The 288358-nt window shown below is 46.5% G+C and overlaps 4 protein-coding genes across 4 annotated transcripts; all 4 read left to right on the top strand.

Moving 5' to 3' along the window:
• Positions 1 to 46996: 46996 nt before the first annotated feature.
• Positions 46997 to 79440, top strand: CATSPER4 (cation channel sperm associated 4). The gene is made up of 13 exons (XM_056846451.1): positions 46997 to 47062; positions 47848 to 47925; positions 50158 to 50301; positions 53461 to 53562; positions 54859 to 54956; positions 57127 to 57247; positions 58959 to 59092; positions 60628 to 60802; positions 63747 to 63985; positions 66203 to 66365; positions 66531 to 66611; positions 68230 to 68274; positions 79252 to 79440. Exons 1-13 carry the CDS (start codon positions 46997 to 46999, stop codon positions 79438 to 79440), a joined length of 1635 nt encoding a protein of 544 aa, XP_056702429.1.
• A 1263-nt stretch (positions 79441 to 80703) lies between these two features.
• On the top strand, positions 80704 to 116026 carry E2F2 (E2F transcription factor 2). Its single transcript, XM_056847074.1, has 7 exons — positions 80704 to 80988; positions 103653 to 103758; positions 106864 to 107083; positions 108313 to 108471; positions 112501 to 112615; positions 113095 to 113251; positions 115718 to 116026. The coding sequence occupies exons 1-7, from the start codon at positions 80704 to 80706 to the stop codon at positions 115963 to 115965; spliced, it is 1290 nt and encodes a 429-aa protein (XP_056703052.1). The 3' UTR covers positions 115966 to 116026.
• A 21146-nt stretch (positions 116027 to 137172) lies between these two features.
• ASAP3 (ArfGAP with SH3 domain, ankyrin repeat and PH domain 3) lies at positions 137173 to 205119 on the top strand. The gene is made up of 26 exons (XM_056846818.1): positions 137173 to 137298; positions 156673 to 156745; positions 159460 to 159605; positions 161853 to 161927; positions 167921 to 167970; positions 171481 to 171607; positions 176397 to 176482; positions 179636 to 179711; positions 180571 to 180657; positions 181167 to 181276; positions 182361 to 182430; positions 184451 to 184538; positions 186575 to 186623; positions 187363 to 187550; positions 188833 to 188966; positions 192490 to 192584; positions 194110 to 194290; positions 195181 to 195266; positions 196066 to 196181; positions 198157 to 198224; positions 198974 to 199081; positions 200817 to 201056; positions 202496 to 202752; positions 203611 to 203782; positions 204010 to 204132; positions 204971 to 205119. The coding sequence occupies exons 1-26, from the start codon at positions 137173 to 137175 to the stop codon at positions 205043 to 205045; spliced, it is 3006 nt and encodes a 1001-aa protein (XP_056702796.1). The 3' UTR covers positions 205046 to 205119.
• A 10588-nt stretch (positions 205120 to 215707) lies between these two features.
• On the top strand, positions 215708 to 242091 carry TCEA3 (transcription elongation factor A3). The gene is made up of 13 exons (XM_056846819.1): positions 215708 to 215790; positions 219040 to 219102; positions 221428 to 221533; positions 223396 to 223525; positions 225172 to 225240; positions 227731 to 227814; positions 229122 to 229199; positions 230649 to 230809; positions 233233 to 233289; positions 235718 to 235872; positions 236379 to 236525; positions 239482 to 239553; positions 241984 to 242091. Exons 1-13 carry the CDS (start codon positions 215722 to 215724, stop codon positions 241990 to 241992), a joined length of 1200 nt encoding a protein of 399 aa, XP_056702797.1. The 5' UTR covers positions 215708 to 215721; the 3' UTR covers positions 241993 to 242091.
• The last annotated feature ends 46267 nt before the right edge of the window (positions 242092 to 288358 follow it).

The following is a 288358-nucleotide window of genomic DNA, read 5'->3' on the forward strand; positions in this document are numbered from 1 at the left end:
CTCCAAGTCCAAACAGTCTATTTATTTCTATTCATTGCAATGGGCTGATCATGGGGGGTACCACTTCCGGGCCCCATATCTCGGGACCCCCTGACCCAATCTTCACAAAACTTGGGGGTTCTTGCAAGAATGGTCCTCTGAAGCTACACTGAAATTATGGGACCTCTACCTCCAAAAATGCCCCCCCCGGAGCCACGGAAAGGCGCAAATGTGTTTTTAATGGCTTTATTCAGCCCAATTTTTCCCCGAACTCCAAACTTAGTGCCGAATTGCACGGATCCGAATCGGGGGAGTTTGGACTTTGGCATTTCCCGAATCAAAACGGGCCGAATGTTGCCGAATCCGAATTTTACTGATTTTTTTTTAACAGCCCTACGCCCCACGGCAGTGGTTGCCATGAGTTGGTTGCTCAGTGAAAAAACAACACATTTAGCCACTGGAATTTAGCCAGGTCCCTCTTCGCAACCGGTGGGAGGTTTTTGGGGCAGAGCCTGAGGCAGGTGGGGTTTGGGGAGGGGAGAGACTTCAATGCCATAGAGTCCAATTGCCAAAGCGGCCATTTTCTCCAGGTGAACTGGTCACTATTGGCTGGAGATCAGTTGTAATAGCAGGAGATCTCCAGCTAGTACCTGGAGGTTGGCAACCCTACATTGGAAAGAGCTGCTGAACCTTTGCAGCCTCGGTGCTAAACTGAGCAGGATCCTGTGGACATTGCCAACCCCAAGCTCATTTCTGCTTAATGGAGACGCACAGTCTGGGGGCAGCTCTGAGCAGCAAGCAGGGGCCAGCCTGTCACAGTTCTCCAGCCTTGCCTTTGCCAGTCCAAGCTTGATTGGCTTGCGGGCACAAGCCAGTTGCAAAGGAGGTGCCACTCGGCACATTTGCACAGCTGGGAATCATGGGAATGCCTCCGTGAAGCAATCTCAATCATTGAACGACCAACCCGTTTGATTTTTTCCCCTCCCCTGTGCTGTCATCTTGGGCATGATTTAGGAAGTTGGTGTTTCACTTGTCAAGCCTGGGAACTGGATCTATGTTGGCTTCCCTAAGAACAGAGGCCTGCGTTAGAAAGGCAGGCTGTGCTCAGAGTAAGGTTGCCAGGTCCCTCTTGGTCACCGGTGGGAGGTTTTTGGGGCAGAGCCTGAGGAGGGCGGGGTTTGGGGAGGGACTTCAATGCCATAGAGTCTAATTGCCAAAGTGGCCATTTTCTCCAGGTGAACTGATCCAAAAAAAATCCAAAAAACCCAAACAAACCAAAACCCCAATGACCGTGAAACTGGGTCAAACTGTAGCAACTTTAAATCACCTACAAGGAGACTGTTCCACCCACACATCCCCCAAACCATAGGCATGAAAACTGCTTGTCACTTGCTTCCCAGGTGCAGATGTTTCCATCTATGAACTCTGCCATCCTGCCATCAGTTGGATGCCTGCCAGGGGGTGAACAGGGAACTCCAACCTTAAATCTCTCCTCAAATAAATCAACAGGGTAAACCCCTATCTTTGTTAGGGTCGCCATCATCCTGGAGGAAAAAAAATGTTCTGTCCCTTTCATAGAGGCTTAAATGGGGTATTATTGACTAGGTGAAGTTATTGACCTCCATGCCATGAAAAGCTTTTCCTGGCAGTTTCCACACATTAAGCCTCTATTAAAGGAGCAGGACTTTTTTTTTCCTCCAGGCTGTTGGAGACCCTAATCTTCACATACCTGTCTGTGATGGAGGGTTCTTCCGAAAAGATGAAGCGCTAATCATATAGTCGGACCCTGGCTATCCCCCCAATCCTAGGGTTGCCAGCTCCAGGTTGGGAAACACCTGGAGATTTTGGGGGTGGAGCCTGAGCAGGGCAGGGTTTGGGGAACAGAGAAGCTTCAATGGGGTATAATGCCATAGAAACCACCTTCCAAAGCTGCCATTTCCTTCAGGTGAACTGATCTCTGTTGCCTGGAGATCAGTCATAATAGCAGGAGATCTCCTGCCACCACCTGGAGGTTGGCAACCCTACCCACTACATCAGGGAGATACCATGCCTATAAATGTCTATGGTTTACTGTTCCCCCTTCCAAAAAAGGTAGAGGGTGGTAATCATGCTGCAGATTCACCATGATTTAAGAGGTATTTCATGCTGCCTTCATCTCAGAGCTGGTTCATGTGATGCAGAGAACATGGCAAAATGCCAAGGCGTCGAATGCCAGCTTCTACTGCTTTGTGCAATATGGGAATTTGTACATCTTCTCTGTGGTAAGAAGTGTGAGCTCCAGTTGACCAAAGTGGGTGGGAGTCCCAGGTCAAACTTTGCACTTTGTAACAGAACCGGGTGCTTCTCCTTGGTCAAACCCAGCTCTTAATAAAATGGAATAGATCATAATTCCAGATGGGAAGCTGTGTTAGTCTGTAGCAGCAAAATAAAACAGGAGTCTACCTTCAAGACAAACATAAGAGCATCATCTTGCTTTGTAATCCACTTTCTGCATTGATTGTGGTATATCATGCCTTAGACAGTTTTCTGTTTGCATTGTTTTCTAATTTTGTAATCCTAATCCAATTGTGTTATTTATTGGATCTCTCATACTGTCAGAGTTTTTTAAAAAATATTTTGTAATCTGCCTTCCCCTTCTGGGTGCACACCTTAACGTGGTGAGGGGGTTTGTGAGTGTCAGGGAAGCTGAGAGCAATACCGTAAGGGGTCTAGACTCTATCAAGAGACTAAACTCCTAGCAGAGTCACTCAAGACGGAATGGTCACAGCTGAGACACCAGACGAAGATGCATCCACCCCCTTAAGGGATCAATGGCCACATCCGCAGAAGAGAACAGGCAGTTCCAATGGGGATGGGGGTAGAGGAATCCCTGAAGGTTAGCTACTGGGCAGCAGCAGTAGTGGAAGGTGACACTGGCGGAAGATCTTTCGTAGACAACGGCAGTGCCACTACGGCTAACTCTGGTTAGTACTGCGCAGAAGAAGGCACTGGTAAACCACTTCTGACCAACCTTTACCTTGAAAACCCTATGATGAGACAAACCAAAATGAATAAAGATATAGTGCTGGAAGATGGGACCCCCAGGTCGGATGGCACTCAATCTGCTACTGGGGTAGAGCAGAGGACAAGTACGAGTAGCGCTGTTCTTAATTATGCGATTGGACTAAAGCCGAAAGGACGTTCAGTGGTTGACATGAATAGATGCAAAAGGAAAGTCCGAAGCTGTTCGACGCATAAAATAGGAACATGGAATGTGAGAAGCATGAATCAGGGTAAGCTTGAAATTGTTAAACAAAAAATGGAACGTATGGACATTTCAGTCCTGGGAATAAGTGAATTAAATTGGACTGGATTAGGACATTTTCAATCAGAAAATTACAAAGTGTTTTATTCAGGGAATGACAAAAAGAGAAGAAACGGAGTTGCTTTAATAGTGAGGCAAGATGTAGCAAAGGCAGTCAGGAGCTATAATGCAAAGTCTGACCGAATAATATCAATCAGACTTCAGGGAAAGCCTATCAACATAAGCATCCTTCAAATTTATGCCCCAACTACAGATGCTGATGAGGAAGAAATTGAAAGTTTTTATGCCAGTGTTCAGGAAGAAATTGATCACACACCTAAACAAGATATGCTGATAATCATAGGTGATTGGAACGCAAAAGTAGCAAACAAAGCAGAATCAAATGTTGTTGGCAGATTTGGGCTAGGAGCACGGAATGAAGCAGGAGAACGCCTCGTAGAATTCTGTGAAGACAACTATCTGTTCATTGCAAACACATGTTTCAGGCAACCAAATAGACGATTGTATACATGGACATCACCAGACGGCCAGTATAGAAATCAAATAGATTATATAATTGGAAGCAGAAGATGGAGAAGCTCTATTCTCTCGGCCAAAACAAGACCAGGAGCCGACTGCGGTACAGATCATGAATTGCTAATATCGAAAATAAAGATAAAGCTTAAGAAAAACTCCAAAACATTCATAGCACCAAAATACAATCTAAGCAATATTCTGGAAGAGTTTAAAGACCATGTAAGGAACAGATTTGCATTACTAAGTTCAAGTGAATGTAAACCTGAAGAACTATGGGTGGAAACTAGAGATATTATCAAGGAAGAATGTGCAAAGACTATTCCTGTAGCCAAAAGAAAAGAAAAACCTTGATGGATGTCTGAGGAAACTCTTAAAATTGCCAGAGATAGACGAGAAGCAAAAGTAGAAGGTGACAGAAATAGAATCAAAAGTCTAAGTGCAACGTTCCAGCGACTAGCACGTAGAGACAAAGAGACCTATTATAATAACCAGTGTAAAGAAATAGAAGAGAACAACAAAAAAGGAAGAACAAGAGATCTGTTCCACAAGATCCAAGAAATCAAAGGGAAATTTAAAGCACGGTTAGGCATGCTGAAAGATCAGCATGGAAATACATTAACTGAACAGGACAAAATAAAGAAAAGGTGGGAACAATACACTGAAGAACTATACAGAAGAGATGAAAGGATAAAAGATTCTTTCCAAGAAGAATCTTTTGAAGAAGAACCTACAGTTTTAGAAAGTGAAGTGAAAGCTGCATTGAGAGCAATCGGGAGAAACAAATCACCAGGAGCAGATGGGATATCAATAGAGCTATTCCAAGCCACAGAAACGGAGTCCATCAAAATCTTGACAAGAATATGCCAACAGATATGGAAAACAAAACAATGGCCCACAGACTGGAAACAATCCATTTACATTCCAATTCCCAAGAAAGGAGACATCAAAGATTGCAACAACTATCGGACCATTGCATTAATTTCTCATGCAAGTAAAGTGATGCTCAAAATCTTACAGCAAAGGCTGTTACCATATATGGAACGAGAAATGCCTGATGTTCAAGCTGGTTTCAGAAAAGGAAGAGGCACTAGAGATCATATTTCAAATATACGCTGGTTACTGGAGCGTACGAGAGAATTTCAGAAGAAAATCAGCTTGTGTTTCATAGATTACAGCAAAGCTTTTGACTGTGTGGATCATGAAAAGCTATGGCTGGTTTTAAAGGAAATGGGTGTGCCACTACATCTGATCGTTTTGATGCGCAACCTGTACTCTGGACAAGAGGCCTCAGTTAGAACAGAATATGGAGAAACTGAATGGTTTCCAATTGGCAAAGGTGTCAGACAAGGATGTATTTTATCTCCCTATCTCTTCAATCTATATGCAGAACATATAATTAGGAAAGCTGGATTAGATTTAGATGAAGGTGGAGTGAAAATTGGAGGGAGGAACATTAATAATTTGAGATATGATGACACTACATTATTGGCAGAAAATAGTGAAGATTTGAAACAACTATTGCTGAAAGTTAAAAGAGAAAGTGCCAAAGCAGGACTACAGCTGAACATCAAGAAAACAAAAGTAATGACTACAGGAGAATTACACAACTTTAAGGTTGACAATGAGGAAATTGAAATTGTTCAAGACTTTCTATTCCTTGGCTCCACCATCAACCACAAGGGAGACTGCAGCCAAGAAATTAGAAGGAGATTGAGACTGGGAAGGGCAGCCATGAAGGAGCTAGAAAAGATTTTGAAGTGTAAGGATGTGACTCTGACCACCAAGACTAGATTAATTCATGCCATCATATTCCCTATTACTATGTATGGGTGTGAAAGCTGGACAGTGAAGAAAGCTGATAGGAAGAAAATAGATTCCTTTGAAATGTGGTGTTGGAGAAGAGTGTTACGGATACCGTGGACGGCCAAAAAAACAAATCAGTGGGTTATAGATGAAATCAAGCCTGAACTGACCCTAGAAGCTAAAATGACTAAACTGAGGCTGTCGTATTTTGGTCACGTCATGAGACGACAAGAGTCACTGGAAAAGACCGTCATGATAGGAAAAGTTGAGGGCAGCAGGAAAAGAGGAAGACCCAACAAGAGATGGATTGACTCAATAAAGGAAGCCACAGCCTTCAATTTGCAAGATCTGAGCAAGGCTGTCAAAGATAGGACATTTTGGAGGACTTTCATTCATAGGGTCGCCATGAGTCGGAAGCGACTTGACGGCACTTAACACACACACACACAATCTGCCTTACGTCTCAGTGAGTAAGGCAGGGGAAGGAAGGAAGGAAGGAAGGAAGGAAGGAAGGAAGGAAGGAAGGAAGGAAGGAAGGAAGGAAGGAAAGAAAGAAAGAAAGAAAGAAAGAAAGAAAGAAAGAAAGAAAGAAAGAAAGAAAGAAAGAAAGAAAGAAAGAGCTCTGCTAGATCACACCAGTGGTTCAACTAGTCTTAGCATCCTGTTTCACACAGTGGCCAACAATGTGTCTTTGAACGCCAACAGGGCATACAAGCCAAGACCTTCTGCTGATATCTATATATCCAATTCTGACACTTAAATCCACAGATTAGGGGCACACTCACCCACAACAGGTTTTTCTGCAAACTCAGGGGACTTCCTGAGTCTGCAGAAAAATCTGAAATAAAAAAACGGGGGGTTTAAATCCCCCCTGATTTTTAAAAGAGTGTTGTCTGTGCATGCGCAGACAACGGTCTTCAGACGCTGCAGCAGACAGCCAGGTGAGCCAGCAAGAGACCGGGGCTGGGGGAGGCCTGGAGCCGCAATGGGGGGAGATGGGATTCCCTCCCCATGAGTGTCACAGGCCCCCCACTTGTTGCATCATAACGCTGACATTCAGAAGTTGATCACCACTGGATGTGGAGCTTTCCTTTAGTCACCAAGGCAAGTAGCCCCTAATGGACCTCCATGACTCTGTCTAATCCTCTTGTAAAAGCATCTAGGCTGATGGCTATCACATGCTCTGGCAGTGAATTCCACAATTTAATGACTCATTGAGTAAAGAATTCCATCCTAAATCTATGGCCTATCAACTTAATTGAGTGCCTCTGAGTTCTAATATTAGGGGAGAATGAACAGGGGAGCTTATGCAGGTGTTCCAGCCCTCCAACTTGGGAGTCCTACATAGCAACTATCAGCTCCCACCAGGCAGGGCACCCAGTGTCTCTTGGCCCTTACTAGTCTTTCCAGTCTAGAAGTAGGGTTCTCAAATTGCCGGGGAAGCATTGTCTTTGGTTTTGCTTAGATTTTGACCAGCCCCAGATATCCCCTGCTGTTTCTTGGGTTGGCTGACAGGAGCATTGAGAGGTCAATGAGGAAGAGAAGAAAAACACCAGAGATTCAGGGGCGGTGGCTGCAAATGTTTAATGGGTTTAACTAGATTTTCTAAAAACTTTCATCAATAAAAAAGCTGCCCCAGTTAATTAGTGCAGTGGATTGGGGGTAAGGTTGCCAGGTCCCTCTTCACCACCGGCGGGAGGTTTTTGGGGTGGAGCCTGAGGAAGGCGGGGTTTGGGGAGGGACTTCAATGCCATAGAGTCCAATTGCCAAAGCGGCCATTTTCTCCAGGTGAACTGATCTCTATCGACTGGAGATCAGATGTAATAGCAGGAAATCTCCAGCTGTTACTTGGAGGTTGAGCAAACCCAAACCAGCAACGTATTGCAAAAACAATGAATAATTCAAAATTAAATACTTGTAATAGTGTTATTCAAAATATCATATACACTATATACAATGAACTTGGTTTACAAACTGAACTGTATATACCAAAGAACACAAAATTAAATTACAGAACATAGGTGCAATGTCCATTTTTTGCAGTCCTTTTAGCTGTATAGAACGTCTTGTCATTCAAGAGGTAAGAAGGTCAGTTCTTCATTTAAACAGAAGCCCGGTTGTCTTTCTGTTTCGGCTTAACAAAAAAGCCTTCCTCAGCGGCCACTACAAAAATACAGCAATATATACAATGCAAAATGGTCTATAAATAACAGGAATCAAAAGTAAGCATTATAAAAGTAAACAACAAATTGATACTTACACACGAGCTGTTACTAACTGGCTTTCGCGTTGGCAAAGTAGCCCTGAGTACGGAGAGCATTTAAAGAGTCTAGTCACATGATACAAGGAGACCATGTGAACAGAATGTTTTAAAGTGACAGAACCATATAGTGTAAGTGATGTACTTGCTCATAGGTAACATGCTAGATCTAGCGATGTGTTTAGTCCTTTAGGATGTAAGGAATCGAACATATGTATGTACTTAGACTCTTGACGTCTAAGTATCAATTCAATGTCAGTTTTCTCATATTTCTTAGTGTTAGTATAATGCCATAATACAAAGAAAGAAAGTTCCTCATCAGTGTGGTTTTTTTCCAGGAAATGTGAGGTAAGGGGAGCCTCCAGAACGTGATTTCTTACTCTGGACCTGTGCTCACTGATCCGGTATTTTATAGGTCTCCTCCGTAAACACTGGCACCTGGTGCAACATCTACCCGGTTGCCAAGTACCTCCACGGATTGCATACAAACGCACCAGGTCTTTTAGAGACATACTAATAAATCCAATATCACGCCCTATGTCCTCATCCAATTTGCCTGCAGGTAATTTCAAATGTGGCTCTTGTCAGAGCTGCAAATACATGCTGACAGTTCGTGAAATCACGAACCCAGTAACGGGTCGCATATTCAAAATTGATAGTTTTAATAATTGTGACTCACGGCACCTTATTTATGTGATCAGATGTGCATGTCCTCTCTGGTATATTGGGACAAACCCAGAGACCTATAAAATACCGGATCAGTGAGCACAGGTCCAGAGTAAGAAATCACGTTCTGGAGGCTCCCCTTACCTCACATTTCCTGGAAAAAAACCACACTGATGAGGAACTTTCTTTCTTTGTATTATGGCGTTATACTAACACTAAGAAATATGAGAAAACTGACATTGAATTGATACTTAGACGTCAAGAGTCTAAGTACATACATATGTTCGATTCCTTACATCCTAAAGGACTAAACACATCGCTAGATCTAGCATGTTACCTATGAGCAAGTACATCACTTACACTATATGGTTCTGTCACTTTAAAACATTCTGTTCACATGGTCTCCTTGTATCATGTGACTAGACTCTTTAAATGCTCTCCGTACTCAGGGCTACTTTGCCAACGCGAAAGCCAGTTAGTAACAGCTCGTGTGTAAGTATCAATTTGTTGTTTACTTTTATAATGCTTACTTTTGATTCCTGTTATTTATAGACCATTTTGCATTGTATATATTGCTGTATTTTTGTAGTGGCCGCTGAGGAAGGCTTTTTTGTTAAGCCGAAACAGAAAGACAACCGGGCTTCTGTTTAAATGAAGAACTGACCTTCTTACCTCTTGAATGACAAGACGTTCTATACAGCTAAAAGGACTGCAAAAAATGGACATTGCACCTATGTTCTGTAGTTTAATTTTGTGTTCTTTGGTATATACAGTTCAGTTTGTAAACCAAGTTCATTGTATATAGTGTATATGATATTTTGAATAACACTATTACAAGTATTTAATTTTGAATTATTCATTGTTTTTGCAATACGTTGCTGGTTTGGGTTTGCTCAAGTAACTATACAGCACGCTAACGTTTGTTTGTTACTTGGAGGTTGGCAACCCTAATTGGGGGCGGGGGGGTTACGGGAACTCTTAACACAAGGAATTGTAAGGACTTAAGAGTTGTCTTTGATGAGGCATTCCCTTTTCTGCACCCAGTTTGGGATGTCTCTCCTTTACCCAGATTGCTGATGGGACTCATGCTTGCATCTTAAACTACACTGTGGAGTAGTGGTGTTTGACCAGGATCTGGGAGACTCCAAGTTCAAATCCTCACTCTCCCATAGAAGCTTGCAGGGTGACCTTGGGCTGGTCACACATACTTTGCTGAACCCACCTCACTGGGTTGTTGTGAGGATAAAATGGAGGAGAACGATGTAAGCTGCTTTGGGTTCCTGCTGGGGAGAAAGGTGGGATATAAATGAAGTAAACAAACAAAACAAGAAGAATCTTGCAAGTCAGTAAAACAGATCCTCGAATTCGGCCTATTCCTTCCTAATGCTAACAGTTCCTAGGTGCTGAAATACTTTCCAACAATGCAACACAGTTACAGATGTTCCAGGTAGAATGGATCATTTGTTTCCCCATTTGCTGCCCTCAAGGGATGCTGGGAAATGCCGAGGCCTCACCTTGACGGTGGGGCTAACTGGGGACCTGTTCCAGCACCGGTTGCTCCCATCATCAACTGCCCCTTCTGGACATTTGGTGGCAGGCTCAGAAGTGAGCCCTTTTGGAACGGCCAGGCCCCCTTTCCGCTCATCTCTGCCCATTCCCTTCTTTCCGCACCTGAAACAGAAATTAGGCCACAGTAATTCATGTTTGCCTTGACCTGGATGGCCCAGGCTAGCCTGATCTCGTCAGATCTCAGAAGCTAAGCAAGGCCAGCCCCGGTTAGTATTTGGATGGGAGACCACCAAGGAAGTCCAGGGTTGCTGAGCAGAGGAAAGCACTGGCAAACCACCTCTGTTAGTCTCTTGCCTTGAAACCCCCCCCAAAAGGGGTCGCCATAAGTCGGCTGCGACTTGACGGCACTTTACACACACAATTCATGTTTGCTGCAGGCCTGCAGCCACCAGTGGCTTCTGAAAGGAGCAGCCCCTTAGCCCCAGAACCCAGAGTAGGCTTGCTGGGGCTCAGTGGTAGAGCATCTGCATGGCATGCAGAAGGTCCCAGGTTCAGTCCCCAGCATCTCCAGTTAAAGGGGCTAGGCAAGCAGGTGATGTGAAAGACCCCTGCCTGAGACCCCAGAGAGCCGCTGCCATCTGAACAGACAATACTGACTTCGATGGACCAAGGGTCTGATTCAGTATAAGGCAGCTTCATGTGTGTTGCCTGGAGAAGAAAAAAAGTCCTGTCCCTTTAACAGGGATTATATTTGTCAGGTGGTGTTATGTCTCTCTATGCCAAGAAAAGCTTCACCAGGCAGTTTCGACACATTAAGTCTCTATTAGCGGGAGAGGGCATTTTTCTCCAGGCTTGTTGGCAACACTAACTCAGGGGGGAAAGAGCAGGTGAGTGAACAGCAGGTGAGCATAATACGTTCTGAGCAACTTGTAGCCTCTTGAGAGAGGAGATCCACCCCGCAGTTTGCAAACTCCTGGTGTTGCTTGAAAGCTGACTCCTACATTGTGAGAATGTGGTTCAGTCAAAGAGGTCACCTTGCGTCACTGGGAGCCTCCAAGCTGCTGGGAGTCAATCCAGATGAGTCAGGTACCAACCTGGGACTCGAACCTAGAAGTTTTGGCTGATTTCCTGTTGGAACCAGAAAGGTGAGTGTGCCAGAACATCCCCTCCTCCCACATACTAACCTGCCATTAGCCAAGAGTCTGAATCCACCCACTGTGACTTTTGAATCACCTTCACCTCTGGTATACCTGCATGTGTCTGTGTAGGAGCTGATGTAGTATAGTGGCTGTGATCTGGAAAGTCCCCAGGTCAAATCTTTCCTCTCTGCTACAGACTCCCTAAGTGGCCTTGGGGTAGTCTTTCTGGTTCTCTCTCCCCCCACCCCCCAGTAAGGATTCCAACAAAATAATCCTTCCCTGGTCTCATGTCTATTTGGGGGGGAGGATCCTCAAGAGCCATCATGGTGTAGTGGTTAAGAGCAGTGGTTTGGAGCGGTAGACTTTAATCTGGAGAACCGGGTTTGATTCCCCACTGCTCCACATGAGTGGCGGACGCTAATCTGGTGAACTGGGTTGGTGTCCCCACTCCTACATATGAAGCCAGCTGGGTGACCTTGGGCTACTCGCAGTTCTCTTAGAGCTCTCTCAGCCCCACCTACCTCACAGGGTGTCTGTTGTGGGGAGGGGAAGGGAAGGTGATTGTAAGCCGGTTTGAGTGGTAGAGAAAGTCAGCATGTAAAAACCAACTCTTCTTCTTCAAGGGTAGAGGAACCTTCCATGCTCCACAGTGCACCCAAGACTTCAAACATTTTGGAAGCTCCAGGGGAAGACCCCCCGCCCCAGCCTATTCTCCCAACAGCACACCCCCGTGAAACAGGAAGACCACAAACCCTCTGAGTGGACCTGACTGCCTTCAAAGGGACTCGAAGAAAAAGATGGTGGAGGGTCACCTCCCAAGCCCTGGCCATGCAGTTAGGGTTTTCACAGGCCTGGAGAGTTAAATATCCCTTGAACGGAGGCTACATGGGATTTTATTTATCAGATGATCTTTACCTCCTTGCCATGAGAGACTTTAACTGTGTGTTTCGACTTATTTTTATTTTATTTTAATGTATATTAAATAAAGTAAAATATTTGTTTTACTTAATTTTATGCTGTCTTTCTCCCCAATGTGTTCTTCCCAATGGGGACCCAAAGTGGTTGACATAATTCTCCTTTCTCCCTTTTATCCTCACAACAACCATGTGGGGTAGGTTAGGCTGTGTTTTTGATTGGACCAAGGTCGCTCGTTGAGTGTCAGTGGCAGAGTGGGGATTTGAACCTGGCTCTCCCCGATCCTAGTCCAGCACTCGAACCACTACACCAGACTGGTGAGACATGAATTCTTTATTCAAGGGTCAGCGCTCGTTTTCCCTCTCCAGCGCAGTTGGCAACCTTTGATGGCAGCACAAGACATCTCAGGTATCGATGTCACTCAGGAGGAAATCACAGCTCTCTAGATCTTGGCAGGATGCACGAGCGAATTCTGGCTAAAGGAAAGGTGGGGGGGGTCAATTTTATACACCATATCTCCAGCCTCTCCTAGTTCAGGATCTTTTTACCAAACAGTCTTGTGCTTTGGCTTCACCGGGTCCCTGTGCTCAGGCTAAAGTCCCTTTGCTTTCTCTTGTGGAGGTCCTGACGCTTAAGGCCCACCTCCAGCTCCTGACGGTCTCTGCTTGTTCTTGCGTGCCTATCTGTAACTACGGTTTAGGACATTCCTGGAGATTTGGGGGCAGTACCTGGGGAGTAGGGAGTTTGGGGAAGGAGCTCAGTGGGGATGTGATGCCATAGAGTCCTTCCTCCGGAGCTACCATTTTCTCCCGGGGAATGGAAGTCTATATCCTGGAGATCAGCTACAATGCTGGAGAACTTCAGGCCCTCCTTCTGGTTGGTTATAGTACCTGTGACCTTTGTGCCTTGCTACCTGGCCCGCTGGGTACTCAACGGGACATCATGTTTATTTATTTATTATTTCCACTTACTACCCCGCTCTCCCCGGCCAAAAACTGGGCTCAGAGCAGCTTACAAGAATATAGATATCCTATTAAACATGTAACACATTATCCTAGTTTACCTAAGGCACCTATAGAGAAAACACAAAACACAGAACTTCGACTAAGCAAGCAGATGGAATAAATCCCAGATTGAATAGGGAAATATATAGCCACAGTGGGGGTTAGGGAGGCCAGCGTTTATATACAGGGAACCGTAGCTGGCCTCAGCCATAGGCCTGGCGGAATAGCTCTGTCTTACAGGCTCTGCGGAACTCTTTGAGATCCCGCAGGGCCCTGGTCTCACTAGAGAGGCTATTCCACCAGGCAGGGGGCAGGGCAGAAAAAGCCCTGCTTTCCTCCAAGGAAATCATGCTTTCCTCCAAGGGTTTAGGATATAGCTCTTCTTTCCTCCATTTTGTCTTCACAACGTTGGTTCTGGCGATGAGGCTGGGAGAGACAGACGCAAGGGCGTCCCAGTGAGCATCACAACTGAGTGTGGGATTTAAGCCAGGGTCTATACCCCCTAATAAGAGCCCTGTGGCACAGAGTGGTAAGCTGCAATACTGCGGTCAAAAAGCTCTGAGTTCGATCCCCACAGAAGTCAGTTTCAGATAGCTGGCTCAAGGTTGACTCAGCCTTCCATCTTTCCAAGGTCGGTAAAATGAGGACCCAGCTTGCTTGGGGTAAAGTGTAGATGACTGGGGAAGGCAACGGCAAACCACCCCGTAAACATAGTCTGCCTAGTAAACATCGGAATGTGACATTACCCCATGGGTCAGGAATGACCTGGTGCTTGCACAGGGGACTACCTTTACCTTTACCTATACCCCCTGGTAGCCTTGCACACTGAATGCTATCTAAATGCTTTGGAGTATTGAGTGTGTGCTTGGGTAAACTTCCTTGTCACTCTGGTGGCTCTCTTTGTCACACAGGATGGCAACGAAGAGTGTGGGAGGGGAACAGCTACAAAGTTGAAGAAACGAGGCAATGGGGTTGCGTGGGATGACATACCTATCAGACAGCTGCACAGATGCTGAAAAGAATACATGCCCTCTCTTTGCATGTGTGGTGGGGAAGGTGGGATGGAACAGGAACAGCAGTTACCTTAATCTTGAGGCAGCCTGAAACTCAGAGTAGTGATAAATCATTTGCACAGAGGAAGGAACCAGAGTGAGGAGGAAGGGAAGGAAGAGAGGTCTGCAGTAATACTCCCCCCCCCCCGCGTGCGTTACTAGAACTCTTGTCAGCTTAATATTTTTATTCCTCCATTCCACTTAGGAGCTCAGGGGGAAATAGAGGTCTATCCCTTTCCTTCATTTTACACTCACAAGAGCCCTACGAGGCAGGCTAAGGCAACTACCCCAAAGAAACCCAAGAAGTGTTAAAAAGATTCTATGATTCTACAAAAGCTATTGGCTGATACTGAGCCAAATGTAACCCTTGCCGGGGCAAAAGTTTTATCTTAATTTTATTTTAATTTTATTAAAATTTTTTAATTATACTTCCTTTTAACTGTACTCCTCAGATATTGTATTTCTGTATGTTTGGTTATTTATGTATTACCGAATTAATTTTGCTCATGATGTGTTGGTCAGCAAGCATAAAGAACAGAATAAAGGAATAAAGGGAATCCGTTGTCCTCACTAGGTTCATTTTAAGGGACGGGTGGCTCTGTCAACCAAGAGTGAAGAGCTGGTGGAGCTAGATTTCATCCTGCCCTGCCACCTGATCTTGTCCCCTTGACTACATTTTTAAGGTAGTGGGGAGGCCAGTGTGGTGTAGTAGTTAGAGTGTCGGACTAGGGTGTGGGAGACCTAGCTTCAGATACCCACTCGGTCATGGAAGCTTGCTGGGTGACCTTGGGCCAGTCACACCCTCTCAGCCTAACTGACCTCACAAGGCTGTTATGACGTTAAAAAGGAGGATAAAATACCCTGCCTTTCTCCCCAATAGGGACACAAAGTTATCTTACATCATCATTCTCCTTTCCTCCAGTTTATCCTTGTAACAACCCTGTGAGGTAGGTTAGGTTGAGCATCTGTGAGAGGCCCAAGGTCATCCAGCGAGCTTACATGGCAGAGTGGGTTTAAACCCAGGACTCCCAGATCCTAGTTTGACACTCTAACCAGCGTGGTATAGTGGTGGTATGGAGCAGTGAACTCTAATCTAGTGAACCCAGTTGGTTTCCCCACTCCTACCCATGAAGCCAGCTGGGTGACCTTGGGCTAGTCACAGTTGTCTTAGAGCTCTTTCAACCTCACCTACTTCACAGGGTGTCTGTTGTGGGGAGGGGGAGGAAAGGTGATTGTAAGCCGGTTTGATTCTTCCTTAAGTGGTAGAGAAAGTCGGCATCCTCCTCCTCCTTCTTCTACCACCACCACTACTACTACTACTACACTGGTCCTCTATCTATGGACAATGGGTTCAATTGAAAGAAAACCACTTAAATCCCCCCTCCCCAGGATGCCTGTTGCTGTCTGAGAACCCCCTTGATTTCAGTGAAATCTGCAGGTGCTGAATTGCAGACAGTGATTTGGGTTTGGTTTGGTGGTTGGTGCTGCTTGTGTTCATTCCTCGCGAGGCAATTTCTCTCTACACTTTCAGCTTGCTTTTTTGTGTGAGCGTTTGTCATGTAGCAGGCAATCGAGTCGAAGATCTGCTTGCTTTAAGTGAAGCACTGTTGTGGTCGGCAGTGCCGAGCGTGCTTTGAACCTGGGGAGGCCCGGGTTCAAATCCCAGCTGGGCTGGAAGCTTTCCAGGCCCAGCTTTGCACCCATCATTTCCTCTTGGTCTCTCCTGCCTACCTGGCCCTACGAAATACTGACTTACCTCAGTGGGGAGGAACAGAGAGCAGGGTTGCAAACAGTCCTGTGTAATTAGTAAGCCATCGAAGTCAGCGAGCAGCAAAAATACAAGCTGGAGTAAACTTCAGCCTCCTACTCACACCCAGCTGCACAGCTGTTTTGAGCTTGTTGCAAAACAGCTCTTTATAGATCATGTCAGAAGTCAGCCCGGAGCATCCTGAGGCTGGGCAGACCTCTGCTTGCATTGGGGGGGGGGGGAGAAAAAACAAGCCAAAAGAGTCTGAAAGATGAATAGATTTGCTGCGGAATATGCCTGCATGGAGGCTATTTGATAGGCTTTTGTTATACCAGTTCAGCGAAGGCCTTCGTGGGAGCTGGGATAGATATTTGTTGTATGTTTCTGCCCAGGGAGGGCACCCAAAGAAGCTTGCAACATTGTTCTCTCCCCATTTCATTTTTAAAAAAAGTTTTATTAATAAAAATAGACAGTCAACAGTAAATACATACATAAACTAAAAACAAATAGTCCCATAATCACATAAAGTCACGTAAAATACTTTACAACCCTGCATCCCTAGCCCCCTCTTACTTAACTGGAACTATAAAGGTAAAGGTCCCCCTGTGCAAGCACCGGGTCGCTCCTGACCCATGGGGTGACGTCACATCCAGACATTTCCTTGGCAGACTATGTTTACGGTGTGGTTTGCCAGTTCCTTCCCCAGTCATCTTCCCTTTACCCCAAGCAAGCTGGGTACTCACCCAGCAAGCTGGGTACCGAAACTATGGGGGTTACCACACTTGTATTCCCAGCAATGTATTAAGAGTTTGAAAACGTTATAAAAAATACTGTTCGCACTTTCTATGTATTCCCACCGATGTATTAAGAGTTTGAAAACGTTATAAAAAATACTGTTCGCACTTTGTTTGGCCCCTTTAGCTGTGAAGACGTCTTCCAACCATTTATAAGCCATGGTATCCAAAATCCCTTTCAAAGCGATGTTTTTTTATAACGTTTTCAAACTCTTAATACATCGCTGGGAATACAAAGTGCGATAACCCCCTTTATCTTATTATAAAATGGACTTTTCCATTCTTTCAATGGTTCTTGTCCATAACACTATCAATAGCATTATTTTTTGGGTAAGCGGTTAGCGTCACTAAAATATACACCCTTTTTATTTTTGACAACCAGTCAGGTATCTTAGGTGAGTTTTTCTGGTTCCACTGCCTAGCAAAGACCATTCTGGCTTCAGTTAACATATGTAACGCTACTATCTGTTGGTCTCTCAGAATTTCGGGACCCTTCTCCATTTCTTCCTCACAACCATCATGTGATGGAGGTGAAGGAGTGAGTGACCGGCCTTAGGTCACCCAGTGAGCTTCCATGACAGAGTGCGGCCCGAGACATTAAACCGCTCTGGAGCCAAGGTCAGGGCCGGTGCTCCCATTAGGTGAACTAGGCAGTCTCCTAGGGCACAGACCTCAAAGGGGCGCAGAACTGACCTGAGGGGCAATTTTTTTAAAATTAGCAGTTTCAGGTTTTGTGCTTTTATTTTTTCTACAAGACATTTATTTTTGAAAACTGGTTTGCAATGGGGGGGGGCGCAAGTAGTTAGCCTTGCCTAGGGCGCCAAAAAGCCTGGCACCGGCCCTGGCCAAGGTTAGCAGATTAAAATGAGGCTCACAGTGCTGGGAACACTTCTGGGTATGCCCTGCACTTGGTGCTGTTGCCATGGCCCAGCTTCAAGCCAAGCTCCCCGTGCAGCACTTAGACAACTGCTTAAATGGTCACCACAAACCTACTGTTCAGCATCCACTTTGATCATTCTTTTGTGTAAAGTGCTGTCGAGTTGCAGCTGACTTGTGGTGACCCTGTGGGTTTTTCAAGGCAAGAGACAAACTGAGCTGGTTTGCCATTGCCTGCTTCTGCGTCACAACCCTGGACTTCCTTGGTGGTCTCCCATCCCAGTACAGACCAAGGGCCCCAACCCTGCTTAGCTTCTGAGATCTGACAAGATAGGACTGGCCTGGGCCATCCAGGCCAGGGTAGTCCTTAGCAACATTAATAGCTGCCGATCCATTTGGATCGGTAGCGTTTTTACATGTGTGCCGTTTGGCAGAAATGGCAAGCCTGTTTGGCAGGCGTTTGAGTCATTTGGTGTTGAACTGAATGAATCCACTGATCGGCTCACGTCTGATCAGCACAGTCAGACCTAGCCTGTTTGACTATTGGACACCTTGACTGAGAGATCCAGGGCATTTCTACTTTGTGTTGCGCAGAACGGACCAGAGCTTTGCAGAAGGCAAAGGTTCCTAAAGAGCTTTGGCCAGATGAAGCTGCCTTAAAAACTGTAGAAAAACCATTGGTCCATCTAGCCATGGTTGTCTTCTCTGATTGGCAATCCCTCTGCTGGGTCCTGGGAGGAGAACAGTCCTTTCCTAACCATTGGCAACCTGAGACTCTTTTGTTGTTGACACCAAGGGATAATTGATCTTCTGCATACATGTAGGGTGTTCTTCTACTGCAGAGCCCCACTGCCTCCTGTTCCAAGGATGTGCTCTTCCCTCTCCCCCTTCCCTCCCCTCTCTTCAAAGAAGCTCCCTTTTAAAATAAAAACTGGAAGAACCCATGGGGACTCTTGTAGCTTATCATACCTTCTTAAGCTGGTGGCAGTGATGTATCCGTACAGGTGTTGCTTCTGAAAGCCCTATATCCTATTGAAGCGGTCTGGTTTAGCATAACATGTGGGGAGTATTAACAGGGGTGGGGGTAGGGTCACACAGGGGTGCATGCCATGCTGGCAGGAAAAACTCATCCACGACTCCACAGAGGAGGAACAGATCCTGCTTTGGTGCACATAATCCCAGGCGATCAAGGCTCATGATGGATGGCTGACACTGGAGGAGAGAACACCTGGCCTAGAAAGCACCTGGCTTTACAGACAACTTCAGAGCACGCTACATAAAAGCCAAGGTACAGTTTTGTACGCAAAGGTGTGGATTTTGGCAGTCAGTAGTGGTGTGTGGGAGGTGGCTGGCTCTCCTCCTTTATGGAAGCAAGGTAGCCATAAGATATAAGAAGCAGTCTAAGAAGACCTTGCGAACAGTGATGTCCTTAAGAGTGGTCCTTCTTGCCCGCACGGTCATTGAACATAACAGAGATGCAAATGCCAAAACAGCTGCCAAATACATGCCTGGGGATGGTGTCTGTTTCAGAACACAACCCTGGGATTCCCTACCCCTTCCTCTACTAGTCTCTTAGGCCACTCTTGTCTTCTGAAAGCTGTATTTGCTCCATATTCTCCATCAGAAACAATCCCCACTTTCTGGAGTCTGGCCCACCAAAATCATTGACAGAGGTAGTGTAGTGTTGTGGCTGGACTAGGACTTGGGAGACTGGGGTTCAGTTCCCCACAGGTTGTTCCTTTTCAGCCAAATGCTACCTCATAGAGTTGTTATGAGAAGAAAACAGGACAAAAGAGGCCTGTGTGCTACACTGAGACCCTTGGATAGGATAAAAAAATTAAATAGGTTGTCCTAATTTTGGCCTTTAACACACATACTGAATCAGACCCTTGGCCCGTCAAAGTCAGTATTGTCTACTCAGACTGGCAGCGGCTCTCCAAGGTCTCAGGTAGAGGTCTTTCACATCACCTACTTGCCTAGTCTCTTTAACTGGAGATGCCGGGGGTTGAACCTGGGACCTTCTGCATGCCAAACAGGCTCTACCACTGAGCCACAGCCCCTCCCTTTGTGGAATGCCTCATCAAAATTTGGTGTGGAGCTGTCAATGTTCAGGGTTTAGTTGCTTCTTAGAAGGCACAAATTGAGACAAGACACGAAACTATGGTTTGATTAAACTGGACTTGGTTAGAGTGGTTGTCTGAATGTGGGCCACTCCACTATGGTTGGTTAGCGTCCATCATACCAGGATGTGAAACCATAGTTTGAAGAGGGCCTCTTACCCAATACTTATTCTTAACTAAGGTATTTGCACAATACACAAAAACACACTGTGGCTTGTTCCCCACTGGCTCCTTCACGCCCTCCCTGGCTACAGAGACACCTGGCTCAAGGGAAGGCAACAGAGCCAGCATTTGTTGAGGCAAACCAGGATGTGAATGATCATCTGCGAGTCAAATAATGGCTTCGTAAATTAAACCATGTTTAATGTTATATCTGAACTGAGAGTCTGAGTATAGTGTGGATGCGCCTTTCCTTTAATGTGCATGCATATCAATGCAGGACAGTGTAGCGCTGCCTTCTGCTTGCTTTTGCATGCTGGAGAAGCTCATTTTGAACTGTTCCGAACAGCACATGGTACAACTTGTCCCTTTTTTTTGCCCTGGTAATATCTCCAGTCTAAAGAACAAGACCTTCCTTGGCTCTGAAACTAGCGCAGAACAAGATATTGTAGGAGTCCCCGATCTTGTTGAGCCTATTGACACTTTGGGGAATGTTGAGAATGGGGAGTGGGGACTGGGGCTAGTTGGGAGATTGCAAGCCAAGCGTCTCCCCTACGAGGGAGGCAGCTGTTTCCAAACAGGTGCTGCCTGTCGATGAGGTGATGCCTCGTGGGCTTTTCTGGAGCACCTCCTGCTTCACTGAGTTGGAGGAAAGGAAGGACGGGCTCTTGGCTTTGGGGAAGAGATGCTTTGTCAAAGAAGCAGGTGGATGTCAGGAAGCTGTGGGAGGGGCTGTGGCTCAGTGGTAGAGCATCTGCCCAGAAGGCGGAAGGTCCCAGGGTCAACCACCAGCATTTCCAGTTAAAAGGATCTGTTGAGTAGGTGAGGTAAAAGATCTCCACCTAAGACCCTGAAGAGTGGCTGCCAGTCAAAGTAGACAATGCTGACCTTGATGAACCAATGGTTTGAAGGCGGCTTTCATCATATCCTGACAGTATGACCCCTGTGCGCTACATATGAACACATGAAGCTGCTTTATACTGAATCAGACCCTTGGTGCATCAAAATCAGTATTGTCTACTCAGACTGCTCTCAGGTAGAGGTGTTTCACATTACATCACCTACTTGCCTAGTCCCTTTAACTGCAGATGCCGGGGATTGAACCTGGTAACTTCTGCATGCCAAGCAGATGCTCTACCACTGAGCCACAGTCCCTCCCCTACACTGGGGACCTGTGGTGCAAAATGTATGGGCTCACTGTACAATGCATGAATTCACTGTCATGGAAAAGAACCTTCATCCATGTCCTATTTGTGAGCAGGGAGCTCAAGCAATGATCCTTGGTGTGAGAAAAAGGACTGTGCTGTCCCTGTTTTCCTCTGTGACATACTGGAAGCACAGAGCAAAATCCAGGTCTTTCTGTTCAAAGCAGTGGTAGAGAGTGTAGTGGTTAGAGTGTCAGATTAAGAGACTCAGCTTCGAATCTACACTCTGCCATGGAAGCTTGCTGGGTGACCTTGGGCCAGTCCACACTCTTTCAGCCTCGCCTACCTCACATGGCGGTTGTGATGATAAAATGGAAGAGAGGAAACTGATGTAAGCTGCTTTGAGTCCCCATTAGGGAGAAAGGTGGGGAATGAATCAGGTAAACAAACAAACAGCTTGGCAATGAATGAAGCCAGGAGAAAAACAGGCAGCAGAATTTGTCTTTAGCACATTAATTTATTAGCTATGTACAATTTACCACCATCTTTCACAGAACTTAAGGGAGCGTCAGGTTGTCAGGTGATGTCTCATCCAAGCACCAGCCATGCCCAAATGTGCTTAGCCACAGCAAAGTGGCGGCATCCTCATGCATCTGTAGGCCATGCCCTTAGCATAGCCACTGCAACTTCATCGTGTCTATATGAGCTTAGCTAAGGTCAATACACCTGTGAAGCTGATCTAGCCATCAGCTGACTGGCTGTTTCTATGCTAGAAGCATCTGTGTTTTCATGAGACCTGTTGCAGTGCTTTGATGAGGACCAGTCTTCTTAGGCCCCAAAATATATTTGGCTGCGCTGCTGGTGGGAAGGGAACAGTCTGTTTATGTAGCCCCAGAGGAGTAACAGCCCAATTCCGTGTGGAGTTGCTTGGGTCTAAATTTGCATCCAGTTCGTTATTGTGCTCCCACTGTATAACAACAATAATTCACAACTGGATTTTCCTGTGTGTGCAAGACAACCCAGGAGGGGAATGACTGCTATAGTGCAGTGATAGCACAATACCCAGCCACGTGTGGGTGCAGCCCTAAGAGAAACTGCATAGCATTACACTGTAAATCGGGGAAGCTATCCCAGTCTAGCTGGTATAATGAAATAAGTTTAAACCACTGGTGGTCTTATCACCAAAGGCACTATTTGGGGAGTTAACAGAGGGACCCCAGTGCCAGAGATTTGGTGGTATCCATACAGCACTGGACCCTCAACGACGCTGCAAGGTTCTGGGATTCCACACGTGAAACTAGAAACCTACTTGTAAAACCCCAATTCTTAAAACTAAGGACTTTTCTGTAGTGGCACGCCACTTTAGGAACACCCTCATCTGGAGGTGACTGTTCTTTTGGCATTTAAGCATCAGGTCAAAACATCTGACTATCTCAAAGGGTAGGTGCTTGAGATTCTGGAAAGATACCCTCAATTGAAGAAGAGGAGGAAGAAGAAGAGTTGGTTTTTATATGCCGACTTTCTCGATCACTTAAGAAAGAATCAAACCGGCTTACAATCACCTTCCCTTCCCCTCAACATACACCTTGTGAGGTGGCTGAGGGAGCTCTAAGAGAGCTGTGACTAGCCCAAGCTCACCCATCTGACCTTGTGTGTAGGAATGGGGAAACCAAGCCATTTCACCAGATGAGTGTCCGCCGCTCATGTGGAGGAGTGGGGAATCAAACCCGGTGCTCCAGATTAGATTCCACTGCTCCAAACCACCTCTCTTAACCACTACACCACGCTGGCAATACATCATTGGACAATGCCAAGCTAGATGAAGCAATGGCCTGACTTTGTATAGGCTCACTTCATATCCCCTGAGCACCCTCCCGCAATGCTGCTGTCATGGCCACCGTTTAAAAATAATCATGCATGTGTGCACAGTACACTTTAAATGGTGGAGTCAGCAATTTGGTGAGGCTTGCCAAGCCTCTGTGGACCCCGCCTGCCATTCCCCCACCCCCTTGCCTTGCCGCTGCTTGATCCATTGGGCAAAAGCATGATAGGACTGGGCCCAAGAATCCTTGCCCTGGTGAGTCATCATGTGGCACCGCCACATCCCTAAGAGATGCATCAATACATCTGTGTGGGGCAGACAGATTAGTTGGTGTTGGAAGTGAAGGACTTTGCGCTGTCTCTTAACCTCAGACTCCAGAGGGGGACAAGACTAGTGAGTCAGAGAGATAGAGGTGACAAGACACTGGAGCATCCTTTCTCTACTGCTCTGACCTATCCCTTTGATATGTAGATTGCTACTCTTAGGGAAACTTCCTTCCTTCCTGTTTCTTCCCCACCTCCTCACACACACTGGCACTCTTCTCCATCTTGCCACGAGGGAAGGACGCATGTCCTGGATCTCCCTCCATCCTAGTTAGTTAGAATAGGCAACTATACTTTACTCTATCCTATCCAGAAATGGATTTCCTACAATAAATGAAGTATATTAATTAAACAGACAAAAGGCTCCTAGCAATTTTGTTCCTGGCAAACACAGAGGTTTGGATGGGCTTCTCTGAGCACAACAGCCTTTGTGCACTCTGCTAATTTAACAGGGATTTGGCCATAACAAAGCCCTCACAATGCAACAGTTGGTGGTGTGTGTGCACAGCGCGATACCTTGCTCAAGTAGGCGTGGGGAAGAGTGGAAGATTGCCTGAAACCCCGAGCCCCATTTCCCTTTGGCAAGGGGACAAACAGGAGTATCAATTCACAGGAATATTAATCCACAGTACCAAACGCCGAGGTTAAAAACTCAGCACTCAGGATGCTGAATTGGAACGCATTGCTGGTTTTCACTCAAATGACGCAAGCTCCCCGGGAAGGCATCCTCAGGAACAGGCTGTCAAGGTTGTAGGGTCCTTGCCAATTTCCCTTGATCAACTCAGTTCCTCCAAGGAACTCCATACAGCTTATAAGGTGCTTATCGTCACACAACAATCATGTACGTAGGTTAGGTTGAGAGAATAGACCCCAAGTTTGATGAGGGAGCTTCACTGATGACCAGGAATGCAAATGCACTTCTTATAAGAACTTAAGACAGGCCATGCTGGATCAGATGGAGGTCCATCAAGTCCAGCAGTCTGTTCACACAGTGGCCAACCAGGGGCCTCTAGGAAACCCACAAACAAGACAACTGCAGTAGCATTATCCTGCCTGTGTTCCATGGCACCTAATATTATAGGCATGCTCCTCTGATCCTGGAGAGAATAGGTATGCATCATGACTAGTATTCATTTTTACTAGTAGCCATGAGTACTCCTTGTGAACATGTCCACACCCTCTTTAAGCCTTCCAAGTTGGCAGCCATCACCGCATCCTGGGGCAGGGAGTTCCACAATTTAACTATGTGTTGTGTGAAGAAGTACTTGTCTGTTTTGAATCTCTCACCCTCTAACTTCAGCAGATGACTCCACATTCTAGCATGAGAGGAGAAAAGCTTCTCCCTGTCCACTCTTTCCATACCATGCATAATATTATTTAAAAAAAGCTTCTCACAGTCTAAGTAAGTCCAATGCCCGAAATCATTACACCACCCATTAATGGGCCAACGTTATCTGCATGGTTTCCAAAATCACATGACATCATTGAATGTTCCCATCCCTTTATCACAGTAGCCGCATCCTCTCTTGCTACCACTGAATTTATCAGTGTACTGCAGGACTAACAAGGGCCCTCGTGAACTGGACATATCCACTGTAAATGGCAGGAAGAGGGAGCTGAAAACTTTATGCATTGTTCATTAAGACAGACGGTATATCCCTTGTTCCTCATGGTGGCTGCATCCACCTAGCAAAGATTCTACCTTTTGCATTATTTGCCTGTATGTGCACATGCATTGGCAACAGAGCAGCCACACAGGAGTTTTCTGTGCATTTTCCATCAGCCACCCTTTCCTCTGCATTTTCCTCCGTGCGATGACACCAGAGGACTTTAAAAAAAAAAGAACTGGGAAACAGGGTAGCATAACAAAGGGCTGATGAAAGGAAAAGGGGATCCCTATGGCCCATTCAGTTGGTGTGATAAGACACTAGGACTGCACTTTTCTCAACATGATTGTTGCAAAGTAGGTTTGGGAAAGATTGTTTTGAGGACAGGGAAAGGGCTACTGGAGCACAACATCATAGCGATCCAAGGGGGAGGGGTTTCCAGTTTGGATACCAAAGCAGAGATAAACTTCAATGTGGAAGCAGCCCCATCTCACAGGGTACCTGACTGGTTTCTGATTTAAACCCAGATGCAGTTTCCCAGCTCGATGCATGAAATCATACTCGGCATTCAGGGGATTTGGGAGCAGAAAGCCTTAAAGGGATGCTTTGTCTTTCAGAACTTTAATCCGCTGAGCAAGCGCATGAGGCAAGACGCACTCAATGGTCGCTCCAGCCAGGAGACAATGTGGTGCATATCTCTGTGCGCTGTCTCTTTCTCTCCGCACCAACATTAAATGATGGCCACATCATACAAGTTGTTGAGATTCATAAGCATGGGGGCATTTTCACTCCAATGGCATCTGCACCAACCATTTTCTAATATTGAGTACATTTTTTATAATCCTGTTCCAGGTGGCATACTTCAGGGAGGGGTTGTGGCTCAGTGGTAGAGCATCTGCTTGGCATGCAGAAGGTGCCAGGTTCAATCCCCAGCATCTCGTTAAAGGGGCTAGGCAAGTAGGTGATGTGAAAGGCCTCAGCCTGAGACCCTGGAGAGCTGCTGCTGGCCTGAGTAGACAATGCTGACTTCGACAGGGCAAGGGTCTGACTCAGTATAAGGCAGCTTCATGTGTTCTCTGTTTTACCCTCACAACAATAACCTGGTGGTATGCCAAGACTCTTCCAGAAAATTTTGTCCACCCATACTCTTGTTGGGAAACACTAAATAAACTTCAGGGGAGCCCCAGGATTTTTCAAAACAGGTGAAAAACCACAGCAGAAGGAAAGGAGGAAAGAAAAACTACCGCAGTAATAAGGCACAACACCAAGAACCAGAGAGAATAAGGAAGGAAGGAAGGAAGGAAGAAAGGAAGGAAGAAAGGAGGGAAGGAGGGAAGGAGGAAAACAAGAAGAAAGAGAGGAAGGAAAGAGAAAAGGGAAAGAAAGAGAACCAGGAATGAGAAAGGAAGAAGAAAGCAGAGAAAGGAAGGAAAGAGACAAGGAAAAGAACGGTTTTCAAAAGTGAAAAATTATCCAAACGAAGTTGGTCCTCGCAGACCTTTTCTGATTCGCCTTGTGAGTAAGGAGAACGGATGCATTTCCCTTCATATCTGATGCACAGGGGGGGAGGCCAAGGGTGTGAGCTGGGGGGCGAGGGGGTGGGGGGGGTGGGGGGGCGAGGGGGTGGGGGGGGGTGGGGGGCGAGGCGCAACGTTGCTTGGCTTTTATTCTCTCCGCCGCCCGGAGACTCTTACACTGAAGCTTCCCCCCACCTGTTTCTTCCCCCCCCTCCCTTCTGTGCCGAAAGGGGGGGGGGGAATTAATGCAAAGTTGCCTTAAATTAGCACCACCCAACGGGCGGGCAGGGGGGAGAGACTCCTGCCGCGGAGAGCGAGCAACCCTGGCCGGCTGCTGCTGGTGGGTCTTGGCAAGCGCTGGAAACTGATGCAATCAGCCGTGATTAACAGCGGGGAGAGGCCGGGCTTGACAGCACTCCCCCACCTGGGTTTGCCATTGTCTTCCTGTGCGAGGCTTGCAGGTGTTTGCTGGCGCCAGGCTGTCTGAGCTCCGGGCCCGCCGCCTTCCCCCGCCCCGCCCCTCCGCACCCCGCCCCGCCGGCTGAGCTCTCGCAGCGCGCGCCCCCGCCCGGCTCCGGCTCGTCCCCGCGTCTGCAAACAAGCAGCCCCCCCACCCCCAACACACGCGCGCACTGGAGCGCTTTCCAGCCTCTTTCCAAAGGCCGTCAATCACTTTGGACATGCAAAAATCCCTAACGCGTTCCTCCTGCAAAAGGGGGGGGGTGTCTGCGCAAAGGCAGCTTCCTCTCCCCCCCCTCCCCATCAGACCCCAAAGTAACTTTGCAAACGTGAAATGATCGAAGTCACTTTGGAAATGCAACAATCCCTAACGCGTTCCTCCTGTAAGGGGGGGGGTGTCTGTGCAAAGGAAGCCTCCTCTCCCCCCCCTCCCCATCAGACCCCAAAGTAACTTTGCAAACGTGAAATGGTCGAAAGAATGGAAGTGGTCGTCCCCCCCCCTCCGCCCCCGTCGCCTTTCCGGAGGGAAGCGTCCACTGTCCACGTGTATGGTCAGGACCCGTGGCACAGCGCTATTGCCAAACCTCACCCCTAGCGGTGCTGGAGGGAGGCTGTGACCCAGCTGTGCCCGGAACTGATCTGGAACGTTCCCGAGGAAATCGAAAGGGACCCGGGGGCGGCTGCCAACTTCTTCTCCCCACTGGGGCGCCTGTGCCAGAGCGCCACTTCAGCGAGTCGCGTGGGAGGGGGGAATCTCCAGAAAATCTGCCTATAGGCGTTTTAACCCCTCTCTTCCTTGGAAGAATTTGGGGTTGCACGCAGTGCTTTTTGCCCCCACCCCACCCCACCCCAAGATCCTCAGGTCAATAGGGTTGCTAGCTCCGGGTTGCAAAATACCTGGAGATTTTGGGGTGGAGCCTGAGGAGGGCGGGGTTTGGACATGGGGGGGACTTCAATGCCACAGAGTCCAATGGCCGAAGTGGCCATTTTCTCCAGGGAGACTGATCTCTATCTGCTGGAGACCGGTAGTAATAGCAGGAGATCTCCAGCAACTACCTGGAGGTTGGCAACCCTACAGGGCGACCCTGCTGTGAGGTAGTCGGCCAGTCGTGTCTCTCGGCTGTAACCTACACTGCAGGGCCGTTGTGTGGGTAAAATGGGGGAAAGGAACGGATGCTCCTGGGAGCATCGGGGAGGAAGCCTGGCAGGAAAGTGTGATAGGGCCGAAGGTGTTTTACTACAGAAGCAGGCGCCTCCTGCCTCGCTGCTATCTCTCCCCCCCCCACCCACGACTTTCCTGTATTCCCACAATCTGCAGCAAGCTTGGTTGCCAGATGTTCACTGTCATTAGGAAACGGACTTCATTTCAAAACCTACAAAGCTGCTAGCCTGGACCTTATCTCCAGTGACCTCTGGAAGTCAGGGCATTTTCATCCGCAGCATGGGCCTGTCTATGAAATTTGTGCAGGCTATTTCCATATTTATTTATCTTATTTATAATTTCGACTTATTTCCCCCCTCCCCCCGCTCAAGCGGAGCTCAGGGCGGCAAACAACGATCATTAAAAACAAGATAACCTACAACAGTCAGCAAATAGATGGTACGCTAAAATCCCACTATTATCTCACCCTGCTCTAATAGGCCCATAGCCATCCGCTAAAACTGTTTGGTGCCTATCTAATCTAACAAAGTTTGCATCAGTGAGGTGGGGCCGTGGCTCAATGGTACGGCTTGCGGAAGGACCCTGGGTTCAAATCCCAGCACCTCCAGTTCTGACGATCAGGGAGAAGGCGATGCGAAAGACTTTGAGACCCAAGAGCCTGGAGAACAGCTGCTTGTCAGAGCAGGCAATACAGACCTTTACAGGCCCAGGATATGACTCAGTAGAAAGCCGCTTCCTGTGTCAGTATGGCATGTTCTAGCCCACGGTGGATGAGCATCTCTGTGGCCCCTGCATCTTGTTTTGTACTGCTTCTAGCATCACGCAAAAAGTGTGCGTTTTATTTACTTCATTTACGCCCCACCTTTCCCCCCAATGTGGACGTGGAGTGGCTCACGTCACATTCCTCTCCTGCATTTTATCCCTACAACAACTCCGCGAAGTAGCTTAGGCTGAGATTGTGAGACCGGCCCAAGATCACTCAGCAAACTAATATGACAGAGTTGGGATCTGAGCCCTGATCTCCCAGATCCTAGTCTGACACTCCAACCTTTTGAGCCTGCGGGCACATCTGGAATTCTGACACAGCAACCAAATGGCTGCCACAAAATGTCTCCCATAGGAGGCGGAGCTTAATTTCAATGACGCAGTGCAGATCCTTGGGCTGTGGTGGCAGCTGCTGCCAAAGCAACATTAAAAAAAATCTGCATAGCCAATCAGAAGCCTTGCTGGGCAAAAGCCCTACCTGGGGCTGCCTACTTCCTAAAAAAAACTTGTCGGGGGGCACCATGGTGCCGGTGAGCAGCACGTTGGGGATTGTTGCTCTGACCCCTACACCGCAGCAGTCTTTACGTTAAATTTTCATCCATTTGTAGCTTGATTTGTACTTTTTCTAGCAAAGTCCTTTTAATTTGAAGAAAGTGTTTCCAAATAGTTTGAGGTTGTTGTTAGGAAACAGATGTGGCTCAATGCCAGAGCATCTGCTTTGCGTGCAGGAGGTCTGGGTTTGAACCCCAGCATCTTTAGTTAAAAGTATCAGGTAGGTGGCGTGAAAGACCTTTGCCTGAGACCTTCCGGAGTTGCTCCCAGTCAGAGTACAGAACTGACCTGGATAGACCAAAGGTCTGACTCAGAAGATGGCAGCTTCGTGTAATCCCTTTTCCAGGAATATTCAGTGCCAGGTGAAAACTTGGCTTCCCTCCCAGGAATTTTGTGCTATCTGGCTGACTCATTTTGTTGCTGATGCTTCTTCAGTGGTTTATGTTGAGGGGTGGATTTTTTGTGATTGTTTCCTGTATCATATTATCATTCTGAACATTTTGTTTTGTAAGTTGCCGTGGAGACCTCTAGGTTAAAAGGCAGGATAATGTGATTTTCAGCAAATTGATGTCTGAACCGAGCTGCTGTTTCCTGAGGGCTAGAAACTTGTGCACGGATCCCTTCTGGGTCTTGATCATTTCACTGATAATTGCCCGCGTGTATTTCTAGGTTTGTTCCTTTCCAACAAAGCTGGAGGGCTAGAAACTTTTTTTTTTAATTGCAGAGAGGTTCAGAATTCACATACTTTCATTTTCTGGAAGTTCGGTGCTGCTGGGGAATGAATATGACTGCTGATTCTGACATATTATCTTTTGTATAGTGTTATCTAAGCATGTTGTACATTACCTTGTTGCCATTCTTACACCAGGCCTGTAAGTAGGCCAAATAAGTAGCTGTTACAGAAAAGCATGTTTATGCTAGAGTCAGAATTTGAACCCGGGCTCTTCTGGGTCATAGTTCAGTCACTGACTCCAGGTTACACAACAGTGCCGTCCTAAACATAGTGATTTCAGTAGGCTAAGAAGGAGGAGGAGGAGTTGGTTTTCATTTGCTGACTTTATCTTTTAAGGAGAATCAAACAGGTTTACAATCTCCTTCCTTTCCTCTCCCCACAACAGACACCTTGTGAGGTAGGTGAGGCTGAGAGAGTTCTGAGAGAACTGTGACTAGCCCAAGGTCACCCAGCAGGCTTCATGTGTAGGAGTGGGGAGACCAACCCGGTCCACCAGATTAGCCTCCGCCACTGATGTGGAGGAGCAGGGAATCAAATCCTGTTCTCCAGATTAGCGTCCACCACTCCTAACCACTACACCACACTGGCTCCCAACAGGTGTAATTCTTCTTCAGACGGTACTGACAAGTTCTTTTCCACTAATGAAGGCTTCTTGTTTAGTCTGGGCTTCTCAAAGAAGTAGAAGAGCCTGTCACTCACCAGAAGTGGTTGTCTCAAATAAGGCTGTTGTGTCATTTGAAACAGCAAAATGACTTTCCGTCAAGGCCTTGGTATGGCTCGGCCACTGCTGGGGGCCCTCAGTCATTCAAAGGGAGGTTGGCTGTTCCCACAGAATGAATTACATCCCCTTTCCAGGTTGGGAGTTAAAACCAGGTTTGCTTGGCTGGCTGGATTTGAGATAGTTGGAAAGTGGCAGGTTAAAGTTTTGATTTAGAAGCTTGAACTGAGGTTGCTACAAATCTGGTAGGACATAAGAACATAGAAAAGACTGTGAAGTAGGTGGGGCTGAGAGACCTCTAAGAGAGCTGTGACTAGCCCAAGGTCACCCAGCTGGCTTCATGTGTAGGAGTGGGGAAACCAACCCAGTTCACCAGATTAGCCTCCGCTGCTCATGTGGAGGAGTGGGGAATCAAACCCGGTTCTCCAGATTAGAATCCACCGCTCCAAACCACCGCTCTTAGCCACTACACCACCCTGGCTCTTTCGAAGTCTTTCAGACTTTCAAATTCTGGACTTCACATTTAGTTTTGAGTAGGGATGGGTGAACATGCCAGTGCTCAGCCCAAAACCACTCACATTTTTGCGAGCATCCCTGATGAACACACATACATGCGTGAAGCTGCCTTCTACTGAATCAGACCCTTGGTCCATCAAAGTCAGTATTGTCTACTCAGACTGGCAGCGGCTTTCCAGGATCTCAGGCTGAGGTCTTTCGCATCACCTACTTGCCTGGTCCCTTGAACCGGAGATGCCAGGGATTGAACCTGGGACCTTCCGTATGCCAAGCAGAGGCTCTACAAACTGAGCCACAGCCCCTCCTTATCCTGAGTCATGCCACTGATCCATCCAAATCAGTGCTGCCTACTCTGACTAGCAGCCACCCTCCAGGGTCTCAGGCCGAGTCCTTTCCCATCACCTCCTACCTGATTCTATTAACCAGAGATGCTGGGGATTGAATTTGGGACCTTCCTTCCATGCACAAAGCAGGTTCTCTACAACCCCAGCCATCCCTGGCCTGTTCAGCAGGCATTTCTGGGTTTTCAGTGGGATGATTGGGAAATGAGTGTGTGTGTCTCCCCCCACCACCAGTTGCCCCCTCCCCAAGCCACAAACATTGCCTTTGAAAGGGTGTGTGTGTGTGCCATGGCTCTTTATAGAAATTTAGAACATTCAAGAGATTTGCAGTTTACAATTGAATATAATTTCAGAGTGTAGCCACGTTGGTCTGTAGTAGGGCAGATTTTAAACGGGTCACAGAAGACAACACATCTCCCTGCTTGTGCCTTCTAGAACGGTTTATTGCCTTTGAATGTGGAAGCTGCTTCTAGTCACAATGGATAGTAGCTATTGATGGGCCTTTTTCTCCTCCATAAATCTGTCTAATCTACTTTTAAAGTCATCTGTGCTTGTGGCCATCACTACATCCTTTAGCAGTGAATTCTACATTTTAATCACTGGTTGAGTAAATAAAAACTTCCTTTTGTCCATCCTGAATCTGTTGCCCAGTCAAGGGCACCCAGCTTCATTGGCTGCCCTTGACTGCTAGCTAGTATTATGGGAAATGGAGAAAAAACTCCTTCTATCCACATTCTCTTATCCCATGCATAATTTTATAAACCTCTTGTCATGTCTCCCCTTATACCTTTTCTTCATACGAAATGTGGAAATCCATTTCCCTGTAATTGACTCTTCCTAGTATTCCTAGCATAACTTCTTTGGGCTGATGGGAATTGTAGTTTTCAAACGGAATCAGAAGGCCTAGAAAACCACAATCTTCATCAGTGTCTGAAAACCAGTGGGTTCTGCGCATGAACCAAGAGCAGCTACCAGCCTGCTACCTGTGGGCCAGAGTGCCACCAGCTGTACGGGATCAAACCCTCGACATATTGCTCATTTTAAATTGCAAGCAAATCAGCCGTACAAGCACATACAGGAAGCCTTGAGACAAAATGGACCTTGAGTCCTGGGTACATTTGATATCCAAATATGTGATTTGCAACTGGATCACAGCTCTACTCACTTACAATCTGGCATTTGAATGTCATCCCTGAAAAGTAACGTTGCCGTCCATGGTCTGTGACGTACTCCAGATTTGGTGCTGGATTTCCCCCAAAACGTTACACATCACTGAAGACTGACATTTGAGTTCTGGAAATGTTGGCTGAGACATTGTACTCGGGAATTTGAAAATAAAATTATTTTTGACATTCCGAGTCCAGGGTTGGAAATTAGCGTCATTGGATCAGAATGTGAATATTCCATTTGCATGGCAATGTTCCCCCTCTTCCTTGGCAGATTTGCCATACTCTTATCCTCTGATCGTATGTCCCCCGCCCCACTAAGATCTCCCGTGCACCCTGAATCGCTGGCCCTATAAGCTGTTTGCCTCTTGGAAGATGTCTCATTCACACTACAGAATCATTGCCAGTCCCTTTCCCCACTGCCTTCAACTGCTCCCCCTGGAATCCTGCAACTTTCCCCTTGCTAATGTAGCATCATTCCTTCAGATACCTGTGGTGGATGTGTGGGGGAAGAGTGATAAAATTGTGGGCATGTACCATACAACCTCTTTTGTTGTTGTTGTTGCATTTGGAGGGATGAGGATTGGCTGCTTTTCAGCTATTCACCCAGTCTGGAATGCCTCCCCGCTCGCCCAGATATACAGCATGCAGACCTGCCTCATATCTGCAATGAGAAATTCTACACTGCATCAACAATGTTTGTGGACTTTGCTGGGGTTGAGCATCTCCCAAATCCAGAGGCTTTTGAGCAGATAACTGTGTGCCCACTGGCAAGGGTTTCTCCACAGTCCCCTCCCCCCGCACACACACACACAGGTCAATACTGGAAGGCCTTTGACACTGATGTACCAGTAGTCAACTGAAAATAGCGGGCCACCTTTACAAAGTCCATGGAAATTAAAGCTTGGACACCTCAGAACTAAGTATCAGACACAAAGTGCAACTCTTTGTCGCCATCTAGTGGTTGGAAAGAAGAACTGTGTGTCGATTAATGCTGCAGTACTGCAGGGTTTATTAGGAGAATCATGATCAGGATTTCTTACAGTTTTTTTTTTTTTAAGGGAACTGCAGGAAAGGGGAAATGTGGATCAGGGCTGTGGTATGGGGAGGAGGGGTTACAATATTTTCCCAAATGCCACTTTCCCAGTGCAAATTCCCCCTGTCCCCATTGTTATTTGCTCTGCCAGTTGATTCCCTACACGTGCCCTGGAAGCTTGATGGGTGACCTTGGGCCAGTCACACTCAGCCTAACCTACCTCGCAGGGTTGTTGTGAGGATAAAACAGAGGAGAGGAGAATGACGTAAGCCACTCTGGGTCCCCCACTGGGGTGAAAGGTGGGGCATAAATAAAGTAAATAAAATATGGAGGGTCTCCAAAATAATTTCAAATAAGAAACTGGGGGGGGGGAATAAGGAAGGAGTTTTCAACTTTTTATGTTATTTTCATAATCCCAGACATCCACCTCGACCCACAGAGGGCGCACATGAGCACTCACACAGTATCTGGGGAGGGGCTGTGGCTCAGTGGTAGAGCATCTGCTTGGCATGCAGAAGGTCCCAGGTTCAATCCCCGGTATCTCCAGTTAAAGGGACAAGGCAAGTAGGTGATGTGAAAGACCTCTGCCTGAGACCCTGGAGAGCCGCTGCCAGTCTGAGTAGACAATACTGACTTTGATGGACAAAGGGTCCGATTCAGTATAAGGCAGCTTCATGTGTTCATGTGACAGGTTGCTCCACTGTATTTTTTCCTAATAGTGTAGCAGAGTGGGATCGGCTTTTCAAATCATGAATGCACATCCTCCTACTATCTAATGGAGTTCTACTTTGCCCCCTAACTTGATTTCCTGCTAGTTGACTTGGCAGGTAATTGTTTCAATATGAGGTGAAATCATTCATGAATCCTATCAGTGCTATGATTTAGAAAAGAATCCTACTGTTCGGTATTTGTCTAAGTAGTCCTTAGCAATGTTAATGGCCACTGATCTCTTTGGATCAGCACCTTTTTGGTGCATGACAGCTTTGCCAAAACCCGGTGCAAAACCCGTTCAACAGGCATTTGTATTATTTGGCGCTGAACCCCCAAAGGCCGGATGATTGGTTTATGTCTGATTGACACACTGGGAACACAGTAAGTTTGATTTTCGAACACGGTCGCCACATGGTCTTGCTGCATCCCCAATTGAAATGTGGCCCTCGGCCGGCCGGCCAAAATTCTCCATACTCTGCTGCCCAGTCAGAGCATCGGCCTTGCAAACGTGGGGTCGGAGCAGTGCCCCGCCCGATGCCAACACGGCGACCTGCGGTGGCTTTGAGCCCCGGCCCCGGCTAGCCAAACTCACAGGCGTCGCTTTGCCAGCTGCATCCAGGAGCCCACCCTTTCTGCAGCCGCTTCAGATCAATTGATCTCCATCTTTCACCCACTGGCTGCAGCACTCTCGTAACCACGGTTACGTGGGCCAGGCAGTTAATTGCCCCTTCAGCGTGCAGCTGTGGGCATCGTTAACACAGTGGCAGCAGCAGGGGAGGAATTAGAGATAATGATCAGTCTGGGTGGCGTCCCAGCTGAGGGGAGCTGCGGCACTCTAGGCTGGCTGCCTCTTCCAGCTTGCTTCGAGCGCGGCTCTGCAGAGGTCTTTTTTTTTGGTACAAACTCCCCCCCCCAACCAGCAGAAGCTCCGTTCAAGCGGAAGAAGATTGTCTCATCATCGCTGGAATCTTCTCGACAGTGCAGAAGGCGACCCAAGTGGTGTAGTGGTCAAGAGCGGTGATTTGGAGCAGTGGACTCTGGTCTGGAGGACCAGGTTTGATTCCCCGCTCCTCCACGCGAGCGGCGGAGGCTAATCCGGTGAACTGGGTTGGTTTCCCCACTCCTCCGCACGAAGCCAGCTGGGTGGCCTTGGGCTAGTCGCACTCTCTCAGCCCCACATACCTCACAGGGTGTCTGTTGTGGGGAAGGGAAGGTGATTGTGAACCAGTTTGAGTCTTCCGGAGGTGGCAGAGAAAGTTGGCATATAAAAACCAACTCTTCTTCTTTTGTATGGGTTTTGTGTATGCGATAAATGCATATTTGGGAGACAAACCACTAGGGCAGGGGTCCCCAGCACCACGGCACCCTTTTTTGGCATCCGTCAAATGTTTTTAGGAAGTGGGCGGGGCCAGGTAGGGCTTGTGCCCAGCGAGGCTGTGGTGACTATTGGAGATTTGATTGGTTGGGCGGATTTTTTCAAACACTGCTTCGGCAGCTGCCACCACAGCACAAGGATCTACACACTGTTACTGAAATTAAGCTGTGGTGATCATTTTGTGGCTGGCGCTGCCATCCTGCGCAGGTATTCTGTTGCTTCACCCACCATGCCATGTCAGAATTCCAAATGTACCCGCAGGCTCAAAAAGCTTGGGAACCCCTGCACAAGGGAGTTTAAATTGCCTGCTCTTGTTTCATGGTAGCCCAAGATGCTGGAGAGAGTTATGCGTTACATATCCTGTAGTATAAGCCGTAAAGTAGTGGGCCTTGGTTTGTGGAAGGCCTTGTTTGAATCCCACCCTGGTGCCATATGGTCCCCCAGGTACAAATCTGCTAGGCGTGAAGGAGAGACATTCAGTGGCCAGAGGTCTTCTGTATGTAGGGTTGCCAACCTCCAGGTACTAGCTGGAGCTCTCCTTCTATTACAACTGATCTCCAGCTGATTGAGGTTAGTTCACCTGGAGAAAATGGCCGTTTTGGCAATTGGACTGTATGGCATTCTCCATACTCTGCCCTCCCCAAAGTCCCTGCCCTCCCCAAACCCCTCCCTCCTCAGGCTCCGCCCCAAAAATCTCCAGGTATTTCCCAGCCTGGAGCTGGCAACCCTATCTGTACATCATCTACCATTTGGACAAGCATTGTACCTATTCTCTTGAGCAAATTGGCTGGGACATGCTACAGAAAAAAATGATTCTCCATTTGTCCTGGCAGAATGCCAAGCCTGCCCAAAATACAGTGGTATCTGGGAAATCCACTCTCAGTCACCCAGTCAGGAGTGGTTTAGCAGCACAGATTGTGCAGACTGCAATGTGGGGCAATCAATCCTTGCCCAAACATGAGGGTTAAAAAAAAAAGTCTACATGTAATTCCCCGATGAATTGCAGGTTGATTACAAATGGCAAGCACCTCCCTGAACTCTCCCAAAAAGTGTTTGCTTTATATTGAGAATTCCAGTTTGTTCTCTGTTGTATTACTAATGAGCTTTCTGGCACCACATCCAGCCATCGACTGAGCAATTCACAACCGCTGGAAATTCTGCTTGTCTTGAATTGTGGACAACTCACGAACGCATATGGGGGTGCTGGACTTGAGAGAAAGCTGGCCTGACAAAAAGGATAAGTTTGATTTTTGAATAATTATTTGCGACGGTGGAAGGGACACTCCCCCAAAAACTGGATTCTGGGTACTGTTCAAGCAGCAGGAGGTTTACATTTTGATGAAGTGGGAATGTTCGAGGTAGGAGCCATAGCTCAGCTCATTGCTGCTTATTTAAGCAACCTTCTACCCAGTTAGATCTTTGGTGCATCAGTATTTCCTACTCTGAGTGGCAGTGGCTCTCCTGGTTCTCAGAGTTATTTCCAGATCGCCAACTACCTGGTCCTTTAAATTGGAGATGCTGGGAATTTAACCTGGGACCTCCAGCGCGCAAAGCAGATGCCGTGCCACTGAGCTGTGGCCCCAGTCCTAAATGGAGAAGATCTGGTTCCTGTGCGGCCCGACAGCACCATGTGGGTTGCAATCTCCACTCCGGTTTCAAGCTTCACCTGCCAGGTCCTCATCACGGGGCCCCATGGACCAATCATGACATCTCGGAGCCCATAAAGCCTTGGCTTTCAGCCTGCCTCTTCTCTCTGGACAGTTTGGTACTCTGCGGGAAGCATGTGCCTGCCTCCAAACTTCCTGGATGCCTGACTTGGATTGTACCTGTGGCCTCTTGCCCTTAGATTCTCACCTGATCTCCTAGAGACCTGACTAAGTACTGGATTTTGATTTTTTCTTCCTGCCCTGGCATCCCTGACTCTGCTCTGAATACCCTGACAAGAAAAATTGGGCATCATGTTGACAAACATGTCCTGTTTCAAAACCATGTAGAACAAGGTTTGGGTTCACAGTGGCCCTGAGACAGTCTGTGTGAGGAAGAGACCAATGCATATTTGCGTATCTCTTACTGAGACCCAGTGGAGCCCCCCACCCCCAAGAGGCAGAAAAGTTGCTTCCAGCCTCTTTCTTTGTCTCTTACCTCCGCATGTGTGGAAGTGCGGATCCAGCGAAGAAAGGAAAAGGCATTTGAGAGCCAGCGTGGTGTAGTGGTTAAGAGCGGTGGTTTGGAGCTGTGGACTCTGATCTGGAGAACCGGGTTTGATTCCCCACTCCTCCACATGAGCAGCGGAGGCTAATCTGGTGAACTGGATTTGTTTCCCCGCTCCTCCTCATGAAGCCAGCTGGGTGACCTTGGGCTAGTCACACTCTTTCAGCCTCACCTACCTTGCAGGGTGTCTGTTGTGGGGAGAGGGAGGTGATTGTAAGCCGGTTTGATTCTTCCTTAAGTGGTAGAGAAAGTCGGCATATAAAAAAACCAACTCTTCTTCATTTTTGGTTTTTTTTTTAAAGCTGTTAAATCAAAGCCGACTTATGGTGACCCCATAGGGTTTTCACGGCAAGAGATGTTCAGAGGTGGTTTGCCATTGCCTGCTTCCATGTCACAACCCTGGTATTCCTTGGAAGTCTCCCATGCAAATACTAGCAGGGGCAGAGCTGAGGGTGTTTTACTGGCCGAAGGTCACCCAGCAAGCTTCCATGGCTCAAGTGGGGATTTGAACCTGGGTTTCCCAGGTCCTTGTCTGACACCTTGATTCTACACCTAACCACTCAGCAACAAAATCCATGTGCTTGGAAGGGCCTGGCACAGTTCAGCTCTTGTTCAAGACAGTTGTTGAAGTAGATGGTTAAATCAGTCCCAGATTATGTATATCTGTCATAAATAAACTCTTTGTTTAAAAAGCATTCTTACCCTTTTGTGTTGGTCTAAGTAAGTTGACCTTAGCAACATTAATGGCTGTCAAGTGTTTTCTTGCATGCTCAGTTTTGAAAGGAAAAAAAACCCCTGATGCAAATCTGTTCAGTGGGCATTGGCGTCTCTCTATCAGCCTTTAATGGCATATGAATTTCAGTTACAGTCATAAATACGGTTATATCCAGATAAAATAATACATTAATACAGTTTATATGTAAATAAAATAATCCATCATGACAACAATCAAGTAGGTTTGCGCTTGGTTCCTCAAATCCTCATAGCTGCTAAAAGAAACTTTGCTACTTCCTCTGTAATACAGGGGCGCTGATCAGCCAGGAGGAAAGCCACTTTGTTCTTTGTGGGGAGATAGAAATGTTGGATTAAACGCTGGAGCCTAATTTGATTGACAGTGGGTTCTGTGCTCCTCTAGAATCAGCCTCTCCCTTCTAGTGTCAGTTACATGTAACCACGCTGGCAACTGGCATTCAGTCAATCAATCTCAGTGTCACTCTAAGTATCACTCTGTGTTCGCTCCTCTGCCTCACACTCACTAAAGATGTAACAATGTTTCAGTTAATGTGAGATAAAAGTAGTACAACCCTCTTAAGGAAAATGTTGATTGTTTTAAAGGACTTTATAAACATTTATTAAATACATTTTTCTTCCATTTTAATACGTGTGCTGTTCATATTCTTCCATATAGCTTTTGGCTGTTTTGAACTCTGCTGCTTTATACAGGTGGAATATCCTGTACCAAGTGAGTGCTGAGATATTGTCCCACAGAAGGGATTGGATTAATTTCCATTTCCCCCCCTACAAGAAAATATCCTGCATCAGTGGATCAATTCAGGTTTCCCGTAAGGGCACGTAAAAAACACAATGAAGCAACACATTGGAGTCATTCGGTGATGTACCAAACATACCCGGTGGTGGGCCTGGTTATTATCATCACAGTGACTGTTGAGCACATACACAACACGTGGAATTCATGGCATCCCTCTGTCCAAGTACGAAAACTGCAGCTGAACATCTGTGTTTCTGCCTTAACACAAAAGAACAGGAAGAAGCCCCTGAAATGGCAATGTTGTTTCCGCACTAGCTAAAAAGACAAAATGTGTTAGACTCATCTTCCAGAACACCCCAATCACTCACAAAAAAACAAAACAAAACAAAAACCAACCATCTGAAAAAAGGACATATTTATGTCTTGGGATCAAAATGCAGAACGTGAAAATCTTCCTCCCCCCTTCCAATCATGATGGTATTTCAATACGAGTTAGAAAGTTCTGTCCATTTTTAGTACTGCCCTTCCTCCAAAGAGCTCAGGAAGATTTACAAGGTTCTCCCTTCCTCCATTTTATCTGCACAGCTACCCAATGAGAAAGGTTTGGCTGAGCAAGAGAGTAACTTGTCCAAAGTCACCCAATGAGCTTCATAGCTAAACCGAGATACACCCTAACCAAGTTATCACCTTGACTTAAAATTAAGATTTGCTCTGCCCGTGTCAGGGTCTACCCTGGAGGGGGAGACTCCATGAGAGGACAACACCCTCCCTGCGGTCCCCAATATACCTCAGACTTCTTGCCCTCCAAGATCTTCAGGAGAAAGACCCCTTACTATCTCTGTCACATCCGATTCACATGCAAGACCCAGAGGTTCCGGTATATCCACAACCAACTCCCATCCAAGAACGGGAGTCTGTGGTGTATCAGCCTCCCCTCAGGTGGTCCCTTGGGGAGGGTCTGTGGCTCAGTGGAAGAGCCTCTGCTTGGCATGCAGAAGGTCCCAGGTTCAATACCCGGCATCTCCAGTTAAAGGGACTAGGCAAGTAGGTGATGTGAAAGACCTCTGCCTGAGACCCTGGAGAGCCGCTCCTGATCTGAGTAGACAATACTGACTCTGATGGACCACGGGTCTGATTCAGTATAAGGCAGCTTCACGTGCTCACCATCTCTTCAAAGAGCAAAGGAGATGGAGAGGGAGGACTGAAAACTGGACCAGGAGGAAGAGTGCATGCCTGGCAGCCTGGGCCCTTCCCTCCTCTAGCTGTGCACAGGAGGAAGATACCTCTCTGAGTCCTGGCAGGATCAGGGTCTTCATGTTCCTTACAGGAAGGGTGGAACAGTGGTCCTTTTTTATACTCCTCAGTTGAGTTTCAAACACTGCTGGTTCAACAGCTCTCCAACCCAGGCCTTGGTAAGTCATGGGCAACTTCTTGCAGCAAGGACTTCTGCTATCTATCTTGACCTGATCTTGGGTGACCACCAGCAACCCTGTGCTTTCACCCCCACTAGACTTGTCCGGGGTAGTCCAGCCACCCTGATTCGTCTGAAAATTGGGACATTTGTTATAGCTAGTGGCTTACACACACCTCTCAAAGTCCAAAAGTCCAATGCAGCAGCCAGGCAAGTAATTTATGAAATGGAACATGGGCTTGTCAGAGTTCCAAATCAGCCTTGAATTGGGGGTGAGGGAATCACAGTGGTGACCAGGAATGTAAGTCTGAAAATGGAAGGAGGAAGTTCTCCTTTGATGCCTTTTAATAACCCTCACATGAGGAGAGGAAGTTTTGGCTTTGGTAGCCAGGCAAGAATCTAAGCCTGCAGGATCCATCTGGGATTTGTTGGTAGTATCATCTAATGATAGACCTGTGGGCCTTTTTTGTGCACAAGGTTATCAGAACAATTCAGGTATGCCCACAATTGACAGAAATGTGGAACTTGGTACCCTTATACTCAACGACATCCTGTTGCTATAAAAATTTTAAAAGATAGATGGATGGATGGACACCTCTTGCTAAAACTTCAGACCATCCATGATGTCCAACTTGAAGTTGTGGCCAGTGCCGTGGCAATGTGCAATCCAAGCAACAGGCTGCTTGCTTACTTCCCTTCAGCAGTTATGGAAAACTCCCTGGAGAAGGTGGTGGCTTCTGTGATGTCACGTGGCGCAGGGTTCTGTGAGTTTTAGAATGGTGATGTCATAGTGCAGGAAAGAAGGATTGGCTGAGTAGATGGTGGACTCCACACATCAGTGCAATGGCCATGCAGCGTACATACTCTATGGTGAGAACCCAGGGGTTGGTTGCGGAGGACTGTGGGAAGGTTTGGGGAGGGAATTGTGTCCCCCTTCTCCTCAGGGTACATCAGGCTTTTGGCTGCTGCCCTCCCTCCCTTTCTCCCAGAATGACAGACGTGTCACTACTGGAACCTTTCTTCTGCTCCCCACCTCTAAAGCCTGGCTCACCAGTTACAGTGAAAGCATGTATAATCCATGTATAGTGTACAATTGACTTTTCTTTATATGTGTGTTGAGTAATTCAATGCATGTACTGCTGAATTTGTGAATGAAGCTGCACGTTTATCCAGTTACTGGTCCCTGGTTTCATTAATTAAGTGAACACATGTCAGGGGTTTTTCTTACAAACAGACATGCACACATATATGGAGGCTGAACATGTATTCACTGTAACATATGATCAAGGCTTAAGTCTCAATCATTTGGACACAACAGCATCAAGTGAAATATAGACTGATGGCTTTCTCAGATGGAATTAGAAATCAAGGGTGGCTGTTACTTTATTGCTTCTGTCTCTATGCTTGTTCCTACACTTTTGCATCCCAACTCCAGGCCATCTGTCATTGGTGGTAGCCAAGCCAGTAGGTGTGGGCACCAGCATCTCTTCCTGTGGGACAACAGGCCTTATTTTTTCAGACCTAAAGCAGCTGAAAGCCCTTTGGTGCCCAGGGCTGCCAACTTTGAAACTGGCCCCTCTTGCTGTCCCTTGAATATCAGTTTGAGCTGCAGCAAGTACCAGGTGATGTTCACCTCCATTCTGTGACAAGCTTCAGCTGCCCATTTTCCTACATGAAGGGCAGGACATTTTTCTTCTGGTCAGTTCATGATGTTATGCATCTCCTAGACCCATGATTTGACTGCCAGTGTGGTATAGTGGTGAAGGTGTCAGACTAGGACCTGGGAAACCCAGGTTCAAATCCCCACTTGCGCCATGGAAGCTTGCTGGGTGACCTTGGGCCAGTCACACACTCTCAGCCCTGACCCTGGCTAGTATTTGGATGGGAAACCTCCAAGGAACACCAGGGGTGTGACACGGAGGCAGGCAATGGCAAACCACCTCCGAACATCTCTTACCTTGAAAACCCTACCAGGGGTCTCCATAAGTCAGCTGCGGCTTGACGGCGAACAGTAAATAAATTAAAAGGCTCATGATTATCCTAAAAGAGGTTATCAACAGTTCCATATCTCTGCAAGAGTGGGGGGAAAGGCCAGACTTGGTGTTCATGTGTGTGTTTTGCCTCTTGTTATGATGCTGCTAGTTCCTTCTATCTTCAGAACACGCTGGGAAGAGATAACTTCAGCTACTAAAGTCACAGAAGCAGAAATAAGGACAGCTAGCCAAGATGCTGGCAGTGTCTAGAACATTCATGCAAGGGATGATGCCGCATAGGGTCCTGATTTCGACCAGGCTGTAGTTTGGGGTGGGGAAGGGGGTGTAATGCTTCTTATCCCTCGAGGTCACTCTTCCAACCTGCAGGAAAGGTCAAAAAAATAAATAAATCATAGATCGATCCTCTCTCTTTGCCTTTAGAAGGTTAACAGCACAGGGAGGGGGTGGTTTTGACTGGGGACAACAGGCAAGGGGGCGGACTTTCTGGTCTGCCCAAAGCAGCTGTTAAGTTTATAAAACATTGGGAGACGTTTTGTTACAGACCTCCCAGTGTCTGGGCCTTGATTAATAGGGTTGCCAACCTCCAGGTACTAGCTGGAGATCTCCTTCTATTACAACTCATCTCCAGCCGATAGAAATCAGTTCACCTGGAGAAAATGGCCGCTTTGAGCAATTGGACCCTATGGCATTGAAGTCCCTCCCCTCCCGAAACCCTCCCCTCCCCAAGCTCTGCCCCCAAAACCTCCCGCTGGTGGCCAGGAGGAACCTGGCAACCCTATTGATTAACCAGGATAGAGTTCAGAATCCTGGGTCACTGTCTGGCACAGTTGGAGTTTATAGACCGAGTATGGTCCTCATTACCAAGAAGGCCTATTTGTTTAAAATATATAGGTCTAAGTATGACCTTAGCTGTCCGTAATGGTCCTCTCCCCATTGCAAAGGCCACAGGTATAATACAGATGGGGAAAGTCAGTGTAGTGTAATGGTTGGAGTGTCAGACTTGCCTCTGGGAGTCTCAGGTTCACAGGCCCTTTCTGCCATGAAAGCTGCCAGTGCCAGGGGCAGGCATTAGGATTGCCAACTTTGGCTTGGGAAATTGCTGGAGGTTTGGGGGTTTAGCCTGGGTTGGGAGGAGTGTGGGGATGGGAGGGAGCTCGGCGGGGTATAACGCCATTGAATCCATCCTCCAAAGCACCAGTTTTCTCCAGGGGAACTAGGGTTGCCAGGTCCCTCTTCGCCACTGGGGGGAGGTTTTGGGGGCGGAGCCTGAGGAGGGCGGGGTTTGGGGAGGAGAGGGACTTCGATGCCATAGAGTCCAATGGGCAAAGCGGCCATTTTCTCTGGGGGAACTGATCTCTATCGGCTGGAGATCAGTTGTCATAGCAGATCTCCAGCTAGTATCTGGAGGTTTGGAAATTAGCACGGGATTATAGTACATAAATGCACATAAACAGGTAGTAAATGACAAGTGTATAGTAAGTGCTGAAAGACAAGACAAGTGCAGAACACAAAAACTAAGCAACTATTATATACAATTTGTATATAATTAGTTGCTTAGTTTTTGTGTTCTGCACTTGTCTTGTCTTTCAGCACTTACTATACACTTGTCATTTACTACCTGTTTCTGTGCATTTATGTACTATTCCCGTGCTAATTTCCAAACCTATTGGTACAGGCACGGAGGTGCCCTATGTTTTGTTGCTTAGTATCTGGAGGTTGGCAACCCTAAGCGGGACTGATATCTGTAGTTTGGAGAACAGCTGAAATCCTGGGAGAATCCTGCCTCCCCCCCCTTGAGGTTGGCAGGTCTAGCAGGCATGGAGAGGGATTTTCATAAGTGGGGTGCCACCATCAAAAGTGCCCTGTTTCTGGTAACCACTTCAGTTTTTGAGAGCGGGAGCCCCCACACTGCTGCTGGCTGCTCACAGGGCTCTTTATAAACAGCACAGCAAGCCACCCGAGTTCCCAATCTCTTGAAGACGCCTCCTTTTTATCAGAGTTCAGCCACCACTTCGGGTGCCGGTTACCAAGGCAACCAAAATGGCAGCCAACCTCACCTAAGTGGGAGTAATCTTGCAGACTTTCAGGAAGCCCTATACGGCACGCTTGCTACATGAGTTTGAAAGAGAGCCAGCACTGCCGAGAGGAAAGGAGGTTTATCTCCTTTGGCTCCTGGGTGGGTGCAGCGACAGCAGGGATGAGGAGAGGAGCAACAGTTCCAAGCCGCGGCCCCTTCAGCCAGCAACATACCTTGAACGTCCACTATGGGAGAACCTTCTAGCAGGCAGCTCCCAGATGGGGTGTCCTACAACAAATATATCATTAAAGAAATGTCCTGCTAAACTAAAAAAAAAATGTTCCTTGCATATAGAAAGCTAGCATGGCATGGGATACATAGATACATAGCATGTCAGGGGAAAGATGCATGGAAATAGTTTTAAATATGACCTTTCGTCTGAATACGTATTCAGCATAAACTTTGCTAGTTTCAGGAACGGGATCGCATTTTGAGCTTTGAGGCTATCTTATGTCGTTTTTAAAGCAGAAGAAAGATTCATTGGTTATTACTTCCCACCACCACCCCACTAATGCCTTAGGGCTTTCCCACATGGCAACACTTCACTATGCAAACCATGTTGTTGCTACAGCTGCTGTGCAGCTCCTGTGGTGGCCATTCCCCCCCTTCTGTGCCCCCGGGGGTCTTTTTCAACGATCCCCTCCCCCATAACTCAACCATATATAGGCATGCCAATATGCCAGTTACCACATTTGAAAAGAAGAAGAAGAGTTGGTTTTTATGTGCCAACTTTCTCTATGACTTAAGTAAGAATCAAACTGGCTTACAATCACCTTCCTCTCCGCACAACAGGCACCCTGTGAGGTAGGTGGGGGCTGAGAGAGCTCTAAGAAGAGAGTGTGACTAGCCCAAGGTCACCCAGCTGGCTTCACGTGTAGGAGTGGGGAAACCAACCTGGTTCTCCAGATTAGCCTCCGCCACTCATGTGTAGGAGTGGGGAATCAAACCTGGTTCTCCAGATCAGAGTCCACGGCTCCAGACCACCGCTCTTAACCACTGCACCACGCTGGCCACCCTGGGGTGGGGGTGGCAGGGCCTTCATGGGGACCAGGGAAGGGGAAACAGCTGTGTGAGTGGGACTGGGAAAATCCAGACTTTCCCATTCATGTGGGTGCTTTACTGTGATCTTTCCTGAAACGTTGCAGAAAAGCAGTTCAGAGAAAAGCGGTGGGTGTGTGTGCTTCTCAACTGCATTGATCCTGGGGGGGGGACGCTTATGGAAAAGCTCTCACTGTTTGTTTGGAAGCTGAGTACCCTCGGCACAAGCTGGATAAGCCCAGATAGGAGTACCGTCTGGAACTGGGACCTGCAGCAAGCAGAAAAAAGCAGCTGGATACTAGGATATCTCCCCGGGTATTGAAAACATACTTGTGTCTTTCTCATGTCTCCCAAGACGGCTTGAAGAGGTCAATACTGTGATTGGTAACTAGGTTTCTAGATGGTGTATTTTACTGGAAAATGCGTTATCTTACATAACCAGTTACCCCCAAGTAATGATACAAACTTCGAATTGTAAAACAATCATTTTATTGTTAGCTTCTAGTTAACTAAAGTAAAAAACACAGCAACATATTGAACTTATGAAAGTTATATTGTATGAAAAATCCCAACAAAATATTACAAGATGTAGGCAGAATATTACAACACACCAGTAAAAATTGCAGTAAAAATACCAATTTCACATACCTCTGGATGGGCCATGCTGGGGAAAGATTCTTTAGACAGACAGCATTGCAGCATAGTCTGCTAAAGAACAATTTCTAACCTCTTATATACTCTTTCTCCATGGGAATTCAAATCTGGTATTATCTATTATAGCTTTCACACCAAATCTTTCCCAAGGATCAAAGATATCTTTCTCATGTAGATCAGATAAAATTTCCCCTCTATACGCATTCTATCTTTCTTCCCATCCATTGTACCAAAAGTTACACCTGCAAGGTTACATTCAGCGCATTCCTGAGCCGTGCTGGCGGCCAGGACAAAAGGTCTTTGGAGGCTGGCAAAGGCCTGTGCCGGCACAATGGCCCACAGCGGCAGTGTCCGGGCAGCATACACCGGCGTTTGTGGTGCCAGCGCCGGCACGCAGGCCCGGACACTGGATGCCAACAGAGCCTTCTGCCGGTGTCCGGGCACCGGCAAAGGCTGCAGCAGCATCCTGGGAGGCATTCCCAGGGTGTCACAGCGTCCTGGGAGGCATTCCTGGGGAGTCACGGTGCTGGTTGGGGGGTGGGGCTGCCCTTAGTCGGCCTCCTGAGCCGTTATGTCTCAGGAACGCCCCCTTTTTTTCTGGCCGAGATATGCCACCTTTTAGGTGGCGTATCTGCCGTGCAACCCTATGCGGCTTGCACGGATTTTTGGCGCCTGGCTGGCCAAAACCTCCTTAGGAGGCAGCGCCACTGCGTTGCCTCCTAAGCCCGGCGCAGGTATTCCTCTTAGGAATGCACTGATAGTCACCTGATAACAATATATATTTACAATCAGATGCACGAATCTTCCATCTGTTTCCCACTAATTTCAAACATCAACTCAGGTAACGATATGAATGGCTAATTATATAATATGGTGAGAAATACTTTTTATTCACACAAAGGAAAGATACTTGTATGCAAAAATGATAGATCTCTATTACCCCCACAATTTAAAAGGAAAAAGGGTTTTGCTCCTATCTCTTGCTTATACTAAGGAGCCTCTGTTGGCCGTATGCCCAGATCTGGCTGACCTTTCTTTCTGTTTCACTCTCAGTTCTTAGCAAAACCAAAACAATGTATGATTGCCCTTGCCAGGTTCCCGGCAGGAGAATAGCTTTAATTGCCATACTTGCAAGCATTTAATACAGTTTTAACCCAATATATTTACCTAATACTATTACAGCCTGACCAAGCTGGAGGACGGCAAAATCCTGACGCGGAAGCAGTAGAGGTCAACTGCAAAGACATCACCTGCATCCAGGTATGTTCTTCTGATGCCTGTTCTCCTGTGACTTGGTTCATCACCCAGAACTTCTGGCATGGGAGACCCCGAGAGAAGCAGGACTGGTGTCAGGTTCGGGGGGCTCTCAACCGTGTGCTGTCCCCTGGGACCCCGTCCCAGACATGACCACGACATACACAGAGGAGGCAGACTAGTGAATGGTGGGTGCTGCCCCTTCTTGCTGTTATTTCTTGCTCATGGACCAAATGAACAGCCACCGCTGCTAGGAGAAGCAGCAAGGGCTTTCGACTTGAGTCTGCAGGAAGGCTCACTCTTGGCGGTTTTGTTGTTAACATTCTGGCCAACGTTCCTGGAATACGTGAAGCTTCCTTCTTGCTCTGTCAAGGTCAGTATTGTCTACTCTGACCGGCAGCTGTTCTCCAGGGTCTCGAGTCAGTCAAGATCTTTGGCATCATCCAGTACCTGATCCTTTTAACTGGACATGCCTGGGATTGAACTTGGGGCCTTTTGCATGTAAAGCAGATGCTCTACCACTGAGCCACAGACATGCCTATGCCCTCTCTGGAAAGCAGGGGTGCTTGCTGTTCCCAGCAGGTATCCTTGTTGTCTTATGCAGAAGAGTGGATATGAGTCAGTGGAACGTGGCAGCCACTTCTGTATGCCATCTGTCTGGTCTGGTAGAGGGGAGGATAGAGAGGAGACCCTGCATTCACCCATAGTGGCGACATGCTTGCCACAGAGTGGAGGAGAGACCGACCCATTCCTTCCTAGGGGACCTGGTACTACCACCTAGAGAGAGAAGGGGGACAGGCTGTGAATGCAGCTGCACAATGGTAGGCCCTTCCAAGGCCAGAGCCCTCAGCAATTACCCCTGACGCTGACCCTGCAAGGTAGACTCAGGCCTGTCTCCGCAGAATAGGATTTCAGTACAGGTGAGATGCATTCATGATTGCTGCTAGAGCTGCCAATTCTTGAATAAGAACATTCAGGAATTGGGCGGGGGGGTCCAAAGCAGAGCCCGATGGGTCTGGAGACCAAGGTAACAAAGATGATCTGTTTTTGTCTGAAGAGTGCAGCTATTGTTTGTCTTGATAATTACTCTCCACCATCAAGACAACCCATACATATCAATAGCAAACTGACAAAACTGGACCACAACTCTGTGCCTAGGGTTGCCAGCGTCCAGGTAGTAGCTGGAGATCTCCTGCTATTACAACTGATCTCCAGCCGATAGAGATCAGTTCACCTGGAGAAAATGGCTGCTTTGGCAATTGGACTCTATGGCATTGAAGTCCCTCCCCTCCCCAAGCCCTGCCCTCCTCAGGCTTCACCCCAAAAACCTCCCGCCAGTGGCAAAAAGGGACCTGGCAACGCTATCTGTGCCACAGAAGCATAAATAAAAGGGCTGAACTCAAATGCTGAGCCCAACTGCAAACAGCATATCAAGTCTGGCGTATCATGTATATTTAAGCGGTGTCCTAAAGAGATTTTTAATGGCTTTTTTTGGGCTGTCTGCTTCTGCTTTTTATGCTGTGTTTGTTTGATTTTATTGTACCATTTTATTCTGTGAACCGCCTTGAGCAGCTCTCTGGAGAGGTGGCATATACTTTTCATTTTAAAAAAAAGGAAATAAGCATTTAGAAGATATTCTTAAAAACCCATTGTACAACTGGGAGTGCTGAGGTTGCAGTCAGTCCCAAGGACAGTCAAAGAATCCATGGTGGAGAACTACAGTTTGGTGATACAGAATTGAATTGTTCTTAATTTGTTATTGATTTGTTGTGTTAAAATTATGCTGTTTTCTTTTTTCCTGTGAGCAACCTTGAGCCGATGTCTGAAGAGATGTGATATAATGTGCTAGCTAAACAAACAACCAAATGCAACCCGCTCAGAGAAGTGGGTAAAGCCACAAGTTGAACAAAGCATCATATGAGATGCAGTTATGAGATGCACTAACACATGATTAGGAGCCCCGTGGCGCAGAGTGGTAAGCTGCAGTACTGCAGTCCAAGCTCAGCTCACGATCGGAGTTCGATCCCAATGGAAGTCAGTTTCAGGTAGCCGGCTCAAGGTTGACTCAGCCTTCCATCCTTCCGAGGTCGGTCAAATGAGTACCCATTTTACAGATGAAAGAATAGTAAGCCTGAGGAAGGGCTTGCTCAGTCAATTCACTGAGTCCACAGCAGCGTACCCAAGCACGACCAATCCCCACCCCTTCAACAGCTTCATAATTTTGCTTTCTTCTCATAGGATAACTGGGATGTGGAAGAGTTTGTCTCACACACATGCATGGGGACATTCCTCCATCACCCAGCCTTCAAGCTACTTTTGGCAGGTTTCATCATTACCAACGCGATCAACATTGCCCTCCGAACGGAACCGACGTTAGAAGAGGTGTGTTTGCCATTCCAATCTGGGGCAATGCCAGGGAAGTGTTTGCTTCTAAAGGGGGTACAGTAGGGTTGCCAGCTGTGACTGGCAACAGGCAGGAGACTGAGGGCAGGGATGTAGGGGGTGCCCAGACAAATTTGAGATAGTCTTCAAGTACTTGAAGGGCTGTCATATAGAGGATGGCGCTTGGTTGTTTTCTGTTGCCCCAGAAGGTCATTGATTTAATTTCAACAGATTGAAATTAAATCAAAACAGTTTCCATCTAGGCATTAGGAAGAATTTTCTAACAGTTAGAGCAGTTCCTCAGTGGAACAGGCTTCCTTGGGAGGTGGTAAGCTCTCCTTCCCTGGAGGTTTTAAAGAAGAGGTTAGATGGCCATCTGTCAGCAATGCTGATTCTATGACCTTAAACAGATGATGAGAGGGAGGACATCTTGGCCATCTTCTGGGCATGGAGTAGGGGTCACTGGGGATGTTGGGGGGGGAGGTTGTTGTGAATTTCCTGCATTGTGTAGGGGGTTGGAGTAGATGACCCTGGTGGTCCCTTCCAACTCTATGATTCTATGATATGCTATCATATTGGTGAGGCGCTCTTGGATTCACTGGAAACTGTAGTTACCCCAGAAGGGATGTCATGCAGTTGGAGCAATAGCTATTTTCACTGCATTTCCCTCCTGCCCTACAGGGCCCTGGGTGCAGCCATGCCATCTCCTGGGCCCTTGTGTAATGAATCTCTTCTTTGACCGTCACAGTGTTCCTTACAGAAGCATGCCAGCAGTTGTCTTGCAAACCCTTCCTTTCATCTCAGCTGAAGTTCCCTTGAAGGGGCCAGTGAAGATTGAGGCATGTCCTAAACCAGTGATCTGACCCTAGAAGCTAAAATGACTAAACTGAGGCTATCATATTTTGGTCACATTATGAGAAGAGTCACTGGAAAAGACAGCCATGCTAGGAAAAGCTGAGGGCAGCAAAAGAGGAAAAGAGCAGGAAAAGAGGAAGACCCAACAAGAGATGGATTGACTCAATAAAGGAAGCCCTCAGTTTGCAAGATCTGAGCAAGGCTGTCAAAGATAAGACATTTTGGAGGACTTTGATTCATAGGGTCACCATGAGTCGGAAGCGACTTGACGGCACTTAACACACACAAAACAGTGTTATGCAGTTAACATTGTAGGGTGGCATAATCACTTACCCTCACTTTCCATTTCACTTGTTCCATGTACCTGTTTCTCCAAATGGTCACTGAGGCCCTAACCGCAGCAGGCTTAACTGTGTGTGTAAAGTGCCGTCAAGTCTCAGCCGACTTATGGCAACCCAGTAAGGTTTCCAAGGCAAGAGACTAACAGAGGAGGTTTCCCATTGCCTTCCACTGAATAACGACCCTGGTATTCCTTGGTGCTCTCCCATCCAAGTACTAACTGGTGCCGACTCTGCTTAGCTTGTGAGTTCTGTCGAGATCAGGCTAGTCTGGGTCATCCAGGTCAGGGCGGGCTTAACTACATCAGACTATTTTTAATTCACACTGGAGCCTACCTTGAATCCTTTATGAAGGCAGCCAGGTTAAAACATAAATAAATATATTTTTTCCTGTGATAATAGCAAGGAGTAGGGGGGGACTTTAAAGCAGCCAATGTTGTTGTTTTTTTGGCTGCGTGAACTGAATCCTGTCTACCCAAGAGGTTCAGGGACTTAACTCAGTCATGATGTCACCACTCTCCTTCCTACCCATTGGCTGGGGGGGATCCGTCCCTTCCTGGAAAAGTCGCAGCCCCACCTAGTGGACCAAGATTTTATTACTTATTTATTCATTGTTTCAATTTAATACCCCGCTCTCCCCGGCTGAGACCGGGCTCAGAGTGGCTTACAGGGGAATAATAGCCCGTTTAATCAATAAAACCATTTAAAACAGCATTTTAAAATAGCCCTAAAATTCTAAAACCAATGCTAACACTACTTAGGCGCCTCTGAGTGTAAAAAGGTTTAACTAGGCGAGCAGATGGAATTAAGATACTGTGACGGTGAGGGTTGGGGAGGCCAGCAGTCATATGTATGAAACCATAGCTGGCCTCAACCATAAGCCCGGTGGAATAGCTCTGTTTTACAGGCCCTGTGGAACTCCTTAAGGACCCTCCTGCCTGCAAAGCACGTGCTCTGCCCCTGAGCCACAAACCCTATCCTCACCCCTCGTTTCTCAGTTCTAAACTGTCCCTATCACCTTGCTTTTCTCCCTGTAGAGTTTCCAGATCTGTATTTAGGAGGGGCAGGTTGACTGAGTGGTTAGATCAGTGTATGCCTCCTCCACGCCACCTCTCACACAGTCTCTCTGTGCCTCATGCTTTGTGCTTTTTTATCCCACAGACTGCAACGGTCTCCCTTCCTGTGGCTATCCTAGATCCTGGCTCTCTTTCCCTTTTCCCTCCCTGCCTGCCCAGCTCTTAAAATGTTTTTGGTATACATAGTTTGATGTAGTTCTGTAGTAGTAAATTATGGGTTAGATCCAGTTCCATGAATTACAGCACTTCCTCTCCCAACGCAAGGAGTCTTTCCCTGGTGCAAGAGATGTGATGGGGGGCGGGGGAGGAAGGCTGTCTTTTGTGGAATGCAGGATTCAGCCCTCTGCATATGATGGGAATCATTTTGTGAACCATATCCAAAAGCACATGAAACAATCACACAGATCAGGATTCAGCTTGTCTTTTTGCTAGGACCCTGTTTGGAATTTCACCCCTATCTGTTCCTTACATGAATGTTCATGAACATTCCTGCCACTGCCTTTTACACACACACACACACACACACACACACACACACACACACACACACCATGTTACAGATCTCTTAAGAGTCTCCCCTTCTTTTCCCCACCCTTTTCCCTTCTCTGAGCCAACTGCCCCTTACCTTTCTCAACACATCTTCTTACCTGCCAAGCACCACTGCTTGTATTTCCCCTACCACTTTGCAAATACTACACCATTCTGCTAGTTTCTAGGCAAATCTCCCCCCCCCCGACCTTTCACTTCCCTCTTAGAAGGGAGGCTGTTTGTCAACATTCCTTTGCAAACACATTCGCCCTGAGAATGTTCACAAACATCCACTCGCCTATAGCCATACGCATGGATGTTTGGAAAGATTACCTAGCCTGTTCTTCTCTTTTCTATCGTAGAAGTACTTCGGGTTCTTTTCCGCTATAGATACAATTGTGCTGGCTTTCCTTATCTGTGAAGTACTTCTCAACTGGTACTATGGATTCTCCTTATACTGGAAGGTGAGACCTGGGCAGCTGCTTCAGAGCACCGATCAGCTTTTACATTATCTGCGAAGATTTATAATGTGTCTCAGTTTGGGGCAAGAGTTTTGGCCCACCCACGCCTGCTACATTTCTTCCAGACCTGGACATGCTGCAATTCTGCAGGCCGTTTGCCTTCAATGAGGGCTTCAGCGTTCCATCCATGAATCAATTTGATTCCTCTGTTTTGAATGTGCCCCTGATTAATCAGAGCACCGATTTTAATTTAAAAAAACCCAAAGCAAGTATTTACAAATACTGCAAATGGTAAGCGCCATCATAGAAGAGGCATTCTCTTTGAAAACAACTCCCTCTCTAGTAGATGTGTGGTCTAAAAATGGAGGCTTGGATCCTAAGGTGTATGAGTGCTTACACAAGGGAGATTCCAGACCACCCACTACAGTGTCTGGAGACACACACACACCATTTTGTTCCAGGAGCATCAGTGAACCCCTGAGAACAGCCTGGGTGCAAAGTGGGGGTCTGCAGTGCAGAGGCAATCCGTGAATGTCCCACCCCCTCATCCTCAGGCAGAAGTCCTTTCTGCAAGTGAGCAAGGAGGTCAGGATCTAAGCCATACCAAGTATTTCTTTTCCTTTGGACCGATGACTTTCCCCCCAGATGCCAGTCAATCAGTTTATTCAATTGATCAATGAACAAATTGAATAGGATTCATACGGTAATGCATTGAACTGGGTACAGGCTGTCTTTTAAACTATCCATTAGAGTACCCAGTGGCCCAATTTTGCCAAGGCTGACATGGTAGGGTCGCCTGGTCCCTTTTTGCCACCAGTGGGAAGTTTTTGGGGTGGGGTTTGGATAGGGGAGGGACTTCAATGCCATAGAGTCCAATTCCCAAAGTGGCCATTTCTCCTGGGGAACTGATCTCTATCAGCTGAAGATCAGTTGTAATAACAGGAGATCTCCAGCTACTATCTGGAGGTTGGCAACCCTATCTCCAGGTGCACCCTGTGGATGGCCTCTGCTCTCCTTTCTCCTCTTTGAGTAGCTAGGTTAACTTGAACAGCCCTTCTCCCAATTGCAGGCAGCTCTGAGTACCCTACTGCTGCTTAGGAATTGAGCCTTCACAGCCACATCAGCCAATTTTACTATACAGAATCGGCACCCGCACATTTCAGAGGCCTTCAGAAAAAAAAGGACTATCCTCTGAAAAGAGGACATCTGGCTCCCCTGCTTGATCCCACCAATTTCTCCTGAACTACTATAGTAAACTACTGTGGCTCCACCATTCTGATGTTTATTCTTTTCATGCAGGATGGCTGGAATATCCTCAATTTTTTCATCGTGGTCTTTCTGTTCTTGGGCCTATTGGTTCCTGTTCTGTCTGACAGAACATTTTTCCACATCCTCAGGTAGGCATTGGAAGGTGTTCAGCCTCCAGTCTTTTCATGGGGAAGGGCTCGTGGCTCAGTGGTAGAGCATCTGCTCTGCATGCAGAAGGTCCCAGGTTCAATATCCGGCATCTCCAGTTAAAGGGACTAGGCAAGTAGGTGATGTGAAAGACCTCTGCCTGAGACCCTGGAGAGCTGCTGCCAGTCTGTGTAGACAATACTGATTTTGATGGGCCAAGGGTCTGATTCAGTATAAGGCAGCTTCATGCGTTCATGTGTTCATGATCACAAAACTATGGGACAAACGGCAAGGGCATGACTTATGATCCATCCATCTGGATGCTCTCTGTGAGTGATGTCTGACCATCCACCAGAATCGTGATGATTCTCCTGGTTTTGCTTGCAGATTCAGAACCTGAGAGGTTGTTGAGCACCTCACAGGTCACAATATATGGGTCTCATGCTCTCCAATTGTAGTTATCATTTACAGTACCCATTTTCTGATGCTTGCCAAGGTATTTCTCTGTTCGTGTTTTGCAAACTGCTTTACAAACTCTTGTGCACAAGCGCTAGGATTCCCAACACTGCCTAGGCATATGCCGGGAGATTTTAGGGGCAGTGCCTGGAAAGGGTGGAGTTCAGGGAGGATGTGATACACCAGTGTGGTGTAGTGGTTAAGAGTGGTGGTTTGGAATGGTGGAGTCTGATCTGGAGAACCGGGTTTGATTCCCCACTCCTCCACATGAGCGGCGGAGGCTAATCTGGTAAACTGGATTTGTTTCCCCACTCCTCCCATGAAGCCAGCTGGGTGACCTTGCAAGTCACAGCTCTCTCAGCCCCACCTACCTCACAGGGTGTCTGTTGTGGGGATGGGAAGGGAAGGTGATTGTAAGCCGGTTTGAGTCTCCCTTAAGTGCTAGAGAAAGTTGGCATATAAAAACCAACTCTTCATCTTCTACTACTGGGTGATACTCCATCACTATGGGGACCGTTTTTTCTCTTGCTTCTCAGTTTCTTGAGGTTAGGAGATCAGGGCTGAGGGCAGGGAATTCCCCATTGGGTTAGGGCAACTGGAAAGCCTAACAAGCATGTCCAAGCACATGCACAAATGCAAAAGATAAGTGCATTGTTTCCCTTGCATTGTCCCTTATCGGGATAATTTATTCACCCATCATGTCCTCCCACCAGGCTGTCTGAGTGTTCTTCTAGGTCCCAGTGGATACTGCCGTGTGTAAATGCTGCCTCTTTCGCTGCATAAATGGGAGGGGCTGCCACTCAGGGTTACAGCATCTGCTTTGCATGTGCTTTGCAGGTGTCCCTAGCTAGGTAGTGGGGGATAGGAAAGACCTGTGCTGGAGATCCTGAAGAGCTAGTGGCAGTCAGAGTAGACAGGACTGACCTTGGTTGATCAAGGATCTAACTGAGCATACAGCAGCTTCATATGGGAGAAGTCTCCCCCCACACACACCAGGGGCCATGGCTCATTGGCAGAGCATCTGCATTGCATGCAGAATGTCCCAGGTTCAATCCCTGGCATCAGGTAGCCGGTAATGAAAGACCGCTGCCTGAGACCCTGGAGTGCTGCTGCCAATCAGAATAGATAATACTGATCTTGATGGAACAGTGGTGGGAGTAGTGTAAGGCAGCTTCATGTATTCAAACAAACAACAGAGCTGGACATTTCAACAACTGTCTTTAAACTGAAAACATAACTGTAATTTGCTTTGCAAGCCAAACTAGCTGAAAATCAGGGCACAAATAAATACGATAGGTTGATAGCAGTATTTAGGCTGCTGTCCTTGGTACAAAAGCAGGGGTGTTTGTATGCTCATCTTTCAAACATTGAAGGGTATGTGTTCTCATACTCCTCCAGCATTTCACAGATGAAAATAGGGACTTTCATGTGATGCCCCTGTTTTCATATTTGGGACAGCTGCCTGTGTCCATCACTGACCCATCTTCCCTATTCTTGGTATGCTAAATTAATTTAACCTCTTCTTTTCACATTGTGGGCCTGATCCAAATTTCCCCATGGCTGAAAAATCACCCTTGGGGCAGACCTTCCTTCTGGGTTGACCCCAACTTGTCTTCTAGTTGATGCTATAGAATTCTGGTTAACAAAAAGTTATATCCTCCTTAGCTGGACAGGAGATTGCCAGCTGACGCACATCACCCCTTCCATTCTTTCCAGAGTACTGCGACTGATGCAGGTGTGTACCTTGGTGGCTGGCCTGGGTATGATGATCAAGGTGATCCTGAAGTCCATTCCTGACATGCTGAACATCATGGTCCTGCTTTTTTCCATTATGCTGGTGAGATGCTCTCATCCAATTACTCTAAACTAGGGTTGGGGCTGTGGCTTCGTGGTCAAGCATCTGCTTTGCATGCAGAGGGTCTCGGGTTCAGTCCCTGGCATCTCCAGTTTAAAAGCTTGTAGGTGATGTCCAGAGACCTTGACCTAAGACCCTGCAGAGCCGCTGCTAGTGTTAATATACAATACAGACCTTGACAGACCAAGGGTCTGATTCACCAGAAGGGAGCTTGATGTGTTCACGTATGTGTGCTCAACAGAAATGCTTCAAACACACTTGCTGTTCTTTATCTTCCATCTTCTCGTCTACCGTACATTTCTAGTTCTCACACCTATAGCTTCTTCCTCCCCTCCAGTGTCGTATGGAGCAAAGTCAGAACATAACTGATAATGTGGTCTCACTACAGGGCATTAGTCTTTTCCTTGTTGAATCCCAAAGCTTTTCCAAAATTCTGATACTCAAATACTGCAATCACACATATGAATCCATCTCTTGAGGAATATGCATGTGTGAACGGGCCATCACACTTTTAACCCTAGACTGGACAACAACAAAACCCTTTACTAATCTGTGTGTGTGTGGGGGGGGGGGGGTCAAATAGATCCCAAAGTAAGTTGTAGATATAAAAAAAGAACACTTTGGGTGTTTCATTTAATGTGACGACAGTTGCCAAAGGGGAGAAAATGTATAAGTTACACAGTATTTCCTTTTGGCAATACAAGAATGGTACAGCAGCAAAGACACCAAGGAGAAAATACATGTGAAAACAGAATGTTCTTGATTTCACCCTAGATGCCAATTTCAGTTTTCCTTCCAGTGTCGTTGGGGGTGAAAATGATCCCAGTCTTTGCACTCCAATTTACAAAGGGAACATGAAATGCCACAGGGCAATTGATGTCATCAAAGCTGAGGAATATATGGAGTATAAGATTGTAGAAGATAACATAGGCAGGATAATGCTGCTGCAGTTGCCTTGTTTGTGGGCTTCCTAGAAGCACCTGGTTGGCCACTGTGAGAACAGACTGCTGGACTTGATGTTCCTTGGTCTGATCCAGCATGGCCTTTTTTATGTTCTTAAGATTAGAAACCAAATTTTCTCAAAGCTTCCCCCCTTTCTCAGGGTTAATTAATGGTCTCCTGTGGTTTTATTTGCTGGAACTGATAGTGTCAAACTAAACATAACTTTTGAGATTGGATCCCCTGGTGAGTCTTACAGTCTTTCAAAGCAGATGAGGGGAAATAATTTGGATTGCAGCCATGCTTCTAGAGTAGTCTACAGATTGGTAAATCTTGGACCCCCTAAACTACTGCTAGCCTTAATGGGAGAAAAAGACATGTATTTGAATCATACTTGTCTTATCTATGCCATCCTTATGCAAAACCATGGTTTAATTTAACTACGGTTAACACAATTGTATGAATGCAGGCACTCCACTAACCGTGGTCAGTAGGGGTATATCAATCAAGGCTCTTATTTATTAACCACATTAACTCTGGTTTCATGCAATATATGAGTGCAGATATCTGGGCTTGATCCTGGCTTGTGCCCTGGTGACACCCTCCCAGGTGACAGACAGAAGTCACAGAAACTAGAATTTGGTTGAGGCAAATGAGAATTCGAGGGATTGTTTGTGAAATGAATCCCAGTTTCACAAAGTAACTGTAGGTAAAATAAACCAGGTTTTCACACAACCTCTCGACTCTCTTGCAGATCTTCTCTGTGTTTGGTGTGACGCTCTTTGGAAGTCTTGTCCCGGTGCATTTTGGGAATTTGGGGACTGCCTTGTACACGCTTTTCGTCTGCATAACGCAGGATGGGTGGATTATAATTTATGATGCCTTTGAGTGAGTAAGCCTCTTCCCTTCTCTAGCGAACACAACCAAGTTTCACTAGCGGTCCAGTTCAAACAGGAGTGTGTGCCTCTCTCCGGCTGCCAGTTGGGATGTTATGGACTATTTTGCCTTAAAAATACCAATTTCACTTTCCCCATGTGTGAATCAAACTATGTGCAGTTTTGCATACTGTATCTCAGAGCCAGGAAAACTGCAGCCAAGGGCAGCCCAGATGGTCAAGATGTGGGAGAACTTTTCCTATAAAGAAAGGCTAAAGAGGCTGGGGCTTCAGTTTTGAAAAAAAAATATAACGGGGGGGGGGCATGATCTATGAAATTACGCCTGGGTAAATGTATACGAGGGAAGGTAGCATGATATAGCCCGATCTCATCAGATCTCGGAAGCTAAGCAGGGTCATCCCTGGTTAGTACTTGGATGGGAGACCACCAAAGGAATACCAGGGTCGCTATGCAGAGAAAGGCAATGGCAAACCACCTCTGTTAGTCTCTTGCCTTGAAAAACACATAAGGGGTCGCCATAACTTGGCTGCGACTTGACGGCACTTTACACACACAAATGGATACAGAAAGTTTTGTCTGCCTTCTCCCATAATACTAGAACTTGGGCGGCATCCAATGAAGTCGATCGGTTATGGATTCAGGACCGACAGAAGCGACTTCTTCACTCAATGAATAATTGTACTGTGGAATTCACTGGCAGAGAACATAGTGATGACGTAGCTGGTTTTAAAAGGGGATCTGACAGATTCCTGGCGGAAAAATATATCAGTGGCTACTAGCCTTAGTGACTGAAGATCTCCGCCATGTCTAAAATCAGTCAGTGCCATCAGGGGAGACATTGGTCTCTATTGGCCTCTTAGTTGGCCCTCCAGGGCAACTGGATGTAGCGTGTTGGCCTCGGTGGACCACTGGTCTTACCCAGCAGACCTGCTCCCAGGTTCTAAGGAATGCTTCATTTTTGTATCACTTTTTGTTCCCTGACTGTGAATCTTCCTTGTGAAAAGTACACCAGTTTAAAAAGTTGACTTGGTGCCAATGGTGTATAAAAGGCATCAGGGGCCGTTCTAATCTCATAGACCCGTTACTTGCTGATAGGGACTGGTTACCTACCAAATCTCAGGTGTCCCACCTCATGACCACACAGGATCCAATCATTATTGACTCGGTGGCAAGGTTTTTTCAGCTTGCAATTAGAGAATGTGATTGTTACTCTGCACCTTATAACGGTTAAGTCAAGATTGAATAACCAAGTAACCAGTTTAGTGGGATTTGTATGTTCTTATAAAAATTATTTTATAGTAAATTTTATCATATGATATCTGCATGCCCTTATATCATGATTTTACTGTGAACTTCACTGTACGATTTCCCTTTTAATGCCAATAAAGGCTTTCGTATTAGTATTTGTATTCGTAAAAAAGGCATATAGTTGGAGGATGGGCGATTCAAAAATGTGCTTCGGATAGGACGCGCAATGGAGTAGGGCTGTGGTGTTGCTTGTAAACCCCTCCTCTCTTTCCTTTCCAGCGACGAAGGCATGGCCCTGAAGATCGGAGGGGCTCTCTACTTCTTCATCTTCATCACCTGCGGGGCCTTCATCTGTGCAAATCTGCTTGTGGCTGTGGTGACAACAAACCTGGAGCAGTCAGTCACTGCCTACAATGAGGAACGGCAGTCGCAGTCTCTGGCCCAGACGGAGGCAGTGTCTTCTGGGCTGGATGTGAGTCTTTAATGCACAAGGACTGAGAAAAGAAGCCGGGTGGGAGACAAGGGGTGACCCTGCATCTTTTCCCATGTAAGAAAAAAAGCAGGTGCAGAGGAGGGATATTTTGGGCAGACAGAATGGTCGAAAAGCAGCACGGGGATATTTGGAGCAGGAAAATGACTGATAGGGAATGGGGAGGGGACTTCTTCATCTTCTGCCAGCGTGGTGTAGTGGTTAAGAGCAATGGTTTGGAGCGGTGGAGTCTGATCTGGAGAATGGGGTTTGATTCCCCCACTCCTCCACAGGAGTGGTGTAGGCTAATCTGGTGAACTGGATTTGTTTCCCTAATTCGATGAGGGCATCTCACCAGCATGATGGAAAGGTGATTGTAAGCCAGTTTGATTCTCCCTTAAATAGTAGAGAAAGTCAGCATATAAAAACAAGCTCTTCTTCCCTTCTTCTTCATCTTCATCACCTGCGTCTGTGCAAATCTGCTTTTGCCAAATTGCTGGTAGAGAAAGTGGGACCCCTGCTCCTTACAGGCTTTTCTCTTGATCTCCAAGTAGCAGCTTCACATTTAAAGCAAACAACAGCCGGGTACTACATGTGATGTTTCACTAGCTGGTTTCAGTATCACAGTTCTCAGTGCCAAAAATCCAGTTAAAACAAAACAAAACAAAAATTCAACATTTTAAAAATTCAAAAGACTTGAAAATACTTTGTTAATTTAAAAAAATTGCTTTTAATACTTGAAATGCTTCAAAATACTCACTTTTAAGCCATCACAAATGGTTTGGTGACTTAAACTTCTCTGATGAGAAACCCAAAGACAAACAGGGAGGACACAACAAAACTAAGTTAATGGCTATCTTTGCCAGAGAGCTGACAACAGGGTTAAGTGCGAAGGGTACAGCTCAGTAAGAAAGCACTTGATTTGAATGACGAAGTTCTGTCTCTCTATCCATCTGTCTAGATTGTTTTTCTTCTGCCCTTCCTCTAAGGAGCTCAGGATGGCGTGCATGGTTCAGAATCAGGTTTATTAGTACGGCATATGCCAGTAAAAAATGTGTATCATCTATGTTTGAGATAAATGGTCACATATATTTTAGAAAGACAATACTTGGTTAAAGTTCTTGACTAATATTTAATTAAGTAAAATTCACTAAATATTTAAAAAAAATTAAAAAATTAAACTAGTTGCCATGACCCAATTTTAAGTGGTGGACTATGCCACTGCACAGAATTTAGCTACCTGTTTTACCAACTGAGCATTTCCTTCCCAAAGGAGTCTCTTAGGCCAACTATTCATGGTGATTTGCCACGCTTTCCAGGCTAGTTTTTAATTATTCATGACTGATTCGGGTTTGAGCACAAAATTCGCTTTATCCCTGCATTATCTGAAACCTGTTTTGCCGCGAACCTGGATTCTGCACCGCCTTCAACGTGCACTTTTCCCATGAAAAACTCCCTGGATTTGGATCACTTCTCCCCACCCATGCCGGCAAACGTCTCCTCCCTCTCCCATGACTCCCCACCCAGGTGAACAGCGATTAGACAAGTGTTTTCCATCTGGAACCCCACCCCCTTTCCCACCCTTTGTGCTGCCGTGTTTCACACCAAGACTCTCCCTGGGTCGCCATTTCTTGATGGTGACTACAGTGCATGGAGGCGGGCTTAGACCTCCTCCGCTTCTGTTTTCCTGACATGAAATGGCCCTGAAGAGCCACTCTTTGCCCTGTTGAGGACAGATCCCAATGATAGGCTCTCATGTAGCGGAGACAGCTGCATCTACAAGAGCCGCAGAGTAGCTAGTACAGAGCTAGATGGACCAATGGTGCAGTGGTGAGAGTGTCAGATAAGGATTTGGGAGACCCAGGTTTAAATCCTCCCCCTGCCATGGAAGCTTGCTGGGTGACCCTGGGCCAGTGACTCTGTCTCTCAGCCTAACTTTCTTCACAGGGGTGTTGTGGTGATAGAAGTACGGAGGATGGGGGAATGATGCTGTAAGTCATTAAGGGTCCCCACTGGAAGAAAAGTGTGGTATAAATTAATTAATTTCAATAAGGCAGCTATTTACAAATGCCATGTAGGCATTCCACTAGCCAGGCTTGCCATCTGATAATATGTGTGTGTGTGTGTCTTGGGATACCGAGGTAAACAAAATGGCACTAATTTGAGCAGGGCCTGCAAAAATCTGCCCTTTCCTGGCCACTGCGGAGGCACTGCTCGCTGTCCCAAAAGAGTGGATCAAACTTGCTTCGGAGAAGGCCTCTGCAGCATAGGGAGAAACCAGAGAATGTGGGTGGTTAGGGAACAGTGTTGTGTGGATGCTCCGGGGCGGGGGGAAACTCTCCACCAGCTTAGACATGAAATGGAAGCAAAAGCTCTGTGTGGAAGCCGCCACATTTTAGGCATAGACAGATTCCCGACATGGACTGAAAACAGAGTGCAGTTGTGTGAGTTGGGTATAGCAGTGGTTCCCAAAGTGGGCAGTACCACCCCCCGGGAGTGGGGGGATTATCTAGGGGGCACTAAGAGGCCAGAGGGCAGCAGGGGTCGCTAGAGGTGGGCCCCTTCAGCTGTGTTGTTCACTAATTTACAATAGATCAAGCTATGGCACCGTGATGGCAAATTTGGTGGAAACTATCAGAACTTGTTTCCTGACTTTGAAGTGCTGGTACCACTGGATCAAGTTCATCAGTTTTGTTGAATACATTTCAACTAAAAAGTTTTAATTTGAATAGATGTGCAATTAATTGTTACTGTTTTGAAATTTTATTATTATCTACTTTAGTGAGTCACGCAAATCCCTATTTTGAATAATGCTTTTTATAGTTTAGGGTAGGGGGCGCTGGGGTTGAGTTTGTGGAACCAAGGGGGGGGGTGTCCCGAAAAGTTTGGGAACCACTGGGGTACAGGATCAGTGGAGGGCCACAAACAGGGACCTAACTCTCTCCATTTCGACCAGGATGGCACAGATGACGATGCCCTTCCGCCTCTGCCGCCGATGCACTTGAAAGAAGTCATGCATGCCACAACCATGGCCCATTGCCAGGATCTGCTCAGCTACGGTAACTTGGGTAATCTGAACGATTCCACCTGTGACGATCTCTGCACCGTCCTGGAGGCGATCCACGAGAACCTAAAGGAATACCGGGAGATCCGGGATGAGCTCAATATGTAAGTCAGGCCAACATCCTTGGTTGGTCTCCTTTTGAGTGAGAGGATGCAAAATATTAAAATCTGTCCTGATCCCACCTTCAAAACTCGAGAGAGAGAAAATGGGGGATTATGGATGAGGACAGGGGTCTCTTTCAGGAATATCTGGGTATTTAAAAAATGTTTATTTTTACGTTAGATATTTATACCCCGCTTTTCTTCACAATAGGGACCCAAAGTAGCTTACATTGTTCTCCTCCACTTTATCCTCACAATAAACCTGTGAGGTGGGTTAGGCTGAAAGCGTATAACTGGCCAAAGGTCACCCAGTGAGCTTCCATGGCAGAGAGAGGGTCTGAACCGGGGTCTCCCAGATCCTAGTCTGACACTCAGACCACTATGGAGTGCTGGCTTGGTCACATGCAACATCTTCGTTGGAAGCCCTTTTGTGTCTCAGGGGTCCCAGGAAAGTAGGGGAAGGGATGTTCCAACTGGACTCTCTCGGGCCTTCGCTGTCTCTTCAAGAGCTGATGACATGAACCTTCTGGCCTGGGCTTCCTATCCCTCACCTTTCCCTGAGGATGTAGAGAGCTTTCAGTAGCCCTTGGGAAGCTGTGGAAGGGAGGAGCCGTGGCTCAGTGGTAGAGCATCTGCTTGGCATGCAGAAGGTCCCAGGTTCAATCCCCAGCATCTCCAGTTAAAGAGACTAGGCAGATAGGTGACGTGAAAGACCTCTGCCTGAGACCCTGGAGAGGTGCTGCCGGTGTGAGTAGATAATACTAACTTTGATGGACCAAGGGTCTGATTCAGTATAAGGCAGCTTCATGTGTGCCTTGACCTTTGCAGAAGATCCCAGGTTCAATCCCTGGCATCTCCAGTTAAAGGGACTAGGCAAGTAGATGAGGTGAATAAACCTCTGCCTGGGACCCTGGAGAGCCACTGCCAGTCTAAGTAGACAATACTAACTTTGATGGACGAAGGGTCTGATTCAGTATAAGGCAACTTCATGTGTGCCTTTACCTTTGCAGAAGGTCCCAGGTTCAATCCCCGGCAACTCCAGTTAAAGGGACTAGGCAAGTACGTGATGTGGATAGACCTCAGCCTGAGACCCTGGAGAGCCACCGCCAGTCTGAGTAGACATTACTGACTTTGATGGCCAAGGATCTGATTCAGTATAAGGCAGCTTCATGTGTTCATATGATCCCCTCAGCTTAATGACTGCAGGTCCTCAGGAGTTTATGGAATGAGGGACTGCAGCTGAGTGGTGGAGCATCTGCTTTGCATGCAGAAGATCCCAGGTTCAGTTCCTAGTGTCTTCTGCTGTAAGGATCAAGTAACAGGAGATGTGAAAGACCCATGGCCTGAGACCCTGTAGAGCCACTGCCAGTCTGAGTAGATGATCCTGACCTTGATAGACCAAGGGTCTGAGTCAGTAGAAGGTGGCTTTATATATGTACCCTGGTTTGGGCTTCTCCGGTACTATACAGACTCTAATCTGGTGAAACGGGTTGGTTTCCCCACTCCTGCTGGGTGACCTTGGGCTAGTCACAGTTCTCTCAGAACTCTCTCAGTCCCACCTACCTCACAAGGTGTCTGTTGTGGGGAGGGAAAGGGAAGGCAATTGTAAGCCACTTTGAGACTCCTTAAAGGCAGAGAAAATTGGGGTATAAAAACCAGCTCTTCTTCTTCTTTCATGAGTCAAAACTCACTTCATCAGATGTCTGAAGTGTGCATCCTTAGCAGAAATATTTATAATAAAAGCTGCAGTATTTCTGCCATGGGTGTACATTTCATACATCAGATGAAGTGAGCTCTGATCCACAAAAGTTTATGCTGGGATGAATGTGGTTAGTCTCTAAGGTGCCCTTGGACTCCTGCTTTATTTTGTGGCTACCCACCTGGGAGTATCAGAAAGTGTAAAGGATAATTTCAGATGGCAGAGGAAATCCTTTGCAAAATAGATTCTGGAGGGGCATTCTTATTAGTTTGCATCAGCAAAACAGAAGAGACCCTTGTGGCCCTTAAAAACAAACAGATGAATAGCATATGCATTCATAGGAGATCACTCTCACATGCTACACAAAACTTTGAAATGCTGAGGCTTTCCTTTAACAGTCTCGTTTTAGCTTCCCCAGTGTGGAAATGCTGAAGCTGCTCATAGTCTTGGGAAATTAGTTCTTGATGGAAGAAGTAGTTGTTGGAGAAAGTCTCCAGCTTCCTTGACTTTGACCCTCACAGAATAATCGACGAAGTGAGAGCCATAAAGTTCAATATCGAGCAGGAGCAAGAGATAGTTCTACGGAATATCCGCGGGGCCAGCATCCCAGAGAACGTTCTTGCAACCGATGTCATGCAAGGAAGGGCCGGCGACATCCTGTCTGCACTGTCAGAACTGGAAAAGGTACCGCCGCTTCATTGGGAATCTTGCAAAGTGGGATGGGGCCATTTCCTTGTGGGTATAAAATCCGTATCACTCCACGGCAGCTGGTCTTGTGACCCATCTGAAAGCAGTTGCACATTCTTCCTGGAGTCTCAGTGCATCCCTGCTTTCATCTTCCTTTGGCAGTCAAACACAATTGAAGCAGAGTACCAGAAAGGAGCGATACAATCGGCGGCCTTGAGAGCGCGGAGGCAGTCGATGCTAACAGTATGTAGAACGGTCTCTTGTCCGACTCGGTCCTCATCCATGTAGTCATCCCCACACGTTGCCTTGCAAATTGCAAGTTGTGCAGTAGGGTCATACAGCTCCCATTTGCCCACCTCAATGCTTAGAACACGTGACCTCGCTTTGACGTGGGATCACGTGCACCAAAGGTGAACCCTGTCATCCAGAGGTTAGCAACCTTTTCTGATTAAAGAGCCAAATTACACCAAAATTCAGAGGGAGAGATCAGCAAAGGCCCACTATAAGAAAGGTCATTTGCATAACTGAAAGTATACAATATAGCATGAGATGTGTAATTGACATGACATGCAACTGACATGTGAATTCATAGTCCCTAGAGTTTCCTCAGACTGAACACTGGTTGTTGCGAGTCTTTGATTAGGAAGTAGCCTCATAATAAGTACCCTGCATTGTTTTTTTTAGCACACTAGCATAAATCTGTACATGGTTCCCCATGGATTCTTAGCAACTGTTCATGTCTGTCATTTCCCTTTTCTGTAAAGTTCTAATATTTTGTTTGTTTGTTTGTTTTCTTTCTAGCCGGGGGAAATTGCAGATCTGTTCCGCCTAGATAGTGTGGTAAGACTCCAGCAGGTCTGAGTTGATTGTGTGCCCTGGGCTGGCCCACCTGAGGGCTACTGTGTGATCTTGGGATGGGAACCTACAAGCTGCTCAGAAACTATTTAGACCCACTTCTCAGTAATGGCTGTAAATATTCACAATGTCACCTCCAATGCATGTATATTTCATCTTCTGTATTTAGTTGCTAGATTAATGTGGGATTTGTGAGAAACGTTTTGACAAAAAAAACCCCAAAATTGAACTCCCTGGTGGCTTGTCCAAATATTACCACCTCGTCACCTGGCCGTCCCTTCTGCCCCAAGTATCATAGAAGATGAAGCCCTGAGCAGGACTGGACACTATGGGCCACTTCCTTTGTGTCTTGACAGCAGGGCTGGCATCCAAGGTCAAGGCACTGCCAGGGCCGCTGCAGGGGTCCACTACCAAAGAGACTCTGCCCACTGCCTGCCCCGCCACTATGACAGGAGAAGAATAGAGGCCCTGTTACTTTACCACAGATGCCCCAAGGGGTGGAGGGCCTCCTCCTTCCTTCCTTGGGGAGTGTGAACGTATGCATTCTGTGGCAGCACAGAATAGCCTGCCATCCACAGTGGCACCAGACAGCTACTGCATACACACATTACTTCTTTTTCTTCATCCCTTGGCTAAGTTGGCATCTTGCCACGCGTCCTTCAAAGCCTGGAACAGGCACAGGCTGTTCCTCTTCTGCTCAAAGCAGAGACCCAGATATCCCATTATCACTCAGGTTTGATCGAAAAACCACTTCATGTTCTACCAGTCTTCCATCAAAGGAACATGGACAGTGGTCACTGTGTCATTAAGGAGGCTGGGATACAGAAATCGGCCTTATGCGAAGTTAAGACAAATCATTTCCAAGGGGTGTGTGTGTGTGTGTGTGTGTGTGTGTGTTTTAAGTGGGACCCACTTCTGAACTTACTGTGCTTTTCAGGAACCCATTGCAAAGTCACTTTTTCCTCCTCACTTTTGACAACTTTCCCTCTGTTTCTCTGCCCTGTAGATGGAAGTATCTGAAGAAGAGAGTAGAAGGAGTGATGATGGCTGGGTGAGAGCTCGAAACCCTATGCTGAAGATAGGAACACTGTGATTGCTTATTCTTAAAAACTTATTTGAATTGTTACAGTCTTGGTGTGGGGGGGGGGGCAGCCCTGTGTCAGAGAGAGGCACATGCTCAAGTTCTGGGCACAGGGGCACAGAACCCTTGCTAGTGGGCGAAGGGCCTGACTACATGATTCACTGGTCACTTATGCATAGGAGTTTTACCTGAGGTTCGTTGCTTGCTGGACCCACACTTTCCTGTTGGGATTCTATGCACTAGCAGTCTCCAAGCTCAAATCAAGAAGTATTGAGTCCCCACCCCTTGAAATGCTGCTTTGTAATTGGCTGTAGTGAGAGAAAAGCCCCCCCCCCAAACCCAGTTGGCTCATAAAAAAGCATTTTAAAAACAAAAACAAAAAAACGAAGCTATCTGAAAGGAGCAGGGGGAGAAATCCACGCCTCATTTTTAAAAGCCTTTCTTCTACTCAGAAAGAACTCAGAGGAAGCAGGAAACATTTGAATCCCCACCCCTTGACATGCTGCATTGTAATTGGCGGTAGTGCTTGCTGTGAGAGAAACCAAGCTTCCATGTCCCACGCTTTGCCTAATGCATGGGGATTTCACCCGGGCTGAGCTCAGGGGAGATGGAAGAATCAGATTAATAGAGAAACAGGAAGTCCCAGGATTTGTGAGGGCTGGCAGCGAGGTCAACTCTAATGGATGGAAAACTCATGCATGACTCAAAGGAACAACTGAGACAGACGGGGGGGTGAACGTGAGTGAAACTGCCCATGCATAAACGACCACTGTTTCTGGGTTTGCTTTGGGTCTACCTTGGGTCCTGTCAAGTACATGTGTGCTGGGAGTTTCCTATTGAAAGTTAGATTCCCATTTGCATGTGGGCCCAATTTGGATCAGGACCGCAGCACACAAGAGGGCTTCAGCAGACATAAACACCATGTAGCCCATCAGTACACCTAAGTTTGCCAGTGGGTCAAATAAAGGCTCCTTGGGGCTGTTTCCGGTTGGGGAAACAGTGCAAGGGGGAGTGTAAGCCCCCTCTCCCCACATCCCTGTCCACATCATCACCATGTGCTTGAGAATCTGAGTTCCAGAGCATACCCAGAACATACCTAGGAGAGACCTAGAAACAGGTACTTATTTATTTAACATTTTCCTATCCTGCTTTTGCCCAATTGTTGGGACTCGAAGCAGTTTATTTTTGCCTGCAGACACCTCTGGAATTCAGACATGGTGTGGTGGGTACAGCCACAAAATGGCCACAAAATGGCTGCCTCAGGAGACAGAGCCAGCCACAAAAATGGCCGTTGCAGCTTACCTTCAGTCACACAGTGAACATCCTTGTGCTGTAGCAGCAACTGCTGCCAAAAAGACATTTTTTAAAAAAAATCTGCACCATCAATCAAATCTCCAATCGCCAGTCAGAATTCTTGCTGGGTAAAAGCCCCACCTGGCCCCACCTACTTGGCAGGCACCAGGAAAGGTGTTGGCAGGCACTAGGGCACCCATGGTCACTACACTGGGGACCCCTGGATTATATCTTTAAAACCAACGTAGTATTAGCAAGCTCCTGAAATAGGGTTGCCAGCCAGAGGAAGCCAAAAGCCAATGCAAGTGATGGGCAACGTAACCAGCGTCGCTACATCAGTCAAGACAGCAACAGAGAAAATGCACCCCTACCATATAGGGAGCAGATCAGCAATTCTCTCTGGTTCCTCTTAACCCTGCCGGCACCAACCCCAAAGAGGATGTGTACATCTCAGAGAAAGAGAGGAGGAGGATATGGCAACATAGTGGGGTGGGGGAGAGTACTGGAGGGTATCCTTCCCAGGATTCCCTCGAAACCTGATGCTGGCCCACTGCTAATGACAAGGACCCTCTCAAATGCTTTTGTTCTGCCAGTCAGGGTGCCCAGTACATCTGCACATGGGAAAACCAGTTTATTAACAGTGGGAGTGATTTTGGGAGTAGTGGTTAAGAGTGGTGGTTGGGAGTAGTGGACTCTAATCTGGAGAACCTGGTTTGATTCCCCACTCCTCCACATGAGCTGCGGAGGCTAATCTGGTGAACTGGGTGGGTTTCCCCACTCCTACACATAAGGCCAGCTGGGAGACCTTGGGCTAGTCACAGCTCTCTCAGCTCCACCTACCTCACAGGGTGTCTGTTGAGTGGAGGGGGAGGAGAAGGTGATTGTAAGCTGGTTTGATTCTTCCTTAAGTGGTAGAGAAAGTCGTCATATAAAAACCAGCTCTTCTATGTTAAAAAAAGAAACTGCAGACGGGTTTGACTGGGGAAATTATGCCACATCAGTATTTCTGAACCAAACAATGCTTTCTTTTTTAGAATGAGCAGCTTCCTCGGAAAACGAAAGAGTGATAAGTGAAACAGCCCTTAAAGTAGGGGCATCGATAACATATCATGAGAGAGCAGCATCCATGCACAGAATGCCCAGAGTAGGAGGCAGATGGAGTGCGCCAGGAGAGGCAGGTTCTGACGGGACCCTGCGAGGATGGCATCGTGGGTAGAACAGTCTTCTAGATGGAGAGATACCCCCCAGAAACCATGCATTGGCACCTCCCAAAGTATGGACCGCGGGAGGAAAATGGTCCTTATCTAGGAAAGGAAGAGATTTCACTGTCCTGGGGAAAGATGTCCCTGCAATTGAAGCAACTTTTCTGGAAGGAACTCCCCTTGGTAGAGATGACAGGAGCAGCAGTCACAGCTGGAGTTCTTGCTGAGGCTGCGAGAGGCTACATTTTGGCTCTAAGAAGGGAAGAGTAGAAATTATCCCCAAGAAGTCCAATACATCCGTTGGCTGGCATCTAATGTTGACTCCAGGAAGGTCACGCAGGACCTGATTGTGGCCAAAAAGGAATCCGGGAAAGTATCTTGCCTTTTCTCAGCGGTCATAGCCAGGTTCTTGGCCTGCCACGTGCTCATGTTGTATCAGACGAACGCTCCGAGGGACCGTTTCACTGCCTTCTCTTCCCAAAGCCACAAGATGCATCACCACACTGCACTAGCATTTCCCGCCCCACCTGGGATCGCTCCGCATGCAGAGACAAGATCCCTTTCCTTCTGTTTTGCCAGATTTAGGACCTACCTAGTTTGGTGGTGGTGGTGGAAAGTGAGTGTGCCTTTTAAAAAATGAATAGTGCCTGGAGAACTTTTGTGACTGAACGAGAAAAAAATGGTGCTTTGTGGGGAGGACAAAAAAAAAAGTTGGATGCAGCAATGATGGCCAACTTCCAGAATTGTGCTGGCTTGAGATTCAGAATATAATAATGATGTGTGCATTCAGAAGATCTCTCCTTTTTGTCTTCTGCCGTCTCGTGATTCTGCCCGCCGGTCCTAGCTGGCCGTTTGTCATTGACATACAAATGGGAATGAAAAGGTAGAAGATCCTCCACTGAGGACTTCAATTTATCCTAAGCACCCTTGTTAGGGCTGCAGTATGTGTTACTTGTTGCCTACGCAGTAGTAATTCCCATGGAGAAAATCGCAGGTACCCTGTGTGTAGGGGCCGTGTATGGTAATCACCGGGGGTATACATGTCCTCTGTCTGGGCAACAAGAATTCTATCCTTTTTTAAGACCCAGTGAACCCTTTCCCCTGATTCACTTCATAGCAGTTGCTTCAACCTGAAAGTTTAGCTCTGCATTTCCCCCCACACCACAGTGGTCAGGGGTGGGGGGTCCTGCATAGCACTCCTTGACCTGACAGGTTTCCCCTGGCTCCGCTGCAGGCTTTCCCCAACCTGCTTTGGAATAATCTTTTTTGAAAGACCATGCCAAAGCAGGTTTGGAGATGAGGAGGGGGCCATGGCTCAGAGGTAGAGCATTTGCTTGGCATGCGGAAGGTCCCAGGTTCAGTCCCTGGCATCTCCAGTTAAAAGGCCCAGGCAGTAGGTGCTCTGAAAGACCTCTGCCTGAGACCCTGGAGAGCCGCTGCCAGTCTGAGTAGACAATATTGACTCCAATGGACCAAGGGTCCAGTTCAGTATAAGGCCGCTTCATGTGTTCATGTGTGTGTTCATGGGCCGGTGTACTTTGGAGATGGGGCAATGCCCTTCCCTGCCCACATCTGGCACCAGTTCCCTTCATGCCATCCCTTCCCTCCCTCCCTCCCTCCACTGATGGGCTTTTTGATTTTTTAAAACTCATTACTAGCCAGAGTGCTTTATACCATTTTTTAAAAAATTGGTAGCATGTATACAGCTGAGGGGGGAATTGGGGGGCAAATACTGCGAGCAATACCCCTGTGTGGAAATTTGTCACCACTGTGAATGCCTCTGCATTTGCAGCGGCAATAAGAGCGTGATGGGGATTTGTCCCCATGAGGAAGGAACCAGAACCATGTGTGACACCACAGAAGGAATCTGTAAAGTGGGGACAGGAAGTGGTGGAAGGCAGCGGAGGAGGGGTTGGAGCGTATCTGATGGAAGGGGAAGGAGGCAGGAAGCGTAATAAGAGAACGGAGAACAAGAGCAGAGAAGGTAATACTGGACGGAGCAGGGAAACGGGAAGTCATGCAAAGTAGGGTTGGGAGTGTAGTTGGCTGGGGATCTGAGTTCAGATTCCCCGTGTACAGTTCGGCATCAAAAAGCAACCTTGGGCAGGGGGCCCTTACTATGGATAAGAATGCTGTGCTAAGGGAAGAGCTGTGTCAGCTCCCTAGTCAAACTGAGCTACCCCTTCCTCCCCATTCATTCCCATACATCCTGGAAAGTACATATCACTTTTGCCATTCAGTTGGAGGAGAGTCAATGAAGTGTTTCTGATAAAAGGCTTCTCTTGAACCAAAGAGCCTGTGCAGGCCATCGATAGAGTCAGTCTCGGTCCATAATTAAATGGTGGCCTTAGGAACATTTCTGGCTGGTGGAGTGGAAGAAAGACTGGCCATGGGACCCCTTTCCTCCCCCCTGTACCTTTACAATAATCAATACATGTACAAGTTGTGCTAGAAAGATTAGAAGGCACTTTTAGTGTTGCTTGTTCAAAGTTCTTACATATATTTTGATGTCTATTTATACTAATATCATATAATTAATTCTGAACCATGCCAGGGTTTGGATCAATAAATATGCAAAATGGGGCTGGGGACAGATGGGAGGATTTTCTACACACCTGAACAAAGTCCCAGGTTTGCAGAAACATCTGAACTCTAAAAAATATATGTTGGGGATACTAAAATCCCCCAAAATAATAACTCCTGTAGCTTTAAGAATGCCCACTGACCGCTCAGTGGCCATTTGGTTGCTAATCAACCACAACAATATTGCTGAGCCTTCCAAGCCGTGGGTTTCTGTAACTTGGAGGACAAAATAGCCCTGGAAAAGGACCTGTTCCCTTCCTCTTTCATGTTCCCTGATAAAGAAGGATTTGCCAGGGACAGGCTCAGTAGCAACCACCAGAGACTTACTGCCCACACAAATTGGGTCTGGCCTAGTGATGGCCACACAATTAAAGCCAGCCTGGTCTGTTGGCAGCAGCAAACACTACACAGTTGGGCCCAGCCTGGCCTTGGACATCATGAAACTGGGCCCAGCCTGGCCTGGTGTTGGCTGCACCAGACACTACACATGGGCCCAGCCCAGCCTGGTGTCAGTGGCCACCATACAACTCAGCCAGACTTTTTCCAGGGAGATGCTGCTGGGGGGGGGTTGTAACATGAGGGATGGAGATAAAGGTAGATTGGCTGGTGGGTGGGAAGGAAATAAGGAAGCAGGAAAAGGGGAGAAGGTGTTGCCCAAATGGCTCTTGTGCCTGGCGTGTGTATTACTCCCAATTTATACAACCAGTTGGACTCCCAGAGATAGAGAAAAATATTTATTTTTAAAAATTGCTTTATTCAAATGAAGATGAAGTCAGGGTTTTAAACACCAGAATTCCAACGCGCACACACCCTCTTTGGTCTTTAATACAACGTTCACAAAGAGGATCACATGTTTACCAAGACTTTTACCCATATTTGCTTATCTATTATAAACACACACATACATCCTTATGTCCATGGGCAAGATCATGCATTTTACAGATGATTTTGATCTAACAATAAGCAGTTATGCTGTTTGTGTGCAATTTGCCCCTCCCCTTTCAGCAAGTTCCAACTAGTGTCTAATGCATTATGTGTCTTCTCAAGGCAACCACATTCTTTGCAGCTTGCTAGACTTTGATAAACCAGCACATTCTTTTTCTTGAAACAAAGAACAAAGGGCAAAGTAATGAAATTTCTCTAGTTTAGCCTCTAATCCCAAGATGGCTGTACTCTGGCCTCTCCTCTGGCCTCCTTACTACAAGAGTATAGGGACTGCCAGGGATGATAAAAAGTCAGAGGAATGAGATGCCCCCTGCAATTCTTTGCGGGCCCTCTGCTTGTAAATATGTATTTCTATTTTGAGATTTCTGACACAAAAATGTTGTGCACAGAACCAGCCAGTAGGGGGTGCTGGTGTCATTCTAGTCAGAGAACAGCCAGCTGACATTAAACAATGTTTTTAGTTAAATGATTAAGTATGATGTTCATATAGTTTATTTAATATTTACAAGTGGAGTGATGAGATTGGGACAATCCTGTAATTTGTTTTATTAGACCTATAAAAATGTTATTTTGCTATCTTGCCAATTTTCCATGAAGAATCTTAGACTCTTTGCGGAATCTTCAAATGTCTTTTTCTGTGATAAGGAAAAACCCAGGTATATGGGGCGCCACTGTATCTTTCTTGAGTAAGACTCAAAATTCAATTTTTCACTCCTTTTAATTAATTAAGTGTGTTACTGCACTTCTGCATATTGCATTTTTATCCTGTCCACCTTCTAAGGCTCTCAGTGGAGTATACAGGGGTTCTCCTCTCCCCCATTTCATCCTCACAACAACCCTGTGAAGTAGATGGGTGTTATTGGGGACTGCCTAAGCTTCATGGGCCATTGAGGATTTGAACCATGATCTTCGCTGGACGCTCTAACTACAAGAGCTCTCACACCAGAAGTTGCTTTACAATAAAGCCGTGGCTTGGGATAGAATATCTACTTTGCAAGCAGAAGGTCCTAGGTTTGATCCCCAGCATCTCCAGTTATAAGAAAAGGATCAGATAATAGATGGTGTGAAAGATCTCTGCCTGTGACCCTGGAGAATGGCTGCTAGCCACTCCAAAAGACCATCGGGCAGATGTGGTAGAAAGCAGCTTCAAGCAAGCCATGCCACTGCTCTATTGAGCTCAGAATTCTCTTATTCTGACTAGCAGCAGCTCTCTAGCATCTCAGGCAGAGAAAGTACCCCTGCTCTAGGAAGGAGTGGTAGCAGAAGGCTGACCAACTTTCTACATTTACAAAGGTGGTTGCTGTTACGTCTGAGCTCCTGAGCAACTGAGGACTTTTGGCTGACTTAAGTGGGAGACCCCTAAAAGAAGAAAATGGCAGAATGTGGGCTCCCAAGAAGGCAGACCAGCTCCTCTGTTGGCAGCTGCACGCACAGGCAGCGTACACAGCTGGGTTCAGAACTAAAAGTAATCTCTGAAAGATCCAGCAGTGCTCTACTTGGAACAGAACTATCCCCACTCATTTTCTGGAGCAACTAAATTTCATAGCTTCCTGGCAGAAATCTCTCATAGATTTGGACAGGCACCTAGTCATGGGTCTAATGGACTGATGGTCCCTGGACTCCAGCTAATTGCCCAACAGTGCTAGCAACTAAAGGTTGACCTGGTAGAGCAATCCAAGAGCCAAGACTTGTTTTTCTCACACTGCCTAGTCTGCCACTGGAATGCTTTATAATTGGTGAAGGTGTAGGCCTCTGAAGATCTCAATACTTTTCCTGGAAGGGAGAGTCAGCACTTTCACTGCTGGCTGCTAGAGCTCAAAGCTTCTGTTATCAGGTCAAAGAGTAAGGGTGAGTGATCTGCTTGACGCTTATCTATATGATAATACTGAAGTTGGCCAGATTAATCTCGTTAACTGGAGCTGTGAACAGGCAAGATAGATCTTTCTACAAACCTGAAAAGGACCCCTGATTTGCAGAAAAATGTGAAATTACATTGGGGGGAGGTTAAAAAAACCCAAAATGATAAAAGGAGTGCCTATAGCTTTAAGCAACAGATTCCCTCTGTGACTGTTGCTTGATATCGATAGATTCCAGGCTCGGTTCTGTCAGTAAAAGGCAGGGGGAGGGGGCAGAGCCCTTTACAGGGCTATTTTAGCATTTGAGGGAGGACTTATTGGGGCCAGGCCTGGTTAGGGTTACCAGCTCCAGGTTGGAAAATTCCTGAAGATTTTGAGGTGGAGCCTGTGGAGCTGGGTTTGGGGAAGAGAGGGGCCTCAGCTGGACATAATGCCATAGAGTCCACCCTCCAGAGCAGCCATTTTCTCTGGGGGGGCCCCCTCTGTTGTTCAGAGTTCAGTTGTAATTCTGGGAGAACTACTAGGTCTGGTGGCATCATCTGGGGGACTTGATACCATCCAACTTGCAGAACTCAGCTAAGCCTGACTGCTTGCCACTGTTCAACAGAAGCCACCCTATGAAAGCACATGAACCTGCCTTATACTGAATCAGACCCTTGGTCCATCAAAGTCAGTATTGTCTACTCAGACCGGCAGCGGCTCTCCAGGGTCTCAGGGAGAGGTCTTTCACATCACCTACTTGCCTAATCCCTTTAACTGGAGATGCCGGGGATTGAACCTGGGACCTTCTGCATGCCAAGCAGATGCTCTACAAACTGAGCCACAGCCCCTCCCCAGTGTGTAGCAGTTAGAGCTTCAGAATAGGGTCTGAGAGGCCCAGGTTCGAATTCTCAACTTGTTGTGGAAACTCACAGGGTGATTTGGACAGTCACATACTTTCAGCCTAACCTACCTCATAGGGTTGTTGTGCAGATAAAAGGGAGGAGAGGAAAATAATGTAAGCTTCTTTGGTCCCCACTATGGAGAAAGGTGGGGTAAAATGAAGTAAATAATAAATATAGCTGAAGATGGGAGGTAGAGAAAAGGTAGGTTGGTGAATGGCTGAGAAAGAGAATGATGCAGAGGAAGGGAAGAGGATATGGGGGGGGGTGCCAGGGGAAGGGGAAAAGAAAATACTATGGGGAGGGGGAAAGAGTAAAAATGAGCTGCCACCCCACAAGTCCTGGAGAGTTCCCTACTATGCAAATGGGCCTGGCCCAGTGGCAAGCATCACAAAACTGGACCACAGTTTTCCTAGACAGAGGTTGCTGGAGGCAGGGGAGAGGGAAAGCTTAAGGCAGAGGGGCAGATAAAGGTTGGTTTGCTGTAGGGTTGGAAGATAGGATTATCAACTCCAGGTTAGGAAATACCTGGACATTTGGGGGGTGAAGCCTGGGGAGGGTGGGGTTTGAAAAGGGGAGGGACCTCAGAAGGGTATAATACCACAGACTCCACCCTCCAAGGCAGCCATTTCCCCCATGGGAACTAGGGCTGCCTACCTCCAGGTGGGGGGCTGGAGAGCTCCTGGAATTACAGCTGATCTCCAGATGACAATACTTTTTCTCACAATATATGATGGTGACTAACCGCGCATTCCTGAGCTATGCCAGCGGCCAGGACGAAAGTCCTCTGGAGGCCGGTGAAGGCCTGCACCGGCGCGAGGGCCCACAGCGCCGGCATCTGGGCAGCATACGCTGGTGTTTGTGGCCCCAACACCAGTGTGAAGGCCTGGACGCTGGTCACCGGCCGCTGCCACAGCAGCGCCAGGCCAGGCCGCCGATGGAGCCTTCCACTGGTGTCCGGACACCAGCAAAGGCCACGGTGGCATCCCGGGAGGCGTTCCCGGGGTGTTACAGCACCAGCTTGGGGGCGGGGCCGCCGTCAGGCAGCCTCTTAAGCCGTTACGGCTTGGGAACACCCCTTTTTTTGGCTGAGATACGCCACCTTTTAGGTGGCAACCCTATGAGGGTTGCATGGATTTTTGGTGCTGGGCAGAGGTTTTGGCAGGGTCAAGACCTCCTTAGGAGGCAGCACTGCTGTGTTGCCTCCTAAGCCCAGTGCAGGCATTCCCCTCAGGAATGCACAGTAAATGGAACCTCCATGTTCAGAGGCAATAAACCTCAGTACCATTGGCTAGGGGAAAAGTGATGGGGGGTGGCTGATGTTATATGAAAGAGCCAGACTATGTGGTGTTTAGTGTTGGGCAAAGAACTGGGAGGCCCAGGTTCTAATCCCCGCCCTACCACAAAAACCAGTTCAGTGACCCTGGGTCAGTCACACACTCTCAGCCTAACCCATCTCACAGAGTTGATGTAAGGATAGAGTGAAAATGGGGGAAATGTTGTACACAAGAAAAGCCATGCTGGATCAGACCAAGGCCCATCAATTCTAAGCCCACAAAGAAGACAACTGCAGCAGCATTTCCTGCCTGTGTTCCTCAGCACGTAATAGGCATGCTCCTCTGATCTGTAAGCGTGGTGTAGTGGTTAAGAGAGGTGGTTTGGAGCAGTGGAGACTGATCTGGAGAACAGAGTTTGATTCCCCACTCCTCCACATGAGCAGCGGAGGCTAATCTGGTGAACCGGATTTGTTTCCCCGCTCCTACACAGGAAGCCAGCTGGGTGACCTTGGGCTAGTCACACACTCTCAGCCCCACCTACCTTACAGGGTGTCTGTTGTGGGGAGGGGAAAGTGATTGTAAGCTGGTTTGAGTCTCCCTTAAGTGTTAGAGAAAGTCGGCATATAAAAACCAACTCTTCTTCTTCTCTTATGTCCCCAATGTGGGAAAAGTGGAGCAACAATGAAATGCACTGCATGTGATATAAAATGCCTAATGAACGAAACAGAACCTTCATGTTCACAGGCAGTATACCTTAATGCTAGTAGCTAGAGGGAAAGCAATAGGAGAGGGCTGGTGCTACACACTCTCTCTGATCTCCTCCCCCTCCAGCACTGCCAAACTGGTAACTAGGGGAATGCTGCGTTGGAGGTGACATTTTTTCTCTCCCATCGTCCCCCACCCCCATCAGCGGACGACTCCAGCCAGCTGCCTTTGTTCAGCGACCGCAGATGGGGAGAAAGCATGTCGCTCTCTTCCGATCGGCCGCTTAAACGGGCTGGCGGCTCGGAAGGAAAAAGGACGCTTCCCCAAAGACGCTCATCCATCCCTCGTGGGCAAGGCGACACAGACGCACACGTGCGAACGCCGTCCCCCGTGATCTCGCCAAGGGAACTCTCGCTGCCTCTCTCCCGGCCGCTTTAAGATCCAGCCCAAAAGGCGTGCAGCCGACTCTCCCAGGGTCAACATTTGCATGGCCACGCCCATTCCCCCCGACGGGAGGGTGCAGGAGGAGAGGAGGCCCGCGCGAGCCAGGCGGAGCGCGCGAGCCGCACGCCGCTTCCCCTTTAAGAGCAGAACCTCCGGTCGCGCCCCTCTCCCTGCGAAATGTATCAAATCCGGTGGGCGGGGACGGGCTGGGGTCGCGGCGGCCAATCGGAGCGCCCGGTTTTCCGCGGGAGATCCGAATTTCGCGGCACGTAGTTTGGCGCTTAAAAAAAAAAAAGCGAGAGAAGGAGGAACGGAAAGAGAAAGGGCTGGGCAGCCATCGGGTCCTCTCTTGTCCCAATCCGGATCCATCCTTGCTCCAGCCGCCCCTGGCACTGCCCGGAAACCTTGCAGCGGGTCAGCGGGGAGCCCCAAGGAGCAGCCGGAGCCAGCATTGCAAGGCGGAGAGCTCTAGGGAAGGCAGCAGGGCCCCGATAGGATCCAGGGCCCGGGCTGGGTGCTCAGCGCCTCCCAGGGTGCTTCTCCCGAACCCTTCCTCCCCGGGGGTCTAGAGCCAAGGGGCCCCGGAGCAGGGCCGGGTTGGAGATTTCGGGGGGTGGGGGCTTTTACCCACCCACCCGGCTTTTGTCTGCCGTCCCCCGGCTGCAGTTTCCCAGCCACAAAAGCTTGGGGGAGGGGATGGTTCAAGGCGATTGGTAAAGCTGGCCTCCCAGCCCCAGCATAGAATTAATTTGGGACCGGGGGTGGGGGAGCCTTTGAAATATTTGGAATAAAAAAAGTTGGTGCTCCGGCGACATTTAAGAACCCCTGTCCTTTTTTCTTTTTGCTGTTCTTTCCTTTAAAAGAACGTGGGCAATTAAGCAGCTTGGGTGGGGGGAATTGGGGTCTGGCAGCCCTATGGCTCCTTCATTCCGAAAAAAAAGGGACTTTGGAAACTTGCTTAGATGAAAAGAGGGACGGGGCTGCGTGCGGCGATTCCTCCCCTCCGAGCCCCCTCCCCTCCCCCATTTGCCTCGTGAAAATGAATTAGGCGTTTAAAAAAGAAAATTGCATTGGGGGGGCTGATCCCTGCGTTCGCCCCTATGGCAGCTTTAAATGGCTAAGAGCCCTTTCCCCAGCACACCTCTCAAGAAGAATCCCAAATTGGTTCTGAAACCCTCTGCTCCTTCCTTGGGCACCTTTTTTAGTCGTGGCCATGCTGAGGATCCCCAAAGTAGGGCCTTCCGCCCCAGGGAGGGGGCCCCCCTCCATCGCTCCCCCGCCCCAGCAAAAGAAAGCCATCCCCGTGATCACCTCTGCAGATCTGGCAGCCTGTAATCTTAGCAGTCCGCAGATGCGGGCCCTGCCGGCGACCTATTTCACTCAGGTGTACCCCCAGACAGCTGTGGTAGCCCCCTTGCCTAGGGGCAGCTGCTTGTATGCCACCCCCCATGGACCTGAAATCAAAACCATGCGATCGGCCTCCACTGGAAAATTACCGGTAATATGTTTCATTCCCTTCTCTGTGTGTCCCCCCACCCACCCAATTCTCTTCTCAAACCATTGCTCCTCCTTTAGCATGTGTTTCATTGTGTGTTGGGTTTTGCGTGTGGTGCTTGGTTGTATCTGGAGGTGCCAAGGCCAGGTAATAGCTTCCTAGCAAAACTGTTGACTACTGTATGAAAAGCTAGGGAGGCGGTGGCTAGGGGAAGTGTAGCATGGCATGGTGTTTGTGTGTATAGATGAATCTCAATACACTGGTATGTGCAATTCTCCACTTCCCTGTACTTTTAGCCTGCAAAGCTGGTATCTGCTTCCTTTTTCAAAAAACATTGCAACAGTGATTACTGAAAATCATAAGAGATGCCATCTGTTAAAAAAAAAAAAAAGTCCAAGGAAAGAAGACCTTAACTCTAGATGGGAAGGGGGAAGAATTTTCGGGCCACGTGATTCTCTGTTGCAATGGAGCTTTGATACATTTCCCCCTGGATTTGTATCTTGGGGAGAAGGGAATACCATCTTCTCTGTCCAACCCAGTTTCTCTCCCCCCCCCCAATCCTGATTTGTGTTGGCAGAGCCTTATCTGATGCAGTAGCTCAGGCGTGTGTCTTGGCACACCTAGGCCTCACAACCCTTCTGGAAAAGGGTGTTTATTTAGAAGTGATGATTGGGGTATTCTGAAATGCAGGAATTTTGTGCTACTATGCTGAGCAAGGAGCAAAGACTGAGAGTTTTGACTCTGTGCTTGTTGAGATTAATTTTATCTGGTTGTGTTTACCAAACTATGCCTCCATGTTTAAAATTAGAATAGTATATATGAAGATACCCAGTCAGACCATGGGTTCATCCATTGTAGTGTTGTTTACTCAGGCAATGACTGTCCAGGGTCCCAAGCAAAGAAATTCTTCCCAACAGCTGTTTCCTTGGATCCTCCATGTTGGCAGGGATTACAATGGAGTGGGGCTGTGGCTCAGTGGTAGAGCATCTGTTTGGCATGCAGGAGGTCCCAGGTTCAGTCCCCGGCATCTCCAGTTAAAGGGACTAGGCAAGTAGGTGATGGGAAAGACCTCTACCTGAGATCCTGGGGAGCCGCTGCCGGTCTGAGTAGACAAGACTGACTTTGATGGACCAAGGGTCTGATTCAGTATAAGACAGGTTCATGTGTTCAAAACCTGAGACCACTACATGTACTCTACCACATGGCAATGGCTCCTGGCTATAATTTCACTAGGATACCTGGAAAGATTTCCTTTTGCAATGAATTCTTCCAGTCAGGAGGCATAGGCGTCCTGAGCATCTTGAACAGTAACTCATGCTGTGGCATGACAGGCCACCTTCAGTGAGAGTGGCTCGTTGTGTCCGTGTTGTGGGTGAACGCATGAAGCTGCCTTATACTGAATCAGACCCTTGGTCCATCAGTCAGTATTATCTACTCAGACTGGCAGTGGCTCTCCAGGGTCTCAGCTAGAGGTCTTTCACATCACCTACTTGCCTGGTCCCTTTAACTGGAGATGCCGGGGATTGAACCTGGGATCTTCTGCATGCCAAGCAGATGCTCTGCCACTGAGCCATGGTCCTTCCATGCCCCAAGCAGGCATGGTCCAGAATTGCCCAGTAGAGGCTAATTTGAAGGAGGCATACTAAATGCAGGGACTCATGAAGAGGCACAGAAGGCATTCTCCTCTTTGAATGCACCCTTTGGATTTACAGGGTCCTTTTACATAATAACATATTCCTTACGGTGCGCAATTGTGAGCTGCTGTTGTAATCTGTGCTGAGGGCATCCCGAGGACTGGGCCACCCAAAGCCTCTCTTGCATTTAGACATGGTTTTGCAATTGGCATTGCAGAATTGCTGATGCCAGGTAATATCTGCCAAGTGAATGGCCTCTGTGTCACTGCTTTGGGTGTAAAGTGGCCCTAGGTGCTTGCCTGGCAGAAAGAGCGAGGAAGGTGGGCTATAAATTAAGTAAATAAATTACCTGATACATTAGACTTGCATGGGTTTCAGATTCTTTTTTGACATGATATAGTTATGACAGAGCCCCATGGCGCAGAGTGGAAAGCTGCAGTACTGCAGTCAAAAGCTCTGCTTACGACCTGAGTTCAAGCCCGACGGAAGTCGGGTTCAGGTAGCCGGCTCAAGGTTGACTCAGTCTTCCATCCTTCTGAAGTCGGTAAAATGAGTCCCCAGCTTGCTGGGGGTAAAGTGTAGACAACTGGGGAAGGCACTGGCAAACCACCCCACAAACACAGTCTGCCTAGGAAGCGTCAGGATGTGACGTCACCCCATGGGTCAGGAATGCACGGGGGACTCCCTTTACCTTTATTTTAGTTATGGGGGAGGTGGAGGCTTGGACAGGGTTGTACCTGTTCGCATTCTGATTTCTCTGCAAGGAAGATGTATTGTGTCTCAGTTTGTGTGAGGTCTGAAATCGAAAACATCGCCTCAGTTTTGGTGATCGGCTATGGAATACACGAACTAAGAGTAGCCCTGAGCATGTGTTGAATTACCACTGCCACCCTCCACCTAGGGAGAAGTTTTTAGGGGAGGGAACTCTTCAGCACCTAGGGAGAACCCTTCTCCACCTAGGGAGAAGTTCTAGGGAAGAGAACCCTTCAGCAGGCTATCAAAAATAATGCAATGGGTGGAAGCGTAACCCCCCATTTAGCAACATGGAAAAGTGGCAAGGGCCTCTTCAACCCTGGCAGTTGCGCTCTGTGCAGCTGTCGCTCAGTGGCTGGAGTATATAGATGTCCAGGCTCAGAAGCTGGTTGTTTCTTAGAGCTGTTCTATGCGCTATGCAGGTTGGGTGATAGATTAAGGACTGTACCACTTTAGACTGTAGATGGGGAAGGTCATATTTTTGACTGCCCCCCCCTCCAACATTGAAAGGGCTTGCACATGCTGTAACCGAGCACATCCCAAAGGGAACTTTACTGAAAATTCCTGCCAGTTTCGCAACATGTTGGGAGCCAGCATGTTGTAGTGGTTAAGAGTGGTGGCTTGGAGTGGTGGACTCTGGAGAACCGGGTTTGATTCCCCACTTCTCCACATGAGTGGCGGAGGCTAATCTGGTGAACTGGGTTGGTTTCCCCACTCCTACACATGAAGCCAGCTGTGTGATCTTGGGCTAGTCATGCTCTCTCAGCCCCACCTGCCTCACAGGGTGTCTGGTGTGGGGAGGGGGAAGGGGATTGTAAGCCAGTTTGAGTCTCCCTTAAGTGGTAGAGAAAGTCAGCATATAAAAACCAACTCTTCTTCTTAATGCAGCAGAACACTAAAAGAAAAGATTCATCTCCACCTGCAATCTGAAGTTGGCGCAGTGCTGTATTCAAGCCCTTCATTCTGCAAGCTGCGTGAATTGACTTTTATTTGTCTTAACGCTGGGAAAACATTCTCTTCCCTCTTCTCCTCTCTTTCACCCTTGTAGCAGTTCTGGTGTGATGCTGAATGCTGTGTGGACTGGAAGTGTTGCAGTCACCTCTTTGGGCAGGTCTTGTGACCTCATTGGTGGTGAGCAGGGTAGCTCCTTCCCATCCCTCCTGCCCACTGAATATTTAGAGAGCGAGGAGTGCTTGTCTGCTGTGCCAAACAAGGATGGGAGCATTAAGTTTGCGCTTGTTTGTGTGTTAAAATAAAGTGATCAAAATGTGCACAGCTGCCTCTCCTGCAGTTGTTTCAGATTCACCTTTCTTTTGTAAAGCAGGCATGTGCATCTCTGCTGTTAATGGGTTGAGAGAGGATCCTGCCAAAGGAAACCAGACACGGTAGGCATGAATGGTGCAGGATCTCTTGAATAAGCCCTGAAATAAGATCCTGTGATATAGGTGAGGAAGAAGAAGAGTTGGCTTTTATATGCCGACTTTCTCTACTGGTTAAGGGAGAATCAAACCAGCTTACGATCACCTTCCCCTCCCCACAACAGACACCCTGTGAGGTAGGTGGGGCTGAGAGAGCTGTGAATAGCCCAGGGTCACCCAGATGGCTTCATGTGTAGGAGCGGGGAAACAAATCCAGTTCACCAGATTAGCCTCCGCTCATGTGGAGGAGTGGGGAATCAAACCCGGTTCTCCAGATCAGAATCCACCACTCTTAACCACTACACCATGCTGGCGAATCAGCTTGGAGGGAGGGGAGGGGGGCAGGTTTAAGTTCTGGCATTCTGATCTGCAAGGCAGTATTCCCTGCTCATTCCATAGGAGGAGAAGGAGCTCGTCGTGTGGCTTGGAGCTTCAGCGTCCTGTATGACAGGGCAGTAGTTTCCATATGATTGTGATACTTAATGAGTAAGGCACTGATACTCAAAGGGGGTTGCTACCACTAATAGTAATAGGTATAGTTTGGAAAAGAAAGTTTATTCTGGGGAGCACGTTCATTTAACTGTTGCTATCCTCCCCATCCAAGATGTTTGTAGTTTGGACCATCTTTGTAAATCTTTAGAAATATTTTACCAGACTTTCCCGTAATTTAAATCGAATAGGTTCTCATTTTTTCTAGGGATATATATTCCAAGGTATCTAATTGGGTCTTTGGTTATTTTACATCCTGATTTCTTTTCTACTTCTACCTCCTCCTCGGGAGTAAGAGATTCCAGAGATATCTTCGTTTTTGTTTTATTGATTCTATATCCTGACATTGATCCATAGTTCAATATCTCTTCCGTTAGATATCCTAGTAGTTTATGTGGCTCCAAGATTGTTAACAGTACATCGTCCGCATAACTTCGTATTTTGAACTCCTCTTCTCCTATGATCAAACCTTTAATTTTAGGGTTTTGCCGTATTTTATTAGCTAAGATTTCAAGAGCTAGATTAAAAAGTAGAGGAGAAAGCGGACACCCCTGCCTCGTACCTTTCTCGATTTTTATGTTTTCTGTTATTCTTCCATTTATTAATAATTTTGCTGTCTGGCTACTATAGATGCTAGATACCCATTTGGTAAAATTCCCAATAAAACTTCAGAGGACCTGAGTCATGAATTCCCATGAGATATTGTCGAACGCCTTTTCGGCGTCAACAAAGATGAATGCAAATTTCTCAGCCCAGCACCGGACCACCTCTCTTGCATTAAGTACGAATCTTATGTTCTCTCTCATGTGTCTTTTTGGCATGAAGCCGGTTTGGTCTTCATGAATCAAATTAGCTGCACAGTATTTTAGTCTATTGGTAAGGATTGAAGTGAATATTTTATAGTCTGTGTTGAGTGAAATCGGCCTGCAGGAAGATGGCAAGGTCAAATTGTTACCTTCCTTTGGGATAAGTGTAATAAATGCTTCTTGCCAGGAATCTGGGATGATTTTAGTGGTTAGTGTTTCATTCATTATTGTTTGTAATGGTGATGTAACCTGTTCTATGAAGCATTTGTAATATTTAGCTGTGATACCGTCGGGACCTGGTGCCTTCCCCGATTTTAAATACTTTATCCCCAGAATAAACTTTCTTTTCCAAACTATACCTATTACTATTAGTGATAAGACAATAGGAACATGGCAGCAAAAAAATCAGCAAATACATATGGGCAGGAAAAAAACCAAGAATAAAATTCAAATGCATGCAGGATAATGGCACTGCTTTGCCTGTTCCCATATCAGTTGGGAGGGGCTGTGGCTCAGCGGTAGAGCCTCTGCTTGGCATGCAGAAGGTCCCAGGTTAAATCCTCGGCATCTCCGGTTAAAGGGGCTAGGCAAGTAGGTGATGTGAAAGACCTCAGCCTGAGACCCTGGAGAGCCGCAGCCGGTCTGAGCAGACAATACTGACTTTGATGGACCAAGGGTCTGATTCAGTATAATGCAGCTTCATGTGTTCCTTGTGGAAGCTCCGTTGTGAATGCCTCTGCATTCACAGCAGGAATGAGAGCAGTTTAGAGAATCCTCCTGTTGTGGAAGAAGCCGTGGTTTCCGATACTAAGTCTGCAGGCAAGCTGTGGTTTGTGCCAACCAGGGGTGGAAGGAATGGCGTTCCAGCAGAAGTGTGGGTCCAAGGCTTGTTTGCAGAATGGCGAGCTGTGGTCTGACACCACCGCTTCACCAATCCTCAGTTTTAGAGTTAGAATATCATAGTGCAGTGGATGGTAATCATCTAACTCAGCAGCTTTGAATTCATTGTGGAGAAATGACTATTCCTCCTCTTCCCTCCTCTGACTGGTTGTCCCTTGTTGGTAGAAGTGCTGGGGGGAGATGACAACCCCAAAGAGTTCCTTCCCAAAGTAGCACCTGAATTCTGGCAAGACCATCTCTCTTGATCTTCAGAGGAGGCTCAGCTGGGCTGACCCCTGAACACTCTCCTTGGCTCTAGGGGAAGAGCAATGGCTTTGGTTGGCTTGGCACTCATTTTCTGCTCATTCTTCTGCAACCAGACAAGTAGCTGGTAGCACCTCAAAAGCTGGTGCTGCTCTGGATACTCTTCTCGGTGTGGCCTGCCCTGGATACTCTTCTCGTTGTGGCCTTCTCTGGATACTCTTCTCAGCGTGGCCTGCTCCCTAGCAGCAGCTTTTCTGGGTTGGCTCCTGTTGGAACTTCTGCCAAAGACTCTGGCCAGTGATCCTAATTGGCAGGCAGGCCTGGAGGCTCTTCCCCCCCGCCCTACCACCACCCAGCGAAGTCCTGGGAATAATGCCAGCTTCTGCTATAACCCTCTGTCCTCCCAAGGGCTGAATCATATCTCTGGTTTCAGGATCTTCCCTCCTGTTTGCTGACGCCTTTGAACAGGTGTGGACTTTGCTATGAGCACCCCCCCCCCCCAAGGCTGTCCCTTTTTGCTTTCTCTTTCCAGTCCTTGGAATTCCTGTTCTGGCTGAGCAGCGGAGCCTTCTGTGGGGCTGCCTGGGTTTAAACGACAGCCTTACTGTTGTGCCCGCTTTCCTCTTTCTTGCCGGGCAGCTGTGCTTTAAATTGCAGTCAAACTATCCTCCCTCTATAGGGGGCTACTATGATGGTAGTGATCCCCCCCCCTTCTGCTGCTCAAGTTGACACGCAGATGGTTGTCTAAGTCCCCCTCAAGATTTCCTTTGGCAAACCTTTTCCACCTCTGTAAAACTCTTTGTGTCATCCTCTAAAGCAGTGGTTTTCAACCTTTTTCGAGTTGTGACCCCCTTTTACAATTGCCAAGTAACCTGCGACCCTCGTCACATTTGCATAAATTTGCATAAATGACATTTTCAATAGGATAAAGAAAACACATTTGGTTTTTTGGCAGTCCAGGGTATCCATATATATAATTACTTTAAATTTTAAAGTTTAAAACAAACAAGCAAACGGTACTACCACCTGTTGCACAGCGGCTGTGACTGTGTGGCGCGGCAACCTTTCCTGGCACGGAGGAAAGAGTGCCTCTGAGCATGCACTGTGTTCCTTGTCCTCCCCTCTCTCCCCAAAAACTCTTCCAAGCAGGCCGGGGCTCTCGCGAGGAAACCCCCTCTCTTGTGACTGGGACACTGCTTGTGCACAGAACTGCAGTTATCCCTCAAAGCTGAGCTCCGTTTAATCACCTCACGAGAGCGAAGGGCCAGGAAACAGCCGAGGGCCGCTTATCCCGCTCAGACTTTTCGTGCCTTTTTCTCCCCTCCGCCAGTCACCGCTCCTTCTGCGCCTCACCAAACCTGCGCGCTCGAAGGGGAAATCCCGAACTGCGCATGCACCTCGACTCTCTCCCCCTTGGCCTTGCCAGAGCGGAACTGATGACTCAGGGCAGAAAAGCGAAGCCACACTCCAGACATGCGCACTTGGATTCCAGGCTGAAGCTTCCGCCCCACCCGAGCGCGGCTAAAAGTAAAAACAACGTGGCTGTAGCGGCCTCAAGGGGGACCGCCCTCTTCTCCTCCGAGACCTGAACTGGCCGAGCCAGGGAAGCTTCCTCGGCCTCCCACACATCCTGCCGCATCATCCGCCCGGCACAGGTGTGACCGCGCCCAGGGCTGGCCCAGCCTCCTCTCAGCTGAGCAGCGGGGCTACAGCTGGTGTGCGGCGGCATGCCGCCACGTCTCTGCAGCCCGGCTCCTTCTGGCTGTCGGTCGGCCAGTTCCTCACCTCTCTGCTTGGGGTCTTCCCTGCCCTCGCGGACGGATCAGGGTTACAGGGCGTCTGGGTTAGTCCTGGACAGCCCGGGATGGGGGCTGTCCCAGGACAGTGGCGGCGACCCCCCAGAAAACACTTCACGACCCCCCTTGCGGGTCCTGACCCTCAGGTTGAGAACCATTGCTCTAAAGTGTGTGTGCTGGCCTGTTGCTAAAATGTTAGTCCAGACCAGAGAATCCCAGCAAGGGCTTCAGGGTAGACCACACCAGAGAATCTCAAACAAGTTTTAGGAGGAGCTCTTTTGACTTTTGTTGGCAGTGTGATTGCAATGTTGTGAAAGTGCAGTGTGCACCTCTCCTTAGCCCTGTCGATGTGGCTACAGCTGCACTTTGTGTTCTGTTTGGGCATCGTTCCAAATTGTGGTTTGTGGAGCCAGCCTTTGGAACCCAAGCCCAGGTTTGAACTTCCACGTAGACAGGCAGGTAAGCTATGGCTTGGAGCACCGTGCCTTCATCTGATCAGCGTTCCTGCTTTGGAGTCCAAACCATGGCTTCTTTCCTGGGTTTTTTTCAACTAAGGGCCTGAAGTCTTTGGTAATTAAAGAGTCAAACTGCTCAAAATCCAGAGGGAGTGTTCAACACAGAGCCAGTATCAAAAACCCTATTTGTATAACTGAAAAGATACGTTAATATTACTAATAATTGATGTGCTGATTGTAATAATCCATAAAGTTTCCAGAGCCCAAATACTGGCTGTTGTGAGTCTTTTATTAAGAACTGAGGCAGATGAGATCTTACAATAAGTAATCAATATACACAAAAGCACTCCATGTGATTATTTTAGTGCACCGGCCTAAATCTTATTTTTGGCAACGGTTTACCTCTGTAACTTAAAAAGGTAAAGGTCCCCTGCGCAAGCACTGGGTCATTCCTGACCCATTACCTTTCTGTAAAGTATATCTCAGTAACCCTTTAATAATTATGTACCATCAAGTTGCAACTGATTCGTGGTGACCCTGGAGACCATGGGGGTTTCAAGGCAAGAGACATTCAGAGGTGGTTTGCTGTTGCCCTCCTCTGCATAGCCACCCCAGTCTTCCTTGGTGGTCTCTCAGCTGAGTATTGACCGTGGCTGACCCGGCTTAGCTTCAAGCTCTGATGAGATTGGACTAGGCTGGGCTATTAGGCTGTTAACGAGAAGCCCTTTAGTCCTAGAAAAATATTTGCCTGTCCTTCCTTTCGCATACTGATTATTCTAGCATCCTACCTACCCTTCCAATATATCTCACCTTGTTATAAACTTTGGCTAAGCTTCCTTAAGTGGGGTTTAGGCACAGTGTTGCCACTTCCTGCTCTGTTATAACCTTTCTGTGGTTCTTTCTGACCCACATCTCGGTGAATGCTGTTGATTAAAGAGCTGCCAAAGCACATCTAAGCTTTGCCTGGCATCCTTTGGCTAATCTTCCATGCATCTTCTGTGGCAGGATATCTTTGTTACCGTTTGGGTGCTCTATAAAAAGGGTTGTTGCAGAACTTCAGGGTTTGTTTTTTTATGTCCTGGAGACCCATTGCTAAATGATTCAGGCACTAGGCAGTTGCATCCGAGAAGCTGAGCGGATGGCTGCATAATTGTAAAGCATAGTTTCAGTTAACTTGTTAAATTGAATCTGGATTTCTCCCTGTTTTTGCCAGAGAAAACTGATGTGCTGTAACACACCAGTTTGGGCTTGGGCTGACTAGCTTAGCTCAAGCACTGAACAACATTTTGCGCTTGGACCCACAACAGACTCTACGCAATTGACGCAGTGGCCATGCCAAGTTAGTAACTGTTGCTGGACGTCAAAGTTTTATGGACCTGTCTTAATGCCCATAAGTTGTGTTTAAACAGTTGTGGCTTTCTTTCACTTTTGTGTTAAAACTTTCCAGGCCCATGCCGAAGGACTTGGGGTGGCGGGAGAGAGATGAGGGGACATTGGGACGTGTTGCTTTGGCAAAAGCCCAATACAAATTAAAGCAAAATCTAGTTCTGCCATGCTGGAGGATTTGGAGGAGGGGTTTTCTCTGCCTTGCATGGAGAACTTGTGGGTGGGGCTGTCTCCACTGTTAACTTGGCAAGTAGAGTGCGGAACCCTTCTGGTAGCAGGGAGGGAAAGGTTCAAGTTGTGCTTCCAGCAATTTAAAGGGGATTGCCCATGAATATGTTCTTTTTAACAACTGGAATTATCTGCTTTTCTGGGTTCTGGGACTTCAGCTACCGTACATGTTTCTTGTAGTCACCAGGGCTAGAAACCTTTCTTTTTAAATGGAAGCTTCTCAGGAAAAAGCCTCCCCCCCCCAACACACAAAGCTGCAGAACTGTAGCTATATTCTCCGTTTAGCAAAATCCATTCAACTTTTGAGATGTAGCTTGGATGGCTGACTTTCTTCTTGAATAGCTTAGTTTTAACTTTGTGGATAACATTGTTTCTTCTTGGATTATTTTGTAATCTGAAAATGAAATTGGTTCTTTAGAAGAAAACTAGAAGTACTTTAGAGGAAAAACTGGAATGACATAGGGGATAATGGCTATATTAGATGGGGGTAATTCCCCCTGCCCTGGATAGCCCAGGGTAGCCAGATCTCATCAGATCTCAGAAGGTAAACAGGGTCAGCCCTGGTTAATAGTTGGATGGGAGACCACCAATGAAGTCCAGGGTCAAGACGCAGAGACGGGCAATGGCAAACCACCTCTGAACATCTCTTGCCTTGAAATCCCCATGGGGTCAGCATGAGTCAGCTGTGACTTGATGGCACAAAAAATTATTCAGCCAGTGTGGTGTAGTGGTTTGAGGGCTGGATTAGTATCTGAGAGACCAAGGTTCAAATCCTCACTCTGCCAAAGAAGCTAGCTGGGTGACCTAGGACCAGTCACATTCTCAGCCTAGCCTACCTTGCAGGGTTGTTGTGAGGATAAAATGGAGGGAAGGAAATGATGTACGCTGCTTTGGGTCCTGATTGAGGAGAAAGGTGCAGTATAATGTTTCTAATATTTATTTATGTATTTTATTTTGTTTTATTGCTGTTTATATTATAAGCCGCCCTGAATTCCTATGAAGTAGAAAAGCTACTAATAAATGTTTTAAGTAAATAGATAAATAAAAATAGTCTAGGCTGAGAGAATGTGTCCGGCTCAAGGTCATCCAGTCAGTTTCCATGGCAGAAGTGAGCATTTGAACCTGGATTTCCTATGATCTGAGTCCAACACTCAGTCTGCTGTTCTGTACCTGGTCTAAATGGTCAAGTGGGTGAGGCTTTTCACTTCTCCCAGGTCACAAGGGCATTGTTATTCCTCAGTTGGCACACATCTGAAGAAGTAGGCTGAGGCCCACAGATAGCTTCTGCTGCCCCAAATCTGTTAATCTTTACAGTGCTGCAAGATTCTTGTCTTTATTTTTTTCAGCTGCAGCTGGCTAACAGTGCCATCCTAGGCGGGATTATTCCAACCTAAACCCATTGAATTGGAGTTAGGATTGCCAGATCCAGGTTGGGAAACTCCTGGAGATTTGGGGATGGAGCCTGGAGAGGACAGGGACCTCAGTGGGATACAATGCCATAGAGTCCATCCTCCAAGGCATCCATTTTCTCCAGGGGATCTGATCTCTGTAGTCTGGAGATGAGCTGTAATTCTGGGGGATCCTCAGGTCCCACCTGGAGGCTGGCATCCCTAACTGGAGTGAAATAACTTTGCATAGGATTGTGCAGTGACATAGCTGTATTTGACTGGAGACTTTTTTCTGTTGGTGCAATAACCATGTGTGCTTTACATCCACATTACCTTTTGTGCAGCGGGATGTATGAATGGGCCTCCGCAGTGGCTTAAGGATTTGGTTGGTCCAGGAGGATTTCTCCCCCCCCCCCCCCGGGGCAGTTGTAAGGTGGCTGTTTCATTGTGGAGCTCTTGTTTCCTGTGCATGGGGTGTGTACGCTTGAAGCCGTGGTGTTCTGTGATAACCCAGCAGAAGGGTTCCCACGCCCTGTGCAGGTGTGTGTGTCGAGGGAGGGCGAGTTCTGGGCAAGACCTGTCTGCCTGGGCACGGTTGGAGCGTGGCACAGCCCTTTTGCTGCATAGATCCCCAAATTGTCCTTTTATCTGTGCCCCCTGAGGGCTGGGGTTGGCCATTTTTCTTTTTTGGCTGTGAGTTGGAAGAAGGAATCTCATTCCCTTCTGGGAACCTACGGAGGGGGGAGGGTCTTTTCACTAGTGGGAGGTTGTGCCTACCTGTTTTCCCCTAGCTTCTCCCACAAGGGGTTATGGGAGGAAAATTGCCAAGGAATGTTGGTATGGTTCAGGCTGTGTGGGAAGCATAATGTTGCAGTTGAAAACGCTGGGGAGAGGGGAGAGAGGAAGAAATGGGAGGCAAGAAACAGAAGCCAATCTCACTCCCCCACCCCTGATAAAAATTTTCAAAGTTTTCCTTTCTTGCTGGCGCGGGAAGGGGCACTGCAGCCTGCTTCCTTTCCCGCCCCTTCTCGGCTACAGCAGGCTATGGGGCAGAGCGGCCTCGTGCTTGCCTCTCACTGCCTTCCCTTTTGGCTGTGGGCCTGTCAAGCTGAAAGGACGGTAAGGGAGGGGGGGCGCGAACCTTTTTCTGTTCCATTATCCATATAGCAGCTTGTCTGGCCAGCTGTCGAGTGGCTAATCCCGCCGGTGGTTGGGAAATGACCGGCTCGGGCTACAGCGGGCCAGACGAAACAGCTGCTCCCGGACTTCCTTTTGTCCTTTCCCACTATCCTGGCACCCCGGGGGACTCGAGTGCACCCCCTTCTCTCTTTGCGGAAGAGGGGGAATGCCAGTGGCCCTCACTGCATCCACGTGGTATGGCAGTGGACATATATATATATGTTTGCAATGCTCTGGTCTTCTGCAGTCTTGAGAAACAGGGCTTCTCTTCCCTCCTTGCTGCCTCCTTTGTTCCTGAAGCTGCTCAAGAGTGGTGTGAGCCCAGCACTTGGGACAGCTTAGTGAAAAGACTGGAACTTGGTGAGGTGTTAGAAGTTGGAGATAAATGGTAGTTTGTACAAAAGATCTGAAGGGCATAGTGATTTCTAGAGCTACCGATGTCGCTTCCAAATTTTACCCGGAAGCGACGTAGCAACATCACTGACATAACATGCACCTCCTGTGTCCCTGCCCCCAGCCCTCCCACCAGTTTCCAGGGAAGGTTGCTCCCTCCACCTGACTGAAGCCAAGCCTTGAATACTGTAGTTGCCTAGCAACAGCCACTGAGGGCTTCAGTTTCTTAAAGCTATACACGCTTGCTCCTTTTATCATTTTGGGTTTTTTAACCTTCCCCTCCCGTGTTTTTTTTTAATTTCAGATTTATTTTTATTCTTGCAAACCTGGGATTCTTTTCAGGTTTGTCGAAAGATCTGTCTTGGCCCTTCATGGGTCTAGTCTCCAGATTTAACTATCTTCAGATTTGGCTGACTTTGCTGTTAGAATATGACAAGCAGGAACCCTCAAAGACTTGTGGGAGGCAACTTATTTCCCCCTCCCCCACTATTTCCTCTTTCCCTTACTTGAAAGCCCCCATAGCCTCTCCCCATTTCCAGTTTCCTTCTTTCCACCCAATAGCAAACCTACATTTATCTGGCCGTGTGTCTTCAGCTTTCCCTCTCTCCCCCACAGCAGCCTCTCCCTAGGGAAACTATGGCCCAGATGTGTGGTGCTGGCCACTGGGCCAGGACTAATTGCATGGTAGGGAATCCTCTAGGACTTGTGGGGGAGGTACCTTACTTTCCCCTGTATCCCCTTCTTCGCCCTCTTTCCTTCTTCCTGTCAACCCCCCATATCCTCTCCCTGCCTCATTCTCTCCTTCTCAGCCATTCGCCACCTTACCTTTTATCTGCCTCCCATCTTCAGCTGTATTTATTATTTATTTACTTCATTTATGCCTTACCTTTCTCCACAGAGGGGACCAAAGCAGCTTGCATTTTTTGCTTCTCCTTTTTATCCTCACAACAGCACTGTGAGGTAGGTTAGGCTGAAAGTAAGTGACTCACCCTATATCACCTAATGAGCTGATTTAAATACAGAACTCCCAGACCCTACTCTGAAACACTAGCTGCTACACTACACTGGCTTTCATAGAGTGGCTGCTGTTGAACAGTAGCAAGGCCTAGGTGAGTCATGCAAGTCGGGTGGTAGCAAGTCACCCAGTGGTTGTTGCCTGGCCTGACCCGATGAGCTCTCTCTCAAAAGCCAAGACAGCCCTGAAAAGGGCCTGCCCCTCCCACCGCCTTTTACTGACTGAAACCAACCTAGAATACTGTGGTTGCCTAGCAATAGCCACTGACGACTTCTGTTTTTTAAAGCTACAGGTGCTTTTAAAAATCATTTTGGGTTTTTTTAAGCCCCAGTGTATTTTTTTAGATTTCAGATTTTTCCACAAATCTCAGGTGTTTTTCAGAGTTGTAGAAAGGTCTGTCTTGTCCGTTCACGGCTCCAGTCACCGGATTTAAGTATCCTCAGATTTGGCCGACCTGGCTATTAGTATAGACAGGTGGAGACCCGTGATACTTGCCGGGGGGGGGGAATCCTTCCCTCCTCATTGCCAGATTTCCTCCTCATTTCTCAGTGGGGGGGGGAGTCTTGTGGGGGGTCCCATATCCCCCCCATTGCCAAGCCTGGCGTGGGTCCAGGCTCCTCTGCCACTACTGACTTTGGACTGGACGCTAGGATAGTTAGGTGGATAGGGAGCTGGTTGGAGAACCGCACTCAAGTTGTCAGCAGCATTTCATCTGACTAGAGAGAGGTGTCCAGTGGGGTGTCACAGGGCATGGTTCTGGGCTCGGTACTTTTCAATATTTTTATAAATGATCTAGATGATGGTGTGGAGTTACTACTCATTAAATTTGCAGATGACACCAAATTGGGAGGAGCACCAAACACCCCAGAAGATAGAGATAGAATTCAACGAGATCTGAACACACTGGAAAAGTGGGCAGATGTGAACAAGATGCAATTCAACAAGGATAAGTGCAGAGTTCTACATCTGCATACTGGATCTGGGTAGCAGTGTGTGTGAACAAGATCTTGGGGTACAGGTGGACCATAAATTAAATATGAGCAACCAGTGTGATGCAGCAACAAAAGAAACTAATGCGATCTTGGGATGTATCAACAGAGGCATAACATCCAAATCACAAGATGTCATAGTCCCTCTGTACACTACATTGGTCAGGTTGAGCCTAGAGTATTGTGTGCAGTCCTGGAGGCCTCACTTCAAAAAGGATGTGGACAGAATGGAGTGGATGCAGAGGAGAGCGGCGAGGATGATCAGGGCCCTGGAGACCAATCCCTATGAGGAAAGGCTGAGGGAGATGGGAATGTTTAGTCTGGAGTAGAGGAGGTTGAGGGGGGACATGATTGCTCTCTTTAAGTATTTGAAGGGCTGTCACTTAGAGGAGGGCAGGGAGCTGTTCCTGTTAGCAGAGAAGGGGATTCAGACCTGGGTTTCCCAGATCTAGGACAAACGCCCTAACATTGTACTGTTTCTCCAGCCTTTTATATATATATGTATATGTGTGTGTGTATATATAAAAACTAAAAAATCGAATGGTGCAAGGAATTATTTTGCTGTATAGACTCTCTTTGTCATGAAACTGGAGGACCAAACAGTTAGGGGTACAACTCAATAATCCCTTCGAACTTTAGAGAGCATCTTCAGCCTGAAGGCTGACCCAATGGAAAAATAGGTCATCGTTCCCAAAGGGGGAGAGAATTTTGGTGGGTGTGGCTCTCTGTGCAGGGCTGAAGACTGTTGTGCTGGGTGAAGTTTTCTTTTCTGTGCAGCTGCAAACCCCAGCCCCCAGCCCGCTTCTTTGCATGTGGTCGCCGTTGCTAACAGCTCTCTTATTGGTGCCAGGCAAGCATTTTTCAGTCGGTTGACTCTTAACTGCCGTCAAAGTGATGTGGGGCCCCATCCTGTGTGAACCTCATAGGTGACTGTCTGCTCTCTCTTCTATGTTGTCTCAGCCTTCTTTGACTACCTTGAACGTTAATCTTCCCTCTGCGTATTCCACTTCTGCTGATGTTCACTCCTTTTGAAATCTCTGATAGGGCCATTTTCCTCCTGTCACAGCTCTGCAATCTCTGTCTGGACTGTTGTCATGTACCGTATTTGTACAGTGTGAGCTTCAGAAATTCAGCATTGGCTGTCTTAGGCCACTTACGCATGGGAGGCTTATTTGGATTTGCTGCTCTAGATGCACATTTTCCCCATCTGAATTCTCAAAACTCTGCACGGGAGGCTTCTTTTTGAGTTTTCAGAATTCGGATGGGGAAAATGTGCATCTAGAGAGTGGCAAATCCAAGGCAAAACCTTTCAGGCATAAATGGCCTTAGGGTTAAGAACATAAGAAAAGCCATGCTGGATCAGACCAAGGCCCATCAAGTCCAGCAGTTTGTTCACACAGTGGCCAACCAGGGTTACTACTCATAGTTCTGAATATTTGTCTGCTTGGCAACTCAAACTTCCTCTGCCTAACCTTTTCTCTTATAGTTCCTGTTTCTCAACATGCCTATTGTGTACTCTTCCTTCCGCTGGGATCCCTCTCCCTTTAGCTTACTTGCTTCTCGAGATTTCTTTCTGATCCTTGGCTGCCCCCCCTCCCCCAAGCCACTTCTTTCTGTAAGGCCTGTGTGAAGTTTTAATCCCAGTCACACTGGCAACTTTCCGTCCCTCGTAAGTTGGGCTGTCGCCAATGAGCCACCTTTCCCCCCTTCACCGGTTGGAATATTCGTGACCATTCCATGCCATCATACTGGTTCAAGCCAATCAGTGGTGGAGGCTTCACCACGACTGCTGCGGTTCAGCCTCGATTTGCCATTCCCGCTTGCCCTTTTCATGCATTGAGGCCTGGAATAACATAATTGCCCGCGTTTGTTTAAAGCAAGAGACTGCTTATGATGTCAGTTCGGCAGAAAGTGGCGTTCATTTATTTACTGAGTATCAGTTTAACCTTTGGAATGAATTCTTGCCGTGGAAGTCGGGTGTGTTAATGGAGCGGTGTGTTTAAAGAAAGCGTTGGTTTCTGAAGGCATGTCGGGTCTTTGAGAGCGCACCGTGGGGTTAAAGCAGGAAAATAAGTTTAAGGGTGATAAGAAAGTCAGCAGTACATGTATTTCAAGTTTGTTCGACATTTTTGGCTCTCCCCCCGCCCCTGGCCCTTTTTGTTTTTCCTGACGGCTTCAACATTTCTGGAAACTTCACAGTTCTGCTTGCTTTCCTTCAGTGCTGGCCTGCCCAGTTTCCTGCCGCCGCTATGGCTGGTCTGTACGAGCTGGCACTTAGCAGGAAGCACTTGAGGAGAGTGGCAGACGCCTCGGGAGCAGGCTTGCCGCAAGGCAGGAAGTGGGCAGGAAGTGATAGCTGGCCTTGGGCTGCTGTGTCTTTTTTCTTTATTTTTCCTGTTGGCCTTTCTTTATATAGAGCTCCAGCTTGCCGTGCCCTTCTTCCATAGGCCAATACATATGGCCGTGACACACCACCCCCTTCGGTTGCTGCCCACAATGGATAAGCAGCAGCAAGTTCCTGGAATAAATACTTCTTCCAGGGCATAAATTATGCAAACGCTCCCTTTTTGGCTTCTGTTGCCTTGTAGCTGCTGTGGTTTCTGAATTTGATTATATGTTATGGATCACTTTATATATTTGCTGTTTTGCTGCCCTGGGATCCCAATGGCTTAGGGCGTGGCGCATAAGCCCTTTTAATAGACGATGCTGTGTAGTAAGGGATTTATCGTATTTTGGTCACATTATGAGAAGACGAGTCACTGGAAAAGACAATCATGCTGGGAAAAGTTGAGGGCAGCAGGAAAGGAGGAAGACCCAAGAAGAGATGGATTGACTCAATAAAGGGAGCCACAACCCTCAATTTGCAAGATCTGAGCAAGGCGGTCAAAGATAGGACATTCTGGAGGAATTCACAGGGTCGCCATGAGTCGGAAGCGACTTGACGGCACTTATCACACACACAAAGGATTTAAAGAGGCTGTCGTGAAGCTCATTTGGTGATTGGGGCCAGTTACTCTCGAGGTAGTTGTGAATTTTCTGCATTGTGCAGGGGGTTGGTCAGAATTTCTGTGTCACAGTGCCCAAAATATTGAACGCTGTGAGAGGAGTATTTGTTTGGTACCTATCTGTCTATCTCAAGTGTCATTAAGAGCATAAGAAAATCCATGTTGGACCAGACCATTAAAGCTATTCTCTTAAACCTTTTTTAAACATAAGATTTGGTTTAAAAGCACCAAAGCATATTCCTCCTGCCTCCAAGACTTGCCATGACATGCATGGTTCTGTCTCCTACTTTATTCTCAAAATAACCATGTAAGGTAGGCTAGACCAAGGGACAGTGATTTGCCCAAGGTTTGCCCAGTGAAGCTTCATTACTGATGGGGACACTGAAAACAGTGCTGGTTTTAAAAATCCATGCCCCACTTTTCTCCCCAAAGGGAGATCTAGAACAGTTCATCCCATTGTTCTCCCCTCCTCCACTTTATCCTCCCAACAACAGCAACCGTTAGACTGGCTTGGATGAGGGAGAGTAACGGGCCCAAGGTCAGCTAGCAAGCTTCCATGATAGAGTGCAAATTTGGACCCGTTTGCCCTAAATCGTAGTTTGATAAGAACTACTACACTATTCTGGCTCTCTCACACTTGCTTCTAAGCTTCAATCCGGGGCCTACAGACCTTGTGTCTTGCTCGGCCAAGTGTGGAGGCTTGTTCTGTGGGCTGCCGGGTACCTCTCCTCCCCCCTTCACCCCTGTTTCCTGCAGTCCCAGGAGAGCAGCAAAAACGGTATGTTTGAGTCCCTGGTGGGGCCTCTCTAAACGGCTCATGAGTTACATTCAAGTTCTCTGTGTCACAAGGGGTGCTGAAGAGTTGCCCCACCCCAGGACATGTAACAGCTGGCCTCTGGGAGGATGTGCACCACACCCCCAGAGGTTCCTCAGCCAGGAGGTCGCCTCGCTGTCTAAGGCAGGGGAGTGAGATGGCAGGCTGCAGGCGAGGGAGGGCTGCGTTTTTGAAGGGCTGCCCTAAGAACACAAGAAAGGCTATGCTGGATCAGACCAAGGTCCATCAAGTCCAGCAGTCTGTTCACACAGTGGCCAACCAGGTGCCTCTAGGAAGCCCCCAAACATATATGGAAAATCTTCTGCAAGTAGAAATTCATCACAGTGAGGGAATAGAACCTACCACCTCGCCAGTGTGGTGTAGTGGTTAAGAGCGGTGGTTTGGCGTGGTGGATTCTGATCTGGAGAACCGGGTTCAATTCCCCACTCCTATGCTAATCTGGTGAACTGGATTTGTTTCCCCACTCCTACACATGAAGCCAGCTGGGTGACCTTGGGCTAGTCTCAGTTCTCTCCGAACTCTCTCAGCCCCACCTACCTGACAGGGTGTCTGTTGTGGGGAGGGGAAGGGAAGGTGATTGTCAGCCGGTTTGAGTCTCCCTTAAGAGGTAGAGAAAGTCTGCATATAAAAACCAATTCCTCTTCTTCTTCTACTGAATTTTTTTTTTTTAATGTAAAAGAATATTCAAGCCTGGAATCTTCCACCTAGAGTCTAAATTGGTACAATCCATTCTGCCATCTTAGGGATTTGTGACCACATTCTCCCACATGTGTGAATTGAACATAAGGGGTTGACGCTGCATTAGGAACAACTTCCCCAATATGCACCTCCCTGGGCACTGAGATTATCTAGTGTGACCCTGCTGTCTTTGGCAATGCAGAGTGTAGCCTTTTTGGTGGTAGCACAGCGACCATAGAATTCTCTCCCCTGTGGATCTTGACTGGCGCCCTCTCTGCTGGTTTTTGAGCTGCAAAATGGGTTTTAATTTTTGATTGGCGTTATCATTATGGTGGTCATATTTTTGCTGTTTTAAAGATATTGTACAATTCCACAGGGTAGGTATAGGCCAAGAGGTGGGATAGTACTATTTAAATAAGGAAGCATACCAAATGGCTGTCCATGATTGTGGGGGCTGAGAGATGATTTCTATTGCACATTTCTATTGATGAGTGTGTGACTGGCCCGAGGTCACCCAGCAAGCTTCCATGACCGAGCGGGGATTCTGACTTTGGTCTGCCCGATCCTAGTCCGACACTCTTAACCAGAGCTCTGTGCCTCCTACCCTTCGCCACCCTGGGTAGAAGAGAACCAAAGTTGGCCAGATCTACTTCAGATAGCTGGGTCTTCCCCCACTCCTCCCCCTGCTAGCAAAGTGGCCAAGGGATTGCCTTCAGTCGTTGAAAGCAGTTTTGTCCAGCTTCCTCAAAATTAGAAAATGTTTCCAGTCCTCATGCTGCAGAAAGATACCTTTTAAAAATTTGATGGTACCTAAAACCAAGGCAATTCTGTTTCTATTTGCGCCCATTTTTGAAACTTCTGTATCCTGGCTGGCTGGAAGAAATAATTTTGGAATAGAAAGCTACAATCCTAAGCATATAATGGCTTGGAATTACATCCCATTGAAACCAGTGGTGTTTCTGAGAAATGTTAGGATTCAACTACATCAATATTTTACTACTCCTCGAAGAAGTTATACTCTCACACTTAAGTCACTGAAGTTTGTGGCAGACTCTTAACTAAAAGGGAGTGGGAGCTCCTCCCTTTTAGTTATTTAGTTATGTATTATAATTCAGTTTGCTTTTCAAATCAATGAGTCTCAAGACACAACAGGACACACGCATGGGCACTTTCACACAGCCCAAATAATGCACTTTCTTTTTTCTTTTAAAATATATTTTATTGACATTTTCAAAAGAAAAGATAACAAACACATACATACACTTCCATTCATACATTTTGCACTTCAGGAGTCAGTTTACATGAACATTGTTCTATTGTTATGATAGTTACTTAAACATTACTGAGTCTATGTTTATACTCTAAATTTATCTTTATAACTTGTTCGAAATATGTAACTATTATTTTCTCTCTCTATTCAATTTTTATTCTACACTTTCCAGTTAGCATATTCGAAATAGCATTCCCATTTCTTCTGTGAATCATTGATCATTCTTTCTTTTAGGGTGTTGGTTAGTCTAGCCATAACCGCAAATTCTTCCATTTTTTGTTGCCACTTTTCTATGTCCGGAACAGTTTCTTGTTTCCATGATGCTGCCAGTACTATCCTTGCCGCAGTCGTCAGATATCAATAACGTTCTCTATGGTTGTTTTCCAAATTCTCTGGTGCTATCCCCAATAACATATTTTCCGGCTCCATTGGGAATTTGATCTTAAATATCTTTTGATCAAATAATGCACTTTCAATCCACTTTCACTGCACCTTAACAATCGTTTGCAAGTGAATTTTGCCAGTTCACACAGTAAAATCCACCTTCAAACTGCACTGAAAGTGGATTGAAAGTGGATTATTTGGGCTGTGTGATAGTATGGTTAACCAAGCCAAAAAAGTACAGGCAAAGTTATATCAATAAAACCAAAGGAAATATCTCGGTGACAAAAGTCCTGTTTTACCAACGCTGAGAATTTGGTGAGCATCAAAAGATTCTGTAAGCAGGAGATCACTGCAGAAAAAAAACTCTGCTGTACCTTTCCCCTCTTTACAAAAGCTTCCTCCTCTTACCTGTATGTGAGTGAGTTTTGTTATCCAGATCTGAAGAATAGGAATTAGCTCTAGTAGTTCAGATGGTTATTTCTGTGAATGTCACAGCAGGCCATTCTGTGCTGTTTAGGATTGCAGCAATAGGAGCATACCTTTGTCACAGACCCTGGCTATTAATTGAACCGGCCCTTCCTGAGAACAGTGTTCTTTTTTGCTCCGTCCCTTGAAAAAGATAATGTAATAAAATGACTTCATACCCTGAATTAAATCTCACAATATGAACAACGAACAGATCAGTTTTGAAACATGTATTTCTATGGCAAAGTTAATTCTAAACTCAGAGGCTTACATCATGCATTCATAGTCATCAGGGTTTTGATAGTCATGTGCGTTTCACACAATTGGGGCTATATAAGATAGTCTCACGAAACCCACATCTGAAAGACTCAGGGGTGAGGCTGTCTAATCTTTTTGAATGTGCTTTGGTGAGAATCTTAGACATTGTATTATCTTTTAATTTTATCTTTTCGTTTTAAAATAGAAAAGATATGTATTTTTTTATTCCATTCGCATATGAGAGCATTGTTGTATTATTGTGATTCGTATTTAATCTTTTCATGGGTGATTAGATTGATTTTGAATAAAAACTTAAAAGGTAACGTGAGTGATCTTTGGTTGGGATACAAGGTTTTAATTTGACACCAGGAATAAACTTCTGACATCTCTTCAATCCGAGTACTGATAACTTGTAGAGACGATCATAGGAGAGAATAACCATCTCAATACAGCCCTGTCCTTTAGTGGTTAATACATTGTGCTGGAACTGATAAAGAGTTTGTTTCTAAGTGTCTGTTTTAAAGTGAATGCTTACCCCATGTGGTATACTCATATTAAACTTGATTATCTGGAGAAATGAGCTTCTCTTTTTTTTTATGCTAGACTCTTCTTTCATTTCTTAACTGGAAAGCCCTCTGTTAAAACACTGCTTTCAATCTGTTCTTTTGTTAACGGTGACCTTCTTACCCCTTCTTTTTAGGCCAAGAGGAAGTTGGATCTGGAAGGGATGGGTCAGCAGTGTCCCCCAGAGTTCCGGACCCCAAAGGGCAAGGGAAGAACGCTGCCCCACATCCCAAGTCCAAAAAGTAAGCAATGCTACCTTTACTTGGGGGGTGGGGGGGTTAGCATTTGTCTTTATATATGTCTTTAAATCTGCATTCTTGCACTTCAGAATCAAGTTTCTAGCTCTTATGCCCTTAGGGATTAGTTTGACAATGTGGTGCTGGAAGAAAGTTCTGAAGCTGCAGGGAACTTAAGAAGTCCTTCGAGTGCTTTCCAGAGGAAAAGGGGAAGGAATGGAGCCTTCAAAATTCCTTGAGCCTGTTTTGCTCTGAAGGCCCCCAGAAGCCAGGCAATCCTTCTGCCTCATTTTGCTGCCGTCCTCAGACCCAGCATGACACCTGTAACCTCAGGGCTGCAGCAAGACTTAGAAGCCCCTCTCGGGATCCCTAATTCCTTATTTGATCCCTCGCTCGACTTGAAATCCCAGCAAGTGCTCTCCTGCAGCAAGAGATCACTTTTGGTTTCCTAGTTAAGTGAAGGGTTAAAGTGAGCCACAGGTTCCTAAAGGGGCTTTCCCCTCCTCGGTCTCGTTAAGGATTGGCGATTTCCCTCCCTTCCTAGCTTGTCTGTCTAAATGTGTGAGTGGGATCCAGAGTTTGGCTTTTCTCTCCCATCTTGAACCCAGGCTTAGTTGTTGGGTGACCTGGATAGCTCAGGCTAGCCTGATCTTGTCAGATCTCAGAAGCTAAGCAGGGTCGACCCTGGCAAGTTTTGGATGGGAGACCTCTAAGGAATACCAGGGTCGTGACACGGAGGCAGGCAATGGCAAACCACCTGTGAACATCTCTTGCCTTGAAAACCCCACCAGGGTTTGCCATAATTCAGATGTGACTTGACGGCAAAAAAAAAAAAAAAATTAAAGAAAGAATACTTAGTTGAACCTGCCTTGGTGAAGATGAATGGTATTGTCATGACCACAAAGAGACGTGCAAGCTGTTATGGGGCCACTAGAGGGAGATATGTGTCCACATTTAAGCATGAATGGGGTTGTACAGCTTTTATGGAATTCAGAAGTGGGAAAGAACACCAAAACTGTCTTGCGGGAGGGTGCAGGGGAGGGAGTGAAGTTCTTTGATCTTGCCTCATCTCCTGGATCATGGGCAAATCTGTTTCGTACCCTGCACAATAAACTCCACATTCTATGCTCTGTATTTTCTATTTACTTTGTTTACTTCAATAATAGTGCACCTTTCTCACAGACTCAAGGTGGATTACAAAATATTTTTAAAAAATCAATCAGACAGTACAGTGGAGTAGGATTACAGAACAGGAAAACAGCGCATAGTTAAATTGTGGAACTCCCTGCTCCAGGATGTGGTGATGGCTGCCAACTTGGATGGCTTTAAGAGGGGAGGGACATGTTCATTGAGGATAGGGCTATTCATGGCTACTAGTCAGAATGGATACTAGTCATGATGCATACCTATTCTCTCCAGGAGCAGAGGAGCAGGCCTATTACTTTAGGTGCTGTGAAATACAGGCAGGACAATGCCGCTGCAGTTGTCTTGTTTGGGGGCTTCCTAGAGGCACCTGGTTGGCCACTGTGTGAACAGACTGCTGGACTTGATGGACCTTGGTTTGATCAGCATGGCCTTTCTTGTGTTCTTATGTTCTAAGCACGCAAACGACTCCTAAGGCATGACATGCCATAGCAAAGGAAATGGATTATCTATGAAAATTTATTTATCACATTCTTTAAGACATCCTTGAAGGCATTCAGAGCAGCATACATAATTCTGTTCTCCATTTTATCCTCGCAACAGCCTTGTGCGGTAGGATTACGCTAACTAGCCCAAGATCAGACAGTGAGGTTCACGTAGGGATGAGTAGGGATATGAACCTGCTTCTGCCTACCTTGTAGAACAGAGGTCCTCAACTTTGAGCCTTCCGGCACAATTGGAATTCTGACATGGCATGGTGGGCACAACAACAAAATGGCTGCTGCAGAAGGCGGAGCCGGCCACAAAACGATTGCCACAACTGAACTTCAGTAATACAGTGTAGATCCTTATGCTGTGGTGGCAGCTGCTGCCAATGCAACATTTTTAAACCTCTGCACAGCCAATCAGAAGCCTTGCTGGGCAAAAGCCCTACCTGGCCCCACCCACTTCCTAAAAACACTTGGCGGGCGCAAAAAAAGTATCAGGCATGGGCCCCACATTGGGGACCCCTGTTGCAGAAAATCTCGTGTATCTATTCCTGGTGCATTAGTCCACACACTTCTGGTTTAGGAAGGGCCAGGTCCATGAGAAGCACAATTTATGCTTCTTGTAACTCAGCGGAAACAGCAGTGATGAATGGCGTCACCCCTTTCTGTTTGTACAAAGTTATTTTTGTTCCCATCCTTTTTGCTAATGGGGTTGGGAGGGTTTGACAAGACATGGTTTGATTGTAAGAGCCAGCATGGTGTAGTGGTTAAGAGTGGTGGTTTGGAGCAGTGGACTCTGATGTAGAGAACCAGGCTTGATTCCCCACTCCTCCACATGAGCGGCGGAGGCTAATCTGGTGAACTGGATTTGTTTTCCCACTCCTACACATGAAGCCAGCTGGGTGACCTTGGGCTAGTCACACTCTCACCCTCACCTACCTCACAGGGGGTCTGTTGTGGGGAGGGGAAGGGAAGGGGATTGTAAGCCGGTTTGATTCTTCCTTAAATGGTAGAGAAAGTCAGCATATAAAATAACCAGCTATTCTTCTTCTTAAGAGGGAAATGGGTAACGGGATCTGGAAAATGGGAGAGGGAGGTAGAAGGTAAGAGGATGGATGAATAGACTCTCCCTCCAGTAAAACTAGTTGCTGATCAAGGGCTCTACAGAGGAAACTGTAATTCATTGATTGAGCACAGCAAAAGGTCTGAGATCTCAATTCTAGAATCTTGAGTTAAAAAGATCTCAGTAATGGGAAAGACCTCTGCACAGGGCCTTGGAGAACAGCTATCAGGGTACTCTGCCAGGTCGACTTAATATAAGGCAACTTCCTGTGCACAGTTATGAGGACTAGAAACTTTGGCCTCCAAAACCAGCCTCATTTTGTCCAGGTGGGATTGTGGAAGAGGAGCAGGCTAGTGATGAAAGCTTCCTCCATCTCCTGCTCCCCAGCTGAATAATCTCCTTTATTTGCACCTTTAGCCCCTAAATCGCCCGGAGAGAAGACTCGCTACGACACGTCACTGGGCCTGTTGACAAAGAAGTTCATTCACTTGCTCAGTGAGTCGGAGGATGGAGTGCTGGACCTCAACAGGGCCGCGGAGGTGTTGGACGTCCAGAAGCGGCGCATCTATGACATCACCAATGTCTTGGAGGGGATACAGCTCATTCGGAAGAAGTCCAAGAACAACATCCAGTGGATGTAAGTGTCGTGGGGAAAGAAGGACCCGAGGGATTGAAGTCTGGCATCGACTACAAGGGGCTGGGTTTCGTTCCCCCTTCCCCGCCGTGATCGACCCGAGTGGCCCCTTGTCGGGTCTTTCCAGGGGGGCAATTGCAGAGCTCTTGGTGATGGCCTTCCCAGTCCCAAAGCGGTCCTTGCCATCACAGAGACAATCCTTTGCTGCATGTGGAGGAGAGGCGTACTTTTCACCATTTCCCCTTTCCTCCTGTAGACCTCTTATTAGCCTTTTGGTGTGTCTCCTGTCTCTTAGGAGGAGTTTTTTGGGGAGATCAGTGGAAAATGGGGAGGTAGGAAAGTTCTGTTCTGCTGAAGGAAGTGCCTTCCAGTAGTGGAAGGTTTAGTCTGGTTCCAACCCATTGAATCCAAACATGTAAAAGGGAGCCATGGGATCCAGTACATATTCGGCATGGAGATCCTTCAGTTATTTTACTTTGCTATCTGAAGGACGGCAGTTACTTCTCATGGTGGTACAATTGATATCTGTTCCGCTAGCTGCAGAAATACAATGTATCGCTGTGCGTTTAATATGGCAAAAAAGCTCGTCCCATAACTGATTGAATAGTTTGGATTATTAAATTGGCTCTTGTATAGCTTAATCGGTGTACAAGTTAGTGACTTGGACATCTGCTCGTATAAGTTTACTGGTAACGGCCTGGAGTGATAAGGGTAGAGACGGGATGCATTCTTTTGTGTTCTATAATACTTGCTGGTGTATATGTAATATCTTTGTTTCTGATTTAAAAAAAGTTACACTCGCCATTTATTTTTTTTAAAGGCTTGAATTGGTACCTTTGCTCTTAGACCTTCCAGCATGCCAAATCTCCTTTGGCACAGTGCTGCACATTTTAAGAGTTGCATCCAAGGGAGCCTTAAATTGCAAAGGAGAGATCCCCCGCCCCCCGCTTTCTTATACCCCTTGGTAGGATAGCATTGTGACAAAACCCTTCCTTAAATCCACTGGCAAGGCTTCTGAATCTCTGGTTTTCTTCACTTTTAAGAACTGCACGGGCTTTGAATCTGTATCCTTAGGTCTTTTCTTTCATAAAACTTTGCTCCCAGAGGAAAGGCACGTTCTGCAAGGTGGGAGAACTTTTGACAGCAGCAGTTTTGACTCCGTTCACATCTAACAAATGGGGGTCCTGTGACCCTCCAGTTATATCGTTTAACCTGTGAACGTTGCTGCCTAGGGGGACCGGGATTTTTGAAGACTCCTCGGTGGCGGCGAGACAGCAGGTGTTGCGGCAGGAGCAGGCAGAGCTTTCCAAGACAGAGAGGATGCTGGACAAGCTCATCCAGGAGTGCACGCTCCAGCTGAAGCACCTGACTGAAGACGAAACCAATCAGAGATATCCTTTTTGAGGGGCAAGACACGAAGGAGATGCTCCTGTCCTCTTCCTGTCCCCGTTTGCTCGGGAGAGTCTTTTTTTCCTTTGGGTAACGTTCTCTGTAGGAGCCCTGTGGCGCAGTGTTAAACTGCAGTACTGCAGTCAAAAGCTCTGCTCAAGACCTGAGTTCGATCCCGACAGAAGTCGGTTTCAGGTAGCAGGCTCAAGGTTGACTCAGCCTTCCATCCTTCCGAGGTCGGTGAAATTAGTACCCAGCTTGCTGGGGGTAAAGGGAAGATGACTGGGGAAGGCACTGGTAAACCACCCTATAAACAAAGTCTGCCTTGGAAATGTGGGGATGTGACGTCACCCCATGGGTCAGGAATTACCCAGTGCTTGCACAGGAGACCTTTACCTTAACGTTCTCTGGGAAAGGAGCCCTGTGGTGCAGAGTGGTAAGTGGCAGTACTGCAGTCAAAAGCTCTGCTCACGACCTGAGTCCGATCCCTATGGAAGTTGGTTTCAGGTAGCCGGCTCAAGGTTGACTCAGCCTTCCATCCTTCCAAGGTTGGTAAAATGAGCACCCAGCTTGCTTTGGGTAAAGTGTAGATGACTGGGGAAGGCAATGGCAAACCACCCTGTAAACATAGTCTGCCTAGTAAACGTCAGGATGTGACATCACCCCATGGGTCAGTAATGACCCGGTGCTTGCACAGGGGACTACCTTTACCTTTAGTGTTCTCTGGGCAATTCCTGTCCCTCAGGTTTCAGCAACCTCTGTTAAGTCTCTAGAAGTGAAAACTCAGTGTGGTGTGAGCGAGAACGTCTCTGGTCTTAAATAGGTGCATACTTCCACATCTTGTTGCTGATACGCATGCTTGCCAAGGCCCCATGCGGTGCACTGCCTATTTTTCAATGATAAATTCATATGATCGCTGAGGGTTTTTTTTCCCCTAGTGCCTTTCACTTCTTTACTAGATACTTCTTTCTCACTTGGCTTGCAAAATAAGTGGAAATCTACTCGTGGGGGGTGGTTTTTGGGGGCTCATTTTGTGGTCCTCTGTCTGGGAATAGAGGGGCTATTAAGCTTACCACTCAGTTTTTGTCTCTGAGATGTTGGCGGATACAAAAGTTCAGTAGAAGGCCGGAAACGTGGCCTCCCTTTCCAGAGCTATTGCATGATACAGTCCTTCCTGGGCTGGGCTGGGCCATTTCTGAGAATGTATCATTTGCAGACAGAGAACAGCATATTTGTAAGCTCCTGCCTGTAGGAAGCATGTTGGGGAGAGAGGTTCTAGCCTTTACCTTCATGTGGTGTGCTAGTTTTCTGATTGCAGGGAATTATTAAGGGAAGAGGTTTTTAAAAAATGTAATCCCTTACCTGCAGTTTGAAGCCCCTTCTTCCATCTTGTTTTCTTACATGTATGAGTTTCCTGCATTGCGTAGGGGACTAGATGACCCTGGTGGTCCCTTCCAACTCTATGATTCTATTCTATGATTTTATGAAGCAGATCTGAGCCTGCTTCTATGCAGAACAGAGCAGAAATCCTCTTCTAGCTGCAGTGGCAAGCAGGACATTGTGTGACTTAAATATCTGAGTCAGACCCTGGCTTTTTCAAGACCAGACTGCCAGCAGCTCTCCAGGGCCTCCGGTCAAAGTCTTTGACGTCGCCTGATAACTTGGCGATGGTAGGGATTGAATTTGGGACAGGCGGATGCTCTACCGCTGACCCAGAGCCCTCCCCTGAGATAGTTTTTGGTTCAGGTGTTAGTAACCACCAGAGTGTGGTACAGCGAGGATGACTGACCTCATCTGATAATACGTATGGAGAGTTAGGGTATCCTTCCATCTTTGCAAACCCCAGCTTATTTTAGCAACCAAACAGTCCCTTGTTACCACAGAGCTTTTATGCTTGCTCGCCTGAGCGCCGCTCCTTCGGCGGTGCTAAAAGGAAGATACACTAACTTACCTTATTCAGATAATTCAAACTAAAGACAATGCATTTACCTGGGCTGAATAAAGACCTTGCATTCATGGCTCATTACCAATGCTGATTTCTCCACACCCATCTCTCCCCTGGACATCACAGACTCTTCTGCATACCACACCTAATCCCATCACGCCTGCTATTAACATTTACATACTATTAACATTTACATACTAATGCTTGTCTGAATTCACTCTCCTCTACTTAAAGACAGATGGATTCACATTCTAGCTGTATCTGAAGAAGTGAGTTGTGGCTCACGAAAGCTCACACCCTGCCAGAAAATATTTTTGTTAGTCTTTAAGGTGCTACTGGACTCTTGCTCTTTTCTACTTATTCAGATAGACTTTGTCCATGTGACTTGAAGAGAGTTGGCACACTATCTCATATGATGTTGGAATGTCCCCCATACAAAACATACCACGACCAGTGTGTAAAGCACCGTCAAGTCGCAGCCGACTTATGGCAACCCCTTTTGGGGTTTTCATGGCAAGAGACTAACAGAGGTGGTTTGCCAGTGCCTTCCTCTGCACAGCAACCCTGGTATTCCTTGGTGGCCTCCCATCCAAATACTAACCAGGGCTGACCCTGCTTAGCTTCTGAGATCTGATGAGATCAGGCTAGCCTGGGCCATCCAGGTCAGGGCAATCAATGGATTACCGCTATTCTAATTAAATTATCTGCCACTATACCAAAAGACAAAGTAGTCCCCTTTCTGCTGGTGGATATGAAGTGCCTATAAACTTCATTTATTGGGAAACATATATTCTTTCATATGTATAAACATTCATAGGTTCATGAGGTGCTATGCTCAAGAATAGAGCATAGCATCAGGCAGATATATTCTACCCACACAGGGAAACTTTGGGAACGCTGGCATCCATAACTATAAGAGGCCAACAGAACACATTGCCTGGTACAGGCTTTCCCCTGTAGAGAAAAACAGTGTCTTACCTTCACTGTTAGGAATGTGAATCACAAGACCAAGTGCTTGCTTAGAGACAGCTTCTACCAATCTCTATATACTATGTTAATTAAAGAAAGGCAGACAATGTATAGTAAGTCAACCAATGTATACAACCAATGTATAGTAAGTCAACGTAATTGGAACATCCCTAACCAGAAGTTATAATTGGGGTAGCAATCCTTTGTTCGGTGTGAAGACTGTCCTGCGCATTAGGGCAGTTTCACCCGGTATGTATACTGAGCTCAGTAAACTACTGCTTTGAACTATCAACCTCCCACTGTGTTATATTGATTCGAAATTGATATTATAACACAGGCATTACAGATAGAGATCCAAAAACAACACTAGCGGTGTCCAAGTATCTCTCCACCATATTTTCCTTAAAGAAATAAAAGCTCCTCATTTACTGCTCAAGACCATTGGGTCACAGGAGCTTGAAAGGAAAAGAAAGTGTGGAGGGTTATGCTCTTGTGCATATGGCAGAAGGGGATATAACTTAATACGTTGCCTGCCTTCTTCTCTTTGGGTAGGAAGAGTAAAATTGTATTCTGTTGTTTTGTCTAAATAGTAAGATCCTCGGGCAGTTCTGGAATTTGGGCCTTTTGTTTGTTTGTTTGTTTATTAGATTTATAACTCGCCCTCCTTAGCAAGCTGGCTCAGGCAGGTAACGTCATTAAAAGCACAGCAAACAGTGTATATGATCCTAATAAAACCAAACAATAAAACTAAAACCCTAACACAATGGCGCACAAATTCTGAATAAGCTGTAGGCACCAAACAGGTGGCAACCCTTCAATTTATAGTATTCCCATTCGGGGGGGGGGGAAGGGGGGAGGCCAGTAAAGATGGTATAATATAAGTGGCTGTCCTCAGTTGTAGGCCTGGTGAAAAAGCTCTGTCTTGCAGACCCTGCGGAAAACTTTCAGATCCCGCAGGGCCCTGATGTTACTAGGCAGAGCCTTCCACCAGGCCGGAGCCAGGGCCGAAAAAGCCCTGGCTCTTGTCGAGGACAGCCGCATGCTCTTAGGGCCAGGGACCACCAGTAAATCCTCATTTTCTCCAGCATTTCCTTTAACTTGGCGCCTCCTCTCCTACGTTAGCTTATGTCATGTATCAGGACATCCGCACCATCAGCAACTTCAATGAGCAGACGGTGATTGTGGTCCGCGCCCCGCCAGAGACCCGGCTGGAAGTGCCAGACCTCTGTGAGGTGAGTGGTGCCAGGCGACGGCTTGGATGGCTTCCCCTCCATCTTGGTGGAGGGAGCGGCAAAGGGAACCCCATGCCGGTCAAGATGTTACTAGGCCTCAAGTGAAAAGTTAAAAGTGTGCTGCGTCCTTGCAGGCTGAGCTGAAATAAATGCCTTGACCCTGTAACGCTGGGTTGGATCCAAACAGTTTTTTTGCTGGTGAAAAACAAAGAAAAGATCCCTAATTATCACCCCGAAAAGCTATGTTAGGGATCGTGGGACCTTCGCAGACAAAAGTCATGGGACGGGATAGTACTGAAGTACCTGCTTTATTCTCTGTGAGGTAGGTTAGGCTGAGAGTGAGTGACTGGCCTAAGGTGACCCATGGCAGAGTGGGGATTCGAACCTGGGGGTCCCAGATCCTAGTCTGGCACTCACTTGGCAGGTGATGGGGTCTTGCTCCAGTCTAACAGCTCTTCCTCCTCTTCTTTTTGGGCCAGGAAAATGTTCAGCTGCACCTGAAAAGCAGCAATGGGCCAATTGAGGTGTACCTGTGCCCTGAGGAGGTCCTGGAGGAGAGCCCCGCCAAGGAGAGCGGCTGCCCAGCCCCAACGCACCAAGACGGGGGTCACAGTTCCAATCCTCCGATGGTGAAAGGTAAGAGCCCTCGGCTTGAGGACCGATGAAGGGGAACATCCGAAACTGATTGTGGTGTGTGCTGTTGGGCTTCCCCCTTCACTGCTGGCTTCTTAAAAGCCTCATGGCCAGTAGAGATCCACATTGGCAGTCAGTGAAACCTTCCTTACTGTTGCTGCTCTTTGGCCTAGTGTATACACATGCAGAGCAATTAGATGGTACAGTCATAAAGTGGTTGAGCAGACTGTACCATGTCAGCTTGTGTTTTTGAATGCTCTCCCCAAAGCTGTTCTAAATATATTGTTCATTTACTTCATTTCATATCCTGCCTTTCTCTCTGTTGGAAACCCGAAATGTCTTGCCTCGTTCTCCTCTCCTCCATTTTATCCTCACAACAACCCTGTGCGGTAGGTTAGGCCGAGAGTGTGTGTGTGACTGGCCCACGGTCACCTAGCAAAGCTTGAATGGCAGAATGGGGGTTCAAACCTGGGTTGCCCAGATCCTAGTCCAACACTCTTAACCACTACACCACACTGTCTGTGTTAAAACTCTCGGTGAGATTAAAATTAGCACAGTAAGAGGGAAGAGTTCTACCATGTTTCTGTCTCCCTGCTGTGCTAGTTTTCTACTTGCAGGTCAGAGCATTTATTTCAGTTTATTGTCTTAAATTTTTCTCCTTCCCCCCCCCCCAGACAGGAATCCTACCCCCCTCACTTCTTAGACTTATTGCTCCCCTGATCAGTGGATTCCCAGATAAGTCGGCTGAGTTCCTGTCTAAGAAGCTTCTGATGGGGGAGATTCCTCATCTTTCGCTCCCCACTGCCAAATTCTGCGCCATCGCAATTAAAATACACAAAAATAGGGTGGGGGGAAAAAACCTGTTAAAATTCTTTTGTACTTCTATACTTTTAGTAATTTTAAGTTGGCAAGCCTACTTTTGTGTTATGCACTAATATTTTATATCTTATTAATACCAGATTTTTATCAATTTTTGTAACTTGTAATAGTTTTTACAGTTTTACCAAGTTGGACAATCTGATACAGTAATTTCTGGCTGGTCAAATAGACCGTATCAATAAACTTGACTTGACTTAACCCCCTTACTTCTGTTCTATCTTTGCAAGCCCTTTGTAAAGGTAGATCAGGCTCAGAAAGACGTAAAGTAACTGGCAGAGGTCACCCAGTTACCTTTCTGGCAGTATGGGTTTGAATGTGGGCCTCCCAGGTCAAAATCAGGAACTGTACATGACGAAGGGCCAACAGCCTGGCTTGATATGACATGCAGTTTCCAGGAGTAATATGCCAAGAGCCTGGCAACTGCGCACATTGAAAACATGCACTGCCCACTACTCTCTCGATACGTACAGTTTGTGTTTATGAACAGATTTGATAACATGCAAATGAGAACCTTGAGAAATCCAGTGTTTGGTTTTGTGCATATCACAGCTTTATGCACGTCAAAAATATTCTTTTTCCCCACCCTGACTTGGAGTCAGGGGATTAGAGCAACCGCCCAATGAGAAGTGGTTAAAACGCTTAGGGCTGTTTAGCTTGGAAAGAAGGTGGTTAAGGGGAGACATGACAGAGGTCTATAAAATTAGGCATGGTCTGGAGAGAGTGGACAGGGAGAAGCTTTTCTCCCTCTCATAATACTAGAACGCGGGGTCATCTGCTGAAGCTGGAGGGTGAGAGATTCAAGAATAGGTACCTAAAAGGTAAGAAATAAATCTTTTGGGTACCTTATTCTAGTTTTAAAGGGTTAAGGTTCCCTGCCCCCCCCCTTTTTGTTGCTATATCTATTTCTTGGGGTGAGAGATTCAAAACAGATAAAAGGAAGTTTTTCTTCACACGGCGCATAGTTAAATTGTGGAACTCCCTGCCCCAGGATGTGGTGATGGCTGCCAACTTGGAAGGCTTTAAGAGGGGAGTGGACATGTTAATGGAGGAGAGGGCTATTCATGGCTACTAGTCAAAATGGCTACTAGTTGTGATGCATACCTATTCTCTCCAGGATCAGAGGAGCATGCCTATTATGTTAGGTGCTGTGGAACACAGGCAGGATAATTCTGCTGCTGCAATCGTCTTGTTTATGGGCTTCCTGGAGGCACCTGGTTGGCCACTGTGTGAACAGCCTGCTGGACTTGATGGCCCTTGGTCTGATCCAGCATGTTCATATGTTCTTATAAGTCAGGATAGGATTAAAAATATTTTTTTAAAAAAAGGGTTTTTTTAAAAAAATTGTATTGTATTTTGTATGTTCTTAATTGTGGAGCTTTTAAAAAATGATTTGTATTTGGTATGATCTTAATTGTGGAATCATAAGCTGCCTTGAGTCAAAGGGAAAGGAGGGGTGTCAAAATTTTAGTTTCCTAAAAGACAGAAAAAGGAGGCGACTGGCGCATCTGACACCGATTCTGGAGCCACCTCTGGGTGGGGGGGCACGGTGTCGCTTCGGCGCTCTGCTCACTCGCGGCTCTTTTCTTTCAGCCGAGCCCGTGAAGACAGAGCTGCCGAGCTGCCTCATGGAAGGGGAGGATGGCTTCCTGGAGTTGCCCCAGCACCTCTTGCAGCAGACGGAGGACCAGCTCCCTTCTGCTTCCTACGGCGACGCCGGCCCGTTTGTCAGCTTCTCCCCTCCCCTCGACCAAGATGACTACCTGTGGGGGCTAGAGGAGGGAGAGGGGGTGAGCGACTTGTTTGAGGCCTACGACTTGGGCGACCTGCTGAAAAACTGAACCGGGAGTCATAGTCCTAGTCTTTCTTTTTGGTTTATGGTGCTAGCCTGTCCTCTCTCCTCCCTCCAATGCCTCAGGGCTTTTCTCGGAAGCGTTGGGTAGAAGGAGGCCTCGCAAGCTGCTCTCTGGGTCTCAAGGAGATCTTGGTCCGTCTCTGCCATTTTCCAGAACTGTCAAGGACTTTGTGGGCCCTTGGGCACAAGGAGGACAGCGGTGGGCTACCCTCAGGTAGTCTCTCGCTCTGGACTTTACCTTCAAGGTCCCCTTAGAAATGCTCTGCGGAGTTAGCCGCTTACTCCTCCCTCCTCTTCCTCGTGTGTGCAGCAGGGAAATACCTCCAAGCAGCCATGCCTTATTTAGGAAGGACCAGGTAGGCATCCATGTTTTGCATGGATTTCTCACACTGGAGGAAAGAGCCAGACTGGGGCACTACCAATGGTAGGTGGTGGCGGTACACGGCGAAGGAAGTGTGCCACCCATCAATTTGGGGTTGTTGTTACGGCTGGAGTGCTGATCTTACCCTGTCCCCACCCACCTCCTTTATGAGTGCAGTAGTCAGGTGGCTTGGCTGGGGCACCTGTCTCACAATGCAATACTTAATAGTGGCATCACATTTCTGAGCTTTTTGGCGATTGTGGCGTTCCGGACGGCTTTAGTTACGGACCCGCCTGCTGTAGCCTCGAGCTCTTCCCATGTTCTTTTTGGAATCCTGGCGTAATGCGATATTCCAAACATACTCTCCTCTTGAGCTGCAGGGCCACCTAGGAGTGGGTGCTGGACCCTAATTGTATATTAGGATGATAGTGAAAACTTTTACTTAAGGAGCCAGCAAAGTGAACGAGGGCTTTTGGGGAGTGTTCCCCCACTCTTCTGTTGAACGTGAGGTCTAAGTAAGCTAAATGCATGCCTTGCCAAAATCTGTATGAAGGAGTTAACACTGGATTGCTTGGGAGGACATCTGTGCTGATTCCCCCCCCCCCTGTCTTCATAAAAGAATGACCAATGGGCACTTCCACCTCACCTGCTGCTTCCCGGCACTGAAGTCCAGTCGACTCAGTTCCATCCTAAGTAGAGCCACCCCCTTCTAAATGCATCAACTTCAGTGGACTTAGAAGGGTGTGACTCTGCTTAGGATTGCACCACAAACCCTTCTTTGCCTCTAACCATTGTAAACAGGGCTGTTGGCAAGCCTTGGGCAAGATGCCCTCCGGTGCCCCCCAGCACGTTGTGCATGATCACGTGTGTGTACATGTGCATACACACTGACTCAATCCTGGGAGAGGAAGTGAAGCTGACTCTCAGACTCTTTTTAAGCCCTGTTGGCGCTGGTAGAGTTTAAAGGAGTATGGAACAGTTGGACTCCACTCCTAGCAGCAAATCAGCCTCCCTAAAGACCACTGCAGTTGTCTCCTGCGCTTGGTGGGAGTGAGATGCGTCAAGCGGTCTCTCATTGGTGGTAGGGGAAAAAAAGAAGGGGGGAAAACCTGATAGAAGACAGAAAAAAATGTGCAAAGCACCAGAGGTTACAAGGCGTTTATCTAATTACTTGTAGCTACTCCAAAGTTTTACAAAATACTATTAACAACAAAGGTTCAAATAAATTACAAAACATGTATTACAGAATATAAATAATGAGCAAACACAAAAAGCAAAAGTGTTGATAATGTAACACAAAACTACAACAATGACAATTGCTTTTTGCGTTTGCTCATTGTTTGTACTCTGTAATACATGTTTTGTAATTTATTTGAAACTTTGACGTTAATACTATTTTGTAAAACTTTGAAGTAGCTACAAGTTATTAGATAAACGCCTTGTGACCTCTGGCGCTTTGTGCATTTTTTTTTCTGTCTGGTTGGTGGACCATCTTCTGGTCTTCAGCGGATGCCTGACCACTGGGTGTGCCCATTCAGCTATGCAGTCGTCCTTCCTAGAGCCCCTGTTCAAAGTCCGGTGATACCAGGTGGCAATCCCTTGCCGTTTGTCCTCATTGGGTGCAGAGGCTCCCTCTGTATGAAGTCGGAGGTGCCTTGGGAGGCTTGGGTCCCTTAGGAAACATAATTTCGGTCTTTCCTCCCCCTGCCCTGATGGTAAATCCAGAGGTTCCCCAATTGCTCTCTCATTCCTGGTGCCCTCTCTGCATATCTTTCATCCTCAAGAAGGCAGTTGTTACCTCTGAAGGTCCCAAGGGGTTTGGCTGCTCAGCTCCTAATTCAGCCATTGAGCCAGCAAGCCCTCTTCTTCCCTCCCCACCGCCTTGCCACCATGACAAAGAAATAGGCAAAATCGGGAATGCGAGCCATGTTTGGACCAACCTCTGCTTCTAAGACGGTCTATCCAGCTTCTGAGACGCACAGAGCTTTTCTTAATGGGTTCAGTGCAACTTGAAAAGATTGCATGTTTGTCGTTTCATATTTGTGCTCCCTATAGACGTGTGTCTGTTTTATAGATACTTTTATCAGTAATTTTTTACTTCTCTCCTAGGACTCAGATCCTGACGCTATGGGCATCTCAGGCCTGCCACAGAAAATGGCATCTTTGCTTCTAGTTTTTGCCCACAACATCTTGTGAAACTTGCAGTGATGTGCGATATAATCAGTGATGTGCTACATAATCTCATCCAGCTTTGTTGGGTGCCACGGCAGCTGGGATGGGGGGAAGCAGATGACCAGTTTTGTAGGCCCATTTTGGAGAGAAGAGGGCAAAGCCTAGACGCAAAAATGCCATTTTCAGCAGCAGCCTCGTGCCTCCTGTCAGTCCTGTCCTTAGATGAATCTGCTTTCTGTAACCAATAGACATTTACTCAGGGAAGAAAAAAAAGGCTCGAATTTATTCTGTAAGCTTCTTCTCCCTCTCTCATGCACCTCATTAGAGCGGCCGATGCCTTGCTCCCTTGTGCAGCAAATCTCAATCAATTCAGCACTTGGGTCTTAAATTTAAAGCATTGCTTGGCCTGTTTCTGAAGGTTTTGATCATTTTCCTTGTGATTGTGTTTACTCTTAAGGTTGTATTTGCCTAGGGTGCCAGCTGTTAGTTGAGGTTTACAGTCCTTCTGCAGGGGGAATCGGGGCGTTCAGTTCTCAATGGAGGGGGGGCATCCTTTTCTTTCCTCCACCCGTCCCGTTCATGGTTCTATAACCACCAACCCTGCACTGATTTGACCCTGAGCTCAATGAGGAAATGAAGTGAGTATTTAAACCTCTAGAGGATTTGAGGGCTTGTCTGGGTGGGCAGTTCACTTCCATGGCTGTTCAGGTGGCTTCTTGGCATGGATCATCTGTGTCCATCAAACTGGGGGACAGCTCACAGTGCCAGTTTGGCGAGGGGGGGGAGGACATTGGGTTAGATGCTGTGCATGGAGCCCCCTTGCCTGGAGCAGGCACATCTCTCCTCACTGCCAGCCTGTTTGACCTCTCAGAGCTCAATCTGAAGTGCTGCCCAGAAAGTGAGGTGAGCAGTAGTCCTCTGACCGCTTATTTCTTATTCAAAGTGGGCAGGCAGGCAAGAGCAAAGTAGAGAACCGTCAGGGCTCCAGTGTTTGGCAAGACTCCCCCCAGCTACGTTGTACGCCTTAGTGGAGGCCTAACTAAGGCCGACTCCTGGCGCCAGCCCGGATGGCTCACATCATGGGATGCTTACTCATTGACAAAACATTTCTGCATGTTGAAAACTAGCATCACAGAGAAGGCGAGGCAACAACCTTCCTGTATGATTCTCTTTGTGGGGGGTGGGGGGATTCGTATGGAGAAATATTTCCACACACACACACCAGGATGTTGTATGGCCCAGATGTGAGTCTGTGGCCTTCGGGAACCAGGCCTTTCTGTTGTTGCACTAAATGAGAATGATGGGTGGGTGGGAGTGAATGAATGACAACCGAGAAGTGTCTTGGGGTGGGGTGGGGGGTGTCCTTGTCCTGCACAGTTGCAGGAACCAGCTTGCCTGCGAGGTTTGAAGACGTCAGACACATCAAGGCAGAGCGGACGTCATTTGAAAAATCTCCATTGCTGCTGTATTTCAAGTCCTACTCTGCGTTAAGAGTAAGAGCTCTGCCGAATCCTTGCTCACAAACACTTCTGGTGTGGAAGGATGACTTCTGGGGGGAAGGTGAGGAGAGAGAAGGTTCTCTATCCCCAAGGCCTTGCTTGTTCCTCCTTTGTGTATTGTTCAGTGCCAGTTCTCAGTTGTTTCTTTCCCTGATCTGCAGTTTGAGCACCGTGTTTTTTTTAAATAGTGGCTGTGTTTCTTCAATGATCCTCTCCAATCAGGCTTAGCTGTGTGATGACGTTATAAAGCCAAATCAGAGCAAGGGCAATGCTGCCTGCTCTCCTTCTGGAAGGCCAAACATGTTCGGCTTGGCTTGCAAAGCCGCTCTGAGCAGCTTCCAAAACAAGTGTTGGTGCTTCATGGATTTGGGAACAATGTTGGTCTAAGGTTAGGCCATAGGGTTGGGAGCCAGGAGGTTTTCTTACCACATCTTTGCCACTGAATCATTACACAACCTTCATTGCATTCTGTGTTTCAATTTCCCTCCTATCAGTCAAATGGGAAAGACTCAAATTTTCTAGCCTCTTTCTTCATTTAGGCATTGTAGCAATTCTCCTTCCTTCCTTTTCCTTTATTAGTGGCTCTTCTGAACATCTCTGGCTCTGCCTTGGTCAACTCCCCCTTTTAATAAAAGGCATCTTTGTGTGGTTTGGGGATGTTGAGTGCACTGGTGTGATGCACCCGAGTGAGAAGCATGGCACCTGTGGACTTGTATTTGGGGACATCTGTGGGGAAATGTGGGCTGTGCCCTGCAATACATAGCTCCCCCGGTGAGGGTACAACAAAGTTCAAATGCTAGATCCAGGCTCATGGTCATCTTTTCCTAGTGGCGTTTTTGGCAAGGGCTGGTTTACCACTCCCAGAACAATTGCGTGGTTTACGCCCTTCTGTGAACCCCCCACTTAAGAATGTAAGCAGAAGGCCATATGACTAAGCAGCATCCAGTAGTGAAATTTTCCTCTTGGTAAAAATGGGGTCTGTAAGTGAGAAGGCTAGGCTGGAACCTTCTGACCTGATACACTAGTTTTCTTTCAAGCAGTTTTTGACATGTTGATAAGGATGCCAACCTAACCATCTCCACAATGTACTAGATTTTCACAGATGAGGGGTGTTTGAAATTAGATAGTGTTCAATTATACTGTTGTCTTAGCTGCAAATGATACGGGCCTGGGAAAGGGCTTTGCAGGTCTGCTTTAAGGCACAGGGTTAGTGGTGCCCCAAACCCCACTGGATCCTCAAAAACTTTCAACCAGCAGTGTTCCTGTGTTGCTCCTGAAACTTTTAGCAGGGTTCTTTTGACCTTGCCTCTGCTTGGAGCAGGGATGTGGGATGGGACCACCCAGGAGGGCTTCATAGGATATTTCCCCAGTTCTTCATGCCAATAGCTTGATCCATGAAGGCAATCTTCCTCTTATTTTGGCTCAAATCACACTGCAATCCTACACAAGGTTACTCCAGTCTAAGCCCATTGATTTCAACGGACTAATTGACCTGTTCTGTTTTGTGAAGGATGAGGCTTGGAACCAGCTATGTAACAGTGAAAGAGGTTTGCTAATGTGCGCTTGAGTAATTCATTCAGTATACTACTTTTTTTTCTTTCTGCTCCCTTTCCCCTATGAAGTCTTACGTTCTTATGAGTCCAACCCTTCCCCCAATCAGAGGCTCACATGCACACCATTCTCCTCCTCCTGGCACACAGAACATGGCACATACACTTGTACATTGTCGCCCCCAAAAGAGGTGCCTGAGCCACAGGCTGTGTCCACACGTCCCTATGTTTCTGCACCTAGCCTGACTGTAAAAGTACTCGCACGACAGAGGATGCTTGTTTTGGAATGCTGTAATGTTCAATTTAGGCCTAAGGAATCCAGAGTGGCATATGGGTTTTGCCACTGGGGCTCTCTCCTTCTACAGTTGCAGAAATAGTTAGCTGTGGCCCTGCTTGCTTCTGCATCAATCCCTACCTGCGCTGGGCAATGCCACAATGCTGCAGCGTAGGATGAGGTCACTTGCTCTGCAAGTTCGTGGGCTGTTGGGTAGTGGAAGAGTGGAAAGGCCAGCCAGACTTATACCACTTGCGTGCAGGGCTGAGAGAGCTCAGTCCCAGATAGTCTTCCAGGTGCAAAGGTGCCTTTTGAGATTCCAATGCTTTTTTGGTGACCTTTTGGAACATCTCCCCCCAGATTGATTTTTGCCCATAACAAATCCTTAGCAGCATCCCCATGACAAGAACATCTGTAGTTCTGAGACCTCATTGCTGAAGGAGGAGCAGCTGGTGATTCAAGCTTTGTACAGGCATGGGACATGTTAAGTAAAAGGCTCTGGCCAGGTCTTCCTGGCCAGGTCAGCCCCCTCCCCTCCTTCCCTGACTCACAGCAGGGTGAGAGGGGGTGGATGGGCCAAGTCAGAGTGCCCCCCCATGGACATTTTCCAACTTTGGACAGCACCCACCAGACCACAAGCAAGGCAGCTGTGCACCTGCTTTCAACACACAGAGATGCTCTGTGCAAGCTGCGAGGGCGTCCCAGAATCCTCCAGGGTGGCACACTCCAGTTTCTCACATCTCAGCCCCTTCCGTATGCTTGCTTGCTTATGTGAAAAGCAAGAGCCACCAATTGGTTGGGAAGTGCTGAGAGATGCTGGTGGGCCAAATGGGGGCGGATTTGCCGCCTGGCTTGTCAGTTGCCAAGACCCTCTTTTAGCAAGTCACTGTTCCTTGATTTGGTGCAGACTAACTTGATTCTCTTGCAAGGAGGGGATAAATCTTGGATTGAGGATGCCTCGATGTCATTCTAGGCCTTTCCAAGGACAAAGGAATATTTAAGGGCTATGTGTCTTTGCCAGTTTGAAAATAAGCTTTTTAAAAAACCAACTTGGTTTTTTTTTTTAATTTCTTTGTATAAATAAGTCTTTACTTTTGTACATAGAGTTGTGGGTTTTGTTCAAGAAAGCAAAGTTCTGTGGTATTCAATTGACAGGAACTGTTTTTGGAACTTTGGTTTGTTGTAGAATAATTAACTCTCCGTGTTTCTAATCGCTGAGTTTGCTTTTTGACCAGCTTCCAAGGCTAATTTTTTTTTTAATGTGGGTTGAGTGTTTGTATCAATGAACTGCCGCTCAGCTTTCAGTCTTAATTCAGTGCGCTTGTACACGGGGAGGCTGTTGTTGATTCTTCCAATATTTTGTCTTGTGCAAGACGTCTTTAAAAAAATAATGCCTTCCAAACATGTGGCCTAGCTGCACAGCAGGCCTTGTCTTAATATTGTAAAAGTTGTACATAATTATTGCACTGTATTTATAACAGGGAACCCTCTTTGACACTGTTCCACTGTGTATTATGGGTTTGTTTGTTTTTTAAACTGAGTATTTAAAAGTGTTCTAAGACTTTTCTGTGATGTTTGGCTTGGCCTTGTGGATGGAAATGCGCGTGGGGTGTGTGTGTGTGTGTGTGTTTTCTAAAAAACAAAAAACTTGAGGCACTTGGTTTTTGTGAACAAAAAAAATGGAAATAAAGATTTTTGAACCAACCTGAAATGGAGTTGTTCTGTACCTCATTAGCTGATGCTTTTTTTAACAAAAATCTCCCGGAACAATGCTCACCTCCCAAACCTCTGTTGCTCCTCTCCCCATTCATTTATTTGGAAAATTTCTATACCGCCTCTCCAGGGAACTGAGGCAGCTTACAAAATTAAGCAAAACATAAAGCATACAAGTTATGAAAACCCAGCATTCGAAAACACAGCAGAGCGTAAAACATGGAGCAGCTTAAAATGAGATTTTTAAACCGTTCTCAGGATAAAAAGACTATAAAATGATTTTTTTAAAAAACAACCCCAGCATGTTTTTTTTTTAATGCTTTTATTTTATTTTGAATGTGGGTACAGAAGGCAAAAAAGGGGTGGTTAAGAGTTGATGGGAATCCGTCTGATGATGGAGAAGAGAAATACATCATATACACATCTTAAAAGATTAATCTAGCAGAATGCATTGTGGTTTTCATTTATAATTACTATCCAGGCGAAAATATACGTGCATTTAAAAAGTAAACATTATATATATTCTATAACTAAACAGATGGTTTCCTGCATGACTAAACAACTACGAATGATTATGTAACATTAAATTTTTAATGTACTAATTTATCCTGCCGCTTCAATATTAGTAATTTAGTAAAATGGTTTCCATTTGTCGTTAAATTGTTCACGTGTCTCATCATCAGTTGTATTCATCATATTGGTCATTTTGGCCATGGTGGCGTACTCCATAAGTTTGTCCTTCCATTCCTCCACATCTGGGAGGGATTATTGTTTCCGTCTTTTTGCTGTGATTACTCTAGCCGCAGTGGTGGCATACTTAAACAAATCTTTAGATTACCATGCTTTATGTTAAGGCTGTGTTTTCATTTGGGTGGGGGAAGAACAGTCATGTCAGTCGGTTACATGTGCGCATACACACACATTCTTGTGTCAATAGTCAGGATAAAGGCTTCTTTTCACAGTAAGGTCCTGAGTCATATCACCACCTGTTTGTGAGTAGTCACTGTCCATGTCCATATTTTGGGCTTTTCTCTTTCATTGCCTTTAAAGGTAAAGGTAGTTCCCGTGCAAGCACCGGGGTCATTCCTGACCCATAGGGTGACTTCACATCCCGACATTTCCTAGGCAGACTATGTTTACGGGGTGGTTTGCCATTGCCTTCCCCGTCGTCTACACTTTCCCCCCAGCAAGCTGGGTACTCATTGCCTTTAGCTCCCAATTTTTACAGGCTTTTCTCCCCCATATACATCACTGATCTCCAATATGGTGCCCACCCATATGTTTGCTGTTCACTTCTTGAGTCTTGGGGATAATACCCCAAGGTTCTTGAATACAGCCAGAGGGGGCAAAAAACATAAGAGAGCATGAACACATGAATCTGCCTTATACTGAATCAGACCCTTGGTCCGTCAGTCAGTATTGTCTACTCAGACCGGCTGCAGCTCTCCAGGGTCTCAGGCTGAGGTCTTTCACATCATCTACTTGCTTAGTCCCTTTAACTGGAGATGCCAGGAATTGAACCAGGGACCTTCTGCATGCCAACCAAATGCTCTACAAACCGAGCCACAGTCCCTCACCAGATGACTGATTGACAAAATGCTGAGCTCATGCTGGGTCGGCTCATCACAGCTGCGTATCCTCTGTTTGGCTGTAGCCAGACTTTCCTAAGCCTTCAGTCTTGAAAACCTCTCCACGGGTCTGCACAAGGAGCAAATCCCCCCTTTCTTTGGAAGCTGAACCTGGAGCTGAGGAAACTTTGGAAGCTGAATCTGGAGCTGAGGAAGGATCCGGAGACATCACTTTTGCATCTGCAGGAGCACCTGTGTGAAAACAGCTGCCACAACAGTTTGGAGGATGTTTAGCGGGGCTTTTTTCTTATTGGTGAAGGAAAGATAACTGATAACTGAAAAAGGCTGTGATGGGAACCCATGTGGACAGAAGCCAAGATGGATGGAGGGTTAAAGTGAGGAGGTGGAGGAGGCATGATTGAGTGGAACACCAGGTAGGGATCCAACCCCTTCACTTATTAATGCTTTTCCCCCAGAGAGCTCAAAGGAGCGGTACTCTTTGGCGGTCTCCCACTCAAGCACTCAGCAGATCAAGAGATGCCGTCAGGCTGAAAATGCTGCCTCCAACTTTCTTTGTACAATCCATTTCAGCTGGGAAGCTAATTAGGCACCCACTAGGTAGATGGGATGGTGGGAGCCTGTAAGCCATTTCTGGTTTAACAGCAGATAATTAGCTTTAGGGAGGTGGGCAATTTACATTGGGGAAAAGAGCGGGGGGGGGGTTAACTGTCCATCCCCCTACAGCTCTGTGGCCCTCATCCAAATCACCCCTCTAGTCTCCCCTATGGCTAGTTTTAAGCTTTTTAAAAAATTCAGCAAGCATGAGAGCCAGTGGCCATATGGGGGCCTTTTAGCCACTGTTGTTTTAAATAATTTTGAAATTTGGGGAGGGTCTCTTGGACCTACAGCACTGCGCGCTGAGGTGGTTAACCCCCCTGCCCCCCCCCCACACACATCACCTCTTCAAATACCAGAACAGCTTCACCGGCACACACCCTGGCGTGGCTGTTTCAACACTTGAAAAGGCATGGGGATGGGAGGGGGAGGGGGAGGGGGAACAAGAGCACCAAGATCAGGCCCTTTGTGGCGTTTTAAAATGACTTTTCAAAGGGCCGCGAGGGATGCCGTCACATCCTAGTTTGGCCCTGAGATCTGGGACGCTTGGGCTCTGATCCCTACTTTGCCATGGAAGCTGGCTGGGTGCTCTTGGGACATTCTCAACCTGAACTACCTCACAGGGAGGTGGTTGCAAGGATAAAACCGAGGAAGGGAGAACAGTGCTATAAGCCACACCCCCATTGGGGTATCAACCAAGTAAATCAATGAACTATGCTGGAATTATTGAAATATTTACACTCTGCTTTCCCTTTGGTTTAAAAATCCGAATTCAAAACATACAAAGTACCACCCCCAAATAACCCCCTTCTCCCCCAAATTCCTACAGCCTACACCCCCATTAAAATTGCAGCACCTCCTAATAACTTACTGACTTATTGATACCCTGCTTTTAACCCAAAGTGGTTTGCAACATTATTCTCCTCCATTTCATCCTCACAACCACAACCCTGTGAGGCTGTAGGCCAGGCTGAGAGCATGTGACTGGCCCAAGATCACCCGTGGCAGAGCCATCCAGATAGTGTGCCATCCGGATAGCGTCCCCTCATTTCAGAGAGCCAGTTCCTTAGAGCAGGAGCTGTTATAGGGTAAGAAAGGGCTCTGTTTGATGCTGTGCGGGCTACCTTAAGCAAGGAAAGAGCCAGTAAGTGGCCATGTGAGGACCATATTTGGTAATTGGGGACTTGTGGGGGGAGATGGTCTCACTAGGGTTGCCAACCTCCAGGTAATAGCAGAAGATCTCCTGCTATTACAACTGATCTCCAGCTGATAGAGATCACTTCACCTGGAGGAAACGGCCACTTTGGCCATTGGACTCTATAGCATTGAAGTCCCTCCCCTCCCCAAACCCTGCCCTCCTCAGGCTCCACCCCCCCAAATCTCCCGACGATGGCGAAGAGGGACCTGGCAACCCTAAGGTCTCACTGTCATGCCTATTTTGATCCTTACAAGAGTTGCACAGAGTTCTTGGTTGGTAATGAGTGGCTTTTCTTGACCCTGACTCAGAAACCCCTCTGTGAGAAAGAATAAACGATGTACAGGCAGAGTGCTAGCAAGAGAGGGGAGGGCTGCGGCTCTAGGAGCCCCCTACCAGACTTCCTTGCCGATACAGGGACACCGAAGGGGCATACGTATTTGCATTCCTGTATCTGTGTACACGCCCTGACTGGATGGCCCAGGCTAACCTGATCTCGTCAGATCCCAGAAGCTAAGCAGGGTCAGCCCTGGCTAGTAACTAAGCAGGGTCAACCCTGGTTAGTAAATGGGTGGAAGACCAGCAAGGAAGTCCAGGGTCATAATGCAGAGGCAGGCGAAGGCAAACTACCTCTGAACACCTCTTGCCTTGAAACCCCTACGGTGTTGCCGTAAGTCAGGTGTGACTTGACAGCTACTTTCCGCCACTACCACATCTCTGTACATGCCGGGGTTTGCGGGCAAGTTCTCCAGCATCTCCAATCTATTCTACTTGTGGGTTTTGTATTATTATTTTTTAACCGCGTTCGTGAAGTTAGCTTAACCTTCCCCCTTGTGGTGATCACCTAAAAGAGCAGGAAGGAAAAAAAAATAGGAATTGTATGGTGGCAGGCAGGAGCCCCGTGGCGCAGAGTATTAAGCTGCAGTACTGCAGTCCAAAGCTCTGCTCACGACCTGAGTTCGATCCCGACGGGAGTCGGTTTCAGGTAGCCGGCTCAAGGTTGACTCAGCCTTCCATCCTTCCGAGGTCGGTAAAATGGGGTACCCAGCTTGCTGGGGGTAAAGGGAAGATGACTGGGGAAGGCCCTGGCAAACCACCCCGCAAACAAAGTCTGCCTTAGAAACGTGGGGATGTGATGTCACCCCATGGGTCAGGAATGACCCGGTGCTTGCACAGGGGACCTTTACCTTTTATGGTGGCAGGCAGCTGCCAATGTAAAGTGCTGCACAGGGTTGAGATACTGAAGGCAATAGGTTACCATACAGACAGGGAATCTTCCTATCATGCTGCAAAAAAACCTGTGGCTTTCATGGGGCAGGCCAGACTCATATCCTCCGCAGAGGTGACCCTTTGGTCTGCCTTGCTGAGTATCTGACTGTCGGGGGGTCTTCAGGTTCTCAGGCACAGAATGGTCTTTCCCATCACCCTCCTTAACTGGGGGGTGCCAGAAATTGAACTTGATGCATGCAGAACTTGTGCCCCCCCCCCCCAGCCCCGACATACAGCCTTTCCCTTGGCTGGCCTTGGATGTTTGAATAGGTGGATACTTGCACACAACTTATATGGGAGACATATACAGCCCAGCATAAAAACCTAAGACAATCCTACCAGATGTTGGTGTAATTGGTAATATATACAACCTATTACATGCCTGGTCTGTTGTATATTGCCCGTATATGTAAATATATTTGTAATGTGTGTGCATGTTTTATATATGATTTAAATAGACCACTGAGGAAGGCCATATAGGCCGAAACACATTTGGCTTGTGGTGACAGACATCAGCCTTAAGAAATGCCATTGTGCTATTTTAACGGTTTTTAAATTTAATTCCTATATAGCGCTTCTAATAAATTATATATTTTCATTATTTATATATATATATTCATCCCACCCAACCTTGGGTACCCAACTTCCGTTTTCTAGGTTGGGTTCTATTCCCCTCTTTTTTCTTCTACTTTCGCACATACTCAGCCCTTCCTACCTCGCAGGGTGATGGTTTGACAAAAATGCTGGTCTACCTAATCATTGTTGGGTAAGGGGGCTCCTTGATATGTGCCAGGGATCAGTTCTACCACCTAATTACCCAAGCCAACAGTTCCACTATCCTTGGATGAAATAAACTACCAAAAAGTCAACAAGGAACATATTTCTTAATTCTTTATAAAGACTAACAGTGCCACAACTGAAAAACCATTTTGCCAAATTATCCCTCCATGGCTTCTGCACTAGTATCATGAGGCATGCCTTTCCTGGAAGCTCTGCATTTCGTAGCACTGAATCCCAGATGACAGAGCGCATTTTGAGCACTATCGGATAGGCTTGTCTTATTATTGGCGCATATCTCTGTAAAAGTGAGCCAGAGACCTTTAGGCTGCCGCAAGACTCACAACCCCCCTCCTCAATTTCCCCCTTTAATGTTAAGGCTTTTATTGCACTCCGTGGCCAAACTCATCAGCCAAGATCTTATGAGTCTCTCTCTCTCTCTGTGTGTGTATGTGTGGGAAGGATGGTCTCAAAGAGCAGGCTAAGATTCCTATTCTCCCCCCCCCCCCGTCTTCTCTCCATTCTGTAGTTTTTGTTTTGCTGTTCCCAGAAGGACATGACAAAGCCAGGCTTTTGCTCGATAATGGCGGCAAACCCGGTGCCGTAAGGAATCCAGACTGCCTGCCTAAACCTTCCCATAATTCAGCTTTCCCCTCCTCGTCTCTCCAAACAGGAATTTCCATCTGTCATCCATTAGGATCGGTGGATTTTGGAGCACAGTCTGTTGCTCGAAAGCTGCAGCAACCGTTAAGATGAGCACGGGAGTCACCCTTCAGCTGGCACAGAGCAGCATGGCTTTTTCCCTCTCCCTCCCCCCCCCCCGCCCAAATTGTTGAGTCCCGCCATCTCCTGCCAGCACGCACCACTTCTCCTGAAAGAGAAGTACATGCTGCTGATCTCAGGCCAGGGAAGAAGGGAGAGGGGGAAATGGGGAGGGGGGGTTGAGATGATGAGGCATCTGCTGAAGTTCGCAGTCTGACCAAGTCCACAGACCAGAAAGACTCGGAGTATCCATTCCCACATGGAATGGGAGATCCTGCAACTGATGTATAAGCTTTCGGGGTGAACGTCCATTTAATTAATGTTGGCAGAAGCGCTTGGAGGGAGTAGTCTACAACTTTTGCATGTTTCTTTTTTGACTTCCCTGGGTCTGATCAGCCTGAAAAGAGTGTGGGAAAGAGTTGCACTCTTCCCACCACCCCTCCTGCCGAAACACATATATTTGATGCATATATGATGGATATAGGCACGTATGATGGGGTGGTAATGGGGGGAGGGGTCAGGAAATGACATCAACATGCTGAGCTGGGTGGTTTTTGTGTGGGAGGAGAACCCCAATTGTGAAAACAGTGCTAAAGTCGACTGCGGTGACCCAAAAAAATGTGCATGTTTTGAAGCAGTTGCAGAATTCAGCAAACTGAGTATATAGGTTTGTAAAAGTACAGGTTTCTAGTTCTCAGGATGAGCTCTAGGCTCCTGTGAAAGCCTGGGCTGAATTCCTCTCCATTCGGCCAGGCTGAATACTTAGAGCTCATCCCAGAATCCTCTTTGATGGCCCAATGAAATCTGGGGCATGCAGTCTCTGATTTGAGTCTGAATTGGCTTGTGGCATCAGTAAGTGCCTGAATACCCATCTTTCTTCCCTGATGGCAGCAGAGAGCACAAGCATCGTTGGACAGGGCTGGCCTGCCTCCTGGGCCACAGGTAGGGTTGCCAACCTCCAGGTAGTAGCTGGAGATCTCCTATTACAACTGATCTCCAGCCAACAGAGATCAGTTCACCTGGAGAAAATGGCCACGTAGGCAATTGGATTCTATGGCATTCTATGGTGATGAAGAGGGACCTGGCAACCCTACTAATCGGTATGTATTTAGCTCGTGATTGTATACAATCCTTTTATTGTGGAAGAGTGATGTATTTTATATTTGTGCTGGTCTTTGGCCGTACCAATAAATATTATTATTACTCCCCCTCTGGAATGACGATCCTGCTGTCCGTAAGTGAGGTTATGGGTTGGCTTCCTTCCCGCGCTCTATTCTTCCTCTCCTTGTCTTCTGGGATGGGACTGCAGGACTGAAGATTGCCCAAGCGGGAGCTGAATATTCTACAACCACCGGGGAACTCTTACAAGGGAGGCTTGGGGAGTGCTGCACAAAGTGGAGGCTGGATGCCTCACCCCCTCCCCGTTTATGTGTCTGGGCCTCCCCTCTGGCTCCAGCCCTGCACTGCAAACTGAAGCAAGCTTGAAAGGCAGAAAGGCTCCAGAAGGAAAGAGTGACTGGATGCAGATTCATCACGCGCGATTGGCTTGGCTTCAATGGAACCCGTGGCGTTGGTTTGTCAGAGATGGATTTCTCCCCCCACTCCCTTTCTCTGAGATTTCCTGCCTACCCTTCTGTTATCATCCATTGCCCTGGCTTTCCCGTCTCTCGTCATTTTGCAACAACTGTATGTTATTGCAACGGCATTCAGGAAGCCAAAGCCGGTTCGAGGCCCCCTCACCCACTGGGCAGGCTGCCAGAGAGGGAGAGTGCTAGAGCTAGCCTGATGCATGAAGCGGCCTTATACCATGTCAGAACCTTGGTCGTCCAAGGTCAGCATTGTCTACTTTGGCTGGCAGCAGCTGTCTGAAGAGAGGCCGCAGAGACAGAAAAACAATGCGATCCGAGGCAACTTGATTTCCCATTTTCAACTGACAGCTGTCACTGGTTGTGATTGACTATGGAGGGAGGCTGGTATCACTGTGGACCTTGGCAGCTCTACGCCAACTTCCCAACGTGCTTTTCACTGGAAAATAGAGTGGAAAGCCAATTCATTATCAGACTAGAAGTAGTAGAAGAGTTGGTTTTTATATGCCGACTTTCTCTACCACTTAAGGGAGACTCAAACCAGCTGACAATCACCTTCCCTTCCCCTCCCCACGGTAGACACCCTGTGAGGTAGGTGGGGCTAAGAGAGCTCTAAGAACTGTAACTTGCCCAAGGTCACCCAGCTGGCTTCGTGTGTAGGAGTGGGGAAACGAATCCAGTCCACCAGATTAGCCTCCGCCGCTCATGTGGAGGAGTGGGGAATCAAACCCGGTTCTCCAGATCAGACTCCACTGCTCCAAACCACCGCTCTTAACCACTACACCACACTGGCTCTGGTATCATTGGGATTGGGGTATCATTGGGACTATGTCCTCTGAGTGATTGTGTCTACATTTCTTAGATCCACTTTGCAGTTCTACCCGCTGTTTCTTTTCAAGCATGCCCATGTCTTGGTATTAAAAGGTCACTTCTACATGCACACTGTTTGCTCTTTCCCTTTCCAAGCCTTGGTTTAATTGTACACCTTTCTTCCCTTCCCTATTATCAAAGAAGATTCTTCTAACTGTGTATTCACAGGATACATGAGCTGCAGACTCTAATCTGGTGAACCGGGTTGGTTTCCCCACTTCTCCACATAAGCATTGGAGGCTAATCTGGTGAACTGGATTTATTTCCCCACTCCTACACACGAAGCCAGCTGGGTGACCATGGGCAAGTCACAGCTCTGTTAGAGCTCTCTCAGCCCCACCTACCTCACAGGGTGTCTGTTGTGGGGAGGGGAAGGGAAGGTGATTGTAAGCCAGTTTGATTCTTCCTTAAGTGGTAGAAAGAGTCGATATATAAAAACCAACTTCTTCTAGAGGCACATACCAAACCCTCAGCCCTTCAGCTATCCAGCCTTAGCATAACCCAAGTATAAGCAACAAAAGATAGTGAACTATATGGCCTGTAGAGGGCATGCAGATATAACGAGGCAGTCAGAAGAAAGGGACCACACCAGGCACTGAAGCCCTACCAGAGGCCTTGCAACATTTCACATAATGAAAATAGGGACTTGCACAGAACAAGGTCAGGGTCAGCAACTGACCTCCTCCGCAGCATCCCCTCTTAACTCATTGCTGGAAGCTGCACATGGGGCTGCATTCCCTCTGCCATCGTCTGCCCCAGGGACAGCCTCAGAAGATGACATAGTGGGCCCTGTGGCTAGGGTTGTCAGGTCCCTCTTTGCCCCCGGTGGGAGGTATTTGGGGCGGAGCCTGAGGAGGGAGTGGTTTGGGGAGGGGAAGGACATCAATGCCATAGAGTCCAATTGCCAAAGCGGCCATTTTCTCCAGGTGGACTGATCTCTATCAGCTGGGGGTCAGTTGTAATAGCAGGAGATCTCCAGCTAGTACCTGGAGGTTGGCAACCCTACCTGTGGCCCAGGAGGCAGCTAAAAAGCCTAAGGATAACTATCTGCTATGAATAAACGGTGTGAACCTATATATGTATAAACTTTTACCTCCCACCCAGAGGGGGAATATGTTGCAGCAAAAGTCAACAGGAGTCTTGTGGCACCCTAAAGCCTAACAGAATTTTATTGCATGTCTTTCATGAACTAGAACTCACTTCTGCAGCGGCAATATACACCTCTTTGATTTTGCATCTGATGATGGGGCGGGGGGGCTGCAGTCCACATAAGCAAATTTTTGTTCTGACATAAGTTTATCTTTAAGATGCCTTAAGATTGCTTTCTCTTCCCGTCACAGTGCAGACTTTGGGGAATCATTGGCTAGTTTGGCAGGAAGCCCAGAATTTCTACAGCAGCAAGGGAAAAAAATCGTGACTGCTCAGATCCCTGAATTTTCCAACATTTAGCATTGCTACAGGGCTGGAGAAAAATGTCGCATTCCTTTAATAAAGGCTCAACGGGATATTATTTACCAGGGGGTGTTATTTACCTTCTGCCATGAAAAGTTTCTGCTGCCCATGTTCACACATTACGCTCCTCTTAAAGAGGCAGGACATTTTCTCTCTCTCCGCAGCCCTGTCTGACAACCATAACAAGGCCATCTCTGCAGGGGCCCCTCAGCTCAGACCCTGCCTGTGAACCCTCTGCCTCCTCCTACAAACCACCAGTAGAGGCCGCTGGTGAGTTGACACAGATCCTCAGTGCTAGGGAAGTGGCCAATCCAATCTGCCAAGCAGCTCCTGCCCTGCTGGCAGAACTTCAGGGTGGGGCTCCTGTTTGCTCTTGACCTCCAGTGGCCCAAGCACAGGCTTTCCCTGTAAGTTAAATGACCTTTCCACCTCTGCCTGGAACATCAGAAAACAGCATTGCTCAGGAGAGCATTTTTAAAAGGGAATGCAGTTGTACTGTCGGGGCGGGGGGGAAGGGGGGGAGATAGGTATTTTTATTACATTTTCCAAAAATGTAGCTTGCCTTGAGTCTCCGTGAGAAAGGCAAAGTATAAACGAAGTAAATAAGACAAAAAATAAAAATTTCCGTCTCACGTCTCCAGAACGCTTGCCTAGCAGCTAATTATTGGCATAGTCTGGCGTGAGGCTGGAAGGACTTTGCTGTTGCCATCCTAAGAATGCTTTTCTGGGAGTAAGCCCACCGAATAAAATGAGACTTACTTCCGAGTGAACCTGTTTAGGGCTGCCACAGGTCACACAGAAACAAACAAACCAAACCGTGCAAAACACAGATGAAGCAACTTCCATCATGGGAAGTAACCTTTTGAGTCGCACAGGACTCCAGGAGAAAGGGAAAATAAACATTGCTGGATCCAGATGCAGAATGATGTAAGAGTTGCACAGAACAAGAGTTTGGCCAGGTGTGGTTATTCATACTGTCTTTATACTGCCTTGACAGAAGCAGTTATGCATAATAGCACTTTCCTCTTGCAGCTCAGCTCTTAAAGGCACAGGAGTCCTTTCAGAAGCTAAGGCCATTTATGCATGGGAGGTTTTGCCTTGGAATTGCTGCTCTCTAGATGCACATTTCCCCCAACCAAATTCTCAAAACTCTGCATGGGGGCTTATTGTTGAGTTTTGAGAGCTGCAAACAAAAAAAGTTTAAAGCGATCACAGTTCCTCCGGTCACCCACTACTTGATCCTTTGTAACGGCGTGATTTCGAAGGGACTACCTGCCAAGAAAGGCGTCAATCTAAAAAATAATAATTAAAAATAAAAATGGATAAGATTGCAACCATATGCGCGCTTAAAAGCATGGCCGCTGGCCATTTATGCATGGGAAATTTTGCCTTGGACTTGCTGCTCTCTAGATGCACATTTTCCCCATTTGCATTCTCAAAACTAAAAAATAAGCACCCATGCAGAGTTTTGAGAGCACGGATCAAAAAAAATGTGCATCAACAGCAGCGGTTCTCAACCTTTTTTTGCTCCATACACCCTTTCACCATTGTTCAGAATATAATTCCCCCCTTTCCCAAGATAGTCTAACAGTTATTAAAAACAAACTACAATTTTACAGACTGTACATAATCTACAGGCATCACACTGATTTTGCTGAATAGTGGTCGCAATTCCCCCCCCCCTGGAACCCTACAATTCCCCATGGGGGGGATTCCCCCCTTGTTGAGAACCCATGATCTAGAGAGTGGCAAATCCAAGGCAAAACCTCCCATGCATAAATGGCCACTGGCTTTTGGGCTGCTCCCCTCCCATGCCCAGGATAGGCAGCAAGTCTAATGCGTGTTTACAGGGCAAGGGGGCACCCTTGGGAAAGAAACGCATGGGAGGTTTTGCCTTGGATTTGCCACTCTCTGGAGGCACATTTTCCCCATCTGAATTCTCATAACTATGCATGGGGGCTTATTTTTAAGTTTTGAGAATTTGGCTGGGGAAAATGTGCATTTAGAGAAGGGCAAATCCAAGGCAAAACCTCCCGTGCGTTTATTTCCCTGTTGCCTGTAAACACCCGTTACACTTGCAGCCTATCCTGGGCATGGGAGGGGAGCAGCAGAAAAGCCAGTGACCATTTATGCATGGGAGGTTTTGCCTTGGATTTGCCACTCTCTAGATCAGTGGTGCCCTGACCTGGATGGCGCAGGCTAGCCTGATCTCAAAACCTAAGGAGGGTCACCCCTGGTTAGTATTTGGATGGGAGACCACCAAGGACTACCAGGGTTGCTGTGCAGAGGAAGGCACTGGCAAACCACCTCTGTTAGTCTCTTGCTATGAAAACCCTCAAAAGGGGTCGCCATAAGTCGGTTGCGACTTGAAGGCACTTTACACACACACACACACACACACACACACACACACACACACACACATCAGTGGTTCCCAAAGTGGGCAGTACCACCCCCTGGGGGGGGGCATTGGGATTACCTGTGTGTGTGTGTGTGTGTGTTAAGTGCCGTCAAGTCGCTTCCGACTCATGGCGACCCTATGAATTAAAGTCCTCCACAATGTCCTATCTTTGACAGCCTTGCTCAGATCTTGCAAATTGAAGGCTGTGGCTTCCTTTATTGAGTCCATCCATCTCTTGTTGGGTTTACTCTTTTCCTGCTGCTGGAATTACCTAGGGGGGCACCAAGAGGCAAGGGGGCAGCAGGGGGGCGTGAGAGGTGGGCCCCTTCAACTGCGTTGTTGGATAGGCTAGGGGGCGCTGGGGTTGAGTTTGTGGAACAGCGGGGGCGGTGGCCTGAAAAGTTTGGGAACCACTGCTCTAGATCATGGGTTCTCAACAAGGGGGGATCCCCCCTGCCAAATTCTCAAAACTCAAAAACAAGCCCCCATGCATAGTTATGAGAATCCAGATGGGGGAAATTCTCAAAGTTTCAAAACTCAAAATTTCAAACCCCCGCCAAATTCTCAAAACTCAAAAACAAGCCCCCATGCATAGTTATGAGAATCCAGATGGGGGAAATGGGCATCTGGATAGCGGCAAATCCAAGGCAAAACCTCCCAGGCGTTTTCGCGTCCCCCCCCCCCCCGCCTTCCGAGAAACCCCGGCGCGCTCCCGGACGGCTCCGCGGGGCCGGCCTCGCCAATGGCCCGGCTCGGCTGCGCTCCACTGCCCGGGGAGGTGCCGTCGGGGCGCGCGGCCGGCTCCGGCTGCCGCTGGCGGCCGGCCAAAGCGCGGCTCTCGCAGGCCCAGAGGGCGGCGTAACGCTGTCCCCACGTGACTCCAATGAAGGCTCCGCCGCGGAGGGAGGGAAAAGAAACTTCCAAGAAGTCGGCGGAGCTCTGATATGAAACTGGCCAGCAAACCCGGGGGGGAGTGAATCCAATACCGACCGCGAGGCTTTCCCGGTCTTCGGCTTGGCTTGCTGCTGCTGCTGTCCGTCCCCCACCCCACCCCATTCCTTTTTTTTCTTTTGGATGCCTTTTCGCCTCCGTCCTTCCCGATCTGCAAGGGGAGCGCGTGTCTTCCAACATGCCCGAGCAGATCAGCGTCTCGGAGTTCGTGGCGGTGACCGCGGAGGACCTCAGCTCGCCGGCCGCCTCCACCTTCTCCTCCAAAATGCAGAAGTGCCGGGCGGCGGTGGTGGCGCTGGAAGAGGTGAGTGGCCCGGAGGAGCTCCCCCGACGGGAGGGCTTGGACGCGCCCCCCAACGTGGGGGGAGACGGCCGTGGAGGAGCAAAACGCCGCACCTCTCGGCTGCGACGGGCTCCGGCGTCCGAAGTCGGGGGGCTCGACTTGCCCCTTTTGTCTTGCAGCGAGGTGGCGCGGGGCGCGCGCCTTTAGTTCCGCGTTCCTCGCGCGTAGCCACTTGCCCCGTAAAGCCCAGTTGCAAGCACGGTCGATGGGGGCCGTTTATGCATGGGGGGGGGTGTTGCCTTGGACCTGCAGCTCAATAGATGGGCATTTCCCCCCCCCCCCTCCGAATTCGCAAAACTCTGCAGGGGGGCTTACTGTTGAGTTCTGAGCATTCGGATGGGGGAAATGGGCATCTAGACAGAGGCAACAACAAAGCAAAACCACTCGTGCATAAATTGGACTTTCTAGAAAATCGATTAATAACAAACGTGTGGGTAAACGCAAACAGATGCCATTTGATATTGTGGCATACGTTTTGGTGGCTTTACTAATCCACGAAATCTTATTCCCCAGGAAAAACGTGCTGGTCTTTAAGACACCACAAGGCTTTTTTTGTTACCCCCCCCCCCCCAATCAAACAACTGGTGTGCTGGTATATATCAATTCTCCCCTGCCTCTTAGCTATACGTTTTGCAGGTAACTTTTAATTCTCCCCTGCCTCTTAGCTATAGGTTTTGCAGGTAACTTTTAATTCTCCCCTGCCTCTTAGCTATAGGTTTTGCAGGTAACTTTTAATTCTCCCCTGCCTCTTAGCTATAGGTTTTGCAGGTAACTTTTAATTCTCCCCTGCCTCTTAGCTATAGGTTTTGCAGGTAAAGCCACTTTATTAAATCAGGATGCTGTTACAGTGTCACTAAAGCATTTTAAGAAAACCAGCAACAAGTCGTAAGTGCAATCTCTTCTCAGCCCAACAATCTAGTGTGTTGTACTAGTTAGGGTATTGGAGTAGGATCTGGGAGACCCGTGTTCGAATCCCCGCTCTGTGTAGAAGCTTGGTGGGTGGACTGGGGCTAGTCACACACAGTCAGCATAACCTGCTTCACAGGGTTGGTGTGAGGATAGAATGGAGGAAAGGAGAATGATGCAAGTTTCTTTGGGTCTCTGTTAGAGAAAAAGGTGGGGGATAAATGGAGTAAATAAGACTAGAAACCAGGAGGGCAGCACCGGGCAGGGTATTCCAAAGATGGGGTGCCCACACAGAGAAGGCCTCTAACTAAGCTTCTGATGACTAGGAACTGGGAGAAAGGTCTCTGATGAATTTGTGAGAAGCATACCAGTTTTACCTACACATATACACACACAATGTCCTACTTTCTATCCAACACATCAAGTCTTAACATTATAAGTAAACGGTCTTTCTCTGCAGACAAATAATAATTTTATATTTTCCTCATTGTATTTGATGCATATAAAAAGTAAAACAAGAACAGGAGAAGATGGGTTATCTTTATCCAATACTACTTATTCACACATTACACAGGGCAAACCCAGGTTTGTTGCTGGATGTACATTTAGTAGGGGGTAGAACCAGTCCTGGCTTTCAGAGCGTACTTGTATGCCGCTTTTGATAGTTCTAGTTGCATCGTATATTTTAAGAGGCGCAATTAGAACTGATGCTGAAACTACACCTCGTGGGGACGTAAGAGAGCACCACCGACCTCCAGCCACAGGACGCATCTCCCCACAAATGTGTAGCTGAAAAACGCAGATGTTACCATGGCAGTACATCCCATGCTCAGCTTCATTGGCTGTTGTTCATGTATGGGGGGGGAGAACAATAATACAATCATGTGACATCACCCCCATCTTTTCATAGAGTACTTACTTTAATAATAATTAAATTAGGGATCTGTGGAGAATGGAGGCATGAGAAATTTCCCCTCTGATCCAAATCTTGTCCTCCCAGGTACTGTATGCTGTTAGCGGCTTGAACAGGTCTGGTTCCCCTTCTCCTTCTTTATTTGGCATTCAACTGTCCAGTCTGTCTCCTAGAGGGCCAGTTAGCATGCTCAGTTCTCATGGGGCCATGTGGGGGGGAGGAAGGAGTTAATTTACAAGTTTTTTTTCCTGCAGGAGAGGAGAGTCCCCTCAAGTCTATAGAAAGCCTCCCTCTGTGGGTGGTCCTGTGCTCAGCCACTAAGTTATACTGTTAGGAGTGATGCTTGACATTTATATAGTGCTTTTGGTGTTTGAAGCACTTCTGTAATCCTCTTCACAGCTCTGTAAGGTAGGGTGCTGTTACTACACTCTTTGTAGATGTGGGGCTGAGGCTGAAAGTGAGTGGCTGGCCTATGGCCAACTAGTACATTTGTGGCTAGTTTGAGAGATCTGAACCCGTGACCACCCAGAGCCATTCCCTTATCGAAGGCTCAAATTGGCCTTAGATGCCTAAACCATAACTTTGGATAATGAAATGATCTCTCTTTAGTATAGAGTTGCTAGCTAGGTACTAGCTAGGTACTAGCTTGAGATATCCTGCTTTTACAACTGATCTCCAGCCTATAGGCATCAGTTCCCCTGGAGAAAATGGCTGCTTTGGCAATTGGACTCTATGGCATTGAAGTCCCTCCCCTCCTCAAACCCGGCCCTCCTCAGATTCCACCCCAAAAACCTCCCGCCAGTGGTGAAGAGGGACCTGGCAACCCTGGTATGCCTGTTAATTTAGAAGATTTGGAGACCTGGCACTCACAAAGAAAAACAAGGAATTTAAAAATATATTGAAATTAATATACCACTTAAAACTCAGAACAAGAAACTGCATAAAAATACAGATCACTGGATCGTTCCTTCTGCTTAAAAAATTAAGCACTGGACACGTAGTGTGTTTGAAATGGCTAGAATATTTCTTCCGTCTAACTGTGTACTGTTTTCTTTTTATTCTACACAACAGTATTGGTCCAGCATTTGGGATTACAAGAACATTGATTTTCCTTTGGAGTCTTTCTGGGCTTTATTGGTGATCACTAGGACAGGACAGGAGCCTCTTGTGTCTTGCATTCCAGTAGCTAGAAGGGCAGGGTGAGGGAAGCCATTGGGGCAGAGAAGTTAGTCCATGGTAGCAAAATAAGACAGAAGTCCAGTGTGCCACCTTAAAGATGAACAATATTTATTATGGCTTGAGTTTTCATGAGTCAGAATCCACTTCTTCAGATGCTGTGTGTGTGTGGGGGGGGGAATCATTGTGCAGATTTTTATAAGGAAAGATCACCGAAGGGGGGAGGAGTTGGAGCAGAAAGAGGCCTGGTGTGGTTCACTGTGAAAGGGACTGGACGGATTTAGCTTTTGCACAAAATGCACAATGAGATTGGTTAGAGCAGGGGTCCCCAACCTTTTTGAGCCTGTGGGCGCATTTGGAATAATGACATGGCGTGGTGAGCGCAGCAGCAAAATGACGGCCCCAAAATGGCGGCTGCAGGATGGCGGAGCCAGCCCCAAAATTATGACCGCAACTTAACTTCAGTAGCACAGCGCAGTTCCTTGTGCTGAGCTGGCAGCTGCTGCCAAAGCAACATTTTAAAAAATCTGCACAGCCAACCAGAAACCTTGCTGGGAAAAGCAGTATCTGGCCCTACTAGGCTTACCAGGTCCCTCCTCTCCTCCGGTGGGAGGTTTTTGGGGTGGATGTGAGGCGCGATCGCACGTGCATGCCGATGCGATCACAGCACTGGGAGTTTGAGTGGTAAAAGGCCCATTGTGATTCGGCACTTCCGGGTGCAAAATGCATCACAAGGGGGTGTTTACCACTCAAACTCCCGGTTTGAGTGGTAAAAGGCCCCTTGCGATGCATTTACACTCGGAAGTGCCGCATTGCAAACTGGGAGTTTGAGTGGTAATCAGTCCCTTGCAATGCGGCGCTTCCGGTGTAAACCAGAAGTGACATGGCTCCTTGGTCAGGCACGCGCATACGCGTTGCCCACCGACCCTGAGTTGGTTGACAGGCAGCCAGGTGGATTGGCGGGGGTTTGCCCGCTACCACCTGGCACTTGGCAACCCTAGGCCCCACCCATTTCCTAAAAACACTTGGTGGGTGCCGTGTTGGGAACCCCTGGGTTAGATGTTCTGGCCTCTCATGGGATACAGATAAACTAAATGTAAGCACCTAGGATAAATAACAACAAGTCAAGAAAGAAGTAGTCCGCAACATGACAAAATTAACTAGCATCATTAAAGGGTTATAGTATGATAAAACATATACATAAGAGAGAACCAGTTAATATTGCAAAATAGTGGGTCTGGTTGAGTGATTGGCAATTATAGTGAATAAGGAAACCCAAGTCTCCGTTTAGGCCAGGGTGAGAGATAGCATTTAATTTCAGTACTTTCATGGTGTACCCCCCTTTGGGGGAAAAATTTTTTTTTTTGGGGTAGAACAGTGGCTTCCAGATCTGCCACAGCACGTACAGGAATATTTAAATGTTCCCCCACTGGTTTCTCAATGCCGGTGTGTGTGTGTGCCTTTCACGTTCAGTGATTCTCTACATTGGACAAACAGGTTGGTCCCTATGTAAGATGGTATTGTTTCCACATGAAAGCATATTGGATTATGTGCAAGTGGGTCAGCCCTGGATGGTGTGCTGAGACTATTAGGCCCTGGGAGGGTATATTCCTAAGCGCGTATGGGAACAAAGCTGGCACCCAGGTCTATTGCAAGGCTTCTAAGTTTGTGTCTTTTCTGTGTCCATTGTTGTCGGTTAGCAGATGTTTTAGGTCAAGAGGCTGTCCGTAACTGAGGAAAGGCCTGCCACCTGAGGTTGTGGAAGAGAAATATCATTATCCAGCATAGCCTGTAGGTCGCTGATGATTCGCTGACCTGGTTTAAGTTGTACTCTGACAACCTCTGGGGTTCTGTTACCGGCACTTGTGGGATCTGTCTTGCAGCAGCCTGACTCTGGGTACCAGCCTGTCTTTGTTTATTTCCTCCTTTAGGAGGGTTTTGTAATCCTAAAAATGTTTGTTGAAAATCCTTCAGGAGAGAGTCCCTGTCCAAAGGGTCAGAGCAGGCACAATTGTAATACAGTGCTTGACTGGTTTGTGGATTGTTTTGTATGTTCCAGGTTGTGCCTGGAAGCACTAAGGTATGTTTGGTGATTGGCAGGTGTTCGGTATAAGCTAGTGTTTGTGGGTCCTTTACAGAGAGGTTGATGTCAGGTGAAAATTGCTGCCAAGTCTCTCGAGAGCTTCCTTCCCCTGTGTCCACATGATGAGAATGTCATTCATGCTGGTGTGGTTCAGTGGTTTGATTGTTGTAAGGGTTGTGAGTATAAAATGTTGCTGTGAGTATAAAATGGAGGAGAGAATGGCGTAAGCTGCTTTGGTTCCCCATCGGAGAGAAAAGGTAGCGTATAAACGAAGCTAATAAATAAATGTTTACAGGAGAGGTATTACTGGGCTCTCTAGGATTATCTATATTTATAGCAATATATATTTATGACATCTGTTGCAGATATGCTATGCATATGGCAGAGATTGGTTCACATTCATCCCATGTTACTTAAACCCCTTCCTTCCTCTTTTGGTTGACTCGTGCACTGTTGAGACTTTGAGCAACACGCTGGGCAATTGCCTGCTCCCAAACTTGTGTTGTCACAATAAGGAGAATGTATGGACAGGAGGGCCAGTTCTCTCCTGTGACCTTAAGTCCTTTCTGGCCACCCTTTCCTCTCCCCCAAGCTCCGTTGCTGCGTCCAGCTGGAGGAAAGCAATTAAAACAGCTAGGGAAATGGATTGGCAGGGAACAGTCAGAATACATCTCATTGAATTCAGTGGATTATCTCCCGGGCAAAGATGCTGTGCATCTTTTTTTGACTTAAATCTGACTTGGGCACATCTAAAGCTTACTCTTGAGTTAGCTTTTTTGTCTTTGTACATGATTTTGATTGCGGCATGCCTCATGCTCAATTTTTGGGAAACAGAATAGGTATGTGGTATATGACCAGTGTGGTATAGCGGCGAAAGTGCTGGTCTGGGATCTGGTGAAAGTGCTGGTCTGGGATCTGGGAAGCCCAGGCTAGAATCCCCATTCTGCCATGGAAACCTCACTGGGTGATTTTGAGCCAGTTGGCCTCTTGCAGTCTAACCTACCTCACAGGAGTGTTGTGGGGATAAAATGGCAAAGGGGAGAACAGGGCAGTTTTGGAGAGAAAAGAAGACAAGTTGGTTTTTATATGCTGACTTTCTCTGCCACTTAAGAGAGACTCAAACCGGCTTACAATCACCTTCCCTTCCCCACAGCAGCCACCCTGAGAGGTAGGTGAGGCTGAGAGAGTGTGACTAGCCCAAGGTCCCCCAGCTGGCTTCGTGTGTAGGAGTGGGGAAACAAACCCGGTTCACCAGATTACCCTCCGCCGCTCATGTGGAGGAGTGGGGAATCGAACCCGGTTCTCCAGATCAGAGTCCACTGCTCCAAACCATCGCTCTTAACCACTAAACGGTTAATACAAAATCAATAATCGCTAGGAGGAGTGTCCTCTTGGTTAATAGAGGTTACCTGAGGGACATAAGGCGGGATCCTTTGCATTGGGTGTCCTGCTTGTCCTCTGATCTGCTTCCTCGCCTTTTATCAGGTGCCCAGCGGGTACAGGGCTGAACAGCTGGTGATCAAAGAGCTGTCATGTGTTGATTTGGCTCGGCTGTACGCTAACACAGCTGATGACTATGAATGAAATGGGGCGCTCTTTTAGGGTGTGTGCAAAAAATTACAGTTAGAGAAGAGATGTAGTGGGACAGATAGCAAGCCTTATATCTCCCCCACCCCCCTTTTCAAAGTGTCTCTGTTGCTGCCAGATTCAAACAATGAATGTAAAACTTTATATGGACAGGGTAGTGGACGCTCCTCTGTCCTCCCCCACCCCTTCTGTAATTTTCTGCGTTAACAATGAGGGGAAACCATTTTCTTTCTTTCCATTCTGTCTGAGAAAGTGAGCTCTGACTTGCAAAAAGCTCGTTCTGGAAAAAATGTCATTAGCCTTTAAGGTGCCCCTGGACTTCTGTTTTGTTTTGCTATTATAGACTAACACTGCTATCTCACTGGAATTATAGTGGAAGCAGGTTCAAGCTGCGCAGATTAAGAAAATAGGTGGAAATATTTTTGATTTGCATAATTCATGCAGATTGTTGAATCCAGTTTCCCGTGTTGCTAGATTTGGGTTGTTTTGGATGTTCAAAGAGTACATAGCTTGTACTTTTGGCTGCACTTGTTACTTTCTTACATGACCATTCCAGTCAAGCATGTTGCCTCAATGTGTAGGATTGCCAGCTCCAGGTTGGGAAATACCTGGAAATTTTGGGTGCGGAGCCTGAGGAGGGCGGTGTTTGGGGAGGGGAGGGACTTCAGTGCCATAAAGTCCAATTGCCAAAGCGGGCATTTTCTACAGGGGAACTGATGCCTATAGGCTGGAGATCAGTCGTAATAGCAGGAGATCTCCAGCTAGTACCTGGAGGTTGGCAACCGTATCCATGTGGTTCTTCCCTGATATCCCTGGCCAGATGGACCACCCTAAGGATGGCTTGTGTGAGCTGGTAAGCCATTGGTACGTCCCCACTGTGATTGAAAACTGGCAGTGCAGCAGTTGCAGGAATCATGTTGGGCAGGGTTGGCAACCACCGGGTGGCACCTGGAGATCCACCACTATCACACTTGATATCCAGACGGCCAAGATCAGTTCCCCTGGAGAAAACGGCTGCTTTGGAGGGTGGGCTTTATGGCATTATATTCTGCTGAGGTCCCTCCCCTCCCCAAACTCTGCCCTCCCCAGGCTACCCCCCCTTCAAATCTCAATGAATTTCCCAGTGTAGAGCTCGCAACCCTAAGGGGTATGTATGCCGTAGTGTTGGAGTAGGCTCTGGGGGGGGGCCTACTTTGAATTCCCCATTCTGCCATGGATGCTTGGTGGTGAACTTGGGCCAATTGCTTTTTCTCAGCCTCACCTACCTCACAGGGTGGTTGTCCTAAGGATAAAAGGGAGGAGAGGAAGAATGATCATGTAAGCTGCATTGGATTTCTACAGGGGAGAAAAGTGGGGCATCTAAAATTTAATATTGTGCTCCGTTCCACTAAGTTGACTCTCTTCTGCTAAGTCTTCCTTGAATGGAGAAAAGTCTGTCCTTGTTGAAGGAAATCTTTCTCTGTTGGAGGAAAACATGACAGACGGGAGTCATAGCATTGGATCCTATGTCTCCACATGGTCTCTGTACTTGGGAGTGGTCAAGTGGAATTGGGTGGAGGCTGTTCATCTCCCATTTCCCAGATGGGAAAAATGAGGCATGGCATTTGGCTCAAAGTAGTAGAAGGCCAAGCCAAAGTTAAACCCCAACATGACTCCTTCCATCCTCCCTGCCCTGGTGTTTGTTTTTTCTGAGTGCATGAAGCTTTTCCCCTGAAATTCCAAGTGAGTGAAGTGTTTGTTAAAAATCCTCCTTCTCGCTACTTCCAGCTGCAGCATTCCATGACTTCAAGACCTCTGGGGGCAGTCAGTTTGTATTAAATAGCTCCCCACCTGGGCCACTCTGCAAGTATCTTCCCTCTTTCTCTTTGGCCAGCTGTTGCCAACCCCGTAGCCCGTTTCCAATCCAGTCATTCTCATTTGCTAAACCTTTTGTTTAGATCACATTCTCCTCGAAATGCAGAATAAAAAATCATAATATTCCATTCAACAACCAGGAGATGCTTTGGAAACTTAGGGAGGGGCTGTGGCTCAGTGGTAGAGCATCTGCTTGGCATGCAGAAGGTCCCAGGTTCAACCCCTGGCATCTCCAGTTAAAGGGACTAGGCAAGTAGGTGATGTGAAAGACCTCTGCCTGAGATCCTGGAGAGCCGCTGCTGGTCTGAGTAGACAACGCTGACTTTGATTCACCAAGGGTCTGATTCAGTATAAGGCAGCTTCATGTGTTCATGTGATGCAGTGAGCTCCTGCCAAACTGTCTTTATTTTATTTTATTTTGCCTCTGGTTCTTGATTAAATTGTGTAGCTTACTTTCTTGACAGCTAAGGATGGACAATAGAGAGTGGATTCCTGCATTGTGGTAGTGGAGAGCTACAATGAAAATGCAATGTTTAGGTTTACTGTTGAGAACATTTCTCTTGAGTGAGCACAGTGGTCAGGATGGGATATGGAGAAGGTGGTGAACGTTGGGGCTCCTAGATCCAATGCCATCTAGGATCAGCTCACCTGTTGCTCCTGGCCATGGTGCTCGAGGAGGCGACTGGTGAGCAGATGCCAGTTGTTTCTTCTGCTGAAGGGTCAGAGACAGGCGACTCCTTTGGGGCTGCTGGGCCATGGTTCTGCTTGCTCCTGGCTGCCAGGAGCTTGGAGCCAGTTACAGCTACTAACTGGTTTGTCTGCACTGGGACTATGGTAGCTAGGTCCCACCTGGCCACCGGCAGGGAATGGGGGGGGTTAGGGTTGCCAACCTCCAGGTAGTGGCTGGAGATCTCCTGCTATTACTACTGATCTCCAGCTGATAGAGATTAGTTCCCCTGGAGAAAATGGCTGCTTTGGCCATTGGACTCTATGGCATCAAAGTCCCTCCCCTCCCCAAACCCCGCCCTCCTCAGGATCCTCCCCAAAAGTCTCCTGCCAGTGGCGAAGAGGGACCTAGTAACCCTAAGGGTCTAGGGTTGCCATCTCCAGGTTGGGAAACTCCTGGAGATTTGGGGATGGAGCCTGGGTAGGCTACAGTGCCTTAGAGTCCACCCTCCAAAGCAGCCATTTCCTCCAGGGGAACCGGTCTCTGCAGTCTGGAGATGAGCTGTAATTCAGAGAGATCCCCAGGTCCCACCTAGAGGCTTCCGACTCTAACTGGGATTTAGGCAGTGCTTTTGAGAAAGGCGTTTTCGTGGTGGTTTGTAGCAGAAGTTAAACTGCTGCGCTTGGCATATTGCAGGCCAAACATTCGCAAATGATTAGTGTGTGGTTTTTGTTTTGCACTTTATTTTCTGTATTAGGAAGGTAAGCTGCCTCGAGCAGGTCTCTGGAGAGGCGGCATATAAACTTTCCAAATACATAAATGACTTTTGTCCTCTCAATAAGCATTTCTTAACGGTTTGTGTGGTTTGACTTGGGATTTAAGGAAAACGTTCCTCTTTCTCCCAGCAATGTCCGATTGACTGGGTTTCATGGCTTGAAAGCCTACTACTTTTTTACTCCCTCCTGCTTTTACTGAAGTAAGGTAGCAAAAGATCTCTCAGTTAGGGATGCTCAAACACCACCAATTAAGTCATAAACAGGGAGCTGATTTTCCATCAGACTGTTGACCAGTTCAAGCTGTTCAGCAGGTTGCTGCACCCTGTCGCTTCCTAACACAGCAGTGCAGTTGTGCCCATTCACACATGCACATTCTCATAAGAACATAAGAAGAGTCATGCTGGATCGGACCAAGGCACGTCAAGTCCAGCACAGTGTTCACACAGTGGCCAACCAGGTGCCTCCGGGAAGCCCACAAGTGAGACGACTGCAGCAGCACCATCCTGCCTGTGTTCCACCGCACCCAATATAATAGGCGTGCTCCTCTGATCCTGGAGAGAATAGGTATGCAGCATGACTAGTATCCATTCTAACTAATAGCCATGGATACCCCTCTCCTCCATGAATATGTCCACTCCCCACTTAAAGCCTTCCAAGTTGGCAGCCATCACCACATCCTGGGGCAGGGAGTTCCACACAGCTCTGAAGGTTAACTAGGGAGTCTTACACGAGTCTTTCACTCCAGCTTAAAATGATCCTTGCTGCAATCCTAAACAGACTGACACCCTTCTAAATCATTGGGCGTAGTTTTGTTTAGGATTGCATTGTCTTCAGTTTGGGGGAAGTGCAAGATGCCTTTGGCCTGTGTGCTAGCCATGGCTCAGTTGCTAGGATTCATAGGGTTGCCAGATCCCTCTTCACCACTGGTGGGAGGTTTTTGGGGTGGAGCCTGAGGAGGGCGGGGTTTGGGAAGGGACTTCAATGCCATAGAGTCCAATTGCCAAAGTGGCCATTTTCTCCAGGGGAACTGATTTCTGTCACCTGAAGACCAGTTGTAATAGCAGGAGATCTCCAGCTAGTATCTGGAGGCTGGCAGCCCTAAGGATTCAAGGCCTAGAACTGGCTGTGGCAAGGGAAAATCTTTTGAATATGTTCAAAGGCATATTGTTTTTTGTTACTGTGCATGTTGAAACAGCAGATCCTTTGCTTTGAAAGCCTGCACCAGACCTAGAGTTGTTTGTAGAACTGCATGAGCAATTCCTGGCACGTACTTCAAATAGTACAAGGGCGCATGCCCTTGTTGACCTTGAGCCCTTCTACGGACCTCTGGCTTCTTTGCCACGCTGGCTGCTCCAGCTGTCCATGTGCCAAGATGCATGCCGGTCGCTGTCCTATGCTCCGAGGACCCCCCTGTGCTGCTCCTAGTTTAAATTTCACTGCCATCCACCTCACGGCTGGATGTCGTTGCCAGTTGGCCGCCTTTGCTCTGTACCACCTGGTTCCCGCTTCGTTGAGCCATGGAGGATGGAGAATAGGTCCCATTGACTGTTGGCGTCCAGCGTGCATTTCAGAGAGGGAGGTTTCCAAAGAGAGGCTGTCTCTCTCCGACAACTGGTGAGGATTCTCTCTGCTTTGCGGGGTGTGTTTGGAATTGGTTCAGAGCTGCCTCTGGAGTGCCAAGTGGAAATGAGATTTTTGCACAGGGGGCCTCTGCGGGACCAATGATAGGAGTCACAGAGCAGGGCTCTGTGAGGTCACCGCCAGCTGCAAATGTGGAGCTTGCCTCTTGAAGCCTGCTTTCGCTGGAGAAAAGCTATTTTCCCCAACTGTTTTTTTTCCCCTTAAAAATCCCTGATCTCTGCATCTGTGGCTGACTTGATTGTCCTAGGGGAGAGGACCTCATCAGAGAGATACTGAACTACAGCTGGGGATGTCCAGTGTGAAGTTTGTGCAGCTGTTGACTTTGGCGCTTGTCGGCACAAGAGACGGAGGTCTAAAATCCTGTATCTGGAAGGTTGTAGAATGTAGGCTGTAAACTGGGGTTTGGCCATTCCTGCAGCATCCTGGAGGTTGGATATTACAAAGCACCGCCCGTTCCCCTCGCCATAGAATCATAGAGTTGGAAGGGACCACCAGGTCATCTAGTCCAACCCCCTGCACAAAGCAGGAAATTCACAACTACCTCCCCCCCCACACACCCACACACTCACAGTGACCCCTACTCCATCCCAGAAGATGGCCAAGATGCCCTCCCTCTCATCATCTTCCTAAAATTGTTAGAAAGGATTCCACCTTTCTGAAGTTTCCCCAATTGTGTATTGTGGGGTTAGTGAGGAGAGCTACCTATTTTTTTTTTTTTATGACAGATCTGTTTGTGCGTTTTCGTAGCTTTTTAATTGGGTATTGTTTTTTGCTTGGCAAAAATGTTGGCTCAGTGTTTGGCATAGGGTTGGGAAACTCCGGGTGGCTGGGGGGAGGGCAGAGACTTACCAAAACGGCATCCCACAATATCACAGGCTGCATAACTGGAAGTGATGGCGATATGTCATGGGATGCTCTATGATTTTCCTGAGAGTCTATGGTCAAAACCACAGAACTTCAACGAAATCCTAGAGCGCCCTGCATTGTGGCGTGATCAATTCCAGCTGCGTAACTGGAAGTGATGTTGTGGCGCTGTGGGGTGCCATTTTCTCCCACCCCCATTTTACTCCTGCTCCCCTTTTAAGAAGCAGCAGGAAACGACGGGAGAGGGGAGTGCAGCAGCAGTGAAAAAGGCAAACTCCTTGCTGGGGATAAGGATTGAAAATAAAAATTGTCAATACTATAATGTGCCTGTATGTTGCAGCCTCGTCTAAAATACGGTGTGCAATTCTGGTTAACCTTATCAAAAAAGATATCACGGAGCTGCGAAGAGTGTAGACAAAGATACTCACGAAGAATAGTGGATTGGAGCACCTTTCCTATGAGGAAAGGCGGAAGAGAAGAGACTAGAGCTTTTCAGTTTAGAAAAAAATATGACTAAGGGAGACACAACAAAGGTCTACAGGATTGTGTATGTGGTGCAGAAAGTGAATAGCGAGATTTCCCCCCCCCTCCCGTGATAGTAGAACTTGGGGTTTCTAAGTGAAGTAGACAGCCAACAGATTGTAGTCTGTTCACACAGTGGCCAACCAGGTGCCTCTAGGAAGCCACAAACAAGACGACTGCAGCAGCAAACTTCCGTCTAGACATTAGGAAGAATTTTCTAACAGTTAGAGCGGTTCCTCAGTGGAACGGGCTTCCTTGGGAGGTGGTAAGTACTTCTTCCCTGGAGGTTTTTAAGCAGAGGCTAGATGGCCATCTGTCAGTGATGTTGATTCTATTACCTTAGGCAGTTCATGAGAGGGAGGGCATCTTGGCCATCTTCTCGGCATGGAGTAGGGGTCACTGGGGGTGTGGGGTGGGGAGGTAGTTGTGAATTTCCTGCATTGTACAGGGGGTTGGATTATATGACCCTGGTGGTCCCTTTTAACTCTATGATTCTAAGGCCATGTTTATGTTTTGAACTCTTAACAACTTGCTTTTCAGGCCCCCCCCCCCCAATAGCTAAGAAAGTTTCTTTTAAAAATGCAAGCAATAAAACTCCATTTAAGACCGCAAAATTTGAAAACCTTGATGAAAGATTAAAACACAGCAGACACCCTACAGGTGGCCCTGGTCCTCTGCTGACTTATTTCAAAGTTCTGCTAGAGTAAACACACGTGTAAGGTTGGTGTCAATTTTGCCTCTAGTTGCCGTACAAAGGGGATTCGACCGAATCATTGAGAAACTGTCTTATCCACCGGAAATAGCCGTGATGGCTAAATGAAACCTCCAAGTACAGAAGCAGTACACCACTTCTGGGAGGCAACAGCAGGGGAAAGCTGCCACTGTGGGGCCCTGCTTGCGGGCTTCCTGGAGGTCTTTGGTTGCAGCCACTGTGAGAAATAGGAGGATGCTGGATTCGAGGGATCTTTGGTCTGATCCGGCAGGGCTGCTTTGACATTCATTGTCAGCTAAAGAAGGGAATCGCCTCCTCCTTGGGTCAGCTTCCAGATACAGTGTTTGGGGTTGCTTCGTGAAAAATCGTCAGATATAATTAGCAAGCACCGATCTCCCTCTCCTTGGAAGAGCCAAGTAGGCGTCTGTCCCTCCTGTAGCTCCTCAGGCAAGCTCAGGCATGCTGAGGTCTCTGTGCGTGCTGATGCAGCCTTACCTCCTTCCCCAGGTGGCCTCTTGGCGTGCGGGAGAGGAATAGGAAACAGCACAGGACACAGCTGGCATATTGAGGCAGGGTTGCCAACGTCCGGGTGGCACCTGGAGATTTCCTGCTATTCCAGACAATCAGGATCACTTTCCCTGGAGAATATGACTTCTTTGGAGGGTGGACTCTATAGCATTGTACCATGCTGAGGTCCCTCCTCATCCCAAGCTCTGCTGTCCCCAGGATCCACCCCAAAAATCTCCAGGTATTTCCCAACCCTGAGCTGGCAACCCTATATAGAGCCCCACCAAACTTCCTGCTTCCTAATGAAGCTTCCATAGTGGCAAACCTCTCTAAGGATATTTCTGTGCTGTACCCTAAAAGGGTACTTACTAGGGTTGCTGGCCTCCTGGTGGGATCTGGAGTTTTCCCAGAATTACAAGTGATCTGCATATGACAAAGATCAGTTCCCCTGAAGAAAATGGCAGCTGTCAAGGGCAGATTCTACGCCATCAGTTCCCTGCTGAGCCCCTCCCCAAACTCCATACAACCCAGGCACTGCCCCCAAATCTCCAGGAATTTTCCAGCTTGGCATTGGAAACCTAGGGCTGCCAAGCATAGGGTTACCAACTTCCAGGTGGAGCCTGGAGAGCTCCTGCTTTTACATCTGATCTCGAGATCACAGTGATCAGTTCCCCTGGAGAAAATGGCTGCTTTTAAGGGTGGACTCTATGGCATTGTACTGTGCTGAGGTCCTTCCCTTCCCCAAGCCCCATCCTTTCCAGGCTTCACCCCCAAAATCTCCAGGTGATTCCCAACCCAGAGCTGGCAACCCTAGTCAAGCAACTGGTGGGAGGGTTGTTGGTGAGGCCATGCACGGGGCTGCAGTGTCACATGCTGCGCTACGTCACTTCCAGTTTTTAAAAAAGGAAGTGACAAAGAGTAGCTCTAAGAATTGTCAGAAACTTCATGATAAAATCATAGAGTTTCCTGTGATTCCTAGAGCCCCCCGTTGTCACTTCTGGTAAAAACTTAAGGTTGGAGGGTTTTAAAAAGTTTTTCTTCTGCCGTCCCCTGGAATGACTGTGGGGGGCTTGACTGCTCTGTCCAGAAGTGACATCGCACCATTGTCAGTAGCCCTCCCCCACATTCCTTGCAAAGGTTTTGGCATCCAAGCTGGAATGAGGGATAGCGGTGCTGTACTGATTTCTTTAGAAGGTTTCAGTGTGACCTCATCAGAGTACTGCCTAAGGTGGCTTACAATTAAAATCGTACGTGAACAGTATGAGAAATGAGACATAAATGGCATAAACTGTCCATATCACAGATCGAAGTCCATTAAAAAGACGGAAAGATAAGAGTCCTCGTTTATGAAATAATAAAGCCTGATGAGATTGCCTTAAGCTGGATCTGTGAGCTCTCTGGCATTGTACTCCACTGAGGTCCTTGTCCTCCCCTGGCATTATCCCCAAATCTTTAGGAGTTTCCAAGCTGGATCTGGCAATTCCCCCTCCCCCCATCCTCTGCCAGTGGCCATGGGGAACCTGGCAACAATAGTTCTTGAGGGCTCACTTAAAGGTAGGCATACATGCATACATCCCAGTAAGCGTGTGGAATATATTTTTTCTGCCCAGCAACATGGTGTAGGGGTTAGAGTGTTGGACTGGGATCTGGCAGTCTTTGGGACAATCACTCTCAGCCTAACCTACCTCACAGGGCAGTTGTTGTGAGAATAAAATGGAGGACAGGAGAATGATATTGTGCACAGCTTTTGTTCCCCACTGGGGAGAAAGGGGGGCATAAATAGCTGCTTTACCCAAACGTTATCTCCTAATCTTTTGTGCTTTCTGAAGTTACTTTCTCTCCCTCTCCCCGCCCTAAAATGTCTCCAGTTTCTTCCCATTGCTACAAATGCTTTCTCCTGTTGGACCCCAAACAATGGTTCTCCCATCCTGATGATTAAACCCTTCAAGTATTTTCCAGAACTCTGATTCTGATCCTTCGCCAAGCAGTGCTTAACTCTTTGCTGACCTGTCAGGCTTTGCAGGCTCTCTGGTTGCTTTTAGTAATGGCTGGAACGAATGAGGAAGAGGGAGACCTTGCTACCTGTTACTGGCTCCTGTTTGTGTGTTGGTAACTTGCGTGCAAGAGCCCCCCGTGGCACAAAGTGGGAAGCTGCAGTACTGCAGTCAAACCTCTGCTCATGACCTGAGTTCGATCGTGACGCAAGTCAGGTTCAGGTAGCCGGCTCAAGGTTGACTCAGCCTTCCATCCTTCTGCGGATGGTAAAACGAGTACCCAGCTTGCTGGGGGTAAAGTGTAAACAACTGGGAAAGATGTTGTGATGCGATGTCACCCCATGGGTCAGTATTGACCCGGTGCTTGCACAGAGGACTAACTTTAACCTAACTTGTGTACATGGAAAGCTTTGGGCTGTTGCCATGGAGGAGGAGCACAGCCTCTCAAGGCAGTGGAAGTACAGCTAGAATTTTTGCTTGGTGGACCACCCTTTCTTCAATGACCTGAGCAAGTCTTAAAATTGGGGGGGGGGGCTGGCACCCTTGTCTTCTGACTTAGGCTGGAAGTAAAAGCCAGGAAACTAGGCCATGCAGTTTGGATTAATTCAGATGGCATTGTTCAAGCTTCACCCGTGCCAAAAGCATGGCCCTGGCAACCAGTGGGAGATGTGGGAACCTCTGGATTGTGGGGGGTGCCATCCTCCCGTGCAATGATGTCACTTCTGGTGCAAACCGAAAGTGACATCATTACACTGGTGGGATGCGCTAGCTGTGGTTTAACTAGGGTTGCCAGTTCCAGGTTGGGATATACCTGGAGATTCTGGGGGTGGAGCCTGAGGAGGGTGGGTTTTGGAGAGGGGGAGGGGCTTCAAGGATTTTTTTTTTTAATGGAGATGGCGAAACTTACTGCTTATATTAATCAGACCGATAATGTACAATTTTGGGGGGAGTGGGAGGTGTGGAGAACTTATTGTGAAAACTATTTTTCAATGGGTCATTTTAAAGGATACTCTTTGATTTAATCCCTCACATTTATTTGGTATAGTGAAAATATTAGGATGATTACAGGTATATTAATTAGATTAAGTAAGATACTTATAAAGTAACTGAGCAGGGGGGTTATACTGTTAGCAAAAGTGTATACAATTTAATTATGGACAGAAGAGAGTGAAGGGGAAGTCAATTATGTTTTATTACTTCTTAGATTAGAAATTTTTATAGATTCAACTTTATATTAAGTATTAATGGAAAATGATTTATGATGTATAAAATGAGAAAACAATAAAAACTTTATTTTAAAAAAAAGGATTTTTTAAAATCACTTTCTTGTGAGTTCCTTGGCATTCAAGGGCCTGCTTCCCCTCCTTGTGCCCTTTTCCAGAGCTTGACATGGCCTCAGGAAGCTGCTGCTTTGTCGCTGGGGAAATCTGCAAGTACTGGTGGCGTTTGCTGTGCGCCATACTTCACAGGAAACAGGATTTGTGCTCAACCCCCCCCCATGTGTTGTTTTCCCTTCAGAACAGCCATAGTGTCCACCCGGTGTGGGTGGGGCTATGGAACCAGGGAAGAGGAATAGCTTTCGCTCTCTGTTTGCACATTTTCCAGTTGAACTAGGATTGCCAACTCTGGCTTGGGAAATTCTTGGAGATTCGGGGTGGAGCTCAGGGTGGACAGGAGGGAGCTCAGCAGGGATGTGATGCCAAAGACTCCACCCACTGAAGCTGCCATCTCTCCAGTGGGGAACAGATCTCTGTTGCCTTGAGATCATTTGTAAGTCTGGGGAAACTCCCAGCCCCACCTCGGGGTTGTGTGTGTGTTAAGTGCCGTCAAGTCGCTTCTGACTCATGGTGACCCTATGAATGAAAGTCCTCCAAAATGTCCTATCTTTGACAGCCTCGAGGTTGGCAGCCCTTAAATTGCTTTTCCCCCACCTGCTTTTGGGCCTGGAGGTAGGATTGCCAGCTCTGGGTTGGGAAGTACCTGGAGATTTTTGGGGTGGAGTCTAAAGAGGATGGGGTTTTGTTCCCCTGGAGAATATGTCCGCTTTGGCAATTGGACTCTATGGTGTTGAAGTCCCTCCCCAAACCCCACCTCCTCAGGCTCCGCCCCAAAAACTTCCCGCAGGTGGCAAAGCAGGACCTGACAACCCTAGTCATAGGGGAGTAGGTGATCTTTCGGGTATTCTTCCTCACCAGTGGGGATCCAAAGTGGCTTACACAATTCTCCCTGATTTCATCCCCCCCCCCAAACAGCCACTCTGTGAGTAGGGTTGCCAACCTCCAGGTAATAGCTGGAGATCTCCTGCTATTACAACTGATCTCCAGCTGATAGAGATCAGTTCAGCTGGAGAATATGGCCGCTTTGGCAATTGGACTCTATGGCGTTGAAATCCTTCCCCAAACCCCACCCTCCTCAGGCTCTTCCCCCAAAGCCTCCTGCTGGTGGTGAGGAGGGACCTGGCAACCCTACCTGTGAGGTAGGTTAGGTTTGCATAGAGTGATTGGCCCAAGGTTGCCCAGCAAGTTTCCAGGGCAGAGCCGGTGGGATTTGAACCTGAGTCTCCCAGATCCTAGTCTGACTCTCGAATCACTGCACCACGCTGGCTGTCAGTTAGAGGGCGTATGCTGCATGGTGCCTCAGTGCATTAGTGCATTTGGCAGAGGATGTGCTACGTGCTGCCTTGGTACTAAAGTGTGCGTAAAAGGGAACACATAACTAAGCTGCACCATTTCCTGAGATTTAATTTCTAGATGCCCTGGCAAAAGAGGTGAAATCTGAAGAACCACAGTAGTAGCAATTTGCACTAACAACATTTTAACAATGCACCCAAAAAGGCCAAAACTGGAATAGTGCTTTATGGCAGGAAGGCATTGAGAGGTGGGATAGAAGCTTTTAGCCCTTTTCCAGCCATTCTTGAAAACATTCAGATGCATGGAATCGGGCCTGTGGCCACATGGCATTTTCTGCCCATCTCAACCAAAGCACTTTCTCTCCTGTGACTGGGATCTGTCCAGATTTGGGTACCCTAGCAGCTGCGCTGAACATCTGCCAAAGGCGGCTGATTCAAAAGGACTTTGTGTGGCCTGGCACTACCCAGCAACTCTGACGAGCTCTTTGTACTCTTGCCTTGCAGAGTTTGGACAGCGACCAAGCCATTCTCCAGAGGATCAAGAAATATGTGAAAGCCATTCATACCTCTGGGCTCAGTAAGTTAAAGTTCCATGCATGGTGGTGTGGCGGGAAAGGAGGGAGGGTGCTCGGAGACCAGCAGGGAGCAGGCAGGTGCAGGGTGGGTAGTGTCACTGCCTGGAATTTGCAATCTGGCTGTCTGGTCAGGGCTTTGGAGAAATCACCCTTTACAACCCACTTGGCATCAACACAGGATTAGATCTGGCACTATTCTCAGTCTATTGCCTGCAAAATATGATGATGTGTGATTTGGAGAGGGGCCACAGCTGACCTTCTATTGGCCTGGTGGCAGCAGGGGAAACCCCGCTTCCGATCTCAATGCCCCACTCTTGATAATGTGATGAGCAGGAGAAAAATGGTGGGTAGTTGGCATTTGATGACGCGCTCTAGGGATTTCCCTCAGTCTCTGCATAAAGACCATAGAGATTGGAAAAATTCAGCCAGAAGTGACATCAGAGTCCACCCTCCCCAGGCACCGGCTCAAAACTCTCCCAACATTTACTGGTGAAAGGCTGGCAGTCCCAACGGTAGAGTATTTACTTTGCATGCAGAAGGTCCCAGGTTCAGTCACCAGCATCTCCAGTTAACGGGATCAGGGGTTAGGTGATGAACAAATGAAGCTGTGTTATACTGAATTAGATGAAGACAAAAAACCAATTGGTGCAAGATAAAAGTATGTAATAATTAAATTGCCCCCACGTGTTTTGCATATGCTTCCTCAGGGGGAACACGTATATCCATATAAGTTTAAAACTTATGTTACATTATCAAAATACATGTTATTTATGCATTAAAAAACTATTTGATTATGCCTAAGACTACTCTCAGAGCAAGAGCAAAGTATATTGTCAAAATACAGGGGTTTTTTTGGGAAAAACATTAAACTGATACAAATAACACTTCAGTCTGTATAAAATTATCAGGAAATTTTCTTCAGAATTCACGAGAAATATTACTGACCTTTCTTAACTCAAACGCCCCAAGCAACCAATGAAACAACCATGAATCCTAATCCAGCTGCAGACAGTATCTTAATTATACAAGTGCTTGCCAGGAGATAGTTTCTTTTAACCCTTGAACAATTTCCACCTGAGACCCCCTCTTTTTTTTGCTATCAAGTCACAGCTGACTTATGGTGACCCCATAGGGTTTTCAAGGCAAGAGACGTCTAGAGGTGGTTTGCCATTTCCTGCCTCTGCGTCGCGACCTTGGAACCATAAACAGTGCAGTTTTGTGAGAGTAGGTTGGGTGGGGGAGGTTTCAGGGCCTCGAAAAGAGAATCAGTGCCCCATTAAGAGCCCCATGGTGCAGAGTGGTAAGCTGCAGTACTGCAGTCAAAAGTTCTGTTCACGACCTGAGTTCAATCTCGACGGAAGGGGGTTTCAGGTAGCCGGCTCAAGGTTGACTCAGCCTTCCATCCTTCCGAGGTCGGTAAAATGAGTACCCAGCTTGCTGGGGGTAAAGGGAAGATGACTGGGGAAGGCAATGGCAAACCACCCTGTAAACACAGTCTGCCTAGTAAACATTGGGATGGGATGTCATCCTATGGGTCAGTAATGACCCGGTACTTGCACAGGGGACTACCTTTACCTTTTTAAGAAGCCATAACAGCTGAAGTAACATAAACCTGATTTGCATTAGCAGAGCTAATAAGTACTAGAAACCTGATAGGGAAGGGGAGAGCATTTGCGCCAACAAAGGCAATGCAGAGTTATTCCTAGGGTTGCCAACCTCCAGGTGGTATCTGGAGATCTCTCGCTATTACAACTGATCTCCAGCCGATAGAGGTCAGTCCATCTGGAGAAAATTGCCACTTTGGAAAGTAGACTCTATGGCATCATACCCCATCGAAGTTCCTCCCCTCTCCAAACCCCTCCCTCCGCAGGTTCCACCCCCAAAATCTCCAGGTATTTCCCAACCCGTAGCTGGCAACCCTAGTTATAATCTTTTATGTCCGCTAAAGGTTTAGGAGAAGGTAACTCTCCCTCAGGGTTGCACTAACAGACTGAATTAATCCTACACAAGCATTTCTGAGACCTTACTTGAATCAATTGAAGGCCATGCCGGTGCAGATTTGAGCCACAGTCACAACACCCCCACCCCCAGTCCAGTGCTGAGACCCCTTCTGTGCTCATCAGAGAACAAAGGGGTGGAAAGCCCCTTTCCATCAATTAAGGGCAAGAACTCGGGGTGTTTGAGGGCCAGAGATACAGGCAGGCAACCAAGAAGGTGGTGAAGAAGAGAGCCCCAAAACTTATTTCCTAGTGCCCCAGGAAGGAAGAAGGAAGGGAGGCATTCAAACAAAATAAGAGAAGAGTAGTGAAGTCATTCCGTCCAGGACTGAAATGGACAGCCAAGGCTTCAACCCATCTTGCTAGTCTCTGTGCCGCTGGCACCCCGTTGATAGTACTGCTCCTGCGGTCTGCGTGTCTCTTGCTTGGGATGCCAAACAGACTTATGGTACCTCAGGGCACAGCTAGTTGACTCTGGAGGGGAGGGAAGGAGGAGTCAAAAAATGCAGAGATTCCCCCAGACTCAATCCAGGGATTGAGCAAGGCTTGTGACACCCCCACCCTGCCTTGCTTACATAGAAAAGACCAGACATTTAGAAGTCTGGTATTTTATCCTTCTTATTCCTGGACAGTCGGTACAAATACCGGACCGTGATTCAAAACTGGATGCCTGGCAATCCTTTCTTCAGATCTTACATCTGGATATCCCCTTTCTTTAGCACATGTGGAGAATGAAGAGCAATACTCCGAAACTCTAGAAAACTTCGGAAACAACCACTTGTCTCAGAACAACCACGAGCTTTCCACAGGCTTCCTGAATCTGGCTGTCTTCACCAGGGAAGTGACAGCGCTCTTCAAAAACCTGGTAAGGAGCACTGTGGCAAGAAGCTTCCAGGTCCTCGACTGTGTTATCAGTTCAGATCCTCAGTTGGTTTTGATGGATGGGAGAGCCGAGATGGTGAAGCTTCTGCCCTAGCTGCTGCACATCTTATTCAGCTGGTTTTCCAGCTAGTAAAATTTTCATCCTGTGTTGCCCATATGCGTCACAACCATAAGGGCCAGATACTTGTATAAGGTTTTGTTGTTGTTTTAAAAAGCAAGCAGAGAGTCTCTGCCAGCTACACATTCTACGTTTCTTTAAAATATTTCAGAGCAAATAACTGGTTTTGTTTCTTGCCCTGAGTCCTGCCTCCAACAAGCACACCGTTTCCCAGCTGCCTTGAACAAAATGTGTGTTATTAAAGAGATAAAAATCCAACACGTTAAACTTGAGAGCTGGCATGGTGCAGTGGTAAGACTGTTGAGCTAGGAGTAAGGAAGAAGAGTTGGTTTTTATATGCCGACTTTCTCTACCGCTTAAGGAAGAATCAAACCGGCTTACAATCACCTTCCCTTCCCCCCCACACACACACACAACAGGCACCTTGTGAGGTAGGTGGGGCTGAGGGAGCTCTAAGAGAACTGTGACTAGCCCAAGGTCACCCAGCTGGCTTCATGTGGAGGAGTGGGAAATTAAACCCAGATCTCCAGATTAGAGTCCACCACTCCTAACCACCGCTCTTAACCACTACACACCATGCTGGAGATCCAGATTCAGACACCCCACTTAGTCAGAAAGCCCATACAGGGTGGTCTCTTGGAGCTGATCCACCCATTACAAAATCCATGTGGTAGATACTAAAGGGTGATAATTTTGTGACTCCACCCAAAGCAGCCATCGCAGAAGAGAGGAAGATGGCCCCTTCATTTATACCCTGCCTTTCTCCCTAAAGCAGCTAGCCTCATTCTCCTTTCCTGTATTTTATCCTTACCCTGTGAGGTAGGTTTGCCTGGGATCATGTGACTGGCCAAAGCTTACGTGGCAGAGTAAAGGATTTGAAACCTGGTCTCCCAGATCCTAGTCAGGCACTCTAACCTCTACACCGTACTGGCTCTCTTTTCTCCTGGTATGAAACCTTATCCTTGGCAAATGCAACACCCATGCATTCAAAATGCTCTCTTTAGTGCAAGTGTGTGGGCCGTGCACAGTGATTATGCAATTTTTGCACTGAAAGGGATTATTACTCAGAAAGTCCCCTGTTCCTGGACGGGTACGTCCTGCTGATTTTGACTACAAGACATTCCCTAATCCCTTTGCATGCTAGGGGATGGCACTTGGTTAGAAATGCTGGATTGGTTGAGTTGGTGCCAGTCTCTTTTTGGATTGTGGCTTCTTATTTCACTTGCTGATTCTCCAGAAGGCGGGTTCTTTTCCTGGCATGGAGCCAATTTGCTACTCAGAGTTTGTGCCAGGGCCCTGTTATAAAACAGACTTCTTTGAGGTGGTCTGTTTGGTTGAGAAAAAGGATATTGGGTAGAATAACAAGAGATGTATTACTAAAGCGGCTGAAAGTACAGCTAACAGTTGTGTCTTGCTTGGGTAAAGGCCTCCAAATGCAGGGAGAATAGTACAGGCTGGCTTCCCCTTAGTGACGGGCTGAAACTGTAATTCGATTGGAAATTATGAGCAGCACTTTCCGTTGAATGTTCAGAATTGTTCCAAATGGGATTGCACACATGTTTTCATGCACAGGCTTCTTTACTGCAGTTTGGGTTTCAAACAGGGTTACCAACCTCCAGGTTGTGGCTGGAGATCTCCTGCTATTACAACTTATCTCCAGCCAATCGAGATCAGTTCCCCTGGAGAAAATGGCCACTTGGGCAATTGGACTCCCTGGCATTGAAGTCTCTCCCCTCCCCAAACCCCGCCCTCCTCAGGCTCCGCCCAAAAACCTCAAAATACTATACCCAACGTGTTGGCCGCTGTGGCAAATGGGATACTTCTGATTTGGAAAAGGTCTGATATTGTGTGTGTTTAAACACTGCGAGGGAGGGAAGGCAGCATGGTATAGCCCGATCTCGTCAGATCTTAGAAGCTAAGCATGGTCAGTACTTGGAGGGGAGACCACCAAGGAAGACTCTGCAGCGGAAAGCCATGGCAAACCACCTTTGCTTCTCACTTGCCTTGCTTCAACCCTCGCTGGGGTTGCCATAAGTTGGCCGTGACTTGACAACACTTTACACACACAAATACTATGAACTATAAATCTGTTACTGATTCCCACCCCCCCAGGTACAGAATCTGAACAACATTGTCTCCTTCCCTCTGGACAGTCTGCTGAAAGGACAGCTTAAAGAGAGCCGCCTGGTAGGTGTCCTTGAAATACTTCGGGTGTGGGTGTGTGGGGTGGGGTGGGGGTGAGTGGGACAGGAACATCCGCAGTAGACATTCCTAGGAATCCCAGCAGAACTGCACATACTGCGTTTATGCTCTTTCCCAGCCATTTTGATGGTCAGTTTCTTTATTCCTGTTTTTGTATGTCACTTTTTATGTTATTCCTGGGTTTTATGTCACACAGATAAGCCTGAAAACAGGATTTCCCAACAAATTACAAGCGAACAGGGGCGGAATGGCTTAAAGACCACCAGGAAGAATCCTGGTGGGTTGATGGCCAGGAGGCTGCCCCCCCTCAAAAAAAAAAGAGTGCGGGTATGACCCAGGAAGCAGGGCTCACTCCCCTGAGGTAGTAGACACAGTATCATTTGCAGTTTTTCTTGTCTGTCTTTCTTGTATCGTCTTTCTTTCTTTCCTTTCCCCTTGTTTTCTCGTCCCATTTGGGTGGGGTGGAAAAAACTTGATGAACAAATGAGAGCAAACATACCTGGGGGGGGGAAATGGAACGATGCAGTTAAGAAGCTAAAAACCTGGTTTCGTGGTTACAGTGTTGGGCTAGGAGCTGCGAGAGCCAGGTGCAAATCCCCACTCTGCCATGGAAACTTGCTGGGTCACTTTGGCCCACTCTATGTAAACCTAACCTATCCCATGGAGTGGTTGTTTGGGGGAAATGGGAGAGGGGGAGAATGATGTTGTAAGCCACTTTGCATTCCCACTGAGGAGGAAAGAGGTGTATAAATAGCAAAATAAATAAATCTTGTTCAGTTCTGCCTCCCTCCCTCAAACGCTTCTGAGATTCATCAAGTCTTGCCTATATAGGTTTTAAAACCACAGCCCATAAGGACTAGAAACTTCCTTCTATGGTTTTTAAAAAAGAAAGTTGCCACTCTCTGTGTGCCGAACATGGAATCCAGTGTTCTGCCTTGTATGGTACATTTGCCGAATGGCTGCAACCATACTTACATGCACATGGACGCATGTGCTGGAGAAAAAACAGAAATCTGGCTGTCACCCTCCCTTCTTCCTTCTCTCCCTTTCTGTGTGTTTTTCTTCCCTAAGGGAACTGGCTAAACTGGAATGTCTGCTTTGTGGCTGGCTCAGCTTCCTCTTCTCTTTTGGGGGACTTGTACAGTGTCAGTTTTCTTATGAAAGAACGGTCTCCCCTCCCCACCCTGGCCATCCTTACTATCTGCATCTAATTGATCAGAGAACTTTTTGACTATGCAATATGTTGTTTACTGACGGCTGCCTTTTCCGTGGGACCCCCAAGAAGCAGTCAGAGGGGGGTGCTGCGTTCTGGCTTAGTTCAAAGGCCCATCAGATCATGCCCAAGCCATGGGAAGAGGCTGGTTTTCAACGGACAGGCAAACTGGTTTGATTAAAGAAGGGAGTTCAGGGAAGGTACTGGAGTACACAAGGGGAGGAGGGAGACCGCAACAAGCCAGGTTCACACATGCAGGGGAATTAGTCAATGCAGGATAACTTTTAAAAGGTATACTAAGGCGGGAGAATGGATGGCACCACTTCAGACTGCAGCTTACATTTTGGGATGCTCCCTTACATTAAAAACTCCCTTCAAATGGAAAGCCCACACATCAGGCTAAGCGAGGGCATTAAACCTGTTTCCTTGCTTTGCTATCTTTCTGTTGGCCTGGAATTTTTTGTAATACCAAAAAAGGCCTTTCAAGATAGAAGCAACCATCCGCAGTTTGAATTTGCATCGTTCATCCAATCCACTGAAGCGTTTGCTCCCTGTATGCATGAATCAGATGTTTTGAGGGGCAAGTTGTCAACATCCAGGCAAGGCCTGGAGTTTCCCCAGAATTACAACTGATCTCTAGACGGCAGAGATCAGTTCCCCTGGAGTACTTCTGGGCTTGGGCGTACCCGGATGGAGGCTTGCTGCCAAGCTCCTCTCAGTAAGTGTTTTTGTTTTTAGTTTTAAACTCATTTTTGTGAGGTTTAACCTTCAAATTGCGAGCTCTCACAATAGGGGAATGTGATCAGTTCCCCTGGGGGAAATGAGAGCTTCAGAGGGTGGACTTTATGACATTGCATCTCTGCTGAGCTCCATCTCCTGCCTGGGCCCTGCCCCCAAATCTCCAGGAATCTCCCAAGCTCAGTTGGCACCCCTATTTGAGGGGGCCAGGCCATGGCTTCCTATTACATAAGAACTCAGCTGCTGCACTTGCCCTTCTCCTTAAAAAGGAAGGGGGAAAGAGACGATGTGCGTGTCTGAGCCTTTCTTGCGCCAAAGCACCACTCCTCTGTGGTTTGTGCATGCAAGTTAGAGCTTGTCCCCATCTGACCTTTTTAAATGCTGTCTCTTGCACAGGTGCGATCTTGTGTAAAACTGTCTGGATCATTGTATGCTAAATGAAGCAGGAACAGAGGCAGCTTAAATGTAAATCTGTATTTTATGTTGCATAACTCTTTCTCCTTCTGCTATGTCATAGGGGAAGTCTTTGCAAAGCTGCGCACTTTGGCTGCTTATTTGTGAACACGGGAAGCCTCCCTCACGCCCCCCCCCCTGAACCTTCCAAATCTCCCTCTTCCTTCCCAGTTGTTTCTGAGACTGGTCATGCATACTCTCCTGCCTTCATTTGTAGTCATAAAACATCAAGACACCCCCCTTCGTTTTAAAGAATGAAATTCAAGCTGTGTGGAATGCTGAATTTTTCCACCTCATTCATAAGCAACTGCACAATCCTTCCCTCCCTTGGCTAACTACTTGACGGTGGGCATGTTCAGGCAGATACACATAGAAGTTTTGATTTGTTTTGACTGTCTTATGAGAGTGACTTTCAGTGCCTAGAGCCCCCCCCCTTCATTCTTTGTGTGTGTGTGTGTGTGTGCTGTAGTTCAAGTTTTGCCAGGGATGGTCTCCCGTACACTCCATGCCTCACCTTGGATCCTGCTGGGCAGCCCTTTACTTCGATACCTGGGCACAGGGCAGGGTGATACTGTTTGTGCCACAAAGTGACCTGGTTGTGTGATGTAATCCATGGGGGGTGTGCTGGCAGGGCTGTCTGTCTGAATTCTTCTACGTCTCCTTGACACTGGTCACCTTTCTTCTTTAGGTGACTGGTACTTGGTACTTTTCCTGAACAGCTATGCTACACTTCTTCACAAATGAAATGTCTGGTAGACAAGGGTGGATTGGGGGGAGAGGTATGGATCCCCATCACACTTCTGGCCCCAATCCCCCCCAAAGGAGGGAGGGAGCGTCTACCCAGCTGGCTCTGAATAGGAAGTACCTGACCAAACTCGCCGACTGGGCACAGTGATCTAACTCTCGCTGCCGTGAGAATAGGCTGTGAGGATGTGTTCCTTGCTGCAGCGAGAGCTTCTTCCTTGCACCCATCCCTCTTTTTGGGCTGGGGCCATGGGGGGTTCCCGCTGTCTGGGTAGGCTCAGTGGGGGGCAGCCCCCCCCCCCCGACATCAGCCCACTAGGATTCCTCCCAATCCGTCTCTGCTGATAAACTGTTCCACCTGTAGGAAGAATCGGTTAAGTGAGTGATTGAAATTATTTTTATATCCAAATCTCAAACCAAAGGAGACTTTTTTGTCTAATTGACTATCCCAATACATCCTTGCTCATGGCCTTTGCTACTCCTTTAAACAACTTCACCCTTTGGCATTTTCCAGACATCCTTAATGTTCCATTTTCATTTCCGTTTGTTATAGGGTTGCCAGGTCCCTCTTCACTACTGGCGGGAGGTTTTTTTGGGCAGAGCCTGAGGAGGGTGAGGTTTGGGGAGGGGAGGGACTTCAATGCCATAGAGTCCAATGGCCAAAGCGGCCATTTTCTCCCAGGTAAACTGATCTCTATCGGCTGGAGATCAGTTGTAATAGCAGATCTCCAGCTACTACCTGGAGGTTGGCAACCCTGCTTTGTTACCTTCCCCCCCTCGTTTCCACACAGCTTCGTTAACAATTCCTTGATGTCCCGGGGTGTTTTCACACATACTGAATAATACACTTTCAGTCCACTTTAACGATCGTTTGCAAGTGGATTTTGCCATTTCACACAGTAAAATCCAGCATCAAGGTACATTGAAAGTGGATTGAAAGCGCGTTATTCAGCACGTGTGAAAAGCGCCCCAATTTTTCAACGTTTTTCTCCTTCAGAAAAAGCGGGGGAAATGGGGAGAGTTGAAAACTTGGGACAGCAATGGATTGCTACCAAAGCTGTGTGGAAACGTGGGGTGTGTGTGTGGAAATGGTATCAAAGGGAAATGAAATTGGAACATTAAGGCTGTCTGTACAACGCCTTTGTTCTGTGCTTATCCTTGCCACAGGATACCAGGCCCCTGAGCACTCCACACCCCCAGTCAGATGGACACCAGGGAAAAAATGGTGTCAGAATGTGGGGGACGTCAGCAGAATCCCAACACACAGACGTCACTCCCCATGCACCTGGAAGTGACGTCAGCTGGGGAAAGCCGGGGAAGCTCTGTCATTTGGGTGAAACTCTGTGGTTAAACTAGAGTTTTGCCCAAATGCTAGAGTACCACTGGCATTACCCGCGATGCGCTTATGTCACTTCCAGTGTGCGCAGGACGTGATGTCAGTGCGTTGCTGGCAACATTAGCACATCATTGGCAAGCACTCACCACCAAATAAGTACCCTTATTGAAGTCTGTCAAAAACAAACAAGCAATTTATTCAGACTCTGCAAAAAATATGCTGATTTTGCATTTGTTGTATAGAGTTGCTTAATTAATGCTTTTAAAATATTAAAAGTTAACAACAAATTTCCAGCAAATCTCCCTCCACATGAGAAATACACCAATTAACCTGAGCCATATAGCTGCAAAAAGTCTAACCAGATGTCTTCTTGTTTCTTGTACACATCCCTTCTGGAAAGCACTATATACTTTTTTATAGCTAAGTTATATTAATTAATTAATGCAGTGCAGAATTAAGTCAAATTGGAGGCTCAATGGGTTTAAAAGATAAATAGCAAGCCACTTTTCTTTCTGCTGCCATCCAAGGAACTCAGGAACTGCTTACATGAGAGCCACTACAGTATAATGGTTCAACTACAATTTGGGAGATCTGGGTTCAAATTTTCCCTCAGGCATAGGGTTGCCAACCACCAGGTAATAGCTGGAGATCCCCTGCTATTACAACTGATCTCCAGCCGATAGAGATCAGTTCACCTGAAGAAAATGGCCGCTTTGGCAATTGGACTCTATGGCATTGAAGTCCCTCCCCAAACCCCGCCCTCCTCAGGCTCCACCCCACAAACCTCCCACCGGTGGCGAAGAGGGACCTGGCAACCCTACTCAGGCAGCTCACTGGGTGGCCTTGGCCCAGTCATGCATGCTGAGTCCAGCCTACCTCATAGGGTTGTGAGGATAACACGGGGAAGGGAGAACCATGTAAAATGCTCTGTTAGGTCCTTCCCTCCTGCCTTCACAATTACCCCGTGCGCGAGGGAGCTCAGGCTGAGAGAGGGTGACTAAGCCGGGGTCACCCCGTGAGTTTAGCTGCACGGTGCTTTGAACTTGGGCTTCCTAATCTGCTCGTTGTCATTGGAGCAACAGACAAACTCTTGGGCTCTTAATTTTAATGAGGCTCCTTCGGTATACCCCCCCAGTGCCCCTTCCCACACTCCCAGAACAGTACAAAATCCCTGGCTGTGGGCCCGTCGAACAGATGCCGCGTCTGTTGAACGGCCAACTGGCCTTCTGGTCCGGAAACGATTTAAGGTGCGTACAAAAGCAACGTTCAGATTTCCAGCCTCTCGCGTTCCGACCTAGGCAATGCTCTGTAGAGATGTTTTAACAGGTAGGACTTCTGTTTGCTATAACCTGAACATCTCGGCTTGGTATGGTGCTGGCAAGAAGGAAGGGGCTTGGGGGAGTGGGGCGCCTGCCATCTCTTGCCCCTCCACCCCGCCCTCTCGGTTTTCCCTTTGGCGACTCCCCTTTCCCTCTCTCTCTCTTTGCTCGGCAGGACTCCAAGAAGCAGATTGAAAAGGCCTGGAAGGATTATGAGGCCAAAGTGTAAGTAACCCCCCCCCCGCACCCCGCCCCTGGCAGGAGCCAGCCAATTCTCTCCTCTTTTCCAAACAAAGGTGTGTTGTTATGGGGCTTGAAGCATGGGCAGCAAGGGAGCCTGGGACAGCCACTGACTCTGCCCTTTTATAAACATGTTGCTGCTCCATCCAGTGCGGCTACCGCCACAATCTTCATTTTATTGCCGTGGTTTTTTGCTTTGTGTTTAAAAAGAAAAACAAGATATGAGAGAGAGAGAGTTTGTTTTGTTGTGCTGGCCGTGGAGAAGAAGAAATGGCTGAGGACGCTAACATGCCCTCCTGCTGAGGAATGATGAAAATCCCAGGCTTGTAATGTGAATTCTCAGCTTGTAATGTTTGGTTCTTATGAGCTGATCCCCCTTGCCCTCGAAAGATTAATCCTGTTTTGCAGTTAAAAATGGGACGTGTGTCGAATGCTGCCGTGCTGGTGCTGATGGCATTTGGCTCACTAGACGGCTGGCCGGGAGCTGCTCTTGGCGCGTGCTCAGAAGTTGATTACTTTAATCCTTGATGAAACTGCCAGGGTTGATGAAGCCGACCCTGACTGAGGAAATGGACCTTAACGTGTTGGGAATGTAATTGTAAACACCGCTGGAGCGGCTACTGCCACCTTTTCTTCCTCTTAGTGCCCAGGCATCTTTTCTCTGGGGGAGGGTATAATTTTGTAACATGGGCTCTTCCTAGGGTTGCCAACCTCCAGGTGGTAGCTGGAGCTCTCCCGCTATTACAACTGATCTCCAGCTGATGGAGATCAGTTCACCTGGAGAAAATGGCTGCTTTGGCCATTAGACTCTGTGGCATTGAAGTTCCTCCCCTCCCCAGACCCCACCCTCCTCAGGCTCCACCTCCAAATACCTCCCGCCGGTGGCAAAGACAGACCTGGCAACCCTAGCTCTTCCTAGGGTTGCCAACCTCCAGGTAGTAGCTGGAGCTCTCCCGCTATTACAACTGATTTCCTGCCGATAGAAGTCAGTTCACCTGGAGAAAAATCTCCGCTTTGCCCATTGGACTCTATGGCATTGAAGTCCCTCCCCACCCAAACCCCGCCTTTCTCAGGCTCCGCCCCCAAAATCTCCCACCAGTAGCAAAGAGGGACCTGGCAACCCTAATGATAGACATGAAAGGAAAGGGAGTGTTGCATTGTGTGCTGACTTTCCCTGAAGCCATGTTGTAATGGCTACGAGCCATGGTGTATAAAGGGAACCTCCACATTCAGAGGCAGTAAACCTCTGAACACCAGAGCTAGGAGGCCTCTCTGCCCAGTCTTTGGCCTCTGTGTCCTGTCTATAAGGCCCTTCAGAATAACTGGTTGGCCTTTGTTTGAGACAGGCTGCTGGACTAGATGGTCTGGTCCAGCAAGGCTGCTCTTTATATTCTTATCATAGAAACAAAGTTGGAAGGGGCCATACAGGCCATCTAGTCCAACCCCCTGCTCAATGCATGATCAGCGTAGAGCATCCCTGACAAGTGTTCATCCATCCGCTGCTTGAAGACTGCCAGAAAGAAGAGCTCACCATCTCCCTAGGCAGCCGATTCCACTGCTGAACTACTCCTACTGTAAAAAAAATTCTTCCTAATGTCCAGTTGGTACCTTTCCAACCGTAATTTATGCCCATTATTGCGAGTCCTATCTTCTGCTGCCAACAGGAACAGCTGCATGCCCGCCTCTAAGAGACAGCCTTTCAAATACTTAAAGAGAGCAACCATGCTCCCCCTCAACCTCCTCTTCTCCAGACTAAACATTCCCAGCCTTTCTTCGTGGGGCTTGGTCTCCAGGCCCCTGATTACCCACATCGCTCCCTATGCACCCACTCCATTCTGTCCACATCCTTTTTAAAGTGAGGCCTCCAGAACTGCACACAGTACTCCAGGTGTGGTCTGACCAATGTGGTGTACAGTGGGACTTGCGATTTGGACGTTATGCTCTAGTTGATATACCCTAAGACTGCATTAGCCTTTTTTGCCGCTGCATCACATTGGCGGCTCATATTCAGCGTACAGTCCACCGTATCCCTAGATCTTGTTCGCACACAGTGTTACCCAGAAGTGTATCCTCTATCCAGTATGCGTGCTTCTCATTTGTGTTACCCAGATGTAGAACTTTGCACTTGTCCTTGTTGAATTGCATCTTGGTCACACCCACCCACTTTTCCAGTGTGTTTAGATTTCGTTGGATTCTATCTTTATTTTCCGGGGTGTTGCTACTGCTCCCAATTTGGTGTAATCTGCAAGTTTAATGAGTAGTCCCTTCACCCCCTCATCCAGATCATTTGTAAAAATATTGAAAAGTACAAGGCCTAGTATTGAGCCCTATGGCATCCCGCTGGACACCTCCCTCAATCACATTAAATACCATTGACAGCTACTCTTTGAGTGTGGTTCTCCAACCAGTTCCCTATGCACCTAACTATCCTAGAGTCTAGTCTGCAGTGCTCCAGGTTACCTATGCTGGCTTCCCTGGATCACCAAATGGTACATTCCATGTAGCGATGTTGAACACATGAACCTGCTCCTTATTGAGTTTGACCCTTTGTGAATCAAGACCCGTCTTGACTACTCTGACTGGCAGCAGCTTTCCAGGGTTGCGGGTGGAGATCTTCTACATCACCTGCCTGATTCCTATTGAGTTAGCCAGCGTGGTGTAGTGGTTAAGAGTGGTGCTTTGGAGCGGGGGACTCTGATCTGGAGAACTGGGTTTGATTCCCCACTCCTCCACATGAGCGGCGGAGGCTAGTCTGGTGAACTGGATTTGTTTCCCCACTCCTACACACAAAGCCAGCTGGGTGACCTTGGGCAAGTGGCAGTTCTATTAAGAGCTCTCTCAGCCCCATCTACTTCACAGGTGCCTGTTGTGGGGAGGGGAAGAGAAGGTGATTGTAAGCCGGTTTGAGTCTCCCTTAAGTGGTAGAGAAAGTCGGCATATAAAAAAACAACTCTTCTTTTACCTGCCTTGCCGTGTAACTGGCAATGCCAGGGACTGAGCCTGGAACCTTTTGCATACTAAACAGGTGCTCTACTATGAACACATGAACAGAGGCCATAGCTCAGTGGCAGAGCATCTGCTTTGCATTCTGAAGGTCCCAGGTTCAATCCCCATTAACTCCAGTAGGTGATGTGACATACCTTATCCTGACACTCCTGGAGTGCCGCTGCCAGTCAAGCTAGACAAGATTAACACTGATGGACCAATGGTCTGATGCAGTATAACACAGCTTCATTGATATTCCTGTGAACCTGTGTGCTAATCTGGTGCTCTACGGTGAAGACGTGCCCTTCCTCCTTGGAAAAGGGAAAGAAAATAGTAAGAACCAATATGGGTATATCAGAATTGCAATTCTGTCCAAAATACCCCTTTGTTTTCAAGCGTTGTATGGATAATGCTAAGGATTGTTCATGTCAGAGGAAGAGGGCGTGAGCGCCCTCCGTGAGTACAAGCGAGCCTTGATCAGCCAGTCGCGTTGTCTTTCGCAATCCCCAGAGCCAAGCTGGAGAAGGAGAAGGAGCGAGCCAAGGTCTCTGGAGTCATTCAGGCCGAGCCGTGGACGGCAGAGATCGTCGAAGACCTGCAGAAAGAGCGCCGCACTTTCCAGCTTCAGATGTGCGAGGTGGGACTGGAGACCCCGGCGGTGATGCTCCTGCCTCTCGCCTTGTGGTTTTGTGGGGCCCTCGACGTGGGAACGCTGGGATGTGAATAGAGAAGGCAGACAAACCAAAGGGAGGCAGCTCCTCTCTGTTCCTGTTCTCACCCACCCTGATGAACAAGCTGCCGCTAGAAGCATCCGCTGTTTGTGGATGGTGCTTGAACCTAAGGATTAGAGCTCTTACTGCTTACCAAAGGGTGGCTGATGGTATTTAGCTCCCTGTGTGGTGACTGTTTGGCAGAAGAGTGTTGTGTGTGTGCCAAGGAAGGGGGGGATGACATGCCTGCCTGGTATGGCCTCGAGGACTTGTTAATCAACTGGTAGCTCTCTGTTCCCTCTATCCCATTCTAGCCAAGAAGAAGAAGAGTTCATTTTTATATGCCGACTTTCACTGCCAGTTAAGGGAGAATCAAACTGGTTTACAATCACCTTCCCTTCCCATCCCCACAACAGACACCCTGGGAGGTAGGTGGGGCCGAGAGAGCTGTGACTCGCCCAAGGTCACCCAGCTGGCTTCATGTGGAGGAGTGGGGAAACAAATCCAGTTCACCAGATTAGCCTCTGCCGCTCATGTGGAGGAGTGGGGAATCAAACCCGATTCTCCAGATCAGACTCCACCGCTCCAAGATCCTTTGCTTCTCCCAAGGATCATAGTAGGTGGGGAATCACTGCACTGGAGTACTGTGAAACCAGCATTAGGAATTGCTGCTTTAGAGAGAGAATTGAACCCTGAAGGCAACTTGCGTTAACAAAATTTTAACACGTCCTGAACAGGCAAAAATAAGGTTGCTAGCGGCGTTCAATTTCTCCAGCAGGCCAAATAGCATCCCCAAAGGGCTGTTTCAGGTCAGGAAAGGGGGAAGAAGAGGCTGAAGCCCCTTCTCTGTGTGATCTGAGTTGGGCTTCGTATGCATGGGAATTAAGGAAAACCCAACTTGCCCACTCTTCAATGTGCATGCTCATTTTATTTATTCTCTCTTTCCTTCCTGATTGGGAATCAAAGTGGCTTCTCACATATTCTCAAACAACAACCTTGGTAGGCGGGTTAGTCTGAGAGATTGTGGCAGGCCCAGAGTCACCTAACAAGCTTGCATGGCAGAGTGGGGATTCAAACCCAATTGTCCCAGGCCCTATTCTGACACTCTAGCCCAGGGGTGTCAAACTCCATTGTTACGAGGGCTGGATGTGACCTAAATGTCACTTGGTCGGGCCGGGCCAGGCCTCACCAGCTCAGACTGAGAGTGGGGTGGTGGCTGCCTTGGCTGGTTTGCGGGCCAAATAAGAGAGGGGCCGGATCTGGCCCGCGGGCCTTATGTTTGACACCCCTGCTCTAACCACTATATAATGCTGTATCTCAGCTACAGCGTGAATCAGCTATTTAAGAAAGGGGTGGGTGGACATCTCTTCAGGCCATACTGGACCTGACAGCACCCAGGGGTTCAATCCATGGACGACAGTGCAATTTCAAAGAGAGCCACTGTGGTGTTGAGAGCCAGCATGGTATAGTGGTTTGGAGCGGTGGTTTGGAGCGGTGGAGTATGATCTGGAGAACCGGGTTTGATTCCCCACTTCTACACACAAGCGATGGACACAAATCTGGTGAACTGGATTTGTTTCCCCACTCCTACACACGAAGGCACTGGGTGACCTTGGGCTAGTCACATTCTCTCAGCCCCACCTACCTCACAGGGGGTCTGTTGTGGGGAGGGGAAGGGAAGGTGATTGTAAGCCGGTTTGATTCTCCCTTGAGTGGTAGAGAAAGTCGGCATATAAAAACCAACTCTTCTTAAAAATGCTGCACGGGCCTGATCGGGATCGTGTCCTCACAGCATTTTTAAAGGCCTGTAAAATGGTGGCAGGACCTGCAAACACCATCACATCTAATTGGGCTCTTAGAGCAGGCGTGTCGGCGGAGAGATGAGAATTTGGTTCCCTGGAGGAATCCAGCAATCTCACGTACGTGATCTGAAACTGTTCTGCCTGACTGAAAGAGGGTTGACTTGGGTGGCTCCTTGTGAACTGTGGAGAGAGGGTTTTCCAGAAGAGTTAAAGGCCTATGAAAGGGCTGGGCTGGTGGCAGCTTCCTCTCCTCGTTGTGAGTTTTTTCCCCCTTGGTTCTGTGGAGTCATTTGAGGCTTTGAATAGCTTTACTGTTAAATAAATAATAGCGCATAGAAGTAGTTGGTGTGGCTTGAAGCCACGAGGGATTGCATTGGATCTGAATGGCGCAGGCTGCTTTTGATTTAGAGCTGAAGTGCATCTTAGCAGGCCTGAGCTCTTGTTTTTTGTTTGTTTTTTTAATTAAAAAACAATTATTTTAAAAACTATACGTTACACACCAAACATAACAAAAAATGGGAAGTCTGTTATTTATATTTTTTGTAAGGTTTGCATAAATAGTAAGGAAATCGGCTCGTTTTAAGATTTAGTATTACAAAAGTTAGTTGTTAGGTATAAATCCTAGATGCATTATATCGATGATGAAAATGCTCAGATACAATAATATATGAGTCAGGCCCTTAACAATCCCTGTTGAAAACATACAAGCTGGTAACAATTATCGATGGGTGAGGGTGGGACAAGGCAACAAGATACAGGCAAAGTATAGATGTCATGATTGTAGGGTTATTGTAAAAAGGCAGTTAGCAAAAACAGTATACTAGACTTTTATATTAGATGATAGAACTTCTAATGAAACTACATGTCTTAGTGCACCCTGGCAAAGTATGTGATGGCATATTGGAGTGTATTGTAGAGCTCTTAAGGGGGACAAAGGTAAAGGTCTCCTGTGCAAGCACATGGGGTGACGTCACATCCTGACGTTTCCTAGGCAGACTTTGTTTACGGGGTGGTTTGCCAGGGCCTTCCCCAGCCATCTTCCTTTTACCCCCAGCAAGCTGGGTACTCATTTTACCGACCTCGGAAGGATGGTAGGCTGAGTCAACCTTGAGCCTGCTACCTGAAACTGACTTCTGTCGGGATCGAACTCAGGTCGTGAGCAGAGCGTGGACTGCAGTACTGCAGCTTACCCCTCTGCGCCATGGGATTACAGGCGCTTTAAGACTCTGGGTGGATGGATTCTTTGCCATGACCCAGCAGAGAGCCCTCCGCCCCCCATCTGCTTCCATTTGGAAATGGGAATTTCCCCCCGTTGCAGGGGCTGTCTCCCATTTCCTGCAGCGATGCTGTGACTTTCATGGTGAACCTGTTTTCCAGTTGATCTTTCCTTGTTACGACTGTGTCCCCAAGCCTGTTTGGTTGGGCACTGAATGCCTGCCAGACAGGCTTGCCTCAGGCTTTTTCAAAACTGCAGATGGGTGAAAATATTGCTGAACAGATCCCTGACATGTCCCTAAGAGTTACTCAGGTGAACACCAAATGGCATTTAAAAAAAAAAAAACACGCCGGTGTCTATGCTTTGTGGTTCGAATAAGCTACCTGTAATGGAGAACAGCCACTCAGCAAGGAGTGAGTGAAGTAGAAGTCTATTCGGATGTAGCGAGAGCATGAAGAGCTGGTTGCTTTGTACTGTGAGGCAGGAATAGTTGAAGCAACCTGCTGAACCGCCACAGATGAGTCAACAAAAAGATCAGCTCCTTGTTTGCGACAGGCAAGCAGGACATGCACTGAACTGGCGGGTGTTTGAGAGTCCCACGTTTCTTATGGAAGAGGTAGTAGAGCATCAAACTTTGCCATAATGTCAGCCGGGCTAAGACCAACAGGGCTTAAAGAGCACACACAAAACCGTACTTCGCTTCACACAAGGGGCAGGGGTATGTGTACAAGAAAGAGGAGGTGAAACAGCTGGGGCAGGGGGCCCACTTGAGGACATCTCGCCCACATCGTATCAAAACCAGTCGCTGGCCCCTACTGTTTCATTGCAAAAGGTGGATGCGACTCCCAGCATGGATGTAACAACATACAGCGGGGTCCAGTGATTAAAAAAAATATCTGCTGGAAGCCCTTCTCAACAGAACAGAGCCACAAACTAGCAGGGATTTGGGCTGGTGCCCTGACACGTCTTCTATCATTTGGGGCTGCCTTCTATAATGAAGGCAATCTCTAGCAGCACTGGGGCACTGGGCTGTGAATCATCCATTCTCTGCCCTCTTGACATGTTTATCCAGCTGCGAGGATGGGTAAAACAGAAACCCTGTTCTCTCTCTGGATTGTAAAGCTGTGCTGTGTGTGTGTAGCCTGGGCCACAGTATAATGGAGGGAAATGTAGGTTTTACACGTAGTAAAGGGGAAACTTTTTGAAACCTACAATGACCCTACTTTCCTTTTTCTCTGCCTCAATTAGAATTCTATCTATTCTTGTTATCCAAGAGCTATATGATTGGAGTATAGAGCAAACCCACAGGGAATCTCACCTCAGTTAAGTGTTCAGTAGGTTTCCATAGAGGATTGGCATGTATGGATTTTAGGCTTGGCTGAACCTATTTTTAATAGTTTTCCAGATAAAAATATCAACAGAAGCTGGATTTCTCAAAGAAAATTATATACACGAATAAACTAGAATATTAAAGAATTGCTGAGTCAATCATACAAAATACAACTCTTAGCATATTCTCTAAATTTAGAACCAAAAACGGGAAGGGGGAGAAAATGTTCAAATTTCTGATTAACTAGGAAGTCTTTTCCCCATAGTATGTACCTTTTTGAAGTAAGTCTAACAGTATCACATTACAGTGATTAACACAAGCTGGGGTTACATCCTAACTGTCTGTTTGCCTCTCTCTCTCTTAAATAGTACCTTCTGAAAGCTGATGAGAGCCAAACGAAGCAAGGACCAGACTTCCTGCAGAGCCTCATCAAGTTCTATCATGCGCAACACAAGTAAGGGTACAGACATGTCAGTCGGCTGCTTGCATCATTTTCTTGGGACAGTTTTCTAAATCAGTAATTCTGTTGTTGCTATATCCCGTAACAGTGAATTCGACGTTTGCTAGTTCAGTAGGCTTTTAAAGTGGTGAGCGTAAAGTGGAGTTCGTAAAACCTTTCCTCTGTGCCATTTCCATGCAGAGATTCTCCTCCCCCCCAAAGCCGCTATTAGTCTGTGTATGAAAAAGACAGATATAAAGCAGGTGTCCTTTTCCCATACCAGGATTAATGGCAGGTCAGGAGGAGATTCCCATCAGTGGCAATGGCATGAGGGGGAAGGACGCTAACTTCTCCCAATCCATGGCCTGATCCTATACCTCCCCCACGAACTGCTGTTTCAGTTTTATGCTGGGTTATCCAGTTGTGAATTGCCCCTAGGCTACCCTCTAAGGGCAGGTACTGTACGGACATAGAAAGACTGCAGTTGAAACAGGTACACTTATGTGTCCTCCCTGGCAGGATACATGGCAAAGTGCACTCATTGTCTAATGCTACTTATTCTGAAGTGTAAGGATGTGTCTAGGAGCCTCGTGACGCAGAGTGGTAAGCTGCTGTACTGCAGTCCAAGCTCTGCTCGCGACCTGAGATCGATCCCAATGGAAGTTGGTTTCATGTAGCCAGCTCAAGGTTGACTCAGCCTTCCATCCTTCCGAGGTCGGTAAAAATGAGTACCCAGCTTGCTGGGGGTAAAGGGAAGATGACTGGGGTAGGCACTGGCAAACCACCCCGTAAAAAACAAAGTCTGCCTTGGAAACGTCGGGATGTGACGACACCCCATGGGTCAGGAATGACCCAGTGCTTGCACAGGGGACCTTTACCTTTTTAAGGTGCCACTGGCCACCAAAATCAAGTTAATTCATGCCATTATATTCCCTATTACTATGTATGGGTGTGAAAGCTGGACAATGAAGAAAGCTGACAGGAAGAAAGTAGACTCCTTTGAAATGTGGTCTTGGAGGAGAGTGTTACGGATACCGTGGATGGCCAAAAAAACAAATTAGTGGGTTCTAGATCAAATCAAGCCTGAACTGACCCTAGAAGCTAAAATTACTAAACTGAGGCTATCGTATTTTGGTCACATTATGAGAAGGCAAGAGTCACTGGAAAAGACAGTCATGCTAGGAAAAGTTGAGGGCAGCAGGAAAAGAGGAAGACCCAACAAGAGATAGAGTGACTCAATAAAGGAAGCCACAGCCCTCAGTTTGCAAGACCTGAGCAAGGCTGTCAAAGATAGGACATTTTGGAGGATGCTGATTCATAGGGTCGCCATGAGTTGGAAGCGACTTGACGGCACTTAACACACACACACACACACTTATTATATGCAGGTTGCACTGGGTTTCAATAGAAAACACACTGTCCATGCAAAAATCTTGTTCCTCTTGGAAGCTCTCTGCAGCGGGTTGCATTTTATAGCTGGTGTGCTAGGTGAACGGCTGTTTGATTGCCAGTGTTTATTCAGTGCTGTAACGGAGCAGTACAACCAGCCAATAAGAAAAAGAATATTGGTATTGTTATCCCTTGTGTTACCTTTATACCATCCTTGTTTGTCCTTTTGTTTCTGACATGATGTTCCTAAAGTTACAAGTTCCACTTGGGTCTTAATTTAAGGGGAAGAGGAACTTTAGGACACCAATAGGATCACCAACCTCTGGGAGGGGTCTGGCATTCTCCTAGAATTATAGCTGATCTCCAGAGATCAGTTCGTCTGGAGAAAATGACGGGTTCAGAGGGTGAATTCTGTGATATCACATCTCCAATGAGCTCCTCCCCTCTCAAAAGTCCACCATCTTGAGGCACTATCCTACAAATCTCAGGAATTTCCCAAGCCACATTTGCCAAACCTAGACACAAATTAGGTAGCCAACTGTTTAATAACTGCAGATCTATTAAAGTAAGCTCCTTTGCAGTTTCTGGACAGCTAATCCAGCAAGATACATGTAGTTCCCTCTCCCCCTTTAAATAATCTTGACTAGGGCAATGTAGTATAATGGTTAGAGTGCTGGACTTGGGAGACCTGGATTCAAATCCTCACCCAGCTCACTGGTCGACATTAGGCCTGCCAAACTTTCTCGGGCTAACTCACCTCATAGGGTTGTTGTGAGGATAAAAAGAAGGGGGGTCATGTACACTATCCTTACTCCTCAGAAAAGGAGTGGGGAAAGCACCTAAACTGTAAATTCATTTTTATTCCTCCTTTTCTCTGTGGTGCTGCATGTGTGGTTTATCCACGACTCCATTTTAATTCTTGTGACAGTTCTGTTAGGTGTGTTGGACTAAGGTAATTGGTGAGCTTCATGGCAGAGGGATGGATCCTGCCCCTATTCTCTGAAGCCTTCCTCCAGCCTCAGGAAACTGTTGGGATTTGAATCTGGACCTTCTGTGTTTTGGTCTAGTACTCTTACCACACCAATGTTCATTGATTTTTCTCTACCTTAAAGCATCGCAAAGCGGCTTACAATTGCATTCCCTTCCTCTCCCCTTGTGAGGTAGGTGGGGCTGAGAGAGTTCTGATAGAGCTGTGGCTGGCCCAAGGTCACCCAGCAGGTTTTATATGGAGGAGTAGGGAAACAAACCCGGTTCTCCAGATTAGAGTCCGCTGCTCTTAACCACTATACCACACTGGCTCTAGGGGTAGAACTTGTTAGTTAACTTAAACATTTGCCCACATATTCACAGAAAAGATTAAAAACTGCTCAACTATGAACCTGGGACCAATCAGGATTAATTATGCCCGCATAAATAATCTGGTGTGTGGGGTATAATTGTCAACAGAGGTCCAGTATCCTGTTTCCAACAGCAGGCAGCTGAAAAGTAAGTCAAATATGCAATGAAGGTAACAAGCACTCTTCTTCTCCCCACCATCTAATATAGAGATCATTTGGAGGCTCCATTTACATATCACAGTTACTAGCCAAATTCATAGGAGCAAGGTCTTATTCTTTATTCTATTAAACACCGATAAGCTCCTAGTCCTCATATTTTCAGTCTGTTGGAAAGGTTTTGTCTGGATACACATTTTCATGGCAGTGCTTAGGAGCTTTGACATATCTCTCTTTCTCACTCTCCTTATACCTCCCGTCTCTCAAAACTCAAAAACACCACCAGTTTCTTCCAAGATGGCTGGAAGGCATCCCAGAATCTGTACCCGTTCATCGAGAAGCTTGCGGCCTCCTTACATGCAGTAAGTCATGAATAAGACATCAGCATTGCTTATGGCTTTGCCTTGCTTTTAATGGGGTTTAAAAAATGGGGCGACTGTCGTTCATGTTAAGTGTGCTTTCCCCTCTAGGACAAATGAAAATTAGCTTATTAGATGGTCCTCGAACCGTTCTTGGACCTTCATGTGTATAACTTTTCTGAAAAAAGCAACTGGCCTGACCCCCAAGAAGATTTCCCCCCCCCCACTCCTTGCTGTATTTGTTTGCTTATTGATGCATTTACATTCTACCTTTTCTATCTAATGCAAGTTGTGACTGCAATGCTATGCAGAAATACACCAGTCTAAACCCACAGAAATCTATGGCTTAGACTGGAGCAACTCTGCATAAGATTGCCCTGTGAGGTTGCTTATGTTGGGTCCATTAAGACAACCAAATAAAATAGAGAGAGAGAGAAACCCCCAAAGCAAATCAGCATTTGTGAAACCATCGAACGGCAACCAAAGCAGCATGGGGAGTGGTAGAGCAACTGCTTTGCATGCAGAAGGACCCAAGTTCAATCCCTGGCCTTTCCAGTTAAAAAGGTCGGGTTGTTGGCGATATGAAAGACCTCAACTTGAGAACCCGGAGAAGAACTGCCATCAGAATAGACAAAACTGACCTAGGTAAACCAAGGGTCTGACTTGGTGTAAGGCAGTTTCGGATTTTCAATCACCCTGACAGATAAGACACCGCAACCTAAAAACCTAAACCTAAAAAAAGACGGGATGGGGCAATTCTAAAAAAGGCTCTCGAAACTTGACTGGCTTTCCTCCAGTGAGAGGCTACACCAGGGATAGAGGTCACCTCTTCTCCGATTCTTAGCTGTTCTTCCTATTCTAGCTGCATCAGGCGAAGGAAGAAGAGGTAAAGCAGCTCACACGGATCCGAGATTCCCTCCGAGGGATCTTGCAGCTGGAGAACAAAGGGGTGAGTGAGTCTGCTGCTGTTGCGAGGGGGAAGGAATGTGAAAAGCGGCTGCAGGGCAAGGTGGGGTCAGTTGGAACTTCTGGGCTGTGAGCGTCACTCTCCTTTGCAGGTTGCATTCCAGTTTGAAATATCACCATAGTCTTGCTTATTTTCGTGTTTTGTCGTATTTTTATCCTGCCCTTCCTCCAGGGACCACAGAGTGGTATCCGAGGTTCTGTCCTCCTCTGTTTTATCCTCACAGTGAACCTGTGAGGTAGATTAGGCAGAGAGAGGAGTGGGTGTGACTGGCCCATGGTCACCCAAAGAGTGTAGGCTGAGGGGAAATTGGAGTGGAAAATCTCCTCTGGCCTCGCCCTGTGCTGCAGACCACCATACTGGCTGTCAAGGCAGCCCTGAGGCCAGTTGCCTCTCCAAAGGTGTTTGGAGCAGTGGCAGTGTGTGATGTGATCTTGTTATCTTGTGTTCAGAATAATTTTTAATATAATTTTTATGCTGGTTGCTGGATTCAGGAAAACTTTAACAGGAAGAATTCAGGGAGTGGGTACAGCATCCATCAACATCAAGGCAATAAGCAGTATGGGACTGAGAAGTCGGGATTTCTGCACAAGAAAAGCGATGGGTAAGAACCAGAAGTGGCCTTTATGCTCTGGGGAGGGGCTGTGGCTCAGTGGCATGCAGAAGGTCCCAAGTTCAATCCCCGGCATCTCCAGTTAAAGGGGCTAGGCAAGTAGGTGATGTGAAAGACCTCTGCCTGAGACCCTGGAGAGCTGCTGCCAGTTTGAGTAGACAATATCGACTTTGATGGACCAAGGGTCTGATTCAGTGTTCATGCTACATCTGTAGTGTGGTGCGGTCAAAGGAATACCATTCTGGAAAGATTCTTGCATCTTACTGTAAACACTGAATTTCATCAGAACTGTTTAGCTCATGTTTTCAGATTTAATCTGCATCATGAGACTGTGGTGGATGTATTTAGTGCAGTTCCCTAGTTAGGAACAGATCATTTCCAGGTGAGATTTAGACCAGTGGTTTTCAACCTTGACTCCATGGCCATTAACCAAGTTAGCATTACTTGTTTATTTGCTTCATTTATATCCTACCTTTCCCTATAATGGGAACCCCAAGTGACTTACAACACTCTTTCCTTCTCCATTTTATCCTCACAACAACCCTGTGAAGTAGGTTGGCCATGTGCATCTGTGACTGGCTTGCGGTAACCCAGTGAGCTTTCATGGCAGGGATTTGAACCTGGATTTCCCAGATCCTAGCCTGACACACTAACCAGTACACCACACTGTCTCTCAGTTGTACCCAAATACCCCCTCCCATCCAAGCCACAAGTAAAACATTACGACATCAAAACAGAACTCCAGACAAGGGGAAAAATTATATGCATATGAGATAGAGATCTCAGGCCCTTGTGCTTAGTGGCCATCAACCAACTCCCCCTTGTGTCACGTGGCTCTGTTCTGGATCCAGCCCAACATGTACACATGCATCATAATATTTGTGTTTATACACACACCACTCTCTCCCCTCCCTCTCCAATTTTATGCATTTGATTAAGGATAACTTGGGATGTTCCGCCCATTGATAATAAGACCAGGTACATAATGAGGGGAGAAGCCGCCGTTGCAACCTGTGGCTGCCGGTGGGGAGGTAATCCATGGTGAGAAGGGCAACCTTACTTTTTTCTGTCCTAGGATTCGGAAAGTGTGGCAGAAGAGAAAATGTGGCGTGAAGTATGGATATCTCACCATTTCGCACAGCACGGTAAGCAGAGCTGGCTAGTAAGGGGGTGCACAAAGATCTCAGCAGATTTCTGTATCTTACTTGGAAATTCTTCAGGACCCAAGCCCTGCTGAGACCAATGGTGGTCCAGCACCCTGTTTTCCCCACACTGGGGGACTTTGGAAGGCCCGTATTCAGTGGCACAAAGGCTAACACCTCCCATTGTTGCTCCCCACCCCAGCATGTAGCATTCAGAGGTAGACTGACTTGAAACATGGAGGCTCCGTCATGGTTAATAACCATTGATGGATCCAATCTTCCATGAGTTTCTTGAAATTTTAAAGTTTTGTAAGCTGGCATCCATTACTATATCCTGTGGCATCCATTACCGGCATCCATTACTATAATGGATATCCTGTGGCAGGGAGTTCCAGAGATTGGTTATGAATTGTACGAAGAAGTGTGGCCTTTTGTCTGCCTTGAATATATTCCTGATCCCCTAAGGTTGCCAACTCTGGCTTGAGAAATTCCTGGAGACTTGGGGGTGGTGCCTGGGGTTGGTGGAGTTTGGGGAGAGGAGGGAGCTCAGTGGGGATGTGAGGCCATAGGGGACACCCTCCAAACCTTCAGGGGATCTGATCTCTATAGTCTGGAGATCAGTTGTAATTCCAGGAGAACTCCAGGCCCCATCTGGAGGCTGGCAATCCTAGCAAAATCCTCTTGTTGATTTGTGCATATACTGAAGGTGTATATATGATGTACATGCAAAATACACACGTTGGGAGAATCTGTGCTTGGTTGTTGGGCTCCTGGCACACATGGATGTAATGTCTAAATAGGGCTTACATACAAGCTACCAGTTTCAGTCATGGCTTATCCTGTATGGTGATGATTCCCTTTTCTCTTTCTCCACTTTCCCCTCTATAATCTTCTGTCATCTTGCTAAAGCTGGCTCCTGACTGGGCCTGTTCTTGGCAGGGAGCTTGGACGGATACCCTCCCCTCTGTTTGTTTGAACTCCCCAAATCTGGATATGAGCGAGCCAATTCCTCTGTTCTCTCATGAATGCTGTGAGAAGGAGCCCCTCATTCAGTCATATGCTCAGTGGACTCCAGCCAGGTGAAGGGTGGGAATGAGCTCAGGAGTCTGAACTGGATTCAGGCAGCTTGGCAGATGGACAAAACTAGCGGTTCTCTGGCTTCATCGCAACACTTGAAGGCCTTACCAATTCCTATCTTTGAAAAGGCCTGAGGGAAGAGAAAAGCGTGGAAAACTCTGCAGAGATGACAAAACAGAGGTTGCCTTATGGGGGCCTGAATAATTAAAGAAAATGGTTTTATTGATATATATTTTTTCTTTTCTTTAAAGGCTACAACATAACTGAGAAATACAGATTGCTAAACGCAGGCGGAAGTGAAGGGCCTTGCTATCTCTCCTTCCCTCTCCTGCAGAGAGTGGCTTGCAGCCGAAAGATCATGTACCTCTGTTGGTCTATGAAACGCGAAACTCTGAGCAGCCCCTCTTTGCATTAGAGCCTTAAGGTCCGCAAGTGCCATCTGGAAGATTAGATCATCACCTGCCCACTCCAGAACTCTCTTGGCGGTGGCTCCTGTGTGATGCAATAGTCCCCCTCTACAGATCAAGAAGCCCTGTGGACTCTTAGGAGAAAATAGGTTTCTTTAAAAACGCACACCTTTTAAAGTCCTAATAACAAAGCAGAGGAACAGGTTTTTGATCAGCAAAAGTTGAAAGGCTAAAGCCGCTTCTCCCTTCCCTGTGCACTTCCCGGGCAAACTAAGTCTGCACCAGCCGAGTTGCTCCTTTTGCAACCCCCTTTTCTATTTTACTGGTTGCTGGAAGTTTTTCCCCGACAGGGAAAGACCAGGGAGCCTGATGAAATGGAATAAAGTTCATGTCTAAATTAAAGCACCGTATTTAATTAATCTTCGATCCTTGTTCCCCCCCCCCCAAAGGAAAATTACTTTGCTTTTTACCTTGAAGCTAATCTCTGGGTGATATGTAACCTTGACAGAATTCTCTCCCGCTTTTTGTTGTCTTCACAGATCAACCGGCCTCCTGTCAAGCTAAACCTATTGACCTGCCAAGTGAGGCCTCATCCAGAAGATAAAAAATCCTTTCACCTTGTGACACGTATGTGAAGGACTGCCACAATGCCTGATATTGCTGCCCCAATACCTGCATGGACCTGTACAATATGGCTCTTAATTTTTTTTTTAACATAGCCTTACTTTTAAAGTGCTCTGACCTGGATAGCCCAGGCTAGCCCAATCTCGTCAGATCTTGAAAGCTAAGCCTGGTTAGTGTTTGGGTGGGAGGCCACTCAGGAATACCAGGGTTGCTATACAGAGGCAGGCAATGGCCAACCACTTCTGACTGTCTCTTGAGGGGATGTGGCTCAGTGAAAGAGCTTCTACTTTACATGCAGAAGGTCCCAGGTTCAATCCTTGGCCTCTCCAGTTCACAGGCTTTGTCAGTAGGTGATGTGAAAGGCCTCTGCCTAAGACCCTGGAGAGCTGCTGCCAGTCTGAGTAGTCAATACTGATCTTGATCGACCAATGGCCTGATTCAGGCAGCTTCATAGGGGAGGGGGGCATGGCTTAGTGGTAGAGCAACTGCTTGGCAAGCAGAAGGTCCCAGGTTCAATCCGTGGCATCTCCGGTTTAAAGGTTGAGGTAGAAGGTGGTGTGAAAAACCTCTACCAGAGACCCTGGAGAGAAGCTGCCAGTCTGAGTAGACAGTACTGACCTTGATGGACCATTGGTCTGATTCAGTATAAGGCAGCTTCATATGTTCATATGCCTTGAAAACCCTACGGGGTTGCTATAAGTTGGCTGCAACTTGATGGCTAAAAAATACCCCTTTTAAAGTAGGAACTTATTTTAACTGCCTAGCATGTGTGGCTTTAAATAATTTCAGAGAGGTAGCATGAAACTGGTGAAAATTGTTTACAAAAGGAATTCTTCATCTCAACTCTCTGTAGGATTACAGAGTTCAAAAACAGAATTCCTTTGTCCAAGGAGATTCCAAGCAAAAACAAACAACCAAACCCTCCCCTGAAACAAAGTAGCTGATGAGCATGACCAAGTGGAGGATGAAGGGTTAAACTTCTCCCTTTCCTGCACATCCCCAATATAAACGAGGCTGCACCAGCTAAGCTGCTCCTTTTACAGCCTCAATTTCCATTTTATAGATGGGCAAATATAAGGGGGAAAGGAAGCTCATTTCAGGAGCACATGCTTACGTTTAATAGGGAAGGAGTACTAAGAGATTGTCTCAGGGGCCTTGCAGTACAGGTGAGCTTTGAAGAAGGGTTTCGAAGTGATGTTGTGCCTGTGTTCTGTGAATGTACACTTGCAGGCATAAAGAACAGCAGCGGAGAAAGGGTGAAGTCATTTGAAGGAGCAAGAGACCTTTTGGATTGCTGTAGAGGGCAGGTCATGAGCAAGGGTGTGTCAGGATATAACACAAGAGAGAATGGGATAAGAAGGCCATGGAGGGCTTTGAAACTTTGGACAAGAAGTTTGAGAGTTGAGAGGAAGCCATTGGTTTACGGACTGGTCAGAACTGTAGACACCTGCTTCATGAAGTATATGCAGAGAACCAGCGTGGTGTAGTGGTTAAGAGCGGTGGTTTGGAGTGGTGGACTCTGATCTGGAGAACCGGGTTTGATTCCCCACTCCTCCACATGAGCGGCAGACACTAATCTGGTGAACTGGATTTTGTTTCCCCACACCTCCACATGAAGCCAGCTGGGTGACCTTGGGCTAGTCACAGCTCTTAGAGCTCTGAACACACATGAACACATGAAGCTGCCTTATACTGAATCAGACCCTTGGTGCATCAAAGTCAGTATTGTCTGCTCAGACGGGCAGTGGCTCTCCAGTGGCTCAGGCAGAGGTCTTTCACGTCACCTACTTCCCTAGTCCCTTTAACTGGAGATGCCGGGGATTGAACCTGGGACTTCTGCATGCCAAGCAGATGCTCTTCCACTGAGCCACAGCCCCACCTACCTCACAGGGTGTCTGTTGTGGGGAAGGGAAGGTGATTGTAAGCCGGTTTGATTCTTCCTTATGTGGTAGAGAAAGTCAGCATATAAAAACTAACTCTTCTTCTTCTGTCTTGTTTTGAGGGTATTGTAGGTGATCCATCTCTTTCTGTTCTTGTAGATAACCGGACTTATCACTTCCAAGCTGAGGATGAGCAGGAGTGCCTCATGTATGATCTATTTATTTATTATTTAAAACATTTATTATTGTTGTCATAGTTGTTGTTATTGTTATATGCGTTTCTCTGGTGCATTTTTGCCCCTTCTTCCAAGGATGCTCAGGGTGGCATCTATTGTTGTTTCTTCTTGATTTTATGCATGTGTTAGTGCAAAACACCAAATTATGTCACTGAAATCCACATTTCCCTTCCTTGAAGTTCAGTCTCTTCATGCCTACCCTCACTGCTTGGATCCTTGACTAGTATAGTATAGTATAGGTTTACTGGACACGGCCATAGGCCTTTACAATCTAAACCATTATTACAAGTTAAAAGTTATAAAACTAATAAAATCCAGAAAATGATAAGATTCTCAAATTAGAAGAAGAGCTGGTTTTTATATGCCGACTGTCTCAAACCGGCTTACAATCACCTTCCCTTCCCCTCCTCACAACAGACACCCTGTGAGGTAGGTGGGGCTGAGAGATCTCTTAAGAGAGCTGTGACTATCCCAAGGTCGCCCAGCTGGCTTCATGTGGAGGAGTGGGGAAACAAACCCGGTTCACCAGATTAGCCTCTGCCGCTCATGTGGAGGAGTGGGGAATTGAACACGGTTCTCCAGATTATAGTCCACTGCTCCAAACCACTGCTCTTAACCACTACACCCAACATTCTGTTTCTCATTAAAACAATGTATATAAAACCAGAAAGATAAAAGAATCCCTGACTGGTATTCTCCTGTCTTTCCCAGATGGGTCTCTGTGCTCCAAAACAGCAAGGATGAAGCTCTCAGCAATGCTTTCAAGGTGGACCCAGGAGGCTGCATGTCTTCAGCTGGGGGCCTGGTAGATAGTGGCTTGCAAGAACTCACCAAGTTTGTTATCATCGAGGTGAAGAACATGCCAGGAAACAGGCAATGTTGTGACTGCGGAGCCCCAGGTAGGTCCAGACATGCTGGGTGCTCTTATACGACTCCTAAATTCCTTGACAGGTTTTGGATTTTCAGTCTAAGTTCACTCAACTAATGGGACACTGTTTTGAGCCGCTGTTCATCACTGACCATAGGTGTGCTTTCTCTCCCCTGCCCCATCTAGAGCTGCCAGCCCTGCACAGGCAAAAACCAGGAGATTTTGGGGGCGGTACCTGGGAAGGACAGAGTTTCAGGGGATGTGATGTCTCCTCCTCTGTAACACTCTAGGAATTCCCCCCAATCGCTTTAGAAATGACCAGAGACTAGGGATTTGTAGAGCATCACCTGGAAGTGACATCACAGTCTCCAGCCCTCCATGTAGAATCAATGTCACTTACAAGCAATGCTCTAGGAATCCCTACAATCTCTAGGAATTTCCCCATGGATTGCCGCCATTGTTTCTCCCACTCTTGAAGTCATCAGTGGTGGGGCCAAGTGTGGGGTTTGCCATCACAGAGATGAAATGGCAAGCCTGCCCCCATCCCAAACCACCATGAATGAAAAAAATACCTATATTAGGAATCATCCTTTGTTTTCAGATATTACTAGCATGCTGTCCCAGTAGGATCATAGCTCAAGGGCAATTTGCACATTACAAAGTCTTTGTGGCTATCCTGAGGACTTGAGAGCTTGAGAGCTCATGCTTGGAATTTTTAAGCATTCAGTATACATTCGTTTTTCCTGTGGGCAAATAGTAGCTCCTAGAAAGATCAGAATTGGCTCTAAGAAGAGTTGGGTCTACAGCCTGCCTTTCTCCCTGAGACGCAGGGCAGGTTACACCGTGTAAGAATTTGCAATCAAATGGCCTGAGACATCCGACAAACAATGCCACAGGATTAGGATCACAAAAATTAGAAACAGTGCAAAAAAAAAAAAAAGTATCAGATGTGATTTGTCATAAACAATGCAAACAAGAATGGAATTACAAAAATTGGAAGGAACGTGGTAAGACCAAAGTAACACATCAAATAAACAGTGAAACAGACTATACTGCTGTTCACTTTATAAAATCACCCTCCTCTGTTTCATTATGCTACAGCCTTAATTCCCTTAATCTGAATTCCTTGTGAACTTTGTAACGTGTGAATCAGCCCTCACTCCTTGTACAAATCTCTTTGCGCCCCTCAAGGCTATAGTGCAAAGGGTCCGTCTGCTTTTTGGGGGGGGGGCGGAATCTGCTTGGGGGTGAGTTGAAAAGAGAAGGAAATGTCACTTGCACCAGCACCACTGAGTGCAGCTACTCTCTTGCAGATCCCACCTGGCTTTCCACCAACCTTGGCATCCTGACATGTATAGAGTGCTCGGGAATCCACCGTGAGTTGGGGGTCCACTACTCCCGCATCCAGTCCCTAACCTTAGATGTGCTCACCACTTCGGAATTACTGGTGAGGATTTTCTCTGTGAGCCAGAAGCGGGGGGGGGGGGGAACACTGACTTTCCCTTCTGCAGCTGTATGTTGATTCCTTAACTTTTATCCATGGTAGAAGCCCGAGTAGATATAATGCATAAACCTTCCCTATAATTGACAACAGACTTAGTAATTACTGGGATTATCCTTGGGACTGCTTTTGTAGATGGGAATGACCATAGATTTTCTCCAATTTCTCCTGATGAATTTATCAAGATGAATAAATGGGCAAGTAAGGTAATCCATCTCTCTTTAAAAAACATTAACAGTTCAGTGGGTGTATAATTACCTCCTGGAGCTTTGTTAATTTTTAGTTTAGTAATTGATTTCTCTATATGGAATGTTGAGACTGGAGGCCACTCTGGTAACCTGTGTTGGAATCCTGTGTACAGTTCTGGTCACCACACCTAAAAAAGGATATTGTAGAGCTTGAGAAGGTACAGAAAAAAGCAACCAAAATGATCAGGGGACTAAAGCAACTGCCCTATGAGGAGCAATTAAAATGCTTAGGGCTGTTTACCTTGGAAAGAGGGGAGGTTTACCTTGGAAAGAGGTTAAGGGGAGACATGATAGAGGTCTATAAAGTTACGTGTGGAATGGAGAAGCTTTTCTCTCTCTTTCATAATACTAGAACATGGGGTCATCTGCTGAAGCTGGAGGGTGAGAGATTCAAAACAGATAAAAGGAAGTATTTCTTCACACAGCTCATAGTTAAATTGTGGAACTCCCTGCCCCAGGATGTGGTGATGGCTGCCAACTTGGAAGGCTTTAAGAGGGGAATGGACATGTTCATGAAGGATAGGGCTATTCATGGCTACTAGTCAAAATGGTTACTAGACATGATGCATACCTATTCTCTCCAGGATCAGAGATGCATGCCTATTATATTAGGTGTTTTGGAAGACAGGCAGGATATTGCTGCTGCAGTTGTCTTGTTTGTGGGCTTCCTAGAGGCACCTGGTTGGCCGCTGTGTGAACAGATGTCTGGACCTGATGGGCCTTGGTCTGATCCAGCACAGCCTTTCTTCTGTTCTCCTGTTCTTAACCTTACTGCAGTTGTAGCCAATCTTAATTTCTTGCATAGCAGTTGAAAATAAAGCAGCAGAGTGTTGGAGTAGGGCTGTAATATGATAATTTAATGGGGAGTGAGATGTTGCACATCCTTCATGAATAACCTCCCCAAAGAGGTATGAATCATTTTGTCTGGCAGCATATAGTAGCTTATCCCATCTTGCTCTCATATCTCCATTCAGATCATTTTGTCTAGCAGCATATAATAGTTTATCCCATTTTGCTCTCATATCTCCATGCAAATCATTTTGGCAGCATATAATAGCTTATCCCATCTTGCTCTATCTCTATTCTTTGACAACAACCAATTTCCCCCTGAAAACTGAACTACCGACCAAATAAGTCAAAATAAAATCAACGACACTACTACTACCTGACATAGAAATACACATATATTCTTCAGTCTCATCTCGGTTGGTATAACCATTACTGATAAACAAGTGTAGAACATATAGGAAATTAATAAGACCTAGTCCCACATAATTTATCTATGAATCATGGGATTTGCGTTCAGACAGGAGAGAGGCAATATTTAGTGGGTGACCATTCCAAAGTCTAGATTTCTGAAGGGCATCATTTGAGGGGCCATGTGTAGCATTCAGATCCCCTCCCATTATTATCTGGATAGTTTACATTAACCTCAGAGACATAATCTGAGAGGAATAACCAAATTTGTTTTATCTCTTGTTTTAGCTGGAGGATTATAAACATTTATTATCAAATAAGTATTAGTTGCAAGTTTGATATGAGCTGCCATAGCAAAGGGAGGGGGGAAATGTAACCAGGTAATTTCTACTCTAATTTTTAAAGGTATCAAAATAGCTAAATCTGCTAAAGCCCAGCCATTTTTATTATGTTGCCTAGCTGGAAATGCATTTGAAGCAAAATCGGAGGCTACTAAATCATCTGTAAGCCAGGCTTCTTGCGGAAAAATTATGACAACCTTATGAATAATATCTAAAAATTCTGAGTTTCTCATCTCTGAACACCATCCAGCAGTATTCCATGAAATAATATTAAGATTTGCATTGTCCCTATCATTCAGACATTGAAGTGTTTCAATTCCAGTAAGAGCTTCATGCTGACTATTGAGCACACAGGGATTTGGTAGGAACCAAAGGAGTCTGCAGCTCTTGTTAAGGGACTATCTTCCTTCACTAGAGTCTCTACTAATTCATGAAGTTTCAAATTACCTTGCCAAACCTCCGAGGCTCTGATAGGTTCTTGTAGCCCAATAAATGGAATATCATGAGCAGGAGTAGTTACAAAATTTTTACTCTGGATTTAACATCAATTCTTATTACATTGGCTTTTATAGGAATAGTCAGTATTTGCTGAGGGTGAGATTTAACTCTTATCTTGGTGTCACAGTTCTTTTGATTGTAACATGGGGGTTTTTTGGCTGTTAAACACACTTTTTTAAGTGGCACTCCTGGGAAAGGGAAAAGTGTTGCTAGATTGATGGTCAATCAAGGAAGAAGACACACTGGGTTGGGTGCAGACTAAATGTTCTATTGGCAGAATGAACATTTCCCTGTAACACAAAGGGGGAATTGGTTTAGTTTGGATCCAACCCCCATGATGACACTCTAAACATTCTTTTTCCTCCCTCCCTCCCTCTCTCTATGTGTATGACGAACCCTGTAGGGTTTTCTAGGCAAGAGACGTTCAGAAGTGGTTTGCCATTGCCTGCCTCTGCATGGGTTGAGACAGTGCTGAGAGAACTGTGACTGTCCAAAGTCACCCAGTTGGCTCCATATGGAGGTGTGGGGAATCGAACCTGGTTCTCCAGATTAGAGTCCGCTGCTCTTAACCACTACACCACACTGGCTCACCTTTCATCTGTGGGTGTCCTCATTTTATAGGACAACCTGACAGATGGGATCTGGCTCAAAAGCAGAGCATGTGCTTTGCACAGGGGTTCAATTCCTGGCATCTCTAGTGAAGAGATGTTAGCAGCACTCCAAGAACTTTCCTATAGGTCAGAGGAGATGGTACTGAGCTAGGTGGATCAATAATGTGGCTTGGTACAAAGCAACTTCACATATTCTTGAGCATTCTGCCTCATGGCTGGGGGCTGCACAGCTGGGTGGCCCTAGCTGCTTATAGGTACATGCTGTTTTCCAGGAATCTGCCTCCGACTTCCTCCTAGATTGCACTTGTAGGAACCAATGTGGCCTAAAGCCAGTCGAAGGGCATGGTGCTCGTTGCCTGTCACTGATATGGCAGCCATAGGTCAACACTATCGAGTTAACAAAGGCAGAGGCATGTGCAATGCCATCCTATTTTATTTTACCTTCGACTGCGGTGCTAGCTAGTCCAACGGCTACCCATGGAAAAAAACCTCAAGCTGTGAATTTCCTTGACCTCTTTATGGGGGGCTGAATTCTCCTCTGGTGACACACTGCTCCCACCTTCTTTTTTTGCAGCTGGCAATCAGCATTGGAAACGCCAAGTTTAACGAAGTTATGGAGGCCACCTTGCTGGCACAAGGCAGCCCGAAACCCTCCTCAAGCAGCGATATGTGAGTAAAAATTGAGGCTTATGAGAGAAAAGAGCATGCAAAGGGTCTAGTTGGGATGGATATACTCTGTTACAGTTGGAAGAGGGAAATGGTGTTTTCCCTTGCTGGGAAACTCCCTTAGACCAGGGGTTCCCTGGAAAAGACACTGGTCATCACCCAGGACCACCTGAGAACTTCTAGACTGACCTGCTGAGAAGGCACCCTTCTGGTGTAGCACTAGAACAATAACAATGTAACAGGGTACAAACCCTAGAAAGGCACACAGCAACAACTGCACCAGAACATTCAAATGAAAAGCAGTACCATTGAACTAACTAAGCTAAAAACACATTACCTAACCTATAGCAGGTTCCTCGGAGCATTTGCAAAGTTCTTTGCAAGGCAGGACAGCACCGAACACTCAGACCCAATTTTACCCTTAGCACGGTGTACCCAGTGCCTGGGATTGGAGATGTCAACATGTCACTCTTAGAAAGGAGGCTAGCTCAGGTCCAATTCCATTTACCATGAACATCCAGACATTTGGGAGTTTCAGCCTCCTTTCTAAGAGTGACGAGCTGATTTCTCTAATCCCTGGCAAATCCCCATCTCTGATGTCAGAGGCTACTGTTACCAATCAGAGACATTTAAAATATAGCCCCACCTCCATCAAGCATCTGGTAATGGCGCTGAACTTCTATGACAAATAGGTACTCTGGACCAAACTGGATTGCCATTTGTCCAAAAGGGATTAAGTCTGCCAGGGTGGTCCAATATGGAATGGAAATGAATGGGTCAATCTAATGGAAACCTCTGGGGGTCCAAGATCCCAGACATTCTAGGTGGCACTCTTGAACCTTAGTAAGTTTTAGGGTTTCTGTCATTAAAGGTTTCTACTGGTTGTCATTGCTGGTGTGGTATATGAAAGAGGGGAGTGGAATGGGCTCAGGACTGAGGTGCTGCATTACCTCTAGCCCCTTCCAACTCTAGGATTCAGCTACAAGCACAATGTTGCATTTGATTGCCACTAGCACCAAGGTAGTGTTGGCGTGTCAGACTAGGATCTGTAACAGCTGGGTTCGAGTCCTCACTCTGAAGAAGAAGAGGAGTTGGTTTTTATATGCCGACTTTCTCTACCACTTAAGGGAGAATCAAACCAGCTTACAATCACCTTCTCTTCCCCTCCCCACAACAGACACCCTGGGAGGTAGGTGAGGCTGAGAGAGTGTGACTAGCCCAAGGTCTCCCAGCTGGCTTCATGTGGAGGAGTGGGGAATCAAACCCGGTTCTCCAGATCAGAGTCCACCACTCTTAACCACTACACCATGCTGGCACTCTGCTGTGAAGCTTACTAGGGGACCTTGGGCCAGTCACTCTCTCTGAGCCTCACCTACTTCTCAGGGTTATAAGAAGGAACGGAGAAGTGTGCACAGCTCCAGGATCTCCTTGGGGGGGTGAGGGGATTAAAATGCACTGATGGATGGGCAATCTCCTCCAACTTGTAAGACTCTTCAGTAAGTACAGTGTCCTTCTTTCCTCCACCCAGGACTGCCCGGAAGGAATTCATCATGGCAAAGTATATGGAGCGCAAGTACGTTCACAAGGCTGGCAAGGAGGAGCCTTACCGGCTCCGGGAAGCGATCCGTGGCGGGGATCTCTTGGCGCTGCTCCAGGCCTTTGCAGAGGGTCATGATCTAACCAAACCTCTCACCAGCCCCGATGGCCAGGTGAGGGCAATAAAATGGGTCGCGCAATAAAATGGGTCGTGCAATAAAATGGGTTGTGCAACAAGTGGTATGCGGAATACATAATGTGTGGTATTGCCTCTTCATAGGACTAGTGGAGTTGGCCCAGCAACCCTTGAGCTCCATGTAGAGTAATGTTGTAATGCTTTCCCCCTGTACAACTATAAGGACTGTGAACCTGTATTTCTTAAAGCTAAAAGCCAAGATTCCCAGGAAGGTGGATATTTAAATAAATAAACACATGCTGATGCATGAGAAAGCAAGGTAGGTTTCCTGCAGAATACGTCAAGAAGGAAACAGGGGAAGTGTGGGGGGGGTCAAAAATCAGACCTTGGAGGTAGTAAGGTGTCAAGAATTAGGGTTGCCAGCATTGCCTCGGCAAATGCTGGGAGATTTTGAGGGCAATGCCTGGAGAGGGTGGCATTGAGGAGGATGTGGCATCATTTCCAAGTGACAGTGTAGGGTTTTCCCCTCATCTCCAAGGTAAAGAACATAGAGAGATAAGGAAATTCCTAGGACATCACTATAGAGGCCATTTTTCTCCTCAGTTTCTTGAGGACTGAGGGAGAGGTCTACCAAGAATGTAGTTCTGGCTGAAGATCCTCTTGGGTCTTTGATGGTGACAAGTCTGCCCTACGAGGAAACCCCTTGCAAAAGCACAGCTACGCAATGAACACTGCATGTCCAGTGGTAAATTGTGAAGAGCTGGGCTGGTCTATGACTGTTTTTGATAAAGATTGAAATTGAAATCTCCTACATGGCATGTCCATTGTGTGTGTGACTTCTCCCACCCTTGATGTGACTGAACTCATCTTAGTGGCACTTCAGCACAGAAGGTTTTGTGCACTCTTCCCTTTCTTCCCTTGTGATAGGAGCAAGGTGAGCTGCCCCTGCATCTGGCTGTTCGCTGTTCCAGGAAGTCCTCCCTTCCACTAGTGGATTTCATTATCCAGAATGGGTAAGATGAAGCTAGGAGGGATGAACTAGTGATGCTTTCTTTTGTCTCCTCGTACGGAGCTGACCCATGAAGATTAGAATTGTCTACTTTGGACTGGCAGTGACTCCAAGGTCTTTTCCAATGCCAGCCACCTTTTAAGCAGAGCTGCCGGGGATCAAACCTGGGACTTTCTGCAAGCAAGGCCCGGCTGAGCAAGGGCCCTTTGCCACCACTAAGCCATGGTTCCTTCTGAAATACATCAGACCCTTGAAGCCAGAATGCTTAGTCCATTTATTTTATGAAAATATTGTATATTTGCATACACAAAAATGTAAAGGTAAAGGTCTCCTGTGCAAGCACCGGGTCATTCCTGACCCATGGGGTGACGTCACATCTTGATGTTTACTAGGCAGACTTTGTTTATGGGGTGGTTTGCCAGTGCCTTCCCCAGTCATCTTCCCTTTACCCCCAGCAAACTGGGCCCTCATTTTAATGACCTCAGAAGGATGGAAGGCTGAGTCAACCTTGAGCTGGCTACCTGAAACCAACTTCCGTTGGGATCGAACTCAGGTCGTGAGCAGAGCTTGGAATGCAGTACTGCAGCTTACCACTCTGCGCCATGGGGCATACGCTAATTTTGTATAAATTATTTCAAGAGTCAGATTGCTCCTGCTCTTTGGGTAAGGAGAGGGCCGGGGGCCAAAAGGAATGCTCTCAGCCTTTACAGCCACGAGGGCTAGAAACTTGGCCATCTTTTTAAAACGAAACCTGGATTTTTCTGTTTGTTTGTTTTTTACTTTGCTTTGTCTTCTGTGCACAGGGGGAATCTGGACAGGCCCACTCCTGATGGGAACACAGCCCTTCACTATGGGGCCCAGTACAATCAGCCCGACTGCCTCAAACTGCTGCTGAAAGGGAAGGCCTCTATAAATGCAGGTAGTGTGGCTTTGTGAGCAGGGCTCAGAGGTACCCATCTGTAGGAACTGCTGTGTGTGAACTCTAATGGAGTTCCTACTTTGAACCTTCTGAATGACTTCCATATTTAGTATATACAGATGTGGCTTGTGGTAAATAAATGCCAGCTAACCAGACCTCAGGATTCCACAGGGGACTTTAGGACACCTTGTTTCCCTTCTGCCCATCCTTAAGAGGAGGCAGCCAGGGCCTGATTCCCCTCCTTCAGAGGGACGTTCAACCATTCATCTGCATAGGGGGAGCCAGAAAGGGGCTCTGATCTGTGCTTTCCCCAGGGGCATAGGGAGATGTGCCACCTGCCATGTGGCCTGCCTATTTTATCCTATCTTTCCTGCAAGCACTGCGGTTGGTGTATATGGTTTTCCTTTCCTCTTTGCGTTCTCCCAAGAACTTGGCGAGGAGAGGGGGACCGAAGGTGAGTGATTGGTCCAAGGTCACTCATCAAGTGTCAGAACAGAGTGGAGATTTAAATCAGGTTTCCCAGATTGTAATCCCACTACCCTGATTGCCATGCTGCACTGGCTTTCCCTTTTGACCTTGTTTCAAAATGCTTTGTATTTGGTGGTGCAACAGAGAGTCCTCTATTCTTTGTGCCAGATATCCAGAACTAGGCAAAGTTGCAATAGCACTTAGTTTCAGAGGATTTTCTTAGATTTCATCTTGGTCAAATGTGGTTTCTCAGAAAATTTGGAAAGACCCTGAAATCCAATGTGGTGTAGTGGTCAAAGTGGGATCTAATCCCCTGCTCTGCCGTGGAAGCTGGGTGACCTTGGGCAGGTCACACATACTCAGCCTAGCCTACCTGATAGGGTTGTTGTGAGGAGAAAATTGAGGAGAGGGGAATAATTTAAGCCACTTTATGTCCCTACTGGGGAGAAAGTCAGGGTATAAGTCAGGAGTACCCAACCTTTTTGAGCCTTTGGGGCACCTTTGGAATTCTGACACTGGGCAAAATGGGCACACCAACAAAATGGCTGCCTCAGGAGGTGGGACCAACTACAAAAGAGCTGCCACAGGAGACAGAGCCACACCACAGAGGAAGAAGAAGAGCTGGCTTTTATATGCCGACTTTCTTTACCACTTAAGGGAGAATCAAGCCTGTTTACAATCACCTCCCCTTCCCCTCCCCACAACAGACACCCTGTGAGGTAGGTGGGACTGAGAGAGCTGTGACTAGCTCAAGGTCACCCAGCTGGCTTCATGTGTAGGAGTGGGGAAACCAACCCAGTTCACCAGATTAGTGCCTGCCGCTCATGTGTAGGAGCGGGGAATCAAACCCGGTTCTCCAGATCAGAGTCCACTGCTCCAAACCACCACTCTTAACGACTACACTATGCTGGCTCCAAGTACAGGAAGCCCAAGTACAGGGGAGAAAAGGGGTAAAGAAAAAATACACTGAAAAGGAGGAGTGAGAGAGATCAAAATAAACACTGTGGTGGCATCTGCCACTGGATCAATGTTATTTTAATCGGTATAGCCAATCAGCTCTTCAGTGGCGAATCAGAAGCCCAGGTAGGCAAGAGCCCCAATTGGCCCGACCCATTTTCTAAAAACACTCACTGGGTGCCAAGAAAGGTGTCAGCGGGCATTATGGCACTACGTTGCAGACCCCTCGTGTAAGTGAAGTAAAATATTTTTTTAATTAATTAAAAATAAAATCCTGGCGCATGGTTGGTGAGACATAAGGGGGAAAAAGGGAATGTTGGAGGGAAGATGGGATATAAATATAATAAATAATAATAATAAAATCATACCTTGGTAGTCACAATGCCGGCACCTGCAATCTGGGGTAATGGTATTGGCCTTTACAGAGCCATGGATAGGAGGAGTAAAGTAATGCTTCATGAGGCATTTAGAACAATGAAACCGTTATAGAAATATTAAACATACTTGTCACACTTTCTTCACATCCTCCATGCCCCCCCTCCCCATCTAGTGAATGCAGCTGGTGAGACTCCTCTGGATATGGCGAGAAAGTGCAAGCATGCAGAATGTGAAGATCTGGTAGGTGAAGAAGAAAAGGGTTCCCAGGGGCTGACTTTCTTGCCTTATGGGTTTAGCAAAACCATAGATACTGGCCCATGCAAAGTTGCAGGAAGAAGTTAATTTATTTGGCCTCACCAGTGTCATGTTTAAATTGAACCTAGGCAAGGTAGCCATGGGAGATGGGGCTTTTTCTATTGTAGCACCTCTATTTTGGAACACCTTTCCTCCGTGGATATTTATCTGGTACAGCACCTCATGAAACTTTGATGCCAGGTAAAGCCTTCCTTTTAAGCCAGATTTTTGCCTGAGTGTTTATCGTCCCCCAAATGCTGTTCACTGCACCTTTCCTCTTATAACTCTGAAAAGAAAAGGACAGCAGCTGGTTTTGTGAAAAACAAATCTGGGGATTTAGAACACAGCAGTAGATTTAGAACACGGCAGTAGAATGGTAGTACTTTTGTGTTTTCACAATAGCTGTTTAAATAATTCCTGAAAAAGCCTTTTGGTGGCACAGCGGCGAAAATGGCAGCCACAATTGCAGTAAAGCCAGCTGTGTTGTACTGCATCGTTAGGAAGGAATACAGGGAAGCCACCTGTTGAACCGACACTAACAGGTCCACAGTCATACTGATCATCGAAAAAGTGCCTCCCTTTTTGTGACCAGCAGACAGGGCGTGAGCTGGCCTGGCAGTTGTTTGAGCAACCCTATGAAGGCCCCAGATGGCAAGCTGACCACAACATTTCCCCACCCCCTTTTTTTGTTGCAGCTGGTACAGGCGCAGGAAGGGAAGCTGGCTCCGCAGATGCATGTGGACTACGACTGGGAAGCCCCTCAGGAGTTCTCCTACGACAGTGAAGATGAGCTGGATGAGAAGGTGATGCGCCGGACAGCTCAGCATGATTACCTTTATGTCTTCAGGCCATGCCAGTCCAGAGTTCTTCCCTCTCCATCTTGTATTACTGCCGTCTTCTGTGGGCTATCCTACCCAAAGGAGGTCTTGGGTTTGGAAATCCAATCAATCTCCTTAGGCTGCATAATGAAGAACCTCCTCAGGGGCCTTCAGCAAGATCCTGCATTCAGTCCCCTTCTGAGCCAGCGTGGTGTAGTGGGTAGGAGTGGTGGACTCTGATCTGGAGAACCGGGTTTGATTCCCCACTCCTCCACCTGAGCGGTGGACTCTAATCTGGTGAACCGGGTTGGTTTCCCCACTCCTCCACATGAAGCCAGCTGGGTGACCTTGGGCTAGTCACAGTTATCTCAGAACTCTCTCAGCCCCACCTACCTCACAAGGTGTCTGTTGTGGGGAGAGGAACGGAAGGCGACTGTAAGCCGGTCTGAGACTACTTAAAGGTAGAGAAAATTGGAGTACAGAAATCAACTCTTCGTCTTATTTCACTTTACCTGTCACCACCTGGGTTCCACTTAGCATGGCCTGTTTCTGGTTTTGCTCTTTCTTTCTCTTCAGCCTTTCCTCTGATGTTCCCTCTTTCTTGATTCACAGGCCCTGGTGCTTTCTGCCAGGCACGTTCCTTCTTTATCACAGATACTTGGGGGTCTGTAGCAATATCTGAATGATGGGGGGCGGGTTCTCATCAAGGGCCCCTTAACAACATCACCACCATGGGTGGAAAGGCATCATAGAAATGTTTTAAATAAAACTGAAATAACTAAATCTTCAAGCTCCACCAATCCCCCCCCTATAATTTTATAAAAACACATCACTCAGAGGGTTATAACTAAAGGGGATGGGGCGTGGCATCCTCTTATCTACCCTTATTTTGCACAGTGATTTACAATGTGCCAAGCACTAGAGTTGCCAATTCAGACTTGGAAAATTCCTGGGGAGTTGGGGGAAGCACCTGTGGGGGGTGGAGGGGGCGACAGAGTTTGAGAAGGCAGCTCCACATGGATGTGTTAGGGTAGAGCCTGCCCTCTGAAGCTGCCATTTCCTTCAGGGAACTGATCTCTGCAGACGGGAGATCAGTTGCAGTTTTGGGGGATCTCACCTTGAGGCTGGTAACACTGCCAAGCACAGAGATGCTCTTATGGCTTAAGCCTGGTCCTTTGGGGAATAGGTTGGGTGAGAGGTGGACCTGGATGAAATGCAAATAAGAGACGATGGTGGTGGGCCACAGAATCATAGAGTTGGAAGGGTCCACCAGGGTCATCTAGTCTAACCCCCTGCACAATGCAGGAAATTCACAACTACCTCCCCCACACACACCCAGTGACCCCTACTCCATGCCCAGAAAATGGCCAAGATGCCCTCCCTCTCATGATCTGCCTAAGGTCATAGAATCAGCATTGCTGACAGATGGCCATCTACCCTCTGCTTAAAAACCTCCAGGGAAGGAGCACTTACCACCTCCCGAGGAAGCCTGTTCCACTGAGGAACCGCTCTGACTGTTAGAAAATTCTTCCTAATGTTTAGACGGAAATTCTTTTGATTTAATTTCAATCCATTGGTTCTGGTCCCACCTTCTGGGGCAACAGAAAACAACTCGGCACCATCCTCCATATGTCAACCCTTCAAGTACTTGAAGATGGTTATCCTATCCCCTCTCAGTCACTAGAAGGTGTGGAAAGAATTTTGTTGTCTCCTCTCCCAGGTGAGCCCACTGCAGTGGTCTTTTGGGTCCTCCCCGTCTCCAACCACAGGGCAGCCTGCTCTCTTCACTCACAACCGGCGGAGCTCCACAAGCTTGGACATCAGCAACAAGACCTACGAGGCTGTCCTTGTCCCCTCGCGGCCTGGTCTGCGCAGCTCAAACAGCGAGGAGCTCCCTCCACCATTGCCCGTCAAAAAACCTATCAGAGTGGGTGCAAAGACAAAACCTGGGCAGAGCACTGTGGGTAAGTGGTGCTCAGCAATTTAAAAAGTTACTGCACGTTCAGTACATATTGCATTTGTGTAGACTTGGAGCAGGGAATTGGGAAACCTTGGGAGGGGCAGTGATAGCGTGGCCAACCTCCAGGTAGTACCAAGCAAAAAATCCCAGCACCAAGGCTCATAAATACTCTATATAATAAATATACAATACACGTAGTCAAATGCAAACGCAATATATACAATACATGTAATCAAATGCAAACACAAAATCACAACATAACGACGAGACACCAAAGAACCCAAAATGCAACCCTGTGACCACAATTGTCCAAAGTCCGCAAACAAAGCCAGAAAACAAAGGCTGTAGGAGCCACCAAATGGGACCTGTGCACAAGCTCGCAGCGAGTCAGCAGGCAGCCGGACTGAAGACGAGGAATTCAAAGCGGGTAAAGATGTACAATGTTCGTTTGGTTGCTCCTACAGCCTTTGTTTTCTGGCTCTGTTTGCGGACTTTGGACAATTGCGATCACAGGGGTGCATTTTGGGTTCTTTGGTGTCTCGTCGTTATGTTGTGATTTTGTGTTTGCATTTGATTACATGTATTGTATATATTGCATTTGCATTTGACTACATGTATTGTATATTTATTATATAGAGTATTTATGAGTCTTGCTTGGTGCTTCCCATATCAGCACTTATTTTTTCTTGTTAGTTGCTTAACCTCCAGGTAGCAGCTGGAGATCTCCTACTATTACAACTGATCTCCAGCCGATAGAGATCAGCTCCCCTGGAGCAAATGGCCACTTGGGCAGTTGGACTCTATGGCATTGAAGTCTCTCCCCAAACCCTGCCCTCCACAGGCTCCGGCATAACAATCTCCAGGTATTTCCCAACCCGGAGCTGGCAACCCTAGACAGTGGTCCTGGGAGGGAGGGTGGGATAAGAATAGACTGGGGGGGGTGGTCTCCTCTGACTGGCCAACGCCACCAAGTTTTTTGGTGGGGGCTTTTTCAGCATCCTCTCCCTGGGATCCTAAACTGGAAATACCAAGGGCTGAACCTGGGGGTTTTACCGCCTGCATGCAAAGTGTGGGTTTTTTCACTGAATTGTGGTCCATCCTGTAAACAGCATTGGATGGACTAACTGGAGGCAACTAGCATTCTTCCTGGGTGATGCAGCGGCCATTCTGTCCAGCTATGTGCACGACCCTTCAGCGGATCAAGAGGTCGTCTGGTGCAGGATGGCTCCTTACTTAACTGAGTGATATTTTGAATGCTTTGAAAAATGCAGACCTCTGAAAAGCAGCTTTGTAGCAGGTTGCATCAACAAATGCAAACATCTCGTTTAGCCACCATTTTGGGGAACATGGGGTGTCTGTAAAGTTCTTTACAAAAATACACTGGCTGGGGATTGTGTCTGAACGAGCTATCACCTTGCTTTCCTTCAGACCCTTCTGAGCCTTTACCTCAACCATTGGATGCCCCGGATGTTCAGCATTCATCCATTACCAGTGCCCCTGGCGTGCTGGATGGTGGCATGTCCCGGCATTCTTCTAGTTCCCGCAACTCCGTTGAAGTAAAAGGCACAGTCTACTGGGAAACCCGCTCAGAAATGGAAGGTGGATTGCAGCGAAGAAGATCGGAGCCGAATCAGACAGCGGTGCTACAGCCTTCACCTGGGACCTCCCCTGATCAAGCGAGCACAGTCAAGTTTAGGTGGGGCCTTGAGTTAACTGTCAAAGATTGTAAGGGACACTGTCTGGAGGGGAACTGCACACATCCTAGACTATGGCTCCCATTAGAAGCTGACTTTGCCTCCCCTTCCCATTCCATTCGAGCCAAATAATTCAGACTGCAGCTCCTACTATTTCATGTCTATGCAATTTGTTTAGTTAGTCATTTCTGCCCTGCTTTTCTCTCCCATGGGGATTCAAAGCAGCTTACAAAAGGGCCCAGCTATATTTTTTGGCCCAAAGAATCAGAAATATATAATTTAGATCAGTGGTTCCCAAAGTAGGCAGTACCACCCCCTGGGGGGCAGTGAGATTACCTAGGGGTGCACTAGGGAGCAGCAGGGGGTGCTAGAGGTGGGCCTCTTCAACTGTGTTGTTTGATAGGGTAGGGGGCACTGGGGTTGAGGTTGTGGAACCAAGGGGGCAGTGGCCCAAAAAGTTTGGAAACCACTGATTTAGATCAATGACCCTTAACAGGAAAATATGCAAAACAACTCCAAGGCTGATCCTGAGTCTCGTGGGCTGGATCACTCAGGGCTGCCAGCCCAGGTTGATGCCAAGTCCAGGAGCCCTTTGGCTTCTGCCTCTGGTGGTGAACGCACTAAATACCTGCAAGAAAGGAGGAACATACACTCAGCATAGATCCCATTCATCTAGCACACAGATGCTCTCAAACTTCCTCCCTTGATCCACCAAGTTTAGTGGATCCTGTGCTGCTCCCTCAAGGTGAGTCTCAACGTCCAGAAAGGTTGAAAACCACTGTGCTATGGCTGCAGTCAAAGGAGGATTTTCCTACTGTTGTGATAGTTCCTAAGTTATTTTGCTCTCTCATCCTCTGCAGCTCAGAATGCACCCGATCCTACCGGCGTATCAGTGGTGGCTCAGTGGGCAAACCATCTGGCACTCCTCTTTATCCACAGAGCTTGGGTAGCCCAGAAGAACTGCCGTCTTCCAAGTCTCCGACAGTAGGACAAGCTCCTCCTCCAGTTCCAATGCCCAGAAGGTTTGCTCCGGTGAGTTTTCCGAGACATTTTGTGGCCTTTTGAACATGCATTTTGGGATCTCCATTTATCTCAACATTTACCAGCATGGTCTCCTATTGCCAGGAAGTAAGCAGCATGGATCAGTTACAAACATAGGCATCTCCCCGTTTCTTGGTTGCTTAGTAACCCTGCGTCCTTAGCCAGGGATTGAGTGTTTTTCATAGAACCAATGGTGATGGTTATTTTGGCTTCTGCAGGCCAAAGGACGGCTAAAGAGGGCAATGGCTTTGGCTGACTGCAAAGGGGACAAGGCTCGAGAGCTGACTTTCTCCAAGGGGGAGGTGATCGTTGTCACACGAGAAGAGGATGAGCAGAGTTGGGTAAGCACTGCTGAATCAGGGAGAAGCTTTTCTCTCTCTCTCTCTCTCTCTCATAATACTAGAACGCGGGGTCATCTGCTGAAGCTGGAGGGTGAGAGATTCAAAACTGATAAAAGGAAGTATTTCTTCACACAACGCATAGTGAAATTGTGGGACTCCCTGCCCCAGGATGTGGTGATGGCTGCCAACTTGGAAGGCTTTAAGAGGGGAGTGGACATGTTCATGGAGGAAAGGGCAATTTATGGCTGCTAGTAAAAATGGCTACTAGTCATAATGCACACCTATTCTCTCCAGGATCAGAGGAGCATGCCTATTATACCAGGTGCTTTGGAACACAGGCAGGACAATGCTGCTGCAGTCGTCTTGTTTGTGGGCTTCCTAGAGGCACCTGGTTGGCCACTGTGTGAATAGACTGCTGGACTTGATGGGCCTTGGTCTGATCCAGCAGGGCTTCTCTTATGTTCTTATGAATCCACAGGGGCAAGTGGATCACTTCTTCTTCCAGCTTGGGCTAAGAGGGATGCTGGTCCTCCCAACAACCAAACACTGGTCCTTAGACAAAAATTATTTGTTGGCCACCCCTGGATCACCCAGACCCAACACTATGAGAACAAACATGGCTTGGCTATTTTCATGGGCATTGAGTGGCCAGGATTCTAGACATTGGTACTCCCCTTTGGTGGCCATGAGTCATCCAGAGGAACAGATTTAGAGTCTTGCATCATGTTCTCATTGTGGACAGGGGAGAATTAACCATTAAGGCCTCCAGGGAAACCCTCTCTGTACAATGTGATCGTCTCCCATTTTGTTCTTGCTGCCATTTTGTTTGTTCTTTCAGGTGGGTTTCATTGAAGGTGATGGGACACGAACTGGCGTTTTCCCATCTAGCTTTGTCCACCCGTTGCAAGAGTGATGGGACGCGTGTCCTTCCCACTCCATGATTCAGCTGGAGAAATGGACCAGTATGAGCCACGTGGGGGATGTCCGCTGGCCATGTGCCCTGCCTAACCTCCTTTTGGCTGGTGGCTGTTCTCTGTGTGATGCCATTTGTTCAATCAGTTCCATGATGATGTCACTGGGAAGAACTCACTGAGTCTGCCTTCTTGCTATTCTTTGAGCTGGACCAGGAAGTTGATGGATGATGGACCACAAAGGATCCAAGGATGGGAGATGTCACCTCCATCAACACGCTTGATGACTTGATATTTTCCCCCCTAAATTAGAGGTAGCAAAGTAGTATTGTCAGGTCTGGAGGCAGAGGCCCCACTACACAAAGCCATATGTCCTGCTTTGTCAGATATCTCACTTGGACTACAGCAAAAGACTCCCCCATGGTGCCCCATGCAGAATGAAATTCCTAACCCCATAGTGTCCAGATTGACTTAGTAGCAATCTCTGTTTCCATTGTAACTGCAGCCAAGAAGAATGGGGTTTGCAGTGTGGAGGGACTCTGCAATGTGGAGGGGAAAGATGCTGGAAGACTGGGATTCAAAGGCAGGATTTTAAAATGGCTGCCACGTCTGTGTTTTCGTTCCCAGCCTGCTGGCTCCGAGACCCTGTTGCCTAATCCCAAGGGGGCATCTGAGTGTTTGCTGTGTAACACCACTTTGTTGCAAAGGATTCTGGGGTCTACCACTTGTCATAAGGCACTGACTGATCTCGTTAAATCTGGCTGTTGTTTGCAGCCCGCTGCATGTATGTTCTAGACCCTTGGTCTCTGTGTTGCAGGAGAAGGTTGGCCACGGTGAAGCTGCTTGTCTGAAAGCTTGCCCAATATTAGTCTTCTACCTAGGATGAACCCCTGGTTAATTTTTGTGAATCTCAGATGTTGCAGAGAGCAGCCCTAAGGATCATTGCTTTGTTCCACTGCTATACCTGCTCCCACCTTTGGGGGTCATGTTTCTAAACCAGTGGGGGTCATTTGGAAGGTGTCTTCCACAAGAGTTTGACACAAAGGGACCTTTACCTCTCCTGAGTAGGGGTGTTTACCAAGGAAAATTCATTATACTTTTGTATCTGGGTTTTTTTTGGGGAGGGGTGTTCTGAAATTGCATATATTCGTGTAGGATATTGCTGATTTGGGATTCAAATCCATGTGGATTTTCAGGTTATGATGCTTGCAGAGCGCTACTTTCAATGGGGAATCTATAGAAGAGTCCAGGACAGCTGCTTATAAAGATAATGGCACCAGATTTGCACATAACATGGTCTTCTCTCTAATCAAAAGGTTTCAATTGAATTGGACCAAGGGGCTTGATTTTACAGGCCCCCAAAGCAGCTACCTTTGGTTCAGGTGTGGTTCTCTCTACTGATTCCTGTTGGGGGGCGGGGGTGGGAAATGGGGTCAGCTTCTGACACTTAGGTGGGGGTGGGTGGGGGTTGGAGTGGCTGTTTTTCAACCAAATGACACCAAAATTGCAGCAGAGCTAGCGCTCCCTGTCTACTAATTCCCTTCCCCCAGGATTTAAGTGAATTGAACCAAGGGGTCCAATTTTACTGGCCCCTGAACTAAGCACCCCCCTGCTGTCTTACTTGGAGAGAAAGGGCTCTGCCCCCACAAAGGAAGGAGTAAAGGAGAATGGCAGCTCTCTGTAGCTTTTCTCCAAAGGTGATTTTCTGGGATTGCTCTGTGCTCCTTCCTTGCAAGGATCCAATTGGAAGGGGGAAACGCCATTGCTTGAGAAATTGATAGAATCTAAGAAAAATATGAGCACATGATACATTGTTGGTAAGCACCTAAGTTAAAAAATAACAACAGATTTATGGGGGGAGAGCATTCTGTATTTCCTAAGAATCCTGGATTTGTATTCCTATTCTGGGAAATCACCTGAACCAGTGATTTCCATTTATACCTTTGGATCAGGATTTCAATAAAGCACACCCCTACTCCTGCAATTTTGCAGAGTGGTTTAGGTTGAATGGGTGCAGAAGGAAATGAGCTGTGGATGGTGCCAACTGGCTAGCAACTGTGGTGTCAACCAATGTACCTCTGCCCAATCTCCTGTGTAATTTTGTAACTGTGTTTAAAAGTGTTGTGGTTTTTTTAAAGGTATACAAATAAAAATGGAAGGGGAGGCAGCATGATATAGCCCAATCTTGTCAGATCTCGGAAGCTAAGCAGGATCGGTACATGGAAGGGAAGACTCTGCAGAGGAAGGCAATGGCAAACCACCTCTGCTTAATCACTTGCCTTGAAAACCCCCACCAGGGGTTGCTATAGGTCAGCTGCGACTTGATGGCACTTTACACACACATACAAATAAAAAAATGAAACACATTTCTTAAAAACATTAAAAAGGCAGAAGGCCCGTCTGGAGAGAGAAAGTAAAGTTTTTTTTTCTTCTTCCCCGTACTAGCATTCCTCCAGCTCAGTGGTTCTCAACCTGGGGGTCGGGACCCCCAAGGGGGTCGCGAAGTGTTTTCTGGGGGGTCGCCGCCACTGTCCTGGGACAGCCCCCATCCCGGGCTGTCCAGGACTAACCCAGACGCCCTGTAACCCTGATCCGTCCGCGAGGGCAGGGAAGACCCCAAGCAGAGTGGTGAGGAACTGGCCGACCAACAGCCAGAAGGAGCCGGGCTGCAGAGACGCGGCGGCTGCCCAGCTGAGAGGCGGGCGGGCCAGCCCTGGGTGCAGTCGCACCTGCGCCGGGCGGATGATGCGGCAGGATGTGTGGGAGGCCAAAGAAGCTCCCCTGGCTTGGCTAGTTCAGGTCTCGGAGGAGAAGAGGGTGGTCCCCCTTGAGGCCACTACAGCCACGTTGTTTTTACTTTTAGCCGCGCTCGGGTGGGGCGGGAGCTTCAGCCTGGAATCCAAGTGCGCATGTCTGGAGTGTGGCTTCGCTTTTCTGCTCTGAGTCATCAGTTCCGCTCTGGCAAGGCCAAGACGGAGAGAGTCGAGTGCATGCGCAGTTCGGGATTTCCCCCTCGAGCGCGCAGGTTCGGTGAGGCGCAGAAGGAGCGGTGACTGGCGGAGGGGAGAAAAAGGCACGAAAAGTCCGAGCGGGATAAGCGGCCCTCGGCTGTTTCCTGGCCCTTCGCTCTCATGAGGTGATTAAACGGAGCTCCGCTTTGAGGAATAACTGCAGTTCTGTGCACAAGCAGTGTCCCAGTCACAAGAGAGGGGGTTTCCTCGCGAGAGCCCCGGCCTGCTTGGAAGAGTTTTTGGGGAGAGAGGGGAGGACAAGGAACGCAGTGCATGCTCAGAGGCACTCTTTCCTCCATGCCAGGAAAAGTTGCACGCCACACAGTCACAGCCGCTGCGCAACAGGTGGTAGTACAGTTTGCTTGTTTGTTTTAAACTTTAAAATTTAAAGTAATTATATATATGGATACCCTGGACTGCCAAAAAAAGTGTTTTCTTTATCCTATTCTAAATGTCATTTATGCAAATTTATGCAAATGTGATGAGGGTCACAGGTTACTTGGCAATTGTAAAAGGGGGTCGCGACTCGAAAATGGTTGAGAATCACTGCTCTAGCTGGTGTGCATGCCTAACTGTGAACCAGGCTCCTGTGTGGGTGAAAAACTCTCCGGCAATTCTTTAGATAATGCACCTTCAGATTCGCCAGTCTGGTTTAACCTGTTTTAAACGGAAGCAATTTCCTCAGACCTGTTTCGCTCCTTTCCCCCCCCCACCCCCCGTGTACAAAAAGTTCCAAGCCCATCTTTGAATGGTTTGCTTCCTTTTGGGGCAAGCCCTTAGAAGGTGGTGTGAAAGGGACCGAGGAAGAAGAAATAATGAGGGTTCAGCAGCAACACTGAAACACTGCTGGCTTCTGAACTGACTCAAAGCAGACCTCGGGGTGCAGCAAGGCAAAATACTGCATGTTTTAAAACCTTCACCTCTGCTCCCCCGCCCCCAGCAACTTGCACAACCATAGCCAAATTATTTTTTTCCTAGCTGCCATCTGAAGGCGGGCGTTCCTTTCAGTGTATTCCAAGTTGCCAGGCAGGAGACCAGGTTTATAAAAGCTGCCAACTTCAGATTCACCCACTCAACCAATTTAAATTGCCCATTTAATCAACCTAAACAGGCTCTTTCTTCCTAGAGTAGTTCAATTTCCCCAATCTTTGCACAATAACTTGGCATAAAAAATCTGGCAACAACAGCCCTTGTGCTTGTTATCACAAGCATGTTTGGGGGAGGGATTTTTTTGTACTCTACACATCATGCTTATGGAACTCATTGACACAAGATTGGTAAAGATCAAAAGTTTACATCTTTTTCTTTAAAGAGAAAAACTGGCGAAACTCAATACTGATAGGAATATTAGTGGAGAATAGATGGGACAATTGTGAAACTATTTTTCATGTTCAACGTATCTTGAAGCCTTAAACTACCAGTGTCTGTAATTGGTGCATGACAGAATCTTGTCTTATGGTGCTAAATGTGGCTTTACTAAATATTTCAAGTCTCTTTTTTTTAAGCCCAGTCCTTAGGGGTACAGAAAATCCTTGGGCAAGACTCTAATACAAATGGCAACAATTATTGTCTTCAACCCTTTTGCTCCTTGCTAAAATGTTACGAACTAAATGGAAACTCCAGATTACATCGCCAGACTTTTGAGAGAGGTAGACACATGAAGCTGCCTTATACTGAATCAGACCCTTGATCCATCAAAGTCCATATTGTCTACTCTGACCGGCAGCGGCTCTCCAGGGTCTCAGGCAGAGGTCTTTCACCTATTTGCCTAGTCCCTTTAATTGGAGATGCCAGGGATTGAACCTAGGACCTGCTGCATGCCAAGCAGATTCTCTACCACTGAGCTATGGCCCTTCCCCATTTTATTTAAAGTGTCATGTTTGATTCCGAATGCAAAAAATGTGGCTTCTGGTTTCAAGTTCGATGTAGTTTTAAAAAATCCAAATTCTGCATCAAAAGCTGGCAACTGCAAAAACTAATCAAGTTGCATGTTGTTCTGCTGACCCATCAGAAGGCAAAGAGCACAGCTGCTGATGTTGTAGTCTTGCACAGAGTTTATACATATGCATGCTCGCAACACATGGAAAAAGCTAAAGCTTTACACTGAGTCAGACCACTGGTCTCTAATGCCTTATTTTGTTGCTAGTGATAAGTCTCTAGGTAAGCACCTTTGAGGGAGATGCAAAGGATCGAACTTGCTTAAACCAAGGCTGTTTACATATTTGGTGAATATGAGAATCTGGATTCTGCTGCTAAATATGGCTTCCAAAGTCTATTGATTCTTTTGGGGTCTTTCAAAGCCCAGTTTCGAGTCCTCAAGAGAAATATAGACAAGGGCAGAGCTTGATTAGACTATTACTCAGTCCAACTTGGTGTCTATTTGGAATGGCAGCAAACCTCCAGATGAGGTCCCGTTAAACTGGAGATGCCAGGGATTGAACCTAGGACCTTCTGCATACAAGGCATGTGATCTCCCACTGATCCATAGCCCCTTCTCTGGCTTCTGAGACTTCACTCAATTGGCTGCTATTTTGATCCTACCACACCTCTGGCTTCTGAGTTGTGTAGCGGTTTTGTGCTCTGTCTCTGCATGCTATCTGGCAAAGGTGTTGCCAGCAGACTAGAATCCTCCCAGGTATTGTAAGCTTCTTCATGACGCTGGTGCCACATCAAGGGTTATTGTATCGCAGGCACACACCCAATACTATCCTCATTTGCTGTCTTGACTGCTCAAGTGAGCTTAAATTTTTTTAATGTGTTGTAGAAGTTTACGATAGCTAATCCTTAGATGATGACACACCATCTCCCCAAACCTTAGTCTGGCTCTGCGTTTGTCTCCAATGAATGACTTGTGTCATTGTCCGTTCTCCTCTTTCTCTGTTCAAGATTTGTTCAGACCTGAGATTTTCCAAGGATGTTATTCTATGGGATATGTGTTTTAAAAAGTGTCACCGATTTGATCCTCTAGAGGGGTGCTGTTAGGTGTAGCGTGGTGTAGGGGGGTAAGAGCAGTGGTTTGGAGCAGTGGACTCTGATCTGGAGAACCGGGTTTGATTCCCCACTCCTCCACATGAGTGGCGGAGGCTAATCTGGTGAACTGGATTTGTTTCCCCACTCCTACACACGAAGCCAGCTGGGTGACCTTGGGCTAGTCACACACTCTCAGCCCCACCTCCCTCACAAGGTGTCTGTTGTGGGGAGGGGAAGGGAAGGTGATTGTAAGCTGGCTTGAGTCTCCTTTAAGTGGTAGAGAAAGTCGGCATATAAAAACCAATTCTTCTTCTAATTTTAGACTCTGGCAGGAAGAAAGGAGAGACAAAGAGAAATTGGGTAGCTAGAGCTCAACAATTTCAGGTGAACCCCTCCCCACCTCTGCTTTTAGGGCCTTTCACTCCAAAATCTGGACTTGACAGAACCACTGATTCTCCAATTGCTTTTATGGACCGTGCATCCGTCCTGTGTGATGCGGTGCCCCCAGAGTCCATTGCATTTTTTAAAAGGAAAAAAAAATGAGGTGAAAATGTCAAACTGAAAAAAATGTGTGATGGTCCCCGTCTCTTAATTTCTAATAAAGTTTATCATTTAAAAAATAGCAGTAATTCTCTGTGATGCATCATTCTTGGGTACTTTGTAAAATATTGCTGCACCATTGCTCAATTATGAGGTAGACTGGTAGATTCAAAGGGCACAGTGAGGTGCCTTGACTCTATGGGTGAGTGTCTGCTTTTGCATGCAGAAAGTCCCACATAGGGTTGAGGATATCCTCCCTCTTTAGTTTTATTTATATTTTTGTCAGTAGTATGTTTTCTGGTTTGCACAGCTGTTTATAGATTCACATGTAGTATATTTTCTATAGATAGTGTTGCCAGTATTGACATATAATGGAAGGGAAGGCAGCATGATATTGCCCCATCTCGGAAGCTAAGCAGGGTCAGTACTTGGAAGGGAGACCTCCAAGGAAGAATCTGCAGCGGAAGGCAATGGCAAACCACTTCTGCTTAATCACCTGCTTTGAACAACTCCACCAGGGGTCGCTATACGTCAGCTGTGACTTGATGGCCCTTCACACACACACATTTACACGCACTTGAATTGCATTGAAATTTACCATGTGAGGTAGGATTTCTCTGTGGCATGAAACTTCCCCCCTCCCCAAGCAATGGCCCAAAAAGCTCCCCAAAACACTGCTGCTGGGGGGGGGGGGGACTTCTAGGAACAATATGGGGGGTTGGCAAAAATTGCCTTCCCCACATATGTGGATCTGTTCAGCCTATAATGTACATCTAAATGTACAGCGTGGTGTAGTGGTTAACAGCGGTGGTTTGGAGCGGTGGACTCAGATCTGGAGAACCGGGTTTGATTCCCAGCTCTTCCACATGAGTGGCAGAGGCTAATCTGGATTTGTTTCCCCACTCCTACACACAAAGCCAGCTGGGTGACCTTGGACAAGTTACAGCTGTCTTAGAGCTCAGCCCCACCTACCTCACAGGGTGTCTGTTGTGGGGAAGGGAAGGTGATTGTAAGCCATTTTGAGTCTCCCTTAAGTGGTAGAGGAAGTTGGCATATAAAAAAAACCAAAATATTTATAGAATATTTCTATGCCACTACTTCAGAATCCTGCTCAAGACAGCTTACAATTAAAATAATATGACATTATAAAACAACAAATAATTTGACACAAACAGCATAAAAACTATCCATAAAACGGGCCTCAGACCAGAAGCAGACCATTGTAATATATACATAATATATTTTATTATATACATTTTAAAATATGTATGTGTGTGTGTACATATATACATATGCATGTATACTAATGCACAAATAATGAAAAATTAGTGCACTGTACGGGAAATGTTCAGTGGAAGGGAACAGAAAATAGTAACACAGTGAAGAATCATGAGTTAGATTCATATAGGGGGGAAGCAAAGTCAAAACCATGTCTGAGTTGGTGGTGAGTGACCAAGAAAAAGACATTGGGGTTGTAGTGGTGAATAGCTTGCCAAAAAACCTCAATTCAAGCTGCAGTGAAAAAGGTAAATTCTGTGCTAAGGTTTATTTGGAAAGGGATTGAATGCAAAATGGGCCAGTATTGTAATGGACAACAACAACAAAAGGGGGGGGGGGACACTCAACCGTACAAGTACAGGGAGCCTCAAAGGTTGAGCTGGAAATTATAAAATCTTATAAAATAATTATATTTATTAAGTGTACACAACAGATACGATAAAAACACTAGGCCTGAAATACAGGCTACATATAAAACCACCAGAGTAGACTGTTACAGAAACATTCAACACAGTTGATGATATATAGAATGTAAATGACCAATAGACCATGCGTGTTTCGGCCTCTTGGGCCTTCCTCAGTGGATATATAAAACATGATTATTAAAAACACATCTGGAAATTAGAAACCCTCATATCTTATGTGGCCAGATGTAAAGTAGTAGCACCAATTATCTTTAAGCATGGTAACTTGCTCACACAAGCATCTGTTGTAAAATTATCAGTTTCTGGTTGTGTATCACACCAACCAATGACAAAATTATCTTTTTTTGAAAAAACTGTTGATTTTATAGTTGTTTTGAAAAGGTTTTGTGGTCTTAAAACAAGAAGAAAAACAACTACTCTGCTGTCTTAACTGCTGAGCAGTTCCTGATTTGGGTTTTCAAAATTTTTCAGCTGTACTAAAATTTTTTTTGAGCTGTGTCAAATGTTTATTCTGATTTATGAACGGCCTTCATGTTGTCTTTAAAGTATCAATTTTAGAAAATGGATTCTCTCCACAGATCTGCTTATGATCTCACAAATCCAATAAAAACCATGAAAACAGCCATAAAATTATCAATATAAGTGTCGAGATCTGGTAATAATAAATTTAATTTTTAAAAAATTAAGTGTTGTGATCCCACCAGAGCCTAAAAACTTCATCAACAATAGGGTTGCCAGCTCTGGGTTGGGAAATACCTGGAGATTTTTGGGGCGGAGCTGGAGGAGGGCAGGGTTTGGGGAGGGGTGGGACTTCAATGCCATAGAGTCCAATAGCCAAAGCAGCCATTTTTCTCCAGGTGAACTAATCTCTGTTGGCTGGAGATCAGTTGTAATAGCAGGAGATCTCCAGCTGGTACCTGAAAGTTGGCAACCCTAATCAACAGTGCAATCATGAGCAGAGTTACACCCTTCTAAGGCCATTGATTTCCAAGGCTGTAAGTTGTGACTGCCCAGACCTGGATGGCCCAGGCTAGCCTGATCTCGGTCAGATCTCAGAAGCTAAGCAGGGTCAGCTCTGGTTAGTATTGGGATGGGAGACCACCAAGGAATACCAGGGTTGCTGTGCAGAGGAAGGCACTGGCAAACCACCTCTGTTAGTCTCTTGCCATGAAAACCCCAAAAGGGGTTGCCACAAGTCGGCTGTGACTTGACGGCACTTTACACACAAGTTGTGACTGCCTAGGGCTGCATTACCGGTAGCCCAAAGTGGTAGCAGGGTCGCCAGAAGTCAGCTGTGACTTGACGGCACTTTTCCACCAAGTAGGGTTGCCAACCTCAAGGTGGTTTAGCAAAAAGAACACCGAAATTAACTAGTCAAATTGTGCAAAGAAATAGTAACTGGCTCTTACACGTTTTTGTACCTGTATATAATTACATCACTAATTTGCATATTTAGCAAGAGCCGGTTACTATTTCTTTGCACAATCTCAAGGTGGTGGCAGGAGATCTCCTGCTATTACAACTGATTCTCCAGCCGATAGAGATCAGTTCACCAGTAGAAAAAGGCCACTTTGGCCATTGGACTCTATGGCATTGAAGCCCCTCCCCAAGCCCCGCCCTTCTTAGGCTCCGCCCCAAAAACCTCCCGCCGGTGGCGAAGAGGGACCTGGCACCCCTACCGCCAAGAAAGCGATACTCACAAAACAGCCCTATTGGGAGCAGACCCTAAAAGCAGCCATAGGAAAAAGTGGAGGAAGGGACCTTTCCTAAGCCAACAAATCCATCTCCCTTCCCTGCTCGCCCAAGGCAGGGCGGTTTTCTCCTGTGTAGGAAAAGCCCTGCGCTGCTGGGTCCCGCCATCCCTGCGCCACCAAGGGACGGTCACCTGCACCCGGTTTTGCATGGGATTTGTCACTCTCTACATGCCCATTTCCCCCATCTGAGTTCTCAAAACTCTGCATGGCGGCTTATTGTTGAGTTTTGAGAATTTGGATGGGGGAAAAGGGCATCTAAAGAGTGGCAAATCCAATGCAAAACCTGCCATGAATAAATGGCAGCGCGCAAGATTTCCTTCCTCCCTGAAATCTTTCCACCACTTAATCTGTCTATATTTAGCCCCTCGCCCTAGTGCTATTTTGACTGCACGGCAGCCGCGTCGAAGGGCTCCGGTGGCCGCGCCCCCTTTCCTGCTTTCTCTTCTTCTTCTTTTTTTCTTGCATTACTCTCCCCCCGCCGCCCCCCTTGCAGCCAAACTTTCTGTAAGGGCAGAATCTTTTCTGGATCCCCCCAAGCCTTGTCTACCTTGGGGGGGAAAACCCACACAAACACAACACAAACACAAATGAAAGCAGACCCTGCCCCCCCACCCCGTCTATGAGCTGGTCTCTGCTTTAATGTGTGCTCCTGGAGGAGGGCTTGGCGCGAGTGGAGGACGTTCGCGGAGCGGTCGGAGCCATGGGGCCGGCGGAGGAATTGCTCAGAATGGGGAGGAAGTTGGAGAAGATGGTCTCTCGGAAGAACATGGTAAGCCAACTAACTCTTCTTCTTCTTGTTTGTTCATTTGACCCCGTTCTTTCCCAGGGAGTAACCCTGCATCCTCAGGGTGCGGCAAAACCGTGGCTTTTTGTCCACCAAGCGGTGAAGAAGTTGCCATTCCTGTGATTTTTAACCTGCTCTAGCACTTCCTGTTTTCTGAGTTTGCAAACTTCTTCGACTGTCTCCGCACCGTGAATTGGGCTTTGGGGCATGCTGTGGCCACTGGTCTCTCCTTCAGGCGATACGTTATGTGCCTGGGATTGCTGAGCATTGCCATGCCATGACCCCAGTGGATTCTTTGGTGTGTTATAGTCTTCTTGCATCAAAACCAGCTCCCTTCCATCTGGAGATATTTCACTGCTCCCATTCTCCCCCCCTCCTCCCCTCCCCACGCTTTCTGTCAGCTTACCCTCAGGGTGATCTGTCCCGCCAAGGATTTGGGGAGAGGGTATGCAGACAACAGGTGTTTGGCAAGAGCCGAGCTGTGTAAATTTAATCGTCGGTCGGATGCCTTGCTGCATGGGTTGGGATCGGTAAGAAATATCATCGCAGAATGGGGCCAGGGTGGGGGGGCACAGAGCTGGGCCCAAGCATGTTTCCATCTGGTCCCTTTCCCTCCTGCCTTGCCTTTCCTTCAGGAACCTCAGGGCCCTGTGCGTTGTTCTCTCTTCCTTACAACAACCCTGCGTGGTAGGTTAGGCTGAGGGACAGGCCCGAGGTCACCCAGTGAGCTTCAGGGCAAAGTGCGGTTTTGAATTGGGAAAGATAGTGCTGCCCCTTCCCCAGCAGCATCGAAAGACACGTGCAGCGCTGGAACACACCCTCAATTTGGAGACTCTAAATATATATATATATATGACAGAGCGGCACTGTTTTAATGGGAGGGGGTGTCAAGCTGCTTTTCCCAGCAGCAGTCATAGAAGTAAAGTTGAATGTTGCTTGGCAAATCTCCCACGCACGTACAAGGAACTGCGCTCCCCTCTCTAGAAACGGCATCCTTGTATCCTGAAGAGAGCCAGCTTGTTGTAGTGGTTAAGAGCGGTGGTTTGGAGCAGCGGACACTGATCTGGAGAACCGGGTTTGATTCCCCACTCCTCCACATGAGTGGCGGACGCTAATCTGGTGAACCAGGTTCGTTTCCCCACTCCTACACCTACACAGAAGGCCAACTGGGTGACCTTGGGCTAGTCACACTCTCTCAGCCCCACCTACTTCACAGGGTGTTTGTTGTGGGGCTGAGAGAGTGATTGTAAGCCAGTTTGATTCTTAAGTGGTAGAGAAAGTAGGCATATAAAAACCAACTCTTCTTCTACTGCTGTGTTACGGACATGCTTGGCTTGTTAACTTCGTTTTCGCCCACTAGTGAAGCACAGTGGTTTGTGTCAGACTAGGATCCAGGAGACCCAGGGTTCAAATCCCCACTCTATCATGGAAGCTTGCTGGATGACTTTGGGCCAGTCATACGCTCTCAGCCTAACTTACCTCACAGGATTGTTGTGTGTGGAATCGCGTAAGCCACTTTGGATCCCCATTGGGTGCAAAAGGCAGGATATAAATGAAGTAACCAAATGTCAATCTCTCTTTTCAGGTGGAGGATCTGGTCTTTTGATTCCTGTAAATGAACTTGGTGCGACAGTGCCCTGGGGGGCAAGACTGTGCCTTTGGAGTTAATGTTTTACTCCTTTTCAAACTTTGCTCTCATGAAGAGAGCCTATAAATAACTCCCCCCCACCTTTCCTTCAACCCCCAATGTGTACAGTCTTCAAGATCAGTATTTGCAGTCATGGGAAGGGCCTGCTGCTATTATTCCTTTGCAAATGGTGTGCAGGCAGCAAACTTTCTTGGTTTGGGGCAGCGGAGCAGGAAGTGTGAAGAATTTTTTCTTACAGGAAGCCCAGAATCTGTGTTGTCCCTACATAGTTCTGCTTGAGGGATGTGTGTTTCTGTTTCCCTTTTCATTAAAGGGAGGATTTGGGGAAGCTGGTTGAAAAATCAGTTCATGATGGTAAATCAGTCTTGCATATTAGTCATTAGCTCACAAATATTTTATGCCAGGCCGTGAGGGTTGCCAACCTCCAGGTGGTGGCTGGAGATCTCCTGGGGTTACAACTGATCTCTAGGTGATGGAGATCAGCTCACCTGGAGAAAATGGCCACTTGGGAAGGTGGAATCTAGGGCATTATCTCTCATTGAATTCCCTCCCCTCCCCCAAACCCTCCCCTCCTCAGGCTGCACCCACAAATTCTCCAAGTATTTCCCAGCTGGCAACCCTAAAACCCACCCATATCTATGCTTTTGTCCTATACAGGAAGAAAGTCAGGCAAAATTCAGGCCGGCTTTTCTTTTTCCCCTGTAGTACTAATTACAGTGCTGGAGAGGAGAAGGGAGTATGTTTTGATTGGCAAAACCATATTGGCAGAAGAAAGTTAACCCCCACCCCAGCATGGCTCCAGTCTAAACCAGGCCCCACATAGCTAATATTAGAATTTGAAAAATGCTGGAAAGAATCCATCACCCCAATTTTTCTGTCCTTTGTCCTTTAATTCAGGAAATTTTATTGGGTTAGAGAGGATCTTAGAAGACAGGTACCAACAGCTTCAGTTTGCTTAAAGTAAATACAGTTAAGTACTTAGAAATGTAAACTGAAGTTGTGTTGATTAGGAAACACATTCAGGTCTTGAAAGTCCAGTTCCCTGTGACTTCTAATGCATCTCTTGATCTAATGGAATGCATCTGTTGCTATTTATTTTTTTTGATATTTGTACCCTGCCGTTCTCCCCAGCGGGACCCCAAAGCGGCTTACAAGAACATTTTATCCTCACAACAACCCTGTGAGATAGGTGGGACTGAGAGTGACTGGCCCGGGGTCACAAAGTGAGCTTCCATGGCAGAGTGGGGATTTAAACCTGGGTCTCCCACTTTCTAGTTGAACCATTGCGCCATGCTGACTGTTTGCCGGATCTGTGTTTTAGCGTACCACTGCTAACCCATATTTGGCATACCCAAAGCTTCTAGTGAACCCTCTGTTACAAGCATATTCATTCTTGCTCGGTTTGGCCCTAGGGGGATCCCTATGTGGCTGAAACAATGATAATCAATAGGGACCTTACCAAGGATGAAGTGGCGCTTACAGGGACCATCGCAGTTGGATATGACAGTCCCCACAGTGAATGAAAAACATCTGATGCGAAATAAAGCAAACAAGATATCCAGTATGTTTTTTCCCTTTCCCCCTAGGAAGGAGCCCTTGATCTGTTGAAGAAACTGAATAACTTTACGATGACCATCCAGCTGCTACAGGTACAGCAATGTTGAGGGTGAGAAAAGCTTATCAAGGTGTTAAGCAAAAGTCCAGTGGCACCTTAAAGGCAAACAAAAACTGGCCTCTCTGTCATGTCTCCCCATTCCTACCTGTCTGTTCCTTGTAACTTGACGTATCAATATATCTGCTGTGGTGATACTTCTCATGCATCTGATGAAGTGGGGTGATGTTGTTAGTCTTGAAGGTGCCACTGGACTTCTGTTCCGTTTCTCTGCAAATGGGTGTAACATGGCTACCCCTCTCGAATTATTAGCCGGGTATTATCGGCTTCTTGAAAAAACACTATAAATCACAGTACATTTTATAATCCAGGGAGCTCCTTTTAGCTACCATGTTATCTTAATATACAGCTTGGAGTAAGCGTACCTTAAGGAAGCCCTACTCCTATTTGACCCTACCTGACCATTATGGTCAACTTTGGAAGCCCTGCTTTATGTGCCCCTGCCATCTGAGGCTAGATGTGTGACAAACCAAGAAAGGGTCTTCTTGGTTGTGGCACCAAAATCATGGACTTCTGTCTCCAGGGAGCTTTGTCTGACCCAGTCTATCATTGTCTTCTGCAAGTGGGTGAAGACTGTTTCGTTTTGTATGGCATTCCCTCACCAATTCTCATTAACCCGTCTTCCCAGCATGCATTTTGTTTTAATTGTTTTTATGTACTTATATGCATGTTCTGCATCCTGTGGCAGTCGTTTTGGGGTGGTCCTCACCACCCCCTTCAAAATTCCAAAGATGCCCACAGGCTCAAAAAAGTTGGGACCCCTGCCATAGAGTCTAACCTCCAAAGCAGCCATTTTCTCCAGGAGAACTCTTTCATCTGGAGATCAGTTGTAACTCCAGGAGATCTCCGGGCCCCAGCTGGAGGATGATAATTCTAGTTACAACTGCTCTCCAGATGACGGAAATCAGTTTGCCTAAAGAAAACGGTGACTTTGGGGGGCATTACATCCTTGCTGAGCTCCCTCCTCTCCCCAAACTCCATCTTCCCCCGGCTCTGCCTCCAAATCTCCAGGAATTTCCCAAGCTAGAGTTGGCAACCATAGTAGCTAGTAAGCTGTGGCTGGTGTCTTAACTTTACCAGCTTTTGATGTACTTGATTTGATGTACTTTTTCTTTATATTTATACCCTGCTTTTCTCCCTAAATGGGACCCAAAACAGTTTAAAGCATCATTCCCTTCTCTCTCATTTTCTCTTTACAGCAACTCTGTGAGGTAGGTTAGGCTGGGAGTGACAGGCCTTAGTTCACCCGGTAGGCTTCCATGACACTAAGGATTCAGAACTGGGTCTCTCATATCTTAGTGTGGCACTTTAACCTCTGCATCATGCTGGGTCTCTGGGCCTAGCATCTTCCCTGAAAGCTAGATGGACCTAGGGTTATCAAACTTCAGGTGAGACCTGGCGTTCTCCTGGAGTTACAGTTGATCTCCAGAATGCAGAGATTAGCTCCCCTCGAGGAAGGGGCAGCTTTAGAAAGCAGGCTCAAAGGTATCACAGCCCCACTGAACTCCCTCTCATCTCCAAATGCCGCCCTCCCCAAGCACCACCCACACATCTCCAGGAATTTCCCAAGCCAGAGTTGGCAACCCTAGCATGGACCGATGATACGACTTGGTACATGAGGGCTTCATGTGTTCACCTGTGAAAAATATTTAATTGGTCAATAATCCTAATAATCAATAATTTGGAAGCCTGCCAAATGAAAATGTCGTGTACCATTGCCAAGGCATCGTCTTATAACATGTCAGGGTTGTTCACAGCTGCTTTCTGGGGTCTCAGGTGGAGAATGTTTTTTCCCCAGCATCTGCTAACTGAGAGCCTTCTAACTGGAGATACCAGGGACAGATTCTAAAACCCTCTTCACTCAAAGCACTGCCCATGCCCTTTTCCCTTCTAAGATATAAGAATGCATGGCTCAGTCTGCAGTGCAATGAAGCAGGAGAGAGATACTGAGGTGGTAGAAAGACCTCCAGTATTTATGACTGTAGGTGGGATACCACTTCTTCATGCTGAATATTTTTTTTCCTTTAAAATCTCTTCAGAGAGAGAGCCTCTAGGTTTGCCTGCTGACCTGGTTTTCATTTGCAGCAATTTTTTAAAAATGTGTTCAAAAACACACACCCCTCCTCCCGGAGTGCTGTGGTCTAGCACCCAATTTTGCCACTCATTCTGCCACCTACAGAAGGCCCAGGTCCTCCAAAAATAACCCAGAAAGCAACCTCATCTCCCCCCACCATGACCATGGGGCTGGCAAGTTGTACCACTCTTCTGTGCTAAAAGCTGATCCGTCTTCTCCTTTTCTCAGACCACCAGGATCGGTGTGGCTGTCAATACAGTCCGGAAGCACTGCTCCGACGAGGAGGTGGTGGCGCTGGCAAAAATCCTCGTCAAGAACTGGAAGAGGTTGTTGGGTAAGAGACTGTCCGGCATTTTGTTCTACAAGAAGGAATAGTTATTTACTTCATTGATACTCTAATCTTCTCCCCAGCAGGGGGCCCAAAGTAGCTTACAAAATTATCCCCTCCTCATTGTCCTGGCACCCACTTACTACTACCCCCCCAACAAAAAAACTGAACCAGTCCTGAATGGAGCAGGTGGTTCTTCAGAATACCCCAGGTGGTAATATCTATCTGTAGGTGGGATGGGACCCATTTGGAAACAGCTGCCTCCACCACAGGACAAGCTTTGGCTAGGAAACTTCACATTTTGTTGAACCTGCTAATGTTTTATGGTTGGACCCACCCAGCCCCTGCAGGAAGCATTCTGTGAGGAATGCCACCCCCCCATGGGAGTCATTTTGTTGAGGCACCCACTACCTATTCTCAACATTTCAAGATTGCCCATGGGTGCCCCAAGGTTAGAGATGCCTGGTCTACTGTGGCAACGGCTGTCCAATGACGTCTTTCAACTACTACCTGTGCCTATTTAGATCAAAATGTTGGGGACTGAACCTGGATCAATCTGCATACAAAGCAATTTTAATGCAGCTTTATGAAGTACAATAAGGCCACATTATACCAGAACAAGACCTTCATCTCTCAAGATCAGTGCTGCCTACTCTGGCTGATCATAGCCCTCTAGGGTGTCATCAAAGATCTTTCTCATGACCTACTACCTTAAGTGGAAATGTCAGAGATTGAACCTGGGACCTTGTGCATGCCAAGCAGACTTTCTAGCACTGACTGTACCACTTTCTAATGACTCTATGACTTGTCTGCTTTCTTGTATGCTTGGGTAGTGTTTCCATTTCAACTCTTTTTTCTAACATTTAACCATCGTGGAGGAATAGAGAAAACTCTTTACTACTCTAGTTCCCTTGAGCACTCTTTGAGTACCATCTATGTTTGAATGGCTGCTATGAAGTTGATCCTTGAAGGTGGCAAGAAAGAGAGAAATGGTTTTTACTAGGTGATTTACCATTTCAAAAACATTGCTCTCCTGTTGTCAAGCGCAGGATATTTTCCCATTCCTGTGGGCAAGAAGCTTACGTTAAAAGTCTAATGGTGTTTCCAAACATTTTTCTAGGCTTTATTCATTGGGACTAGAAACCCATTTTAAACATAGAAAGTTGTCATGCTGGTGACTCGAGCTAGCAGAAGCCCATGAGTGATGGAAAAATACTACAGGGGTGTCTGAAGAATTAATTGCTTATGTTTTTACAGGCTCAACCATATATCTGTTCACCTGCCATGCTCGGTTTAACTAACCGTATAGGTAAAATGGCTAACTATCTTTCTTCTTTGGATGTTCCCACACAACGTAGAGCTTTTTTATTAGCTAGAGTAAACGCTTTCCCATCTAAGTTGCTTTCCGGCAGATATTCCCAAATCTCAAGGCATGAACGTTTATGCTCGTGTAATCTTAATTCAATCAATACTATTGATCACATAATTTTAGATTGTCCTTTTTATGAATGTATGCGCGAAAAACTATTGTCTGCTTTATTAGCTACCAAAAGATCTTTGAACAACGAACTGAAATGTCAATTTCTCTTGAATGACTCGATCCCTGAAATAACGGCGATGGTAGCTCAATTTCTTGCTGAGGTTCTGAAGATTAAAACTGTTTTTAACTAGAATATTTTGTAAATCATAATTTATAGGGATTATTACTAATCCCTAATTTAAAGGATGCTGCTTCGATCATTGGCTAAAGTATTGTAATTATGCCAATAAAGGTATGTGTGAATTAAATTTGCTTACAAAAGTAGCCTATATACCAGAACTTGCACTAATAGGCTATAATAATAGCTGGTTATCCTATGTTCTTTCAGAGTCATCCGAGACACAGAAGAGTCAAAAGGAGAAAGAAAAAGGGAAAGGGATCGACATCCCTGGCTGGAAGCCTGCAGATGATGTTTCTGTGAAACGCTCTGAAGGTTCTGATGGAAATAAAAAAGACAGGTATATTCATGTTAGAGCCATTCAGCCAATCGAGTTTGAAATGTGTGCTGCACTTTTTCATAAGGTTGCATTCAATTCAGATGCTGCAGTTTCAGGATATACATTTTCCAAGCGCAGCTCAAATAATGTATTTTTGGCTGGGAAAAGGCCCCTTCTTTCATTTGGCAGCCTGCTGGCTAGCTTGCGGATCGGTCAGCAGGTACCTCAGCACTGCTCACGCATGAGCACAGCTTAGCCTGCAGAGAGGCGGCTTGCACAGAAGCAGAAACTGACATATTGAGAGTTTTGCCAGCCTTTTCTTTGAAGGGCCTGACTACACACCACAAAACTTCAGGTCATGTCCGGGTCTACTACAAGGACTTTTAAGCAGATGTGAGTTGTGAGTTCGCTGCTGAGAATTCAGTTCCCCGGTACTTGAGGGCCCATTTCAGACTGGGACCACAGCGCACAGAGGAAAGGGGGTTTTGTGCCTCCTCACGGACTGTTTTCCCAACCTGAAACCAGGGCCAGGTTTAGTGGCAGGTGATTCTTCTGGGGCTCGGGGGTCACCAGGCTCAGGTTGAGGTATCTGTCATGAGTTAATTCCTCAACATCCACACAGCAGCTGAATCTAACAGTGCTCGTCTTTGTAAAGGTGGCCACTGCCGCTATACCACCATTTAATAATGGCCGACCCCAATTTTGGTGCAGAGGCCAATTTTTTTGATATTGGTGTACTTCAGTGTCCTGACCTGTATAGTCCAAGCTAGCCCAGTCTTGTCAGATCTCAGCTGCTAAGAAGGATTGGCTCTGATAAGTATTTGGAGGAAAGACCACCAAGGAATACCAGGGTTGCTACACAAAAGCAGGCAACGGAAAACCACCTATGAACATCTCTTGCCTAGAGAACCCTACACGGTAGCCATAAGTCACATGTGACTTGACTGCAAAAATTTTAGAAAGTTAGTAATTCTTAAAACTAAAAACCACCTTTCATCTTACAGAAAACAAACTTTATTTTTATTTGTTTATATAGGGCATCATCACTAAACACACACTTTTGTATGCAAAGTTATCATTATGCATCGTTGGGGGAAATCCTGAATGGAAATTTTGCATCAAAGACATGAAGTCAAACTATTCCTCAACTGAATAAATGGAAGGGGTGCTGAGATTGTAGACAGCAGTGTTAGAAAAGAGAACAAATAAAATGTAATGTAATTATTTGAATATAAAATATTGTATATTTATTATAAATTAAAAGATATAACACTGATATTTTGAGATTTGGGAAAGTAAGGAACGGAAAGTCAGTAAGCCTTCTATTCTCTATTTTCGGAGAAGTTTTGGGTTTTTGAACTGATATGAATAGTTCCTAATTAAGAGGCTCCTGATGGGTGAAACGCCACCCTTTTTATTAAGATGTTAAGTTAATTCTCATGATTATGTATTAATATTTTAAATTTTAATATCATTAGACTTTTATCTAATTTTGTAATTTATATTAGTTTTGCAGTTCTATTAAGTCACATAATGTTATGTATTAACTTTTGGCTGGTCAAACAGACCATATCAATAAATACATACAACTGATACGAACAATTAAGAAAGTCCTTGTAACCTCCTCTAATTTTCTCTTTTTGCTCTTTTCCCTTCCCTTCCTTCAGGAAATCAAAAAAGTTCATCTCTCAGTCAGCAACCCCAAAAAGCTCTTCCCTGGTTCCCAAGCCAGACAGGTATAATTATTTCATTGGGGAAAGGACAACACTGGCTTGCTCTTCTAGTTATAATACTATCTCAGATGTTTTTGCTTGTAGGCAAGGGCTGTGGTTTTCGGCACAGCTGCTCAGGCACAATGCACAGTCTACTTTCCACCAGGGTACAAGGTCTCCATCTCCAGCTTGGGAAATTCCTGGAGATTGGCGGGGGGGCAGTGCCTGGGGAGGAGGGGATATGGGGAGCTCGCTCACAGGGGATCTGATGCTATTTGATGGAGGGGGGAGCTGTGGTAGAGCTGTGGTGGCAGGGTCATAGGGTTGCCATTTCTGGGTTGGGGTATTCCTGGAGGTTTGGGGGTAGAGCCCAGGAAGGGCAGAGTTTAAGGAGGGGAAGGAGCTCAGCTAGGGTTGCCAACCTCCAGGTAGCAGCTGGAGATCTCCTGCTATTACAACTGATCTCCAGCCGATAGAGATCAGTTCACCTGGAAAAAATGGCCACTTTGGCAATCAGACTCTGTGGCATTGAAGTCTCTACCCTCCCCAGACCCTGCCCTCCTCAGGCTCTGCCCCCAAAATCTCCCGCTGGTGGCAAAGAGGGACCTGGCAACCAGATCAGTTGTAACTCTAGCAGAGCTGTAGACCACCTGGAGGTTAGTACCCCTAGGTGGGGAGGGCTCTTTGCTTGAATTTGGTAACTGTTTAACAAAGCTGTCTTGCTCCTTCCCAGAGCTATGTATATGCTGTGTGGTGTTACACACACTGTGCACTTCTCAAAGGGGTGAGACATTCCAGGGGCAGCACTACTGGATTTCACCGAGCGCCAGTATGGTTCTAGTGGTTAATGTGTCCATCTAGAATCCAAGAGACCTGAATTCAAATTCACCCTTTGCCATGGATTTGGTCAGTTTTGCTTCCTCAGTGTCAGGGTTGTTGTGTGGATAGAAACGGCAACGGAGAACCACGTATGTTGCTCTAAGATTGTCTGAAGAAGGGCGGGATAAAAAAATTGCTAGATAGATAACTTTGATTGGATTAGCAGAGGCTTAAATTGCCAAGGGCACTGGAGGATTTTTTTAAGTAAAGAAGGGAAAAGGGTGCTTTATTTGTAAGCCAGAGCATACCAGTCAAACCACAAGTATGGCAGGAAAGCATCAGCAGTGTCCTCCACTAACTAGTGTTCAGAGTCATAATACTTCTGAGCATTATAATTTTCATTTTATCTTGGTGGCTATAGCAATTGAGAGACCTATACACCTCTGAGCAACATTCTTGGGGAGGGATCATGGCTTAGTGGCTTTGCATGCAGAAGGTCCCAGGTTCAATCCCTGGCATCGCCAGTTAAAACTATCAGGTAGGAGATGAGATCCTGAGGCCCGAGGCCCTGGAGAGCCACTGTCAATCAGGATAGACCAGACTGAACTTGATAGACCAATTATCTGATTTAGTATAAGGCAGCTTCATGTGTTCAATATTGGGACAGACTTTGCATCAAGGTACCGATGGTGGAGAGGATGGGTGAAGGAATGTGCGGGTCCAGCAATCAGACCTCTTTATATCTTCTTTGTGTGCAGGTATTCTGGAGGTCCCAAAAGCCCTCTGGCTTTCTTCAAAAAGTCTCACCTAGAACTTAAAAAAGAGAGGTACGTTCTCTTTGGCACTCCACGTCAAGAAACAGAGCCATGAGAGAGGCATATCATAGGAAAGTCTAAAAAATAATGGCAGTGTGGTGAGGGTTCAGATCAATCTTTGTAAGTGCAGTTGTTGCATTGGAACCAAGCAGTTGGTTCATCCTACATGCATGAGAGGCTGAGATCTGCACCTCAGTGCTGATGTCAGAGCTGGTTACTGGGAGGCAAGAAGGCAGCAGGCGATGAAGGACACACTATGAGAGCCAGCGTGGTGTAGTGGTTAAGAGCAGTGGTTTGGAGTGGTGGACTCTAATCTGGAGAACCAGGTTTGATTCCCCGCTCCTCCACATGAGTGGTGGACTCTAATCTGGTGAACTGGATTTGTTTCCCCATGTCATAAGTGAATTAGTCTATCTGTTTGTAGGAAAAAGCCAGCAAATGTTTACTTTGTAAACAGAAACCAGGAACTAGTACCTGGATGAACGTGGGGTTTGTATCACGTGTGCAGCTGTACATGCATTGAATGTAACATGAGAATTGTGTGTGTGTTAAGTGCCGTCAAGTTGCTTCCGATTCATGCTGACCCTATGAATCAAAGTCCTCCAAAATGTCCTATCTTTGACAGCCTTGCTCAGATCTTGCAAATTGAGGGCTGTGGCTTCCTTTATTAAGTCAATCCATGTCTTGCTGGGTCTTCCTCTTTTCCTGCTGCCCTCAACTTTTCCTAGCATAACATGAGAATTACTGAATACCTATTTAAAAATCCATGTATCCTGTACATGGATTGTATACTATAGCTTGTGAACAGGACTAATATGGCAACCCCATGACAGCGGCTGCCTTTGACAATATGTTACTCTTCTTCTCCCCGTATGTCAAGAAGAGACTCCGAAGACTCGGGATCTTCCATCTCTGCTGCTGCCTCCACTTCTTCCTCATCTCCCAAGAGACTCTCGGGAGAAAAGTAAGCTTAAACTGCTAGCAGAGCTAACCCTGCATACCTGGGCTCTACCAAATAGAATTGCTTCTCTGATGCCCCCTAGGTGCCTATTGTGCATATAAAGATTTTTAGCAGTGCCTTGACTGGGAAAGAGTTCTTCTAATCTCACCCTATTCTGGCTGTTTGTTTTGCACTCTGGCATTCCTATCACTGGGAGGGGTGAGATAAAACACCTGTAGAAAAGGCACCAGCAGAGTAATGGCTGGGAAAAATGGTCACTCTTTGAGATTAGGAACACCTGGGCCTAAATCTGAAAAGAGATCAGGTACTGCTGCCCACAGCTTGCTACTACCCTGAGGTGCAAACTACATTGATCATATATAGTTCTTCTCGCACCATTTTTAAAAATTACCTAGGGTTGCTAACTCCCTTTTGGGAAATTGTCAGAGATCTGGGGGCAGTTCCAAGGGAGGGTGGAGTTTGGGCAGCGGGGAGAGAACTCAGCAGGGATGTGATACTATAGAGACTACCCTCTGAAGCTGCCAGTTCCCCCAGGGGAACTGATTTCTGGAGATTTGCCTTAATCCGGGAGAACTCTAGGCCCCACTTGGAGGCTGGTAACCCGAAAAGCAACTGTCTAGGCTTGCAACTTCCAGCCTGGCTCCAATTAATTAATGTATTTAAAATATCCATATTACCTTATTTCCTTGGACTCATGGTGGCTAACATTGCAACAACAAGTTGCAAGGATGTAAAAGTCCAGTTAACGGATAAAACACACACAAAGACATAAACGTACACACACACCAGTCTTTAAGTTCAACGAGTGACCTTGGGCCAGATTAGGGTTGCCAACCTCCAGGTGGTGGCTGGAGATCTCCCGCTATTGCAACTGATCTCCAGGCGACAGAAATCAGTTCGTCTGGAGAAAATGCCCACTCTGGAAGTTAGACTCGGTGGCATTATACCCCACTGAAGTCCCTCGCCTCCTCAGACCCCACCCTCCTCAAGCTTGGATAAAATATGTTAATATTGTTTGAACTTGTTTTGTATGTCAGTTTGTTTTGTGAAGTAATAAAAGTTTTTTAAAAAATGAAGGAAGAGAGAACCCTGTACACTGCCCTGCGTCCCTTAGAGGCAGGCTGGAACAAAAAAACATAATAATTAGTTATGGGAACCTCTGCATTTCATGCTGTGTTGTGTATGTTGCAGTTAAGGGTTTTTTTCCCGTTTTAAATGTTATTATTAACTTATAAGCAAACTAGACCGCTCTTGTCGTAGGGTGTGTGCTTTGGCATCACCGTTTTTAAATGATTGCATCTTGTTTTCAGGAGATCCTCCCTATGCTCCAACCCAGCTTCTTCTCCTACTGGGTCTCGGAAAAACTCCACAGATGGCAAAGAGGAAAGGTAAGGAGATGGAAGGAGATGATAATGTGGAATAGATTAAGTAGGTTACGGAGAGTGTGGGAGCCACAGGGAATCCACCTGAGGTGGGATTGTTGGTATGTGAGGCCCTCTTCCCAGTCTACGGTTGCCAGCTCCAGTTTGGGAAATTCCTGGAGATTTGGTAGGGGGTGGAATCTGAGGAGGGTGGGGTTTGGGGAGGGACTTCAGTGGGGTATGATGCCACTGAGCCTATCTTCCAAAGCGGCCCCTTTCTCCAGGGGAACAGATCTCTGAGAAAATGTCAGGAAATCTTCAGCCACCACCTGGGGGTTAGCAACCCTATGGATATTCCAAGTTTTTTCTAGCTGTCCGGCAGGACATCACTTGCCTGCACTGGCTTCCAGAAAGTTTATGGGTTGCTGACCTCTCTCAGCAAATGAAGTCCACTTGTGAGGAAGAACGAGGTTTTTATTTACTTCCTACTTCTCCAAGTGGCAAGAGGTTCCACAGACTGGGTTGGTTCCCTTTGAAGGAAAGAGAACTGGGGGCTTTAGGCTGTTTTGTAATATTTCTTTGTTTTACAAATCACACAAGGAAAGGATAGAGAGGAAAGGATAGATTGGAGGTAAAGAAGCAGGCCTGCAAAGCAGCAGATCTGCTGTCCTGCACCTGATCCTGAGAGATCCTGCTCCCCCAGTTGTTTGTCTGCTTCCTTCTCTTGTTCTTCCAGAATCTGAACTGCTGTTTCTTCACACATTTCCCCCACCCTTCAGCTGACAGGGGGTCACCTCCTTCATACTCTGATGAATGCTTGGATAGAGCCTTTTCCTAACAATTGCCTACTGATTGTTTTCCTAACAATTGCCTACTGAGGTGATATCTACAAGTGTTAAGAAGCATCACCATTGTTTTGGGGAGTTTTGCAGAAAAAAAAGTTTATTAATACACTATATTATATACATATATTTTTACAAGAAGTATTTCCCAAATTCTTTGCAATTGTGACATATTCTTTCTCTAAATTAGTTTGCTTAGGAGAAAGATTTCCTAACATTTCAGAATCCACTTGTCAACTGTAGGACTTAGATCTGATTTCCAATATCTTATAAATACTAGTCTAGCATCTGTAACAAGTGGTGGCTCACCCTGGTTTTGTAAACCCAGGATTTAGAGAAATGGAAGCAAGTGGTGTTGCCAGAGAGAGACTTAGGGGCAAAACTCCAGGACTCTAACACAGGCTGTTGATAGTCCTTCCTCTTTATCTCAGGTGGGATTTGTAGTTCCTCAAATGTCTGACATCCGTAAGTTCGGAGTCTAAAATGAACTGTGCCACTGAATGGAAGCATTGTGTTGTTGTTGTTGTAAGTGAAGAATCCCAGATTGCTCAGGACTCAGGCTGTGATTGGGGCTAAAGAGGAAATTATTGAGCCTGCTGGTTGCCCGGGCTAAGCTCTGCCTTTCCCTGTCCAGATCCAATAGCAAACCAAGGCCAGACGGACCCAAGACACCCACCAGCCCCGTCTCCCCAATGTTGGCATCTCCTGCCACCTTTTTGCCACCCTGCTATCTGACAGGAGACTCCGTCCGAGACAAGTGCATCGAGATGGTCTCTGGGGCTTTGAAAATGGATGGTGAGAGGTCAAATGCTTATACGTAGGGTACAATTTTTGGACAGCATGCTGGAAACTGAATGTCATTGTTAGTTGGGTAAGGGGAGGGGTAAAATGTGCAACATTTAGTATTAGTTGGAATGGTGACTTAGCCCAGTTTTCTGGGAAGGTAACTTTTTCGGTATCTTTGGTGATGATATTAATGGGGGTGCTGCATTTCTGTTTCTAATCCACTGTAAAGATCACTTCTCAGCCAAAATTCACATTGTTCTTTGCACTTGAAGCTGCATTGGATACAGATGCCCAGCTGATCTCAATCTCTGTTCCTTTCCTGTCATTCTTCTTTTTAGACCCTTTGCTGTACAGGTGCTGATCTTTCTGATCCTTATCGGCATCCCCTTTATGCTCTTTACCGGCATCCCCTTTCCCTTGCATCTTACTGGGATGCCCTTCCACCTTAGTCTATTTTGATATTCAAGGGCCCCCATAAGACTCATCTGTTTACCCTCGCTCCCTTATTGAGCCTCCTTTCCTTTCCTCTTCAATGTGTCTAGCTTTTGCCCGTCTCCAAGCCATGTTTTATATTTTAATTCCTGACATAGCAATTTGGGATGTGATACTTATATCTATCTGAAATATTTTTACACCACTCTTCCCCCACAGAGTTGGATCTGGTTTCCCTGACCTAGCTCATTAAAAACCCAGATGTGTATTTTGGCCCTCAGAGGACCCATGGTCATGGACCGTTCAAGTGATTTGGTTTTGGGTTGGCGTGGTGGGGAATGGAGTGGAAGCAGTCCTTGTCTGGGGGCCCGTGGTGGTTCCTCTGGTCAGACTGTGCTGCTTGCTTTCCTTCTCTATTTTCCATGCTCCAACAAGGGTCAGATATTCACACCCTCAAAACTACCTCTCTTGCAACCACCCCCCAAGTTAGCAGTTATTTTGACATTGTTTGTCAACACCTCCACAAGGTGTTGAAATCTGCATGAGTTCCCCTTTCTGGCCACAACTTCTCCTGTGTGGTGTCAACACATAAACTGTCCTTTTCTGTTCCTGTAATCCTGAGCAATCTTAATCCACAACAGGAGTAGTGTGCTCATTGAAGAATGAAAAGAAACTGTGATCAAGGCCTTGGATCCATTGAATTCCCTGATCACGGTTTCATCACATGCTCAATTTTAGGATCCCTAGTCTGGCTATGGTTTAATTTACAGCAAGCAGCAGCCCGTTTGACATGGGAACCAGAGACAGGAATGTTTCTGTGTTGGTCTCCAGAGATGATTGTATGGAACCGTCCTTGGCTTGGCTTTTAGGTGCTAGTTGAAGACTGTTTAATTCATTCATCTCTTTGGGCAACCCTCTGACCTTATCTTGCTACTGCTGCTGTTTTTACTGCCCATTACTGTTTTTTTAAAAATGTTTAATTGCACTTCATGGTTGTGATCTGTGGTTGTGTCTATGTTAATTGTCGAAGCCTCCTTCATTCTTTTAAAATGGAAAAAACAAAACAAATTATGTTGTACACACAGATACATGCATCACCTTAGCAAAGCCAAGGAGATAGCCAAAGATTGCTTTTATGAATGTCTGTGCACTTTTCTTGATTGCCCTGGAATCCTCATTCAATTATATCAACCTAATTAGATAATTACTTAACCATATCTCACACCATACCATATTTGCTCAAAGGGAAGATGACACTGAAGGTAAGGCTACTCCCTTAAAAATGTTATAGATGCAAAAGATAATTGTTGGGTATAACAGTACCTTGTATATGAATGTAAGGTGATCCCCTCTTTCTTTGATTGCGTAGCGATGAAAAAACTAGTCTTGCATTTGAATACTGTACTTTCTGCATTTTGTGGCCATTTGACCTTGCTGCCGTGTATTTTTTCTTTATAACATCATAATCATTGGCCTAGTGAGGTCCCCTCCACACGTTGTACCAAGTGTGCTCTATTCCACAGAAACTTTTGTTGGAGTAAATTCTCATTAGCCCTTACAGTGTCACAAAGCTTCCATTTACTTATATTTCTTAAGATGTACCTGTTTCTCATTTCTGTAGCTGCAAAGAAACTTTTAAAACCATGAAACTGGGTAGGGCTTCCGGACTTGATATCCCCTCTAGGGGAAGGGGCCAGTGCAATTTGAGGAGGCTGATGTAAACTGGTGAGATTTGGGAGGGTTTTGCTGTACCTGTTTCTGACTTTTACCTTGAACCTTGGACCTCATGAGCCTTTTGAGCCTTCCTAACTAGCTTGGAGATGGAGGCTGTTGGGGGAAATGGAGACAGTTGGGGATGGGGATATGAGGTGGGCCAGAACACCTCTCAGTTTGGCTTGTTTCTTAATGAGTTCTTCTTTCCTCAAAGGTAATTTTGGTTTTGTTGACTCCACTCGGTTACAAAGATCTATTTTCTTTTTCCTTTTTGCAACTCTCTGTAGATGATTACAAGGAATTTGGAGTTAACTGTGACAAGATGGCAGCTGAAATTGAAGATCATATCCTTTCGGGAGAACGTTCCTGGTTGTTGGTGTGGGCTGAAGGAAGCTCTTGTTTGGGTAGTGATGGAACTTGAATATCTACATCCAGTTTTAAGGCAGTGCAAACATGAAATCTGAAACACATTCCTATGAAATAGAGGACGTTTTTACCTGGCTTTTGGCAGTTTCCTGCCGGGGATGAGGGATTCTCCGCCCCTCAGGTCCCATTTCCTGCTGCTGCTCCTGTGGCTGGCAGGAGAAAAATAATGTAAAAAACCTATGAGGTCACTTTTGGGGAAAACCTGGAAGTGACACAAGTCCACTTTAGAAAGTGTCAGAAACTCTATGATTTTACCATAGAGTTTCTGGTGATTCCTAGAGAGGTGTGACATCTCTTCTGGAGTTTTCCCTAAAGAGTGTGTGTTAAGTGCTGTCAAGTCGCTTCTGACTCATGGTGACCATATGAATCAATGTCCTCCAAAACATCCTATCTTTAACAGCTTTGCTCAGGTCTTGGAAACTGAGAGCTGTGGCTTCCTTTATAGAGTCAATCCATCTCTTATTGGGTCTTCCTCTTTTCCTGCTGCCTTCAACTTTTCCTAGCATGATTGTCTTTCCCAGTGACTCTTATCTTCTCATAATGTGGCCAAAGTACGATAGCCTCAGTTTAGTCATTTTAGCTTCTAGAGTCAGTGCAGGCTTGATTTGATCTATAACCCACTGATTCATTTTTCTGGCAGTCCACTGTATCCATAACACTCTCCTCCAACACCACATTTCAAAGAAATCTACTTTCTTCCTATCAGCTTTCTAAAGTAACATCATGCAATCACCTGACAGAGCCCCCAATGCAGAGCTGGCAACCCTAAAACATCTTGTGTCTTTGCTGGGAAACACCAAATAGCTTTTTTTGGGTGGGGGGGGGGTCAGAACTTTGGGTTGTGTGACTCCTCTGTTGTATCTCTGGCTTGCATTTCAGTTACAAGCTACTAGAAAGCAATGAAGAAATATTCAGCCTGTGGGGAGGGCATAACAGCACCTGTCTGACCTCCCTGTGCAGGGAATTTCCTCATTGCATCCCAGGGACTTGGCAATGGAAATATTTCCTCATAGCATCGTAGGGGATTGACTTTATTGAAATTATAGCAGTTACATGGGCCATAATGGAGCTTAGCACTGTCATTAGAGATGCCAACCTCCAGGTGGGACCTGGGGATCCCCTGGAATTACAACTTATTTCCAAACTACAGAGCTCAGTTTCCCTGGAGAAAATGGATGCTTTGGAGGGTGAACTCTATGGCATTATACCCCACTGAGGTCCCTGTCCTCCCCAGTCTCCACCCCCAAATCTCCAGAAGTTTTCCAACCTGTATCTGTCAACCCTATACTCCCTATTCCCTGCCGGTGGCCAGGCAGGACCCAAGCTCCTCCCCGAAATCTCCAAGAATTTCCCAACGCAGAGCTGGCAACCCTGTCATGGGACAGCCCACTTAGCGCCAGTCAAGATGGTTCTGGCTGAGTTGGTTCAATGGATAGCAGCAGCGTTTCAGATTGCAGGTAATCATGTTTGGGAATGCTCCTGGTTGCTAAACAGAACTTCCGTTTTCAAAGGCAGTATATCTCTGGACTCCAGTTGTTGAGGGGGTACAATGGGAGACTTTCTATTCCTTGGCTCCACCATCAACCAAAAGGGAGACTGCAGCCAAGAAATCAGGAGGAGATTGAGACTGGGAAGGGCAGCCATGAAGGAGCTAGAAAAGATTTTGAAGTGTAAGGATGTGTCACTGGCCACCAAGACTAGATTAATTCATGCCATCGTATTTCCTATTACTATGTATGGGTGTGAAAGCTGAACAGTGAAGAAAGCTGATAGGAAGAAAATAGATTCCTTTGAAATGTGGTGGAGGAGAGTGTTATGGATACCGTGGACGGCCAAAAAAACAAATCTGTGGGTTCTAGATCAAATCAAGCCTGAACTGACGCTAGAAGCTAAAATGACTAAACTGAGGCTATCGTATTTTGGTCACATCATGAGACGACAAGAGTCACTGGAAAAGACCATCATGCTAGGAAAGATGAGGGCAGCAAGAAAAGAGGAAGACCCAACAAGAGATGGAGTGACTCTATAAAGGAAGCCACAGCCCTCAATTTGCAAGATCTGAGCAAGGCTGTCAGGGATAGGACATTTTGGAGGACTTTCATTCATAGGGTCGCCATGAGTCGGAAGCAACTTGACGGCACTTAACACACACACACACACAATGCGGGAAAGCAATTGCCCTTCATGCCTTGGTTTTGTGGGCTTCCTGAAGGCATTCCATTGGCTGAGGAACAGGATGCCGAACCTTTGGTCAAACCCAGCATGGCCCTTTTTATGACTCTCAAGGGGGACAAGGGTCACCAGCTGCCCCAGTCTGTTTTTGTGTTTATTCCTTGATGCCACCACATATCTACCAGGAGCTGAAAGGCACCGATATGAAATACCGTAACCGCATGAGGAGCCGGATCAGCAACCTGAAGGACCCCAAAAACCCCAGCTTGCGCAGAAATGTGTTGAGTGGAGCCATACCGCCCAGCCTCATTGCCAAGATGACTGCCGAAGTAAGTGTGGGATCATCATTACGTGTTTTTCTTTTTAAACCACAAGTGACTCTGATGGAATTGACACACTTGTTATTTGTTTAAGGATGGGGGAAGGGGGGTTTGAAATCCTGAAACGTTTAAAACAAGTTTCCATTTTTTTTCCCATGCATATGGTGGGGTAGTCGGAGTGTTACATGGTAGAGCATCTGCTTGGCATGCAGAAGGTCCCAGGTTCAATCCTCGGCATCTCCAGTTAAAGGCACTAGGCAAGTAGGTGATGTGAAAGACCTCTGCCTGAGACCCTGGAGAGCCGCTGCCAGTCTGAGTAGACAATACTGACTTTGATGGACCAAGGGTCTGATTCGGTATAAGGCAGCTTCGTGTATTCAACCTAACCAGCATCCTCTGTAATGCCTGAATTGGTACTTGTAAGTCCTAGAGGGAGAAAGGGAAGGAAGAAAACCAAATTGAAGTTGAAGCCTTGGAATAGTCTCTGATCACAATGCCCTCTTAATGTGCTGCAGGAAATGGCGAGTGACGAACTGAAGGAGCTAAGGAACACCATGACCCAAGAAGCCATCCGAGAGCATCAAATGGCAAAGACAGGTGGCACCGCAACAGATCTCTTCCAGTGTGGCAAATGCAAGAAGAAGAATTGCACGTATAATCAGGTGATGTACCCAGACCGGGCAAGAGCTCTGCAGCTGTTGAAGCAGGAGAAAAAGAGGTGATCCTGAAGTGGTGATTTCCAACATGGCACCTACTCAGTGCATTTCCTGGTGCCCACTTGCTAATTTCTTCCAAGCAATGACCAGTTAATATTCGGAAATGGCTGCTTGGCTGGGAAACTCCAAACATTTTGTGATTGGTCCTGTCTACCATGGCTGCCACAAGGTGGTGCACAATACACGTTCTCAGATTCCAGAAATGCCCACAGGGCTCAACAAGATTGAGGACTCCAGTCCTAAGGCTAGTCCTAGGGCTATCATTTTTAGGCATAGCTGGGTCTCAAGCCTACTTAGCGGATCTGTCCTTTGACTTTGGTGACCAGTCATCTTTTCTTATCAGGACTAATGGCAACGGGGTGTGTGGGTTTGTCAATTGGTAGAATGGCACTGGAAGAAGAGTTACCCCCAACATCTCATAAGAACATAAGAAAAGCCCTACTGGATCAGACCAAGGTCCATCAAGTCCAGCAGTCTCTTCACACAGTGGCCAACCAGGTGCCTCTAGGAAGCCCATAAACAAGACAACTGCAGCAGCATAGTCCTGCCTGTGTTCCACAGCACCTAATATAATAGGCAGAAGCTTGGGAATGCTTGTTCCTACTTGATACTGGTGACACAAACAAAAATGCTCTATGGGTGATGAATGGGAGGGAAATACTTTATTTTCCCCCCAATTTTTATTTTTTCGATTTATAACCTGCCTTCCCAGCCGAAGCCAGGCTCAGGGTGGGTACTTCTACAGGATGGTCTGATGCCCCCTATTGTAAATGGAATTTTTGTTTGGGGGGTAGGCAGGTTCATGGAGGACAGCTTCCTAAAAGCCATGCTGCCTTAGAGCCAAACTAGATGTTTGATTTTTTGAAGAGTTGGGTTCTTTGCAGCCACACAGCAGCTGTGGGGAATGGCTATTAAAACATAAGCAAAGCCCATTTTTCACAGTTAGATTTTTCACAGAAGAAGAAGAGTTGGTTTTTATATGCCGACTTTCTCTACCACTTAAGGAAGAATCAAACCAGCTTACAATCCCCTTCGCCTCCCCACAACAGACACCCTGTGAGGTAGGTGGGGCCCAGAGAGCTCTAAGAGAGCTGTGACAAGCCCAAGGTTACCCAGCTGGCTTCATATGGAGGAGTGAGGAAACCAACCCGGTCCACCACTCTTAACCACTACACCATGCTGGCTCTCATATAAAAATCTGTTATTGGTTCTCGTAGGTTATCTGGGCTGTGTAACCGTGGTCTTGGTATTTTCTTTCCTGACGTTTCGCCAGCAGCTGTAGCCAGCATCTTCAGAGGAGTAACACTGAAGGACAGTGTCTCTCTCTTCAGTGTTACTCCTCTGAAGATGCCGGTCACAGCTGCTGGAGAAATGTCAGGAAAGAAAATACCAAGACCATGGTTACACAGCCCAGATAACCTACGAGAACCAATGAACTCTGACCGTGAAAGCCTTCGACAAAAAATCTGTTAATTCAGCAGAGTACTCAACTGATCTCCGTGTGTGCCAGGAACAAAATTTGTCAGAGCCTGTTTATCTATTCAAACTAATAGACTTTATTTATTATAGGAACTCCATTTCTGGATAGAATAGAGTAAATCTCATCTCCTAATCTAGTCTAACTAACAAGGAGGGAGGGATGTACAGGACCTGCATCCTGCCCTCATGACTGCAAGATGGAGATGAGTGCATGCGTTAGGGTCGCCAGGTGGGTGGTTTCGGTGGGCAATTGCCTGCCAATCCACCCAGCTGCTCTGGAGCAGCAATCGGTTGCGCGCGGGGCCGTGCACACGCAGTGATGTCCCTTCCAGGTTTAACCCTGGAAGCGCCATAGCGCTGCGGCTGCTTTAGCAGTCAACCCCCCAAAATCTGGGGGTTTGAGTGCTAAAGTGGCGCTAAACAATGCGGCACTTCCAGAAGTAAGCCCGGAAGTGACGTCATCGCCCACACCCCGCCCCCTAAACCCTCCCACCAATCGGGAGGGGGGGCTGGCACTGCTAGCGCGAGTGGAGGTGCGAAAAGGAGGAAGGAGAGTAGCAATCTACACATCAAAGGGATAGTGTCAGAGCAGTAGAGAAAAGACGCTCAGTGCCCTGACCCCTCTATCTCTCTGACTCTCTTGTCAAGTCCCCCTGTGAAGTCTGAGGTTAAGAGACAGTACAAAGGCCTTCACTTCCAACAAATGTAGAATGCTTCCCAAGCCAATTTCCATGTGGAAACTGTGGAGCGGGGGGGAGTTATTTCCCTGTTTTTGCTGCTCCATGAGCACAAAATACCACTATTAAAACCCAGACCCAACTATTTAAAAAAGCAAATGTCTAATTTGGCCCTGCATGGCACTTAAATATTCAGAGGCAGCCATGCCTTGGCCTCTGTGCCCTGCTGGTAGGCCTCCCCAGGAGTATCTGGCTGGCCCATGTGTGAAGCAGAAAGTGGTGGGTTTTGGAAATGCTGCAGGGGCATAGCAGGTCTTGAACCCTTGAAACCTTTACCCATGAATTTGTCTTATACTGGGGTGGATCTGACCAGCCTTCACGTAGCCTTCCCCCAGCCTAAAATATTAATCTTGAGCCAAAAGGAAAATTCAGACCCATGATCTCCCCCTACGTAGATCTTTGTCTCTCTCCAGCAGAGCAGATATGCAGACCAAACATAGATAAGCAAGTATGCCTTCCTTGACATAATTGATTCAAGTTGCAGAATTCATTATTTTGTGATGCAGAATGGCAGTTTGGGTTATGTAGTGCAGAATATGCACAGTAATGACAATGTTGCTAAAACTGACTTGTGATTTAATCAGGAATTCAGTTTTGGACATGGGGAATACGGTCCTGCTCTGTTTGCAATTGGTGTTGTGTTCAGAAGAACAAACTTGCTCACTGCAGCTGGCTTTCCCCTTCAGGTGCAAACCCGGAGTGCTGATGAGCCCATGACAACATTTGTGCTGTGTAACGAATGCGGGAACCGGTGGAAGGTCTGTACCATCCTTTGTTCTTCAGCCTCACCACATACCTCTATAATCCAGCATCCCCTCCCCCCACCACAACCTGTTCTGTTGTTACCCACCCTGAGCCGGGGGTTGGGGGCAGGCTAGAAATTTAAATAAATAAATAAGCCCTGCCTTGTGCTGCTCTAGATCGGGGATTTTCCAACTTGAGTCCTTTAAAATCAAGCCTTTTAAAACTGCTAGGAGTTCTATGAACCAATCCTCCAGTGTTTTTCTTTCTTCAAAATATCAGGTGCACAGGGGCCCGATTTCAGTTGGAGCAAGGCATCAGGGAAGAGGGATTATGGAGCTCCCCCTGCCCAACATAGGAAAACATCCTCTACTTCAGTGATTCCCAGTGTGTAGCCTGCCCCTTTTTTTCTGGGGCCCACTTCCTCCTTCTCCAAAGCAAAGAGCCAGTCCTGGTTTTTCTCCACCTCTCTGGAGGAGGTGGTGCTTCGGACAACTTCATAGTAGGAGGATGCTTGACTTGGAACTTCCCAATGTGGTCTCAGCCTTCTAGGCTGTATTGAGGTTCTTGCCAGGAGGATTCAACAAGGGGAACAAATTAGAGGTATTACATACCAAGGCACACAGACAAAACTCACGTTCTAAGCAAACGATGAAAACAAACCCCATAGAGTCTTGCATGGTGCTGGTTAGGCTCTTAGTTCAGTTCAGCCAAATCTCAGGATATAAAGTCAACTAAGACATTACCTATCCTTCCAGGAGGTAATATCCAGGAAGATTAAATTAGAAATATCTAAGATCGCAGGATCTAAATGGAAATCTCGAGATATAAGAGGGGTTAATTTTTCAGAAAATTTTAGAGATGTGGCACTGAATCATCTAATGCCTACAATGGAGAAGACAGATTAAAAAAGATGGAGTACGTTTATCTTGGCTAGACTGGAGAACTGTTTTAAAAATGAAAATATTGCCAACATTTCTGTTCCTTTTTGGGGGTGGGGGACATGTAGCTAATCTTTCCCAAAGATTTACTAGTTAAAAGTTAGAAACCATTTGATCAGTTTATATGGGAGTACAAGAAAACTAGAATTCACAAAGGAATAATGCAAACCCCAATCAACAAGCGTGGTCTTGCAGCATCTTCTATAGAAAAATATCATCATGCTTCTGGATCAGGATCAGGATGAGAAGATCTGGACACTAGAAGAAATAGGCTTGAAACATGGTTGTGGTCTAAGGAAACAACTTATCTAGCAGAAGATCAAAAGCCAAATTCAATCAGGACTGCACCGATGACTACATGGAACAGATTGGACACCCATTTTTTTCTCCATTATTTTTAGTAAGCAATTTGGACATGCCCAATTATTAGGACATTTTGCTAGCTGGTTAGAGGCTGGTTTAAGCCATTTTATGAATTTCTTAAAAACGGGTGAAATACCTTGGGAGCAGGTCAGGCAAAAAGTAAAAGACAAACCTTTGACAAGATTTCCAATTTTGCAAATTAAAAACTACATTCAAACCAACAGCCTGCAAACTGTTATCTTTTGGCCTTTATACATTTTTGAGCATATAATAGTGTACACTCCGGGGCATCAAAAGGTAGGAAGACACAAAGGCTGAAATACAGTCACATATTTAGACTTTATTTCTGCATCGTACATCATTGTTAAAAAAATGGTGGGTTAAGTATTTAGATGTAATTAGAATCATACATCAGCTAGATTTTATTTTTTTAAGATAGAAAGAGAGAGGGAGGGGAAAAGTCAGGAAAAGATAACAAAGAATTACATACAATCCACTCTTTTCTTCTTTCTTCCTTGGCACCCAGAATATGTTGCCATAAACTCACTAATACGTTAAAAACTACCCACTAAAAATAATATAGAATGCTTTCAACTTTTCTTTTTCTTTCTTTCTTTCTTTCTTTCTTTCTTTCTTTCTTTCTTTCTTTCTTTCTTTCTTTCTTTCTTTCTTTCTTCCTTTCTTCCTTTCTTCCTTTCTTCCTTCCTTTCTCTTTCTTTCTTTCTTTCTTTCTTTCTTTCTTTGTTTCTTTCTTTCTTTCTTTCTTTCTTTCTTTCTTCCTTCCTTCCTTCCTTCCTTCCTTCCTTCCTTCCTTCTTTTCTTGATGTACAAATATAGTTATAACCCAAATTGATTTTAGAACATAATTTGGGTTATAACTATGTTTGTGCATCAAGAAAAGAAGAGATGAAGGAAGGAAAGAAGGAAAGAAAGAAAGAACAAGAAATGTTGTAACATTGCAATGATTATTAGGTAACATCTATTTTCCCCTTCTGATTCAATTTAAAATAACACCGAGCTCTGGGTTAAAGCCTTTACAACCATCACAGCTGAACTTGGGTTTCCTGCATCCCAAATCCGAGATGGTCCAGAGCATGGGACAGTGTTAAGTCTTTATTCTACCAAGTGTCCTTTGCTTTACAGTTCTGCTGATGCGCCTTTCATCTCTACACATGCCACTGGTGATGAAGAAGCTGTCCTTTCCCAAGAAAAGAGAGGGGAGAAGTTTTGACTGACCACTGTAGAAACGGACGCAGGAAAAGGGGATACCCTGAATGATGGAGGTGTTTCACCCCGATAACCATCCAGATGCTGACAAATGCAATAGGGGTTGATTTACTAGTTAGAGACCGTGGGGTTGGGGGGGGGGAGAATCCAAGCAGTGGTATGAAGGGTTGATAAGGCTGTACGTATTCAGTGACCATCTCATGAAAGTACAGAATCCAACATCCTCAGAATCGTCACTTTCCTTATTTTTATTTTTTTTAATAAATAAGGTTCCTAGCTCTTCAGCTTGTCAAGATAGGCTTGAAGTGGTCTGGACAGCATTTTGGTGAAATCCTCAAGGCAGAGGCCGGGCTGAGTGGGGTTGTCAGTCTCTGAGATGTGCAATTTCCAGGCCTTGCCACACTGTACGGCTCACTGTGTGACTTGCTGTAGCCAAAGGAGATCACAGAAGTTCAGCTTTTCTCGCAGATAATTTTTTATCGCAGCGTAGGTACATCTCTGGCCACTAATTACACCTTCCACTTTTGTGCCTCTGTCTTAGACATCACGTGCTGTCAGAGGATGGCACCCATTTGAAGACTTCTTGGGGAAGAAACATTGGATGTAAGAGAACAGAGTAACGCTATCAGCTTGTTCAGTTATATGATCAGGGTGGGCTCAAGGGTGACCTGGGTGTGTTTTTCTTTTCAAGGATGCCTGAAGTGTCCTTCACGCCTTTGCTCAGCAGGGACCGAGCTTACAGCAATGAAATGTTAAATGATATGTCGCCACTAGTAATCTGTACATCAGTAAATTCTGAATTCTCATGATTCATTGTGTCAGTCCTTGAGCAGGGAAGATGGACCCACAGGGGTCAGCAGCCTTTTACAGTTGAAGAGCCAAAGTGTGTCAAAAGTCAGCAGATCAACAAAGAGGCAGTATAAGACAGCCTATTCATGTAGCTTAACCTGTACTGATTATTGACCCATGAAGTTTCTGCAGCCCAGACACTGGTTTTTGTGAGTCCTTTATCAGGAACTGGCTGTGTGGTGTAGTAGTGGTTTGGAGCAGTGGAGCCTGATCTGGAGAACCGGGTTTGATCCCCCACTTCTCCACATGAGCGGCAGAGGCTGATCTGGTGAACTGGGTTTGTTTCCCCACTCCTACATATGGGTGACCTTGGGCTAGTCACTGCTCTCAGCCCCACCTACTTCACAGGGTGTCTGTTGTGCTGAGGGGAAGGGAAAGTGATTTTAAGCCGGTCTGATTCTTCCTTAATTGGTAGAGAAAGTTGGCATATAAAAACCATCTCTTCTTATTAAAACTCCCAATGCATTTTTTAACATTTGCAGATTTTTCTGCAAACCTGGGGAGTCCCCCTGAGTTTTCAGAAGTATCTGTTTTATGTCAACATGGGCCCAATCCTCAGACTTATGTAGAGAAAGCTGTCTTATAAAAACCAACTCTTCTTCTTCATTACTGAATTAACCAGAGCCAGAGAGGATTAAGGACCTGAAGCCATATATTAAGGTTTTAAAGTTTTTCAGTAGCACAAAACGGAAAAAAAATTGGTGTGTAACATGGTGGTCAAAGGAAGGTGTTTGTTTTCTATTTATCTTCCATCATTGATCTATCTGCAAAAATGATATAAAAGCTATTTTCTTTGTTTTTTGATCACCTAGGTGTCATTTTGCCTCCTTTCACACAGAAAGGGATGCCTCTTCTAAGATAGAACATGCTATCTGCTGTTTTTTATTTAAAATGTATCTATTAAAAAAAAGATGCCCATTAAAACCAGGGATACCATTTTAATCAATTAAATACATTTAAAAAATAGTCATATCTATTCTTAATCCCAAGGAGTTTGGAGCAGCATTCACAGTTCTGAGTCCTCTCCTTTGTCCTTACAACAACCCTGTGAGGAAGATTAGGCTGAGACAAATTACTTGCCCATGGTCACTCTGTGAGTGTCACGGCAGAATGCTTGCTTCCACAGGGTGATTCCACACACACACATGTTCCTCCTAGCCTCCCCAAATCGGGACCTTTCCCCCAGAGCATCTCCACGACATCAGTGTGCAATCATCTACCTTCCAGATCTTTTCCCATTCTATGATGATCTTTTCCAAAACTGCTTTGGTGGGATTTTTCAAGAAAGATTGCTGTCCCATCCACATTACCTTGTGGATGGGGAGGTGCACATTTTCGACCCTCCATAGCCACATCAGCAATGTTTCCCCTCAATATCCTCTGGCACCTGCCACTCTGCCCCCTAGTGCTTTCCCCTGCTTTTTCAGTATTGCTAGTTGATATATTGTTATGCCATTCTAATGCTGTAATGTTAGTGCTTCTACCCACTTTTTTAAGCCAGCAAAACACCAGTGGGCACGAGGGAATATCAAGGGAAACACTGAATAATAAAAATGTTCTTTGGTTCTTGTAGGTTATCCGGGCTGTGTAACCGTGGTCTTGGAATTTTCTTTCCTGACGTTTCGCCAGCAACTGTGGCAGGCATCTTCAGAGTAGTAACACTGAAGGACAGTGTCTCCTTCAGTGTTACTGTCCTTCAGTGTTACTACTCTGAAGATGCCTGCCACAGTTGCTGGCGAAACGTCAGGAAAGAAAATTCCAAGACCACGGTTACACAGCCCGGATAACCTACAAGAACCAATGAACTCTGACCGTGAAAGCCTTCGACAAAAAATGTTCTTACTGATATAATTATTATGCCCCTATATTTTACATAGAAAACATTACTAATTTTCAACAAATTGCTCTTGAAATGGAGAGCAGAGAAACTGTAGCAGCTGTAGAATGACCTTGTTTGAGACATTCCTCAAATCCCCTTTCCACATCTCTGCCCGCACCACCTCCTTGGAACACGTGATGGAGATGTAATCTAAGTAAATCTTGGGTTTCTCTGCAATCTGCTCTTAGCTCTGCTGTCTTCTGAGGTCCTCGCAGGCAAGCCAGAAGGACCTGTTCTTGTCACAGTGTTCATGAAAATGTGACGTCCAGATAGACTGACAGCATTAAGAACATAAGAAGATAGTAAAAGCCATGCTGGATCAGACCAAGGCCCATCAAGTCCAGCAGTCTGTTCACACAGTGGCCAACCAGGGGCCTCCAGGAAATCCACAAACAAGACAACTGCAGTAGCATTATCCTGCCTGTGTGTTCCACAGCACCTAATATAATAGGCATGCTCCTCTGATCCTGGAGAGAATAGGTGTGAATCATGACTAGTATCCTTTTTTATTAGTAGCCATAGCCCTCTCCTCCCTGAACATGTCCACTCCTCTCTTAGAGCTTTCCAAGTTGGCAGCCATCATCACAGCCTGCGGCAGGGAGTTCCGCAATTTAACTATGTGTTGTGTGAAGAAATACTTCCTTTTATCTGTTCTGAATCTCTCACCCTCCAGCTTCAGCAGATGACCCAATGTTCTAGTATTATGAGAGAAGGAGAAAAACTTCTCCCTGTCCACTCTCTCCATACCATGCATAATTTTACGAACCTTTATCATGTCTTCCCTTAACCGTTAAATTATGCATGTTACTGAGAAAGTGGACAGGTATTTTTCTTTCACAATACTAAAACCTGTGGGTATTCCATGAAGCTGAGGGGTAGCAGAGTCAGGACAGAGAAAGAGAAGCATTTCTTCATACATGTAGTTGATTTCTGAAACTCACTGCCCAAGCATGCAGCCACTGGCTGAGGTCAAAAGGCAACTTCATAATGGTTAAATGGAGCCTCCCTGTTCAAAGGCAGTGTATCCCTGGGGCTAAAATAGGGAAAGGTTTGACGGATCACTTTGGGAAACCAGCTGATGGATTCTTGTTCCAGCAAATGATATATAAAATAATAAAAGATTCTTTCCCCACACACACATAGGTGACGTTGTTTGATCTCAACCAAGCACCACTTTTATGAACTATTTATTCATTCCCTTGCCTTTACAAAGCTCGAGGCAGCGTCCAATAACCCACAAAAAATTAAACGAATTAAACGGCATCACCAAGGAAGCGAATTAAATAGCATCACCAACATCACACATCAAAGCCGGGCAATGCAGCAGCCGGGTCGCATTGCTTCGAAGAGCCACTAGGGGGCATCATGCGGGGTTCATGCCGGGACTCTGCAGCAGCCGCCGATCGGAGGAGGATCCACACAAGCAACATCTAGCCAGCCGAGGATCTTTCCTCGCTCTGCAAGGTTTGCAGAAGTATCTGTTTTATGTCAGTGTGGGCCCAATCCATAGACTTATGTATTCACAGATTAGGCCACACTTGACTATTAGACATAAGATTTAAGCCATCAGAGAACGCAGAGTTTGGAGATAGGAAATATACATTCATCTGCAATATATCTTATTTTTGTGGGAAATGCAATTTCCATGTGTTCTGGAGAATATCAAATTGAACCATCCAGGAGGGGAACTTGAGAACTGGAGGAAGAAGACCTATCATTTAATGATAAAAATTTGCCTGGGGATAAAATGTCCTCTTTGACACTAGCTATTTTGGCTTCTGTGGATCTCCAGCTTTGCTAACAAAGACTGCCATGTTTTTCTTTCTTTCTGATTTCTACCTTCAAGGGACATTTATATTCCACCTCTGTCCTGGAGAAAGATCTGAATTACTGCTGGCTTTTATATTTTTGCAAGGGAGAGTTGCCTTTCTTCTCCCTCCTAATGGATCCACAAGACTGCCTCCCATTTTTGTCTGCATAAAGAGTTCCTCATTAATATGTCCCTTACAGGATTCCATATAGTAACTTTAAAAAAAGACATAATGGTCTCATGCCATATTCCATAAAACTACTTGGATAGAAGGGGCACGCGTAGTTTTGCCTAATAAAATTCTACAGAAGCAGCGGTCAGTATATTAATTTACATTTCTATGTGAGTGTCCCAGCTAGCTTGTCCAGAGCCTGCTTAGTTTAGGGCCTAAGTGTTAGATTAGGACCTGGGAGACCCAGGTTCAAATCCCCACTCTCTGCCATTAAGCTTACTGGGTGACCTTGGACCACACACTTTCTTTGAGCCAAGGGTTGAAAGTGGCATCACTTCAGGTTTGTAGTGGTATGATGCTCTGGGAATTCACTCATCTCTATGGTACTTTTGCCATATAGATGTGCGAATTCCTAGAGTGTCGTCATGTCTTTTCCTGGTACAAACCAGAAGTGACATCACATTTTATTGCATGACATCACTCCCTGCCCCCACCCTTAGCTCCCACTGGGGCAAAGAGACTTAGCAGGGCCTGGAGCTGGAGCGGGGTGGGTGTAGGGTAGCAGGAGATCTCCTGCTAATTCAACTGATCGTCAGCCGATAGAGATCAGTTCACCTGAAGAAAAATGGCTGCTTTGGCAATTGAACTCTATGGCATTTAAGTCCCTCCCCTCCCCAAATCCCGCCCTCTTCAGGCTCCGCCCCCAAAATCTCCCGCTGGCTGAGAAGAGGGGCCTGGCAACCCTAGGTGGGTGGGTGAGACGCTTGCCCGCTGCCCCTGGCAGGATCACAACCCTATTTCAGCCTAACCTACTTTACAAGGTTATTGTGAGGTATGGGAGAACCATGTATGCTGCTCTGAACTCCTTGGGAAAAGGGCATGATCAAAAATGTTCTAAATAATTAATCCTACTGATAATAAAAAGTTCAGTAAAACACCCAGTCATTCGGGAACCAGCACCAACTATAATCATTGGCCAGATTTTAAATTAGTTTCTAGAGATGCTTCCAAAATTCTCTTAAGCCAAATGACTCAGTATTTTAGACTTCAGAATTATTTCTGAATTACTGGGATTAATTGGTTTAAGTTTTAATTGGTTATTGATTTGTTTTTATAGTGCTCTGTTTTAATTGTTAGCTGCCTTCATAGACCTCATGAGGCAGAAAGATGGGAATCCTCCCTTGTTTAGTTCTTAAATGTTGTAGAAAGCTGTGTGTCACTTGCTTTCAGCCTAGTCTACCTTGCATGGTTGTTGTGAGGATCAAATGGGAAGAGAGTGAGTTAGTGTGACTGACTGAAGGCGAGCTTCATGGCAAATGGGTATTTGAACCTGGATCTCCCCAACAGTAATCCGACACTCAACCACCACACCGCACTGGCTCTCTTTCCCATTTCTATGTATTAATGAAGGGCATATGCATATTGATGCACTTTTAAAAAGCAATCTTCGCACGATTGTACATATGATTCCACAAAGATTCCTTTGGTGTGGCACTTTATTAATATGCATAGTATCAGAAACATGCATGAAAAGACCCTACAACAACATAACACAACACAACACAAGCCTTTATTGGCATATAAAAAGGAAGAACATACATTAGGGTAAATCTGAGTACAAATAAATAAAATTGGATGAAACCATCCCAAATCAGCCATTAAGGAAAGCTACACACCATTCACGATACCTGATTGCTAACTGTAAGAACCTTGCAACTGATTCCATTATTTTGGGGTTTTGTGTGGTCATAAGATAGGATGTCCTGATTTCATCAGAGAGCCATTCCCTGTTTACAAACAGCGGGTCAATGAATTGGGATATAAGCAACAAGCATAAAAGCAACAATTTAAAAGGACATGCACAAGGGATTCAAAGTCACCTTTCCTGCAAGGGCAAACTCTGTCCACAAATGGGATTTTATTAAATATAACCAGACGGAGGGTAGTGCATTTAGCCTGGCAAGCATATATGCTCTACGCTGTTGCGGTGCAGTTAGACACATAAAATATAGTGCTATATGTTTAACAGACCCTACAAAAAATTGTGAAAAAGTAAAAAAGGTGGGGATTGACTGAAGGGAGGGAGAAAATATGTGGCCCAGGAGCTTGAGAAGTGGGGAAGAAAGTGCACAGCCAGAAGGGCTTAGGAGGGGATAGAGCAATAGGTGAGGAAACTCAGGCCAGTGAGAGAGGTGAGACTTCTCTCCCCCCTAGCACAAGCCCTCACGGATATTTTTTTAAAATGCCATTGGGCAACAGCATGAGGTCAGTTCTCGTAACCCCAGCCCCCCCCCCCCACTCCCACTGGTTGTGAGCCACTGGACGGCAACCCTAGGAACGGGAGATATGCTCCCCTCCTTTGTTTGAATTGATACGGTCCAGTTGATGACAAATTTTGAAAAGATTGCCCTAAAATGCCCCCTTTTTGGTACAGTATCCCATCTTCAGGTCCCTGGGAAACAGGAATGGCTGCAGCAGATCTAATGCTAGTCCAGAGATCACTTAGCACGGCCATTCGTTTGCCACTGATTTCCTATGCCCTTGTGCATTTTCCCTGGCACTGCTGGAAGTGAAGGACTTTGCACTGTCTCTTAACCTCAGGCTTCAGAGGGAGACTTGACTAGAAAGTCAGAGAGATAGAGGGGTCAGGGCACTGAGCATCCTTTCTCTACTGCTGTGACACTATCCCTTTGATATGTAGATTGCTACGCTCAGGAAACTTCCTTTCTTCCTTTTCACACCTCCACTCACATGCACACTCTCTTCTCCATCTTGCAACCATGAGGGGGTACATCCCTCCCTCCTAGTTAGTTAGGCTACACTAGGAAAATATATTTACTCTATCCTATCCAAAAATGGAGTTCCTATAATACATCAACTATATTAGTTTGAATAGATAAAAGGCTCAGAGTACCGTAATTTTCTTTCTGAGCACACACAGAGATCAGATGGGCTTTGCTGCATACAATAGCCTTTGAGCACTCTGCTAAATTGCCAGATTTTATATGAAAAATCTAACAGGTACTTCCTCCCATTCCCTCATCGCACCCAATGGCAGGACATTACAAAGAATTCCCATTGCCAGCTGGGGATGGAGCAGTGGTTTGCGCCTGCCTTTTCAGCTTCTGGCTGCCTTGCAGTAGCTCCCTTCCATGAGCCATTTCCTGGTTATTTACAAGGCACCAGGGACCTTGCCGTTCCCCTCTGCATTTTTCCTCCATGCCTTTTGCAGCTTCTTTGCATCCCTGCTGAATTGTATTTGCTCTCTCTGTTCCTTTCCCCCAAATGTACTGCCTTCTCCAACACAGGTGTTATTTGCAGTTCCCTCGGCTGCTTTTGGCCTTTGTTCGGAAAATGCGCGACACCTCCAGAGCTGAGCAGCTCGAACAGACACTGTGCTCTTACCCACTCTAATCAAGCCCCGCGCCCCCACTTCCCCCACTATCTCTCCTTGCCCTGCCAAGCAACACTTCTGAAGTGGATGATTTGTTCTCCTCTAAGCTAAACAATGGCCTCCTGAGTGGCTAAGAATCCTTGACACCAGTAACCATCATAGTCATCGTTTGCATAGCCGAGGACAAACAAAGAAACTGCTGAACAAGAATAAGATGTATTCAGGTCAATATCATTCCACACATCTCGAAAGCAGCACAGTCCTTTTTTTCACACTCTTAGGGACTCACTAACATAGCAGCTCCAATGCAAGAGAGCCAGCTTGATGTAGTTGTTAAGAGCGGTGGATTGAAGCAGTGGACTCTGATCTGGAGAATCGGGTTTGATTCCCCACTCCTCCACATGAGTGGTGGAGGCTAATCTGGTGAACTGGATTCGTTTCCCCATTCCTCCACATGAAGCCAGCTGGGTGACCTTGGGCTAGTCACACTCTCTCAGCCCCACCTACCTCACAGGGTGTCGGTCGTGGGGAGGGGAAGGCGATTGTAAGCTGGTTTGATTCTTAAGTGTTAGAGAAAGTCGGCATATAAAAACCAACTCTTCTTCTTCTATGTGTGTGTGTGGCAGATTTTGTGAAGAGATATGACAGAAGAAAAAATACTTAACCTCTTCACTGGTCCTCATTTTCCCACTTGTAATTGCCCTGCACAGTGGAAGGGGATCCTCATGGGGTTTCCAAATATAAATTTCATGCTCAGGGTGACCTGATGTGCAGAAAAAGTAATTGGGAAGGGGTGAAATACCACTCTCCTGGGCTGATGTCCCTATCAAAATCCCAAATGCTGAAGCTATTTTCCTTTTTTACAAATGTCAAGGCCACATGAAGAAGAAGAAGAGTTGGTTTTTATATGCCGACTTTCTCTACCACTTAAGGCAGAATCAAACTGGCTTACAATCGCCTTCCCTTCCCCTCCCCACAACAGACACCCTGTGAGGTAGGTGGGGCTGAGAGAGTTCAGTGTGAACTGTGATTAATCCAAGGTCACCCAGCTGGCAGTTCACACAGTTCAGTGTGAACTGTGACTAGCCCAAGGTCATTCAGTGTAGGAGTGGGGAAACCAAACCAGTTCACCAGATTAGCCTGGTTCTCCAGATCAGATTAGGAATCAAACCTGGTTCTCCAGATCAGACTCCACCACTCCAAACCACTGCTCTTAACCACTACACCAGACTGAATGTTTGTCACCAACATAAATGCTTGCTTCTGCACAAGGATGTGAAAATACACCCCAGAAGCAGCAGCAACAAGCAGTGTGGAAGTGGCCACGAAGGGCATCCACCTGCTCCAGATGCATGCTGCTCCCTGCTACCCCCCACCCCTGGTCAGCCCCCTTACCTTTTTCATGCCTGAACTCTTGACAGCAATTTAGGTAAACCTCATGGACTGGCAACCACTCCTTTCCCTTCCCCAGCTGCTCTGTGCTGTGAAGCTATCGTGTGAGAGCCAGTGTGGTATAGTGGTTAAGAGCGGTGGTTTGGAGTGGTGGAGTCTGATCTGGAGAACCGGGTTTGATTCCCCACTCCTCCGCATGAGTGGCAGAGGCTAATCTGGTGAACTGGATTTGTTTCCCCACTCCTCCACATGAAGCCAGCTGAGTGACCTTGGGCTAGTCACACTCTCTCAGCCCCACCTACCTCACAGGGTGCCTGTTGTGGGGAGGGGAAGGGAAGCGGATTGTAAGCCGGCTTGATTCTCCTTTAAGTGGCAGAAAAAGTTGGCATGTAAAAACCAACTTTTCTTCTTCAATTGCTGCCTTTAAACAGCCCTCTTGGGAGCAGATTCTTCAGAATTCACTGGAAACTAACAAATCATACCATAGTATTCCCCCTTACTATGTATGGGCGTGAAAGTTGGACACTGAAGAAGGCTGACAGGAAGAAAATGGATTCATTTGAAACTGGTGTTGGAGGAGAGTTTTACAGATACCACGGACTGCCAAAAAAGACAATTAAGTGGGTTCTAGATCCAATCAAGCCTGAATTCTTCCTAGAAGCTTAATTGACTAAACTGAGGCTATTGTACTTTGGCCAAATCATGAGAAGGAATTGCTCACTAGAAAAAACAATAATGCTAGGAGAAAGCTGAAGGCAGCAGGAAACGAGGAAGACCCAACATGAGATGGGTTGACTCAATCAAGGAAGCCACGGCCCTCAGTTTGCAAGACCTGAGCAAGGCTGTTAATGGTAGACTTTTTTGGAGGTCATTAATTCATAGGGTCCCCAGAAGTCAGAAGGGACTTGATGGCACCTAACATACACACCCACATGGATACAGAGGTGTTTCCCAAATTCTCTTCTTCTGGAATTCTCCCCTGATCTTGAATTCTGAAGAATCTTGTCCCAATGCATAAAGAATTCATCTCTGTTCTACTTCTGGTTTCTGTCGTTGGTGCAGAATGTATGTCATGTCATAATCTGACTCACCTCAGGTGTACATAATTCACATACTGATTTAAAAACAAACGACAAAAAAGTGATCTTTGTGCCATTATTAGAGATGTTACTGTATTTCATTAAAAACGCTGTTTCATTTTGAAAATACAGACTTGTGACACTCCTGCTCAGGATAAACCCACAGCTTTCTTTTTGGAACCCCAGTTTTAAAAAAAGTCTATAGAATTTGGTGTTCAAATATATGCCCATTTTTTTCATCGGTTACACAAAAAAATATAACAGAAACGAATCAGGTATCAATGTGCGCAACAGAATTGAGTAATATGAAAAGACCCAGAATGGTAAGGGAGAAAAAAAAAGAGAAATGAAAAGGGGCATATTTGTACCATCCTAGTGATTACAGCTTGTATTCAAAGGTACCATTCTGTCAGTGCGGCAGCTGCCCCTCTGTCAGAAAGGCTTTTCTGTTAGCAGAGGAGAGGAGGAAGGTTTGTGCCAGTTCCCCCCCCCCACCCGCTGCGGATTCCCAGTTTGCTCCCCACATTATTTTTTCAGGTCCACTAATCTTGTGCGAGCAAAGAAGTCTGCCGGGCATGGGCAGAGGGATGGGAAGGAAGCTGCCTCCCTCTGGCACAACTCCACTCAATCAGATTAGGATCCAAGCCCTGGTGTACATCTGTGTCAAGTTTCATTGCTTGCGGTATACTACCAATGCATCTGTGCGCATCAAGGAAAAGCCACACAAAATAAATCTTGATGCAATCATACATACAGCAGGCTTGCTTTCTTGCAGTGTTTTGTGAACGGAGTCAGGAAAACCTTGAAAAGTTCTTTCTGTTCACACTGACTTTTGAATATTCCTTGGTTTCCTCCCTGCAAACACTCTCCCCACTGTCATGGAGAATCCTGGGTAGAAACTACTTCTGGGTACCCATAATGTATGGCTGCATTTTTTTGGGCCATCAAGACACATCTGGGTTATGGTGACCCCAGCGTTCCTTGAAGGTCGTCTCCCAACTAAATACTTGCCAGGGGCTTCTGAGATCTGACGAGATCAGGATATCCTGGGCTATCCAGGACAGGGAAATATATACATATATAGTCATCAAGTTGCATCTGACTTACGGTGACCCCTGGTGGGGTTTTGAAGGCAAGAGAATTCAGAGGTGGTTTGCTCCACGTCACAACCCTAGTATTCCTTGGAGGTCTCCCACCCACATACTTGCCAGAGTCAACCCTGCTTAGCTTCTGAGATCTGGCGAGATCTGGCTAGGCTGGGCTATCCAAGATATATATGCAGGCGAAACAGAATTAATTTACATATGCAGATATACGTACAAACCAGGATCTGAAGCCTGAATTAAACCCACAACTGCACATCACAGCATTGGTTGCTAACCAGGATTCTTCCATTGCACTGTATGCAATTGTTTCAGCTTGGCAACAAGCCAGAATTGTGCATCTGTCAGTTTAATGGTAGTTAAATACGACATGCGAATGCTGCCTCAAGGTGCATCACTCAAGAGCTCTCTCTGCTTTATGATGCTTCAGAGATCCTGAAACAAATCTCCCCCCTTCAGCTATTGTGGCTGTCAATTTGGCAGGGTGCTTCAAAGGGGGTTACGGCGATAACTTAAAAAGAAATTATCATTTATTTAAGAAAAGGTGGTCCTTATAAGCAGGAAAAAGTTTTCTGAACTTTATAATAATCCTATTTATTTGATCTCTACATTTCCTATACTAACAAATCTGTCAATATGAAGATACATGCCAGCCAGTGTGGCACAGTGGTTAGTGTGTCCTACTTGGATCTGGGAGACCCAGGTTTGAATCCCCGCTTTGCCATGGAAGCTTGCTGGGTGACCTGGGGCCCGTCGCACACTCTCAGCCTCGACCCTCCATACAGGGTTGTTGCAAGGATAAAATGGAGGAGTAGGGAATGATATAAGCTGCTTTGGGTAGAAAGGCAGGCTATAAATGAAGAAAATAAACACAAACATATGAGCATGGTAAGAGGGAATCACAAGGTTGGGAATGGCTAGCTTTTCTGCTGGAGAAAAATGAAGGTGACACCCCCCCCCCCAAGGCTATGCTGAGGATCATGGGACCCTCACGGACAAAAGCCATGTGGGATGAAGGCAGTGGTAAGGAGGAGAACTGGGTCAGGCTGAGTGAATAACCTGGCTGAATGTAACCCGTCGATTCTCCATTCACTTGTTGGAAACCCCACTGAAAAGCATCGCAGCCTCACCCAGCGTGGTGTAGTGGTTAAGAGCGGTGGTTTAGAGCAGTGGGCTCTAATCTGAAGAACTAGGTTTGATTCCCCACTCCTCCACATGAGCAGCGGATGCTAATCTAGTGAACTGGATTGGTTTCCCTGCTCCTCCACATGAAGCCAGCGGTGGCCTTGGGCTAGTCACACACTCTCAGCCCCAACTACTTCACATTGTGTTTGTTGTGGGGGGGGGAAGGGAAGGTGATTGTAAGCTGGTTTGGTAGAGAAAGTCAGCATATAAAAACCAACTCTTCTTCTTCTTCTTCACCCAGTGAGGTAGGCAGGCTGCAGGCCTGCCCAGGTGATATAGGAGCATTAGGAGTCAGCTCTCAGATGGAAATTATGGATCACAAGGTCTTGTTATCTTATGAGGACCTTTGGGCTAAGGCAATGCCTCTCCTCTCCCTTCACAATGATTTTCAAGCTAGAGGTGCTGTTTTCCTTTAATCTGAAATCAAAATGTTGCCCTAGCTCTGTCCCTGGTAACTCACCGTCTCGCATCCCATATTATTATTATGAGTTGCTAGAGTTCGGCTGTTTCCATTTACTACTCCCTCCCCAGGGTTTCTAGAGGTAGCATTAAATCTCTCTCCCCACTCTTGTTCCTAATGTGTATTCATGGAAGCACACGTACATTAATATACCATGTTGCATGCAGCCTGCTGTTTCAGAGATGGTGTCATTTATAGCAGTGAATAGCATGCTGTGATACAATTATGCTTCTTAAGGATAACTTTAACCTAAAGAATGAACACTCTTGTGGGTTTTAAAACAATACAAATGTGGCCATTGAAGAACAGCCTTTAGGTCAAGAATGGCCTTCCAGATGGGCAATGAGTGAAGTTTCTGGTAGTCATCTTAAAGCACATTCCTATTTTCATGAGTGATACATTGAAGGGTATGGCATTAAACTGGAGGGGCTGCCTTTCGGGCAGTGCAGATATATGAACAGTGATCCCAAAATGAAAATCTTCCCATGAACAATGTATCATTTATGCTAGTAAGGCATGTGAGAAAATGATCAGCCAAACTCTGTAGAGGTTAGTTCTGCCCTGTAGTGTGCAAAAGAAGTTAGTTTGTCTGTTTCATAAACTTTTATTCCAAATTCCTTCAAGGAGTGAGAAAGAAAGAAAGAAAGAAAGAAAGAAAGAAAGAAAGAAAGAAAGAAAGAAAGAAAGAAAATATTCTGCTGGGATTCTCTGGTTTGACATTTTTCTGTTGGGCTTGCACTACCACATTGGTCCTGGGTTCTACTGGGCTTCTCTGATAGACACTGGTTTTTGTGGGGCTTGCAAATGTGCCACCCTTGCTCGAATTTGTTCTGCTGGGATTCTCTGGTTTGACATTAGTTCTGTTGGGCTTGACAATTTGGCTTCTGGTTGTGATGAGATTCCTGGGTTCTGCTTTGGTTCTGTTGGGCTAGTTGTTGGTTCTTGGCATGGGAGGCATTGACCAGTGGTTGTTGCAGGCATGCCTTTTTGCTTTTGCCCTGCCCTGTAGAAAAAAAGACTGCCCCCCATTGGAAACAATGGAGGCTTGATGGGGGCACCTTATTTGGGGGCCAATAGAATTGGACCCCCTGACCCAATCTTCTGCAAACTTGGGGGTTGTTCTGTGTATAGGCACCATCAGCTGTGGGGCAATTTTGGTGCCTCTAGCTTTTTAAAAAAGCCCCACTAGCCCCCCCCCCCCAATAGGTTCCCCATTGACTATTAATGGAACCGAATAATATTGGATTAATGAATAAAACCGAGATCCAAATACCTTACCAGTACTGGGATTCTGAAAAACTGAGAACACCAATATTTTTCAGATCCAATATACCAGAATCCGAAACCCCAATTTTTTTTTTTAAATGAACACCCCTAGTGGAGACCACATGACTGGTTCAAGGTCACCCAGTGAGCTTTGTGGATTTGAATCTAGGTGTTCTGGATCCTAGCTGAACATGCTGCTACAACTACTCTGGCAAGCCACAGAATTAGAAGTTCAAAAGTGACATTTCTTTATATTGTTGCAGAGGAGAATTGCCAGGTAGTGATCTTCAAAACCACGCTTGAAAAAGGTGTGCTACCATGCAATTCATCTCACAGTGTTCGTACCTGGCAACCTGGTTGGCCACTGTTTTGGCACTGTTTGTACCTGGCAACCTGGTTGGCCACCTGGTTGGCCACTGTGTGAACAGACTTCTGGACTTGATGGGCCTTGGTCTGATCCAGCAGGGCTTTTCTTATGTTATTATGTTATTATGTTCTTAACCCAAGGAGATTTTCAGAGGAAGTATTCTTTTTTTGAGGTGAGTTATTTTGAGTAATCAAGAAAACAGTTTTTTGGTCAACAGGAATAGCAACTATTTAGATCTTTTAGGAGATAGCAGTGGGCGTTTTCTTTGTAGTGAAATCTAGCAAGAGTCATGTGTCAAGACAATTAATTGAAACCTCGTTGTTATTTAAATCTCCAATTTGGGGTTAGTTAGTGGCAAAAGATGATTTCAGTCTCCCTGTCCCAGCCCATGTTTTCAATTTTTCTTTTGAATGTAAAATCAAATGAATATATGATAAATGTCCCTGCCGGGCCTGTGAAGGGGAGTCATTGTTTGCAAGTGGCCTTTGAAATATTAAAGGGAGATGAAACCTGCCAGGTTGCAATATATTAATTTGTTCCTAATGGCAGATGTCCAGACTTTGCTGGCTTCAGGGCTTTTCTTTTCTCTCCCTTTAAAAAGAATAATTGAGAGAGGGCTGACACAATGCAGCAATCTTTATCTTCATTATTATGTATTGTTTTATGGATTGCTTTTTTGGCGGTATTGGGATGTTGCCGTCAGATATTGTGGGGAGGAAGAGAGGGACAGCTATTTAGATTTCGAGCCCCTTGTGGAACCCAGGTTCAAATTCCCACTCAGCCATAAAACTCAGTGGGCAATTTTGGGCAAGTCATTTTCTTCTACCATCTATCCTACCTCCTAGACTGAGTCATGGTAAGGGTGGGAAGGGAAGAAGCACTTCCACCACTGGCAGCACCTTGGATGAAGGGTGGGATTAAACATCTTGCATGTACTGTGCACTGACTGTTGCTTGTTCTAAGGGCCAAACTGAATGTGATGGCATCCCCAGCTACAACCCACGGACACAGCCACCATTTTAAAGCCTAATACAGACATTTTTTTTTGAATGATTGGGCCTGCAATGGGGTGAGATGAGGTCCTCTTGTTCCCTTCAGCACCTTTTCAAGTGCCAAAACATCTGTGGAAGAGGGTGCTTCAGCACTTGAAAAGGCATGCGGGAGGAAGAAGATCACCTGGTCTTGCTATGCTGCAGGCCCAATCATCCACGTTAGGCTTTAAAATGGCAGCATTGTTCCTGAGTTAAACCTGGAGACACCATCACGCCTAGTTTGGCCCTCAGCCTGTGGGCAATTCTGGAATTTTGAGAAGGGGTAGTGGGCACCATCCCAAAAGGGGAGCCATGGGAAATCATAAGATTCCCACATGCCTGAAAATTGAGTTTCCAGCATTCTGGTTGGTTCCCAGCAGTAGAGGCAGCTGGTCAGAGGTTGATTTCCTCCTCCCCCAAACTCATGGCAGCTGTTTAATATACTGAGGTGAATGCAACCATCCTCCAAGTAGACGTCCGCCATCTTGTGGCTCTTCTTCCAATGGAAGAAGTTATAGGGAGGCACCTTAGGATGGAGGAATGCTTTAAACTGCTCAGTGGAGTGGTTGGACGGGTGGGATCCACCCTGCAGTTTCCTAAATCCAGCCCTGAGAATCTGCATGAGAACTAGAATTTAGAACATTCATCCCATTTTCTGGGGGTGGGTGGGTGGGTAGGTGAAGTTGCTGGTGCTAAACTTTGGCCTCCTAAACCACACAAAGACACCAAACTGCCTTATACTGAATCAGACCATTGGGTTATTGGGTATTGTCTGTGCAGTATTATCTATGCAAACTGGCAGCAGCTCTCCAGGATTTCAGGCAAAGGTCTTTCACAGCACTTATCACCTGATCCCCTTTTTTAAAAACTGGAGATGCTGGAGAAAGAACCTGGGGCTTCCTGCATGCTAAGTAGCTGCTTTACCACTGAGACATGGCCCCTCCTGACCTTATTTTTTAAAAACTGAACTAAATTTTACCTACAGACCAATGTAAGAAGTGCAAAAGAACCCTGAAGGAAAATGAGCAAAGAATATGTATTGTTAAATGCAATGGAATTTGAGATTTTCAACTGACAGATGGAAGGTTAATGAGAACCTAAAGAAAGTTAAAAGTGGATGAAAAAAGAGATTTTAAAAATTCCTTTCCTTCTTTTTGAACCTAAAGAAAGTTAAAAGTGGATGAAAAGAGAGATTTTTAAAATTCCTTTTTTGTTCTTTTTGAGCAAGAGGTTACAATTCACTGGAGGAGGCTCCCAAGAAAGCGAGAGACTTGGTCATTATCTTTCTTTGAAATCAACACTAGAAGCCCTCCCAAAAAAGAATTCTTTATGTACAATGCACTATACTCACCAAAAGAATTTCATGGTATGATAATGCAGAAGTCTGAGGAAAAATTATTGCATTTGAGTAGGAAGGAAATGAAGCAACATAGGAAATATAAAATCTACAAAACTTTTAAGGGGCATTCCCAGACTAAAAAAATAGGAGGTCCAGCCACTCTACTGTGACAGGAATCCAACTTTGTGCTAAAGTTTAGTTCCCGGGTTTGTCTCTCCGCAGTCTATTATTTTAAAGGTTCTTTAAAAAACAATAACAAGAGATTGCAATGGATGATTGTGACATACAGAAATAGACCCATATATCATAGCTTAATCATCCATCAAAACCCAGGGCAAGTTAAAATTGCACAGGTGTATACCCTGAAAGTGACATATTCATAGTAACTTTCATCTATCTTTCTATACATTATGGCAGAACAGCCCACTGACCTGCAGTAACAGCTCCTTCCAGTCCTCAGAGTCATCTAGTCACCAGCGGCCACCCAATTTAAATAGCCCATTTGACTGGTAAAGATCTATGTGGTACAGAGAGAAACTACCAGCTTTCAAAATCATAAAGCATGTATTCAAAATAAAATGTCTACCCACACAGCACTAGATTGAGCAATGAATTAAAAAGAAAAGTGTAAATACGCAGTTGCATTGTCCTTGACTCTGTACATGCCCTAGCTGCTCTTATTCTAAGGCAGGCTCTTTAACTTAGAATTTATAGGGTTACAGAAGTTACAGGGCTTTTCCATGTTTTGTGGTTCAGTTCAGTTCAGCTCAGGAATGTAGTTATGATATGAATGCATCGATATAAGCATGCTCAAAAAATAAAAGGAGTGCCCTCGATTATGCCAGCACTCTCCCTTGAAAATCATGATTATTTAAGGCATGTGCACAAGAAAATTAACAGTCTCCGCAACTGTGAAAATGCAGAGGGAGGGCAGAGGTGTGAAGAACCATGCCCGAACAAATTCCATTGCTTGTGGATTCACTGCCAAGAAAAGCAGGAGTAAATTAACTGTGTAGAAAAGCCTGCAATGTTCTAAAAGCTCCCCAGTCCATTAGTGTCTTTGTCAGAGCAAGCCATTTGATGCCTTCTCAGAAAGCAATGGTGGGCTGCTGCTATAGCCCAGGTCTGAGAGCTCCTTCTCCCTAGATGGAATCAGCTTACCCCTCCATGCCAAGGGAGTTTATTATCTCTGTTTGCCCATAACCCTGTGGGTCAAAGAAGCCTTTCCTCAGATCTCCAGGAAGGTACATTCTAACCTTTTTCACCTTCCAGGTCTTCTAGATGTCAGCTTCTAGCTGGAAGTGTGAACTGACCATTTCATTGTCTCCAGCCAGGGAGGACGTTAGCACTGCTGGGTGAGGTTGGAGAACAATTGACTTCCCCTCTCCTGCCTGTTCTTTGTGAAGAGAGAGAAAAACTTTTAAAAACTAAAGGTGAAAGTTTTGTACAGACCAAACCTCCCAATTAGAATTTATTTCTCCACAAACTACATCAAATTTTGAGCCACAAAAATGGTGAAAGGGAAAAGGGTCTCAGAGAGAGAAAAAAAGGCTCACTACATTTCCCCCACTTACCTGTTTTGCTTGATGTTCACTGTCTGCAGCTGTGTTTCCCCCGATCTGCAGCTTTGGGGGCATTTATTTTCTGTTATTATTTTCTTTCCAAAATCCTGCCCAATCAGGGATCACCTAGTATGATAATACCACATCATCAACATGAAGCCAATCCAATGTGGTGGAATTACAGCAAAGGTAATTTTTTCTCTGTTACTCCAAGTTGGGGAATATTTTTATTTTATTACCTTTTAGCAGTCCCACAAATTTTATGGAAGATTTATACTGTACATTCCTATCATTTGGGCTCACCCTTGATACACACCATTCAAGAACCAAAGGAGGAACTGGACAACACACACTTCTACATCCCCACCAGCAACTGCATTTCAAAACCAGACATCAGAATTGGAACAGAACTCTGTTGATTGAGCCATGTGATGGATTCTGCAGTTCCCCCTTTTTGCTAACTACTTTCAGAAAGCATGTGCCAGGAATTATGGTCAAGAATCCCTTCAGATGCTTCATTTTTGCAATTCCTTGGGACCCCATGAACAGTGAACAGTGCTCCCAGATATAGATATGAACAGTGTCCCAAATATAGAGTTTAATTTGTACAAGATCCATTTCTATGAGGATCATAAACTTTATGCCATGATGCTGCTGGTGGCAGAGATATATCTCACAACATATAGAAAAATAGATCAAAATTATACTGCATGATAAAATCTCTTTCAATGAATCAAATGCTGCTTAAAATCGTACCAACCATGGTCCTGTGTTGGCTGGATGGCTTCTGATGGCATTGGCAGAGGTGAGCTCCTCTTATGCTCGTCAGTTGAAAATACAGCAACCGGTTGCTACGAAAGCATCATGCAGAGCCACTACCATGCTGCAAAATTGTTGTGCAGCTGCTCTGAGTCAATCGTGCTGGCTGTAAAGCATTCCATTGGGAAATGCACTGAGATAAAAACCATGAACTTTGATTGCAGCAACCCATGCAAACTCTTGGTTTGGAGAAATGGCATTTTACTCTTTTATTGTTTGCATCTGTACCGTTGACTGCTTTCTGGATGCTATGGGGGGCATTCAAAACCAATGAGGAATACACACAAAAAGTAGCTTTCAGGCCTTGCTTGGCTAATCAGAATGATCTCTTGTTTTTTGAATGACTGAGCAATTGACATCTGATCCTCTCCCCCCTCCCCGCGTCCTTTCTGCCTAAAAATGTAGCTGAAACCATCCCCCAGCTGTTTTAATATTGCTGGTCTGGGGGAACAGAGTCTCAACCTGTGTATTCTGTATCATGTATGTCAAACGTTTTTACAACTCTTAGTCTTAACCAATATCTTACCAATGTAAAGGAACATCCTGAGCGGACTAATGCTTAAAGTCTCAAGTATCTCAGCATCCCAGCTCTGTGGCATGTAAAAAGATTAGCCCAAAGATACCACAGAACGATCAACAGTCAAAATCCCAGGTGTCCTGGTTTCAATGGAGTGATGACCTCTCTCAAGAAAGGGTCACAGGAGCCGCTCCCTGAGGCAGCTCTCAACATCAAAAGAATGCTTAGAAATAATTCAGTGCCCACCTGCCTGGCAATAAACTCTGCAGAGATGCAGAAGTAATTATGGCCTTGGTGTGCCTCGGGCGGGGATCCTGTTCCAGTCCATTCCTTTGTCTCCTGATGCTTGAAAAGAGTGAGTGATAAGAAAGTTCTGAGATGCCTCATTAAATATGGTTTCCAAGAGGAAAGTGCCCAGACTCTATTTATGTGCCAATTACCTCTTAGAGAATCCTTTGTGGTGGGATGGGTAAAAAGTTTTCCTATCTGCCCTGCTTTCAGCGTACCCCTCAGTCCTGCTCTGTAGCTAAGACACAGGAGACTCTGAACTCTTGCACAACTGATCTCTTATGAGGGTTGGATCCAACCTGTTTTTCTGCCGGTGAAAAAGGGAGGAGAGGGTCTCCATTGTCTACCACCCCCAGACTATGCTGAAAATCATAGAATCTGCAGGGACAAAATGTGCGAGAGAAAGAGAGAGGGAAGGAGAGATGGACTGTAGTATACAGGGTTTCCAACCTCCAGGGGGAGCTTGAAGTTCTCCCAGAATTACAATTGATCTCCAGACTAAAGAGATCAGTTTCCCTGAAGAAAATGGCTCCACCATGTGGGGCAGACTTGAGCTTTTGCTGGCTGGGGGGAAGTGAGGCAGCCGTGTAAAGGGGGGTGGAGGACGAGGATGGAGGATGTCCAGCCACACCTGATTGTCAATAGCTCCTTCCTCTCAACCCTGGAGGGTGGGGCAACTCTCAGGGAGGTGGCGAGAGGAAGGGGCGGGCATACCCCAGAGGGTTTCCTTCATAAGTGCCAGGGAATCGGGCCTGGGAGGACGTGCAGTCTTTTCTGTCAGTTAACTGGCCTTGTGAGAGCACAGCAGAGAGACAGAGGAAAAAGGACTAAGACACTGTTAACCCTTTCCCATCTCCAGTTTGAGGCCTGTTGAGGCCTCCACAAGGAGACTCTGGAGGGTGTCTTGGCCCCGCCTGACTCAGAAAGCACAGCTGATGCTCATAGATATTACAGCGCCACTGAGCTCCATCCTCACCCTTCCAAGGCACAACCCCTAAACCTACAGGAATTTGCCAGGTTGAAGCTGGCAACTCTACTTAGTGTGTATTCAGTTCATATCAGTGTATTTTAATATTAATGAAGGAACAGCTAGCATATTTTCTGTGTCATTCCCTCTCGAGAGGGATACTAAACATGTTTGCCCTTTTTCTCCTCTTATTTTTTATCTGTCTTTGGAACCTCTGGCTTGTACCACTGGACAAAATAACATGCATAGCTTTGTACATAGCTCTTTGCAATTTAAAATTATTCTTTATGCAGATGATCTTTTATTATTTATTTCGGAATCTCATTCCTCCATTCCTTCATTAATGGATATGATTAATACCTTTGGAGACTTGTCTGGATATTAGACTTCCAGTAGTGTGCTGGTCCATAGCACCAGTTCTCTGGGAGAGTCTCCCAGGGAAATCCAAGAAACGCTATATTTTGAAGTGTTTTAACGCTCCAACCCAATTCTAATTAGTGAATTGGGAAGCAGGAATACCCCTGCAACCTGAAGAAAGTGGTGTGACTCCCACACTCTCCGAGGGAGCTTTTATAAGTCCCCCAGAGGTCTGGATGCTGTCCCGCTGGGAAAAGGGGAAAATCATCGCCGTCAGCGCTTCTTTGGCATCAGGCTTGAACTTCCTCTACCTATTACCGGCCAATTAACCATCTCAAAGAAAAGAATACCTCCCCTCCTGAAATCTGAGTGAGTGACAACAACTCTTTTGATTTCACCTTCATAAAGACTTGCTAACTGATTGATAAAACCACCACCAAAAACCGCGCCTTCTTACCTTTCGAACAAGAATTTTCTTTGGCAAATAACTTATCAGATAAAGTGGCAGAGATCCTATCAACTCCATCTGTGGGTAGACTAAACAATTTGACTCTTGAAAGACATGGCAAACTACCAATTGGATTTAGCATTGCTGGCAGAGGAAGAGAGCTAAATCCCTCCTATTTAATGGCTGCTGTTTGTTTTGGCTTGTGAGAATCACCTAGTCACGTTCTTCTTAAGACGAGGTACCGGACAAGCCTCTAGGAAAACGGCATACTCCAATCAGAAAGCCTTGGAGGAGGGACGGGAAGAGACGGACACCTCGTAGGACCGGAAGTGAGTCATCTCCGTGCAACACTCAAATAGCTCCTATGCTATAAAATCATAGAGAAGGTGATGACGGAAGGTCCGCGATTTCAAGATACCGGCGAACTTCCTGTTTCCTGATTAAAAGCCGACTTAGAGTGTCCAGAAAACTTTATGGTACCTTGATCTTTTAAAACTTAATTATTCTTTGAAATAAGCAACTTTAACTGGCAATTTTTACTGTGCCACACTTGCTAAAAGATATTATGCTACCCACACTCTAGAGACTCATTTCACTGAACCTGCCAAAATTATATAAAATAAAATGTCTAATGCCAAATGTCAGCACCTCGCCAAAGGTCAGGATCCATTCACACTGTTTCACCTGCATTGTCTAAAGGTAAAGAACCCATTCAAGAAGTCGTCATGGACAAGAAAATTACAGAGATGTTTGCTAAACAAAATGAATCAAATACTAAACAGTATGATCAGCTGTCCAAACAACAAGAGAAGCTATCAAAACAGATGGACCAACTAACTACAATGCTGAATACTTTTACCCAATCCATCACTCAAAAACTGGATGCAATGACAGGAGAAATTAAAGATATGAAGACCCAAGTTACTACAATTCAAGCGGAAATGAACACATTGGATACATCAGTTTAAAAAGTTACAGAAGAACAGAAGGACATAAATAAAAAAATAGAAAGTCATGAAAAACAGATTGATGCAATACATTCCCAGGATGAATCCACTAAAGATCAGCTGGCAATGAAGGATATGAGAGTCAGAGAGACTAATCTTCGTATATGCAATCTGCCTGAAGAATATGGAGCTGATAGAGGAATTTTAATAAAGACATTAGCTGGCTTAACCCAAATGGAAGAACAAGCCTTAGCCCATGCAATAAATAGGATTTACAGGATTCCTTTACCAGCAAGGCTAAAGAAATCTAAGCTTAGAGATGTTATGATCACCTTCTATGACATCAGAATGAAGGATGCTATTATGCAGTTACATTATGATTCTCCAATGTCTATAGGTGGAGTCCATCTTATAATTTTAAAAGACATTCCTCGACATCTGATGTCAAGGAGAAATATCTACAAAGATTTCACAGCAACGTTAAGAAAAAATGGAATTAAATACCATTGGATATTACCACAAGGCCTAACTTTTTTGTACAAAGGGGTTAGAATTACTATCAACTCATTAGCTGTCGTTGGAAAATTTATGAGAAAGTACAGAAAAGACCTAGGGGGGTCCTCTCCTGGAGAGAGAGAAGAGGAAGAAGAAGAAGAAGATCTCTCTCTACAGGGAGCAGTTGGAGGACATGCATCATAAGATTACTTATGTAAAAAATAAACATCATGGCTAAAGCAATCTCATGGAATGTGAATGGACTGAATGAAAAAATTAAAAGGGAAAGGATTTTTAAACTTTTGCATAAACAAAAATATACGTTAATATGTCTACAAGTAACTCACATAGCCAGAAAAGATAAAAAATACTTGGAAAAGAAGATGCTGGGTCAAGTGTTTATATCATCATCTAAAACAAAAACCAGAGGAGTGGCTATATACACACAACCTAATTTGGCTGCAGAACTTGTATATAAGGATGAAGAAGGCAGAATTGTGATAATCAGAATAAAAATAATGGGACAAAAACACTGGTGGGATTTATGCACCAAATTAAGGAAAGGCAGCATTTTATAAACAACTACATGAACTTTTGCTCCAATACGCTGAAGAACAGGTCTTATTGATGGGAGATTTTAATGGAGTCATTTCACCTACCTTGGACAAGAAATCTAAAGCTAAAGATGATAAAGAGGGATGTCTCCCAAAAACTGTTTTTCAAATGGTGAGTGATTTTGAACTTCAGGACATCTGGAGAACAATGAACACTACAGCTAAAGAATTTACCTTTTATTCAGCAAGACATGACTTACACTCAAGAATAGATATGATTTGGGCAAGTAAATCTATTTTTACACAACTACGTAAAGTACACATTATACCAAGAACTTTTTCTGATCATAACCCAATTTCTTTTGAGTGGAATAATAGACAAGCATTTAGATGGAGGCTAAATGACAGAGTCTTGAAAGATTAGAAAATTCAAACAGAATTGCACGCTCTTATTAAAGATTTTTTTGAAATAAACATGAATGGAGAAACTACCTTAAATACAGTTTGGGACGCTTTTAAAGCAGTGATTAGAGGATTTATGATCCAAAAACACATGGCATGGAAAAAACAACAGTTACAATTAACCAACAGTATACTTTGGGATTTACAAAAAATTAGAACAAGACCTTCTTATTGAATCTCAAGAAATCCAAAGAAATACTATTTTACAGAAAATAAATGTCCTCAAACACCAGCTAAATATGGTAGTTTCAGAAGATATGAATAAGTCATTGAAATGTGCAAAGCAAAAATATTTTGAGGATGCAAATCATCCAGGTAAATTTTTGGCGACCCAGCTGAGAGACTCGTTTCAAAAAAAGATCATAGCCAAAATACAAACACAAAAAGGACCAATTTATACTACGACAGATATTCAGAAAGAATTTGTATCTTTCTATTCTAAATTATATCACAAGGATGAGATCTTGAACAAGAAGATAAAAAACTTCCTTCAATCTATTAATCTTAAGAAGTTATCATCAGCTCAAAAGGATTCCTTGGAAGCACCAATTTCTTTGGAAGAGCTAAAAAAAGCTCTGGTTAAGCAAAAAACAGATAAAACCCCTGGTCCAGATGGAATAACAGCCTTGTTTTATCGAACATTTAAATTACATCTGCTGAATCCATTGTTGATGGTTTGAAGTACAATACTGGATACTGGTTTGATTCCTGAAACATGGACACATGCTTTTATTTCATTGATTCATAAAGTTGGAAGAGATCCTGAGAAGGTTACAAATTACAGACCTATCTCTCTTTTAAATGTGTATTACAAGATATATACCTCTGTTTTGTCAACTAGAATTAAACAACTGATTAAAGACTTGATTCATGAAGACCAAGCAGGCTTTGTTCCGGGAAGACAAATTAAAGATAACCTTAGATTACTTTTAGATGCTTTAGAGTAATATGAACATAATATTCAGCATAAAGCTGCTTTTATCTTTTTGGATGCAGAAAAGGCGTTTGACATGGTCTCTTGGGACTTTATGAAAAAAGTTTTGGATAATATGAATTTTGGTGAAAAATTTAAAAGAGGTATAAATGCAATATATACAAAACAACAAGCGAAAATATTAGTAAATGAATCAGTGTCAGAAAATTGCAATATACAAAAAGGGACAAGACAAGGATGCCCACTTTCTCCTTTGCTTTTTATTTTGGTCCTGGAAACGTTATGCTGTAAAATACGAGAATCAGAAGACATCCATGGTTTAAAGATAAAGAAACATGAGTTTAAATTGGGAGCGTTTGCGGATGATCTTTTATTGATTTTGGATGATTCTACTCATTCTGCTAATACTTTGAAAGGTATATTGGACTCTTACAGTGCGGTTTCAGGATTTAAAATTAATCAACAGAAAACGCAAACAATCTTTTAAAATCTTACTATAGCAGAACAACATGATTTTATTGACAAGACAGGATGGGAAAATGCAAAAAAAAACTTGGGAATTTGGATTTCTATCAAAAATAAGGATTTGTTCACAAACAATTATGTCAAGTTATGGGAAACAATAAAAAAGGATATGCTGATATGGTCAAATAAAAAACTTTCTTTGCTTGGACGTATTTCGACCATATGAATGAACATTTTACCGAGATTATTGTTTCTGTTTCAAAATCTACCTATAATATCCCAAGTAAAACACTTCGATGCTTGGAAAAAAGATTTAATAAATTTCATCTGGCAAGGGAAAAAACCAAGAATTGCCTACAAGTACTTGGTAGACTCTAAAGCAGGGGTGGGGAACGTCAGGCCCAGGGGCTGCTTAAGGCCCGCGAAATCATTTGGTCTGGCCCTTCGTGGCTCCTGGCAGATCTCTAGCTCAGAAGGATCTAAGACTGGTGATCCACACCCTCCTGCGAACAGCAATAGCCTCTAGTCAAGGCAGATGTGAGTTTGTTTTGCCAAGAAAAGGAACATTTCCCCCTCTTGCAGAAGAGTCGTTAGCTATGGAGCTGCTAGGACCACCCAAGAAACTGTGTTAACCCTTTCTCACCTGGGCCATGGAGAAACGTATTGATCGGCTTATTTTTAAGTTGATAATTTTGTATGGCCCGCGTATGATGTTATAAATATCCAAATGGCCCTTGGTGGAAAAAAGGTTCCCCACCCCTGCTCTAAAGATAGGGGTGGTTTTGCACTTCCTAATTTTAAACTATATGCTGAAGCAGCTGCCTTGGTATGGCTTAAAGATTGGATGGAATTGTCCAATACACGTTTATTAGACTTAGAGGGTTTTGACAATAGAAGTGGATGGCATGGATATTTATGGTATGGTAAAATTAAGACTCATGCATTATTTCAGCAACACATGGTTAAATCATCTTTGTTTAAAACATGGTCTAGTTTTAAACATCTGCTGGAAACAAAAACCCCATTATGGATTTCATCACAAGAAATGCTGATGTTGAAACCATTAAGACCAAAAAGTGGGATTTTCAAAAAATAAATCGACCTTTCAAAAACTCATATTGGATACAAATGAACATTTAGTATCGAAAATCTACAAGTTATTGTTGGAACTTTATTGCGAGCAAGAAAGAATTAAACCCACTATGATTAACTGGGCACAAATGTTGGGTCACGATATACAACTTCATAAATGGGAAAGACTTTGGTCTCGAGATATGAAATCCATACTCTCTCAATCATTAAGAGAATATATTTACAAAATGATGTACTGTTGGTATCTGACACCGAAAAAACTGGCAAAGACTTACAAAACAATGTCCCCACAATGTTGGAAGTGCAAAAAAGAAATAGGTTCATTTCATCACATGTGGTGGACTTGTGAAAAAGCTAAAAAAAATTGGGACATGATATATAATGAAACGAGGCTGATTTTACAGAATAATATCCCAAAGACATCTGAAATCATGCTATTAAGTATGATACCGGACACTATAATTACCCAAAGATCATTTTTTATGTATGCCACTACTGCAGCAAGACTGACATATGCAGCTAAATGGAAACGGACTGAAATACCAGATAAAAAAGACTGGATACAGAAAATGACGGACCTGATGGAAATGGCGAAACTTACAGATTTAATGAATCAAAAAGATAATACGCAATTTTCGGAAGAATGGGGGGCATGGAAAACTTATTGTGAAACTGAATTTCAAATGGGGTCGTTTAGAGGGTATTCATTAAACTAATCTTTTTATACATATAAGTAAAAATAGTTTTTTTATCATATGTTAAATTTATAATAAGGGTAAAATGTTATGTTATAATTGGTTTATTAAGTAATTAATATATTAGTGAATGTAATGATATGCAAGATTAGTAACCATTTACAAAAGAGAAATAATTTTATTTCTAGATGGAAGGAGGTGGAGGGAGGTCAAACGCAACTTAAATTTATTGTTATAATATATCAACAAAGTTTTGTTTTTCTGTTATTGTAATTTTGATGACAATGGGCTTTTAAACTTGTTGAAAAGTCAAGTTAAGATTTTGGAGAAAATAATTTAAATTTTTTTTTTTTTTTAAAGAGACTTGTCTGGATATTCGATTGATTAAGCAAAATCTGAGTTAATGCCACTGGGGAAGCAATATAAATCTGAGTTAATGCCACTGGGGAAACAATATATCATGAAGTATATTTGCCTATGGACATTTTCGGTGGTGCCAGATGTCATTGCTTTTCTTGGAATACTGATTTCTAGAGACATTACACATATAATTATGCTAAATTTTGACAAGCTAATTGCTGGAATACCTTTGGGTTTGGACAGGTGGGCAACTTCCTACTCTATTTAGTTGCTTGATTTTGAGTCGTTCCCCCCCCCCCTGGGTTTTCATTTTAAAGAAAGAAATAATAAATGAATAAATCTCACATAATTGCATGTATCAGGAATGTCACAGGTAGTGTGTGCTGCTGTTAAGCAATGCTTTTAATCTCTGCATTGCAAAAGGGGAGCTCATTTCTCCCTCCCCCTGACAACAAACTGGGTGGGTACAAATGCAATGCATTGCAAAAGGGAGAGGATAAAGATCTGGTTTCTTGCCTTTTCTCTGCTGTCCAAGCTGACAGCTTGTATTGGGGAGGTGAGGGATATCAGCTAGGCTGATTACCCCAACCCCTAAATTCGCTGCATCTCAGCAAGTCTGGAGGCAGCAAGGCTTCCAGGATGGGAGACAGAAGAAACTAACTTCCAGCTGATCTGATCAGGTGGGAGTTGGCTCCTGACCCCCCTCCCCAAAGTCTCTGGGTACACAGCAAAAATTTCCCAGCAGGAGATCAGAATCTGACTTTCAGCTGATCTCTCATCAGCTGGGAGTTGGCTTCTGATAGCTGGAAATAGCCTGTTCCTGCAAATACATGTGGACAGGCTGAGAACAGCCAAACAGCCCATTGATTAATTGGTTGCCTGATTACCACTGGCGAACAGGAAGAAAGCCAAACTGACAGATGTTTAAGCATCCCTAATTATTATTATTATAGGAGAGAAGGCGGCATGGTATACCCAATTTTGTCAGATGTCAGAAGCTAAGCAGGGTTGGTACTTGGAAAAGAGACCGCAAAGGAAGACCCTGTAGAGGAAGTCAATGGCAAAAAAAACAAAACCCTTGCTTCTCACTTGCCTTGAAAGACCCTTTCTGGGGTCACCGTAAGTCAACTTATTCATTATTATTATGAATTAGAACCAGACAACACCAGTTATCTGGGAGTTAATGCAATGCTTATGGAATACATAGTTTTTCATTTAACACTGGAAGAAAGAGTGGAAATGTGACAGGTGTTAGTTTTAGGACTTGCGGCACACACATTGCATGTGCTAAAATAAATGCCCATTTCTTTTAATAACTGGATATTCAGCTTGGCCTTCCTTGGTGCTAGCAGGAGGTGAGAGAATGGCCTCAGCATCTCTGCATGAAGTGCCTCTTAGAACCCATGTGGGAGTCATTGTCAGAAGGATTTTTCTCAGCCCAGGTACTGAACTCCTTCAGAGTGAGTGATGAGGCACTTTAATTGCCTTCAGTGAGAAGATGACCTCTGTCAATCTGCTAAATTGTACATCTGACGATAGAGCTGAGAGACAAATAGAACCAGGGACAAAGTTTTGTAAGATCAGCACCTTTCTCTCGTTCGATTTATCATCAGGTTGTCGCAGTACAGCGACAAGTAGTGAAAGGCTCCAATATGTATCTGTTTCCAGCTCCTCTGAGCCTTTCCTCAGAGGTTGCAAACTCCAGCTTGGAAAATTCCTGGAGATGGGAGGGTGGCGGGTTGGGAAGGGTGGAGTTTGGGGAGGAAAGGGAGTTCAAAAGAGATGTGATGTCACTCTAGGACTTCCATTTCTCCTAGACTGTTTCTCCTAGATCTCCTGCTATTACAACTGATCTCCAGCCAATTGAGGTCAGTTCACCTGGAGATAATGGCCACTTTGGCAATTGGACTCCATGGCATTGAATTCCCTCCCCTCCCCAAACCCCACCCACCTCAGGTTCTGCCCCAAAAATCTCCCACCAGAGGTGAAGAGGAACCTGGCCACCCTATACATGATGCTGAACAGGCAATTTCCTGTGCTCAGGTAGAATGGGCAGGGTCGTTGAAGACCGTAGGAAGCCTTTTTGGCAACTGAGAGAGGGCAATTCAAAAATTGTAGGCAGGGGTATTCTCACAAATGAGGGCAAAAAGAAGTAGGTGAGAGTACATTTACAAACTGCAACATATTAGTCTCAGTTCTCTGAAAGAAAGGATCGGATTCTCTTACACACTTAGCTGTGACCCTCATTGAAAGCAAGGAAAGCCGCTGTTATTATTTCCCTTAGATTTGTGAGGCAGGCAATCCTCTGATCCTCTTAAGTAACTAAGTGTGCTTATTTCTGGGGAAGTGAAACTGCTACTGTTCTTGTATTCTAATCAGGCACAGTTTTAGACACAGCGCTGGTTGTTAACTGTGATGCACCACTTTTGCGGAATGGTATCGGGAACCACAGCTGTGTGTCTTGTTATAAATCTGTCTTTGAGACCCGTTTTATAAATGGCTTTTCCACACAGTAAGTGATATTCCTGAACGCCTGGCACGGTTTCAAAATCTGCCAGTGAGATTAATGACTCCTGCCATTTATTTGATTAAAGCCTGCAGCCCTGGTGATGGATATTTGGTTATATTGATACTTGGATAGATGGGTGGGTTGAGAAAGATCTTTCTCTTCCCAAGACCTTGGAGAATTGCTGCCAATCAGAAGACACATTACTGAGCTCAATAGACCTATGGTCTGTCTCCATACAAAGCAGCTTCATGTGTTTTTTGGGAGAATGGGTAATATCATCTGACAATGCAGCTTTTAAAAATGATTTTAAATCAACAGCATACAGCACCCACCTCTGCCTGAGCAAAAGAAGAAGAAGAGTTGGTTTTTATATGCCAACTTTCTCTACCACATAAGGGAGACTCAAACCAGCTTACTATCATCTTCCCTTCCCCACAACAGACACCCTTTGAGGTAGGTGAGGCTGAGAGAGCTGTGACTAGCCCAAGGTCACCCAGCTGGCTTTGTGTGTAGGAGTGGGGAAACAAATCCTGTTCACCAGATTAGCCTCTGCCGCTCATATGGAGGAGTGAGGAATCAAACCCGGTTCTCCAGATTCGGGAAAGAAGGGAAAATGGGGAAGAAGTGCTGCCTTCACTTGTGATGATGGTGTGCATTTCAAGAGCAGTAGCAATCTTTGCAGGCCAAATCTTTGCAGGGACCGCAATCCTATTTCTGCCACAACTCTTAGAGAGAGGGCAGGCTGTAATGCCTGCATCTGTACAAAGGCAGCCCTTCTCAAAGACAGTTCCTGCCCCTGGCACCAACCTTGTTATCATTGCCAATTGAAATGGGTCCTCATCAGCATTATTCAGGATGTTTAATCCATGTCCTGATTGCCAGTCATGAACAGGAAGCCAGTTTTTCAACGGACTGTTCATTGGCCTGTTTGTGGCTGATTGCCAAGTGGCTTCACCCTGTTCCTTCCTAACAGTGCAGTACAGCTCAATCATTTTTTTGTGCAAGTGTTATTCTCTCATAGCTTGATGGAGTTCTACTTTGTCCCTTACTTTTTGCACTGCTGCTCTACCTGAGAAGCAATTGTAAAAATAGACCAATGATAAATCATACAATTTGGTAATCTATAAATGCTGTGTTCAAAAACAACCTGTGTCCAGTGTTCATCTAAGCAGTCCTTAGTGATGGTTGTCAATCTATTGGATCAGTAGTGCTTTCACACATGTGCAGTTTTGAAAATAAACCTGAGGCAAGTATGTTCACCTGATGTTTTAAATCATTTGGCGGTGAACCAAGGAGAATTGGTGACTGGCTCACATCTGCTTTTCACAGTCAAACACAGTGGGGTATTCTTCACAGAGATTTGCTGTTGTTTCGATGCTGATTTGCGTCGGAGGCAAATTTTGGTTATTCACTGCAGATCCGTGTTTTCCCCCACTGAGCAAAATAAGCCGGGTTAAAAGAGAGGCAATCCAAACCACTTCTGAGCCGTACTTTCCAGTAGAAGAGCGTTTTGTTGCTCGGATGCCCATGAAAAAATGTTTGCTTCGCTCCCCGGGACGTCTCCTTTCTCCTCCCCCAAGAACGGTGATTGGCTGGGGGAGTTGCCACTCTAACAGCATCGCACCGGCAGGAGAGAGACCCAAAGCAGACTGGCTGCCCCTCTTCAGAAGGGTGATGGGGGTTTTGGCTTGGATTTGCCGCTCTCAGGGTGCCCACCCCCCAACACACACACACATAGGATCGCACCGGCTGGAGGGAGACCCAGAGCAGACTGGCTGCCCCTCTTCAGAAGGGTGGTGGGGGTTTTGGCTTGGATTTGCTCTCAGGATGCCCCCCCCCCAAACACACACACACAGGATCATGGGAAGAGTGGGCGGGATTAGGCGGATTTGGAGCGGTGAGTTATGAGCGGCAGCAGACATAAGCAGCGCAGAGAAGTGCGTTCAGCCCAATAGCCTTTGGACAGCAAGCAGCGCAGAGAAGTGCGCTGTTTCTCCCGTGAAAAATTGAAAATGCCTCGGGATGGGGAGAGAATCTGCGCTGCCATGAAAAAGCTATTTAAATCGGTTTATTGTTTGCTCCAATTCGAAACCGAAGCAAAATCCACCGTGAAAAATACCCCAGTAAGTTTGACTGCTGAACACATTTGAAACAAAGTTTAAAGCATCCCTAATCATTATATGGGGACTATAGGCGAAAAATCCTCTACGACAGAGCCAGTGTAGTCTATCAGTTAGACCCAGGAGAACCTATGTCAGCTTTCTACTCAGGACCAAATAACATATTGCATGGATTGGATCTCCAAATATGTTCTTTACAAAATGGTTGCTGTCCAAGGGCTATTGGGCTGAGAACTGAATATATAATTTACTACTACTCATCTTTAATAAACGTATAACAATTTTATTATAAAAAAGAACAGTATTTTATTGGAAAAACATTTTATATTGGAAAATTATGGCCACAACTAAAATTAATGGCAACAGTGTTATTGACGCATTGGTGAAGCATGGGAAGGCTGGATGGGGGCATCAGCTGGCCCATTGCGAACTGATGCGGCCTGAACTCCCAGCGGTCCTGCTGGGAGTAGTAGAGGATGACGGTATGTGGGATACACATGGGCTTGCGCCACTTGGTGTTCCCCCGTCACTCAGGTAGAGGCCAAACCTGCCGCCCCCTATGCGGCAACTCAACGCCTTGCCTCCCCCAAAACCCCTTATTGGGGTCCCCCAGTTGGAGGAAGGGGCACGCAGGCCACTTCCCCCCATCAAAACCCATCCAGCCCCATGCGCAAACCGCCTTAGTTGTGACAAATATAGCATAACATCAACACCTAAAGCCCTTAGGGAGGGAGGGTGGGCCAAAACCGGAGACAGACTGAGGCAACGGGCGGGAGCCGCCGGGACATACGCAGTGGGGGAGGGAGCCGAGCCAAGCCTCCCCTGCCTCGCAACAGCCTCCCAGCCCCGCCCGATTGGTCAGGGGCAATCGGCTCCCTAGCCCAGTCAGGTGAGCCCCCGTGAAAGGGGGGAGGGGGCAATACCAGGAGAACGAAGCAACTCTGCCGCTCTCCGCCCCCGCTCCGGACACCAAAGCTAGCTCCAGGTAAGTCTGGAACCTTTGCTTGCTGTCCAAGGGCTATTGGGCTGAGAACTGAATATATAATTTACTACTACTCATCTTTAATAAACGTATAACAATTTTATTATAAAAAAGAACAGTATTTTATTGGAAAAACATTTTATATTGGAAAATTATGGCCACAACTAAAATTAATGGCAACAGTGTTATTGACGCATTGGCGAAGCATGGGAAGGCTGGATGGGGGCATCAGCCGGCCCGTCGCGAACTGATGCGGCCTGAACTCCCAGCGGTCCTGCTGGGAGTAGTAGAGGATGACGGTATGTGGGATACACATGGGCTTGCGCCACTTGGTGTTCCCCCGTCACTCAGGTAGAGGCCAAACCTGCCGCCCCCTATGCGGCAACTCAACGCCTTGGCCTCCCCCAAAACCCCTTATTGGGGTCCCCCAGTTGGAGGAAGGGGCACGCAGGCCACTTCCCCCCATCAAAACCCATCCAGCCCCATGCGCAAACCGCCAACTAGCTGGGCATTACCCCGCCCAGCTACCGCCAACGCGCCCTTAGCACTGCAGCCATGTCTTTATAGCATCTCGAATGCTGTGTAGCCACGTATCATACCCCCACTCTGACAAGTGGACCCCATCCGGTCCAAACAACGCAGCCAGCCGGTGGGAGATATTCAAGTGCCGCACTATAAATCCCCCGAGGGAGACCACGGTGTTCCCCCCATCCGTGTTTTGTGACCTTCCGCCGGGCAACATCCCAAAGGCCGGGCAGGTGCCCACCTGCACCAACACCGCCTGACCAACACCGCCTGACCATCGGACCATCCGATGACCGTGTTAGGCCAATGCCTAGCCAGCGCCTGTAGGTCTTGTAGTGCCGCCTCTGAAGCGAGTCATCCCCAGGAAGCAAAGCTGCCATCTCATTCTTGGCTGATAGCTGTCCAATCCCCTAGGTGGCGTCCCCACCCGGACGTCTCTGCATACCGTCCGGCCCGGTATGCAATGCTGAGTCCCACAATCCATCCTTTCTGTGATCGGCACGCTGGAACTCAAACAAATGGAAAACAGAGCATGCATTAGTTCAGTTCAAGGTGTGAGCGAATAATGCGAACCAAACTCATCCGCTGGCCTGAACACCTGAACACTTAAGCAAACTGAAAACCTTATCACAGGTGAAACAACACTGTGCATGAATAGCCATCCACACGGTGTATGAATATCCATCCAGGTCTGGAAGGGCGAACCTGCAGAAAACGTGTTAGTGCCCCGGTCCTGGTAAGATACAGGGAAAGAAGCCTGGAAGCCTGGCAAGGGCCCTTTGATGGGTGCTGGAGCCAAGCCTAACCCACTGTCCCCTTTTACTGTCCACCTGTGTTGTTGCTGTTTGATTCCCCCTCCTTTTTTGCCGAAGGGGGTCTCCCTCGAAAGGACTGAGAGCTGGTACCCCCTCCCCGGCGGGCAATTGGAACCCGGGTGGGGGCCATAGCAGGAATCGCAGCAGTGATCGTACCTGCATTTTGGTCGCTGGTACTTTCCTTGCCCATAAACCCAGCAGACGCGCCTATGGCTATCCCCCCGGTTAGGTCTCACTTGACCTGGGCGCTCCCCATCCTGTTTGGCCTTAATGTGGGGACCTACCGTCACTAACCGCAGCTTGTCATTGATGAGGTCCCATCTTGCACGCTCACTCTGCTTCCGGAAGGCCTCATCAGACTCCATCGCTGCCTGGTCCCCCGCAAGAGAGCGGGCTTTTAAAACATTCCCCAGGTGGTTAATCAAATGCCACCCTCTTTCAGGGTATGCCGAGGAAAAGACTCCCATGTAGATGGTGTAACCGACCATCCATTTGTCAAAGGACTTGTTGCTGCCCACCCCTTTGTCCTTCCACTTCTCCCCCCGGGAAGATTTGGACCTGCGGCCCTCATCAACCTCGGGTTTTGCAAGGGAGAAGACATCAACATTGTAGCCGTCTAATGCATCCTTCCTGATTTACCTTGGGAGGTGAACTCCTGGGGAGTCCTCGTCGTCGTTGAAGGTGGGCGGCGAAGTAAGGAACTCCTCACCCTGCCCCTTTCCCATACATGCCTACTGGATGATCTGATCCCACCCTCCCTGGACCTCCTCCTTCTCCGCAAAGTACAGGAGGGCAAGCCCGGTACATTGGCCGCTGCCAACCAATAATCCCTAAGCTGATTGTCGAACCCAGACCCCGAAGAACTCTCACCCGATGAGCTGGTGCTCTTAGATGTGTCTGGTCGCTGTCTATACTCCTTCCCCTTGCGACCTCTCCGGGATGGCCTCCGCTTACGGTGGGACAATCGCCTACTCATATCCGAAGAATCAGGAGTTGATAATTCCTCCCGGTGACGCCGCCTAGCTGTAGACTGCCTGGTGCTGGTGCTGGGCTCCTCAGCAGAGGTTTTCATCTGTTCTTTGCTAGCTATGGCCTGGCGGGAGCGAAGCTGCCCAACTTCCGCCGACAGCTGCTGCATCACCACTGGCAGCTCCTCCAGGGTCGCCTGTCCGCTCTTGAATTCCTGAGGGGGGGGTTGCCCACCCACCCCATAGGACAGCCTCCTAGAATTAAATTGCCCCCTAGAGGCAACAGTTGGTAGGTACGGCCGACTAGCATCGGACTGCCCCCTGGAGGCACCAGGTGGCAGGGGCGCCCTTCCGGCGTTAGATCACCCCCTAGTGTTTGTTCGCCCCCTAAATGCGACAGACGAAGAGGACTGCCCCCTGAAGGCAACTGGCGTTGAGGTCTGTCTGGGCCTGTAAGCTCCGGAGGCCTGCCTGCCTGCCTGGGGGGGTTGTACTTTGTGCTCTTAAGAACTTAAGAAAGGCCCTGCTGGATCAAACCAAGGCCCCATCAAGTCCAGCAGTCTGTTCACACAGTGGCCAACCAGGTGCCTCTAGGAAGCCCACAAGCAAGACAACTGCAGCAGCACCATCTTGCCTGTCTGATGCTAGAGATAAGTATGTATGACTAGTATCCAGTCTAACTAATAGCCATGAATACCCCTCTCCTCCATGAATATGTCCACTCCCCTCTTAAAGCCTTCCAAGTTGGCAGCCATCACCACCTCCTGGGGCAGGGAGTTCCACAATTTAACTATGCGTGGCATGAAAAAATACTTCCTTTTAACTGTTTTGAATCTGTCACCCTCCAGCTTTAGAAGATGACCCCGTGTTCTAGTAATATGGGAGAGGGAGAAAACTTCACCCTGTCCACTCTCTCCAAACCATGCATAATTTTATAGACCTCTATCCTGTCTCCCCTCAGTCGCTTTCTTTCCAAGCTAAACAGCCCAAAGCATCTTAACCGCTCCCCATAGGACAGTTGCTCTAGTCCCCTAATCATTTTGGTTGCTCTTTTCTGCACCTTCTCAAGCGCTGTAATATCCTTTTTTAGGTGTGGTGACCAGAACTGTACATAGTATTCCAAGTGTGGTCTCACCATAGATTTGTACAAGGGCAGTATGATATCAGCAGTTTTATTCTCTATTCCTCGTCTAATTATGGCAAGCATGGGATTTGCCTTTTTTACAGCAGCCGCACATTGAGTTGACCTTTTCATTGAGCTATCCACTACCACTCCAAGATCCCTTTCTTGGTCTGTTGCTGCCAGCACAGATCCCGTCAGTGTAAATGTGAAGTTGGGATTTTTGCCCCAATATGCATCACTTTACACTTACTCACATTGAATCTCATTTGCCACTTTAATGCCCATTCTTCCAGTATGCAGAGATCCTTCTGGAGCTCTTCACAGTCCGATTTTGTTTTAACCACCCTAAATAATTTGGTGTCTTCTGCAAACTTGGCTGCTGCACTGTTTAACCCCAACTCCAGGTCACTGATGAACAGGTTAAAAAGCACCGGTCCCAACACAGATCCCTGAGGCACCCCACTGCTCACATCCCGCCATTGGGAGAACTGACCATTGATTCCTATTCTCTGCTTCCTATTTTTTTAGCCAGCTCCCAATCCATAAGAGGACTATGAAAACTGCTTAGCAGTCTTTGGTGGGGGACTTTGTCAAAAGCTTTTTGGAAATCCAAATACACAATATCCACAGGCTCATTCCTGTCCACCTGCCTATTGACACTTTCAAAAAACTCTAATAGGTTAGTGAGACAGGACCTACCCTTACAGAAGCCATGTTGGGTTTACCCAGCAGACCTTGCCCTTCTATATGCTTGACAATTCTATCTTTTATAATGCTTTCCACTAATTTACCTGGAACAGACGTTAAGCTAACTGGCCTGTAATTTCCTGGGTCCCACTTGGAACCTTTAGCCATTTTCCAGTCCTCTGGTACAGAGGCTGATTGAAAGGATATGTTACATATCTTTGTTAGATATGAGCAAGAGTCCAGTAGCACCTTAAAGACTAAAAGAAATATTTTCTGGTAGGCTATATGTTAGATACGTTATATATCTTGGCCCATTCCTTCCCCTCACCGTCCCAGCCATGGAGGGGGCCCACTATCTCCTCACAGCTCCCGCCTGACACTTCGTAAGTGGAAGGGAAGGGGGGGCGGCGATTTTGCTGCCGGCTTGGGCTTTGGAGGCATCTTTTCCCTCACACCGCCCCTTCAATGGCCTCTGTATTTCAATAATTAAATTGTTCTTTTCTTTTTTTGTGCCTTTTTGTTACCCCCCCCCCATGTCTATTCTTGCTTTTTACTGGAGGCAGACGGCTGCCCAGCAACGGCCAGGCCGAACTGCCCCCCCCAAAAAAAACGGTGGCAACAACTGCCACACAGACAAAGTGCGGGTGAGGTGGCAGGGCCTCTGACTGTGGCGCGTGGGCAGGCTCCGAACCACGTCCCCCCACCCCTTGTGTTTTTTGTTTTTTACCGGGGCCGGTGGCCGCTCACAAGGCACGGCTCAAATGCCTGATGGAGGCGGCAACGGGCTCCGCGAGAGGCATGGGTGGGCTCCCCAGCAAACGTCCCTTTTCTGGCCGACGCCGCTTCTTTTGGGACTGCTCCCCGGCAGCGCCAAATGATTTGCGCCGCCGCCCACTTTTTGCCGCCACAGTCTCCTTGCCGCTGCCACGTGCTACGCTGCCACTCCGCAGCTCCTACCCAGCACGCCCATCCGTCTCCAAAACCGGAGACAGACTGAGGCAACGGGCGGGAGCCGCCGGGACATACGCAGTGGGGGAGGGAGCCGAGCCAAGCCTCCCCTGCCTCGCGACAGCCTCCCAGCCCCGCCCGATTGGTCAGGGGCAATCGGCTCCCTAGCCCAGTCAGGTGAGCCCCCGTGAAAGGGGGGAGGGGGCAATACCAGGAGAACGAAGCAACTCTGCCGCTCTCCGCCCCCGCCCCGGACACCAAAGCTGGCTCCAGGTAAGTCTGGAACCTTTGCTTATTGAACAGTGGGGCTTGAATGTCATTATTTTTGTGGCGTTAAAACCAAGGAAACATTGGGTCTTTATAGGATATTCACATCATATTGCAATTACTATGGTCTAAAACGCATGGTCAGTTAGCCCAGTTCCAGCCCTGTTACAGCCCAGTTCCCTCCCAGTTTCACCCAGGATCAAATCTTCGCAAACGGACAGTACTTTATTTACTCTTCTTTCAGCCCTGTATCAAAGCGAAATGAACCCGCCTTTTCCCATTCCTCTTCCGGGAGAAACAGAAACAGAAATAGGGGAAACACAGATGATTGGCATCACTCACAGCCAATCATGAGGAAGTTTATGAAGAGGCAGGAAATCGAATGCTACTTGGGAGCTTTTTCTGAAAAAAAGGAAGTATTTTTTTAAAATGAGGCTTAGATTCCCCCCCCTTCTTTCAGGTAGCTCTGTTTTTTGTTTTTTTAGTTCTTAAAATGCTTTTAAAATTACAAGCAGGTGGGGGGGGGGGAAGCCTCCATTAGTCAATTTGAAAGGACCAGTCACCAGGAGCTGGTGGTGGGGAGGAGGGCTTACTCAGCAGGAACTCGCATTTTCTGTTTACATGGATCCATTTGCACATAGTTTAGTCCCTGCTCATTCCAGGTAATGTGGGTTCATTTGATCCTGGGTGGAACGGGGCTGGAACTGTGCTAAGTGACCATGCGTTTTAGACCTATGAGCCCTAGTCAGCATGCATCAATACAGACTTGTGTGCGTGCTCTGCTGAAACATCCAATTGTGGACAAAACAATTACAGATGGACATAGAGATGGATTTTGAATCCCTAAATGTGCCTCGCTACCAAACTGATGAATAAACACATGCACATGAGCTTCTTGGACAATGTGATCACAGCTGCCGTTTTTACAAAAATAAAAAAAATAAAAAATAGCATCACAGCCTGAAGGCAGCCTTGAGTTTCCTTCCAGTAAAATATGATCACTGACTTGTCTCCATGCCTTTGACATTTTGGACCCAAACAGTACATACTCATGTGGCACAATCACTGGGGAAAGCTGATGAATAAGAGGGATTCTGTTAATGACATTTGGAGCAGACATGGAGGTGCACACATATTAAGTCATTAGACATACATGTGCCATAACTGATGGTTTGAATGTAAGTTTTTCTTCTTTCCCTCTGCCCTTTTCTTTTCCTTCTTACCTCACAGGACTGTTGTGAGGATAAAAGGGGACCGTGAACCATGAGCCCTTGGGAAGAAAAATAGGAGACAAATTGAACAAAGTGGTAGAAGTTATAGCCGGAAGATTATTTATTTGTTTATATGAAACATTTTTATGCCACCTTTTTACCCAATCAGATTTCACAAGGTGGCAATCATAAAAACCATTAAAAGTTTTAAACAATCAAAAATACAGTTAAAATTATAAAATTCAATTAAAAACACATCAACAACACTAGAAGGAGGGCCAATAACTGTTATTGGGGGTATGCCAAACAAAACAAAAAAGTCTTTACCTGCTAGCGATCCTTAAGGTTGTTGGTCAATGCCAGCACCTTGAATTGGGCCTGGAAGCAAATTGGAAGCAAGTGTAGGTGGTACAAGACTGAAGTGATATGGTCCCTATGACCCACCCCAATCAGCATCTGGCTGCATTCTCTAAAATCATAAATTCTGGTCAGTCTTCAAGGGTAGCCCCATGTAGAGCTCATTGCATTAATCTAATCTCGATGTTTCCAGGGCATGCACCACATTGGCATGATCTTTCCTGTCCAGGAAGGGCTGCAGCTGTCTCACTGAAGCTGTTGAAAAGAACAGCTGAAGCTGTTGAAAAGAACCCCTGGCCACCGCTGCCACCTGTTTATCCAACGGGAGGCCTGGGTCCAGGAGCACCCCAAAGCTACAAATCTGCTCCTTTAGGGGAAACACAACCATCTCCAGAACAGGGGACAACCCATTTCCCAGGTCAAGCCTTCCACCCCACCAGTAGCACTGTTGCCCCACGCTTGCCATCTTCCAGACTGGATACATGGCAACCCCAAAAGATACGAGTCGCCACCATCCCAGACGTGCAGCAAGCCCCAGATGCTATGGAAAGGGCTCCCGCACCGTCCTGCGAAACAGGCATGAAGGAACCACGGGCAGGACGACCCCTCCGAGTGAACCAGAGGGAATCCATTTCCTGTGTCCCCGTTCGAGTGTCCAGCAGAAGCCATTTCGCAAGGAACAACCAGACATGTAGCCAGCACCCCACCCCAAGCCATCTGCATAATCAACGACCCATCGGAAGCCTCCGTGATATCAGCAACTAAGAATCGCTCTTCCGGCATTGCGAAAGTGCCTCGCCTGGGCGCAGCTGTTCGCGCCTTTGTCTAAACCCATCAGAGATCGTCTCCTGACCCTCCCGGAAGTGCGTAAGCCATACTTTTTAGCTTACCTGTCTCAATTGCCCCCCTGACACACCTTAGCAGCCAACCATTAAGGTTTCATTCACCTTTAGTGAATGAATGGGAACCACGAGGGGATAATCCCATCATCCCCCACCCCAAAAAGAGTATAACTTGGGTCGCTCTGTCATAATTTACCTACCTTCCCTTTCCCCTCTCATACTCGCTGTCACTCTGTTGGTGTGGGTATTGTGCAGTCCAGCCACAATACCCTCCCGCCTCGCTGGACGAGCCCCAGGAATCCCCTGCCCCCACTTTTCTTGTATTCTAGCCGCATGGAACCCCGGATGCCCGCTTCTGGATCAGGTGTAGTATTTACCCTCTTCAAAGGGACACTGCCACATTGGCGAACATCTCTATTCTACAACCTTTACTTCCTAGGATCTGATTGTGAGTTGTGTATGTGTTGTTGGATTGCTTGTGTACATATTTTAAAGTAAATCTCCTAAAAGAAACCATTGCTTCCGCCTCTTGTTTGAATCTTGGAACGGGCTCCCGTAGACAAAGGTTAGATCCCGAGGTTATGCCCCTTGCTGGTTATTGATCTGCTAATTTCCCCAAATTAAATATTCATAACCAAGCATTTTGGCTAACAGCACCTCCGTTTTGTTAGCATTAAACAATATAATCTCACCACCACACACACCAAATCACATTACGCTAGAAGCAAACTCAAACATTCATCAAGTTTATAACTGACATCAAAACTAGAATGGAGCTCAGTCAAAAGAAATATACCCCTTCCCCCAAAAAGGAATCTTTGCCTAGTAAAGCACTACAAATGAAAGCTCACAGAAAAGACTCGGTCCTAGATCAGCAGCCACCTAAACTTTATTTAGTGAAGTATCCAGAGAAGATCTCAATGGGTTCTTCAGGAACCCTAGCCCCAGTTTAACCTTTTTCACATACACACCCCAACAAAGCAAATAGCATGACCGGGAATGCTGGGAGATAGAACAGAAATTCAGACCCTTTGCCAGCAAATTCAGTTTAGGAGAACAAAGTCTCCCCCTTTGATATGGAAGACATCAGCAGTGGTCAATGGGGGGGGGGGATCCAAAAACATCAGTAGCATAATACCTTGTCAAAAAGTCACAAAACAGTAAGCAAACCATCCAGTTCAAATTTGATGAAGAGAGTTTTCACTCTCAAAAGCTTAAACCCTGAAAAACTGGTTGGGATCTAAGGTGCTACTGGACCTGATTCTAACTCATACAGTTCAGTGGGATTCCCCTGCAGGTTGGACAGAAACAAAAACAAAAAGAGAAAAGGAGGAAAAGACTTTGCTGTACATGATGAAAGCCTCAATTTGTAGTTAAAGATGTAGTTTGAGATGGAAGGGAAGAGATGTTATGCCAAAGACCCTGATAGCATGAACGCCTCTTTCTGCATAGCAACTCCATTCTTGGGAGACTTTTCTGCCCCTCTCAGTACAGTTTGAGTATCCCTTATCCAGAATTCTTGGGACCAGAAGTGTTCCAAATTTCAGATCTTTCCGTGTTTTGGAATATTTTTGAATATTTGCATATACATAATGAGATATCTTGGGGATGGGGCCCAAATAGGGTTGCCAGGTCACTCTTCTCAACCTGTGGGAGATTTGGGGCGGAGCCTGAAGAGGGCGGTGTTTGGGGAGGGGAGGGACTTCAATGCCATAGAGTTCGATGGCCAAAGCGGCCATTTTCCTCCAGGTGATCTGATCTCTATCGGCTGGAGATCAGTTGAATTAGCAGATCTCCTGCTACTACCTGGCAGTTAGAGAGAATGAAGGCTCAGGGCTGTATAGATAATGGAAGAGATCCAAACAGCACTACAAGGTAATGTTAACAAAAGATAAATTTATAAGAGTGCAGGTAAGTGCAAGAAGTGAACATATATACAAGAATTAAAGGGAAACACAATCAAAGTTTTTCTATACAATTAGCACAAATGGTCCAACAAGATATGCAATATAACTAAGGAAATTGTCCATTAGATCACATAAAAACAATATAGCTGTCCATAATAGACTTTCCTGTGCTTCTCAGTAGCTGGACACAAGATGTCAAAAACAAGGACCACAGCGAGGAGGTGCCAGAAGAGGTGCCCGGACGTGTCGTCTAGATCATGCACACGTTTCGCACATGGCTTCATCAGCTACACGTATCTGCATATCATGATCAACAAAATATACCATGCTAATACAAAAATTTCATGTCAATAAATAACTGTTTAAAAATATGAAGAGTTAAACCTTTATTTCGGATTATATCAAATATGTTATAAATATTTTAAAAAAACTATGCAACTATCATCATAAATATATATTAATTAAAAAGTCTTACCAAAGAAGTTCATGACAATCATATCAAATTCAACGAGGGACCAAACGGATTTCTATCTAGGTCTCCAAAGCATATAATGAAACTGACAAGATGCGAGTTCAAGTAGAAAGCAAAGCAAGGAAATGACCTACAGCTGGTGGAGCAGTAAAAAATACTTAAAGGAGGATCCGCTCTGGTAATCTTGAGGCTCCGCTCACTCCGCACTTTCTTGACAAAGGACACCGAGATAATGACATGTCTTTCTGCGTCTTGTGGCAGTACCAAGGTCGACCTTATGATTCCCAAAATATACAAAAAATATTACAGCAAATGGAAACGAAACTTATTTTTCTCATGGGATCCTTGTCTCCCAATGGTTTAAATAATGAACTGGGTTATTCTTGTTTTTTATAAGGAGTTTTCTCCTTTAAGTATTTTTTACTGCGACCCCCCCCCCCGCTGCAAGCGCGAAGCCGCGCTCCCGCTGCTCGCTGCCGCGGGGCATGTAAACAGCCCCGTAAGAAATCGGCAAGCGGCACCCCTCGGCGCAAGAGGGGATGCAGAGTCGGGTGCCAGTGCTGGAACCGCCATTGGAGCGATAGCCGCCGAGAAATCGGTGGCGGTTGCTCTGGCGGACTCCAGCAAAGAGCCGCCGCCATCTTAAAGGGACGGCAGGAGAGAGCGAGGTGGGACCTGATTTTTTCTTTCAATTTTGGATTACAAATAAGTTTCTATTTTTATAATCACTAACTTGGGGTGTGTGGCATTATTTCATTTTACAAGAGAACCCCCAAGTTTTGTAAAGATTGGGTCAGGGGCCCCCAAGTTATGCGGTCCCCAATTGGAATAAAGCCATTAAAAACACATTCGAGGCTTTCCACGGCTCGGGGGGGGGCATTTTTGGAGGTAGAGGTCCCAAACTTTCAGTGTAGATTGAGGGGACCCTTCTTGCAAGAACCCCCACATTTTGTAAAGATTGGGTCAGGGGCCCCCGAGTTATGCGGTTCCCCCCCCCCATCCAGCCATTGGAATGATTGGGAGCAGGCGATCCTTAATGTGCATCTAGAGAGCGGCAAATCCAAGGCAAAACTTCCCATGCATAAATGGCCAGAGAGAGACTGTGTGTATGAGTCTGCTAGAATCGTATTGGATTACTTCTGAGTCCTGACTCCCAGTCCCTGCTCCTGATGGAAGAGAAGAAGACATCCACAGTAAGACCCATTTTGGGGCTTCTCTCTATAACTATTTTCCTGTGTGTGTGTATGTAGGGGGGGGAGATTCTCTCTCTCTCTCTCTCTCTCTGTGTGTGTGTGTGTGTGTGTGTGTGAGGGGGGAAGCCAAAGGGGGTGGGTTTACCTGTTCTGCTGGGGGGTGGGCTCGATTGTTTCTGTGTGCGACTGTGCTTTCTGCTGTTTTCACCGGTTGCCAGCTTTGTCTGGAGTTAACTGTGGGTTAACAGAGTCTCTCTGGCTAGCTCCTATTGTTTCCAATGGGCTGTGCAGCCGCTCCTGTTATTTATAATGGGCTAGCCTGTCATTCGTTTTAGTGCATCCCATGTCAGTGAGTCTCTCTCTGTCTGGCCCGTTCTTCTCCTTCGTTTGGAATTTGCGTCTTCTGGTTTGGGGGGGGGCTGTTCTGCTGGGGGGTGCTTGATTGCCTCTGTGGAGTGTGATTTGGGGGGGTTGATGTTTCCTCATTATATACAAATATACCATTAGAGGAAGCAAGGGAGATCATTGAGAGACAACTTAACACCCGTGTGGATAAGACTCCACCCACTCATTTTTTGTTGAGCTTGGTTGACATCATCCTGGCAAATAATTTTTTTAGGTACCAGGATCAGTTCTATATCCAAATCCAAGGAGTAGCGATGGGCGCAACCTGCACCCAATCCATTGCTAATTTTTATATGGCCTTTTTTGAAACTGAATTTTTTATGTGCAATGAACAATTTCATAACCATGTGTTAACCTATTTCAGGTTTATAGACGAACTTTTTCTTATTTTGGACTCACCTGCAGCATATCAGCCTTTTGTACAGTGGGTTAATTCCATAAATCCACATTTGAGATTTGTAGGATACCCTTCTTGGACGTGACGGTCTTTAGGACCCAGAGCAATACTGTGGCTGTCAGGCCCTTTTATAAACCTACTGACATAGGGGCAGGGCTTCATTTCTCTTCACACCATCCTCTCCATCTCCATTTAAACCTACCATTCAGTCAGCTATTAAGATTGAAACGGAACTCTACATATGAATAGACTACAGGAATGCAGCATATAAATTA

This window comes from Euleptes europaea, chromosome 3 (genome assembly GCF_029931775.1).
Source record: "Euleptes europaea isolate rEulEur1 chromosome 3, rEulEur1.hap1, whole genome shotgun sequence".
In the NCBI taxonomy this organism is placed as follows: Eukaryota; Metazoa; Chordata; class Lepidosauria; order Squamata; family Sphaerodactylidae; genus Euleptes; species Euleptes europaea.

Excerpts from the sequence above, each read along its gene's own strand:
- E2F2 (XM_056847074.1), top strand. The coding sequence starts at position 80,704 with ATGCTGAGGATCCCCAAAGTAGGGCCTTCCGCCCCAGGGAGGGGGCCC. Across the intron at positions 108,472-112,500 it reads GAAGACGAAACCAATCAGAG|GTTAGCTTATGTCATGTATC; the intron begins ATATCCTTTTTG and ends CTCCTCTCCTAC. Across the intron at positions 113,252-115,717 it reads CAATCCTCCGATGGTGAAAG|CCGAGCCCGTGAAGACAGAG; the intron begins GTAAGAGCCCTC and ends CTTTTCTTTCAG.
- ASAP3 (XM_056846818.1), top strand. The coding sequence starts at position 137,173 with ATGCCCGAGCAGATCAGCGTCTCGGAGTTCGTGGCGGTGACCGCGGAG. Across the intron at positions 199,082-200,816 it reads AAGATGAGCTGGATGAGAAG|GTGAGCCCACTGCAGTGGTC; the intron begins GTGATGCGCCGG and ends CTCCTCTCCCAG. Across the intron at positions 201,057-202,495 it reads CAAAACCTGGGCAGAGCACT|CCTTTACCTCAACCATTGGA; the intron begins GTGGGTAAGTGG and ends GACCCTTCTGAG.
- TCEA3 (XM_056846819.1), top strand. The coding sequence starts at position 215,722 with ATGGGGCCGGCGGAGGAATTGCTCAGAATGGGGAGGAAGTTGGAGAAG. Across the intron at positions 225,241-227,730 it reads CTGGTTCCCAAGCCAGACAG|AAGAGACTCCGAAGACTCGG; the intron begins GTATAATTATTT and ends CCGTATGTCAAG. Across the intron at positions 230,810-233,232 it reads TGGGGCTTTGAAAATGGATG|ATGATTACAAGGAATTTGGA; the intron begins GTGAGAGGTCAA and ends AACTCTCTGTAG.
- CATSPER4 (XM_056846451.1), top strand. The coding sequence starts at position 46,997 with ATGGCCCACAGCGGCAGTGTCCGGGCAGCATACACCGGCGTTTGTGGT. Across the intron at positions 53,563-54,858 it reads GATTCTCCTTATACTGGAAG|GATGGCTGGAATATCCTCAA; the intron begins GTGAGACCTGGG and ends CTTTTCATGCAG. Across the intron at positions 60,803-63,746 it reads CTCTGGCCCAGACGGAGGCA|GGACCTAACTCTCTCCATTT; the intron begins GTGTCTTCTGGG and ends GGCCACAAACAG.